We start from the raw sequence: 288,358 nt of genomic DNA on the forward strand, positions 1-288,358 counted from the left end.
TTCTATGCTGCCTACGGACAGTACATTGATATTTAGCGAGTTCGATTTTGCAGTGTTGAAATGGGTGGAAAATTCTATAATGACAGAAGCAGTGTTCCTATGCAAAAAATACAGCAAAGACGGCTGAGACCTACATGAAAAGTAACACCGATAGTGAAACTACCGATCTGCCGACATGGTTGGTATAAGTCTGTGTATGTATATGTCTACTAGCAAACGGCCAGTTGCATTTGCGTTGCGATAGCCGTTTGCTCGTTAGTCGGCTCAACGCAAAGCTTGAATGGAGAGGTGAAATAATGACTATCAGCATCGTTGGGTAGGATTATCGGCGATGTGATATCAGTGGCGGACTGGCGTCAGATTGGCAAATCGATTGACTTGAAAGACCCTGGTTGAACTGTGTTTTAACACATTTGAGGAGCTTTGTACTATGCCCTGGGAGGGAAATCTATTGAGCTATTCGAGGATAATTAATGTACATTGTTTTTGGCCGAAAAAAGTGATAACAATATAATGAAGGGGATCCTTTCTAAACCACGTGGTCTTCGTTGGGAAGAGGGGGTTGAAGTTATATGAAGCTATGATATTGATAAAATTTATGAGAACTAACGACATAATGAGTGAACTGGAGCGTCAAGTTGGTGACGGTTCGGTAGACTACTGATAAATGAAAAATACTCTAAGCCACAAACCTGAGAATGTGATTTTTTATTGCATTATTCCCAGCTTTTACTAGCTCGAACCGCAGAAAACAGATACAATTTCCGGCTCGATTTTCTTATGTATACTACCGTGCTATTATCATGATTTCTTGATCATGAAGAAAAGTGTCATAAATTTCGGCTTTCCTAACTCGTTAGTTTATTGTTGGCAAAACATTTAATGTTTCCAAATAATGTTGTTTAATCATTATATTAAATTTATTGAATTTATTGTTGTCAAGCTATGGGTTTTCAACAATAGATAGGTATTTTTCTTTCAAAGATATCCTTGAGATAAAAAGTTATGAATAAGGAGAAATGTGTAATTGCAATTGTTTTAATCGAATCGGAGACAGTCGCGAAGACCCATTTTGTCGTTTGCTCTATAAATGCTCTCGCACGGTTGTTAATCATCGAGAAAGCGGTAATCTTAGTTGGTTATTTGATACTAATGAAACACACGGCCCACCCATTAACCCTTATTGCACAAAATCGTTACCATGACACCTCATAAATCTTAGATTTACTGATTATTTATATATTTTTAATAGAAGATGGATGTTTGAACTGGTTAATTTACTCACTAATATTTGTTTTATTGTGTGTACTGCCAAAAATTATGACACATCAACAATGTTTTATATATATAAGGGTGGGGAAAAACGATCGATTTTCCAGAACCAAGTTTTTTTGGTTCCTTTTGGGGCCACACACAACCCTAAACTTACCGGGAGTCGATTGGTTTTGTCTCCGCTTGGCACATTGCATTTCAAATTTGTATGAAAATTTATATGGGAAAACCCACTTTTTTGCATTTACCTTTCTAGAAAGCTCAATAATGCTCTAATAATGCACTACATTATGTTAAAGTATTGTATTTTAGATGCCGAACAACTTTGCAGAAGACACTGAAGAGCTAGAATGTCCCAAGAAAGAGCTATAGCTGTTCAAAGTTGAGTATGTCGATTTAAATGCAGAAAATCTTGTTTTCTTCCAACATTATTACCAATGCACCGGTGTCAGTAGGATTCCCATCAGAAGTAACCTGGCGTAACGAGTTTATACACTCAACTGGATCAAGCAAACAAATTTAGGTCAAAATTCTAGGCGTAGAAAAAATCTACAACGTGTTTCAAAGCTTACTTCTGATGGAAATCTGACTGACGCCGGTACGCTGGCAGTGTTGGCAGAAAAAATGATTTGCAACATAAATTTCGACATACTCAACTTCGAACAGTTCTAGTATTTTTTTGGGACACCCTAGCTCTTTAGTGTTTTCGGCCAAGTTGTTAAGCATCAAAAACCCTACCATTTGAAGTTATGAAACCTATGGTTTGAGCCATATGAGCTCTTTAGAATGGAAAATGCCTAAAAGTTGGTTTTTCCATACAAAGCGGAGTTAAAACCAATCGACTTCCGATAAATTTAGGATTGTTTGGGGCCTCAAATAGAACCAAAAAAAACTTGGTTCTGGCTTTCTGCTATCAAGTTTCGTGTTTTCCATATAACGATTCCCCACCCTAATATATATTTAAATTTTTTATTTTAATAATGAATTTTTTATTGATTTTGTAGATGAGTAGATGAGTGAAGATTGTGATTGTAGAAAAAAACTCGAACTTACTTGTTAAGCAAAAAAAAAAAAAATTAAATAATAGAAAATATCTCACAATTATTCCAGAAACAAGCAAACATATTGACTACTTGTATAATTGAAATAATGCATACTCTGCGCTCGTGATTCACGCAACAAAAACGCAACTCACAGTTAGTCCCAATTCGCAGAAAAATTTAAATTCATGCTTCACCCACTAACAGCATAATTCGACTAATTGGCAAATTGCAATTGATGCTGACTACTTATTCCTCCCGGAGAATGATCACCGGTGATTTGCATAATGTGGGTGTTAGACTAGGTTTCTCTCTTTAAATGCGTGCTGTACAGTGCATACTTACTGCCTCGGAAGTATCCGTATTATGTACACACGACCATCGGATAGACGACATACACCTAATCTTTGATGATTATCGTTGCTTGTTTCTAGGAGACAATATCCTATAGTCGAGGCTGCTAATATAAGATGTTTCGCAAAAAATTAGGTCAAAAAAGAAAAAAATCCTCCAGATTGAGCTGTCAGCTTGACGCTCTGCGCACTGAATTAAAGCTAGTTTAATTTATTATTAATTTTAATTTCTGCCCCTGCTGGTAGTCGATTGCATACGGTACAGGATCACCGCGGGGATCTCTTCTCTAGCTGGCCTCGCTGTATCGCGTTGGGACGACCGTCGTCCGCTGGTGCAGGTTGCTTCTGCATAACGCGGCACGTTATTCGCCATTACTGATGTACCATTTGCTATAAAATAAGTGTTAGCGGAGATTGATGATGAGCAGCATATGACCCGTCGTCGGCTGGCTAACAGGGACTGGGACGTGTGACAGTAAACAGTGTGAAAGCAAACACCACACTCCCGCCGGGCTATTCTGCTTGCCTTGTAAAGCCATCGTTTGCACTAGACATTTATGCTCGGGCGCTGCTGGCTATAGATACTGAAGGAGGCCGGCTAGGGGGCGCGCGCGCGTTTATTTATCCATATATACGTTCGTCTACGAGATGGCCGGAACTTATGGTGCGATAGCCTGCTGTAAACATGTCGGTTTTATTCAATTTCAGAAGCTTACCGTACCGTACTCCAGTGCTTCTCAGGAAGACGCTCTTGATATTCGAACTAGATAGAGTTGATGAGAAAATATGTTCTCTATGCTAATGAATTCGGCTTGGTTTCGGTTCCGTTGTTCTTGCTTCTAATACACTGCCGTTAGAGTGTTGTGTTTTTGCATTGCCTTTCAGTGGCAGGTCAGCGAATTACAGTACACACCACATTTCGTGAATTGATTTTTAGATTTGTCGGCCACTAGTGTGCTTTCTAATGATCCCTAAGCAAGACTTAAGACCGGAACGTGAGTTGAAAACAATGGTAAAATCTGCGAGTTCGTCGATAAGTGTTTGAATGAGCATTCAATTTCTTCTTTCTTTCTAATTTTTAACACTAAAATCAGGATAAATAGAGCTCGAAAAGTTGGGACGATTTAGTTTAGAAATGAAGATAAATTGTCGGTCTTGAAGTGTAGCAACAAGTGTTGAGCTGACAGCATTTTGATGCGGTCTTTTTTGTGATGATGGTTCCACATCATTCTTCTACATCGGTTTGAGCTGGACAATTTATCTATATAGAATATTTTTGAAGACCTACAACGTGGCCAGCTTGTAGAAAACTTCACCAAGAAGCTTCAAAAGAATTCTTAAAGCCTTAATGTGTTCATATTTACAAGCAAATAATTTTGTTACACAATATTAGCCTGGAAATCTTACGGGACACTAAAGCGCTAAAACTGCAATGTTTAAATTTTTCTGGCAAAAACAAACATGATTTTCTAATATTTTTCGAAAATATTCGAAACCATTTTCCATACCCAGCTGTGTAAAAAATTTTATTAGCAGTTCAATTTTAGTGAATCGGCCTTTTAACTAATAAACTAAACAAAAACAGAATTGTAAACATGCAGCTTAGTTGAATCTAATGTATTGGGCAGCATTTTTCCCCGGATTTGGGTATTGAAGCGAGAATGTGAGAATGGAAGCGCAAATATCGACGCTTGAAGACTGAATTATCCAAAAATAATTTTAAATGATCGAATGATGCGTATTGTCAACTAAATGCAGGATTGTACAAAACCTATGTTATGCGAGTCCAAACTGATCTAAAAGGAGTCCCAAACGTTTCTGGACCTTCGTGAATTCGAAACAAAAACATTCTGCCATCCCCTCGAGTGTTCTTCTTGACGAAACAGAGTCAAAATTTCCTATGGACTATGAAAAAAATTGCCTAATAAAAATGCTCCTTTTCGGAGAGTCTCTCTTGAGATTTTTTGTTACGTAACGCTGATCTTACCTCCCCCTCCCCTATGTAACAAATTGTAAAGCTCATGGATACTCCCCCTCCCCCATATGAGCGTTACGTAATTTATGGGTGCCGCCTAATGTTGCTTCTGATATCGCTTCAGTGGATGTTCCTGTCGATTTGGTGGTTCTCTGTACATTAGAATCTACTCCTAATATGATATCAGCTGCAAGTAAAAAACATAAGCGGTCGTGCTACCCGACCAGAATATACCAGCTACAGGTTTTGCTCGCTGTGTTTCAGCACTAGTGAAACCCCGGGTCTCGTATTTTTAATAGATCGTTTAACCCTTAAAGGCGCACGACGTTGAAAAATCATCTGAAAACATAGAATCTTTGTTTAACAGGTTTACTGCCTTAAAACTAACCAATATGCATAAAAAAATTGATGTGCAAATATTACCATGTTGTTTTTAAACAACACTGTGACTTTATCGCAGAATAAAGTCTAAACAATTACTTTTGTTAACAGTAACTTTAAACTTGACCTTTTGTTAATATAATTACTGATAATTCAAACATTTTCACTAACCACTAACCTTATTTTAAAATTTATTTTCAAAGACAGTCACCACCAGTCGGGAATCTCGCCATGTTTTTTTTCGTTTCCAAAATTTTGACAGCAAAAATAAAAACAAAACATTCAAATACAGTACTTCCAGCTGTTAAGTTTTCTTCGTTAGAGTCTAGAGAGCTGTTCTAATGAATTATATTATAAATACAAAAATACGTATATTTTAAAACCTTTTTAGTAGTGTTGTTTTAAAACAACATTGCGCATTTAAGGGTTAAGCAAGCTAAATTTCCGGAGATATATAAGCAGTCGCACGGTGCTCCCACAGACCATTATTATAAAAAAAAATGCACCAAAGAATCTGAGTACACCATTCGATTCGTTATGACTTCCTGAATGTCTGGTCAAAATATCAAAATCATCGTACGGTACATTTTTGAGTAATGCCCTTTTGAAGGTTGTAAAGTACAACAAAGGGATATAAAAACGACGAAATACTTATTGTAAAGCACGTTTTTCAACCACCATTTTATGAAATAACTTCCAAAATAGTTTCTACATATTCCAAGGGTTATATTTCAAGACATTAGCAATTAGTAGAAGACTCATTTGAAAATCCCACAGTGCACATTGGTCAAAACTCGAAAAATCGTGATCGTCCTAGATTTGACTGTGAAAAATTGATTTTATATACTCAGGAGCAAGAACAAAAGCCGCAAGTTGATGTTATATAATCTGCTTTGAAAGCAGCATTTGATCGTATTGATCACAAGACACTTTTTCCAAAACTTGAATGGCTTGGCGCTTCTCGAAAATTAACAGAATGGCTTAGTTCTTATATGTGCAATAGAACTCGTCGTGTGCATATTGATTCCTGTTTTTCGTCCCAGTTCACCAACGTATCAAGTGTTCCTCAGGGCAGCAATTTAGGACCTGTGTTGTTAATTTTATTTTTCAATGGCATCGTCTTGCTACTTGAAGCCGACTGCAAATCAGTGTATGATATAGATCTAAAATTAGAACTAGTAGTTCAATCTGTTGACGACTGCGAACGTTTACAAGCGCTGTTGGATGCATTTGTTGATTGGTGTCGATGAAATATGCTTGCACTCAGTGTGCCTAAATGTCAAGTTACAAACTTTCACCGAGAAGCAGTCAAATAGTTTTCAGTTACCGAAATCCTTAAGGTAGTCGCCCAAGTCTACGATCTTGGTGTCCTACTTGATGCTAAGCTTTCTTTTTATTCGCATTGCTCGACAGTTATCTCAAAAGCTTCACATAAACTTTGATTTATTACAAAAATTGCTAGAGATTCCTCACTGCCTTAAAATACTTTATTGCTGGTTGGTACGATCTCTGATCGAGAATTTTTTTTTTAATTTCAGCTAGTGTGGAATTCACGCATCAAAAGTTAGCAGAAAAGATTTTTAAGATTTGCGCTAAAAAAACTACCTTGGTGGGATGCCGTAAATCTTTGGCCGTATTCTGATCGCTGTCGTTTCCTAGACTTAGAGACACTAAAACTTATGAAGGACTATACTTATCGACAAGATATTTAACCCTCTAGTGCCCAATGCCGCCATTTGGCGGGCTTCAGTCAACACTCTAAAAAGCTTCAATATATACTTAAAAAGTGTTTATAGTGATTCATAATGATTTTACAGAAGCCCGTCTAGAAATTAACTTGGGCACTAGAGGGTTAATAACGAAATCGACTCCCCTAAAACGCTGTCTCGATGAAACTTTCGGGTTTCCCAACGAAATCTTCGCTCTACTGGGTTACTGCAACGAAACTTTCATCGTACTACATTTGGTTGCAACGAACCTATGACTGCCTGTATTGGCATCTTCTCTGTTGTGGAATTTTTTTTCGAATTTGGAGAACCATGAGTTATGTTTAAACGAAGACTAAATAATACCTGCTTTTCCTGACCGCTCAACATTCTTTCAGACTTTTGTTAGTTGAATAAATTTTTATAAATGAATAAATAATATTTGACAAGTGAATTCACATCTGGAGTATCTCAGGGATCCACTCCACTTAAATTTTTTTTCTCAACTTAATTTTCTATTTAACTTTTTCCTGCCGTTAGAAGAACATACGGCGATTCATGAGCCCATTTTGTGATCATTTAATATTTTGGCCTTCTCTGTCCTTCAAAAACACTTTCCGGCGACCCTGAACTCATTTGGGTTCATTTTATATATGAGCTTTTTGTCGTCTGATACGGAGTATTCTGTAACACACCAGAACACCGCTTCTTCGCTCTTATGGTATATCTTGATAAATTTTCGAAGCGAAAGAAAAGCGGCTATGACATTTCTTTCTCGCTGATTGTCATCCACAGCAGCACCTACTTGAGAAATTTGGTGTGTAAAATGAACTTCACTTCGGATTTCACTTCCTTCGTGGGGAAAGTAGAATATAAAGTGCCCTACCAGTCGTTGCCATCCAGAGTGAGATAGGTTTCGTCGTCCATCACCACCGCCACGTCGCGACTCACCGGGAAAATCGACCTGACCTTTATATGAAGCATTGCCTGCAGCTCCGAGACCAGTGGACGGGACTGCCGCTTCCTGATATATATGTCCATATTCACCAGATACATTTTCACTGTTTGACCGGTTGCACCGACCTCCCGGCCACGCGCACGCAGCAATGTAGTCACTTTTCCCTCGGTTTTCCTCTTCAGCATCCTTTGGAGTTTCTGTGTCGTTCAGGATCGTCGGCCGTTTGGAACCTGGATTTATTTAGATGCTCTGATTGTTGTCCAAGAGTGCCAAGATGTTGTAGATGCCGCAACGGGCGCACCCGATATCCGTTTCCGACGCGACGGGTTCTTTTAACGCGCACACTTCTGGACGGAGTAGTTTCATTAATTTCGCCATCACGGTTAGCGTTCGACTGATAGAGCTGTTAATTTTTTTCTGCTGACTCATGGATTATTATGATTGATGCTGCATGGGTAGTTTCGTCAGTGCGTGTGAGAGTAAAGGCCCAAACACAACGGCTACGTTGTGGCTGCATTTGCGGCAATTTGACAGTTAGCCCATACAGTTTTTGCCAAAATAACGTCAACGCAACGCAAACGTATCCATTGTATTTGGGCTTTCAGCTCATTTCATTTTAGTTCACGAAATTCTTCTAAATTTTGTGTTGGATCTGAATTAAGGGGTTATATACTAGGGTGGGGAATCGTTATATGGAAAAAACGAAACTTGATTGCAGAAAGCCAGAACTAAGTTTTTTTGTTCTGTTTGGGGCCCCAAACAATCCTGAATTTATTGGAAGTCGATTGGTTTTGTCTCCGCTTGGCGCATTGCATTTTAAATTTATATGGAGATTTGTATGGAAAAACCAACTTTTTTGCATTTTCCATTCTAAAGAGCTTAAAATAGCTCAAACCATAGGTTTCATGACTTTAAATGCTAGATTTTTTTGAGGCCTAACAACTTGGCCGAGGGCATTCGTTGTTTTGCTTTTGTCTCGATTAGACGCAAATTGTTCAGCTCTGCTTAATTCGCAAAATAACAATACACGTGATATCGTACGGGTGTTTTTTTTGTCGGTTAGTTCTTGTGCAGTGCGATAACAATAGGCTGCAGTATATCGGCAGAAACATCTTCTGCACACTGGTAGGGGCAGGCTACCCCGTCAGTGATCCGATACGCAGCTGATATATCAGCAAGAACAATTCCCCCGCACCTTCCCCTGTACCATCCCCGCTACCTAGCCCTGTACCAAGAGTACCGGAAATACGGGTAAAAGCTTATCCAGGTGCCGCTAGCGGTCCCTACGTTGTTTACTTCCGGCCCATAAAAAACCTTTGAATATAATTCAAATAGGCAAAGACCTGGCAAAACAGTTTCCGGCCGTAACCGAGATTACGAAGGTGAAGCCGAACAAACTGCGAGTTGTCGTGAGTAGCTTGAGGCAAGCAAACGAAATTGCTAGCTACGAGCTCTTTAAAAGGGAGAACCGCGTGTACATCCCTGCCAAGGACGTGGAGATCGACGGTGTGGTTACCGAAGGAAGCCTCCCGGTCGATGACATTTTGCGTCACGGGGTTGGCTGTTTCAAGAACTCCCTGATTCGAAATGTAAAGATACTGGATGTCAAGCAATTGCATTCAGTATCCATCGAAGAAGGGAAGAAGAAATTCCTTCCTTCGGGTTCCTTCCGGGTGACATTCGCCGGATCCGCACTGCCGAGCTACATAGCTTTGGACAGGGTTCGTCTGCCTGTACGCCTGTTTGTACCGCGGGTCATGCATTGCCAAAATTGCAAGCAGTTAGGCCATACAGCCACCTACTGCTGCAACAAGGCACGCTGCAGCAAGTGCGGAGGCAATCATGCTGAGACCGCTTGCAGTGAGGATACTGAAAAGTGTCTTTACTGCGAGGGAACTCGGCATGACCTTTCGGCGTGTCCCGCGTACAAACAGCGCGAGGAAAAAATAAAGCGTTCCCTTAAGGAACAATGAAAGCGCTCTTTTGCAGAAATGCTTAAGAGGGCTGAGCCACCCTCGACAGGAAACATCTTTTCCTTTTTGCCAACCGATGAGGGTACATCTGACGATCCCGTCGAAGGGTGTTCTTATGCCATGCCAGAAGGATCTAGGAAGAGAAGAATGATCAACTCTCCTAATCTTTCTCGCAAAGGTCGCAAGATAACCCCTAGCGGAATGACCAATAAGCCAACACAAAAAGGAAGCGGTGAAGAAAAACCGAAGCAAGTACCCCCGGTTTTAATTTTAAATCAAACCAAGAGTACCCACCGCTTCCTGGAGCATCAAAAACCCCTCGTGCATCCATTTCTCGATCAGAAGATAAAAAAGAAACAGGGTTCATAAAATTTTCTGATATTGTGGACTGGATATTTAAAACATTCAACATACCAGATCCCCCACAAAATATTCTTCTTGCCCTTCTTCCTACAGTGAAAACCTTTTTGAAGCAACTAGCAGCAAATTGGCCCCTCATTTCAGCTATCATATCTTTCGATGACTAATACGGCGAAAGAGGTTAGAAATTTTATCACTGTATTACAGTGGAATTGCAGAAGTATCATCCCCAAATTCGATCTATTTTCTCATTTAATAAATACATACAATTGTGACGCATTTGCGCTCTGTGAAACCATTCTCAATTCAAACGATCAACTCAATTTCCACGATTTTAACATTATTCGTCGAGATCGAGACTTACACGGTGGAGGGATACTTTTAGGGATTAAAAAGTGCTATTCCTTCTTCCGAATCGACCTTCCCTCGATCTCGAATATTGAAGTCAAACGAATATGAATGGAAAAGACCTATGCCTTGTTTCGTTATATATCCCTCCACCCGCGCGGATTGAACAGAGGCATCTCACTGATATAGCAGAGTTGCTTCCCGCGCTTTTTTTGATATTGGGAGATTTTAATTCTCATTGTTCGCTATGGGGGTCGCTGTACGACGACAACTGATCTTCTTTAATTTGTAACTTGATCGACGACTTCAATATGACACTTTTGAATACTGGGGAAGCGACACGTGTACCTAATCCTCCAGCACGTGAAAGCGTGCTTGACCTATCCCTCTGCTCGACATCACTAGCGTTAGATTGCCAGTAGAAAGTAATCAACGATCCCCACGGTAGTGATCATCTTCCAATCGTTATATCAATTGCTAATGGTTCAACTCCCCCGAACCCAATCAATATTTCCTACGACCTTACACGTAATATTGATTGGAGGCGTTATGAGTCTATTATAGCGGAATCTATCGAGACTCACGAGGAACTTCCTCCGGAGGAAGAATACGCGTTCTTAGCTGGCTTGATAATCGACGCCGCGACTCAAGCTCAGACGAAACCGATACCCGGGGTAACGATTAGACAGCGCCCTCCCAACAAATGGTGGGCCAAAGAGTGCTCTGAGCTGTACGCGCGAAGGTCCGCGGCGTATAAGGACTACCGGGAGTACGGCACTGTCAACCTACTACGAAAGTACGAGGCACTGGGCAGGCAGATAAAGAGCTTAGTAAAGGCGAAAAAACGCGGGTACTGGCGGCGGTTCGTAAACGCGTTGTCGAGGGAAACAGCGATGAGTACTCTTTGGGATACCGCAAGGCGCATGCGGAACCGTGACGTTTCGAATGAGAGTGAGGAGTATTCAGATCGCTGGATACTCGATTCTGCCAAAAAGGTCTGTCCGGACTCTGTACCGGAACAGAAAACCTTTCGCGACGCGTTTTTAGTAGTTACGGAAGAGCCTCTATTTTCGATGTTGGAATTTTCAATGGCTCTCCTGTCGTGTAACAATAAGGCTCCAGGGTTAGATAGAATAAAATTCAACCTGTTGAAGAATCTACCCGACTCTGCAAAAAGACGCTTGTTGAATTTGTTCAACAAGTTTCTTGAGCTAAATATTGTTCCGCATGACTGGAGGGAGGTTGAAGTCATTGCTATTCGGAAACCCGGGAAACCTGCCTCTGATCACAATTCATATAGGCCGATTGCGATGCTCTCTTGCCTTCGGAAATTAATGGAAAAAAGGTTCCTCTTACGGTTAGACAAATGGGTCGAAACAAATGGTTTACTTCCAGATACTCAATTTGGCTTTCGCCGGGGCAAAGGGACAAACGATTGCCTAGCGTTGCTTTCTACTGAAATTCAACACGCCTTTGCTCGAAAAAGGCAAATGGCTTCTGCGTTCATGGATATTAAGGGGGCTTTTGACTCTGTCTCTGTAGAAGTTTTAAGCGCGAAACTTCATTCGCAGGGACTTTCACCAAATTTGAATAACTTTTTGCTCAACTTGTTGTCGGAAAAGCATATGTATTTCTCACATGGCGATTCGACAACTTCCCGAATTAGTTACATGGGCCTCCCCAGGGCTCATGTTTAAGTCCTCTCTTATATAATTTTTACGTCAATGACATCGATGAATGTCTTGCAAATTCATGCACGCTAAGGCAACTTGCAGACGATAGCGTTGTATCCATTACTGGTAGCGAGGCTAGCGATCTGCAAGGACCATTGCAAGATACCTTAGACAATTTGTCTGAATGGGCTCTTAAGCCGGGTATCAAATTCTCTCCGGAGAAAACTGAGTTGGTCGTTTTTTCTAGGAAGCAAAACCCAGCTCAGCTGCAGCTCCTACTAACGGGTGAAACGATCTCTCAGGTTTTAGTCGCTAAATATCTCGGGGTCTGATTCGACTCCAAATGCACCTGGGCTTGTCATATTAGGTATCTGACACAAAAATGCCAACAGAGGATTAATTTTCTTCGTACGATTACCGGAACTTGGTGGGATGCTCACCCAGGAGACCTTCTAAGGTTATACCAAACAACGATATTGTCAGTTCTTGAGTACGGCTGTTTCTGCTTTCGCTCCGCCGCGAACACGCACATTATAAAATTAGAGAGAATACAATATCGTTGTTTGCGTATTGCCTTGGGTTGCATGAAGTCGACCCATACGATGAGTCTTGAAGTGTTAGCGGGTATTCTTCCGTTGAAACATCGTTTTTGGAATCTCTCTTACCGGTTGCTAATTCGATGCACAGTTATGAACCCATTAGTAATTGAAAATTTCGAGAGGTTGGTCGACCTTCAATCTCAATCCAGATTTATGACTTTATAATTTGACTATATGGCTCAAGATATTAATCCTTCTTCATACGATTCTTCCAATGTCGCACTTTTAGATACTTCTAATAATGCTATATTCTTCGACACCACCATGAAACAAGACATTTCTGGTATCCCGGATCAATTGCGACCCCAAGAGATCCCTAAGATTTTTTCCAATAATTTTAAATATGTTAGTTATGATAAAAGGTTTTACACTGACGGATCTAATCTAGATGAGTCCACTGGCTTCGGTGTTTTCCACGAAAATTTTACCGCCTCCTACAAACTCGATGCTTCTGCTTCCGTGTACGTCGCAGAACTTGCTGCTAATCAGTACTCTCTTGGGATCATCGAAACCCTACCCATAGACCATTACTTCATCTTCACAGATAGTCTCAGTGCCATTGAGGCTCTGCGATCGATGAAGCCTGTGAAGCACACCCCGTATTTCCTGGGGAAAATACGGCGGTTTTAAAGTGCTTTAACAGAGAAAAATTACCGGGTTACCTTAGCGTGGGTCCCTTCTCATTGCTCGATTCCGGGTAATGAAAAGGCTGACTCTTTAGCTAAAGTGGGTGCTATTGATGGCGATATTTATGAAAGACCAATTGCTTATGATGAATTTTATAGCATTTTGCGTCAGAGAACACTCAACAGTTGGCAATCATCATGGAACTCAGATGAACTGGGACGGTGGCTACATTCCATTTTTCCTAAGGTATCGACGAAAGCATGGTTCAAGGGGTTGGATGTCGGTCGGGACTTCATTCACGTGATGTCCAGACTTATGTCCAACCACTACACGTTAAACACGCATCTCTTTCGTATAGGGCTTGTAGACAGTAATCACTGCGTTTGTGGCGATGGCTACCATGACATCGAGCATGTTGTTTGGTCGTGTACCGAATACTGTGGTGTTAGGTTCGAGCTTATAGATTCCCTTCGGGCCCGAGGAAAACAACCGAACGTACCCGTTAGAGACATTCTGGGAAGCGGTGATCTCCAGTACATGACACAGCTATACTGCTATACAGCTATACGCTGACATTAAAATATAAAATTTTCTTTGTCTATTTGTCAGATTAAGGACACAAATATGCTATGCTGAAGACACGGAAACGGAGAGCCCGCATCTAAGCTTACACAAATATTTTGAAACCACAAGAATACAATTGCTCTACCAGTTGAAAAACAAAGTTCCAAAATAGTTTTAAGTCAAATTTGTATCTTCCCTCCTCTCACCTTAAATCCCCACTAGCTCGTAGTCGGCCGCGAGAATAAAAAAGGCCTCCCTCTTTTCCCTGCTAACGTAGAATTAATACGAATTGTACTTGGCTCAGTAAAACAGAAAATGTATCGTGCCGTGTCAAATAAACTAATTTTAAACCAACTTGGCCGAAGACACTAGAGAGCTAGGGTGTGCCAAAAAAATGCTAGAGCTGTTCAAAGTTGAGTATGTCGAAATTTATGTTGCAAATCATTTTTTCTGCCAACACTGCCAGTGTACGGGCGTCAGTCAGATTTCCATCTGAAGTAACTTCTGAAACACTTTGTAGACTCTACCTACGCCTAGAATATTGACCTAAATTTGTTTGCTTGATCCAGTTGAGTGTATAAACTCGTTACGACAGGTTACTTCTGATGGGAATCCTACTGGCGCCGATACATTGGTAATGTTGGCAGAAAACAAGATTTTCTGCATTCAAATCAACATACTCAACTTTGAACAGCTATAGCTCTTCTTAGGGCCATCCTAGCTCTTCAGTGCCTTCTGCGAAGTTGTTCGGCATCTAAAATACAATACTTTAACATAATGTAGTGCATTATTAAAGCATTATTGAGCTTTCTAGAAAGGTGAATGCTAAAAAGTGGGATTTCCCATATAAATTTTCATACAAATTTGAAGTGCAATGCGCCAAGCCGATTTTTTTCCCCACCCTATTATATACCTTTCTAGTTTCCAAAAAATCGAATTTTTTTATTGCATTATCTTGAAGCTTCATCTGAGAACATTTTCACAAATTTTTATGAAGATCTGAGCTATAAGGAGAAAGTTAGAGCGATTAGCAGCGTGCCTCGCCACGGGCGCATAAGCTAAGCTGGAAACTTGATACGCGTTTATCTCTTTGCCGTGATCCTGATTGCGGGAAAACTACTGAACCAATTTCCTTCATCTTTTTTTTAAATTTTCGTTATTAAATTCATCGGTCCTTGAACGATCGCTTTCTGAAACATACAGTTACATTTTGTCGCAAAAAAGTTTTTAATGCAATTTTTAGCGCTCAAAACGTGCATTTTTTGGGAAAACGTTCCCGTTTGCTCTGAAAACAAAATACTCATAAAAGCGATCGTTCAAGGACACGGTACACTTCTAAACTAATGAAATAATATGAGTTTTTTTTTTTATTTCAGTTGACCCGGTGAAAAAAACGTTCCGGGGAAACGGCCATTACTCCAGTAATAATTGCTATATAATTGCAGTAATATTGCTATATATAACCCCTTAACATTCCAGTTAGATAGTCTATCGTAATCCTAACATCTACCATTTCAATAATTTGCGATAACTCATGAATGCAACAATGTAATGCTAGTGCTAAGCTCTTACTGACACTGACAGTCTCTCCCGAGCCAAGATTCGAACCTAAGGCAAATGGCTTGTTAGGCCAGCATCATATCCCGAGATCACCTGGGGCTCTGTTTTCAAAATACTTGAAAATTGAAATCATCCATCAATGATTATGATTATTGAAGTTGATCTAGTTTGTGTAACAATTCGTAACACTCGATGGCATTACCCTCCCCCCAATGAACGTACCGTGAATTATGTATGCAGCAAAAGCTCCGAAAAATATTCGCCCTGAAAGCGATAGACCTAATAGATTTTTACATTCTTAAACACAATCCTTTTCTTTCATTAAGGAAGTAATGCAAACAACAGTTTCAAGTATTAGGAATAATACTGAATTAAATGGCTAATGCGAATGTTTTTGGGAACAAGTTATTAAAATCCAAATTCCTCTCGATAACGTGCTTCAAAATTTACAGGTAAATTCTTGGATTTCAAAATAGTGCTCCAACAAGCACACAGAGATGGAGGATCAAAATGACCGCGCAGGTTAACAATTGTTAACGAAAGGTGTCGAAAAAAAACTCGAGATATAGACTGTTCCGAAAATTATAAATATAACTTCTTCCTTGAATACAACGAAAAATACAGGATTTTTCGGGTCATTTTATACTGAAATATAGATAATAAGTGTTTTTTTTCAGTTTTAATTCAAGTTGGGATTATTTTTCGTAGGATACGCGAGTTCTCTAACTTTTCTCTTAACACTACTCATAAGCTTTTGCACAGTGTGTTCTCCGACCATTTTTACCACTTTAAGCCAATCTTTTTTAAATTTTTCAACATTGTCCGCTGGTTTGACATATTTCCTCAGCTTTGCCTTGGTCAAAGCCCAAAAAGTTTCAATAGGGCGAATTTCAGGGCAGTTTGGAGGATTCATCTCCTTTGGGACACATGTGACATTATTTGTTTTATACCACCCTAGTGCATCCTTAGAGTAATGGCAGGAAGCAAGATCGGGCCAAAAGATTGGAGGATTGTTATGCTGCTTAACCATGGGTAACAACCTTTTCTGCAAACACTCTTTCACGTAAATTTTACCATTCATTGTGTCATTCGTAATGATTGGGCGAGATATTTTCCCACATTCACAAATGGCCTGCCAAACCATTACCTTCTTTCTCATTTTTCGGTCAGACGTTTGTCATAAAGCTTCCGAGCTCTCGGTTTCACAGATTCAGCTTGTTTTGGATTTCGTTTTGGCTGCTTCTGCCTCCGACGGGTCTGCAGACCCATTCTTCCCTTGGCACGCATAACGTTACTCGCCGAGGTTCCAAGCTTTCTCGCCACATCTCGTACTGATACTGAAGGATGCCGCTTGTAGTATTCCTTAACCTTTTTGTCCATTGTGGGATCAACAGGCTCGGGTTTTCTACCACGTCTTGGGGCATCAGTAAATGTGCACTCTTCACAATACTTCCGCAATGCGGTTTGAACTGCTCCGACACTTATACCTTCTTCTCTGGCTAATTTTCTTATAGAAAGACCACTCACGGTGCCCCATTTGTGCACAATTCGCTTTCTTTGCTCGGGAGAAAGGCCACGCATTTTCAAAATTTCGCACTAAATGTTAGAAAAAATGACAGCATCTGTTTCTTTTGGATGTAAACAACAGGACGCAGCCAACGTTTGGTTGAATACTGCACGTTATTTGAAATGACGGTTGATCGTAAGTGTATTAATAATTATCGGAACGGTCTATATCGTTATATTCAATTCCAAATCGGAATAATTTTGTCTTTACTTTTCTTTTAAAGTAAACATAAAATTAAAAAGTGTCTCTTTCTCGAAAGCTGTGTTGTTCGGGGATAAGTAAGTCACTACCATTGAAAATGCATCAACTTTTTTCCAAAACTCAAAACTTGAAACACAGAAGATTGCAAAATTAAAAAGTCATACAGCTTTCTCGTTCCTTTTTCCAGTCACCGGGTGTAACTACCAGCAGCACGTTTGCACCCCAGTCAGTCATAACTCATCATAAGTAAATTGCCTTGTAAGTTTTACCATTTAATCCAGATCATTGTTTGCTTGTTTCACCGACACCTTAGGTCAATAACCTCTAGGCGTTTTTGTTTTTTCTTAGATGTACAATAGAATGCCTATTTTTAACAATCATCCTTCTCTAAAAGGGAGCCCCATTGTGCGAATGCTAATATTAGTAGAGCAAGCGTAATCCTACAGAGAACAGACTATCAGACACAAACAATCATCCCTTCCGATGCGAGATATGCTAAGGTTGATTGCATTGCACTGCATTTTTTCTTTTATTGTACTCACCTTAAGGCTCAGAATGTAATTTCCAGAAAAGGCCAACGCAACGGATTCTCGCTCCTGTGTGCTTGACTCGAAAGTCTGCACTCTGTGGAAGTATCCACTATTGCCCGATAAGAAGCTCTTTTATGCACATTTACATGTATTTTCACTCTCCACCGACGGTACTGAGGGAAATGAAATGTTTGCACTTTGATGCTGCTGGCGTCTTTGTTCCATTTGTGTGTCCTGCGATTTGCGTGTCTCTCACCGCCGTGCGCCACGCATCTCTCGAACCACCTCCACCTGTAGGTATGTCGGTGTGGTTTGGCCTAAACGGTCCCGGTGGAACAAAAAAAGGTACCACCGACCGCCGTGCAAAGAAAGGAAGCACTCGCAAAATCTTAATCAGAAACCAGTTTTCAATGCTTATAGTTCTGCGGTTCTGGCTGGTTTTCCAACGGGTTGTCATTTTTTTGTAATTATCTTTTTTTCGCAGGTAGCTTTTATTCTGCATTCTTTTAAAGGTTTTTTTTTGTTATTTTGCACCCGCGGTGGTCTCATTGCAAGCAGTTGCTCACAGTGAAGGATGATTGACGTAGAAAACCATTCGGTCGGCTGATAATAGCTAGCTGTTTGCTTATCAGAACTTTTCCAGCGGATGCTTAGCAACAGCTTACGTCTTGTGTATCTCTGGATTTCCGCCACGGATAGCAAGGGTGGCTTGTAATGATATCGTGGGCTCTGGTGGAAGCAGCCACCGTTACAGTCTAAATTATTGATCGCTATTGTCAAGTGAGATCTTTTCATAATTTCTTCCTGGAAGGAAAACTGATGAAAGCCATGTTTTGCGTTTTGCCTAAAGCTTTGCCTTTTATCATACAAATCTAAAAATAAAAAAGAATTGCAATATTAGTAAGATTTAGAAGCAAAATTCGATGCCCAAAGTCATTTTGTAATTCAATGTGGCGGAAGGAGAATGAGAGAATGAACTAATCTTACTAAGTGGATATTTTTGAAGGGACAATTTGTGATAGCCAAAAATCACTGGAAATCTATTGAAATGAGTTTTTGAAAGCTAAAACCGAACGTCGATCGTTATTAAAATATTTAGAGGTTTTAAGAAGATAATTCGCGTATATTTGAAATGTGGGTGACTTCTAGGTAATGCTTGACGTTATTTCTTACTGTTTTTGTACAAAAGCAATAGTTTTTATGAAATGAATGTTGGTTAATGACAACGCTGCAAAAAATTGTTGACTGTAACATTAGCAAGTAACATTTTAAAAATTATTGATAAAATATTGATCAATATATTGTATACAAAATATATTCAGATTAATGGTTTTTGATATTTTGCTATAGTATTCTGATGAATATCTTAGTTATATGCGTGACACCGCCTTTCCACAAATTTTCACATTACGGTTTAATATAAAAGATAACGTTTGGGAATATTCCTCTCATTTATTGGCACTGCAACAGCTGAACAGTTTATTTCAATAGTTCCTATAATAAAAAAACAAGCTCCTTGAAGAATTTCTGTTATTAAAAGAAATGTTTTTCAGTGCATTATGCAATGCTCGGTGAAACCGTTCCATTTTGCTTTTGATGAGGTCTTTCAAAAAGAACATTTTTGTGCCTAAATGATTGGAAGTCACTACTTGAAATGAGAAAACCATCTTGGTTAGCTCACATTGATGGACCCTTCGAGCACCAAAAGGTCAAACGGTTGTGAGAAAAGTTGTATTTTGAGTAGCGTTGCACCGAATAATAGGGCTGGGAAAAAGATTTGTTGTGGAAAGTACCGAATTTTCAGTTTACAGAATAATGGTTTTAACTTGAGCGTGTCTAGGGTAAGTCACATTAAGTTAAGAATAATTTGGCTTTTAATTTTTCTCATCTTATCATCATGTTTCGTTGAACATTCGGCCGCCTGTTCAGCCGAATATTCGGCCGGACGGACGGCCGAATATTCAACAGAACATGATGATTAAATGAGTAAAATTAAAAACCAAATTACTCATCAATTAGAGTGGATTACCTTAGACAAAGTCTTGTTTAAATCATTATTCGATAATCCGAATATTCGGTATTTTTCAAAAATAACTTCTTCCCAGCCCTATTATTCGGTGCATCTCTAATTTTGAGCTTGATCGTTTTATTGATCCATTTCTCTTAAATTTGTCGTTGAACCCTCTACAATCAACATGTCGTTCTGGGGACGAATGGTAGCGTTTTCATTTGGAAATCATTGGAAAAAAATTGGTCCCCATTTTGGATCGTGTCGCCATCTTGGGTTTTATCAGAAAAACTAGTTTTTGAGCAAGCTCGCAACCACCGATTTTGAATTTGACAAAAAAAAAATGCTTCAAGATATATTCATAAAATTAGGTGAGCAACGAGTTTACCTTGCCATCCAGATCAATTTTCGAAATTCGGTTTCAGTTGTAGAGGGCTTAATAATATAAATAAATAATAAGTATAAATTCTAAAGAAATAGATCAATAAAAAATTAAGAGTTGGTTTAAATTTAACTTTTTCAAAAACCCTTTTACCCGTTGGTGGTCGAGAGGTCCATCAATATGAGTTAACCAAAGTGGATTCTTGGCTTTTTACTACTTCCAATCAGGGCTTTACGTTTTCGAAACAAAACAATGAAACTGAATATCTCGCGCTGTCATTTCGATTCGAGCACTTTCATTTTCACTTGTTTCCTTTCGGCTACTGTCATCGAATCACTTCTTTCTCTGTTTTCTATCTGTTGTTCATCGGATCATTTCAAATGAAACCGATGACTGTTTCAATTGACGGAGAGAGTGACTGAGAGGGAGACTCTTTCCTTTTCTTCAGCGTCTCAGTTGAAATTTGCACCGCATTGCGTCGTTTGATGAAAGTTTTCTGAAACCGCAAACCGTAGTTAGAACGGCAATGGCATCCAATAAATACGTCACGCAAGCTCCGATCAATATTTCCTCCCTCTTTCCTATATGCGTGAAGTACTGTATGGAAGCCTCCTATCTCCATCAGCGCGCATTGTCATTTTCAACTGAGAATCGTCATGTGAGAGTGATGGTGATAATCTGGGTTTCATGTGATTCACGAGGTGCTCGAAAATGATACAGAAGCTTTTCAATTTAAAGCGACGCACACTGCAAAATAATGAACCCAAATTTCCACCAATTAGAAGCCACTGGGCTGGCAACCTGAAATATAGCATTTCTTATGTACCTTACCTTACCTAGCAGACTAGAGCCGGGGTGGCTCGTGCTGTATCAAGAAGTCGTCTCCATTCAACTCGGTTCTGGGCTGTATGGCGCCATGCTCCCAGGCGTCTTATCACTCGTAGGTTACTTTCAATCTGATCAAGCCATCGTGTACGCTGTGCTCCTCTGTTTCTGGTGCCGGAGGGGTTACTGAAAAGGGTCGTTTTAACCGGGTTGTCGTCCGGCATCCTTGCGACGTGTCCGGCCCATCGCAATCTGTTAACTTTGATCAGATGTGCAATGGGGACCTCTCCTAGCAGCGCGTGCAGCTCATGGTTCATGCGTCTACGCCATTCTCCGTCTTCAGTCTGTACTCCACCGTAGATGGTTCGCAGCACCTTCCGTTCGAAAACTCCAAGGGCGTTGAGGTCCTCTGAGAGCAGTGTTGTCGTCTCTAGCCCATAGAGGACTACCGGTCTAACTAGTGTTTTGTACAGTTGCAACTTCGTACGGCGGCGCACTCGATTGGATCTCATTGTCTTACGAAGTGCAAAGTAGGCACGATTTCCCGCTTGAATGCGTCTCCGGATCTCCTTGCTGGTGTTGTTGTCAGCGGTCACCAGCGATCCTAAGTACACGAGCTCGTCTATCACCTCAAGCTCATCGCCGTCTACGGTGATCCGGGGTGGGAGGCTGACATTGTTCTCCTTGGAGCCTCTTCCCTTCATATACTTAGTTTTCAACGATTGATCAGCAGTCCAATGCGCTTAGCTTCCGCTTTCAGTCTGGTGTAGGTTTCCTCCACCGTCGCAAAGTTTCGTGCTATTTCGTCGAAGTCATCAGCGAAGCCGTTAAGCTGGACCCGTTTCGTTAAAATAGTACCACTCCTGTCGATACCCGCTCTTCGTATAACACCTTCGAGGGCGATGTTAAAAAGCAAACAAGAGAGTCCATCACCTTGTCTCAATCCTCGGCATGACTCGAAGGGACTCGAGAGCATCCCCGAGACACGCACGTAGCACATCACACGGTTCATGGTAGCCTTGATCAGCCGCGTCAGTTTATCCGGGAAGATATCCTCGTTCTCTTGCATGATCTGCCATAGCTGTTCTCGATCAACTGTATCATAGGCTACCTTAAAGTCGACAAAAATGTGATGCGTGGACACGTTGTACTCACGACATTTTTGCAAAATCTGTCGGATTGAAAAAAATTTGGTCCGTGGTTGCGCGGGCTCCCATGAAACCCGCCTGGTATGCCCCACGAACCTCCTTGTTAAAGGTGTTTCGTGTTTCCTTTCTTATAGATGGGGCAGACGACTCCCTCCATCCACTCTTCCGGCAGTTTTTCCTTTTCCCAGATCTTGGAAATGACCCAGTGTAGTGCTCTAGCAAGCGTTTCTTTACCATGTTTGTAGAGCTCGCCTGGCAGGCCGTCTTTGCCGGTGGCTTTGTTGTTCTTCAGCCTCCCAATCTCCCGCTGAATGTCGTGGAGATCGGGGGCTAATACCCGGTCATCTACTGCTGGCACTCCCAGGTCCGTTTCAGTTCCGCTTCCGTTTGTTGCATCGCCATTCAGATGTTCATCGAAGTGCTGCTTCCACCTGTCGACCACCTCGCTGTCGTTCGTGATGAGGTTACCTGCCATATCCTTGCAAAAGTCGGCTCGCGGCACATAGCCTTTACGGGATTGGTTAACCTTTTTGTAGAACTTTCGCGTCTCATTAGCAGTGAACAGCTCTTCTAGCTCTTCATGGTCACGATCCTCTTGCTGGCGCTTTTTACGTCTCAGGATCGTGGTCATGTCGTTCCTTGCCCGTCTATATTTGACCAGGTTCTCTCTCGTCCTTACCCTCAGGTAATTTACCCAGGTCCGGTTTTTCTCTGACACCGCTGCCTGGCATTCCCCATCATACCAGTCGTTTCTGCCACTCGGCGCCTCTGTTCCTAGTGTCGTTGTCGCGGATTCCCTAATGGCCGTGCGGATCATGGACCAGCCATCCTCGAGAGAAACTGCGCCGAGCTCCTCTGCCGTGGGTAGTGCCGCTTCAAGCTGTTGTGCGTAGACTTCGGCAGCTTGCGGGTCCCGTAGCTGCTTGATGTTGAGCCGCGGGGATCGGCTCTGTCGTGACTGGTAGAAAGTCGACAATTTTGAGCGCATACAAACTGCCACTAAGTAGTGGTCCGAGTCAATGTCCGCACCTCGGTAGGTGCGTATGTTGGTGATGTCCGAGAAAAATCGTCCTTCGTTGAGCACATGGTCAATTTGGTTCGTTGTTTGTTGGTCAGGTGATTTCCAAGTGGCTTGCGGATGTCCTTGCGGTGGAAAAATGTACTTCGGACTACCATTCCTCGGGAAAGTTGACACATCTTTGGCCGTTGTTGTTCGTTTCGGTGTGCAGACTTTCGTGTCCGATCACCGGTTTATACAAGTCTTCCCTTCCGATTTGAGCGTTCATATCCCCGATGACGATCTTGATGTCCCGCTGCGAGCAGCCGTCGTAGACGTCCTCCAGCTGCGCGTAGAAGGCTTCCTTTTCGCCTTCGGGTCTTCCTTCATGCGGGCAGTGCACATTGATGATGGAGTAATTGTAGAACCGGCCTTTAATTCTCAATACACACATCCTGTCGCTGATCGCCTGCCACTTGATCACACGACTTTGCATCTTGCCCAACACAATAAAGCCGGTACCCCACTCATTTGTTGTGCCGCCGCTCTGGTAGTACTAGGCCCTGCGGCCACACATCCTCCGTACAGTTTCTCCTTTCCGACAAAGTTCCTGCAGCGCTACGATGCCGAAGTGACGGGGTTCCAACTGATACAGTAGGATCCTGTCGCCACCTGGGATGTTCAGCGATCTACAGTTACATGTTCGGAGTTTCCAATCAGTGTCCTTTTTTCGTCGCCTAGGTCGTTGCCGATTGATCCGATCCGTTTCTTCTTTTTGATTATTCGTAGTATAGTATTTTTGCCATGCTACCTTACTAGGGTGGCAATGGCTAGTCTCGCGACGGGGTTGCCGTCTTAGATTTAGCTGGCGAGACACCGCGTTTCATGATTCAGCCGCCCGCTCCGGGTCAGACGCTGTTGTACGCCGCCCCTAACATGGGGAAACAGCCGCGTACGTTCCCCCTTCCCAGTCAGCATACGACCAAAGTTTCCCCCGGGGTTGGTTACCCGATCTCCGCTAAGGTTACTCGTATTCCGGTCGGCACCACGTGGAGGTTGGGATAGGAGTTGCTGGACAGAGGTGAATGACCACAATAGGGTCTCAGGTGACACGTGTCCAACTATTTACCAACCATTTCTTATGTAAAATTGGTCAATAAATCGATTGGTGATATTTTCGTTCTGTGCAGGGCACGGGAAAGGGTCTATATTTTCAAAAATACGCAGAAATAGGGTGAAAAGGGGCAGAATAGACCATTTCACGTGCCCTGCACAGAATGAAAATATCACCAATCGATTTATCGATCATTTTTTCATAAGAAATGCTATATTTCAAGTGTCCAGCCTAGCGGTTTCTAATTAATGAGAGTTCAGGTTAATTTTTTTCCCCGTGTGCGACTGGTCAAGGCGTCACTATAACCTGATAATTGTCAAGTGGCTTCCAATAATTTTGCCACATAAATATCCTTTTTAAAGACCTTTTTTCGCCAGCGGGATTGGCTCATTATAAGTAATTTTTTTGTTCTTTTTCTTCTTTTTAGTGATCATCTTTCAGTTCATAAAAATTCAGAAAAATCTTAATTTCGTCAGATTTTTCATGGCGTGCCTGATTAACAGACAAATCTTAAAAAGTTTTCTAGTTATTTGAGTCTGGTTTTCTTCAGACTGTTTCGAGTTGTTCCGTAAAAAGGTCTTCACGTCAAAATTTGCACATCATTCATCAAAACTGTTTATTATATAGTACAAAAATTTCAGCGAAAATAGCCTGTAGTCTTAAACATAATCTCACTATTTGACTGGTCTGGCGGAGTGGAAACCTCGATCAACCACACACACACACACTTGTGGAAGTTGTTTTTGCAACTGAGAGTGTCTCTTCATGAAGGATGATTTTTTTGCTATTTGGTTTTTCGTGTATTTAGATTTGACAGTTCACGTGGGAATTCTGACAGCTTTCAAAGTCTACTGTACTCAGTTTGGTTTGCCATTTCACCATGAACAGACTTACGCCTGAACAACGCTTACAAATATTCGATATTTATTTTTATTATTTTATTATTTTATTCGTCCTCTGTGAGAAATGTTTCTCGCGCATTACGACCATTTCAGTGACGAAGCCCATTTCTGGTTATATGGGTATGTTAATAAGCAAAATAGCCGCATTTGGATGGAAGAGCAACCAGAGGCAATACAAGAATCGCCAATGCACCCAGAAAATTGCACGGTTTGGTGCGGTTAACACGCTGGAGGCATCATTGGTCCGAGCTTCTTCAAAGATGATCAAAATCGCAACGTTACGGTCAATGGCGCTCGCGATCGCGCGATGATTTCTTATTTTTTCCCGGAAATGAGAGAGCTGGGTCTTGTTGACATGTGGTTTCGCCAAGACGAAGCAACGTGCCACACATCGCGCGAATCAATATGCATTTTGCGGAATGAGTTCGGTGAGCAATTCATCTCACGAAATGGACCGGTGAATTGGCCGCCTAGATCATACGATTGAACACCGCTAGATCATTTTTTGTAGGGCTACGTTGAGTCTCTCGTCTATGCGGATAAGCCAACAACAATTCCAGTCTTGGAAGACAACATTACACGCGTAATTCGCGAGATACCAGCCGAAATGCTCGAAAAAGTGACCCAAAATTGGACTTTTCGTATGGACCATTTAAAACGTAGCCGTGGCCTACATTTGAATGAAATTATCTTTAAAAAGTGAATGGCATAAACCAATTTATCGGCTCAAATAAAGATTTCATAATTGGATCATACTCGAAATTGACATTGATTCTGATTGACTTCTTAAAAGATCCAATTGAACCTTTCTTGCTAGTTGACCTAACCAAGTAGCGTTTATAGCGTAAATAGCGTTTTTCCGGACAATCATCCAGTAGTATAACTTCGTCCGTTACCCTAAATATGTTCGCATCTGGAAACCAATTTCTGCCTGAACATACATCGTGTGAAGTCGTATCACCAGTTGACTTTATTGTTAAGTGATTTGCATTTCGTGAAAACTTCTCAGTATGTGACAAGTTTTGTACTGCCCCGAAACGGGAGGCGTAAGAGTAGATTATATATTCCCAATGAAGTATATGGCAGGCGTCAACACGACCCGAGGGGGTGATTGATCGTTTCGAATACTGATTCTGCTAGTGACGGTAAGCGAAAAGTTTTTCTCGCCTTTCGATATGATGATTGATTTTGTCTAGATTACCTAGCTAGCAAAAAAAAAGGTTGCCCTCGAGAAAAGTAGAAAAGTTTAGCGAGAAAATAAATGGCATCTTTTAATTTACCTTATTTGATTCGGTTCAATGAGCTTGACTATGACAAAAACACTTTAAATACGATTTAAAATTAAAGATAAAGTTTCTAATCAGTTTTTGTTGGAGGCACTGAAATCCAAACCTGCTTACCATATTTTAATGACGGAAGAAGACTGCAATCTATAAACGTGACAAATTTGGTTTCGGATACAAAAAATAAAACACCAACAATTATTTAAATGATAACTTTACTAAATAAAACTCTTTGCTTCAATATCAGTATTCCATTCACAGCTTGTTCGTAAATAAAATCAACCCCGTGCCTTCCTCTCTGATCAGCATCTAACAAAATAACATTTCAAGTCGAGAGAACAGTCACACTTTGGCGCATTTCCTAATCCGATTTACTAAGTCTTTTACTGCTAATAAATTCAACAAAAAATTTAAATCAAATCAATTATTTCCTCATTTCAGTAAGTGTACCTAACAGCATACTCACGTCAAGTCTTAATTGATAACTTGCCCCGAGTTAAGAGCACACACACTCACACTCCCATGCGCGGAACTGTAATCGATTCCTCTGGAGAAATTGCCGCTATCGCAGACCCGAAACTCGTGACCCCGATTAAAGTTCGACAGTGATAAATGAGTTTGCTATTTAGTTGATAACTAATTTCTTTCTTGGAAAATAATTATTTACACTTTATTTAGAATGATGCTTTTGCGTCTCTCGTGCCGTGTGCCGTCACTCGGCTAGTCTACGCTCCGCAAATCTATTATAAACAGGTCGCATAGGAACACACCCACGCGTACGCATAGAATCGCTAATTTACTCGCTAATTAAATTGAGCGCGTGGAAAATCGCTAAAAAATCCGCGAGTTCGCGGCTTCCGCTTCGCCGGTTAATTGTTTGGTGTATTGAACACATTCATTATTTATATATGATTAAAATTCAAATTTCGTTCGTTTTTTCATCGCTATCTTGTTCAACTGCATGAATATTTTACGCTACGTTAAACTCATGCTTGTCGGCAACAACAGCGAATGATAATGATTCATGAGACGCTTGTGGAAGCGATGTTAATTGGTGCTGATACAATGCAATGTGAGGATTAATGTGGTATTACACGGTGCACGGTGAGTGGGTAGAGAGATGAAACAGCTAGGAAAACAGTCCCTCCAGTAGATGGATGGATATACAAAGGAACAATCGCATAATCCTAAATTTTAGTCAAACGGATGTGGTAATCTGTTCCACCACTTGAACGGGCCGCGTTGGCCGGCAAAAGTTCGTCCCGTTGGCGGTGGTCCAGTGGCAGTGATTCAGGGGGCATTCGGCAGCGGTCCGGTGGCCAGTGGCGAGACCCTCCGGCACGCTCCGACTTCGCGACGGATTGTTTTGAAGGCCGTTGGTGCAGAAGTAAGCCGTCGATGCTGCGGGAACACCGCCGCCTCCGGCGGCTGGAGTTCGGTGATGGCGAGCGTTCTGGTGCAGTGGATCCGTGTTGTGGACTTCACATCTTTGAAAATAAAAAAAAATGAGAGCTTTCATTAAACCAGGAATTTAGATCTACTCAAAAATGTTGAATGAAAATTTATAATGAGCTCCCTTTGAACTGAGCGTTACCCACACCAAGAGCGCCTAAAGGTATGCAACGAATAAGTCGTAATGTATAGCATACAGGCACGATTCCGGTGTAGTGAAGAACTGAAAGATAACGTTCGAACAGGCCCGTAATCACAACGAGAGGATTAACTCTGTACCCGCACTGGATAAACTAAATTTTGAAGACATTCTTTGACTCGTATGGTATTATCGGCTATTTTAATTATATTGTAATCTAATAGTGCTGTTATCCTTAAAAACAAACTAGTTTATTTGTGCTCTACCATGAAAGTTGACTTAAAGTAATTAATAGTTATCAACTTAACTAAATCTGTGTTTACAGTATGAATTATTAACATTAAATGTCTGGAAAATTTTAAGGTTTGGATGTTTGTTATCATAATCAGGTCAAATTCACATTCACCACTCTAATTAGTATAGGACTTTTCCTTCTTAAAAGCTTTTTACTCCAATAGAGTCTACGTCAGATAGAAAATTGTGCTAAATTGGTTTTAACATAAAAACAGATACATATACACTGGGGTCTTTTTCACGCGGTTGGTTGTACCGCGTTGAAAAAATCCGCGTATAAAAAAACCGCGTAATTTTAAAAAATTGCGTAAAAAAACTCCATTCAATAATAAGATCCGATTAAAAATAATGGCACGTAAGTTAACATAAACTAGAAAAATGATATAAAAATGGTAACGAAACACACAAAATGTGTTTATAGTGCTTCTAAAATGAAAATTCATTAGAGAACATGACAATAACTTTTTATAATAATTTTGCCCCATGTTTAAGCTTTCGTTCCTTAATCGGAAGCTAATCGCAACGACCCTGACTCGTATCGTTATACAATTATTAATGTAGTTTTGTTCCTTCTTCCCGAATCAACGAAAATTGCCTATTTTTTGATAATAATATATTAAAAATATGCTTATTTAGATTAATAAAACAAAATATCCTATTGTCATGAACCATACGATTGATTTTTACTTAATTGGATTTACTTATACTAAACTTATTTAATACCGCGTAAAAATAATCTTCCAAATCGCGTGAAAAAAATCCGCGTTATTTCAAAAAAACCGCGTAAAAATAATCCGCGTTATTGTAAAAAATCGCGTAAAAAAGTCGCGTATAAAAAACCCGCATAAAAATAACCCGCGTAAAAAAAGACCCCAGTGTATGAAAATTTTGTGCATTCGGTTAAGTTGTTTTTACTAGATAGAAGCTGTTTATACATTTAGAAAGGTTACTGTTTCCAGAAAGGTTGTGCAAGGGACCAAGTGGCGTTGATTTACTGAAAAGCTTTGTCAAGAACACAGGCCTTACATAAAACTAGGGTTACGCAATATTTTGAACCAATCAATCTAGCTTGCGTTTGTTACTGTTTCCAGGCGGTTCATTTTGTGCGAATTTCTCACTATTCGTCTTCGTTGGGTATATTATTTATGGTTTTGGGCAAATTCAACCTTTTGAAAAAAAAAAATCGCTTTTGCTTCCCTTGTTTTCCTTACTTATTGGCAGACCCTTCAAGTTAAAGTGGTTTTCCAGGCCAACTAAGCAAACGACATCGAACAATTTCAAGTGGCTTAGAGAGAGCAGACTGAATTTGACAGTTACGAACCTAATTATTTTCAAACTGAGGAAAGCTCGTTCAATTTGTATTTTTCGCAAAGCAATAACGCATACATGAACAATATCTCTTAAATTTTAAATTGAGTACATCAATTGAAAAGCGGTAAGTTTCAGCATTTTTTTAAACATTATTTTATTTTTTAACAAATCTCTTCGTATCGGTTAACGGTATTAAAACCCCTTCTTTACACAATTCAAAGTTCCTTCGGTTAAATACGCGCTCGTTTATGGTAGTAAATTACGAGGCATGTTGGTTTGTCAAAATCAAAACTAAAACTGCATACCTACTGATACCTACCTACCTACCTATACCATACCTATTGATATTTCTCAGATCCGTACCCGACCATAACCCGATTATTTTGTCTGGCGAAAATTTAGAAAAAAAATATAACCCAAACTCTACCATCTCTAGTTCTCACATCGTGCGAGTGTTCCGCGGTGTGAAAAGTTGAATTGAAACTCAATAATATGTGCAACCAATCAGGAGCTCGCGTCTATAGCTAACAACATGATGATGCAGTGTAATCGTACGAGCCATACTCAGAATGAAAAGCATTTTAATTCTTAATCTCATTCACTAGAATAAAATTTGATTCGCTTTGGAACATAAATTGAAAGAGAACCGGTGTGAAACTGAATCGCATAACAATTCATGTTCGTGTATGATATTCTTTCACATATGCGCTTTAATTCATGCTTTGAAATTTCGAAATTTTGATAGCACTCATAACATAAATGCAAAGTCTTTTACTGATAATATTTTTTTACCAGTGTGCATGGAGAATCATATCGTTTGACATAAATTATCAGTGCATAGAGTATCTCATATGATTTCCGAACCTGTCTGATGCTTCTGAATAATGAATCTACTATATAAAATCTTATTGATATTATTCCCTCCGTCTCTGTGATGTACAGTAATCAGTATCATTTAAAATCGTTCTAAATCAAGTATCATTTAAAATTGTTCTAAATAAAAAAAAAAGCGATGACATAAAGGTTTTTTAACCGGAAAATGTTTGCTGATGTTCAGGAAAGACATTAGGAGAAAAATAATTAGTATCTGATTACTACAATTTGAGACATTATTCACAAAACTACGTAAAACATGCAAAATTATGACTTTTCAAGCTGAATTTGCCTCTAAATCCAAATTCAAAGCGATGACATGTGATTCTTTTTTCATTGAAATGCTTGTTACGTTCAGGAAAAACATTCGAGGAAAAATAATTAGTATCTGATTACTAAAACTTGAGATATTATTAACAAAACTACGTAAAACATGGAAAATTGTGACTTTTTATACTGAATTTACCTCTAAATCAAAATTCGAAGTGATGATATGAGATTCTTTTTTCATTAAAATGTTTGTTAAGGTTTAGGAAAGACATTTGAGGAAGAATAATTAATAGCTGATTACTAAAATTTGAGATATTATTCACAAAACTACGAGAAAAAAGCAAAATTATGACATTTTAAGCTGAATTTGCGTCTAAATCAAAATTCAAAGCAATGACATGTGATTCTTTTTTCATTAAAATGTTTGTTACGTTAAGGAAAGACATTCGAGGAAAAATAATTAGTATCTGATTACTAAAACTTGAGATATTATTCACAAAACTACGTTAAACATGGAGAATTGTGACTTTTTATACTGAATTTACCTCTAAATCAAAATTCGAAGCGATGATATGAGATTCTTTTTTCATTAAAATGTTTGTTAACGTTTAGGAAAGACATTTGAGGAAGAATAATTAATAGCTGATTACTAAAATTTGAGTTAATATTCACAAAACTACGAGAAAAAAGCAAAATTATGACATTTCAAGCTGAATTTGCCTCTAAATCAAAATTCAAAGCGATGACATGTGATTCTTTTTTCATTAAAATGTTTATTACGTTCAGGAAAAACATTCAAGGAAAAATAATTAATAGCTAATTACTAAAACTTGAAATATTATTCTTTTTTTGATTTTGAAAAACATATAATACATGCAAAACTTTGACTTTTTAAGCATAAACTCAAATAGCATCTAAATCAAAATTCAAACCGATGACATGTGATTTTTCTTTCAATAAAATGTTCGTTGTTTCTTTAACATTTCCAAATATTTTTTTTGCAGAAAAATCCATGTTTTGAATCAGTGCGAGTCAAGCATAAAAAATTTACATTTCTGATGTATTCGTAGATTTGTGAATAGTAACACATTATGGGATTCGATTTACTTCTTTACCTTTACCTAAACCAGATCTTGGAACATTTAGCTGGAGGGATGGTCCCTCCAGACTTAAGCTTTGAAAGTCATTTTTTATTTTTTACATAGTTTTGCGGATTGTTAGTTATCAGAAAACCTTCACTTCTTCTCAGACGTGTTCCTTGGACACCAACAAACATTTTCGTTTTGAAAAAAATCACAAGCATCTCTTTAGATATCATTAAAGAGGAGAAATAAGCATCAATGGTCATGCTCAATTCTTCTTACATAGTTTAATTTCCTTAAAAGAGGTTTTACTGTAAACGATTGTCAAATATCCCGAATAACACCCAGTATAGGTTCGAAGCTGGGAAGACTCCACACAACATTTTCCAAAACGGCGGCTTCCGGCTTCAGAAAAATAACCTAAAGTGGTATTCGGCCAACCATTTCAATAATTCCGAAAGTGGAACTCCATACGTCGTTTGGAAATCCGATATGGCGACTTCCGGTTTATGTGTGTTCTGTTCTCAAAATATTGAAGTATTTAAAGTGATGATGAACGTATAAGATGTGAAATATTTTTTAAGTAAGTTGTGCTAAAGCAGTAATGAATTATAAAAAAAATGATTCTTAAATTTAAAACCTTTGATCCCGAGCACCGCCAGGAACGTTCAACTAGTCATCTAGTAAAGGCTCGACGATTCCGTTCAGTGTAGCGAAAGTTTGACATTGTTTGCCCAGCAGATTAGCCATAGACCAGTTTACGAGACGTTTCTGAACTCAATCACAGTAATTTTTAGCTGGTGGTTCACAAACCATTCGTGTGATCAACATTAATAACGATCAACTATGGTGGAAGTATATAAAACTAAACATAACATTAGTAACAATATTGAAAGATTGCATCAGCTCACGGCTCGAGGCTCAAGGCACCACCTACTTCGAACTTTGGGTTTTGCATGAGGATGGATGACAGCTTTATTCGAGGTGGAGCGATAAGCCCAGGGGCCTACAATCTAGGTAATCGCAGAAATTTTGCATTGGATTTTTATCTGTTAACTGTCTAAAACATTTTAAGTTGAGCAAAAGTGGTCAAGATGTAATCAAAGTGGAAAAACTAGTTTTCAGGCAGGATTTAGGAGAACAAAGTTGTTAAAAAGCGATATTTTAAAACTATGAAAATACGAAGTTCTCGAAGAGTCCCGATTCTGAAAAATGAGTAATTTGATTTTAAAAATTGATGTAGTTTTCCTTAAAATCGCGCTATCTCGGAACTGGTTCAACAGAATTTACTTCTTTTTAAGAAAAAATTGTATTTTCTTACTATCTAAAAGTTTCTAGAACAGCTCAAGTTGATCAGAAGTAGTTAAGATATGATTTAAGTGAAAAAACTAGTTTTAAGGAAGTCTTTTAGAAAGATAGTTATATCTCTTCAGAGATACGACCTAGGAATTTTGTGTCTTGGGCAAAGTTTCAAGAAATCGGTAGTTATACAACTTTGTCGAAGACAGAAACTAAATATCTCATAAAATAAAAAGTTAATTTTTCTAAGCGTAATACTAGCTTAATAAGCAATTAAATGAAAATGTCAGATAATCCTAATCAGTATTCTTAACAACTCTTCCGAAAACACTAAACCCTCAAAATGTAAGGAAAAATTAGAACAGACTTTTGACCGTCTTTTTTCAAAACGGTCCCACTGTGCACCGGCGTGAAAATGTAAACAAAAACGGGAGCGAACAAAATAGTGGCGTGAATTTAGAAGCATTTTGCAGGTTCCACGGCAAATTCAGAAGTGAAAATTAATTAAATTATGTGCTTTGATGCTGGTTTGGGCTGCATCCATAAGGGTAGGTAAGATCAGCGTTACGTAACAAAAAACCTCTGGAGAGATTCTCCGAAAACGAACATTTTTATTAAGTAAATTCTTGTACAGCGTTACGTAATTTTTATTGTGGGGTTGGTGTTGGCGTTACGCTTAGTTACAAATGGGGGGATGGGGGTCCAAAAATTTGTTTTTTTTTTGCGTTACATAATTTATGGATGTCGCCTTAGTGGGTTGGTAATCAACTGGGAGAGAGAATTAAATACTACACTCAAAACAGAGAACTCGCACATGCATCGTTTTTTGATAGCGTGTAACTATCTTCTTGCTGTAACGCATGCATGACTCGAACGAAGTTTTTAGTAACATCAGGAATACTAAATGTGCAAATTTGTCTGTGAAACACAAATTTTTCGAGTCTGTGTTTTTTTTCAATTTTTTTTTTTTTTTTTTTTTTTTCAATTTTTTTTTTTTTTTTTTTTCAATTTGCTTAACTAAGATAGAATCGGCGTGATATGTCGTAGTGTTTCGATGTAAACCGCGTTTCCGGCTCGGGAGAATTTTACTTATATTAACGTTTTTGGAATATAATGATTTCGAGGGGTATACCCAGATACTCGTTCATGTCTCACTGTGACTGTTTAACCGAAGATTTCGTCTGGTCGATAAATATCGCGATTAACGAAAACGCGATGTATACCTTCCCAAGAATCGCGACGTCCGACGTGCGTTCGTTTCTTCTCGGGATTGGGATTGACTCGGGATCGACAAATAGCTGATTGCTACGAGTAGCATGGGCTACATCGCGTGCGTCGTACGCAGAGGATCGCGACGTTTAGCTAGAAATATACTCATGGTTAGTTTTCGTAATAAGCGTTTTTCGCGGTATCTTATCGTTTTTTTAGAGCAGACAAAGTGTATACGAGAAACGTCGTTGGTCGATCTGTTAGGTAGAAAATGTCCGGTTGACCGAACCCCTACAGACTCCGCGTCGGTACCTCCATGAGGTCGAATTATCTACATATAGATCAACAACGCGCAACTGATTTCGGTGTAAAAAGGATCACCTTACGAGGAGATATCATATCATTTGAAGTTGTCCCAATTTGATCAAAGGTCCAGTATCCTTGCGTACGATTTATTGTTGCGGTGTTACATTGTCAAACTGAATGACTTCGAATCGCATTATGAATATCGTGACGGATATAATGAACTTGTTCGCGCGATACTTGTTCTAAAGAACCCGACACTCGAAATCAGCGCATCGTTTGCCAAAACGAACCCTGCTGTGTACCTTGCCCTTTCTCCAACATCCCAGTGATTTCTCGTGGAAGTGCAGAGGTGTTCTCGGCTTCCAAAAAGCGAGTATCACGTCAACATTTTCCTATACAAATTCCTTCTTTGACCTGCATTCGGATGCGGCCGGCGCTGGTATTGCCTAATATAAAGATTAAGGTCACCAGTTTTTACACATTGAGGATGCATGTTGGTCCCAAGCATCATCTGTTGGTTCTCTGTGTAATTACAGCTGATCTGGCAATAACGGAGTAGCAACCGCGGGCGGTCAATCATGCTCATGCTCATGCTCTGTGTTTTTTTTTCAATTTGCCGTTGTAAAAAAGTTTCTTCAGAGTTTCGTGTTTATCTATATTTGCGCAGACTTATGAAATTAATTATTTTACATTAAAATAAACCAAAACATTTTGGAAAAACTATACCGAGCGTCTTAGCAGAGTGAGGGATTAAAAAAATCAAAAGAAATAATTATCGGTTTCCGTTAGACTCTACTAGAAATTTGGGAAATAAATATTGAAATTCAGTCCGCGCAAATATATATTTCGAATGTGAAATACAGTCATCCTTAGTGCTTATGTGGATCAGTCATTATCATTAAGGCAGACAATGTGTGCAGCTGGGGAAGCGAAAAATAAGCGAACTGGAAATATGATACAGATTTGGAAAAATATACCGCATCCCGGCGGGACGTGAACCCGCAATCTCCCTGTCTCCGGCATGGCGTTTGGCCAATTAAACTACGGGGGACGGTGGTACTGTTCCACAATCTATATGCATATCACATTCCACTGCCGACTTATCCTATTGCTCATCCCTAACTACACACACTTATGCAAGCATTTTTTGTACGACTGAAAGGAATGTCTCATCACACACAGAAGAATCAGCAGGGAAACCAGATGTGCAGATTTGTCTGCAAAACGCAGATTTTTAAAGTCATAGTGTAGATCTTTATTGATTCGCAGATTTTGCAGATTTTTGATAGTTTCTGCAGGTTTTTGACAGGGTCTCCTTATATTTACGCAGACTTTCTCAAAATGTGTGCAGATTTTTGCCTGCGCGAATGAATTTTTTTCCGTATCACGGATAGATTTTTTTTTCAGATTTTAAGCAGGTTTTTCCGGTTTTCGAGCAGTTGCAGACATTTTTCAAAACCATCTGGCATCTCTGGACCTATGTGATCGAGACCAAAGTCAGTCTGAGTCGTGCTTACAAGTGCGACACAACAACGGAAGGTGCTCTGTAGGGCTAAATTTTTCTGAACTAATTTCTATTTTCAACAACGGCTTTTACCCGTTAACATTCAAGTTCATAAGGTCAGACAATATGTGCAGCAGGGGAAGCGAAGAATAACGAACTGGAAATTTTATACAGATTTGGAAAAATATACCTATTTTTTTTAAAAGTGGGCTCATCACTGCGACCAGAGATTAGATCTATTGTGATATTGCCCAGGTGTTTTCTGTCCTCCGCACTTCATATTATTGGCAGTATCACTATTGAAGTAAGTGAAATGCTAGTCATTCACATCCGTACTTGTGTGTAAGCTTTACCTTTCGGTTTCAAGCTTACTACTCAACTATACCGAGCCTCTTCCATGCTAACATTATCGCCTAATTACAATTCCCTGGAGAGAACTTTCATACGTTACTCACACCAGTTTTATTATAACAGGGACTTAGTTTTGTTAGAAGGAGAGTCAACAGAGGCACTGTAGAATTTAGATTGAAGGAAAGGTACTTGGTGGGAAACCTGAGAATAAACCCATGCTCAAGTCCTTTGGCAACCAAATGGCCTGATTCTACTAAGATTCGAACCCACGACCATCCGCTTACCAAGGCGGACTCTGTAACCTTGCGGCTACGGAGCTCCCCCAAAAATATACCGATAAATATATCGCTAAGAGCTGGAAAACTAACGATTTTATCGAATCATTGACCACTGAGTGTTCTTAGCGCCACCATACTGCGTATTGCGACATGCTAAAAAACCGTTGCGTCTAAAAAGACATAAGGCAAAATTTGCTTGGATGTCTGTTATCTGTGGTATTATTTCATTGTTGGTTAAAGGATTGTCACTAACAATTTTGGAGCAACCGATCGTTTGTTTTTCGTGCTTTTCGATCCGGGTTGCATCCAAGTTGCGACCGTTCGAACATACCTAAGGCTGTCAAAAGTTGAAAACAAACTGAAATCAGCAGATCGCAACTGTCCCGTGGATTACCTTAAACCATTTTTACAAAAAATCTTTTCACAAATTACTCGTGACCAAAAAAAAAAAAACCAAAAATAATAATAGCACAAAATGACAAGAGCATCTGTGCAAACTCAAAAATGACATTTTTAAAAAAGTTGTTGAGTTGAGAAACATTTTGTGTTCTATAATATCTTTGGTCAAGATGTAGACAGTACTTTTTTCAGAAAAAATAGAATCCGTAAGAAAAAACGATCAAAAATGGTCGAAATGTTATTGTAAATTGATTAGGGTATCGAACGTCTTGGGCAGGTTTATGAATAATACTGCTGCAGAAAAGCTGCCAAAGAAAACTTATTAATTTGTGTTTTACTTTGTGCAAATTATAAATAACACTGACTGTCGAACTTGCTTACTACAAACGCATTATCACTGACAATCTTTATAACCTTGGGTAAAGCAAAATCCTCAAACCCGTAACGGTTTGGCATCTAAGACCGTGAACAAAATCTGATCGTCTACGATTTTTATCAATGGTTCCATGAGTCAAATGCTATATTTCATGACTCGTAACTCATGATTTCATAAATCAAAATCATGGTTCCATAAGCCAAAGCAAGAATTCATAAATCGAACACCCGATTCCATGAGTCAAATGCTATATTTCATGGCTCGCAACTCATGATATCATAAATCAAAATCATAGCTCCATGTACCAAAGCGAGTTCCATGAATTGAACACCCGATTTCATGATTCGAATGCTATTTCATCACTCGCTACTCATGATATCATAAGTTAGAATCATGGTGGACGAAGGGAGATTTCATAAATTGAACGCCCGATTTCATGAGTCAAATGCTGAATTTCATGACCCATAATCATGGTATTGCTTATGATGTCAGCAAAACAGCAACATACGGGGTGCGTTACGAACAATTGGCTCATGATTTTATGAGTCTTAACTCATGGGGTATATTCATACCATGAAAATACCTCCAAATATGATATCATGCGTTATTTTGCCCGTTTTCGAGATTTTATTTCTGCCCGTGCAGAATCAAAAAATCAGGGTTAATAAATTACTGCATCTGCATGATTGACTTTGATTTGTTAATACCAAACCAATTGTGGGTGGATTTCAAACAAAAAACAAGCATGTAGGACCATTTTTAAATTAATCTGAATAAAATCCAACCGAGCAATCGTAAAATAAAATTTTTCCATTGGAATTGCTTCGAACATTATTCCGAAATCGATGTGCAGCATTAAAGTCACTGATGATACAAAATATAGATTTGAAAATTCCTTGAAATGATTTTTCTGCTCACCAGTGCATTGAAAAAGGTAAACAAACTGCAGCTATAAATAAAATGCCAGTATCTGTTTCAATTTCAATTCCCTAACATCCAATAACTTCCGCTTCAAGATGCGGAAACACGATGTTTTATTCGACGGTGGATAACTATAGCAACTTTATCTCCGACAACATAAATCCTGTTAAATCTATGAACCATATAATTTGGGTTCCGCTTGAATTTAATATTCGGTTTTAAAAGCGTTTCAGTCACAACTGCAATATGCACGTCATGGACCGTTAAAAATTGAAAAATTCACCTCCTTTCGCTGTAGAGCGAGCATTCCTGTTTAGACAATTGACAGCATTATTTAAAGTCATTGCTGAATTGCTTAATTTCTTAACAATTTCAGTTGTTAATTTTATACCCACTTGAATAGCCTTGTGCATCGAGTTACAAAGTCAGTTTCTCCGCGGGTTTTTTTACGCGGATTCCGGGATTCACGCGGTTTTTTTTTGCGCGGATTTCGGTTTCCCTTCACTCGGAATGCAGAATTAACGCTGGTATTTTTACGCGGATTCCGGAATTTACGCGGATTCTGGAATTTATGCGGTTTTTTATTACGCGGTTGTTTTACGCGGCATGTATCCCCTGTGTAAAAAGTGAATTTAGTGTATAAGCTTTCTTTACTGGTCCAGTAAAGAATAACTTCCGTGGATAGAAATAACTTTACAACCTGTAAAATTACAACATATTCGAATCTTCAGTTAAGCATTATTTTTACCTGGAGTAGCAACCTCTGAGCGGATAATCGGTGGCGTACTGGCCAGCGTGGTCAATGGCGGACGGCTGACGGGTGCCACCGTGCGGGAAACGTTCATCATCGATCAAGATTGGCGTTTGGAAGGCGAACGACAAACTCTTATGCAGTCTACCGTGATGATAGGGCTGACCAGCACTTTGGCAGTATGGGCTGTGATAGCTATAACCCGGCGCATTCACCGGACCAGCTCCTCCTCCTACTCCGACGTTGGCGGAACCTAACGCTAGACCTCCGTTCATGAATTGGTTCGAAAGACAACGCTGCTGCTGTCGGTTGTATGCTCCAATACTGGGGTTGCACCCACTGGAAAGATTGGTGCTGTGCGTGTTTGAATACCACTGATTGTTGAAACGCTGCGATGAAAAGCTACGGTTTAGCATGTGCTGACAGTCACTTGAGGAGGTCGGTGCAGTACAGCGCGATATTATCGATCTGTTGGTGTTAAGACACGGAACAAACAGCAAAATTAACCAATTTGTGCAATTGATGCTGCAATAGCTGGAATAGCTTGTAGTACACTCACCCATTGGTTGAATACTTCATGCTCTTGCCATCTGGGTACCCTACGAAAAACAGAATGATAGCCGAAATCGCTGCACTAGCCGCACAGACGTAGTATCCGGCACGACCGTATCGGTGGGACGAATCGTTCAGGAAAGCACACAGTGGCACTCCGAAAAGCACCGGTATCGATTCGGCACTTTTGATGAAACCCCAAGCCTTGGAGAAGTACTTGCCCCTAACTCGTTCGACTGCGAGCATCTTCAGTGTGTACCGGTAGCCACCGAGACCTAAGCCGTAGGCCCACGTAGAAAAACATAGACCACGGTAGTCCGTTACCGCCGACAGGACCAGCAACGATAGCGATACAAGCGTAACACAGCCCTGTAGAGAGGATGGAGATTGAAATTTTCTGACTGACGTTTTACTAACTAGTTTCGCACCTGGCAAACATATTGACGAGATATTCTGATTTTTTTCACCGAAATTTCCAACGTTTTATTCACCGAGGATCCGCTGAAAACAATGCCTAGTGCTATCGAGAGGCCCAGAAACGTTTGCAACAGCACCAAATCCTGCATGTCGTTTCCTTCGGCAAAGCCATGCAGCGACTGAAAGTAATTAAAGAAAATATCTCGTTAATTGTTCATGGTTTCATCTAAATTCCATTTCGAGTAACTGTTCTATCTGGTTTGTTTGCAGCAGAAGAGGGATGAAAAACTTCACATTGATGTAGCATGAGCGCGGTAGGTTACATTATGAGGGCCATTTTTTGCCTGCGATAAAGCTTCCAGCAATGGCGGGAAATAACTTTTCGTAGATGCATCATAGAGACTGCTGCAACGCAGCTGGGACGGCTTTTTACCAGCGCGCTGGCATTTAGCGGTTTTCACATAACTGACTGTAGTAAAAATATTCTATTGTTTTTATAATCTTCTTTCTACATTACAGGTATTGTGAAATTGTGGTTCCTACAGTACATTAAGGTTTGACACTTTAATGTGCTCCAGGACAGTCACAAATGGTACACTGGTTTGGTTTTCAAACAAATAATTTCAAATAATTTTTATTTTATAGAGGTTTTTAAGGACACCATGCCCATCATTCCATGATTATAAGCTATTAAATATAAACTTTTCTATTTGCAAACTGATTTGAAGCTGGAAATCGGATGCAAATTTCATGCCCGACTTTGTTTACATATTCAACTCCAGAAAGTTCCCTCCGTTCAGATTCATCTGGACGAGTTTCGGCTGTCGAGCAAGCGACGGAATTTAATTTTGCTCTTCACTTTGTCGATCAGTGTGTGCTCGGGAGTGCTAATACGTCAACCTATGGCTGTGGATGGTGAAAAGCTCTCGAATAAGCACAGAAAAAAAGCAAAAGAAAAACCCATCAGACTTTCCCAATTCGCACCAATCCGGGTTTTTCCTCATTACCGCAGAGACACACATGTATGGTTGGAAACTCTTCCGGTTTTCCCCGAAATGGGTGCGACAGTTGAGGGAAGCATTACCGAAGTTATCCGGCCTGTGCTAGATTGGTAAATTCTATTGAGTGGAAATAAAGGAACGAATACAGTAAAACTCTTTTTGCGGGGTGTCCTGGTGGGCCGTTTCGTGGTGGCGTAAAACAACCGCCAACTGTATATTGACGTTTGGGGTGGTGAAGGATGTGATTGAAAAGCGTCTATACCTACCAGAAAGAAGATTGGGGAGTAGATCCCGAACGCGGCCACAGCTGCCGAAATCGACAGCATCCGCACCGACGGCAGCTTCAGGGGTGTAAAATCAAGAAACGGTGGCTTTGGTGTGCGGACATGAGTTTTCTTCTCCTTCACCTGAAAGAGGGAAAAAGAATGATGTTGTATAAGTATTTTTTACGGAACGAATTCGGGATTTATTGGTGGGAAAAAAGTTACGAAAAGGCTGGGTTTGTTGACAGACCCGAAGAAGGAAAATGTTATTATTCTGTTGAGGTCGGGTTTGAATAACGGGTAGCCTATCTTTTTATTATGCTGCTTGTCTTGTTACTATCCAATTTCGGAGGAGAGGATATTTTGTAAATAAGATACATTTCACTAAATTGTGTGTTCAATTGTGCTCTACGAGAAGATATAATAATCCGAAAATGCTGATTCAGATCGTTTCATGTGCTTTACTTTATGCATTGTGAAATGGTTAGTATGTCAGGTGTAGGAAAACATGACCATTAGAAAATATTTTTTTATGAAGATGCATTTTCTGCCTGAGCGCAAATCGTCTATAAGTACAACTTGTTTTATCAACAAAATGTTGGCAATAGAAATTCGACCACGTGTCAGAGGGCCGTCATCGTAGGTGTTGTTGCCAAGTTCACGAATAATAACGGCATTGTTATTTATTTGAGAATCGGCGAGAAAAATAACACCCACATCGCGTTTGAGTGCAGAACGACACGGAAGAGACGCGAACTGATGACAGAAATCATTTATTGTTTGCGCCAATTAGGTTTGTTTTACGCCACTTACCGGTTTGCGATAGATGGCTGTTGTTTCGAGTTTGACAATGTTTGTTGATCCCATTGGTATTCCGATTCTAGATCGTTTTAATAAGCTTTACAAACATTTTGCTATTATTTAATAAGCATTCAGGTGCAACAAAACGGGCTCGAAGTTTGTTTGGAAAAAAAAAACAACACATTGTATCCAACTTTTTACGAACATTAAAGAAGCCTAGTTCTTGTCGCCTCTTCTGACATTTTGTGGCGGTGAAGATATTATCGCTCGCAGAGACAGAGCGAAAAACGTTCTTACGTAACGTAGCAACATCAACAAACAATGGAGGTTTCGTTTTTATCAAAATTGAATGGAAAAGAAGAGAAAATTCCCTGTTTACAGGAGATGCCATGTTATGTTATGATGTTTTTATGTCAAAAATCATGTTTGACAAACTCGAGTGCGCTTAGAACCATTTGGTTCGTCGAAACTTTAAACACAGGTAAACGGTCCGATACACAAAGTTTGACTTTAAGAATGTTCTCTTTCGTATGTCTTATGCCTACCCAAGACGAAGAACCAAACAAATGACTGAATATTGTTTTAGCGCAACAAAAAATAGGGAGAAAATAAAAAAAGTGAGGAAAATTTCACTTGGAATTTGCATTCTGCCAATATTGAAGTTAAACTTAATTATTTATTTTTTATTTTTATATTTGAACCAGGTTGCTAGGTTAGCACAAAAGGGATGTTTGAATTTGATATCAATACGATTTGTTGTTAATCGGTAATAGTCAGGGCCGGAACTGAGGGTGGGGGAGTGGGGGGGGGGGGTCCGGTACAGATATTTTCGTGAGGCTCTTAACAAAAGTCTTTCAGTCTTTTGTGCCTTTAAATGATGGTTGCATGTCTGGCTTAGAACTAAAGGGCCCCTCGAGTCGAGGGCCTGCGATGTTTCCCTTAAAACCGAGCCTGGTAATAGTGATAACATGATAATGCAGTTTTTATGCGGTCGAATTTGTAGACCCCTTGATCGCTAAGGGACAAAATAATTTCAGCAAAGTTGAAATTTTTGACGTGAAACTACGCTTTTAAAAAAGGTCTATACTGGCTATAATCGCATACCAGTCCCACCTGCATTCTTGTCGTTTTATAGAGCAGTTATGGTAAATCTCTATCTCATTATATTATGTCGAAAATATGGGAATAAACCACGCTCAACAACTGAAATGACTAAAGCAAGAAAAATAGCTATATGCGATGTTTTCTCAATATGATGGAAATTAAGGTGGGACTGATATGCGATTATAGGCAGTATAGAAGTTGTAGAACGAAAATCGATAATTGATTATTGCTTCCTCTAGCACGGTCGACAAAACATTTAATCAACCCGGAATGTACTCCTTTGGACTTTTAAATAGCTTGCTTCGACTCTAGCAATTCATTTTACTAGCGGACGGTGCGACGAACGGTCACATTTGAGAAGCAATAATCGATTCGACGGTCACATCTGAGAAGCAATTTTCGATCAACGTACCCGATTTAAGATAAAAAAAATGCTTTTTTTATCAGGATAACCAAACAAATGATTGATTATTAATCATTTTTTTCTACTGATTGCAATCCAGCTGTCAAAAATTTGTTAAGCAGTTCTATGTCAACCTTGCAGTCATGGATTTACACACCACTTGTTTGGTTTTCTGATAAAATCAAAGATAATAGCAAATTCAAGATGGCGGCTAAGACTTTGATTCGCTTTAAATGAAATATCCCTATCATATTTTTTAGAAAAAAGCGTTGTTGGTAAGTTGTTCTAGAAAGATTTTCAATACCAATACCGAATTTGGGAGGCCTTGTGCAACTAACGCCCTGGATTTAGAGGAGAATTACTCGCTTTATTTGAATGCTGTATTCCTTTTACCGTCAATAATTTTACACCAAATTGTTTTTTTCTCTCCAAAAAACTTCATTGTTAGTAGTTATAGAACTTATATCATGCAATTCTCGGTATGATCAATATGTGGTTTTTGGCTATTTCTGTTTAACGGTATTCTCTCCGATTTCATTGAAAAGGTAGATGTGTTAGCATTACAGTTTTCACTAGATTAGTAGACAAGTACATAGTACATATTGTACTACAAGTAAAAACTGGACAAGATCTAATGAACAGCGAATAATAAATGAATCAATATAAACATTGATAATCGCGAACAAGGACGGAACACAAAGAGTGATTAGGCAAAACACGCTCTTACATATAGAAAAGGATAATATTAAAATAACCTTTCGTGGACATGGGATCTCGTCCTGTCGATGGGCAACGTGTAGCCCGAAATCGGTAAAAAAGGCGAAAGGTAATTTTAATATTATCCTTTTATATCTGTGAGAGCAATAAGTGTCTTGTCAAATCTCTCGTCGTGTTTCGTGTGTGTTCGCGATTATTGTGCTAGTTCGTACGTAAGCGTTGAATTATTATGAAGTGATAAACATTGAATCATACTCAAGAAACAAACTCTACTGGAAAAAACGTAAGCTCGACGTAGGACTTCGGTGGTTGTAAAAATTGATTCTGCAATATCCATACAATACACGGCACACCATATCATAAAAATTTAGATACGCCAGTTTTACACCATGCCATACAGATACTATAAACATTCTATACGCATGACATACACACATTCACGTACTATACCACTCAAAACCAAATAATTACACATACACACACGCTATCAGGCTTGTTGTTTCTTTGCAAAGCACCACTAGTGTGTAGTAAAATGCAGTGCTTTTACTGTGTGTCTCCTAAGAATATATCAAATGAGAGGAACATCTGAGTAGGAAAGTAAATTGCGTTGATTGTTTTGCATTAAAATAAAAAAAAAAAAAAATTCGAAACTGAAAAAATAAAGTCGCCCGTCACGCATATGTTTGCTCTTCGAATGCTATCAAATTTATCTCAGCAGTACGCACCACGGTGCGATTAGATAATCCTGTTTCACTCAACTGTGGTGTAAGCAGCAAGTCTAACAATTTCTCTGGGAGCGCACAGTGTTTATTTTACTGTTTTTGTGCAAATAATTGAATAGTGATTCAAATGTTGATAATAGCCATGACATTGGTTCAGAAAAGTTTCAAGATATTCAAACATGTATCTCTTAATGTAGAAAGACAGGTAATTATTCCACCTATATATGAGATAGCTGACTATTTTTAAGAACTAACCACGCTCAATATTTTTTACGACTATTTCTATAAACCAATCGAGATGGTGTTCACATACTCTTACAAACAAAAGTTTTGATTTATTTTATCGTATAGAACTGCCACTTGCGTAATTTGGAGAAGGAAAATATTCTTAAAAAATTTCGAAATATGTCAAACAATTCTTTCGATTTAGGAGATAAAAATAAACAATTTTCATCACAAACGTGCTTTTTCGGATGGCTGATAACATTTTAGAGAGTTTGAAATTTCGAAACCTGGATTTCGGAAAATTGGCCAAGATTATGCCGAAGACACCACGTGTCTGTCTAAAATCTGATGTAAAAGTTAATGTTACTAAATTAAAAGATAGGTTTTTGAAAATCAACAGAAATAGAGCACAAAATAGAAGAAAGAAGTGTGGTCTGCTCTTTCCACATATTGAGGAGAATAATAAGCGTGCACGTGGTAGTAACTCCTCTTCTTTTAACGTCGGGTGCTGGATGTGAAGCAAATTGGCTGGCATTGCTAGCCAATGACTGAAGGCGTGGAATCATTTCGTCCACCTTTTTGATGTTTGTGTTAGGAAAATCACTCAAGTAACAATCGAAATGCTTCGAACATTTAGGATTGTTTTGTTTTCGTGTTATGTTAACTTACATTAAAGTCTTTGATTAAATTTTGGTTTTATTATATAGTCATTAAATATGACCCGCAAATATTTATTACAGCCATCCTATGCCAACCGTCATATGCATAAACACTGAATTTGGAGAATATATCTCAGTTAAAATTTCGACGTGATTCCATGGCAAGCAAATCGGCCTGTTGAAAACATCTGGTCTTATAATGGAGCGCATATGAAGTTTTAATGACTGCAAAAAACCTGGGCCAACTAGTCATGACACATGTATATAGCTGTTGTTAATAGGTTGTCATAGCCGCGTGGTCGGCATTGAGAGTTTCATGTTTTGGTTGTATCTAGCACTAAAAAACTTCGATATAATCTCTTTTGTTACTTGGGTAGCCAATCGTATGGAAAGTGTACGTGGATATTTGACCTTGAAATTTTTTCATAATTTCCTCCATGTAACAAGAAAATGTTGAGGACGGCATAGGATAATTGTTCAATTATTGATCTCAATAAGTCGATTTTCACGAAGAATGCACGGATTAAACACCTAATTTTTACAAAATCATTGAACAAATAAACAAAATACGCTTACATGCTCTTATGGATTCGCTCAGCATTGGAAATTTATTAAACTTAACTAGATTTATCCTGAATTATGTAAAACAAACCATTTTACACAACGCTTCCATATTCATCTCAAAACTTGAAGCACTGCTCTATTATTCATCTCACAACGCCCTTATGTTCATCACACAGTTAATCATGAATGAATCACACTTTCATGAATGAACGTAGCCGCAAACCGTCCTAGTAGGTTACCTAGGTATCCGATATAGTAGTTCACGAGCAAAATTGGTAACCTAGGTAACCACTGCAGTGCTGTCAATTTATGTCAATAATGCCGGAATATTTCAACATTTTCAGTGTGATTTTTTCGTATTAACAAACACTGATTTGGCAACTTTTGAGTATCTTCAATACAGTGAAAACAGACGAAAATACATACAGTTTAAATTTAGGATTTGTAAAAATTCATCTCATATAATTCTGCTAATGAAAGCTTGTTTTTGGAAATTTGAGGTGAACATCTCAAAAATTAAAGTATTCTTAGTATAGTGAGTGATTTTGTTTAGTGATTAAAATAAAAAGTGGTCCGCTAATGATGAAAAAGCTTTGATTAGCTACTGAAGGAGTCCCGTTGTAGCCGTTTAGAGCAATGCGCGGATTTTGTATTTTGAGTTAGATGATTGAAATAAATAAGTTTTCGAGTGCAGATTCTACTTTATGAGAAATCTAAAGTGAACTAAAAAGAATTCAGCTGCGGAGCTGCGTAGTCGCAAGGTTACGGAGTCTGCTTTGCTAAGCGGGTGGTCGTGGGTTCGAATCTTAGTAGAATCAGGCCATTCGATGTCAAAAAGGACTTTAAGCATGGGTGTATTCTCAGGCTCCCCACCAGTTACCCTTCCTAAACACTGAAATCTACAATACCTTTGCGTGACTTCCTCTTAACAAAAATAAGTCCCTCTTATCAATAAAACTGGCCAAAAGGACGCACGACGAAACACCTTCAGGGAATTATAACTGGTGATATTTGGCAGGAGGAACGAGGCTCGGTATAGGTAACATTAAGCGTGTAAAAGGAAAGGTAGCACATTACACACAAGCACTGATGAAAAAAATAATAATAAGCATCCCACTTCTCAAAAGCGGTATTGCTAATAATAGAATAGGTATTGCTCACAATAGATCAACTATTCTCAACAGTCGCAGTGAGAAAGTCCATGTAGGAAAAAAAAGAAGAATCCATTCCATAGATTAGTAGATTGGTTTAATAAGAAAATATGATTTTTCTGTTTTCAATTGTGTTTTCATGTTGTATAAGATGAATATATGGGCTGAGATGAATAAAGGATCAGTTCCCCTATCAATTATTGGAACCAATACAGTTGTTTGAGAGTATTTGAATACTTCCTTTCCAGCCGGTACCCGCATGACTGTCCCACACTGATTTTTGTCACTTTTCAGTTAACATCGGGAATCGCCTTAATGGTTATCATATTTTCCGAAAAAAATCTAAAATTGATACTTCAGTACGGAAAAACTTGAAAAAAATACCAAGTTGTGTCCACTGCATAGTGATACTTTAAACTGCAAACATATAATTTTGCTCCAGATTAGTTTACATCGGATAATTTTAGGCATAGGAGTATGTCATTCAAATAACTTAACTAATGTTGTTTTTCTGTAGAACAATCTACGTAGCCGGTGATACTGCCGGTTGCTGGTTGAATTTATATGTGATGGGACAAAATATGCGAGTACTTTTGAAATGTACCCGCATATTTTGTCCCATATTGTTTTTTTTTCGTAATTATATAATGAAGAACTAATTACACCCATGGTATTTTGTTCTCAACGTTAAACTTGTGGTGCCATGAAACTGTTCTTGTCGTTGGTTTTGGATGTAATTACTTGAAATAGCTAGAAATCAGAGAGTTTACGGATAATATTCAATCGGCGTTTTCTCAACATGCTGTTTTTCATTATGGGACAGTTATCCGGGTACCGGCAGTTATGCTAACCAAAAACGTAACATGTTCATTTCATTTTTCACAAAATGTACCCCAGTATGGGAATAGTCCTATGTCAATAAAGAAAATTGAAATATGTTAGAACCTGCTTAATTCGAGTTAAGGGGGTCCCCTTTGGACGGTCGAAAAATAGTAAATTTCAAAGAGCGGTGTTCGGGCATTTTGGCTATTGATTAGAGTAATTTTGAGGATGTACACTAAGGTCTTCTTTACACGGTTTTACGCGTTTTTTTCACACGTATTTCAGAATTTACGCGGTTTTATTAGAAAGACTTCCCTGAAAGGTTGGTTTTTATGCGGTATAGTTTCATTGGTTTTTCATAACACAGTGCCATAATTTTTTTCCCTTGGCTTCTATGTATGATTTTTGATGAAGTTTGATGCGAAAATCAATTTCTTCGAGTTTGAACATATTTCAATTTAAGGGGCAACAATGGCACTATTTTGAATTTTGGAGAAATCGGAAATTTTTGATGCTTTTTCGACGCCGTTTTGTTTCAAGATCAAATATCATAATTTAAAGAGTTTGTCCACATACATAGCATTTTCTTACCCATCTTTCAAAAAGACCCGATCTTATATCGGACAAAAACTGAGCTCAAAACGGTGATTCTACGAAACCGGTTTTAGCATGGTTTTCGTGTATTTCACAAAGCGACACAATATCGAGTATGTTTGAGCATTAATGGTAATACGCAAATTCCTAAAAGTGGTAGTCAAATTTTGTCTTATATTGAGTAAAAAAGTCTCAGGAATCGATTGGTAGGTGTCTAAGAAAGAATCTTTACTATGGCGGAAACTATTGGAAATAAACTATGAGAAATAAAACTAGTTTTGGAAGATATTTTTAAACATTTCTGGCACTTCGAGTTAAAAAAAAAGTTTTTTAAAACTTCCAAAAGATTCTTCAAATCGAACTTTAAGCCAATTTTTTTATCTGCTAAGCCACGCTATCTAATCATATTTCAGATTTTTTTGCGCGCACAGAAAACTTTTTTTACTGAAACTCAGTAAACCTTTATTGAATTTTGTCAGACTGAAACTTCATCATTTCATTTTACTGAATGTTTCAGCAATGTGAAATGTCATTCATGTTTGACGGACTATTACTAAATTTCCAGCGAACGTCCGTTAAATTACTGGAATATCAGTTCAGTGGGAATTATTCGTGCAGATTTTAAAACACGTAGAAAGTCGATTTCTTTTTTATTATATATTGACCTTTCACCATGTCACAAAGATAAAATTGATTCTCGAGTAATGTGTCGCCCAAGTCCGATCCGTTCATCCGATGTCCTTTCGCCATCTTCCTCCACTGAATTAAAGAAAAACAAGATTAATTAATTTTTCCACTCACCAAACACTTCGTTCACGTCTCAATGGTCGGCGTTCAAGCCTTACAAACCTTTTTACGCCTTTTTTACGGGCGCGGACTAAAAATATTGACAACAAGCACCATTTTTTTCATTTCGACAGTATATTGTCTTATATTCAGTGATCGAAGGAAAGATTGCTGAATGTCGGTAAACCAAAACGAATTGTTGAATTTCCAGTACTCATTTAAATTGCTGAAATTTCAGTACATGGTTTTCATTGTTGAATTTCAGTAAAGATTGCTAAATCTGACTTCGGGAATTTGGTGTGCAGTTTGCATACTTCCGCTAAGTTTAACGTAATTTATGGACACTCCCTAAATGATCAATAGTAACCTGAGATGTTGACAAGACAAACAATATATTGGTTAGAGAGGATCATAAAAATAATAATACCAATTTTGGAGTTATTTGTAACATAATGAAAATATGTACCTTATATCAAGGTAAACTGTACCTTATATCGAGTGACGCTATATCAAGGTTGCGTTCTATCGAGGGTACCTTATATCGAAGTTCGCCTGTATTCACTGATTTGGCCTAACATTTTTAATTTTTTTCTTGATTTTCAGCTCAATTCGCACGAGGAAGTAACACTGCTATTGATTCTTTTTAGAAAGAATTAAGCAGAACTCATTAAAAACGTTTAGCAAATAAAGGGTTTTTAACGCGGATTTCAGAATTTACTCGGTCCCTCGCTTGTAAAAAGACTTAAGTGTGATTTGTATTTCGTAAATGCAAAAAAATAAAGTGTGTTTTACGCTGTCGGCAACTGTTAACATGGATGCTCTCTCAGAATCAGTGCCTAACTAGTGGTACGTTTTTCTTGGATCAATCTGGCGGAATTTTTTTCATCATAAAAGGTGCTACGGTCAAAATTGGTCAAACAAAAATGTGTGTAAATCGGGCATTTTATTATAAAAAAAAAACAAATCATGTATCTTGGTCAAGTTCAAATCGTACAGAGAAAAGAAAAAAAAATTGACTCAAGCTTCCTTTATAGCGAATGCGAATTGCCGAACCTTTCTCTTGACTCTTTCCATCATGTTTTGTCAGCCTTCTTGGTAACTTTGTTCACCGCAGAACGTTAGTTAGCGTTGGACTGCACCTCGTTGACAAGTGTCTTTTATGTCTTCTTGAAGTTCCGTTTGACGATAGCCCAGCATTTTTGTTTTAGGGTAAAGCACTGGTGTGTTGCGAGGGTTCATGTCCTTTGGCAACACCTGGACGTTGTTTGAGGCATACCGCTCCATGGCTCTTTTTCGTAATGGCAAGATGCCAAATATTAAAGTTGGCTCCGTAAAACATTAATTTGTATTGTGCCGTGTCAAATAAATGTTGTGTGAACAAAAAAAGATGCCAAATCCGGCCGAAACAGAACGGAACAACTGTGTTGCGTTTGTTACGTTGGTGGCGGTTGATTTGGCCACATTCAACAGTTTTGCCAACTTTGCGTGCAAGTAGTTCGGTTTATTGCGATGGACGAGCAAAATTTTGATGCGTTGTTTCTCTTGCTTCGACGCCATTTTCACAACTGAAGGACAAATATCAAAATCAAATATAAGGTTACAATACTACAAACACTCATCTCCAAAACGAGGGGTGTGCAGGTTTATTTTTGCTACACGGTCAAAATAATACGGCAAATATAAGTTGACCAAATTTTGACCGTAACATCGTTTACTCGATTCGAAATAACAAAAGCTTAGCTTGGTTGTCCCTACAATTCGGTGACTTTTTTTTAAATGCTGAGGTGTTATGATGCTAATGCTCATTAGGTTGAAACAAAAAATAAATGTCAGCTACAATGCACTTTTCATGTTCTTTATGGATCGATCCTACAACAACACACTTTTATTTTAAGTTTCGTACGTTTTTATGTAGGGAAGATATTGAAAAAAATTGAGGTAAATAACTTTTTCTGCAAGCATCGTAACGCTTTAATATCTACAGAAGAATTTTTCCCAGGAAAATGTCCTACAAATGTCATGTGTTGATATATTTTCCTGGGAAACACTTTCATAGTAATTGGGATTTTTATATAAACTAGTGCGCCAACTAAAAAACCTGTCGCAAAATGTGGGTTTACCGATCTATCTGAAAACTTACACAGTTTTAATAAGACCCATAATGAACACGAAAAAAGCACCTTAATTTTTTCGCATATAACCGTGTCCTAGTTTAATGCTCACTGGTTTAAAAAAGAATATAATTACATAAAATCGCAGTTTTATTTATGTGATATCGAAAGAATAAAATTACAAACTTGAATTCAAATTTGAATTACCAACATTCAACACATCAACTTTTTGGGTCGACATTGCTGACACTTTCGCGTCATCAGCAATTGCACAAGCAACGGAACCAAAATTTTAGCTCATTTGGTGGGCATTACTGACACTTTCGCGTCATCAGCAATGTCACAGTGTCACAAGCAACGGAAAGCAAACCACACAGTCATCGCAATTACCCGCCGACCTAGCTTTTGCTGAACTGATCAAAAAAGTGAAACCGCCGACTGTGCTGAACGAAGAAATTAGCAAAGTCTCATAAATTCCCCAAAACTACGATTCGGAGAAAGACGGCACCGCACCGAGAGAGGGGGCCGAATGAAATTCGAAGCTTTACTTTCAGCGTTCCGCCGTTTGCAAAAAGTGCAGCCGTAAATCCTACGGTGTACGATGAAATTATTGTCAACCTTAATTACCTTCTTCCGCTGGTTTTTCAGATGCAGAATCGCTCGCCGCTGGGGATGATACAGGGACGCGGGCCGATATAGCATTCCCATAAAGAAGCTGAACGATACCAGCCCGGTAACGGCTTGCAGGCCCAGGCGCCAACCCATTTTCCTGTTTTGAAGAGGCGGGAGTAAAATAAGTGGAAAGTTAGCGAACCGATAATGCTGTAGTGTCATAAAAACCGGGTAGAGTGTGCATTAACACAAACGGTGCGTCGATTGTGCCGCTGTGAGCTTAGAATAGGGAAGGACAACTTTTTCTAGTGACGATGCCGGATAGCCGGAAACGGATGCTAAAAAGCGTGGAAAAAGTTTTTCTCAGTTGACCACGCACACGGTGGATCATTAGAGCCGGCCAGCCATTAAAAGCAACTGGTGCACTAGATAAGCCTGCAGAACATGAGCTTCTGGTATAGATGGAGAAAAAGTTTTTTGGGATGGCCCAGTTCAATAGCTCCATAATGCATTACGTTTGCGTTTCCGGACACCCTAGAACATTCTCTTCTAAGTGGTCATAGAATAGAATTGATTTTGTTTCAATATTACAGAATAATTTATGTTTGGATTCAGGTGTCATCCGCACGAGTTGAGTATAAATTTATACCGGTGAATAGTTGGACAACAAAGAAAACTTATTTCCAGCCCTAAACCGGCGCTGCCCGAAAAATGTCATAGTTTACGAATGTTTGACCCCGGACCCGGAAGCGTGATAAAATATTACCTCAAAATGCATGCTGCGAGCTTGCTTATGCCGAAAGAAAACAGAAACGATTTACTTACCCCACTCCTTCTTTCAGTATCACAGAGAACAGCGCCACACCGACACCTTCGCCCGACATCGTGATCATTTCGACAAATTGTCTCCGCCGTTTGAAATAATGGCCCAACATTACGGCGGCTGACTCACGGACCATAGCGGCACCGACGCCAACTATCACTCCTTGTTGTTACGGAACGGAACGCGCCCAGGGTAGTTGGTTGCGATGCAGGAAGGAAGGAAAAGTAGACCAAAAGATATAAAGGCATTATTGTTTGCTGAAAGAAGGGATAACAACCAATTTTAATCCAGCTAGCGGAGAAAATCGGCCTTCCTCGTTAGTATGAATTAGGCTATCTCTTTATATATTAATTATTAATCTCATTACTACATTCAACGAAATTATAAGAGATCATCACGTAGTCTGCCAGCGGTTGATGTTGAATCAAGTTAGTATTAACGTTATTTCAAGAATTTTTGTGTATATGACCGCTCCGGATTTAAAGAGCAATATATGGAACTTTACCCTACTAGTACCAATCTAGTGAGTCGCCTTTTTCCAGTGAGAAAGGTAACGGAAGCTGATGCTACGTGTTTCGTTCGTCCTTCGGTTTGTAGGTCGCTATGGTGTCAAGCTATGGCCTAAATGCGGGTGAGTTATGGAAGGATAAACCGGTGTATTGAACAAAGAATATGAAACCAACAGAAAATTTGCGGTATATTTGAACTGAAAACTCTCGGGTTGCGTTACGAGGTTTGATTGTCTTAGTTGCTTTTCTGAACGAAAGGTATGTTCACAGCATCGTGTGATGCTTGCGCATTTTTCATTTTTTTGAGGGTATCGACTAGCCGAAAGAAGTATATCCTAATGTTCCGTTGCGTAACCTGAGCGGTTGGATTCAATATATCAGGGAAAGCTTTTTTGACACTCATAGGACCAATGATTCATAGTGGTTTTACCTTAGTTTATCTCTTTTCTAAACGATATTAAAGGCGATCAGTTAAGAGGAAAAAACAAAACCATATACAATCGAACAGGTGATAAGTACTATACAGGTAAAAAAATTTCTGGTTTGGGTTTTCTGTTTTCTGCTTTTTTCTGTTCTCTGTTCTCTGTTTCTTGATTTTTGTTTTCTGTTTTTTTTTCTGTTCTCTGCTTCCTGATTTTTATTTTCTGTTTTTTGTTTTCCGCTTCCTGTTTTCTGCTTTCTGTTTCCCGTTTTCTGTTATCCGTTTACGGTTCTCTGTTTTATATTTTCTATTTTCTATTTTTTCTGTTTTCTGTTTTCTGTTTTCTGTTTTCTATTTTCTGTTTTCTGTTATCTGTTTTCTGTTTTCTGGGTTCTGGTTTCTGGTTTCTGGTTTCTGTTTTCTTTTTTTTGTTTTCTGTTTTCTGTTTTCTGTTTTCTGTTCTTAGTTTTCTGTTTTCTGTTTTCTGTTTTCTGTTTTCTGTTTTCTATTTTCTGATTTCTGTTTTCTGTTTTCTGATTTCTGTTTTCTGTTTTCTGGTTTCTGTTTTCTGTTTTTTGTTTTCTGTTTTCTGTTTTCTATTTTTTTTTATATTTTCTATTTTCTATTTTCTATTTTCTATTTTCTATTTTCTATTTTCTATTTTCTATTTTCTATTTTCTATTTTCTATTTTCTATTTTCTATTTTCTATTTTCTATTTTCTATTTTCTATTTTCTATTTTCTATTTTCTATTTTCAATTTTCTTATTTCTATTTTCTATTTTCTATTTTCTGTTTTCTATTTTCTATTTTCTATTTTCTATTTTCTATTTTCTCTTTTCTATTCTCTATTTTCTATTTTCTATTTTTCATTCTCTATTTTCTATTTTCTAGTTTCTATTTTCTATTTTCTATTTTCCATTTTCTATTTTCTATTTTCTATTTTCTATTTTCTATTTTCTTTTTTTTTTCTATTTTCTATTTTCTATTTTCTATTTTCTACTTTCTATTTTCTATTTTCTATATTCTATTTTCTATTTTCTATTTTCTATTTTCTATTTTCTATTTTCTCTTTTCTATTCTCTATTTTCTATTTTCTATTTTCTATTTTCTATTTTCTATTTTCTATTTTCTATTTTTTATTTTTTATTTTCTATTTTCTATTTTCTATTTTCTATTTTCTATTTTCTTTTCTATTTTCTATTTTCTATTTTCTATTTTCTATTTTCTATTTTCTACCTTCTATTTTCTATTTTCTATTTTCTATTTTCTATTTTCTATTTTCTATTTTCTCTTTTCTATTTTCTATTTTATATTTTCTATTTTCTATTTTCTCTTTTCTATTCTCTATTTTCTATTTTCTATTTTTCATTCTCTATTTTCTATTTTCTAGTTTCTATTTTCTATTTTCTATTTTCCATTTTCTATTTTCTATTTTCTATTTTCTATTTTCTATTTTCTATTTTCTATTTTCTTTTTTTTTCTATTTTCTTTTTTCTATTTTCTATTTTCTACTTTCTATTTTCTATTTTCTATATTCTATTTTCTATTTTCTATTTTCTATTTTCTATTTTCTATTTTCTATTTTCTATTTTCTCTTTTCTATTCTCTATTTTCTATTTTCTATTTTCTATTTTCTATTTTCTATTTTCTATTTTTTATTTTTTATTTTCTATTTTCTATTTTCTATTTTCTATTTTCTATTTTCTTTTCTATTTTCTATTTTCTATTTTCTATTTTCTATTTTCTATTTTCTATTTTCTATTTTCTATTTTCTATTTTCTATTTTCTATTTTCTATTTTCTATTTTCTATTTTCTATTTTCTATTTTCTATTTTCTATTTTCTATTTTCTATTTTCTATTTTCTATTTTCTATTTTCTATTTTCTATTTTCTATTTTCTATTTTCTATTTTCTATTTTCTATTTTCTATTTTCTATTTTCTATTTTCTATTTTCTATTATCTATTATCTATTTTCTATTTTCTATTTTCTATTTTCTATTTTCTATTTTCTATTTTCTATTTTCTATTTTCTATTTTCTATTTTCTATTTTCTATTTTCTATTTTCTATTTTCTATTTTCTATTTTCTATTTTCTATTTTCTATTTTCTATTTTCTATTTTCTATTTTCTATTTTCTATTTTCTATTTTCTATTTTCTATTTTCTATTTTCTATTTTCTATTTTCTATTTTATATTTTCTATTTTCTATTTTCTATTTTCTATTTTCTATTTTCTATTTTCTATTTTATATTTTCTATTTTCTATTTTCTATTTTCTATTTTCTATTTCCTATTTTCTATTTTCTATTTTCTATTTTCTATTTTCTATTTTCTATTTTCTATTTTCTATTTTCTATTTTCTATTTTCTATTTTCTATTTTCTATTTTCTATTTTCTATTTTCTATTTTCTATTTTCTATTTTCTATTTTCTATTTTCTATTTTCTATTTTCTATTTTCTATTTTCTATTTTCTATTTTCTATTTCCTATTTTCTATTTTCTATTTTCTATTTTCTATTTTCTATTTTCTATTTTCTATTTTCAATTTTCTATTTTCTATTTTCTATTTTCTATTTTCTATTTTCTATTTTCTATTTTCTATTTTCTATTTTCTATTTTCTATTTTCTATTTTCTATTTTCTATTTTCTATTTTCTATTTTCTATTTTCTATTTTCTATTTTCTATTTTCTATTTTCTATTTTCTATTTTCTATTTTCTATTTTCTATTTTCTATTTTCTATTTTCTATTTTCTATTTTCTATTTTCTATTTTCTATTTTCTATTTTCTATTTTCTATTTTCTATTTTCTATTTTCTATTTTCTATTTTCTATTTTCTATTTTCTATTTTCTATTTTCTATTTTCTATTTTCTATTTTCTATTTTCTATTTGCTATTTTCTATTTTCTATTTTCTATTTTCTATTTTCTATTTTCTATTTTCTATTTTCTATTTTCTATTTTCTATTTTCTATTTTCTATTTTCTATTTTCTATTTTCTATTTTCTATTTTCTATTTTCTATTTTCTATTTTCTATTTTCTATTTTCTATTTTCTATTTTCGATTTTCTATTTTCTATTTTCTATTTTCTCTTTTCTATTTTCTATTTACTATTTTCTATTTTCTATTTTCTATTTTCTATTTTCTATTTTCTATTTTCTATTTTCTATTTTCTATTTTCTATTTTCTATTTTCTATTTTCTATTTTCTATTTTCTATTTTCTATTTTCTATTTTCTATTTTCTATTTTCTATTTTCTATTTTCTATTTTCTATTTTCTATTTTCTATTTTCTATTTTCTATTTTCTATTTTCTATTTTCTATTTTCTATTTTCTATTTTCTATTTTCTATTTTCTATTTTCTATATTCTCTTTTCTATTTTCTATTTTCTATTTTCTATTTTCTATTTTCTATTTTCTATTTTCTATTTTCTATTTTCTATTTTCTATTTTCTATTTTCTATTTTCTATTTTCTATTTTCTATTTTCTATTTTCTATTTCTTATTTTCTCTTTTCTATTCTCTATTTTCTATTTTCTATTTTCTATTTTCTATTTTCTATTTTCTATTTTCTATTTTCTATTTTCTATTTTCTATTTTCTATTTTCTATTTTCTATTTTCTATTTTCTATTTTCTATTTTCTATTTTCTATTTTCTATTTTCTATTTTCTATTATCTATTTTCTATTTTCTATTTTCTATTTTCTATTTTCTATTTTCTACTTTCTATTTTCTATTTTCTATTTTCTATTTTCTATTTTCTATTTTCTATTTTCTATTTTCTATTTTCTATTTTCTATTTTCTATTTTCTATTTTCTATTTTCTATTTTCTATTTTCTATTTTCTATTTTCTATTTTCTATTTTCTATTTTCTATTTTCTATTTTCTATTTTCTATTTTCTATTTTCTATTTTCTATTTTCTATTTTCTATTTTCTATTTTCTATTTTCTATTTTCTATTTTCTATTTTCTATTTTCTATTTTCTATTTTCTATTTTCTATTTTCTATTTTCTATTTTCTATTTTCTATTTTCTATTTTCTATTTTCTATTTTCTATTTTCTATTTTCTATTTTCTATTTTCTATTTTCTATTTTCTATTTTCTATTTTCTATTTTCTATTTTCTATTTTCTATTTTCTATTTTCTATTTTCTATTTTCTATTTTCTATTTTCTATTTTCTATTTTCTATTTTCTATTTTCTATTTTCTATTTTCTATTTTCTATTTTCTATTTTCTATTTTCTATTTTTTCTATTTTCTATTTTCTATTTTCTATTTTCTATTTTCTATTTTCAAATTTCTATTTTCTATTTTCTATTTTCTATTTTTCATTTTCCGTTTTCTATTTTCTATATCACTTTCAACCTTCTTTTTCATTTTTCACTTTTCAATTTTTTTTCTAGTTATTTACTTGTTTCCTTTGTTTAGATTTTTTTTGTTCTGTGTTCTTTTTTATTTTTCTCTTTTCCGTTTTTTGTTTTCTAATTTTTATTTTTTTCTGTTTTCTGTTCAATATGTATTTTTGGCTGTTTTCTGTGCTTGATTTTCTCACCAGCCATTTACTCAAATTTTGTCTCTGGTTTCCTGTGCTCTGTATTTTAGTTTCTAATTTTAGTTTTTTTTTGTTCTCTGTTTACGGAAAGCATAATAATTTCTTGAATTTTAAAAGCATTTATTTAAATTTTTTCTTGTGCTATAAGATAAATATATAGCGTAGTATTTTTGTTTCTCTACGGTATTTATGCGAGGTGCTTTAAGAATATTATTTGAATTCTCTGCAGTCTCTTTCTGTTACGTACAAGCCTTTTCTCATATTTCAAAGGCTGTCGCCTTTTTCTTAGCTATATAATACTGCTATATAATTGCATGAATGAATCAACATTTTTAACGTCAAACTGAAAACAATATGGCAAGTCTAAAAAGTTACTTTGAAACACCATCAATCATAACCAGAGACAGTGTATTTTTCATTACTAGTAAAAAAAGCGGCCAGAAGGTAAACCACCGAGAAGATGATTGCCATTTTGGGAACGCATTGTGGACGAGTAAAACCCAGCATATCATTATTCAACGCCTGCCAGTGCCTCCGAGCGAGAATAATTCAAATCGAGATTTTCCTGGCCTGTCGGTTCGTGCTCCCACATTCATTGTTTCCACAATCAGGTACTTACCATAGCTGAACGCTACCTGGTGCAGCTGGGTGGCGAAGGAGGTGAACAGAATTCCCAGTGCGAGCACCAGGCCTCCAAGGACCGCAGTCAACCGGGTTGACTTTCGACGACACAGGGCCACAACAATGACGGCCGCAAATAGTGACATTGCCCAGCTGGCAGCCCCCAGCCATCCTGTTGTGAAGGTGAGAAGAAAAAAAAACACAGGAAGAGAGAAACAAAAGGGGAAAATAAATGAACTAAGTAGCAAACATAACAATTCATTCAGTAGAGTACGCAGAAAAATAAACAATGATAGCGGCCGGGTGGAAATTTATGTGGGGGTGTGTGAGCTTGAGCACGGTAAAATCCTGATGGAGGCTGTTCGTTGTTAGTTAGATTTAACGTACGTTCCGTAATAGATTCTACTCAAAGCCGTATAAGAAATGAACTTCAACAGTCATCGAATAAATTTACCTAAAAGTTACAAATCTTCATCAGGATTGCAGCAACATAGATGGATAGCAGGCCTCAGTCTTCCGGTTTGAGGCGTATACAATCCCGTTTCCATCCTGTACAGGAGTTGTGAAGTAAGAAGGGGTTTCTAATATATCGCTCTATTATCCAAAGGATGCTTTCGGCTCGAAAAAAAAACATACATGACGCATGACGAATCTATGTTTGATTTGTTTTATGTTACTATAAACTATCCAATTACGGGAAAAATGTTCTGCAATCATAGCGACAAAAAGATTATTCATAATTCCTCTTTGTTTCTATCGCTGCTTTGATGTTATACAATCCATTATAATAACCATGAACTAAATTACGGATATCATTTCTCCTGGCTCTTGGTAGTGGACGTAACAAAAATTCAGCCGAATTCAATCAGAATAAACCATTAATGAGCTTTGCTGGGTGCCGACAACAGAAATAAAATTTCGACAAACACGTCCGAAGAGAAAATCGGAAAACTTTCTGTTGAACAATAATCACAGACAACCCAGAAAGTTGCCGTAAATTTTAGCTTTTACAAGGCACGTGGAAGATTGAAAATCGTGCAATCAAGAGACCAGGTTCAGGAAAAATTCGATTAAGTTTAATTAAGTTTGTCCACAAATTGTCTGTTTTCTAGAGACGGTGTCTACGTAAAACCATAGATTTCTATTCGAAATGGCATAAAAAATAACCACAAATGCAGTCTCTTTAATTTTTTCATGAAGCACTTCAACCTGTGTAAGTTTTAAAAATTGTTTCGTTTTCATTCCCATCCGCTAGCCAACGCTTCGTTGGAAGGGGGGGAGGAAAATGAAAACAAAAGTTTGCTAATGACATACTTAACTCGATTAAATACCTTCCGTTTCCTGCCGAACAAGCTGCTGTGAGCTCTGGAGTATAATCACTTGCCTCATTTCCACCTTCGCGAAAAGTTGACAACCGACAGCGGAATTGTTGCATAAATTTCCGCTTTCGTTCGTCCCGTTCCGGTGTGCGTCATACGAATGAAAAGGTATGATATTTTGTGCATGAATGATGTTTGTACAGTTAACAGTGTTTATTCAGTTTAATCTTCCTTTCGGCAGTAAATCCGTGACTTGTTTTAAGAGGTGACGTAGCGTAAAACAGCATTTCGTGCTTTTGCTTTTAGATCTTGTTGCTGCCATATTTTTTTCTGCAGTGTGCATTAATGTTTACTTATGTTTACTTACTCGAATATTCTTATTTCATTCGTAGATGTCTAGTGCGAATCAGTATCATCGTCGTTTCTCGTCTTCAGTGAAATGCGATATCACAGCTTGGAGGTAAACGATTATGTATCAAAGAGAATACTTTCCGATTTCGCTAAGCAAATCTGAAGGGGCGTTACTCGATATAAGATTAAAATTATTTCAAAGAAGTTCAACAAAAATGTGCTGTCGAGTGGTGTATTAATATGTAACTAAACTCCGTGAATTATTTCAGAATAAGAGCTTGGAGCAAACGATGCAATGATTTGTAAACTGCGTCGTCAAGAAATTCACATCAATTCGTTCTATTAGTAGCAATGCGAATACAAGCTGACTTTCTACTGACTGACTGATTCTCGACTGTTTGAACAGTCGAATGATTTGCCTCTAACAGATTGATCATTTTTAGGCTGTTCATAACCGTTTTTGTTGCTTTTGGTATTGCATTGCATATTCTTGATTAAAACTGTTATAAACCCTTGTTCATAATATTTAATATCTGGTGATCTATGTTTAGTTATTTATTTATTTTTGTCAAGGGGCCATCTACATACCACGTGGACAGCTTTTGGGGGGGGGGGGGGGAGTTGGGTAATGTCCACGGTCCATACAATTTTTTTCAGAATTTATATGGGCAGTTGTCCACGGAGAGGGAGGGGGGAACTCAGGAAGTGAGGCTGAATTTATATGAGGTGGTGTTGGGACTTCAGTCTCCTCCCGTTATTTTCCCAGAACGACGGTTAAGTAATTCGTCGGGGGTCAGGTAAATAAATGGAATTTATAATACTGTGAATATTTACATTTATTTCACTAATTTTAACCAACGTTTATCTAAAAACCATTAAAATTAAAACTGGGATAGAATGCAGAAGAATACTTGACAACTTAGGGTAGATGAGAACTGTACAGGGTGTCACCGTGCAAGTGATACACACATTTCAGTGTTTCTTTTCGCATCGGGAGACCTACCCTGTTAATCAGTCGTGTTTGTTTTAATTGCGATACATGGTAATAGTGGTTTCAAGTAACAAACAAATCAAGATTTTGTATCTTGCTGAAATGAGCAATCACATCTGAATTTGAACAGAATATTCGTGTAGTGGACCATCAAACGACTCGAGGAAACTGGCACGGTTGTCCCCAAGTAGAAACCGGGTAGAAAACGGAATGTTCAGACTGCAGCGATGATCAAAGGACGCATCCGGGAAAATCTTGCCCGCTCAGCAACAAAAACGTCTCGTGAAATGAGTATGAGTCATTACATCTTGGATACGGAACTTCCAATAAACAAAAGATTCACGAATTATCTCGCAAAAATATTACCAACAGGGTTGCTAGATATCGGTTGCTACTGAAGACGCACGCTGCTCACAACATATTTGTTTACGTTGCACAATGGAATTAGGTTTTTGGTGTCAAATTGTTTTCTACTGTAGAGTATTTTATCATATGAGTAGAGTGTTGTAATGACAATGGGCTGTCTAAAAACTACGTAATATGGGACGAATCTTAAATATTTTTGAAAAACAAAAATAATTTGTCAATGTAAACAAATGAATAAATATACTAATTGTATGTTTCCTCAATGTGTTTTGGACCACACTGCTAAATATACAAAGAATTTCGTTGATAAGTTGCTCAAAAATTCAAAGCTTACAAAAAAAATATAATTTTTTTAATCAAAGTTTCAATCAAAATCAATTCTTTAATAGCGCAAATTTTCCGCAAACTTTTTTCATAGATTTTTGAAGTTCACAAGCAGGGCTCTCAAGCACACTATCAGGAGCTATGCTTACACGTACTTACATTTGATGTTTACGATGGTCAAAATTATGAAAATTCCACATATTTTATATGTGGCCTGCGACAGACTCTGTGGGGTTGAAATACATTACTCTTCCAGTTTTAGGAAATTAATATAATTGGCTCTTAATTGTATACAAACATACTATAGTAGCCCATCAAAAACTATAAAGTCACATGATCAAACCTTCTCGAACATGGGATTCGCGCTTTTACCAACCAATGCGTCCTCTCAAAATGACATTCATTGCTCTGCAATTAGCACAACAAATGTATTGATTCCATAACGCAACAGTTGGGCAATGAATACATTGACCACGGTGTCTCTGGTAGAAGAAACTTATCCGAAAAAAAATAGTATCGCTCTTATACTCATCACTCGAAAGCTCAAGGTGTTCCCTTCTAATATGCTACTAAAATTGAAATGTTCTATCGGCGGGTCCAAAACAATTTTTTCAGAAATTTTTTTTGTAATTGAAAAGCTGGTGGAATGGGAACTATGTATACTTATCAAGGGATTTAGGTGCTGGGGGCCCAATCAGATAGTGTTGAAACCTTCAGGTTTTGGTTTTTCATATAATGAAACAATGTTTGGCATAATCCTGGATTTTTTGAAAAGGGTAAAGTGGGGTGAAAAAGACTCGAAAATTTTGAGTCCACAAAAAACTATAACTAATCGATTTCTCTGAAAATTGATATGGTAATTCTATCCTATAAAAATATACAATGTCGGTTATTGAAAGTTGCTGTCGAGGTTACATAATTAGATATTTACATTTTTCTTCAAAAACATGGTGATTTTTGGAGTTTTTTTTTGTCAGAACTAGGTCCTACAATTAAACAATACGTTTTATAAATCAACTCAAGAGTTTTTATTGGACGTATTCAAAAAGTTCACCGTTTTAAAATAAATCGATTTTTTCATAACAAGGTTTAGGCCATCATTTGAACCTGTTACACAAGGAGCGCAACTCCATTTTGTGCCTACATTTAAAATGCTGGCTATAGCAGGCTATAGCTCTATAACATCCCAGTCTCAAATTGGTTTAAAAAATTGACCTCCAAAAAAAATCTCGGGTTCGGGTCTGGCTCGGGTTTCACAGTTTCGGGTTCGGGTTTCCCGAAAATAAAATTTTCGGGTTTGATCGGAAAAAAGTTTCGTGTCGGGTTCGGGTTTCAACCGAAAAACAAAATTCGGGTACGGGTCGGGAACGGGTTTGAAAAAAGCCAAACCCGACTATCTCTGGTACAATGGTGCAGTAAGGATACCGAATTGCAGAAAAATCGATGCATTCTACTCAAAGTTACAGCAACATTATGATTTTAGCAGCACCTGGACATTAGAACTTAAAATGCCATTTCAGCAGGCCCGGATTTAAGTGGGGAGGGCAAATGTCCCGGGCCTTTCGACACGAGGGGTCCCCCTGGTTCTAGACCAGACGTGAATACAGGTTGGAGACCTTTTTACTCCACTAACTCCTTTCCCAAAAAACTTATATGTACAAATTATTTCATGAATGAACAAACCCTTGAAATTTAAGCTCGATTGGGGGACATCGATACAAAACGTAGTTGCGCTCCTGACACAATGGGTTTTAATAATGATTTAAAACATGTATGAATAATGAAATTTTCTCGGTCGTTACTAAAACGGCACAGTTTTTAATAACATCAAATGATAGTTGAGTTGCTCTATAAAACGTATAGCTTAGATACAGGGTCCAGTTTTGTTGACAAGCAAAAAAGAGATGTAATAATCACCATTTTTTGGAGAAAAATGCAAATACCCTATAACGAAACCACGGCAGCAACTCTAAACAACCGGCATTTTATATTTTTTATAGGATAGAATGTCGATTTTGAAGAAATCAATCAAATCAATCATCAATCAAATTCAATGTTATCAAAGTCACAACATTTTATTTGTTTTCAGCTGATTTTCGACTCCAAATTTTCAAGGGTCTTTTTTACCCCACTTAACCCTTTTCAAAAACTCTGATATTATGTAAAGCTTTGTTTTGTTATATAAATAAAAACGACCCTGAATATTTCAGTACGATCAGACAACCATGATAACTTTTTGTATTTCTGAAACATATTATTTATTTCCATTTCACTAGTTTTTCAATTACAAATATATGTTCGAAAACAGACTGTTCTAGACCCCCCGATAGAACATTTCGATTTTGGTAGGGTATTAAAGGGGACAGCTCAAGCTTTCGAATGACGAGTATTAGAGCGATACTAATTTTTTTTGGATAAGTTCTTCAACCAGAGACACCGTGTGACAGAGATCGAAATTAGTATACTTTCAGTGCTGCAAATTTTCGACACTGCAAACGAAAGTGACAAAAACCGCATTTTCACTGTCTCAAGTTGAAACGACCTTCAGCGTCAGCGGTGTCAATTTTCAGTGAAGGTCCGGTCATTGAAAAAAATGAGATGTTCGATTTGATACCGAAATTATTTGATTTGAGCCAATTCATTGCATGAAGTCGATGAACTATATGAGCATCTACATTCTCAACCGCATGAACATCGCTAAAGCAACACAGCGTGTGGGAAATCACAGAAATGCTGCTATCACTGTCAACTGATTGGAGCTGAAAGTCTCTTTCAATCACAGCTCGTTCGTTGAAAGTTGAAATTCAATGATTTCATTTCCACTTAAATTTTTTTCATTACAGTGAAGGTTTGCAGCGCTGTTTATCAAACAAACAGCATCGTGGTGTTTCGGTCGACTTCGGTTTCGAGTAAACATTCAGTTTTGGGGCGCTCAAAAAACCGCTGGTTACTTCTGCGAGTCGGCGCGTATCAAAAGCTCGTGCATCCCTAATCACCGTCAGTAACCGAAACAGCCAGTAGCGAGCCTCGTTGCAACAGAATTTACTGACGCTGGTGCCAGTAACGTGGAATAACTTTTCAGTTGTTATTGATTCGATGTTGTTTCTGAATTACTGGTTTCATGAAAGTGAATCGATCAGTTCATATTTGCATTAACCTAGTCAGTACCAAAATCATCAGTATTGATTACTGGTTGCACTGCTTTAACGATAACAGCATTCTGAAAAATATTACCAATACCAGCCCAAATCATCATGGCAATACTAACACCGGTTAATACTTCATAAGTGTAATGCTTTTGAGCAGCCCAATATATTGAAAATTCGCTAGAGCACTAAATGCGTTATGAACAACATACATCCGTTGTTCTGGTTCCAAAATAGTACAGGAGATGTGCGAATAAAACACAATATTGATGTGGTTCCGCAACATCCAACTTTTGCGTGTGGACTCTGAGCGTTTTTCTGGTTTCGAAAATAACTTTTTTGAGTTGTAATCGGCCTGTTTGGGCTTTCCCAGAAACCATAAGCCACCATTTTAGAATTCAAAAAGGCAAATGAGGTTAATTTTTGGTAGGATCGTCACGATTATGGAAATACGCTTATTAAGTTGTATTTTACCTCCACCTCATCACCTTCGGCTGTTTTCTAGAATTCTTGAAAGCGGAAGTCGCCATCTTAGAATTCAAAATGATGTCCGAGGTTGATTTTTTGCGTAAAAATATCTGTATTGCGTGGTAATTGGTAATTTTGGGTTGTTTTCCAGAAGCCGGAAGGCGCCGTTTTGGAATTTAAAATTATGTCTGTTTTCGATTTCTTGCTTCAGTGCATCATCATGATTACGGAAATACCCATATTGGGTGGTATTTGGTCACTTTCGGCTGATTTCCAGCCCCCCTCCTTCCAAAGTAGGGAGGGGTGTCAAGCCATCATAGAAACAGTTTTTGTCCCCAATTACCTTCACATGCCAAATTTAGTTCTATTTGCTCGATTAATTTTTGAGTTGTCAGAAATTTGTGTTTTATTTGTAATATTTCTTACTCCCAAAAACTTCCACATGCCGAATTTGGTTTTATTCACTTGATTAGATAATGAGTTATGCTGAATTTTGTGTTTCATTTGCATGGGAGCTTCCCTTCATAGGAAAGGGAGGGGTGTCAATCTACCATATGAATTATCTTGCTCTTGTAAGCCTGTAAGCCACGCCACGGCAAATTTTGTTCTATTTGCTTGATTAAATCTCTAGTATAACGGAAATATGTTTTGCTTCTAATAAATCAACGAACCAAGGTTGGCTTCATTTGCTCGAATAGTTCTTGAGTTATGCAAGTTTTTTTTCATTTGAATTCCCCTTCCAGAGGAGGTAGGGGTCTCAAACTATCACAAGAACCTTCCCCGGATCAAAAAACCCTTACACACAAATTTTCATGCCGATCCGTTCAATAGTTTCAAAGTCTGTGTGGATCAGACAGACAGAACTCCATTTTTATATGTATAAAAGATAGATTTCAAATCGGTAAAATTTAGCGACTGTCTTTCTAAATACAATCGTTTTCGCGATATTTCAAACCTAATTACAGACAATCTAAGTTTTCTTTTTGAAGATGCACCTTTTTCATAAGTTATTCCGGTTCTCCAGCAAGAAACATAAGTCATTTTATCATTTCTTGGCAGTCTTAGTCAGTACTTATGCTATAATTTGCATTCTCCTGAAGCGAGTGGTCGAGTTTTGGCTAATAAATTTTAACATCCTTTCCTACTACATATTTGTATAATTAATTTATTCAAGAAAAGTTTCGAAAAGTAAAATTGAGCTTTTAAATATAGTTGTAAAATTTCCTCTCCAAGTTTCATTGTAGTCAACCGACACTTTTGAACAATTTTGACAAAAAGACGAAACAACCCTGCTCACGTTTTTTTCAATTACACCCTTTTGCTAGCAAACAGACGAAATTGCGAAACGAATTGCCATCTCAGATACACTTTCATAAAATCGACGAAACCGACGCGAAAAAACAAACATTCCTCGACCATCACTAACACCATTTTGACCTTGTTTATGTTCTACTCGACGCAAGTGAATTTCAAAGACACTTAACGACGCAAACAAAATGACGTATGTAACGAACGATTTTCAATCTGACGTATCTCTCACAGCATTTTGACGTAAATAACGCACCAGCCCACAGCATACCGTTACGCTCAGACGTATCTCAAACGCTAGTTAACATTATGACTTATGAAAAGGGCGTATTTACGTTTGACTGAAGCAAAGTGTTGTATACTTTAGTTTAGCTGAAAACTCATTTATCCTCAAACATAATTAGAATCTTAAACGCAGTAATGCAACACATCAGTTAGAAGTACTGTTTAAAAGTATCCATTGAAATAAATATTATGGGTATTCATGTCGAGCACGTATACAAATACCCAGCCGTAAAGGTACTCGCCTCCATTGACAAGTAATGAAAATTACACAGTTTACGGCCGGGTATTTGTAAACGAGCTCGATGTGAAGACCCCTATTGTTTCGTTTTTAAATAGGATTCAAAATGTTGAGTGAAAACTTTCAAAGTTGATTTTCTTAATTCGATGCAAATGTTAGATTGGTCGATTTGAAAAATTACGCGAGATTTTGTTCCTCAGTAGAAAACCGAGGAAGAAAACTTGCAAAAATATACTTTTTAACTATTCTAGCTTCAATGAATTTGAATTTGAAGTAAACCCACTTCAGTATACCGCCGCCGTACCGCCCAATATTCAAGGAAAGTCCTGACGCCATCAGTTCTACATCCTCCCAAGCTAGATAATAGTAGAGATGTCATTAATGTAGGTGTGTAAGATGCGCGTTTGTATATACACGATTGTTGAGGGTTTGATACGTGTTGTCCCTTACAGTGTGAGGACAAAGGAGATTAAAAATTTGACTCATGAACAGTGCTCTCTTATCTCCCGAAAAATATATTTGAACTCTAAATCTGATTATCTATTTGATTTAGAACGTGATTCCTCTATGCAGAAATATGAAAAAAAAAACAGCAGTATCAGTTTTTACAATTCAATAAACTTTACATGTTATTAATTAGAATATATCAAAGATACGACGCGATTACAACATAATAAAAAGCAAAGCAATGCCTTAATGCTACGTTCCGATTAGGAACTCGACCTTCTGTTTCTTATTCACAGACTTTGCAACCAACTGACACTAACAGACTCTCCTGAGCCGAGATTTGAACCTATGACGACTGGCTTGTTAGACCCACGTCATACCTCGAGATCAACTAGTAGGTATGTATTTTGTAAAAAAATAACGTGAAAGGGAACGTACAAAAACACCATAAAAGCAAAAAAATTTTTTTGTGCTTAGTTTTATTCTAGTATTTATCCCATAGTTCTCATTAATCGTAAGTGCTCAAAGTGCATGAGTGGTTGGTAAACGGCTGGGCAGTGCGTACCAGCAGTACAGCCGTACTAGTTGGCATAAAATAGACCCCAGTGTGGTCCAAAGCATAATGCCCAGCAGACTTGGTTTTCTCCTCCGGGCGACCGAAGAGCAAGGTGTATTTTTCACTTGCACTACGCGGGAATCAAAGGACTCCGCGCGCGTGATCAATTTACACTACAACTGACAAGCAGCTGCTCACTCCTATTCATTCTGCACGGGAAAAACGAATCGGTTACTCTTCAGTAAATGAGAAAGCCGAAGCTCTACACCTAAAACCGAAGTTATGCTCCGCAAAGCCGAACGATGGCACGCGGCGTCCGTCATATCATTGCTAGTGTGATTGATTTTCAAAGCCAAGGTAATTTTTTCCAGCGTTTAGCATTTTTTCTACCTGACAAGACGAGCCGACAGTGCAAAATGACTCCGGAGATTTCTTGACCAGAGCGCATCGGGCAACTGATGTATGACAATAAATGTATATATGACAAATGAGTACTGAACTCTAATTAGCCACTCTAGTTTTACAGCTTTTCACAGTCTTTTGCAAACGACCGCAGCTTTTCTTTGCCAGTTCTTACAATCCGCGACTTGTCAGCCATCTCTTTCGGGTCAGAAGACTTGTTTTTCTTGGTTAAATATTGGAGGAAACTTATTCAAGAAGGCTTGGTCTTGTGATCGCTGTAAGATGGCTGACAAACAATAGGTTTGTATGGCAAAATCTCACCCCCATTAGCACAATCTTACCGCGGCTTACGAAAGTCATACATCAGCATCATTCATGTCTTGTTCCTTTGATCCAGGATACCACAAACTGGAACATAGGTTTGTATTCCTCGGACCCTGAGGATATCCAAAAATAACGATCTGGCGCCACGGCTTTCAGCACTACCAAAACCGCGTGCTCATTGTAATGATGGTTCAATCCACAAACGCAATGATTACTATCCATGAGCCCAATTCGCAGTAGATGTGCGTCTAACCCGTGGTGGAAGGACGAGTTCTGCTAGTTTAAAGGCGTACTCTGACGAGAAAATCACAAAAACTCATTGTAGGCAATTGGTCTATCATAAATATCACCGTTTGTTGCGCCAAAGCCAAAGTGTCAACCTTCTTATTGCCCGAAATTGAACAATGAAAAGGGTTTCACACTAAGGTAATCTGAGAAGATTTTTCGGATAAAACATTTCGATGTTTCCGTACGGAAAGTGCTTTGCCATTTTCATCGACGAAGAGCCTGAATAGACCTGAGACTTTGTAAAAATGAAAAAATGAAATGAAAATGAAATGATGGTCCGCGGCATTTTTTGCGGCGCAAAATCTCTGTAATACTTTTGTTTTGTAGTCATTATTGCCAAAAAACAAAGAACTCAACATGTGTGATTGAACCATTCTTTTCCAATATAAAAGAGACAAAGCGTAGATTATTAGTTTTCCCGTTTGGTTTCATTCATTTACACGGTGCACCCGCCGTGTACTCGAGAAATAACACGCGCGCACCAACAAACTAATGCGTGTTCACGGCGTGCGAGGAAAATTCTCTTCGCGCGAATCGAGTAGTCTGCTCCTCGTGCGAGTCGACGGGTACACCTGGTGCAGAGAGATACCAAGTCTGATGCCCAGCAACTCCTATCCCTACCTCCACGTGGTACCGACTGGGATACGAGCAAACAAGGGAAGATCGGTGAACCAGTGGGAACTTGGTCGTATGCTGACAGGGAAGGGGGAGCTGCTCTCCTAGGAGGGCAGCTTGTCCGAGCGTCTGTTCCCCATGTTAGGGGCGGCTCAAACAGCGTCTGATCCGGAGCGGACGGCTGAATTATGAAATGCGGCGTCTCGCCAGCTACACCCAAGACGGCAGCCCCGTCGCGAACTACGCATCCGCAGACCTAGTAAGGCAGCATGCCGTAACATTAAAATACTACGAGCAATCAAGAATTGAATACGGACCGGAACAATTGGCAACGACCTAGGCGACGTTCGTACCTATCGCGGTGCGGATATTGGCTCGTACCACTACCTAGTTGCGGTATCATTGCGCTCAAAACTGTTGACCGTATACCACGCGCGACATCGCCGAACCCCGCGGCTCAACATTAAGCAGCTCCGGAACTCCCAGGCTGCGGAGGAATACGCGCAACAGCTTGAAGCGGTGCTACCCACAGCGGAGGGGCTGGGCGTATTGCCTCTCGAAGACGGCTGGTGCAGCATTCGCACAGCTATCGTGGAGACCACAACGACGACACTAGGAGTGGAAGCACCAAGTGGCAGAAACGACTGGTATGACGGGGAGTGCGAGGCAGCGGTGAATTAGAAGAACCGGACCTGGGCGATATACCACGGGGCACGGAACGACATGACCACGATTATCAGACGAAAGAAGCGCCAGCAAAAGGATCGTGAGCATGAGGAGCTGGAGCAGCTATACCGTGCCAGTGAAACGCGGAAATTCTATGAGAAGGTAAACCAGTCCCGCAGAGGCTATGTGCCGCAAGCCGACATGTGCAACGACGCGGATGGGAACCCTCTCACGGATGCCAGCGAGGTGGTCGACAGGTGGAAGGAGTACTTCGATGGACACCTGAATGGCGAAACAGTAAACAGAAGCGGAGCAGGAACTGACCTAGGAGCACCAGCAGCGGATGACCGAGTACCAGCCCACGATATTCACGAAGTTCTTTGTGAGATCGGGAAGCTGAAAAACAAAAAAGCCGCAGGCAAAGACGGACTGCCGAGCGAGCTCTTGAAACATGGAAGAGAGGCGCTGGCTAGAGCGCTGAACTGGGTCATTTCCAGGATTTGGGAGGAGGATAAACTGCCAGACGAGTGGATGGAGGGAGTCATCTGTCCCATCTACAAGAAGGGCGACAAGCTGGAGTGCCGCAACTACCGCGGTATCTCGCTTATCAATGCCGCCTACAAAATACTCTCACAGATCCTGTTCCGTCGTCTATCACCTTAAACCAGGAGGTTCGTGGGTCAGTACGAAGCGGGTTTCATGGGAGCCCGTGCCACCACGGACCAGATCTTCTCAATCCGACAGATCTAACAGAAATGTCGCGACTACAACGTACCCACACATCACATCTTCATTGACTTCACGGCGGCCTATGATACAGTCGATCGAGAACAGCTATGGCAGATCATGCACGACAACGGATTTCCGAATAAACTGACTCGATTGATCAGAGCCACCATGGCGCAAGTGATGTGCTACGTGCGTGTTTCGGGGATACTCTCGAGTCCCTTTGAATCGCGCAGAGGGTTGAGACAAGGTGATGGACTTTCCTGTTTGCTGTTTAACATCGCCCTTGAGGGTGTGATTTTCACAAGGTCTGTTCAGCTTCTGGGCTTCGCAGATGACTTCGACGTCACATCACGTTACTTTGCGACGGCGGAGGAAACTTACGCGTCGAGAACAAAACAATTAAATATTTGTAGAGAAAATGGTAATCCAATATCGTCAGTGCTGAATATGTGTTTTGTAAATGTTTGCAGCATGAAGTATTTAACCCGTAAAGACCCGGGACGGAACTTTTTTTTAAAAAATGGTCGTTCTCAGCGATGCTGCGGCCGATTTGAGTAAACTCGGAATATTATTCAAGGGGAATAGTTGCTCTAAGTTTTAGTAAGGGTGCCACCCCTCTGAACCCCTCCCAGTTTATGTGAGACCCAAATATGTCTGTGCCTTTTTTTATTTTTTCCTACTGATTGCACAAACGCATGGATTTATCATACGTATCAAATGTCCTTTGCATCAAATCATGTCGAGTAGATGAAATACGATTAACAAAAGTAAATTTTGAAGTTACCAAATTATTTCAGTGCAAAATCACATAACTACGTATTTTCATAGAAAGTCAAAAAAGATGTTCTACTGAGGGAGATTGTAGCTGTGTCCTTCAAGTTTTCTACTCTACATTTTTAGAATTAGGTCTTCTAAGTCCAAATATGTGAAAAGATTCATTCTAGCATATACAGATTTTGAGAAAAACAAGTTTGAATTCACTAAAGTACGAATTTTCATGGAAATTCGATTTTCTCAGTCTCTCACAGTAGGTTTCTATTTTGTTTTTCAATTTTTCAACTTTGCATTTTTAGAAAAAGGTCTCCAGAATTCAAATATGGCAAAAGATTTATTCTAGCATGAACAGATTTTGAGAAAAACAAGTTTGAATTCACTAAAGTACGAATTTTCATGGAAATTCGATTTTCTCAGTCTCTCACAGTAGGTTTCTATTTTGTTTTTCCATTTTTCAACTTTACATTTTTAGAAAAAGGTCTCCTGAATTTGAATATGGCGAAAGATTCATTCTAGCATGAACAGATTTTGAGAAAAACAAGTTTGAATTCACTAAAGTACGAATTTTCATGGAAATTCGATTTTCTCAGTCTCTCACAGTAGGTTTCTATTTTGTTTTTCCATTTTTCTACTTTACATTTCTAGAAAAAGGTCTCCTGAATTCGAATATGGCGAAAGATTTATTCTAGCATGAACAGATTTTGAGAAAAACAAGTTTGAATTCACTAAAGTACGAATTTTCATGGAAATTCGATTTTCTCAGTCTCTCACAGTAGGTTTCTATTTTGTTTTTCCACTTTTCAATTCTGCATTTCTAGAAAAAGGTCTCCTGAATTCAAATATGGCGAAAAATTTATTCTAGCATGAACAGATTTTGAGAAAAACAAGTTTGAATTCACTAAAGTACGAATTTTCATGGAAATTCGATTTTCTCAGTCTCTCACAGTAGGTTTCTATTTTGTTTTTCCATTTTTCAACTTTGCATTTCTAGAAAAAGGTCTCCTGAATTCGAATATGGCGAAAGATTTATTCTAGCATGAACAGATTTTGAGAAAAACAAGTTTGAATTCACTAAAGTACGAATTTTCATGGAAATTCGATTTTCTCAGTCTCTCACAGTAGGTTTCTATTTTGTTTTTCCATTTTTCAACTGCGCATTTCTAGAAAAAGGTCTCCTGAATTCAAATATGGTGAAAGATTTATTCTAGCATGAACAGATTTTGAGAAAAACAAGTTTGAATTCACTAAAGTACGAATTTTCATGGAAATTCGATTTTCTCAGTCTCTCACAGTAGGTTTCTATTTTGTTTTTCCATTTTTCAACTTTGCATTTCAAGAAAAAGGTCTCCTGAATTCGAATATGGCGAAAGATTTATTCTAGCATGAACAGATTTTGAGAAAAACAAGTTTGAATTCACTAAAGTACGAATTTTCATGGAAATTCGATTTTCTCAGTCTCTCACAGTAGGTTTCTATTTTGTTTTTCCATTTTTCAACTTTGCATTTCTAGAAAAAGGTCTCCTAAATTCGAATATGGCGAAAGATTTATTCTAGCATGAACAGATTTTGAGAAAAACAAGTTTGAATTCACTAAAGTACGAATTTTCATGGAAATTCGATTTTCTCAGTCTCTCACAGTAGGTTTCTATTTTGTTTTTCCATTTTTCAACTTTGCATTTCTAGAAAAAGGTCTCCTGAATTCAAATATGGCGAAAGATTTATTCTAGCATGAACAGATTTTGAGAAAAACAAGTTTGAATTCACTAAAGTACGAATTTTCATGGAAATTCGATTTTCTCAGTCTCTCACAGTAGGTTTCTATTTTGTTTTTCCATTTTTCAACTTTGCATTTCTAGAAAAAGGTCTCCTGAATTCAAATATGGCGAAAGATTTATTCTAGCATGAACAGATTTTGAGAAAAACAAATTTGAATTCACTAAAGTACGAATTTTCATGGAAATTCGATTTTCTCAGTCTCTCACAGTAGGTTTCTATTTTGTTTTTCCATTTTTCAACTGCGCATTTCTAGAAAAAGGTCTCCTGAATTCGAATATGGCGAAAGATTTATTCTAGCATGAACAGATTTGAGAAAAACAAGTTTGAATTCACTAAAGTACGAATTTTCATGGAAATTCGATTTTCTCAGTCTCTCACAGTAGGTTTCTATTTTGTTTTTCCATTTTTCAACTGCGCATTTCTAGAAAAAGGTCTCCTGAATTCAAATATGGTGAAAGATTTATTCTAGCATGAACAGATTTTGAGAAAAACAAGTTTGAATTCACTAAAGTACGAATTTTCATGGAAATTCGATTTTCTCAGTCTCTCACAGTAGGTTTCTATTTTGTTTTTCCATTTTTCTACTTTACATTTTTAGAAAAAGGTCTCCTGAATTCAAATATGGCGAAAGATTTATTCTAGCATGAACAGTTTTTGAGAAAAACAAGTTTGAATTCACTAAAGTACGAATTTTCATGGAAATTCGATTTTCTCAGTCTCTCACAGTAGGTTTCTATTTTGTTTTTCCATTTTTCAACTGCGCATTTCTAGAAAAAGGTCTCCTGAATTCAAATATGGTGAAAGATTTATTCTAGCATGAACAGATTTTGAGAAAAACAAGTTTGAATTCACTAAAGTACGAATTTTCATGGAAATTCGATTTTCTCAGTCTCTCACAGTAGGTTTCTATTTTGTTTTTCCATTTTTCTACTTTACATTTTTAGAAAAAGGTCTCCTGAATTCAAATATGGCGAAAGATTTATTCTAGCATGAACAGTTTTTGAGAAAAACAAGTTTGAATTCACTAAAGTACGAATTTTCATGGAAATTCGATTTTCTCAGTCTCTCACAGTAGGTTTCTATTTTGTTTTTCCATTTTTCAACTGCGCATTTCTAGAAAAAGGTCTCCTGAATTCGAATATGGCGAAAGATTTATTCTAGCATGAACAGATTTTGAGAAAAACAAGTTTGAATTCACTAAAGTACGAATTTTCATGGAAATTCGATTTTCTCAGTCTCTCACAGTAGGTTTCTATTTTGTTTTTCCATTTTTCAACTTTGCATTTCTAGAAAAAGGTCTCCTGAATTCAAATATGGCGAAAGATTTATTCTAGCATGAACAGATTTTGAGAAAAACAAGTTTGAATTCACTAAAGTACGAATTTTCATGGAAATTCGATTTTCTCTGTCTCTCACAGTAGGTTTCTATTTTGTTTTTCCATTTTTCAACTTTGAATTTCTAGAAAAAGGTCTCCTGAATTCAAATATGGCAAAAGATTTATTCTAGCATGAACAGATTTTGAGAAAAACAAGTTTGAATTCACTAAAGTACGAATTTTCATGGAAATTCGATTTTCTCAGTCTCTCACAGTAGGTTTCTATTTTGTTTTTCCATTTTTCAACTGCGCATTTCTAGAAAAAGGTCTCCTGAATTCAAATATGGTGAAAGATTTATTCTAGCATGAACAGATTTTGAGAAAAACAAGTTTGAATTCACTAAAGTACGAATTTTCATGGAAATTCGATTTTCTCAGTCTCTCACAGTAGGTTTCTATTTTGTCTTTCCATTTTTCAACTGCGCATTTCTAGAAAAAGGTCTCCTGAATTCAAATATGGTGAAAGATTTATTCTAGCATGAACAGATTTTGAGAAAAACAAGTTTGAATTCACTAAAGTACGAATTTTCATGGAAATTCGATTTTCTCAGTCTCTCACAGTAGGTTTCTATTTTGTTTTTCCATTTTTCTACTTTACATTTTTAGAAAAAGGTCTCCTGAATTCAAATATGGCGAAAGATTTATTCTAGCATGAACAGATTTTGAGAAAAACAAGTTTGAATTCACTAAAGTACGAATTTTCATGGAAATTCGATTTTCTCAGTCTCTCACAGTAGGTTTCTATTTTGTTTTTCCATTTTTCAACTGCGCATTTCTAGAAAAAGGTCTCCTGAATTCAAATATGGTGAAAGATTTATTCTAGCATGAACAGATTTTGAGAAAAACAAGTTTGAATTCACTAAAGTACGAATTTTCATGGAAATTCGATTTTCTCAGTCTCTCACAGTAGGTTTCTATTTTGTTTTTCCATTTTTCTACTTTACATTTTTAGAAAAAGGTCTCCTGAATTCAAATATGGCAAAAGATTTATTCTAGCATGAACAGTTTTTGAGAAAAACAAGTTTGAATTCACTAAAGTACGAATTTTAGTGAATTCAAACTTGTTTTTCTCAAAATCTGTTCATGCTAGAATAAATCTTTCGCCATATTTGAATTCAGGAGACCTTTTTCTAAAAATGTAAAGTAGAAAAATGGAAAAACAAAATAGAAACCTACTGTGAGAGACTGAGAAAATCGAATTTCCATGAAAATTCGTACTTTAGTGAATTCAAACTTGTTTTTCTCAAAATCTGTTCATGCTAGAATAAATCTTTCACCATATTTGAATTCAGGAGACCATTTTCTAGAAATGCGCAGTTGAAAAATGGAAAAACAAAATAGAAACCTACTGTGAGAGACTGAGAAAATCGAATTTCCATGAAAATTCGTACTTTAGTGAATTCAAATTTGTTTTTCTCAAAATCTGTTCATGCTAGAATAAATCTTTCGCCATATTCGAATTCAGGAGACCTTTTTCTAGAAATGCGCAGTTGAAAAATGGAAAAACAAAATAGAAACCTACTGTGAGAGACTGAGAAAATCGAATTTCCATGAAAATTCGTACTTTAGTGAATTCAAATTTGTTTTTCTCAAAATCTGTTCATGCTAGAATAAATCTTTCGCCATATTTGAATTCAGGAGACCTTTTTCTAGAAATGCAAAGTTGAAAAATGGAAAAACAAAATAGAAACCTACTGTGAGAGACTGAGAAAATCGAATTTCCATGAAAATTCGTACTTTAGTGAATTCAAACTTGTTTTTCTCAAAATCTGTTCATGCTAGAATAAATCTTTCGCCATATTCGAATTCAGGAGTCCTTTTTCTAGAAATGCAAAGTTGAAAAATGGAAAAACAAAATAGAAACCTACTGTGAGAGACTGAGAAAATCGAATTTCCATGAAAATTCGTACTTTAGTGAATTCAAACTTGTTTTTCTCAAAATCTGTTCATGCTAGAATAAATCTTTCGCCATATTCGAATTCAGGAGACCTTTTTCTAAAAATGTAAAGTAGAAAAATGGAAAAACAAAATAGAAACCTACTGTGAGAGACTGAGAAAATCGAATTTCCATGAAAATTCGTACTTTAGTGAATTCAAACTTGTTTTTCTCAAAATCTGTTCATGCTAGAATAAATCTTTCACCATATTTGAATTCAGGAGACCATTTTCTAGAAATGCGCAGTTGAAAAATGGAAAAACAAAATAGAAACCTACTGTGAGAGACTGAGAAAATCGAATTTCCATGAAAATTCGTACTTTAGTGAATTCAAATTTGTTTTTCTCAAAATCTGTTCATGCTAGAATAAATCTTTCGCCATATTCGAATTCAGGAGACCTTTTTCTAGAAATGCGCAGTTGAAAAATGGAAAAACAAAATAGAAACCTACTGTGAGAGACTGAGAAAATCGAATTTCCATGAAAATTCGTACTTTAGTGAATTCAAACTTGTTTTTCTCAAAATCTGTTCATGCTAGAATAAATCTTTCGCCATATTCGAATTCAGGAGACCTTTTTCTAGAAATGCAAAGTTGAAAAATGGAAAAACAAAATAGAAACCTACTGTGAGAGACTGAGAAAATCGAATTTCCATGAAAATTCGTACTTTAGTGAATTCAAACTTGTTTTTCTCAAAATCTGTTCATGCTAGAATAAATCTTTCGCCATATTCGAATTCAGGAGTCCTTTTTCTAGAAATGCAAAGTTGAAAAATGGAAAAACAAAATAGAAACCTACTGTGAGAGACTGAGAAAATCGAATTTCCATGAAAATTCGTACTTTAGTGAATTCAAACTTGTTTTTCTCAAAATCTGTTCATGCTAGAATAAATCTTTCGCCATATTCGAATTCAGGAGACCTTTTTCTAAAAATGTAAAGTAGAAAAATGGAAAAACAAAATAGAAACCTACTGTGAGAGACTGAGAAAATCGAATTTCCATGAAAATTCGTACTTTAGTGAATTCAAACTTGTTTTTCTCAAAATCTGTTCATGCTAGAATAAATCTTTCACCATATTTGAATTCAGGAGACCTTTTTCTAGAAATGCGCAGTTGAAAAATGGAAAAACAAAATAGAAACCTACTGTGAGAGACTGAGAAAATCGAATTTCCATGAAAATTCGTACTTTAGTGAATTCAAACTTGTTTTTCTCAAATCTGTTCATGCTAGAATAAATCTTTCGCCATATTCGAATTCAGGAGACCTTTTTCTAGAAATGCGCAGTTGAAAAATGGAAAAACAAAATAGAAACCTACTGTGAGAGACTGAGAAAATCGAATTTCCATGAAAATTCGTACTTTAGTGAATTCAAATTTGTTTTTCTCAAAATCTGTTCATGCTAGAATAAATCTTTCGCCATATTTGAATTCAGGAGACCTTTTTCTAGAAATGCAAAGTTGAAAAATGGAAAAACAAAATAGAAACCTACTGTGAGAGACTGAGAAAATCGAATTTCCATGAAAATTCGTACTTTAGTGAATTCAAACTTGTTTTTCTCAAAATCTGTTCATGCTAGAATAAATCTTTCACCATATTTGAATTCAGGAGACCTTTTTCTAGAAATGCACAGTTGAAAAATGGAAAAACAAAATAGAAACCTACTGTGAGAGACTGAGAAAATCGAATTTCCATGAAAATTCGTACTTTAGTGAATTCAAACTTGTTTTTCTCAAAATCTGTTCCTGCTAGAATAAATCTTTCGCCATATTTGAATTCAGGAGACCTTTTCTAGAAATGCAAAGTTGAAAAATGGAAAAACAAAATAGAAACTTACTGTGAGAGACTGAGAAAATCGAATTTCCATGAAAATTCGTACTTTAGTGAATTCAAACTTGTTTTTCTCAAAAACTGTTCATGCTAGAATAAATCTTTCGCCATGTTTGAATTCAGGAGACCTTTTTCTAAAAATATAAAGTTGAAAAATGGAAAAACAAAATAGAAACCTACTGTGAGAGACTGAGAAAATCGAATTTCCATGAAAATTCGTACTTTAGTGAATTCAAACTTGTTTTTCTCAAAAACTGTTCATGCTAGAATAAATCTTTCGCCATGTTTGAATTCAGGAGACCTTTTTCTAAAAATATAAAGTTGAAAAATGGAAAAACAAAACAGAAACCTACTGTGAGAGACTGAGAAAATCGAATTTCCATGAAAATTCGTACTTTAGTGAATTCAAACTTGTTTTTCTCAAAATCTGTTCATGCTAGAATGAATCTTTCGCCATATTCAAATTCAGGAGACCTTTTTCTAAAAATGTAAAGTTGAAAAATGGAAAAACAAAATAGAAACCTACTGTGAGAGACTGAGAAAATCGAATTTCCATGAAAATTCGTACTTTGGTGAATTCAAACTTGTTTTTCTCAAAATCTGTTCATGCTAGAATAAATCTTTTGCCATATTTGAATTCAGGAGACCTTTTTCTAGAAATGCAAAGTTGAAAAATGGAAAAACAAAATAGAAACCTACTGTGAGAGACAGAGAAAATCGAATTTCCATGAAAATTCGTACTTTAGTGAATTCAAACTTGTTTTTCTCAAAAACTGTTCATGCTAGAATAAATCTTTCGCCATATTTGAATTCAGGAGACCTTTTTCTAAAAATGTAAAGTAGAAAAATGGAAAAACAAAATAGAAACCTACTGTGAGAGACTGAGAAAATCGAATTTCCATGAAAATTCGTACTTTAGTGAATTCAAACTTGTTTTTCTCAAAATCTGTTCATGCTAGAATAAATCTTTCACCATATTTGAATTCAGGAGACCTTTTTCTAGAAATGCGCAGTTGAAAAATGGAAAAACAAAATAGAAACCTACTGTGAGAGACTGAGAAAATCGAATTTCCATGAAAATTCGTACTTTAGTGAATTCAAACTTGTTTTTCTCAAAATCTGTTCATGCTAGAATAAATCTTTCGCCATATTTGAATTCAGGAGACCTTTTTCTAAAAATGTAAAGTAGAAAAATGGAAAAACAAAATAGAAACCTACTGTGAGAGACTGAGAAAATCGAATTTCCATGAAAATTCGTACTTTAGTGAATTCAAACTTGTTTTTCTCAAAATCTGTTCATGCTAGAATAAATCTTTCACCATATTTGAATTCAGGAGACCTTTTTCTAGAAATGCGCAGTTGAAAAATGGAAAAACAAAATAGAAACCTACTGTGAGAGACTGAGAAAATCGAATTTCCATGAAAATTCGTACTTTAGTGAATTCAAACTTGTTTTTCTCAAAATCTGTTCATGCTAGAATAAATCTTTCACCATATTTGAATTCAGGAGACCTTTTTCTAGAAATGCGCAGTTGAAAAATGGAAAAACAAAATAGAAACCTACTGTGAGAGACTGAGAAAATCGAATTTCCATGAAAATTCGTACTTTAGTGAATTCAAATTTGTTTTTCTCAAAATCTGTTCATGCTAGAATAAATCTTTCACCATATTTGAATTCAGGAGACCTTTTTCTAGAAATGCGCAGTTGAAAAATGGAAAAACAAAATAGAAACCTACTGTGAGAGACTGAGAAAATCGAATTTCCATGAAAATTCGTACTTTAGTGAATTCAAACTTGTTATTCTCAAAAACTGTTCATGCTAGAATAAATCTTTCGCCATATTTGAATTCAGGAGACCTTTTTCTAAAAATGTAAAGTAGAAAAATGGAAAAACAAAATAGAAACCTACTGTGAGAGACTGAGAAAATCGAATTTCCATGAAAATTCGTACTTTAGTGAATTCAAACTTGTTTTTCTCAAAATCTGTTCATGCTAGAATAAATCTTTCACCATATTTGAATTCAGGAGACCTTTTTCTAGAAATGCGCAGTTGAAAAATGGAAAAACAAAATAGAAACCTACTGTGAGAGACTGAGAAAATCGAATTTCCATGAAAATTCGTACTTTAGTGAATTCAAACTTGTTTTTCTCAAAATCTGTTCATGCTAGAATAAATCTTTCACCATATTTGAATTCAGGAGACCTTTTTCTAGAAATGCGCAGTTGAAAAATGGAAAAACAAAATAGAAACCTACTGTGAGAGACTGAGAAAATCGAATTTCCATGAAAATTCGTACTTTAGTGAATTCAAACTTGTTTTTCTCAAAAACTGTTCATGCTAGAATAAATCTTTCGCCATATTTGAATTCAGGAGACCTTTTTCTAAAAATGTAAAGTAGAAAAATGGAAAAACAAAATAGAAACCTACTGTGAGAGACTGAGAAAATCGAATTTCCATGAAAATTCGTACTTTAGTGAATTCAAACTTGTTTTTCTCAAAATCTGTTCATGCTAGAATAAATCTTTCACCATATTTGAATTCAGGAGACCTTTTTCTAGAAATGCGCAGTTGAAAAATGGAAAAACAAAATAGAAACCTACTGTGAGAGACTGAGAAAATCGAATTTCCATGAAAATTCGTACTTTAGTGAATTCAAACTTGTTTTTCTCAAATCTGTTCATGCTAGAATAAATCTTTCGCCATATTCGAATTCAGGAGACCTTTTTCTAGAAATGCGCAGTTGAAAAATGGAAAAACAAAATAGAAACCTACTGTGAGAGACTGAGAAAATCGAATTTCCATGAAAATTCGTACTTTAGTGAATTCAAATTTGTTTTTCTCAAAATCTGTTCATGCTAGAATAAATCTTTCGCCATATTTGAATTCAGGAGACCTTTTTCTAGAAATGCAAAGTTGAAAAATGGAAAAACAAAATAGAAACCTACTGTGAGAGACTGAGAAAATCGAATTTCCATGAAAATTCGTACTTTAGTGAATTCAAACTTGTTTTTCTCAAAATCTGTTCATGCTAGAATAAATCTTTCGCCATATTTGAATTCAGGAGACCTTTTTCTAGAAATGCAAAGTTGAAAAATGAAAAACAAAATAGAAACCTACTGTGAGAGACTGAGAAAATCGAATTTCCATGAAAATTCGTACTTTAGTGAATTCAAACTTGTTTTTCTCAAAATCTGTTCATGCTAGAATAAATCTTTCGCCATATTCGAATTCAGGAGACCTTTTTCTAGAAATGCAAAGTTGAAAAATGGAAAAACAAAATAGAAACCTACTGTGAGAGACTGAGAAAATCGAATTTCCATGAAAATTCGTACTTTAGTGAATTCAAACTTGTTTTTCTCAAAACCTGTTCATGCTAGAATAAATCTTTCGCCATATTCGAATTCAGGAGACCTTTTTCTAGAAATGCAAAGTTGAAAAATGGAAAAACAAAATAGAAACCTACTGTGAGAGACTGAGAAAATCGAATTTCCATGAAAATTCGTACTTTAGTGAATTCAAACTTGTTTTTCTCAAAATCTGTTCATGCTAGAATAAATCTTTCACCATATTTGAATTCAGGAGACCTTTTTCTAGAAATGCGCAGTTGAAAAATGGAAAAACAAAATAGAAACCTACTGTGAGAGACTGAGAAAATCGAATTTCCATGAAAATTCGTACTTTAGTGAATTCAAACTTGTTTTTCTCAAAATCTGTTCATGCTAGAATAAATCTTTCGCCATATTCGAATTCAGGAGACCTTTTTCTAGAAATGCAAAGTTGAAAAATGGAAAAACAAAATAGAAACCTACTGTGAGAGACTGAGAAAATCGAATTTCCATGAAAATTCGTACTTTAGTGAATTCAAACTTGTTTTTCTCAAAATCTGTTCATGCTAGAATAAATTTTTCGCCATATTTGAATTCAGGAGACCTTTTTCTAGAAATGCAGAATTGAAAAGTGGAAAAACAAAATAGAAACCTACTGTGAGAGACTGAGAAAATCGAATTTCCATGAAAATTCGTACTTTAGTGAATTCAAACTTGTTTTTCTCAAAAACTGTTCATGCTAGAATAAATCTTTCGCCATATTCGAATTCAGGAGACCTTTTTCTAAAATTCATAAGTTGAAAAATGGAAAAACAAAATAGAAACCTACTGTGAGAGACTGAGAAAATCGAATTTCCATGAAAATTCGTACTTTAGTGAATTCAAACTTGTTTTTCTCAAAATCTGTTCATGCTAGAATGAATCTTTCGCCATATTCAAATTCAGGAGACCTTTTTCTAAAAATGTAAAGTTGAAAAATGGAAAAACAAAATAGAAACCTACTGTGAGAGACTGAGAAAATCGAATTTCCATGAAAATTCGTACTTTAGTGAATTCAAACTTGTTTTTCTCAAAATCTGTTCATGCTAGAATAAATCTTTCGCCATATTCGAATTCAGGAGACCTTTTTCTAGAAATGTAAAGTAGAAAAATGGAAAAACAAAATAGAAACCTACTGTGAGAGACTGAGAAAATCGAATTTCCATGAAAATTCGTACTTTAGTGAATTCAAACTTGTTTTTCTCAAAATCTGTTCATGCTAGAATAAATCTTTCACCATATTTGAATTCAGGAGACCTTTTTCTAGAAATGCGCAGTTGAAAAATGGAAAAACAAAATAGAAACCTACTGTGAGAGACTGAGAAAATCGAATTTCCATGAAAATTCGTACTTTAGTGAATTCAAACTTGTTTTTCTCAAATCTGTTCATGCTAGAATAAATCTTTCGCCATATTCGAATTCAGGAGACCTTTTTCTAGAAATGCGCAGTTGAAAAATGGAAAAACAAAATAGAAACCTACTGTGAGAGACTGAGAAAATCGAATTTCCATGAAAATTCGTACTTTAGTGAATTCAAACTTGTTTTTCTCAAAATCTGTTCATGCTAGAATAAATTTTTCGCCATATTTGAATTCAGGAGACCTTTTTCTAGAAATGCAGAATTGAAAAGTGGAAAAACAAAATAGAAACCTACTGTGAGAGACTGAGAAAATCGAATTTCCATGAAAATTCGTACTTTAGTGAATTCAAACTTGTTTTTCTCAAAAACTGTTCATGCTAGAATAAATCTTTCGCCATATTCGAATTCAGGAGACCTTTTTCTAAAATTCATAAGTTGAAAAATGGAAAAACAAAATAGAAACCTACTGTGAGAGACTGAGAAAATCGAATTTCCATGAAAATTCGTACTTTAGTGAATTCAAACTTGTTTTTCTCAAAATCTGTTCATGCTAGAATGAATCTTTCGCCATATTCAAATTCAGGAGACCTTTTTCTAAAAATGTAAAGTTGAAAAATGGAAAAACAAAATAGAAACCTACTGTGAGAGACTGAGAAAATCGAATTTCCATGAAAATTCGTACTTTAGTGAATTCAAACTTGTTTTTCTCAAAATCTGTTCATGCTAGAATAAATCTTTCGCCATATTTGAATTCAGGAGACCTTTTTCCAGAAATGCGCAGTTGAAAAATGGAAAAACAAAATAGAAACCTACTGTGAGAGACTGAGAAAATCGAATTTCCATGAAAATTCGTACTTTAGTGAATTCAAACTTGTTTTTCTCAAATCTGTTCATGCTAGAATAAATCTTTCGCCATATTCGAATTCAGGAGACCTTTTTCTAGAAATGCGCAGTTGAAAAATGGAAAAACAAAATAGAAACCTACTGTGAGAGACTGAGAAAATCGAATTTCCATGAAAATTCGTACTTTAGTGAATTCAAATTTGTTTTTCTCAAAATCTGTTCATGCTAGAATAAATCTTTCGCCATATTTGAATTCAGGAGACCTTTTTCTAGAAATGCGCAGTTGAAAAATGGAAAAACAAAATAGAAACCTACTGTGAGAGACTGAGAAAATCGAATTTCCATGAAAATTCGTACTTTAGTGAATTCAAACTTGTTTTTCTCAAAATCTGTTCATGCTAGAATAAATCTTTCACCATATTTGAATTCAGGAGACCTTTTTCTAGAAATGCACAGTTGAAAAATGGAAAAACAAAATAGAAACCTACTGTGAGAGACTGAGAAAATCGAATTTCCATGAAAATTCGTACTTTAGTGAATTCAAACTTGTTTTTCTCAAAATCTGTTCCTGCTAGAATAAATCTTTCGCCATATTTGAATTCAGGAGACCTTTTCTAGAAATGCAAAGTTGAAAAATGGAAAAACAAAATAGAAACTTACTGTGAGAGACTGAGAAAATCGAATTTCCATGAAAATTCGTACTTTAGTGAATTCAAACTTGTTTTTCTCAAAAACTGTTCATGCTAGAATAAATCTTTCGCCATGTTTGAATTCAGGAGACCTTTTTCTAAAAATATAAAGTTGAAAAATGGAAAAACAAAATAGAAACCTACTGTGAGAGACTGAGAAAATCGAATTTCCATGAAAATTCGTACTTTAGTGAATTCAAACTTGTTTTTCTCAAAAACTGTTCATGCTAGAATAAATCTTTCGCCATGTTTGAATTCAGGAGACCTTTTTCTAAAAATATAAAGTTGAAAAATGGAAAAACAAAATAGAAACCTACTGTGAGAGACTGAGAAAATCGAATTTCCATGAAAATTCGTACTTTAGTGAATTCAAACTTGTTTTTCTCAAAATCTGTTCATGCTAGAATGAATCTTTCGCCATATTCAAATTCAGGAGACCTTTTTCTAAAAATGTAAAGTTGAAAAATGGAAAAACAAAATAGAAACCTACTGTGAGAGACTGAGAAAATCGAATTTCCATGAAAATTCGTACTTTGGTGAATTCAAACTTGTTTTTCTCAAAATCTGTTCATGCTAGAATAAATCTTTTGCCATATTTGAATTCAGGAGACCTTTTTCTAGAAATGCAAAGTTGAAAAATGGAAAAACAAAATAGAAACCTACTGTGAGAGACAGAGAAAATCGAATTTCCATGAAAATTCGTACTTTAGTGAATTCAAACTTGTTTTTCTCAAAAACTGTTCATGCTAGAATAAATCTTTCGCCATATTTGAATTCAGGAGACCTTTTTCTAAAAATGTAAAGTAGAAAAATGGAAAAACAAAATAGAAACCTACTGTGAGAGACTGAGAAAATCGAATTTCCATGAAAATTCGTACTTTAGTGAATTCAAACTTGTTTTTCTCAAAATCTGTTCATGCTAGAATAAATCTTTCACCATATTTGAATTCAGGAGACCTTTTTCTAGAAATGCGCAGTTGAAAAATGGAAAAACAAAATAGAAACCTACTGTGAGAGACTGAGAAAATCGAATTTCCATGAAAATTCGTACTTTAGTGAATTCAAACTTGTTTTTCTCAAAATCTGTTCATGCTAGAATAAATCTTTCGCCATATTTGAATTCAGGAGACCTTTTTCTAAAAATGTAAAGTAGAAAAATGGAAAAACAAAATAGAAACCTACTGTGAGAGACTGAGAAAATCGAATTTCCATGAAAATTCGTACTTTAGTGAATTCAAACTTGTTTTTCTCAAAATCTGTTCATGCTAGAATAAATCTTTCACCATATTTGAATTCAGGAGACCTTTTTCTAGAAATGCGCAGTTGAAAAATGGAAAAACAAAATAGAAACCTACTGTGAGAGACTGAGAAAATCGAATTTCCATGAAAATTCGTACTTTAGTGAATTCAAACTTGTTTTTCTCAAAATCTGTTCATGCTAGAATAAATCTTTCACCATATTTGAATTCAGGAGACCTTTTTCTAGAAATGCGCAGTTGAAAAATGGAAAAACAAAATAGAAACCTACTGTGAGAGACTGAGAAAATCGAATTTCCATGAAAATTCGTACTTTAGTGAATTCAAATTTGTTTTTCTCAAAATCTGTTCATGCTAGAATAAATCTTTCACCATATTTGAATTCAGGAGACCTTTTTCTAGAAATGCGCAGTTGAAAAATGGAAAAACAAAATAGAAACCTACTGTGAGAGACTGAGAAAATCGAATTTCCATGAAAATTCGTACTTTAGTGAATTCAAACTTGTTATTCTCAAAAACTGTTCATGCTAGAATAAATCTTTCGCCATATTTGAATTCAGGAGACCTTTTTCTAGAAATGCAAAGTTGAAAAATGAAAAACAAAATAGAAACCTACTGTGAGAGACTGAGAAAATCGAATTTCCATGAAAATTCGTACTTTAGTGAATTCAAACTTGTTTTTCTCAAAATCTGTTCATGCTAGAATAAATCTTTCACCATATTTGAATTCAGGAGACCTTTTTCTAGAAATGCGCAGTTGAAAAATGGAAAAACAAAATAGAAACCTACTGTGAGAGACTGAGAAAATCGAATTTCCATGAAAATTCGTACTTTAGTGAATTCAAACTTGTTTTTCTCAAAATCTGTTCATGCTAGAATAAATCTTTCACCATATTTGAATTCAGGAGACCTTTTTCTAGAAATGCGCAGTTGAAAAATGGAAAAACAAAATAGAAACCTACTGTGAGAGACTGAGAAAATCGAATTTCCATGAAAATTCGTACTTTAGTGAATTCAAACTTGTTTTTCTCAAAAACTGTTCATGCTAGAATAAATCTTTCGCCATATTTGAATTCAGGAGACCTTTTTCTAAAAATGTAAAGTAGAAAAATGGAAAAACAAAATAGAAACCTACTGTGAGAGACTGAGAAAATCGAATTTCCATGAAAATTCGTACTTTAGTGAATTCAAACTTGTTTTTCTCAAAATCTGTTCATGCTAGAATAAATCTTTCACCATATTTGAATTCAGGAGACCTTTTTCTAGAAATGCGCAGTTGAAAAATGGAAAAACAAAATAGAAACCTACTGTGAGAGACTGAGAAAATCGAATTTCCATGAAAATTCGTACTTTAGTGAATTCAAACTTGTTTTTCTCAAATCTGTTCATGCTAGAATAAATCTTTCGCCATATTCGAATTCAGGAGACCTTTTTCTAGAAATGCGCAGTTGAAAAATGGAAAAACAAAATAGAAACCTACTGTGAGAGACTGAGAAAATCGAATTTCCATGAAAATTCGTACTTTAGTGAATTCAAATTTGTTTTTCTCAAAATCTGTTCATGCTAGAATAAATCTTTCGCCATATTTGAATTCAGGAGACCTTTTTCTAGAAATGCAAAGTTGAAAAATGGAAAAACAAAATAGAAACCTACTGTGAGAGACTGAGAAAATCGAATTTCCATGAAAATTCGTACTTTAGTGAATTCAAACTTGTTTTTCTCAAAATCTGTTCATGCTAGAATAAATCTTTCGCCATATTTGAATTCAGGAGACCTTTTTCTAGAAATGCAAAGTTGAAAAATGAAAAACAAAATAGAAACCTACTGTGAGAGACTGAGAAAATCGAATTTCCATGAAAATTCGTACTTTAGTGAATTCAAACTTGTTTTTCTCAAAATCTGTTCATGCTAGAATAAATCTTTCGCCATATTCGAATTCAGGAGACCTTTTTCTAGAAATGCAAAGTTGAAAAATGGAAAAACAAAATAGAAACCTACTGTGAGAGACTGAGAAAATCGAATTTCCATGAAAATTCGTACTTTAGTGAATTCAAACTTGTTTTTCTCAAAACCTGTTCATGCTAGAATAAATCTTTCGCCATATTCGAATTCAGGAGACCTTTTTCTAGAAATGCAAAGTTGAAAAATGGAAAAACAAAATAGAAACCTACTGTGAGAGACTGAGAAAATCGAATTTCCATGAAAATTCGTACTTTAGTGAATTCAAACTTGTTTTTCTCAAAATCTGTTCATGCTAGAATAAATCTTTCACCATATTTGAATTCAGGAGACCTTTTTCTAGAAATGCGCAGTTGAAAAATGGAAAAACAAAATAGAAACCTACTGTGAGAGACTGAGAAAATCGAATTTCCATGAAAATTCGTACTTTAGTGAATTCAAACTTGTTTTTCTCAAAATCTGTTCATGCTAGAATAAATCTTTCGCCATATTCGAATTCAGGAGACCTTTTTCTAGAAATGCAAAGTTGAAAAATGGAAAAACAAAATAGAAACCTACTGTGAGAGACTGAGAAAATCGAATTTCCATGAAAATTCGTACTTTAGTGAATTCAAACTTGTTTTTCTCAAAATCTGTTCATGCTAGAATAAATTTTTCGCCATATTCGAATTCAGGAGACCTTTTTCTAGAAATGCAGAATTGAAAAGTGGAAAAACAAAATAGAAACCTACTGTGAGAGACTGAGAAAATCGAATTTCCATGAAAATTCGTACTTTAGTGAATTCAAACTTGTTTTTCTCAAAAACTGTTCATGCTAGAATAAATCTTTCGCCATATTCGAATTCAGGAGACCTTTTTCTAAAATTCATAAGTTGAAAAATGGAAAAACAAAATAGAAACCTACTGTGAGAGACTGAGAAAATCGAATTTCCATGAAAATTCGTACTTTAGTGAATTCAAACTTGTTTTTCTCAAAATCTGTTCATGCTAGAATGAATCTTTCGCCATATTCAAATTCAGGAGACCTTTTTCTAAAAATGTAAAGTTGAAAAATGGAAAAACAAAATAGAAACCTACTGTGAGAGACTGAGAAAATCGAATTTCCATGAAAATTCGTACTTTAGTGAATTCAAACTTGTTTTTCTCAAAATCTGTTCATGCTAGAATAAATCTTTCGCCATATTCGAATTCAGGAGACCTTTTTCTAGAAATGTAAAGTAGAAAAATGGAAAAACAAAATAGAAACCTACTGTGAGAGACTGAGAAAATCGAATTTCCATGAAAATTCGTACTTTAGTGAATTCAAACTTGTTTTTCTCAAAATCTGTTCATGCTAGAATGAATCTTTCGCCATATTCAAATTCAGGAGACCTTTTTCTAAAAATGTAAAGTTGAAAAATGGAAAAACAAAATAGAAACCTACTGTGAGAGACTGAGAAAATCGAATTTCCATGAAAATTCGTACTTTAGTGAATTCAAACTTGTTTTTCTCAAAATCTGTTCATGCTAGAATAAATCTTTTGCCATATTTGAATTCTGGAGACCTTTTTCTAAAAATGCAAAGTTGAAAAATTGAAAAACAAAATAGAAACCTACTGTGAGAGACTGAGAAAATCGAATTTCCATGAAAATTCGTACTTTAGTGAATTCAAACTTGTTTTTCTCAAAATCTGTATATGCTAGAATGAATCTTTTCACATATTTGGACTTAGAAGACCTAATTCTAAAAATGTAGAGTAGAAAACTTGAAGGACACAGCTACAATCTCCCTCAGTAGAACATCTTTTTTGACTTTCTATGAAAATACGTAGTTATGTGATTTTGCACTGAAATAATTTGGTAACTTCAAAATTTACTTTTGTTAATCGTATTTCATCTACTCGACATGATTTGATGCAAAGGACATTTGATACGTATGATAAATCCATGCGTTTGTGCAATCAGTAGGAAAAAATAAAAAAAGGCACAGACATATTTGGGTCTCACATAAACTGGGAGGGGTTCAGAGGGGTGGCACCCTTACTAAAACTTAGAGCAACTATTCCCCTTGAATAATATTCCGAGTTTACTCAAATCGGCCGCAGCATCGCTGAGAACGACCATTTTCTAAAAAAAAGTTCCGTCCCGGGTCTCTACGGGTTAATTGTTGATAAGTTGAAATGCCTTTTTTGTTGAAATTTTTTTTTCTTCATCTATGAGTTAAACACAATTATGAACATGTCGGATTTGTGAAATGTAGAAACTGTAAAAATGAGCAAACTGAACCTGAACGATAATACATCCTACCTGACGAAGCCGTCAGATACTCTAGATTTATTTATATATTTTCAGATCATTTGGCATGAATTTTCTTTCCTACATTAACCATGCAGACGTGTCTCAGACAACTACCCCTAACTCCTTCATTAAATTGAAGAGTAAACATTAACGTTATGCTGCTGGCCGTACTGGTCCATATTATTCTAGGTACATTTATTGTCTACTAAAAATTCATATTAAAGTAATGATTCATGAGCAATGGAGTGCCACGTATAACATTCAGCATGAAATGCGGTAAACTAATGCTTATGGCACTAATGCAACACGATGGAATCTTTTATTTCCGCCCCGATGTCCCTTGCTGACCCCTCACTATCGACAACGTAAAAGCGCTGAGCCATAAACTATTAAATAATAGTTATTTATACTTATTTATTGCTCTAGCATACAACCTCAGCTACCCGTTGAGGATTTATCCCGCGACCGACGCTAAGTTGACTTCTGATGGGTATGCAGTATTCCCGCAAGCATTAAGTATACGTATGGTTTTTGGTCTGTGGGACATCGTTACTATCGAACGCAGCCTCCCAGGGTGGCCAGGCCACCTCGGACGGATGGTACTGCTGGTACGTAATACCATCGAGGGACAATCGATGTTGTTATTTTAGTTCACGCTGAGCCAATGTAAAGCTGTGCGTCGTCCTGGCGGTCGGTTCCCTTCCGGTGCAGCGATACGTGCTGAGCTCGGAAAATGTTAAATGCATAAAGCCCCTTCGCTATTATGGCCAACGTTGGGGTGCACATCAGCCTAAAGCGGGTCCCATTAAATGTTTGGAAAGTGTCGTATATATACGACCCATTAGAATGTCTTTAGAACGGTGTTGCTGTGAAAGGTTAATATTATGGGTGCTCTATAGATGTGTTTTGAAGCACCCTATCTAATTCAAAGTAGTGTCTATGCCATACCTCGTAGATGTAGTGTTAGCGTTGCTATTTTCAATTAAAAGTTTTTACTAATTTCAATTTCACCCCTTTCAAGCTTTTGGTTGGAATTCTACAACAATTTCAAATTCACTGTTGGATGTGCAGTCTCAGGTTATTTGATTATTCATGAGCAACGTGAGATGCATTTTAGTCTAACACAAGAGCAATTGTTTTTATGATCGGCGTTACTTTTAAAGCATAAAATGGTTTAGAAAATGTACACTCTACAGAGTTTATGATGGCAAGCTGTTGTTCGGTACAGAAACTAAAAAATAATACAATCTGCTTACGCTCAAGCCCACACAAGCGCCCGCAGCAACGTTGAATGTGTTAAATCTACCAAAAAGTGTTGTATGTTCTAACCTGCTTCGGTATTCACCTCGTGGCCCAGGTGTCGTATCGCGTACAGCAGCAGTAAACCATAGGACAGCTGGAACCCAGTCGTGAGAACATGGGCGAGAAATGCAACACCACAAACGATCCAGCCCCAGCCACCGTCCGGGTAGAAATGCTTTAAGGCCAACAACGGTTGAAGGAGGCCATTTCGATTGCCACGTGGTTTCATTGTTCCAGAAGCGAATCCGTTGTCATAACAGCATTTGGAAGAGAAAGGAAAATAGCGGTTAGTGACAGAGGAAAATTTCAATTCCTCCAACTAGGGATGTCCTATTATGTGACAAGCAAAATTTCGATTTGTGTCCGTCCTTTTCCCGGTAAAGTTGTACATCTACAGTTTAGAAAACCAAATTGGGTTTGGCACATATCGTCACAGGCGCTAAGCGAACATATCTAAAATGATTACCGATGTAACATACAATAATCAAACATCCTTAGCGTAATCATTTTGACTCACCGCACCCGGATGCGCTGCGCTTTGCAACAGCTAGAAACGAAGATGTTTGCGGTTTACCTGTCTAATTGCAGTGGTGTCAACGCCGGCACGTCGTAAAGCAGGAACATTCCGGTGCAGTGAATGTAGCTCTCGCTCGAGCAGCGCCGGATAGACGGAATCCTCCTCCTCGATCAAGCGTCCGTGGTCGTAGCCACCTCCTCCTGGAATGGATAGATGAACAGGCACATAAGCGCGGAACGATTGGTACGTAGTAAGGAAAATATTTTAATGAGAATTATTGTCATATTTGGACTGCCGTATGAAATGCGTCCGGTTTGACTCCGGTTTGAATCTGCTTGAACCGGTTGTTTATATGCAACAAAAACCGCCAAAAATACAGTTTATTTTCAATTAATATTTTAGCATGAAAAACACGCTTTAAATAGCAGGAAATGCATGAATAGTAGCAATGCAGACATATACCCACACAATCAGTGAAGATTACGACTAATCCCAAGCACTACGAGCGCTTTTTTACCACATTTTCAAAAATGGGGTACAGTGATCAAAGTCACCCCGGTGATCAAAATCACCCCAGTTTACGGTACACCTAATCAGCGCAGCGAATGGCATTTTATGACTCATACTGTGAATTTTCGAGTGTTTGAAAGTTTTCTACTTACAAAAGGTTTTCTACCGTAGAAAACGTAGAATACAGTTTTCTACGTAGATTACTTACGAGTCCCGAAAAATCGCGTAGAATAACATCCATGGGAGCAACACAAACTTCACTACCTTCACTACGATCGCGATTGCCCTTTCCACGACCAATGGTGCCACGAATGTATTAGTATTGGCCCAAAGAGAGCTATTGCCAGTGTGTGTCGTCGTGCCCAGGAAAGAAACGGAGATGGAAACAACAAACACCACAAACAGAAGGTATTTATTCCGTTCGACAAGTTGCTGCGAGGACACGAAGTGAGTAATGATTACCACCATCATATATGAGTAATGGTTGGAATATGATGTTTTCATACTGGTTTATCCGTTTTGGGTATCCTGGATTAGATATTATAGTGTTAGAAGTGGTGTTCTGGCGCAAACTTTGAACATTCTCGAGCTGCGAGCACCGATAATGAAAAGCGCATTATAATTGCTAATAGAATTAAGATGTGTGATAATTTATACATCATCGTGGACATTGTCGGTGAGATTTAATTTGCAAACATTTTAATTCTGTTTTCAGTATTACCAAGAATTCTTTAAATTAGAATGCTACAGCAACGACCTGACTATAATCTTGTTATATTCTTTAAGTTCGTAACTAGTCATCAAAGAAAGTCTGAACAGTAAAGTGGAACAGCAAAATTATGAGCCACCTCTAGCTTTTACTTCGGAATGCAATTATCTAGTGCAGCTACTGAGATTTCGTTCGTTAGTTTGGTAAAAATGGTAGAGACCAAATTGCTGTGACTATGAATAATGCTGGAGGCAAACTAAAACTTTTCCGATTTATTGCTGAGCTCAGCTCTCTAATTAGAGCTGGTAGCATTGATGAATTATTTTCATCACCACAAGGAGCACAACTTTAGGTGCGAATTTACCATACGGATCAATCGAAAGTTTTGCTCTTGATTGCGCAACCATTATGCTTAGCTGATAAAGTTTTTTTTTCTCTAACAAAAATTTACAATTCCAATACACAGTAGTTGAAGTTTGTCGAGAAAAGTAATCCATTTTGACTTGATTTTTTTTTTCAATCATACTTATATACTGGGGTACATAACGAAAATACAACGTCGGAGGCATTCCGCGTCGAACACTCGACAGAAACGGACGTGCAAAGTGGTCGTTCTATTACAATCCGGTCCGTGTGTACGAATAGCCAAACAAAAGAGTCTATTATTCGCGCTAAATGCCAACTAGATTGTGAGTTGTGTCGCTACGTTCTGTACCCGGCTCGCAACTTTGGCTGTATTGGTGCAAAATACCAGCTGCAGTTTTGATCTGTGCACAGTGAATAGATCTTTCTAATTCAAGGCCATCAGTTGACAGTCGAGTCGTGCGCTGTGCTGAGTGATCTCACACCCGGCTCACTGCTGCTGGCTGTATTGGTACTGCTGTACTGGTGCTGCTGGCTGCTTTGGGTGCAGCTTCGAACGATCGGACAACCACTGCTGGAAGGAAGAAGTAAAGAGGTACGTGTTCTTGTCGGCGCTAGTGCGCTAGTGCGCTACATTTAGCGCAATGGATATAGATCCCTCGCCTCCCGTGCCACCATCCCCGAACACCCCTGACCCTGACCCTTCTGTTACCCCCTCCCCTGTTCATTCTCCAGTCCCCCCTCGCCCCAGGCTTTACCCGGACGGATCTCAACAGGGCAGCTATACTGTTTATTTTCGTCCAAAGGCAGGAGTGAATTCAAAGCGTTTAAACATACTGCAAATTGCTAAAGACCTGACGAAGGGGTACAAGGCCGTGACCGAAATTTCAAAGGTCCGACCTAACAAGCTCCGTGTCGTGGTCAGTGATCTGGCACAGGCCAATGCTATCGCTTGCTCTGAGCTCTGCAAACGCGAGTATCGCGTCTACATACCCGCACGAGACGTGGAGATCGACGGTGTCATAACCGATTCGAGTCTGTCTGTCGAGTGTATCCTAAAAAGCGCAACCGGTTGCTTCAAAAATACCGAAACACAGGCGAAGATTTTGGATTGTAAGCAATTGCGGTCCATGTCTCTCGTCGGCGGTAAAAAAGTTTACACTCCGTCAGACTCGTTTCGCGTTACGTTTGCCGGATCTGCACTCCCTAGCCACGTCTCGATCGACCGGGTTCGTCTGCCTGTGCGATTGTATGTACCCCGTGTTATGAATTGCACCAATTGCAAGCAGTTAGGCCACACAGCCGCCTACTGCTGCAATAAGGCACGATGTAGCAAGTGTGGGGAGACTCATGCGGAAGATTCTTGCAGTGTTAATGCTGAAAAATGTATTCACTGTGGGGAAAACCAGCATGAGCTCTCCACATGCCCGGTGTACATGCAGCGCAGAGATAAAATCAAGCGGTCACTTAAGGAGCGTTCAAAGCGTTCTTATGCTGAGATGCTGAAGAAGACCGTGACCACTTCTACCATAACATCGAACCCCTTTGATCTGTTATCCTCTGATGAAACCGATTCTGACGATTCATCAGCGGGAACATCTTATGCCAATCCTGGGGAGTCTAGGAAGAGGAAAAATGTTTCTTCTCCTAAATTTCCCCGTAAAGGTCCTAAGATTTCCCAAAGTGTAATGAAAAGTACGAACGAACCAAACAGTGCTGCGGAAAAACCGAAGCAAACTCCTCCTGGGCTTGCAAATTTAAAGTCCCAGAAGGAGTTCCCAGCACTGCCAGGAACATCTAAAACCCCAGTTGTTCCTTTTGCACATCCAGTTGATGAAACAAACTCTGGATTAGTGAAATTTTTTTGACATTGTGGACTGGATTTTTGAAAATTTCAATGTACCCGATCCAATTAAAATTTTTCTTACAGCATTCCTCCCAACAGTTAGATCATTTTTGAAGCAGTTGACTGCCCAATGGCCCCTCCTTGCAGCGATTGTATCCTTCGATGCCTAATTCATCTGCGTATATGAAAGATTCTATCTCTGTCTTACAGTGGAATTGTAGAAGTATTTTACCAAAAATTGATTCGTTTAAAGTTTTGATAAATAAAACCAAATGCGATGCATTTTCCCTTTGTGAAACTTGGCTTACTTCAAATATTGATCTCAACTTCCATGATTTTAATATTATTCGCCTTGATCGAGACACCCCATATGGAGGAGTACTTTTAGGGATTAAAAAGTGCTATTCTTTCTATCGTATTAACCTCCCCTCGATTTCAGGCATCGAAGTTGTCGCATGTCAAATGACAATACAAGGTAAAGAGCTTTGTATTGCCTCAATATATATTCCTCCCAGAGCACAGGTTGGGCAACGGCTGCTCTTTGATTTAATAGAACTTCTTCCCTCGCCACGTTTGATTTTGGGAGACTTCAACTCTCATGGTGTGGCTTGGGGTTCCCCTTACAATGATAACCGCTCCTCTTTAATCTATAACCTTTGCGATGACTTCGACATGACTATTTTAAACAACGGTGAAATGACACGTATCCCGAAATCTCCAGCGCGCCCAAGCGCTTTGGATCTATCCTTATGTTCGACGTCGCTACGGTTGGATTGCACATGGAAGGTAATCCTCGATCCTCACGGTAGCGACCATCTGCCTATTCTTATTTCAATTACAAACGGGTCAACTCGCATGCGACCAATTGACATTCCGTATGACCTCACACGAAATGTCGATTGGAAGTTATACGAGGAAATGATTTCAAAAGCGGTCGAATCGATTCAACATCATCCACCACTTGAAGAATACAACCTCCTCGCGGGCTTTATTCTCGACGCCGCGTTGCAGGCCCAAACGAAGAAATATCCCGGCGTAACGATCAAAGAACGGCCTCCCACTCCGTGGTGGGACCAAGAGTGCTCCGATGTCTACACGCAAAGATCCGACGCGTTTTTTGCCTTCCAGAAGGGAGGTATACCCGACGACTATATACGGTATTCGGAGCTTAATACCAAGCTTAAAAGCCTGGCTAAAGCAAAGAAATGCGGATATTGGCGTCGGTTCGTGAACGAGACGTCGAGGGAGACATCGATGAGCACTTTTTGGAACACAGCCCGAAGAATGCGGAATCGCGTAACGGTCAACGAAAGCGAGGAGTCTTCAAGTCGGTGGATATTTGATTTTGCCAGGAAAGTTTGTCCGGACTCTGCTCCTGCGCAAAACTTTGTTCGCGATACGTCTCCGGGCCACGACGCGATAGAATCACCTTTTACGATGGCAGAATTTTCAGTTGCCCTCCTGTCCTGTAACAATAACGCGCCTGGGTTAGATAGAATCAAATTCAACTTGTTGAAGAATCTACCCGGCAATGTCAAGAGGCGCTTTTTGAACTTGTTCAATAAGTTCCTGGAGCAAAACATTGTACCGCAGGATTGGAGGCAAGTGAAGGTGATCGCCATCCAAAAACCAGGGAAACCTGCTTCTGATCACAACTCTTATAGGCCGATTGCAATGCTAACCTGTATCCGGAAATTGATGGAAAAAATGATACTCCGTCGTTTAGACCATTGGGTCGAATCAAATGGTCTACTATCAGATACTCAATTTGGCTTCCGCCGCGCCAAAGGGACGAATGATTGTCTTGCGTTGCTTTCAACAGATATTCAGCTGGCGTATGCTCGCAAAGAACAAATGGCGTCTGAGTTCTTGGACATTAAGGGGGCTTTTGATTCCGTTTCTATTGACATTCTTTCGGGTAAACTTCACCGACAAGTATTTTCTCCAATTTTGAACAATTTTTTGCACAATTTGTTGTCCGAAAAGCACATGCATTTTACGCACGGCGATTTGGCAACTTTTCGCATTAGCTACATGGGTCTTCCCCAGGGCTCATGTTTAAGCCCCCTTCTTTACAACTTTTATGTAAATGACATCGACGAATGTCTGGCAAATTCATGCACGATAAGACAACTTGCAGACGACAGTGTAATCTCTGTTACAGGAGCTAAAGCTGCCGATTTGCAAGGACCATTGCAAGATACCTTGGACAATTTGTCTGCTTGGGCTTTACAGCTAGGTATCGAATTCTCTCCGGAGAAGACTGAGATAGTAGTTTTTTCTAGGAATCATGAACCTGCTCAGCTTCAAACACAACTAATGGGTAAAACGATTTCTCAGGTTTTGGTACACAAATATCTTGGTGTCTGGTTCGACTCTAAAGGCACCTGGGGTTGTCACGTGAGGTATCTGATGAAAAAATGTCAACAAAGATTGAATTTTCTTCGTACAATAACCGGACAATGGTGGGGAGCCCACCCAGGAGACCTTATAAGGCTTTACCAAACAACGATACTGTTTGTTATTGAGTACGGGTGTTTCTGCTTCCGCTCCGCAGCAAACACACATTTGATCAAACTGGAGCGAATACAATATCGTTGTTTGCGTATCGCCTTGGGTTGCATGCAATCGACCCATACGATGAGTTTGGAGATCTTAGCTGGAGTACTACCATTGAAAAACCGCTTCTGGAGCCTGTCTTCTCGTATTCTAATCAAATGTGAGGTCTTGAACCGTCCCGTGATTGAAAATTTTGAAAGGTTAATCGAACTTAATTCTCAAACCCGTTTTATGACATTGTATTTCAATCACATGTCTAAAAATATTAACCCTTCTTCGAATATTCCAAATCGTGTCGACTTATCAAATACTTCTGATTCTATTGTGTTTTTCGATACATCCATGATAGAAGAAACTCGTGGAATCCCGGATCATTTACGCGTGCAGCAGATCCCTAAAATTTTTTCCAATAAATATCGAAACATCAACTGCGACAATATGTACTACACTGACGGATCACTTCTTGATGGGTCCACTGGCTTCGGTATCTTCAATAACAATTTAACCGTCTCCCATAAGCTCGATAATCCTGCTTCTGTTTACGTCGCAGAATTAGCTGCAATTCAGTACACCCTAGGGATTATCGAAAAAATGCCCACGGACCATTATTTCATCTTTACGGACAGTCTCAGTTCCATTGAGGCTCTCCGATCGATGAAAGATGTTAAGCACTCTCCGTATTTCCTGGGGAAAATACGGGAACATCTGAGTGCTTTATCCGAAAAATCTACTCAGATTACCTTAGCGTGGGTCCCTTCTCACTGCTCGATACCGGGTAATGGGAAAGCGGACTCTTTGGCTAAGGTGGGCGCAACAAACGGTGATATTTATGAAAGACCAATTGCCTTTAATGAATTTTTCGCATTTGTACGTCAAAATACGATCATCAGTTGGCGAAATTCTTGGACCAAGGGGGAACTGGGAAGGTGGTTACATTCCATAATCCCCAAGATGTCGACGAACCCGTGGTTCAAGGGGTTGGATGTAGGTCGGGATTTCATTTGCGTGATGTCCCGGCTTATGTCCAATCACTATAGATTTGACGCGCATCTTCGTCGTGTTGGGCTCGGGGAGAGTGGTATCTGTGCCTGTGGTGAAGGTTATCACGACGTAGAGCACGTTGTTTGGTCATGCCCTGTACACCGTGACGCCAGGTCTAGATTAATAGCTTCCCTGCAGGCCGAAGGTAGGCAGCCGGCTGTTTCTGTTCGTGATGTCTTGGCGAGCCGTGACCTATCCTACATGTCCCTTATATACGTTTTCCTGAAATCCATCCACGCCCCAGTTTAGTCCTATCCCCTTCCGCCTACATCCAACCAAACGACAAGAACACGTAAAGACCCCGGATCCGGAAACAGCAATCAGACCCGCACGATACTCTCAAGGCCCGATGGAAACAACCCAATATGCCAGTCCGTAATATCTTGGCCCAGCAGCGGAACAAATTTAATATGCTGCTTAGCTATGGCAATGAAAATCATCAAACAGCAAACCTGTGCTTTTAATGCAAAATATTCTAGCTTTAAGTTAGATTTAGTTTCAGCTCGTAGTCGGCAGCGAGGATAAAAAATTTGCTTTTAGTTATTAAGATACTTTAGAAAGTAAGCTACCAGATATAATTGGCGCCGTTAAATATTGAATTGTATTTGTGCCGTGTCAAATAAACTATAGATGAAGAAAAAAAAAAAAAAAAACGTCGGAGGCGAAAGATTTCAAATGTCGATAACATTCCAACTATTGTCATTGGGTAGAACCACTGCACAGCAATGTTTGCTGACAGAAATAATTTATCGATGTGTAATGGCGGAGTAATAAGAAGAAGTCTACACAGCTCTGACCACCACAAGTCTCCAACGTAGCAACACGGTCGGTGTGACTTGAGATTACCCTTGAGTTTTTTTTGATTTTTTGATTTTATTTCTCCCAAGTCAATGATCGTCATGGCGCATAGCAATTTATATTACTGAATGAAAATAAAAAGTATTCGTGATCAAGAAATACTGAATAATTTAATGGGAAGAGTTCTAAAATAAAATTAAAATTCTTAACCCTCTAGTGCCCAGTGCCGCCTCTAGACGGTCTTCAGTTGAACCTCTAAAAAGCTTCAATAAGAACTTTAAAAATGTTTATAAAGCTTCATAGAGATTTTTTCGAAGTCCGTCTAAAAATTAATTTGGGCACTAGAGGGTTAAAATAAGTTTCAGTGTCTTAATGTATAAATATGAAGATTGTCGACCGTGGAAGTGCTGAGAACTTAACGGGTTAAGCATCTAAAATTCTATACTTTGACGGAATGTAGTGCATTGATAAATCATTACTGAGCTCTCTAGGAAGGGAAATGCAAAAAAGTAGGTTTTCCCATGCAAATTTTCACACAAATTTGAAATGCCAGGCGGAAACAAAACCAACTGACTTCCGATAACTTAAGGATTATTTGGGGCCCTAAATAGAACAAAAAAAACTTGGTTCTGGATTGGTGGAATCAGGTTTCATTTTTTCCTTATAACGACGCGTCACTCTCATGGATTTCTTACTTGTATAGAATTTGCTATGAGGTGTTTCATACCTGAACCAAATGTGAGATAAAATCAAACTACCAAAAAAAGTTTTGCACGCATCGCGACGCTCACAAATAATAATTTTTCAGACATGTGAACAATATGCAAAGCATTTTTAACATTATTACCGTTCCTCGAACTGATCCTAATTTTATATTTTAATATTTTGAGATACGTTAGAAATTGAAATAATTTCTTAAAATTTAATGATAAGTATGTTCTGGTCACGTGACATTGTTTTCAATAATTTTGTTGTAGAATTATTCCAAAAACAGATGTTACGCAATAGTGTTGTTAAATAAGCATTTTTCCGGTTTACGCCCATGATATTTGGAGAAGTGCTTTCATGAAAAATAGTTATCCACTTAGCAAAGAGATCTGGATATGCAAAGGAACACAGAACGCAACACCCAAAAAAATTGAATACTTATGAAACAAAATTGAAGATAGCGATTGTTTTTTATTAAGACTTTCGTAAATTTAAAATCAGTCGAGGACTTCTCAAGATTTGTAGTTGCAGTAAATTTGGCTAAGAAGTAACAATAGTTTAGCCTGCAGATAATGTCCTTTCTGAAGCCTCAAATACTACTGGGATGTCAAACTATTGAAGGGTTCTGCGTTTTGACTTATAATTGATTCAGTTAATAACACCAACCCTCTCCAAGCAAAATTAGATGTGTTGAACTCTTAGACTTCCTCAACACATTTTTGTATTCTGAGGCTGGCAGCGCCGATTTGTGCTTCCGAATCAGCATTTTAATTCAATTCAAAAATTAAAATCGTAATGTTTACAGAACAGATAACTTCAACCAAAACATAAAAAAGCTGTAAAAAACCCCACAGAAGCATATATTTTGCCAAAATTTGTTCAGGCATTTTGTTAAATGCCATCGAAATAATTGAATTAATTTGTCTTGAAGATACATTCAACCCTCAATTGGGAAACGTTGGTTGTAGCCATTAATTTCAGTCTATTTTATTAGAATTAAAATATAATTTAAAGAATCAGAAGATTATTCTGAGTTACGGCAGATCGTATCGTACAGACAGTTATAATTATTTTCGATATCGAACATTTCATGTACTACCTGTGCAATTATCATAGGTGAAAAAAGTAAAATTTTGACCGCTGTGAGCAGCGCTGCAAACTGTCACTGTCATGAAATGATTTATTTTTGAAATTCAAATCTTTGAATTTCAATTTTCAACGAACGAGCCGAGAATGAAAGAGACTTTCATCTTCAATCTGTTGACAGTAATTGTTGGCCAGCAGCATTTCTGTGGTTTCGCACACGCTGTGTTGCTTTATGCGGTTGAGAATGTAGATGATTATTTAGTTCACCGACTTCATACAAAGAATCAAATCAAATAATTTCGATATTAAATCAGACACCTTACTTCTTTCAATAAACGGATTTTCATTGAAAATTGCCACCGCTGACACTGAGGGTCATTTCCAATTGTGTCAGTGAAAATGCGGTTTTTGTCATTTTTCTTTGCAGTGTCGAAAATTTGCAGCCCTGGCTGTGAGGCACGACTTCTCGAAGTCCGATTCAATTCCGTTCGCTTCAAGCACGCTAATTTTCTAAGATCCCGAAAATAGATTTATAAATAACACAGTGCAACAATTTTTTTTACCTTGGCTTCTACATAAGATTTTTTGATGCAAAACTTAATTTATCCGAGTTTGGACATATTACAACTTAAGGGACAACAATGGCGTCATTTTTTTGGGGAGATTCGCAGTCGCAAGGTTACAGAGTCCGCCATTTGACTCAGGCCATTTGATTATCAAAGGACTTTAACATGGGTTTTTTTCTCAGGATCTCCACTACATACCCTTCCTTCAAGCTGAATTCTATAGTACCCCAGCTGACTTCCAACCAAAAAAACCCTCTTTTAATAAAACTGGTCTGAGTAACGTATAATAGTTCCCTTCAAGGAAAATGTAATTATGGCGCGGTCTTGGCTTGGAGGAACGAGGTTTCGATAAGATTAATTCCTCTAGACAAAATACAAGTCCTACTCATAATAAAAGTGACCAGAGCATTAAGTGCTTCTTTAGGGAATTATGATTGTGACGCGGTGTTGGTAGGAAGAACAAGGTTTCGATAAGACTCCTTCCTCTTGACATAATAAGTCCCAGTTAGAATTAACTTGGCCAGAGAGAAACGTTAGATTAAGTCTCACTCCAGAATATTGTAATTTGACGATATTGGTATAGTAGATCAGTGCGCTTGAAACGAAGGGCACACTCTCACACACAAGCACGTATATAAATGAAAAGCGTATCTTTCACTTCGCTAGTGATACCGCCAATAATATGAAGTGCGGAGTACTGAAAACACCTGGGCAATATCACAATAGATCAAATGTCTCTGGTCGCAGTGATGAGTCTACAAAGAGAAAAATTGGCGCCATTTTTTTAAAGCCAAATATCAAAATTCTAAGAGTTTGTGCACATAATAGCATTTTGTTACCCATCTTTAAAAAAATAGATCTCAAATTGACACGTTGCTGACATTTTCACGATTTGTGAACTGTTTTCCTTTAAATAAGGCGTAATTTGATTATCACTTTAAGATATTAGCGAATCCATTGACGCTCTACACACTTGATATTATTTTGCTCTGAGAAATATATCAAAACCATGCCAAAGATGTTTTCGTAGAATCACCGTTTTAAGCTCAGTTTTTGTTCGATTTAAGATTTTTGGTTTTTAGGATGGGTAAAAAATTGCTATTAGGTTGATTAATTCTTAGAATTTTGATATTTGGCTTTAAAAAAATGGCGTCGAAAAAATATTGAAAATTTCCAATTTCTCAAAAATTCAAAATTTGTTAAATTGAAACATGTTCAAACTCTTTGGCACCTACAATTTTTTTTTCAAATTTTTTGGAACCATACACTCTATGACATCCTATCAAAATGTAGCTTCTCTGAAACCTAACAACTTTGCCGAAGACACTATGGTGCTAGGATGTTCCTAAAATGCTATACAGTCATATCTCGATATAAGGCAACCTCGATATAACGTAACTTTTACCTCGATATAACGTAACTTTTTAAAATGTATTGAAAATGAAAATAAATGATACAGCAACTGTTTTTGGGGTAGGTATAAATTGCTTCAAAAAAATGTTTTTAGTAAGTTTTGAAACCAATGAAACCAATGCGAAAATTTTCCGAAATGGGCATAAAAAAGGTTTAAAAATACTAATAGGTAATGGGGAATAGGTTTTCACGCATCTTTCGTTAACAATTCAGTCTTGCTTCAATAAAAAATTTTTTTGTTTCTTGATGATATTTTCTTTAAATGAGCATAAGAAAGGTAAAGGTAATACTGATAGGTGATGAGAAATAGGTTTTCACGCATCTTCGAGTAACCTTTTGCATCAATTGAAAAAAACATTTTTTTTTGCTTCAGAAAATATGGGGCCATCCACATACCACGTGGACAGCTTTGGGGGGGGGGTCCATACAATTTTTTTAGAATATATATGGGCAGTTGTCCACGGAGGGAGAGGGGGGGGTCAAAATCGTTAAAAAACTGTTCACGTGGTATGTGGATGGCCCCTATGTTGGACTCGGCACCAAAATAACGATGTTCCTACGGTTCGACGACTTGGACACGACCATCACAGATTTTGCTCAAAGTTGAGAGAATTATTCATCTACTGTCACTTGGAGAAATCCCAAATTTGGTGTCGATTGGAATACCCCCCGCTCTGTGGAACCCCCCTGTTTATTGCAAAGTCACGCATTTTTTGTTCAAAATCTCTTTTGTCCTTTTCTTACAATTCATAGACGTAAGATGTCCGAAAAATACTGATAGATAAAGAAAATAAACCCGGACGTATTGCCAGATAAATTATTTTTGTATTTGAAAACTAAATTTACATTTTACGACAAATGCAGCCATTTTTATTTTTAATTTGATAATTTCATCGGCTTGGCTCATATTACCTCAGGATGATTGTTTCTTATGTGAAATTTTCCTAGCAACTCGATGAAATTATCAAATTAAAAATAAAAATGGCTGCATTTGTCGTAAAATGTAAATTTAGTTTTCGAATACAAAAATAATTTATCTGACAATACGTCCGGGTTTATTTTCTTTAAAAATCATCTATCAGTATTTTTCGAACATCTTACGTCTATGAATTGTAAGAAAAAGACAAAAGAGATTTTGAACAAAAAATGCGTGACTTTGCAATAAACAGGGGGGTTCCACAGAGCGGGGAGTATTCCAATCGACACTAAATTTGGGATTTCTCCAAGTGACAGTAGATGAATAATTCTCTCAACTTTGAGCAAAATCTGTGATGGTCGTGTCCAAGTGGCATGTACACTTCGTATGTAATGACTCATATGATTTTGGTGGTTTTCGATTTTGGTTGGTTTTCACTCTTTCAGGGACAAAAACCAGTGGAATTCAAAGTTTGGAATTACGATTAATGAGAGGATATAAACATCTCGTATATTTGATGCACCTGGCTTGTATACTTTCAATGTGCGCTTTGAAAATAAATTTTTTATCATAAATTAGTCCCAAGTACTTAACCTTGTCAGACCAACTTAAAACAACCCCGTTTATCTTGATAACGTGCTTATTGTTTGGCTTGAGGAGAGAAGCCCTAGCCTTATGGGTAAAAATTATCATTTGAGTTTTAGAAGCATTGGGAGAGATTTTCCACTTTCCAAGTAGGAAGAAAAAATATCTAAACTTTTCTGCAATCGACTGCATACGAGACATCATCCTATTAAGAGTAATTCTCTCAAACAGTTTACTTATTGAAGAAAGCAAATTGATTGGTCGATAACTTGAAACTTCAGCTGGATTCTTATCCGGCTTTAAAATTGGAGTAACTATTGCATTTTTCCATAATTTGGGAAAATATGCAATTTTGAAGCAGCTATTGAAAAATTTTACTAAAAATTCTATTGTGCTCTCAAGGAGATGTTTGATTAGTATGTTAAAGATTCCATCGTCACCATGCTTTCATGTTTTTGAAATTTTTAATATTTGATTTAATTTCATTCAAGTTAGTTTCAATTATTTCTTCAGGCAAAACATTCTGGGAAGAATTTAAATCAAATTGACATGTGACTTCATTTTCAATTGGGCTCACAAAATTCAAATTTAAATTATGAACACTCTCAAACTGCTGAGCAAGTCTTTAAGCCTTTTGTTCATTGGATACAAGAAAACGATCACCATCTTTCAAAACTGGAATAGGCTTTGAAGATTCTTAAGAATCTTCGACAGCTTCCAAAAGGGTTTTGAATATAGTTTCAATTTTTCAACTTTAGTCTCAAAATTTTGATTTCTCAGTAGAGTAAATCTATGTTTAAACTCTTTCTGTTAATCTTTTTAAATAGTTTGGAAAACAGAGTCACGAGAACGTTGTTATTGACGTCTGCGGACATTTTTCAAACGAATCAGAAGTTGAGAATTTCGTCAATTATTGGTGAATCAAATTTCACTTGAGCCCTGTGGAGCAGAACGATTTCTGGCATCAATAATTGCATATTTTAGGGCTCCTAAAGCGGAATCAATATTCACTTCGTTTTGCAAATCCAGCTCATTGTTGGCATTACTCTTAATATGAGTTTTATATCTTTCCCAATTGGCCTTGTGATAATTAAAAACAGAGCACATAGGGTTCAAAACGGATTCATCTGATACAGAAAAAGTTATTGAAAGATGGTCAGAATCAAAATCAGCATGTGTAATCAATTCACTACATACATGACTTTCATCTGTTAATCCTTTCTGCATGATATTCTCCATCCCCCTTTGCTTTTTTTTCGCGTAAGGCGTCTTTTACGACGTTCTTCACCTTGGCAGGTGTCACCACTTCGACGCCCCCCCATTCCGTTTTTGGTACTTTCGGCCTTTTCAGCTTTACGTTTCTGTTCGAGATCCATTTTTCCATTAACACTCAATTACAAAAGTACCTTATACATCCACTGACAGCTAAGACACAATATACAGGGTGTTCAATAAATTCGAATACAACTTTTCATCTTTGTGAAGATGCGTAACATGTGCATTCTGTGTATTGGTACTGGTGTCTGGCTTAAACCACAAATATAGGCTAATCGACGCGCATAGTGTCAACTTGCTGCCATTTGTTGTTTATTTACTGCGCACGATGAAAAGTACTGCGACGTCGTAGTAAAGTTCTTTCGGAGAGGGAAATGACCTGGCGATATATTCCGGCGGTTGAAATCCCAGGGAGTGAAGCGGAATTTCGTCTCATCCACCATCCGTCAGTGCCAGTGCCAGTGGGATACCGGCTCGTTTAAGGACCGAGTAAGATATGAGCCGTCAAGGTGGTAAAGGAGCTGGCTCCCCGAAAAAAGAACCGCTCGATCCGGAAGACCGCTGCTGACCTGTATGAGTCGATCAGAACTGCCCACACCATCATGACAAAGGACATGAGACACCAGTCGTACAAGAGACGCTAGGTTCACGAGGTAACGGAGGCCACAACAAAGAAGAGGTTGATATTTTAGACACACAAGTCAGGAGTCAGTGTTGTCTGGTGAGAAACTTTTTGTCTTGCAACAGCCACACAATGTCCACAATGATCGGTTGTGGGTTCGCCGTTGGTAAGCATCTCCCCGCCCCATAAACATCCCGCGGTTCCAAAGTGTCGCGTCGGTGATGGTTTGGGGCTGCATTCAGGAGTGGGAAACTCCCACTGCACAGTGATCCAATAAGGCAAAAAGTGGAACTTAATTCCGTAGCGCTTTTCACCTTCATCCTAGCCTAATAAAGTCTTCGGAACAGTTTTTGTACGAATGACCCGCATAATCGCAAATTGTCAAAAAGTATGAAAAGTTTGCTATACTAAAAATAAAAAATAACTGTTAAGAGATAGAAGAATAGTTTATTAAGCAAAGTTGTAGAAGATTCAAATATATGAAACTTTGTTGAACAAATGAAACCCCTATCTGTTTTTGGTACAAAGTTGTAAAGTATAAAACATGGAACTTACTTGAAAGTTAGTTTTTTGTACTTAACTTTTGTTAGTTGCATTTTACATGAAAAATACTAGCAATACGCTCAGAGAAATTATTAGGGCACACAAAACACACATTTCTGTCAAAGGCCATATATCTCCAGAACTTTCCCTTACAAAGTTATATCATATTTTAGCTTATTTTTTCGATAATTTCAAAAACGTATAGGTTAAAAAGGGGCAAGTGGAATCATGATGTCGATACTTTTTTTAGAAGTTAAGCTGAAGTACTATAAACTCTTTAAGGTTCCATTTGGTCCAATCCACCCATATTAGAGCACGGCGAGCATATGTCACAGTAGGTTATCATATATTCAAAATACTAACTTTTTTGTGTTGAGAGATATGGTTAATTCGGCAAAGTTTTAGAACGTGCAAAAATATGAATCTTTGCTGAACAGATAAAATTTCTATCTCCATTGGGTACAGAGTTACAGAGTATTTTCTGTAAAATGTACTTAAAAGTTAATTTATTGCACTTGACTTTTGTTAGCTACATTTTACAAGAAAACGTTGTTCTAAAGAAGCATTTGGGTATACAAAACACACGTTTTTGTTGAAGGCCACACGTCTCCAAGACTTTTCCTTACAAAGTTATAGCATATTTTAGCTTATTTTGTCGGGAACGTATAAAGTAAAAAGGGCATATAGAATCATGATGTTAATACTTTTTCTCAAAGATAATATCGCTCAGAACTGTTATAAGTTCCATCTGTCCCAATCCACCTAATCTTTATTCTATTAAGCTAGGATGAAGGTGAAAGGCGCTATGGAACTAAGTTCCACTTTTTGCCTTATTGGACCACTGTGTACTGGTGTTTTACGAGTTTATCGTTTAAACGTGAAAATCAACGCCGATGGTTTTGGTCCCGGCACTTCAAGACCTCTACGGGAAGGAGCATTACGTCTGTCAACAAAACGGTGAACAAACGGCCCACATGGCGAATAACGTCCAAGTGTAGTGTCGGAAGAATTTGACTCATTTTCTCGGTAAGCCTTTGTGGTCTTCCAATTAATCATTAATCATTAATCCCCTGGACTTTTAAGTATGGTCCTACACGCTGGCCAAGCAGAGAGACCATGAAGTGAGCCCTAAGGATTAATTCAAGAAACTCATTTCTAAGATCTGGGACGTGATGCCGATGGACCAGATACGTGCTGCGTGCAATTTTCTTTAGAGATGTCTTTCAGTTCATTAAGCAGGCAGTATGTGAGGTAGAGAAAGAACGAAAAATAAGCGAACTGGAAATATGATACAGATTTGGAAAAATCATCCCGTTCAGTTTTTAGCACATTTTGAAAGTGTATTCCAACTCATTGAACACCCTGTAAATAAAGTGATGAGGAGTCGTCCAATGTAGTTTTGTGTGAAACGTAATATTGAGTGTTAAAATAATGTAGCATTTTGATTGCCAGACATTGTAGTTCTAAAGCATCTAAAACACTATAATTTTACGTAATGTAGTGTATTAATGAGCTCTCGAGGAAGAAAAAGTTTTCCCATTATAAAATTTTATACATATTTTATATGCAATACATCGAACATATCAAATGTGTATAAAAATATTTAGTAGACACAAGCAATTGATATCCGGTAAGCTTAGAGTTCGGGGTCCTGAATGAACAAAAAAACATTGTTCTGAGAATCGATTAAGTTTACCCACACTGATGGGTATTCCCGGAGTTGGAAATGAGCTCTAGACGTTATATAAAAATTTACAAAACAGCTAAAACTGGCCAAATACCATCTAAAATCAGGATATTTAAACGGAACCGCAATGATGTTCTATGGTCGAAAATCAGATTCAGATGCCATTTTGAAATCCTCATGTTTAGGGACGTTGCGATACAATTAAACATCGATACTGAGGATCGATACCTGCATCGAGAGCAAGTACTGATATTCCGATAGTATCGAGGCTAACGTATCGATACCTAAATGTATCGTACATGTATACCAGTTCATTCAAAATATAAGTCATAATTCTTTTTTATTATTTATTCCTCAAGATAGAACGTTTAATTTTATTAAACCATTTATATAGACCATTTTACGAGACGTTTCTGAACTCAATCTATGAATGAAATTTTGACAGAAAGCTCGGAACCGCTGACATAACGCACGTAAAAGCAACATCAGCTTCAACAGCAGAATACGTGACACCTGTCAGTTCGTAAAATGGTCTATAAATTTACTGAATCTAAACACACCAGCTTCTGCCAAGAGGCCAGAAATCAACCCCAGTAGCTATTTTGAAATCCAAGATGGTGACTCCCAGTTTTTGGAAAACAGTCTTAATGGGTCAAATACTATCGAAAATGGGAGTTTCCGTTTTGCCAAGAATAAACTCCAGACGTCATTGTTAATTGTTGTATTTCAAATTATAATTGGATTAAAGCTGTGAAATGAGACGTAATGTGTGAAGTGAGTTAAGCCAAAGAGGCAGTGAAATATAAGCAATGATTCTCAATTTTGACTGATTTTGACGACACTAGTTTGTTTAACCCAAGCAATACCGGGAACGTTCAATTAGTTAAGATTAATTTCCGTAAAATTTCAATTACATATAACAATTGAACTAATCCAATAGCGTTTTTCTGTGCTGGGTCTGCATTCAGTTTCGAAAGATAGTACTTGCTGAGATTTATTTCATCTAATATATGGTGGCGAGACAGTTAGGGCTCGAAACGGTGCTATAAAATATAATGAAAGAGATGAATTCCATGTAATTTTTTACATCAGAATAATGGATCGAAATTTCAATGTTTTATGAAATAGACATTTCTAGCAAAAATTTTTGGAATTCTACGATTTTATTTCCAATTTTGTGAATTTTGCCTTATTTTCTCAAATTTCCCTATCACTATATGAAAATGATCGAAATCTCGTAAAACCTTACATACATACACATACATGCACATACAATATGCATGCATAAAAGTTTTCACTTCACGTCTGTCACTTGTATAACTTTCTAAACACAGTTAAGTATTAAAAAGATTTATTTGGTATCAACTTTGTTCATATTTGTGCTGAAGTCTCTAAGATTGTAAAAATATTCCAACCATCAAAGATGGAGAACGTTGAAGAATTGTATTTCTCGACCAGCTGCTGGGTCGCGTTCGCAATTTTTTTGTGTGGCCAGCTGTTTTCGAACAGTATAGAACTCCTTCCATCATGGTTTGGGCTAAAACAGCCTCCGACATATCCGGATAACCTTCTTGAACCGGGAGTACACTTCCGCGAACAACCCGTTAAATGTTTGAAAGCTAAGACCAATCAATAATTTAACAGTTTGATTAAACTCACTTATCTGCACGGTTTTGTTTGAGTAGGATAGAATGAACCTTTATACTTTTTCTTAGCCTTTTACTGTTCGTTTGTTGCTACTCTACACTGTTCACTGTTAAACATTGCGTGGGCATGAAACTTCCCCCTTGGAAAAGATAACGAAACTACCTAAATAATCGAACTGTTGAAATACGTGGTAAATTGGAAGCACTCTTGTGATGGAAGTTTCAATATAAAAATGGTTATTTTAATTCATTTTCAACTGTCCAAGTTTGCAGACCAATTTGGCCGTTGAATAGAAAATTTTAGGTGACACAAGTGAATTGTAACCTTTACATAAGCACACACCTACATACAAACCTTTTTTTGTCAGCCATGCCATAGCGATCACAAGACCAATCTTTCTTGAATAAGTTTCCTCAAAAACCTAACCAAAAAAGACTGGCCTTCTGACCCGGAGGTATTGGCCGTGAAGTCACGGGTTGGATGGCACAATCTCACCCCGGCTTACGGTACATTGCAAGATCGTTCCCATAAACACTAATGAGAGGCATGAATGCTAAAAAAATTATATTTATACTCTCGGACTAATTTGGATTAGTGGCACGTATTTATTGGTACTTTGTTAAAAAAGGAAATCAGTTGTTTTGACTTGTGAGAACGTAATAAATCCATTTCATTAAAGCAATTCCGTTCGATTGAATTCAGGTTAACCGCATATCGACTTACCCAGATGTGTGCCGTTTTGCGTTTGTTCCGTGGAAACGGCTGTGTGTAGATGACCGGTGCTGGTTGCTATGTGGTTAGGCCCGGCGGATCCGCCTTTTCGAAGGCTACTGTTGTGAGTGCTGCCCCGGGTCAGGGTGTTACTGGCACTACCACTGGCCAGGTGTGGATGGGATCGGTTAAGGGTCGAGCTCGCGGATGCCACCGAAGCCGAAAATCGACACCGCTGGCAACCGTTGCGGATTGGCGGTGGTCTCGGGGCTGGCGCCGGTGGAGGCGACGCGGATAGGGCCGGTGAGTCATGTCCTTCCGATGTATTATGGATGCCGAGCATTTTTTCGTCGACTTGTGTTTCTTTGTCCCGCTGGTATCGGGTCGGTGGGGAGGTGGAAGTCGCCTTGCTGGCGGTTGGACGTGGTTGTTGTTGTTGTTGTTGTTGGAACGGAAATGGGGGCTGAATGAAAGCCAGGGGTTGATACGTCAGTGGCTTATAGTGGTTGGAGGGACGGGATCGTCGGGGTAATGTCGATGGTGCCGAATTGAGGGTCTGTGATGTCGAGTAAAACTGTCCCAAGGCACCCGACGACAAACAGGTGCAGGTAAGATTGATGTTGTTATTGCAATAATAACAGTTGCTTTTACGGCCCTGTCTAGTTTGACTATACTGTCATGGGAGGGTAGAGGATCGGGGCTGGTTTTGTTGTTGGGTTTGGAAGTAGGCGTTCTGGGGAAGGTAAGGGTAGCTTCGGAACATGCACTGACTTCCGTTAAGATTGCTCAGACTAGACTGGCCATACATGTTTGTTGCGTGGGGCTAGTGTCCTGTGGAACCACCGACGGGATTTTTTTTCTCGATTTTTATAATGTTCTTTTGTCTGGCTCAAGTAGGGGTTATTTTTGTGATTGGGGTTAGGTTTAGCTTTGCAAGGTTGTGTGGTTTAACACGGCAGCATACTACCGAGCTGTCATCATCATTTTGTGCAACACTACAATTTGTATCACAGTTTCGAACGTTCAGTATCAATACCACGCACTGTAACACCGAAAAGCAAAAGCATTCCAAAATGTTGGGAATGTGTATTACGGCTGATTTATTGTACGTCACCCATTTAATTTGAATACCGTTCTCGCTCGCTTTCGGCGACAAGAATGACCCTCTTCTTCTCAACTGGGGGGCGGTGTCTTAGGTATCCTCCTAGCATTTTCTGAGCTCCCCAACCGATTCCGACGGCAGCGACAATCAGCAAAATCACTTCGTGTCGCGTTGGCATTAGCTCGTAAAGTCACGTATTTATGAATTTCCTCGCCCATTCGCCGCTGCTTCATCCTCGCCGGTTCACGAAGAAGTTGACAAGAATATTTCTTTCACTTGGATCTCGACAGATCCGCAATTTCGCCGAGCAGCTCACTGACACAGATTCACTCTGGCGCAATTTTTGACTGTTCCTTCGCAAATGCGACCGTCGTCGATGTTCGTCTGCAATGTGATGGAGAAGAAGAAGAAGAACGGGAAACTTAAGTTGTGCATCTCGATGAGAAAGTTTCGGTGTCGGAGAATAAAATTATTTATGGGTGGATAAATTTCTGTTAATGCGACGTCTACAAGGAGAGAACATGAGATTTTAATAATTCAATAAAAAGGAAATGGTCATTGGCCGAACGGTTCTGGCGCAGATTTTCTGAGTGTTGCTTCTTAACGAGCTTCGACCTTGGAAGAAATATGGAATGGTTTAGTAATAAGACATATAGCAAATAAAATGATTAACCGCAGCGGGAAATGCAGGTTATAAATGGTCACCTCACCAGTGAAATTACACAAAAACATGATTCAACCTAATCAGTTATTTTTCAACGCCATTCCATTAGCCGTTGGTTAAGAACAAGTCAATAATTTACCCCCCTCAAATATATAGATATATTTAGCTGATTACGTTCTGTGTCGGGTTCGTTCCAAGCAATAAGCACCTTGTGGTCCCAACCCAACCCGACAGGACTAGCGCCTTTCATGTTCGTTTGGTTGCCTTTCCTAAAGCGTGTACAACAGAATCTTACTCCAGAACCAGTATTCAACCCTCCATTTGCTAGCGATGTCGCTCTAAATGAAACGGAAAGTTTGACACAAATTGAAGCAAAAGTTAATGTTTTAACTTTTTGGTTCAAGATTCAAAACAGCACTCTGTATGTGTGACATAAATTTTGTTCTTTCTATGATTAAAGCATGTCGAGAGCGTTTTCTTATTTGGCTGTAATGTTCAACTTACAGACGGTCGTTGGTTAGATTAAGACAATGCAATACTTGAATGTTCTCTCAAGCGATATGCGACTAATTAACGGTCCTCGACCCGAGATCCTGAATTTTCTCGTTAGAACACTTGGTGGAAAAAGCGCACGTAGAATGACATTCGTTGCTCGGCGCATTGTTTCGGATGTGTACACGAAACATACCTATAATTTGTCTTTTGAAAAGCCGTGGAAAAGAAAAATGCAAATGGAAGTGGAAATGACGCCACTTGATACCTTTGAAAGAGAATCTTTCCACAGACCCTATTCTATCTCATACTTAGAACTTTACTCAGATTAGATTTAGTCTAGTTAATATGAAATGCATTAAGCTCTGCATCGTAGATAACATGGGTGGTATGAAGGTGTGTGGCATGCGATTTTACACATTTCCATCTTCTACTTCCAAAATCCATTTATTGGTGTTATTAATAGTTTCGTTGAAGCAAGTATAAACAATTCTTTCTTGATCCGATACACTTACACTTCTACTGCAGAATTGGGTTGGGAAAAACTTTTAATTAGATGCTGAATATTTGCCCCCTCGCTCGCCTACGGGGGCGCGCGGTTTTCCAGAAAGTTTGTTTCGCTTTTTTCTTTGCACTTCGCAAATTGATGCCACGCCAAACAACAATCATAAACTTTTAACGAAAGATGCTCTATCTAGCAGTTTCAAATGAATTTACAGGCAAATGAGCAACTGATTTACAACGGCTGAGGTTTAGGGTGAATCAACCACGCCCGTTTCGTTCACGGTCGAGAAGTTTTACGATTCTCATGCATCCAAGAGCTTACAGGTATTTTACTGTTTCATCTGGGTGAAGCTGAGACAAACTCCATTTAAAATATACATTCACGAAGTGTTACGATACCGAAATGAAAAAATGGGTCCTGAATGAAACTCACTAATGTTCTCGAGCACCTTCGTTCCTCGTTCAGTTGTTGCTAGTGAGTAAGGGAACAGGCGATAGGAAAGGTTCGACGATGGTTTTGCATGAAAAGTTTCGTAAGATGTTCAGTACACTGTGGCACGGGTGGCACGTGATGTAAAAAAAAAACCTGGAGTCCGGAGGGATTCAAATTGTTTTGTATCTGCACGTCGGTGTAAGTAGTTTAAGCACTCGTATCTTCTGTTTATCAACTTTCGACCGTCGGCAGAAAAATGTAACAACACGAACAAAAATTGGCAGTTTATTGGTATCGTTTCAACCCATCCTTCGCGGAGGTAAACCTACTTTACTTTAAGCGAAAATTATGGGAAAAAGGGTTATGATAGAACATATTTTTGCAAGAAATTCAAATTATAAAGATCATTATTTGTACAGATACTCACAAACTTTCGTATCTATATTTTGCCGGATTCGTACGTGATTGTAAGAAGAGTTTTTTAACAATTTCCAGGGCGATGAAAGCTAAGAGAAATGGATCCTTACAAAATATGAATTTGTGCAGTATGAATGTGTAATTCAACAAAAGCCGGGCAACCATTTTAATCGACCATATTTGATCCGGTTGAAACTTTGTGCAGCGGTTTCCGTAGGCTGAAGTGCCGTTTCGTGGTGTAAGTGTTATTTTGAATCATTATTAATTTATGAGAAATGTTTACGTAAGATTTATAGTGATTTCACCGAAGCCCGTTTAGAAATTAACTTGGGCACTAGAGGGTTAGATAAAAATAATTTTGTCTTTCTAAAAAAAAATTTTCACGTGAAAAAAATCTTTTGTGACGTAGGACGACGTCTAACCGCACTATGTCGAGATACATTCCGCGAAAACTAAAACCAAGATGTAACGTCGGGATGAAAGATTTCAAACGGTTATACTGATGTAACCACATGATGGATCAAAATAATCAGTGTGTCGTTAGATTGATAACATGATGGACAATTTTGTGATTCTTCAATTGTCATTGTCACTTCATTGTTAAACAGTGAAAATTGAATTAAAGTTTCAAGGTCGAATTTTCACCAACAATGTACCAATCATATGCGAGCATGCCTGGCACAGACTTCATGAATAGACACCAACTGCCTGCTGTGATATCCTGTATAGCAGTGGCGAAAAAAAATTTGACAGAATCTCCCCGTCCCAATAGGTCAACTAATGTTAGCTTCCATGAGCCTAGACTATTTTGATGTCTTGAAGGTGAAGCTTTTTCGGAGAGTTCGTAACCACCTCCACTACCAGACAGTATTACGTTGTGCTGTTAGTAAATATGTTAATGTTAATAAAACTGATGTCTTGAAGGAGAATATGATGGCACAGGCAACAGTACTGCACCGAGCAATGTATGAACAGAGCGCTGGTTACTCGTCGTCTATCAGTGCAGAAAAACTCGAAATTCATTTTTGTGCAGTCAAGCCAATTGAAAACTACATTGCCGCTGTTGACGCACAGAAGGGCGTAGAACACAATCGAATTGCCGTTTGATTTGTCTTCTTCTTCTTCTTCTTCTTCTTGTTTCGTATAGCAGCAAATATCAGAATTCAATATGATTTTCCAGGTTCCGCAAAATACACTGCGCCGCCGAGGAACACAAAATGCGTTGTTTATTTTTTAACTCTACACTCTGCTTTTTTCAGATTTATTTGAATAACTAAATATAGGATATTGAAAAGACAATAGATAACCAAAATGCTCCGTACAGATCTTTGAATAGGTAGTTAAACGAGCTGTACTGATGATTATATTTTACTAGCTAAATGAATTTAGTCCAATATGACAATACTAGTTGCATACCGTGGTGGCGGTATAGAGAAAAACCAAATTCATTTCATCTTGATATTAGAGTTCCGACATTACAAATAGTATTTTTCAATTGAATTTTTTTTGAATTAGCATTTGCAAGAAAATATAACTTTCTAGAACCTTACTTGTAATTTAACAACGCTATGCAAACATTAATTGCTGAGGCTAATGTTGTGCACCACTCTAGTCCAGTTTATTTTTAAAGATAACGGACATATAACTTTCAAATATGGTATCTTCGTTGTTCTCTGGTATCTTCAAACTGATCAAATTTTTTCTGATTGATTCTGTATACTGATAAAATGTTTAAATTGACCTGAATTGAATGTTAACATGTTCATAAAATTCTATGTCAATTTCGAATTTTCTATGAATATTTTTTTTCTACTAAAACTGTACTTCGTTATCGATATTTTTTCCACGAGCTTGTAACTGCAGGAAAAAAAATTATGTGACATCTTTGCCGCTTTGTGATCAATGAGTGAGCCAACTTTAACGAGACAAATAGATATAGAAGGAAGTTTAATTTCTACTAAATCGTACTCAATTAAATATTTTATAGAAGGTTGCCTTTTCGCGTATTAAAGAAAATTCGCTGTATTATAGTTGTTACATATGATAAAGCGCTTATTGAAAAAGTATCAAAAATTAGGGTGACCAAAATTTTCGATGCTATCAAGTATCTAACTTTTTTATTTTTGTAGATAGAAAACCTTGTTCTACAATTTTATAGCTCCAATAATTTTAAGAAACTTTGTAGAAAAACGTTTTTCTCTAAAACATTATTATAGAGCTTATAGATCCAAATTATAGACCCAAATGTCCCCCTAAACTTGGTTTCTGGACCATTGTGAATGTTAAAGAGAATATTTTTTCTTCTAAGATAGAGTGCTGCAAAGAAATACTCAAAATACAGACCCCGTTCGAATTTGGTAACACGCCAGAATTTTTTCTGTTGCCAAAATCGAACCACGCCAATAATGAACGGTTTTTTTTTCATGACTTTGTTGACTTTTTAAATGGTCAAAGATGACCTTAACAGTAGAAATGGCCACCAATGTACTAGTTTTAATTCCAAGTCGTTTGAGGTGTCGCTTGATGAATTTGGGTTGACGACCTAGATACTTGATATTACCACCCGAACCAAAATACCTTCCTTTTGGAAGATGTTGAGCTTAAATTGGTTAAAATAAATCAAGCAAACTACGTAAAATGAGCTCAAATCAAACATAGCTTCAAAATAAAAATATAAAATTATTGTAGTCCTACGTCAACTATGCGGTCGTGTCTTGGAAACCACCCTCCTACTATTTTTCTACAGAAAAAGTAAGCAAAAAAGGAAATTATTCATTTAAGAAAAACTCATGTTTGATTAAAAACTATAATTGATTAACGGGTTTATCGGCTTAATCAATACGTGTATAATAGTAAAAACGATTTGTTTTTTCTTGTTCCGAAAGTTTCGGTGACTTTATTTCACCTTTTTCAAGGAGTCTGAATGTATACATTGTGTGTAGTTTTCCTCTTTCGTTACTGGTTTATGTTTTATGTCTGTGTTTGCTTACTTACAGAAAGGATTATCGTTCTATTGTTAAGTGTGATGGTGTCCAACATCGGTTGTCTGGTGTGTATTACAAATGGCTTCCCACTTTGGCTATATGTAAAGAGATATTGTTCCCTTGAAACAGATCTGTAACTTTCCTAGCTAGACTATACTTACTGCATGTGTACCTATTTTTGTGTGCTACACTGTATAAGCTCCTAAAGCTTTTTCAAGCACTTACTTTTTCTAGCACTTTTATGGCAATTTCACTTTGATTGGTGAAATAATGGCACCGAAACTGTCGGAATAAGAAAAAAACAAATCGTTTTTGCTGTATACACGAACTGATTGTGCCGATAAACCCGTTAAACTAAACGTTTCAGTCGTCATACAAACAAATATAATAGATTTGTCTGATCATAATTTTGTCTGATCATAAAGAAATAAAAAACATAAATGTAAATTATCACTCACGCTCATTTTTTTCGCAAGCCGATAGCTAATTTATTGAGCACACTTGCAGTTCTCAAGTAGTATCACAACTTTTTCGAAGAGAGTATAAAATAAAGATGAATAAAATAATATAAAAAGTAAGAAATTATTTCAAATAAGTAAAACAAATAAAATTGAATAAAATAATAAATAATATTATAAAAAATAAAAAAAAGTTGATGTTTAGGATTAAAAGCAAAATGCTCAATCTACACTGATCAAAAACAATTTTTTTCCATTTGACTGCATTTACATGAATAACAGATACAAGATACAATTGTTTTTTGGTGGGTTAGTCGAAGAAAAATTTTCTTATACCGTGACAGCGGGTAACTCCGCGCAGCACATTTTTCCGCGCGCTCATATTAACGCTTATATTAACTGTGTTTCAACATTAAATTTTACTCAAACATACCTAATTTCTGTACTATCATAGCAGGCTTGCGAAAAAGGGTAAGTGGGGTAAAAAAGCTCTCCAAAATCTGCTAAAAACGTGAAATTACTGTAACTTCGAGAAATCTGGATCTTCTTGCAAATTGAGATGTTTGTTATACCCTAAAATGACGGTTATTAGTAGCTGCTATAGACACATAATGAGAAATTCGAATTTTTCTAAAATAAAGAGCAGTGAAAGCTCTTTTTCTTTTACCAACAGATCTAGGTTCAAAATCCAAACAATACGTTTTGTAGTGCAACTCAAGAGTCTTTCTTTAATGTATTCAATAAATGCGACGTTATATAGATGCGTGAAAAATCTAATTTTTTATAACATGTTCTCAACCATAATTTTGACCCCATTGAAAACAACGGAAAACGTAACGAAAACGTCTGTCTGTCTGTCTGTCTGTCTGTCTGTCTGTCTGTCTGTCTGTCTGTCTGTCTGTCTGTCTGTCTGTCTGTCTGTCTGTCTGTCTGTCTGTCTGTCTGTCTGTCTGTCTGTCTGTCTGTCTGTCTGTCTGTCTGTCTGTCTGTCTGTCTGTCTGTCTGTCTGTCTGTCTGTCTGTCTGTCTGTCTGTCTGTCTGTCTGTCTGTCTGTCTGTCTGTCTGTCTGTCTGTCTGTCTGTCTGTCTGTCTGTCTGTCTGTCTGTCTGTCTGTCTGTCTGTCTGTCTGTCTGTCTGTCTGTCTGTCTGTCTGTCTGTCTGTCTGTCTGTCTGTCTGTCTGTCTGTCTGTCTGTCTGTCTGTCTGTCTGTCTGTCTGTCTGTCTGTCTGTCTGTCTGTCTGTCTGTCTGTCTGTCTGTCTGTCTGTCTGTCTGTCTGTCTGTCTGTCTGTCTGTCTGTCTGTCTGTCTGTCTGTCTGTCTGTCTGTCTGTCTGTCTGTCTGTCTGTCTGTCTGTCTGTCTGTCTGTCTGTCTGTCTGTCTGTCTGTCTGTCTGTCTGTCTGTCTGTCTGTCTGTCTGTCTGTCTGTCTGTCTGTCTGTCTGTCTGTCTGTCTGTCTGTCTGTCTGTCTGTCTGTCTGTCTGTCTGTCTGTCTGTCTGTCTGTCTGTCTGTCTGTCTGTCTGTCTGTCTGTCTGTCTGTCTGTCTGTCTGTCTGTCTGTCTGTCTGTCTGTCTGTCTGTCTGTCTGTCTGTCTGTCTGTCTGTCTGTCTGTCTGTCTGTCTGTCTGTCTGTCTGTCTGTCTGTCTGTCTGTCTGTCTGTCTGTCTGTCTGTCTGTCTGTCTGTCTGTCTGTCTGTCTGTCTGTCTGTCTGTCTGTCTGTCTGTCTGTCTGTCTGTCTGTCTGTCTGTCTGTCTGTCTGTCTGTCTGTCTGTCTGTCTGTCTGTCTGTCTGTCTGTCTGTCTGTCTGTCTGTCTGTCTGTCTGTCTGTCTGTCTGTCTGTCTGTCTGTCTGTCTGTCTGTCTGTCTGTCTGTCTGTCTGTCTGTCTGTCTGTCTGTCTGTCTGTCTGTCTGTCTGTCTGTCTGTCTGTCTGTCTGTCTGTCAGTCAGTCTGTCTGTCTGTCTGTCTGTCTGTCTGTCTGTCTGTCTGTTAGTCTTGGAACATAATAAACTGACGTTGACGTGAAAATTTGTAGGGATTTTTGAGGCTGGGAGAGGTGATAATGGTAGATAAAATTGGAGAATAAATTGAAAATCGAGGATTTTCGAGTACAAAAATGTTATTTCGACGGTTTGAACCCTCTCTAATCATCCCATACAATTGAAACACATATTTCAACCATTTTTTCCGGAAAACAGCTTGAAATGATCGAGATGATACACAGTATAATAAACCACATACATCATTTTGAATTTCAAGATGGAGATAAAAAAATGCGAATATTGAGAAAAAAATTAGAGACAGGGAGTAACCTGAACCAATTACTATCATGTTGAAAAGCGGCATGAGAAAATCAGTAGTTTGGCGTACTCACATCACTCAACCTCAATCCAGGTTGCGTTGTAGTAAAGAAATGAGTTCGAGAGAATATTGAAGAGAGTTCTGTTAAATTAACCGTTCTGTTCAAGTTAACCTAGAATAGAACAGGGGAAAGGTTGCAAAAGAAAGTTATTTCTCTCTGGTGTTTCAGAAGAATTTATTTGGTGTTCTGCAAAAATTGGCTTGGTCACTCTTATGTCCCTAGCAATCTTGAATTTTTGTACAGTTTAATTTCCTAGAAATGTTACAATATTAGAGAAACTTGTAAAAAAGGAGAAGTTCGTTCCGATCACTTTCGAATCTTTTAAACAGTTATCCAAGATGGCATTCCTCCTTGGAAAAAAAATTCATGTCCTTTTTTTTTTAAGGGGGGATTTGTTAGTAGCTTAAGAATTTATGATAAATATTAGTAAATAATGAGTATGTGTGTCCAATCACAAATGGTGACTTCTCAACACTGTTAGAAATTTGTAATTTTAATTGTTAGGATTTGTTTGCTTTCGCAATTAGGACTTATCATTCGTAGGGATTTAAACCTACTTGTCAAGAAAAGGAAGTAAACTTACAACTAACTTAATTGCTAACTTATTGGCTATAAAGAGAGCTTATCGTGGCAATTGAGGATTGCAACGATTTTTGTCGAAAATTGTTAATAATTTTATTTGACATAGCTTCTAATGGTTCAACACCAGTAAGTCTATGTAATTCGAGTGTACCAAACCAAGGAGGACGCTTCAAAATCATTTTCAGAATTTTATTCTGAATCCTTTGGAGCGTTTTCTTCCTTGTTGAACAGCAACTTGACCAGATCGGTACAGCATAAAGCATTGCTGGTCTAAAAATTTGTTTGTAAATCAAAAGTTTGTTCTTTAAACAAAGTTTAGAATTCCTGTTAGTGAGAGGATATAAACATCTCGTATATTTGATGCACTTGGCTTGTATACTCTCAATGTGCTCTTTGAAAATAAGTTTTTTATCATAAATTAGTCTCAAGTACTTAACCTTGTCGGACCAACTTAAAATAACCCCATTCATCTTGACAACGTGATTATTGTTTGGCTTGAGGAAAGAAGCCCTAGGCTTATGCGGAAAAATTATCATTTGAGTTTTAGAAGCATTGGGAGAGATTTTCCACTTTTGCAAGTAGGAAGAAAAAATATTTAAATTCATGTCCTTTAAAATATGTGATTGTTTGATCTATTTAATTTCACTGTTACAGCATCCGTTTACTAAAGGTTTCTCGAAACAATTGTTGGCGATTGGCAATCGCGAAGTACCAATTTAGGTTTTCGTTCGACTGCAGTATTTCCGCTGATATTAATATCGAGGAAAAAAGATTCATTACGAATGTGTTTCTGAATTCGGTGAAAAACAGAGATGTCGACGAATTGAATTTTGTTTTTCAAAACAATATGCCTGGAAATCAACATTTTGCATGAATAAATTAGTAGATTGAAACAATAATCACGAAGAATTAACCAACTTAGAAACCTCAACTGATCAAAATTATGTAATAAGACAAGATGTGACGTATAGCATCTAAAAACCAATTTATTACAAGCAACGCTACTTTGAGGAAAATTTATAACACGGATGTTCTCATTCCGATAAAATCAATCATATTGAATAATTTGTTTTTTTTTTTTTAGTTTGAACGTAATAAATACCTACCCGATTTGCCATATATCTGAAATGTCAATTTTTGGGTGTAGGTGAAATCAATTACGAATTCGCATGTCTGCGATGTTCAAAATTTATTAAATGAAGAAAAAATGGGCGGGCGTTTTCCTACGACGTGATTCGTCTATTATAATCTAATATCATCAAAGACTCCTTTCCTCAATCAAAATGTTAATTTAACATGAAATTCAATTAACGCACCGTAATTAAGCGATAAACATCGTTTTTATAATTGCAGCGACACGTATACACTTCCCGTTCTCCACATTTTATTTTCGAACGAAAAAAAAAGCGAACCGAAAATCCAATTGCGGTCAGCACCGTAAGTGAACGGGAGGTTCGATTTAATCCAGGCGGAAAGATTAATCCAATGAACGTCAGAAGTTTTACCGTTTCTTCCACCCAGCGGAGCGTCGTCGTCGTCAGCAGTTTTACGAAATGCTGCAAACATGTCAACGAGTTGTCGAATAAAGTCCGGGGATAAAACAATTAAGATCCCTGCCCGCCGATGGAAGTTCGCAGATAATGCTGATTGGAAGGCGACAACACAACGGTAATTCTCTCCGGCTTCCTTCGCGTATGGTCACCGTCAAGAGCATTCCCGATCCAATCGTATTGAACCCGGCAAGCTTAACAAGCGCTTAATTAAACTAATTCTCTGTCCGTTTCGTTGGTTACGGACCTAAATCCTTAAAGCCGTTAATAAAAACTCGCATTTTAATGCGGGGTGCATGTTACGCTGCGTCGTTGGTAACCGAGTTGACTGGGTTGATCCGACTGTGTACCAGCGACAGCGAGGGTACAGATAAGCGAAAAATCGGATAAACGAGAACGATGCAAAGAGCGGCAGTCATCGATCGCGTTAAAATGTGTATTTCAATAATTGATTAAGCGAACCTTCTGTGTCATGTTCAGTGATTTTTTTTGTAGCGAGTGAGATACATTTACGGGGGGAAATTGACAGCCATTTGGTCATATTTGAGTGGGTGAATTTGAATTGCTCAGCAGAAATTATTATGTAGCAAATTTATGTTGAATGTTTTTTTCAATACTGGAGACGCTTTGTATTCTATTTATGATTGTCCATTATCGATATTACAAAAAGTGGAAAAACGAAAGCTATCGTAATTTAGAATGGAATTTATGAGGCATTAGATTTCAGTTGATAGAGCTGAATGTGTGATTCCCGTTTGCTAAACGATTTTGTGAACAATGTTCCAGTCTGAGAATATGTCAAAGTAATAAAGATGGCAATGGATGCTAACAGTAAACATAAAAGAATGGAAAGTAATAATCGCACCAAATGTGTGTATTTTTAATTTCTCTGTATGCCTGAAGGGCACTGGGTACTGAAATGCCACTGCGACATTCTTGCTGATTGTCTTTCGTGGTGGGAAAATGTGTGTAAGTGTGTGGGGTAACCGTAAAAGCATTTCATCGAAAAGTGCAAAATTAAACCCGGTGACTAGCGAGGCGGAGGCGGTAAAAGTAATCACTCTTAGAGCCCCTCGAATGGAATTGACGTCGCTCGTGTGCGTGTATGTGGTTGTGTATGCGCAAGAACTAATGTCAACGTGAGAAGAGTGTATGCAAATCGGGCTGAAATCGCTTCGGTCAACAGTTGGCAATCAAAAGTGCCACCGGCTATGTGGAGAAGAGCATCCAACATCGTAACGACGACGATTGAATTGTACCTCACATTCGACAGCTCTCGGATATGGCACAGGCATCTGAAATATTTATTTTGACGTACGTGGTGATGATGCGAGCTATGTGCATGCATATTGGAGATTTTTTGGGCATGTTTCGTCGCTGGTGGCATTGCAGGAAAACGATACCCAAGCCAGATAAAATTAATTCAATCCAACATAAAGGCTTGTTTTTGTAGTGTCGTTTCTGAAACCTTGTTACTTTTTTGGACACTGATGTTGTTCTGTTAGCTTTTGTACGGTGGTGAGAAAAAATCTCGTTTAGGTTAGGTACGGCAGGATTGGCAGAAAGTTTTTACATAAACTAGCACAGAGCTCTCTCGTAATGTTTTGCCGCATCGCACAAAGCTGTTCTATTGTTATCTGTGTGAATTGGCAATGAGGCTCAACTATGAGTTGAATTCCATTTTGGAATACTAATACTTTAAAGGTGGAGTTGCGTGTACTGCAATTATTACCGAAATGTTTAAACAAATTGGGAAAATTCTTGGAGTTAATAATTGAAGAGATAAGGTAGCAATTTTAATCCATTGTTGGATCGAACATATGTTATCTAACCAAATTAAACCTTGCTGTCATTCATTTCAATGTTTCACCATTTACGTTACGATAACCTTTAGCAATGTGAAGTTGCAAAAAATGCCATTCTACGTCAAGAACACATTTGGATTCGAACTGACATGCTATTTTTATACGGATATGTAGTTTTGTTAAATTTGCTACCGGAATGGTGGAAATAAATCGTTCTAGAGAAGACGAGTAGCATTTTTTATCTCTTTGTTTGCTTTAAAGTTGCACTTTAAAAAGATTGAGAAGAAAATTGAAAAATATTGATTGCGTGTTGGGAGCGCCGAAAAGCACATGAAGTGCAATCTAGCTACCCACAGACAAGCCAACTACTTGCTCATGAGAAGCTTGCGACCTGCATATTTTTCTCGGACGCAATATTCCCCAGATTTGAAAGTGTGTGCGACTTTATAATCAACAATCAAGTTCAAACAGAACTCAAACAAATTGATCCAACTAAAGGAGCCGGGGTCGATGTATTACCGCCACTGCTCCTGAAAAATTGTGCATCTTCAATGGCTCTTTCTGTTGCGTGTCTTTTCAATCTATCGCTTTTAAATAAGACTTTCCCAAATATATGGAAATTTTCTAGAATTGTGCCTATTCTTAAGTCAGGCAGTACTCATCAAGTGGAAAATTATCGTGGAGTATCAATCTTGTGTTCATTTGCAAAGGTATTCGAAACAATGATTCAAACTGTACTCTACAGAGCTGTAAAATTTTTGATATCAGAGCGTCAACATGGGTTTATGCAGCATAGGTCAACAACGTCTAACCTAATGTGTTACATCAACTACTTGTTTAAATAGGATTTCGACTTTTCTAAAGCGTTCGATGTTGTTCCACACAATTACGCCATTGAAAAGTTCAAGCATATGGGATTACCAGAACATATCACCGAATGGCTACACTCCTACTTCACAAATCGAAAAGCATCAGCCTGTGTTAACTCAGCGTACTCCCGAGAATTCGTCATCACTTCAGGTGTGCCACAAGGCAGCGTGCTTGGTCCACTCATCTTCAACCTGTTCGTAAATGATGTTTGTTCCCGACTGAGGTCTGCAATGCTGGGGTTGTTACGAAGGCAAACATCCTACTTCACTGATGTCTATATTCTAAAAACGCTTTTCTGTACCTTGGTTCGCAGCATCCTAGAGTATGCGGTTGCGATCTGGGCACCGTATCAGATGACTTTTACTGCTAACATTGAACGAATACAAAAGAAATCTGTAGACTATGCATTACGCAAACTTTCATGAAGGAATCCTATAGCTCTAGCTGATTACTCAGCACGTTGTATGCTTATCAGCTTAGACACTTTATCGGCTCGTCGCACCAAGCTCCAGTGGATGTTCATATTCGACATCATCGAAGGGAACATCGACTGTGCGGAACTGTTGCAGCAAATCAACTTTAAAATCCCTTGATGTAATCTTCGAAGCAATACGGCTATTTCAGTCCATTTAGCTCCATTTTAAGAGCATACAATAATGTAAGCAGTTTCCACGAGTACGGTATGCCGAAAACGTCTTTCAAAACTAGGATTAGACACATAGTTTAAGAATTAGTCCGTACGATTTTACATCGAAGACGAAGAAACAATAAACAAAAAACACTGTGACATTTTAATCTTTTATTTTTCGATTTTTCTAGCGAATATTTTTTGCGGCATGTTGGTTGTGATGTATTCAAACTGATTTGAAATCATAGAATTCAATAGAATTTTGATATTTACTAGGCAAATCATACGCACTTGTGCGTGGCCCCAACAGCATTCTTACTGTTTGTTGATCCGGTACCAAAGATAAATAAGCAAATTTCGCTTCTAAATTAAGCATTTTAAGACGATTTCTCGTGAAACAGATCTATCAAAGATTCTTAAAAACCTACCTCAGCACTAGAAGATGATAATTTTATTCTCTAAACAAAAAAAACTTCAGAAATGTTGGGTTATTTCTAACTAACCGTTATTTAATTTCGATTATGATGTGCTCAATTGAAGACTCACTTCAATGTTGGAGTTATTTATTAGTTTGCCAACCAAAATGGTCATTTTGAGAAACCCTATACAAAATGTTCACCTGCCTGGAAAAACACCCTGTACACGATTTCAGCTCAATCGGACCAAAAATGGGTGCCTTCAGAAATCCAAAAATTAACCCAACGGAATGGGATGCATGAAATTTTGGTTTTCGGATTTTTTTTGGTACCAAATGGCTTACAAATGCATGAAACGTCGAGATATGGTATCATCCGAAAAAAAATTAATAATTTTGGTGATTTTTCAAATTTCTCAAGGTCAAACTTCAATCGCTTTGCGCCACCCTGTTTCAGGTCGGATTGAGCTAAAGTTTTGCACAGGGTGTTTTTTCGGGTGGGTGAACATTTCGTCTTCCAGATGGTCTCGAGGTACGATGTTGGCCTAACAAGCAAATCGTCGTAGGTTCGAGTCTTGGCTCGGGAGAGACTGTTAGTCTCGGCTCGGGAGGGACTGTTAGTAGGATCGAAGCGCTAGCCCCGCAATTGTCCGGTATACTAAATAGTCGGATGCGAAGTCTGTGTATAAATAAACAGAAGGTCATGTTCCGAATCGGAATGTAGGTAGCACCAAGGCTTTGTTTTGAACATTTTGTGTGGGGTTTCTTTTTCTTAATTTTCTGGTTACTTTTTTCCCTTTAAGTGATTGGCACCCTATTATTTATATAATGATTTATTGAAATAACATATTTGAACGATTTTCTTTTTCTTTTTGCAGAACTCAATAAGAATTTATCTGCTTAGTGTTATAGTGATTGTCTTCCCTCCTTAGCTAACTATTCCCGATCAGAAGAGCATAACTAAAAAATTGCATTATTCTATCAACGGGAGATACAAATAACATATTTTGATACGATTTCGTTTTTTCCCATTTGCTTTTGGTAACAAAATTTAATCTGAATGAGTTATAATAACAAATCATGAAATGGAGTTGTTCTGAAACAAATCTAACAATTTTTTCGTCTCTATCAAAACCTGTTGTTATTATACTGTTCTATGTGCTATCTAATTTGGTTAGAAAGCTGATACGTTAGTAACAAAGTTTGATATGGGTTTGATATTAGTAGAATATTTTTTGTTATGATTTCTGTTATTTTAACACCTAACGGGGTCAACATTTAAACACAACCTGAAAAGTTTTTTACATAACAAACTAACAGCCTCTGTTACATTTTTGTTTTTTCTTTCTGATCGGGTTCTCTTATATACTTTATCGACCTTATCTTTCAACATACTGCATCGTATAAGGTGCTTCAGGAGGATGAAACTTTCCAAAGTTTGCAACCAGAGTCAGTCTGAAGAGAAGGTTTATGTGGGGTAGCCACATTATACTAATTAAATCGTAGACGTCAACTTTACATATTTAACAAAAAAACAATCCAATCTGCTTGTGAGAATACAAATTTTTAGGATAAGAAATTAATGACACAATTGATGAGCAGTTACGCAAAACACGATGTTTACTACTGGGTTTCAAAGGGGAAAGTTCCTCCAAAATTGACTTGGTGGTGATCTGATTCTCAAAATAAATTTAAAAAAAATTCTAATAATCAATTCATTAGTTATAAATACCTTAATTTTCTGGTCATCTTTGAGCTGAGAGATAATTTTTTCCATGTTTTTCTCATTGAAATATGGTCATACGATCTTAAGTGTGCACTTATCATTTCAAGGACCGTCTCAGATATGGTTCGGAGTTTGGAGAATTGTTCATTATAAGAGCACTATGAAAAAATTTCGACTAAAGTGCCGATGCCAGCCTTTGTCTCGCGGAAATCTTCTTTTTTTTAAACTAGCTGACCCGGCAAACTTTATTTCACCCATTTTATTCTCCTTAGAGAAAGAAGAGGTGGCAAATCATAATATAAATATTTCTTGTAGGTACTCTTAAAATCCTCACATTCCAAATTTGGATTCAGTTGCTTTATTAGTTCTAGAGTTATATAGAAATTTGTGTTTTATTTGTGTTAGAATCCCCTTTTCATAAGAGAGAAGGGTATTAGACCACCAAAAACATGTCTTGCGCCTTCAAACCTCTTGATGTCAAATTTGGTTCCATTTGCTTAATTAGTTTTCGAGTTATGCAGAAATTTGTGTCTGAGAACCATCTTTTCCAGAAAAGGAAGAGGTATCAAACCAGCATAGTAACCTTCTTCGGCTCTAATAATCCCTATATATATAAATTTTCACGCCTATCCGCTGATTCGTTCTTGACTTCAATCGTGACATACGGACAGTATTTTTTTATTTATATAAAAGTTTTCGTCAAAAACTCTTTTTTTTTTTCAACTATGACTAGAAAAAGCATAAAGCCAAAAAATAATCTTATGTTTTAAAAACCAAAAATAATCAATTTCGAGTGGCTGTGTTACCAAATTGGTGATGATTTGAGAAAATTTTACATGACAAACACTCTTCACCCTGCTATTATGAGCCACATACGAGATACAGCATTGTCAAGAAATGAAACCAAATTTACTCTGGTTTTAGGCAATCTTCTTTAAAATGTTTCTCATATCTCTGGATGTTTGAGATAATTGAACATTTTGAAGATTGCTTTTGGAGGAACATTAGCCGAGGAATAAAAAAAATCAATTCTGTGTGGCAGTGTTGCCAGATATGGATGGAGTTTTTAGTTGTAACAGAAAAGGTTTCCTGAAATTATAATGGAATAAATAAATTCGGAGGTTGGTAAAGGGCTGGACACGTGCCTTTTGAGACCCTATTGCGGCCATCCACCTTCAGTAACTCTTATTCCAACAACCACGAGGTACCGACCAGGATACGAGTAATCTTAGTGAAGATCGGGTAACCAACCCCGGTGGAAACTTTGGTCGTATGCTGACTAGGAAGGAGGGTCCCCATGTTAGGGGCGGCGTACAACAGCGCCTGACCTGGATAACCCCGTCACGAAGCTAACAGCTCCCCTTCATCCGCCTCATTCATCGAATCATCCTAAAAGTGTGGGCTGGTGAAGAATTGCCCTCAGACTGGTTAGAGGGCCTCATATACCTCATATCTATAACAAAAAGGTCACTGTCTATACTGTAGTAGCTATCGGGGCATAAATCTTCTCAATACCGTGTAAACAATTCTCACCCGGATCCTGTTCCAACAACGGAGATTGTTGCAGGAAGTAAGTTGGCGAATACCAATAAGGTTTTCGAGCGGGACTCTCCACCACGGATCGAAAGTTTACCTTGCTGCAAATCCTCGATGAATTCCGTGAATTCAACTTGCAGACTCATCATCTGTTAGTAGACTTCAGGGCAGCGTACGACTCAGATAAGAGAAATGCGTTATGGCAGATAATGCGCGAGCATGGTTTTTCAACAAACTGATAAGACTGATTCGTACCAGTCTTGATGGTTCTATCGCTTGATATAGGGTAGCCAGTGAGAGATCGGACGCTTTCGTGTCGTTAGATGGTTTGAAGCAGGCAGACGGATTGTTATACTTATTGTTCAACATCGCATTGGAAGGCGTTAAACGAAGGGCTGACATGCAGAGAAGCAGTACCATCATGACGAAGTCTCCCATGCTTCTAGGTTTTGCGGACGATATCGACATCATTGGTATTAACCGTAGGGCGGTGGAAGAAGCCTCTGAGCCTTCCAGGAGGGAAGGTGCAAGAACTGAGTTTGTCATTAGCTCTGCCAAAACGAAGTATATGGTGGCTGGTAGAGAACGTGGTAGCCGTCGGATGTTGGTGCTGCGGCAGTGATTGAGGGGGAATCATTTTAAGTAGTCGACGAGTTTATTTACCTGGATATAGTGGAGACGTGCGAAAATAAGGTTAGCCGTGAAATAAAGAAACGGATAGCGGCGGGCGAAACAGAGCCTTCTACGGATTTCGTAACCAGCTGAGGTTTCGCAGCCTTGCATCCATACAAAACTAACTCTCTACAAAACACCGATACTCCCAGTGGCTCTTTGTCAAGCATGAACACTGAAAGAGGCTGATCGGCGAGCTCTTGGTGTTTTCAAGTGTAAAATCTTGCGGTCAATCTTTGGAAAATGGTGTTTGGAACCATGATGAACCATGAATGTGTCCTAGGCATGCGAATTTGCGGGTATAGTCAAGCGGATAAAACACGGCAGGCCAACTAGGCTCAGCATGTAACTAGAATGCCGAAAGAACGATCAGCAAAAATTATAGTTAGCAAGAATCGCAATAGAAACCGTTGACTTCAAGGTAGACCCCGCACTCGCTGGATGTGTGCTGTCAACGACAATAACTTTTTTTTTTATTCTCGCTTATTTTCCGTCGGTCTAGTTCCGCCACTGTTGTTGTGCCAATCACCGACGCCCGGGGAGGCGACTCCACCCAGGACCCTAACTCACGACCCGTTAATTAACGGACCGGCGCTAACGGCTTTACTTCCTCATGCGATGAAAGGCGTGATCCCAGAGATTTTTCGCCTCAGAAAATCTCCCGGTATCGGCTAGGATTGAATCTAGACCAGTTGGGTTGGTTGTGAGTGGATCACGCCACCCCACAACCATCGACACCTATGTCGGCGTTGGGATTCGAACCCAGGTGTCGAACGTGGTTGGCGGAGACATTACCAACCACGCTAAGCCTCCGCCCAACGACAATAACTGTGATAGGAGTTAGGGGTGACTGGAGGGTTCCAGCCCAAGACCGAGTGATACGGCGACGGATGCCAAACGTGGGACAGGGAAGAGACGAAATTGTTCGTAACTTCCTAGATGCCATGTATTTATTTTTTTGAATGTATGAAAAGCGTCACATAGCGAAGTCTGTGCGACAACATATGAAAGAGAAAAATTATTAAAATACGCAAGTTGAAGGTCGATAAGAATTACAGGATATCATATATTTCCCGAAGTGAAAAAATGTTTCAGTCTCAAAAGAGGCAGCCTCTTGCCTTTATATCTTTTTCGAGGTAGTTAAACCCTCTCAGAATCTTTATTCTTCAAATTCATTAATAATATCAAGACTTTGTATTATTTTTTATTGGGGTGTCAATGGAATATATTGAGCCCTGCCGCTACACGAAATTTGTGTCGTCGAGTCAACTGACATCGAACTGTTTCGAATGTTGTTTCAAATCTACCATTGATTGAACTACACAACGAACTACTTAAACAGTACGAGCGTTGCACGGTAAGCAGTATCACTAGCGATGTAGGAAAGCACTTCATATGTTACGTAACCCGTATTGAGAGTGAGTGGCATGAGCACGCCAAACCACTGTTTTTCTAATCCCATTTTGCTATATGACAGTTATTTAATTTGGGTTTCATTTTCTCAACCTGCCTCTTACTTCAATATTCTCAAAATTCACATCTTCTATCAAAGAGCCCTTCCTCTCTACAAAATCGATAAAAAAATATTAAAGCCATTCGCAGATACAACGAAATTCGTGGACTGTTCAGTCGCATAAGCACTGATGATATTTATAAATCATAACTGAAAGGCGTCGTATCTGCGGATGGTTCAAATAATATTTTGTCGATAATTTTCAGTAGAGTTCAATGAAAACGTTTTCTATTTTCAGTATTTATTTCAATTCTACTGAGATTCTCAAAGAGAAATTATATTATCAACTGTTTGAAATATGTTTAAAATATAAACAAATCCTTTTATTTTCAGCCTTCTGCACTGAATGTTTACATTTTAGTGAACCTTTCTTATCAAGGTGACAGGTCTCAATCGACTATCATTTTGCGCATATGAATTTAACGCGATATGAATTTAATATGTAAGATATTTTTTTCATCAGGATAACCGAAAACAAATTCGCGTTTCAAATCTCAACGACATTCTAGCACAGCGACTTCATCTGAGCAGCCAATTTCAACGTCCGCTTGCTCAAATTCCCAATTTTCCTCCTCAAAAAAAAAAAAAAAAACTCATCACGATTCATGTGTCGCCCCAAAGTGCTGATTTTCTGATTTGTATTCCCCTTGAGGACTGTGGTTTACCTTTCAAGTTTCGGCATGTGGTGCTCGTAACAAACAAGTGAACAACGTCGAAAGATCAATAATCATTGCAGCAGAGAGCACATTATATTCTAGACCGTGCACACAGAGTGGAACCGTTGTCGTATGTATGCCGATGACGATGTCGGAAACGAAAGCCAACTCAAGCGTCCTTGGTGGCGGTTCTAATCTGGACCATACTCAAGCGCCTGCCGTGATTCACCACCGACAATTTCAATATCAGACACGCGTGGTTACTATCAAGAAATCAAGGGCTGATTTCTCTCGTAGCATGAATTATAAAATTGGCAACCGGGAATGGGGAATTATTGAGTGTTTTCAATCGGAAACCAACAAACGAATGAATCGGCTATAATTGAATTCATTTCAGTTGCAAAACCGGAGGTGACCACTTGTGGGATGCAATAAAGCACAGGTGAAGTAGGGCACCATCCATAATCAAAGTTGCGATTGTGTTGCTCTACTGAGATACACCAGATATGATATAAAGTAGGGAATTAAAAGGTTTGTGGGACATATGGCATCCAATTGATGCTGGCAGACTTAATTAGTATAATTTGTGATAGAAACATTTTCCTGAAATTATCCTGCGCAATTCAATAACTACTATTAGTACTGTACTAAAACACTTTTCATACCCAGTCAGTTGAGATTTTTATACGATTTCCGTCTAACGCTTTAAGGTTCAACCACTTAATGGCTTGTAATACACGCTTAATGGGAACACTTGAACATAAAGAGCAACATTTTTCATCCCAGTTAACCGTCGCGTCGAGGAGAAAAGTGGTTTCGCATCCCGACACATTGTGCAGTGGTGGTAATCATTATGATACTATTTCTTCATCGCAGCGATTAAGGTGCGGTAAATTGTCTTGAAAATTAACCATAACCGTCGTTGTAAACCTATAAAAGATCAACTTCAACGGCAGCTTTGCGATGAGAGGCAGACAGGTTTGTTTAGTATTTTTAGAATCATGGCGAGCACTTTATTTTATTGGGTTGTCATTCCTGGCTGGTGTCCCAGCGAGTGTGTAGGGAAATCAAACGCGCATGAAAGTTTCTTCAACACCAAGTCAGCAATGGAAGCGAAAAAATATATCATAAAACCACAGACTGGCTGGGATCAAACATATTTCCGCAGAACTGTTTCTCGATTTGCCATTTGATGACGACGGTGCTTGACTTGAAGATATATACTCGAAACACGTTCGCAGTATAAATTTCATTACCACGCACGACTAGTGTTTATGTGGTCTGGTAAGAATTGGAGCAATGTATTTATTCAGGTATGAATTATAAGGTATGTACCAAAAATAAGAATGCAATGTTAGCCAAACTGGTTCTCAAATGTGGTTTAATGAAATGAAATGATGTTGGTTAGTTTTGCTGTTAAATTTTTCACACAAATATTTCAACAGTTGCAAGAAATCATTTCCTTATTCATATTTCTATATTCATTGTTCTAATAGATTGGGCGCAAAGTATTTCGGGAATTTCATCTCGGCAATATTTCTCGCTACAATAGCTTTCTGCAGAGTTAATTGAACAGAGACTCTAGCAACGCCAAACGTAGCCAGAAGTTGCGGACCGTTTTTTGCTATACCCTAGAGTCAAAGTTTAATTACCATGATCGGGTACGGCTCCTAGTAATAAACTTTGCGTCAACAAAAATTACACCCGAGAGGGGTAAGGCTCCCAGAACAGTTTTCACTGGATTTTTATTTTTATATTTGTATTGATTTTAGTAAAACAGACGACGTGTTCGAAAGAGGACTGAGGAGAGGACCATTGCATCAATTATACTTTCAATTCACCTTCCGTGCCATTTCAAGCCAATTTCAGATTGCACAATTGATTTTTTATATAAATCTACACCCGTAAATCGTATGAGAATATTTATTTTATGCTGGTTAAGGGATTGTATAGCTTTATACTCGAAGAGAATTAAGAAATTTTAGATATTTTTGTATTGATTTTTTAAAATAACATCATTGTTCTAATTTTCTGATAGAAGTTTGCAAAAAATGATTGATTTCTTTCTGTCTTTTTGTCTTTTTGTATTGTGTTTCTTTCTTTGAGACGCTCTCGGTGATTACGATGGAAATCACAACTGTTTTTATTATAAATCAAAACCAAAACAACAGTATTATTTTTTCAATCAAACAGTCAACTAGAATCAGTACAGTGTTCAAGAGAAGGTCAAGAATTGAAGCTTTGATAAATTTTTATAATACATATAAGCGATCAACTAGATTATTAGTTTACTTTACGAACTAATTTCATTTTTTGTCATATTGACTTACATTTTAAGTTTAGTAAAGCGGGCAATGTATGTAGTTTCGCGGGAATGCGAAGATGAACGGGAATAGAAGGTGTGACTAGAATTAGAAAAAAATTTCTCTCGTCCAGAAATTTTTTTTCTAATTCTAGTCACACCTTCTACTCCCGTTCATCTTCGCATACCCGCGAAACTACACACATTGCCCGCTTTACTAAACTTAGATTATTAGTTGAGAGAATTCGTTATCGATATTGTTTTTTCTGGCAAATTTTGCATGTGTAGGATAAGTACAACGATACACTGTACCCCAGTGCTGAGTTGAGAAAATTTCCAGCTCGAAAAGATCCTCGACTCGATCGGAAATCGAACCCGATAACACATCCGTGTGGGAGAGCTATCATTTGTAGCTCAGAAACCTTTGATAATACAGAAAAGCTGTCTGAGAGAGAAATATGGAGAACAAATGTAATCTAGGAAAAAATGGGTTCAATGATGGCAATTTCGGTCACGGGTTACTTTAAAACACGTTTTATTATGTCAAAGCCGACGTTTCAAGGATATAGGAAAAAATAAACACGCTTCAAAAAAACTTTTTTTCGGTCCGAGAATTTCTAAATGAACACAAAATTTTGATTTACAATAAAAAGTTGAATTTTCCCTTAATTTTTCCAAAGAAACCTGCAGTTGTAGTCAAATCTTTGGTTGAAAGTCCAGGATGGAGAAATGGAAAAATTTGTTTGTTGAAGTTTGGGTATTAGAAAAAAACATCAATTTCGTCATTTTTCAAAATAATTAAATTCTAATGATGTTAAATAATTCAAAAATTCATTCGTTTTCAAGTTATTACGGTTTTGAGTTGAGAAAATCCGCGTCAAAAAAATACCGCGTAAATTTTGGAGTCCGCGTAAAAAACCGAGTAAGTTCCGGAATCCGCGTAAAAACCGCGTAAATTCCGGGATCCGCGTAAAAAAACGCGTAAATTCCGGAATCCGCGTGAAAAACGCGTAAATTCCGGGATCCGCGTAAAAAAACCGCGTAATTTCCGGGATCCGCGTAAAAAACCCGCGTAAAAAACGCCTAAAAAGCGACCTTAGTGTATTTATTTGAAGATATTGATTCACAAATGAAACCAATAATGTATTGTTCACAAATGAAACCAATAATATATTTTTTTATTCACAAAATATTCAGCTCATACCTATTAAGTTTTTCAATAAAAAAAATCTATGAATGCTCTATATTTTCGCTTGAAAAATTTATTCGAGAGCCTTAAACATTCCCTTGAATAATAGTTGAATGCTCGTTGGGAAACTTTTCGGATCGGTACAGCGTTATTGGAATCTATATCACTGGTATTGAGGAGAAGTAATTCGGTGGGAAATCAATTTGATGTAACACAGTTTGTGCATTACCCGATAATTGGCACCTTGGATTATTGTGTATTTATATGATTAAATCATTAACTGTTTGCTTTGCACCAAATTGAGCGAACTTCGAGCATTATTTTTCTGGTTAAAACTCATAAAACCGCTAGTATTTAAAACTGATTGGTACAATAAACTGCAAAACCTGAACATTAAACACGAAACATCTTCGAACATTTCAATTCATCTATACCTGGTTTTGAAAAATCCATTACCCAAAAATAACAGCAATCCCATTTGATTGATACTCGAACAGTGAAGTATATAATCCAGATAGCAACGTCGGAAACTTAATCAATATTCATTGATCACTCGCCACTGTCCATCGATTCCACTTCACCAGGTTTGATTCTTCCACAATCACCAGGTTTTATTCTTCTTCTTCTGCAAACCCAACACGAGAAATCGAAATTTGAATCTACTCGGGGTTGAACCTAATTGCCCACACAGAGATGGCAGGCACCGAACTGATCTCGGTCAACAATCGGTTGCGCTACACAAAAGATATTTCAATGTTCGCAGGAAACGCGATCAAAGTACGTCAGGACGTATACCCCCTCGATGTCTATACAGTAGGCCATCATAGATGAAGTGCGCTATGCGAGGACAATGCCGTGGTCCTTGCGTGGCCGTGATGCGTTTCGTTGTCGAGCTCCCACTAGCCTTGGCAAGCGTGAGTTTGCTTCCAGCGTCATGCTGCGGTGAGTGGGTGGTCCGGGTGAAAAAAAAAATTCTCTGGCACGGTCAACACACAATAAGCGGCCTTATGCTGTGCTAGAGCAGCAACACTATAGTAAATAATTATGGATTACACACTTTGGTACACGTTAGCGCGGTTCGGAGAGTTCCATTCGTTTCCGACACTCCGATCCGGTCGACGGTTCCGTAAGAACTGAATCGGAGATGAATCCTTGCTGGCTTGCTACCCAACGCGACAGGTCTCTGGGATGCGGCAAACCGTTGTTGTCTGGCAACGGATGCATCTCTCCGCCAATGTCAAACCAACCGTTCGTTGGAGACGCTGCTGGTAGGTCGATGACAATTGGCAGCGACTCTCGCCATGGCTCTCATACTCTTGAGTGCCGTGGGTTGGAAAAGTGTTCACTCTGTTGGTACGAAGGGCATCCCACCACCCCAAACAGTGACGTCACATGCGTTGAAGTTGTATGTAAACAGAGAGTGAGTTAGCTTCACACACGGCGTTCCATTTCTCTCCACGGTCCTACGCATTAACCGTGTGAGATAAGGCTGTCACGTGTAGTACGGGCACGCTATCGCGAAGACGGTAATCATTCGAATGAATGAATGGATGGATGAATGAAACGCGTAGATTGTAGCTGGTTCCCAGCCTAGTGAAAGCGTTTGAAGCTACTCGTAGATCTACTGTTATGTTTTTTTGAAATTCGTATCGTCATTCATTCATCTCCGGCAGCTCAGGCCACTGTTTATGGAAAACTCAGAATGATTTTGCCTAGCAAATAACGTCCCTAAGTGAAGATTTGCTTATGTTAAACAACAAGTCATCAGTAATTTTATTATTATTGGAAATGCAGGGACTTGCGTAGGCAGGAATAGAAACTTGTCGCATTTTCAAGTTAATGAGGTTTTAAGCTGTAGGTTGGAAAACATCATTACTCATTTTCGACTCATTTATCATCAATGATTAACTAAGAATTTTTCTGTCGGATTCTGTGTTCCAGAAACTTGACCATTTTGCACCAGCTTCTATTCAGTACAAACACAAATACAACACGAAACTTTAGAAACCCTTATAGTTCAGTTTAGACACAAAATGACGGAAAAAGTTGGTCGCACATTGGGGTGCTGCTAGTCACCAAAGCGTATGGTTTCTTCTAAAGAGAAAGCATTCCTTAGAGAATATGGCTGAGATTTCTTCTTGTGCCAGGCTACAGACGTCGCACGAAACAAGTTTTTGATAGCTCGTAAAATAATCCGGTGAAAAGGTAAACAGAAGCCTCTTGGTACACTGGAATAAATTTGAACACTTCAGTTCTGCGAAGGGCTTCTTTTGCGAGAGAAGGTTGAATTCATCGCTCGCAGCTGCCCGAAGTTTTGAAGTTCGCTTATTAGGACTTGACTAGTTTAAATCTAGAGACTGGTAATGTTGGATAACAAGTTAAAGCTTCAACAATATTTTTGGGTATGCTTGGCGTTCTTTTCATTTAAACATGGTTGAACGAGCTAGTGGCAATGCCTTTTTCATATTGATTATTGCAGTAGAGAAAACTTACTTCAACCCACTTTAATGCGTCGCCTTTAAGTATATTGAAATATTAAAATTTTACAAAAAAAAAACAATACCGTAAACTGGGGTGACTTTGATCACCGGGGTGACTTAATTACTGTACCTCTTTTTTGAAAATGTGGTAAAAAAGCGCTCGTTGTGCTTGGGACTTGTCGTAATCTACACTGAATGCGTGGATATATGTTCGCATTGCTACTACTCATGCATTCCCTGCTATTTAAAGAGTGTTTTAAATGCTAAAATATTAATTGAAAATAAAGTGTATTTTTGGCGATTTTTGTTGCATACAAACAATCGGTTCAAGCAGATTCAAAACAACAAGTTGCAATACGTAAAGTTTTCTTTATTTTGTTCCCAGATTAGTTCTTAAGATGAACAAATATTATAACAATACATTTTATTGTTATTTTTGCAAGTTTTTCCTCAAAGGCAATGTTGAGTCCCAATATTCTCCACAGTGTATTACATATTTCTTCTTAACAAAAACCCAAGACGTGAAGTAACATGCAAATTTGGCCAATTTCATAAGTCATATTCCTCGTGGACTAGTTTTTGATGATTTTAGACCACCTTCTCTCTCAGTGGATAACAATTCATATATATTCTAAAAATTTTGTATGTATCTTGTTTATTCGCCATTATAAACTGTTCACGTAGAATGTGAATGGCCCCCAAATTGCTTTCCATATTTACAAACTCGTTTTAGTCGTTTAAGGCTGTTCAATTTAGTGAAAGTAGCAAAGTGTTACACCAAATTCAACAAAATAATAAAGTGATCAAAGTCACCCCGGAATATTTGAAAACAGCAAAAATGTTGTTAAACTTTTGAAGTAGTGACTGAATCTTTTTCAATGCATGCCAGTACTTATTTTAAAAATATCGAATAATATTGTTTTCAGTATATTCTGAAAATATTTGAGATACAATCAAAAAAGTGATCAAAGTCACCCCAGTTTACGGTAACCATTTTAAACGATCATTTATCTGCCTGAAACTTTGCACCAAAGTTCCTGTGGGTTAAAGATGCCATTTTCTTCTATCAGCTTTTTTTTGATTTTGTGGAGAAATAAAAAATAAAAATATTTTTAAGAGCCAAAACAGTTTACTCGATCGGTATATTGTTTTCAGCAAAGTTTAAGATAATAGTTTTTTCTTATATGGCCAATAAATAATGAACTGCAACTGCCTTTTTTTCTTAGATAACTTAACTTAACTTAAATTTAGAAAAACGAGCTTTTCAAGACAAATGATTTTTAATATATTTTTAGTAGAAAAATAAATTGTTTTCGCGGGACGTATTTCTTTCGGCAAAACAGAATTATTATTTGCAACTTTGACAAAGATGTCGCACAGTGCGTTGAATGTAGGGTAAGACGGGACAAAAATCAAAACTACACGATTTTGTCGATAAAACATGTTGATGTAACAAGGAAAGTTGTTCGTTACCTTCAGAGCTACTAAATGCATATAGGTCTTATGTGATTCACTGAATCACAAAACTGTCCTAAACGCCAACGCACTCATCGTATACCAGAAACCGTTAATCTCTTTGTAAAAGTTGTACATTGTAACGGAAACTGCGGTTTCTATGTTTTACTTACTTTTACATAATTTTTTATATATTTAATTACCATAGTTATAAACAATTCTAAAATTCTTCATGATGCATATTATATTATCAAGTCAAATTTTAGGTCATCTTCAGACGAATTGGAATAGTTGTTCGAAACGGCAGCAGCAAATATTAGTTCTTCTAGGGAGTTATTTTCAACGAGCTCTGCAACTCGGGGATCTTTAATTCTGGTGAGCAGCTTTCAAAAAAGTTTCTGAGGATGCCCACGAGAAGAAACGTGGTTTTATTCATAATTATTATTCTCACCGAATCGAGGAAGAGCAAGCGGTGACTCCAACCAAAATTCATGCTTTTCCATGAAATACTTTTTTATTCTATTACATTTCTCTCATTTCGAGTTCAATTTCGAATAATATACAGCAGAAAACTCGTGCATTTTTTTATATACATGCTCAACTGTGTTTTCTGGTAGAGACGATGTCAAATATCGAAATACACATGATGTTCTTTTGCTTACATTGCAGTTAAACCACTTCTCAAAAATCTGCCGGTTCACGAGCGATCGGCATTGACATACGAAAAATAAAAAATCTCGCAGAGTTGCAGGAAGTTGCAGCTAATTTTTATATATTTTATAGAGGACACTTCAAGCAAACTTTTGATATATGTTTCAGAGAGGAACTCGGTGGAACTTTTTTTAAAACGCTAACGAAAGTTTGAGTTCACGTTTTGCCTTTCTCCTAGAAAGGTATGGCAATCACTAAAAAAACCAATGGTATAAAAGTGTTCCAAAGGGTCGAATCTCGTATATTAATCGACTTAGTTCGATGAGCTGAGCATTTTCTGTATGTGTGTGTATGTGTGTGTGTGTGTTTGTGTGTGTGTGTGTGTGTGTTTGTGTGTGTGTGTACGTATGTAACGGTCTCCCAATCTCACTCAATTTTCTCATAGATGGCTGGACCGATTTTCATGAAACTAATTGCAAATGAAAGGTCTAGTTGCCTCATAAGACCCTATAGAATTTTATTGTAATCAGATTTTTAGTTTCGAGGTTATGTATCAAAACGTGAAAATAATAAAACTTTATTATCTCAGAAACTACACAACCGATTTGAACAAAATTGGTATCAAAAAAACAGGCTTGTTTAACTTTATAATGATTGGATATGTAGTTTAAAAGTTATGTAAATAAACGTGTTTAAAAGACTGCATAAAGTCACTCACTTTTCTCAGAGATGGCTGGACCGATTTATACAAAATTAGTGTCATATGGAAGGTCATGTTGCCCCATAAGACCCTATCGAATTTTATTGTTATTGGACTTAAACTTTGTCCGTTATGCATAATATTGGGAAATAAGGCTATGACAAGAAACATGTTTCAAAAACTGCTTGAACTCACCCACTTTTCTCAGAGATGGAGGGACCGATTTTCACGAAATAAGTTGCAATAGAAAGATCTAGTTGCCTGATAAGACCTCATTGAATTTTATTATAATCGGACTGTTACTTTGTCTGTTATGCATCAACATGTGAAAATCACGAAACTTCATTATCTCAGAAACTACACAACCGATTTGAGCAATATTGGTATCAAATAAATGGGCTAGTTAAAGGTTAATTAATGAATTTTATAATGATTAGACACGTGGGTCAAAAGTTGTGAAAAGAAACATGTTCCGATGACTTTTCAAAGTCACTCGTTTTTCCAAAGATGGCTGGACTAAATTCAATAATCTTAGTGTCAAATGAAAAGTTTGGCTTCCCTATAATCGGTTTTTTATTCCAACCGTTATGTATTAAATTATAAAAAACAACGAAAGTCTATTATCTCAAAGATTACACGATTTTTTGAACATAACTAGTGTCATACGATCGGGTTGTCTCTCAAACTCACAAGTAACAAATTTCATAGCAATTTGATATGTGGTTCAGAAGTTATGAAAAGAAACAAAATTCGAAGACTATTTAAAACTGTAGCTGCTTTGATCAAAACATGTGGCTACAACAAAATTCGAATTTGATGTTGTGCGAATATTTGTACGTTCCCGGTATTGCTCGTGATCGAAGTGTACGAAATTCAGAGTCATTTCTTTTATTTCTTTATTACTTCAGCACAAATTTTTTACACCTAATTTATTATTAATTTTAACTTTTTGCCTATAGCAATTTTAAGGTATAGCAATCACTTGCAAAACCGAAGATATAAAAGTGCGCTGAAAGGCCGAATAGCATATATCACTCGCCTCAGTTAGACGAGCTAAGCATTTGCTGTATGTGTGTGTATGATGGTGTGTGTATGTGCAGATTTTTATTCTCACTCACGTTTCTCAGTGATGGCTGAACCGATTTTGATGAAATTAATTGCAAATGACAGGTCAAATTTCCCCATAAGACCCTATCAAATTTCATTGTAATCGTATTATTAGTTTGAAGGTTATTCATCAAAATGTAAAAAGCACGAAACATCATTATCTCAGAAACTACGCAAACAAAATTGGTTTTAAATGAACGGGCTACTTCAAAAACCCTTAACTTTTGAATTTTATAAAGATTGAACATGTGGTTCAGAAGTTATAGAAAGAAACGTGTTCTGGAGAGTGTTTAATCTCACTCATGTTTCTCAGAGATGGCTGAACCGATTTCCATAAAATCAGTGTCAAATCGAAGGTCTAGTTGCCTCATAAGACCCTATTGATTTTTTTTGCAATTGGAGGCTTACTTTGCCTGTTATGTTCTCACAAAATTAGTGTCAAATGAAAGGTCTAACTGCCTCATAACACCCTATTGAATTTCATTGTAATCGGGCTGTAACTTTGTCTGTAATGTATCATAATGTGAGAATCACATTTATTATCTCAGAAACTACACAACCGATTTTAACTATATTGATATCAAATGAACGGGAGAGTTAAGCGTTAACTGATGAATTATGATTGGACATTTTGTTTTAAAGTTTGGCTGCCCTATACGTTCCCATTTTATTTGATTATAATCAGCTTAGTTGGATTCTGAGGATTGAACGAGTACAAAAAAGATTTATCCGCTTAGCATTGAGAAATCTTCTCTGGCATGATCCCGCTAACCTACCACCGTATTCCAAGCGGTGTCGCCTTATTGGCCTTGACACGCTTGAACGACGCAGGAGAATCCAGCAAGCCGGATTTGTGGCCAAGCTATTGGATGGCAAAATTGACTCACCGAGAACCCTATCTTTGCTGAATTTTCGCGCTCCGCAACGCTCACTAAGGTCCGCTGGATTGCTACAACCCAGAGTGCATCGCACAATGTTCGGTTACAATGAACCTGTCACTGCATGTGTTCGAGCATTCACTTGAGTTGAAGAGATCTTCGAATTCGGTGAACCGTCGAACAAATTCCTCCGAAAAGTGACTATGTATTTATTAATTGACCATAAAGAATAATATTAGGACCTATGTTTTATATGCTGACCCGGGGCAACCCAATGTAATATTTGTTAAATTCAATGTTAGTTCGTAATGTTTGTAGTTTTATTATTGACAAATTATAAATGTGTAAAATTGTAAAGGTGTAAAATTGTAACTGTATTCTTAACAAAAGATGATGGGGTTTTTATGCCTCCATGAGGATGGCCTCAATAGGCTTTTCCCATCCACTAACTTTCATGGAGACCAATATGGTCAGATGAAAATAGATATAAATAAATAAATAATCGTAATTAAGCCACCGTTATGTATTGAACTTTTAAAACAACGAAAGTCTATTATCTCAAAGATTACACGACTTATTTGAACATAACTAGTGTCAAACGAACGAGCCATCTCTCAAACTTACAAATAACAAACTGCATAACAATTTAATATGTGGTTCAAAAGTTATGGAAAGAAAAGAAATTCAAAGACTACTTAAAATTATACCTACTTTGATCAATATATGTGGCCTCAACATAATTTAAATGTGGTATCGTACTATTTGAACGTTCCCGGTATCGCTCGTGATTAAATTGTTCAAAATTAAGAGTCATTTCTTTTATTTCGCTATTTCTTAAGCACTAACATTACGTCAAATTTCATATTTCATACTTCAATTACAACATCAATATTTTAGAACCCAAAGAGTGAATATACCTTAATTGGATTCAAGCGTTCATGTAAATCTATTTTTACAAATAATAAGTTTGAATGAGAAAGGCTTTGTCTGACCGCTAGGTGGATTAATTTAGGTTTTTTCAAGGATTAATACCTTCACCAACTCATCATACCGACTAATCATACACGCAATCCAAACCAAGTCTCTCTACCAATGAAATATATTGCACTAACCTTGATTGTTATTGACGTGGAATACGTCTTACGGCAACAATTACAGGGACCCAATTTCAATATAGGGATCCAATTTCAAAACCGAAAACATCGAGAGCGTCACAAAAATTGTCCAATTTCAAACGTTTTAAACCCAGTCAGTTTTCAATCGATTTCTGTCGTTTTTGCAGCAATCGATGGGAAAATCATTTAAGCACCCGTCCAAATGCAGAAAATTGTAATCTGATTGTTCAAACTATTGTAATATTGAAAATTGTTGAACATTGTCGAAACGCAAATGTCGACTTTTGATTGGTCGCTTGTTGCCTTTCCCTAAAAAGGACGACAGAATGGAGTACCTAGTTAGCCGGGAATGCACTCTTTGGGCTATATAAGAGACTGTTTCTCCTCAAGCAAATCAGTTTACTAGCAGCAGGCAGCAGCAGCGGTGGTAGTGGTTAGCTGCAGTTCTTACCTCTTTCTGTTCGCCTTCCCTTCGATCTGAGTTGGACCCCACCAGCGGTAATCCGATTTAGATATCGTTGGGTGAATACAACTCGAAACTGAAAGAGACTCGCACCGCCAGGTGGTTTGAGAAGCCACCATCATCCAGCGTATGTATATATAGGGTGTGTGCACATATTGTGTGAATATTCATAGCGTGTATCCCTAATATATAAGGTGTGTGGCTAGCGTGTGTGGCTTGCTATATAGCGTGTGGCTAGCGTGTGTGGCTTTCTATAGAGCGTGTGGCTAGAGTGCGTGGATTGCTATATAGCGTGCGTGGCTAGCTGTGTAGCGTGTGTGTATGTTTATAGCGTGTATGTGCATGTCTATAGCTTGTGTGGCTTGCTGTATAGCGTGTGTGGCTTGCTATATAATGTGCGGCTAGCGTGCGTGGCTTGCTATATATGCTATATAGTTTATAGCATGTGTGGCTTGTTATATAGCGTGTGTGGCTAGCAGTATAGCGATTGAAAATTTCATATATACATAATTGCTAATAAATCACCTCATGTAGAATTTAATTATCACTATAAATCATCCAAAACTGAACAAAAAATTTGCCATGTTGAAAAAATATTCACTTGTCAATAAATGGAAATGACAAACACAATTAACCTCAAAGTTTATCTGAAGAATTTCTGAGCTAGTGAGCCTGAATCACATAATTTTTCGCGCAAGTCTTACTAATTGCAGCAATCAGTTGTAAAATTATCTACGCTATCGTTGAATGCAGAAAATTGTTATTTGAACTGTTATATTATCATAGATGGAGAATTCACTATTTGCCCTTGTCTATAACCTCTTCGTAGTCACTGCTTAAATTAAGATATCTTAGTGCAACTTGATACAAAAGACAGCCACAAAACAATTCAATTTCATTCTTGTTTTGGATACGGCAGCAAGTGAAACCGCGGTGCCGGCTACAGAAGTAAACGTCATCTAGAGCAAAGAGACTATTAAATTAGTCCCCAATTGAGTGTATTCTCAAACCTATTTCAAGAAAGACATTGACATAAGACAGGCTGACGTATTCTACGTTACCTCTGCGGTCGTGTCTTATAAACAACCTCTTCAACTTTTTTTCCATTTTATTTTATTGGAATACACGAAGTAATAAAGTTTTACCAACGTTTAGAAAACGCTCAACAATTTAGCATAAAATGTGAAACTAATGATTGCTCTGGACGCTGACACTTGCTATGCTTGTATTAATATTTGTGATGCTTCCCAAAGCTCTGTGGGGGATATCTGTGAACATTTATGGGTACTTGATGCATCCAAGTAAAAAAGAAAGAAAAACAATTTTTGTACATGGCTCAACGCACTGTGCGTCGCACCAATCGAACAGACCATTCTAGCTCTAAAAATATTTGTTATCATCAATATCATTTTTACATTAGCCCTCTTCAAAAATTTGTCGTAATTTGAAAAATATTAATAGCACTAAATAACTTCTTCAAGCTATAAGACAAAATGACTTATTAAAGCTATAAGACCTATAGTTTCCAAAACAAAAGAAAAAAATTTTAAAAAAAAACACGGTCTTTATATTTTTGACATTTGCAATATGTTTGACCTTATTCCCATTTCAAGAGGAAAATGTGCCAGTATAAGGGTGAATAGTTTGATTGTGGACAAAACTGGACCAAATTGGATAAACTAAATGTATTACTAAATTGGGTTAACTTGTCAAAACTTGGATAGGGTAATCGCTCTCATTTTGCTTCAAAATAGAAGTAGTTTTAATTTCAACTCCCGATTTAGTCGAGTTAAAGTTTTACTTAAGAACAAAGTAGTAAAATTTGACGGCAAATTGGACAAATAAGAGCGTATGTGGCCCCTCCAGCTCGTCTTAACCCTCTAGTGCCCAGTGCCGCCTTTAGATGGTCTTCAGTTGAACTTCTAAAAAGCTTCAATGAGAACTTAAAAAATGTTTATAAAGCTTCATGGTGTTTTTTTCGAAGTCCGTTTAAAAATTAATTTGGGTTAAGGTACGATGCTGGCCCAACAAGCCAGTCGTCGTAGATTAGAACCCCGGCTCGGAAGAGACTGTTAGTGTCAGTAGGATTGTAGTGCTGGCCCCGCAATTGTCCTGTATACTCAACAGTTGACTGCGCAGTCTATGTATAATAACAGAATGTCAAGTTCCGAATGGGAATGTAGCACCATGGTTCTGTTTTTTTAAAGAGCATATGTGAACCAAAACTAGCGCAAATGGCCTAATTGCTGCCAAAACTGGAGTAAATGGCTCGGTTGTGTACCTAAAACTAGATAAATGTGCCAAAATTATGACAAAGATATTAAACATGTTAAATTTACCAAAACGAGGATGTCCCACGCGTCATACAAAACTGCAATCAAGTGCAATTTGTTGAAGTAGATAATAAGTATTTGTAATTAGATTAGATACAATGCACCTCCTTCGAAGAGACAATGTCTCACTGGAGGTGTATTTGAATTGTGTTATGTATGAAAAAGAAGAGTAGGTTTTTTATGCCTTTGGGAGAAGAGGTTTAAATGAACTTCACTCCCAAAGGCTTTTCCCTGCTCCAAATAAATAAATTATGAATTAAGCTAAAAAAAAAAAAAATCAAGAGAAATTATTTCCATTAGCATCGTACATAACTTACGTAGCACTAAAAATCTAGATTACTTCAGAAGGACGGTTGGGTTTAATTTTCACAAAACTGGAGACACGCCTGTATGTCGACGGTGCTTCCCATACAGAAGGGAGATCCAAAATCTAGCGATGTGGAAAGTGTTTTTTACTGTGTTGGCTTGTCCACTATGAAGGGCAGCGAGATACTCAAAATCGTCGCCAGAAGTAGCTCTGCTTGCAGCTGATAGATCCAGTAAATAAATCTATTGCAACAGTGATCGGATATACCGCTGCTGCTACCTGCTACTACTTAGTTAGAACCGTCCTAGTGGCCATTCACTAGTAAACTGATTGATTTGAGCAGAAGTTGGCACTTATATAGCCCAAAAAGCGCATTCTTGGTCAACTTGGTATAATACCGAATAATATCGTACATAACTTACGTAGCACTAAAAATCTAGATTACTTCAGAAGGACGGTTGGGTTTAATTTTCACAAAACTGGAGACATGCCTGTATGTCGACGGTGCTTCCCATACAGAAGGGAGATCCAAAATCTAGCGATGTGGAAAGTGTTTTTTACTGTGTTGGCTTGTCCACTATGAAGGGCAGCGAGATACTCAAAATCGTCGCCAGAAGTAGCTCTGCTTGCAGCTGATAGATCCAGTAAATAAATCTATTGCAACAGTGATCGGATATACCGCTGCTGCTACCTGCTACTACTTAGTTAGAACCGTCCTAGTGGCCATTCACTAGTAAACTGATTGATTTGAGCAGAAGTTGGCACTATATAGCCCAAAAAGCGCATTATTGGTTAACTTGGTATAATATTCTGTCGACCGTGTTGGGGAAAGCGACCAATCAGATCAATAGAAATATACGCTTCAACAAAGCTTGACCATATTCATTAGTACAGTGTTTGCATGATTGAGACTTGACATTTCAGTGTCGTATGGGAGCAGATAACAGAAGATGCAGCATTTAGTTACGCAACATTTTATAATGCTACTGTTGGGTGTTGCATATTGCAGAATGAAGGGAAATTTAGTTCATGCTGTGACATGGAGGTGAAGACGAATTTACAAGAGTCTTTGTCAACGCGTTCTAACACGCAGTGGAAAGCTGTTTACACACTGGAAGTTTGACGGCCGACAGATTTTTACTGCCAACATCCTTGTTTGTGTGGTGCCAAAATACGGCATCTTTTCGCTGGATGTAGTTCCGGGTAACGCGATGTAGCCATCGCAGATGCTGCCGCTGCCGCACAAAGGTAACTTTTTACTAGAAAAGGTAGTACCTGCTATATCTACCGCTGTTGCTACTACTAATACCGCAGCTGGTACCCTCGCTGCAGTCACCGTTGTATCCGCTACCGCTGCCGTTACTGTTGCTACTCGATGGTATTTGGTGAGTATCATGCTAGTGGCCATCCACAAGTAAACTGATTGGTTCAAACAGAAGTAGGCTCTAATATAGCTCAATTGGTGCATTCTCGGTTAACAAGGTTTAATGTCCTGTCTACCGTGTTTGGGTAGGCAAGCAATAAGCGATCAATCAGAGGTCGAAATCAGTGCTTCAACAAGGCTTGACAATTTTCAATAGCACAATAGTTCAAATGATAAAACTACAATTTTATACATTCGAGCGTGATTTTACAATAGATTGCTATAGGAATAAGGGAAACTGACTGAGTTTTGAACATTTTAAAGTGTTTTTTTAATAAATTGTGGTTTCTATTTTTTTCAGATTGTGATGAATTTTGGCATAGGTTTTATTTAAAGCATTGTAGCTCAGTAACTTTAAATTGCATAGAAGAACTGCAGGAAAATGAATTGCAGGGCACTACAATGGCTTATACAAAAAAAGGCAGCTTGAAAACATTTTTTTGGCTACAAAAAACTCTTGATAAACACTAAACTTATTTTTTATAAACTTAACCTTCAATATTTGTTTTTCATTTTCCCATTCTGGCTTTCTCACTAAAACTTTTGTTATTATTTCAAGTTTTTTACAGCTGAGGAAAATTTTTATTTCTGTTTCAAAATTTGGCGTCCATTTGGTATTTTTCGTAGTTTTAAAATATAAGTTTAACAGTGTATTTTTTCCGACCTTCAAAGCACTTTTCGGCCGTTCTGAGTTAAAATAGAGGTTATTTTCTATTTCGCATTTTTGGCCTTCAGGTGCACGCGGCTCCACCCAGGACCCTAACTCAAGACCCGTTAATTAACGGACCGGCGCCAGGGGCTTTACTTCCTCATGCGATGGAAGGCGTGATCCTAGAGATTTTCGCCTCAGAAAATCTCCCGGTGTCGGCTAGGATTGAATCTAGACCAGTTGGGTTGGTTGTGAGCGGATCACGCCACCCCACAACCATCAACACCTATGTCGGCGTTGGGATTCGAACCCAGGCGTCGAGCATGGTTGGCGGAGACATTACTAACCACGCTAGGCCTTCGCCCTAGGGATAATTTTTGTATTTTTTTTTTTCTCCGGCCTTTAGACAAACTTTTTTTTGATTCTGAGTTCAATTTTTTTTTCTGGCATTTAGAACGGTTTTTTTCCGGCGGTTCTTTGCACAATTTGTGATTATTTTTTGTTTTGGCTTTTTCTGGCTGTTGAAGCACTTGTCGGCTTTTTTGAGCTCAATTCGGACTTTATCTAGTTTTTTGAAGCAGTTTTTGGAGCTAAAATTTGTCCCCTTTTAAATGCTTAAAACTCAATCAGTTTCCAACGTTTTTTTTATTCTCACAGTAATCGATTGTAAAATTAGCTATATGTCCTCTAAAATGCGAAAAACTGTGGTTTTATGATGCTAACTGTTGTACTATTGAAAAATGTATCGAACAATCAGAACCGAAACAAGACCTTTCCCTAGCACAGCCGTCGCTGAAGTATACAAACGATTTGACTTTATAACCTGTTTGTTGTTGTTGTATTACTCGCTCTAGTCCACAGAGACACGCCTACCGAAATTGAACTTTACTCTCAGTAGTCACGTATAAAAGCTAGCATTCGGAAATTTTCTTATACAAACCGATTATTTCAGCAATAAGATTAGCTGTTACTGGGAATTGGCTCGACCCGCAGCTGGCAAAGCACCAGCAGCTGATTTAGGTACAACAAGGCTGGGCGATCGCAGTGGTCCACAGCACACGGACAAAGCATTAGTACACACAGCATTACTGAATATGTCCGGACATGTTAGTAATTTGGTCTGGATTTGCCGCGCCGCGTGCACCTTCAGCCATTTGGCTACCGCTAATAGTTGTGCGTGTGCCGGTAGCGTGTGTGTATAACTGTTATGTCTTGTTTGCTTGCCTGCAGTGTGAGAATAACTAGAGACAAACTTGTCACTATTGTGAGAAACGCCAACTCAAATTTGAATTTCAAATTTGAATAACTTTGGATTGGGGAGTAATTTTTTTGATGATCATTGGCTCAATAAGCTAGCTTATTTGGCTAATAATTGCCATAAAATGAACGATCTGGGCCTTTCAATGCAAGTCGAGATAACTACAATCTTCAATACAAACAGCAAAATAACGGCCTTCAAGAGAAAAATTACAATTCGGGCAAGTAAAAATTGCATCGAAGAAATCATCCAAGAATTTCCAGGAAATGAACGAGCATTTGCAGATATGTATAACAACAGAAAAAGAACCTTTCACGTTGAATGATTTCGGAATGCGCGGGATTTGTTGAAAAAATATTTAACAATACATCCCCGATGAGTTCCGCGAAAAATCGAAAAAATGCCATGGGTGGAGCAGCTTTTCTCGATATCAACGAAGCCAGAACCATTGGCGTCATTCGAATATGAATGCCTGGTTGATTTGACATCAGATACGAGCATGAAGAAGAAATTCTAATCCAAAAAATCGCTGGAGGAATTTAGGTGTCAGATGAAAAATAAATTAAAAGTTTTGTCCGATAAAGTAAACTGCCGCTATTCGCATAACAGTCCTATGTAAAAGTCCTATATTTTCTTGTTTTGTTTTTGCGGAAATAGGTCCATTTTAGCATGCCCTACAAGGGTAGCCATTAAAATCGAGGTTGGGGGAATTAAACCATACGATTTTAATGGCTATTCTTGAAAAACATGCCATAATGGACCCATTTTCGCAAAATTTACATAGAACTATTATGCAAATAGCGGTAGTAAAGCTTATTCTTCTACCCTTTTCAACCACTTTCATGTCACATACGTAGCAACAAAGACTGTGTATCGACTCCGTCTTAATACTGAACCAGATGTTTGACTATAATTGCCCCAAATAAAACCAAATATTACATAACCTGTGAAACTTAAGTAAGCGTACTTGTTCAACTATATAAGTCATTTCTATTGATAATTTTTTTGCAAAATAGAACCGAAAATGATCATAGGGTAGATATTTATTACTGATTTTAATGATTACGATGACTAATATCACATCAATGTAAACGACAAAATAGTGTAGTCTTCAACACGAAATTTTTTCTCATAGAATAAAGAACGCTGGTGATCCGCCAAATCTTTTGGTTTGAAAAAGTGCTTCGCCAAAATATTATAAAGCTGCATTATTCAAGCTTATAAATTAAAGTGAATAATTAGTTTTTTTTTTAAATAAAACTCTGCTTTCTCTGCAATAATTTAATATTCCCAAAGATGCTTTAATGAAATAATGGACTATCATTCTCCTCCCGCTCGGATGCTTTCTTCTCTTCCGATAAACACTTAACGCTGCAAACGAGTAGAGTTTCCCAGAGTAGACAAAAGCGAATATCTATCATGCCGGCAGTTATCTTCAAAACGAGATTAAATTTACGGCACGGTATCCAAGGAGACACTTAATTAAAGCCATCCCGATAGACCGGGTGGAAAACAGCAGACACACAATATTCCCTATCTTACTAATGCATGTGTCTGTCTGCCTGCACTAACCCAGCAACGTTCGGACGCGTCACGTGGAAATGATTCCTCAAGCCTTCCCAGCCAATGGTTCCCAGCGGATGTAGGGTGGTGTTTCGCTTTCCAGAACATACGACGGGAAAGTCCTTCAGAAACAATAACTCGGCGACCCATTTCCCGTAACTTTCGTCCCCAGGCTTTTAGATGATTGAAGAGCAACGTAATGAAAACGAAAGCTTTTCATTATTCCGCTTACTGTTTCATCACACGATATGCTCTACGTTGCACACAATGCTACCATCATACGGAGCCACGCCATGGAACAGCATAAAGCGCGGAAAATCTCCGTTATCACAAGAATTCGCCAGCCAGCCAGCCAGACGATACCTTTAGGTGTGTGAATGATGTGCAACGTGCAAGGGAAGTAACCGCAAATGCAGCAAGGCCTTGCTTCTGAGTTCTGGGTGCAGTTCTAACACTCCGTCACGTTGCATCCGTAACAGTATTGTGTCGCTTTATTTCAATGTCCTTCGAAAAAATATCGGGTGCAAACTGACACTCTTCATAAACGAGGTTGTACACTGTCAAATTAGCAGGTACAAAAAACACAGATTTACACAAAGGCAAAACACGTTTAGAAGTTTTTCATTTGATAATCAAAACAATTTCGTTCCTCTTTTTCCGTCACAATAAATGTATTTTGAGATCTTCATTTGAATACCTTTTTGCTTGCTGTGCTATACAAAGTATGATGGCAATCAAAGCGTATTTTCATATTACATTTCCACAACTAGAAAAGTTTAAACGTGCCTGAAAATTATGAAGGAGCATGTCAGTGCCCAAATAATAAATTCTTCTAGTTCAGCTTCTATTATAATTAACTGTGTCCGAAGAGTTCTGCACTTGTACTTCCAGCGCATTGACAGGTCCATCCAGGCGACCCTGAATGCTTTATCAGCTCGATGTCTATTTGCAGCCATAAGTATACACTCCACGATGCACAAAGCAAGCTCCCGCTCCCACAGGCTATCTGATTCTATTCAGCCATCAGAAGAGGTCGCTGCTTCCGAACAAGATTGACTTCCTAATTTGAATGCAACTGGTTTCCGCTCTATGTTTCTCTCAGCTGCTGCGAGTGTATACAGCGATAATCCAATAAGTGGTTCCTACCGCATGCTTCTGCCAAGATGCTGTTCCTGCTGCTGCCCACTTCTGCTTTGGCCATTCGCGGGCAAACATGTACAAGCTGCAAGTTACATCGCTGCGGATGATTGTTGTTTCGAAGAAGTGGCGGCCACCACGAGCGCGCTGGGAAACATGAACCACCAGCTCTTGCTTCGCGGAACGATGCCAACCAAAGGAATCATTGAATTGAGCGGCAAAACGTGATTCTCGGATTAAGTCCTATTTATACGGGCTATAAACGACGATTGTTTTTTTTTTTTCAAAGGTTGGTGTAGTCGCGCTGTAATATCCAAGAGTTGTTAAGCAGTAATTTCGGATATCTGCTAGCAAGTCTTTACCGAGTGCAACGGAACAAAGGGCTCGGCGATTCAACAATAACAGAGTAAAAATTTCTCCACCGTAAAAGTTGCGAGATAGCGGCCGGCTGGTGTTGGCATTTTAAGCAGAAAGGTGTTGGCGGGCTTCTTTGCCATTGTAGCTGCCTAGCATTCGCTGGTGCTAGTGGTAGGGTATGCTGAAATGCCAACAAAGCCTTGCAGCGTGGTCGGGGAGGTTCGTTAGCATATTTCGCATTATTCTTACCTGCGAAACGAATGGAGAAGCGAGTGTGCTTCAAATTATGAATATGGTAATAGACGTACAGATTATTGTACGTATAGATATACAAAACTTTCCGGCTGGCAAAATTACCGTTTGCGAGCGCGAGTACGGCTGCGGAACCTTAGGACAAAGTGGGTTCAGTGCCCTCCGTGTTTCCTGGCGCAAGTTTTACGACGTACAACACCAGAATAATCACGATTTTCGATTCTGTGTGGCCGCCTCCGAAATAACATCCCACCACTGGTCGGTAAATGAGCATTAAAGTATCAGCGGAAGATGTCATTTGGAGTTTCGGAAACCCGCAGTGCCATGCACTGTTGGTGGCACGACGGCAGTTTCATAACCGTACGAACGGAAGACGATGAAAATACACTTTTGGGAATTAGGAAATAATTAGCCATTCAGAATAATTACTACCGCAAGAGCTATTCGAAATCGCCCCAAGACTGCGATGTTGCAGTACTAAGGTTGACAATTCCACAGTCAGAATTTATTACAGGGTTGATTAACAGTTATTAATATATAAAACTTTTCAAGGCTTCGCGTTAAAAAACAATTAAAACTCTGGTTTTCGGTACGAGGGGATTTGAGTTACCAGGGCAATAACACGGTAAAATAATTAAAATTCATCAAGATAGTGAAAAGAAGAAACTCAAATGAAAGGAAAAAGGGTCTTTGTCTAGACCTATAAGGATAGCCTAGCAATTGAGAAAGTTTTTCATTATTTTTCACAACATCAATACAGTCCCTAAAATAGGCGTCACCCTAGCGTGACATTCTTTCATCACGTTGGTGACCTGGAACCCGGCACCTCAACATCGACATAGGCAACACTAACGCCTGAATTGATGCGACCCACTCACATCCAACCCAACAGGTTTAGACTGATTCTTTGCACAGTTATCCTATCATTGGCCCAGACGGAAACCATTTAATCCTAATTTTGGCACATAAACTAAGCCACGTCAAATGACCTATCGTCCAATATCGACCAATTTTGATTTGAATAAAACTTTGCACACAATTTGATATAGCAAAGTAGTCAGTTTTCGTGACAGAAAGAATTTTCTGACTCAAGAGTAAAAAGGTGTATGCAATTGGCATAGGTTTTATTTGAAGCATTGTAACTCAGAAATCTTCGGTTGTATAAAACACTGTCTGAGAATGCATTGCAGGAAACTAAGAATCTCAAATTGAGCTCAGAATCGTCAAAAAGCGCTCCTAAAGGCCAGAAAAGTCAAAATTAAAAATGATCAAAAATTGAGAATGATCCAAATTTGAACCCAGCATTGGTGAGAAGTGCTTCAATAGTCAGAAAAGGCCAACATTGAAAATGATTCGAAATTGAGCTCAAAATCGAAATCACCGAAAAGTGCTTCAACAGCCATAAAACGCCAAAAAGGAAAATTATCTTAAACTCAGCAAAGAATCGCCGTGAAACTTTTCCACAGAACAGAAAATGATCCTAAATAGAGCTCAGAACCAACAAAAAGTGCTTTTAAAGGCCAACAAAAGCTAAAATAGGAAACGATCCTAAGCTCAGGGTCTCCGAAAGGTGTAATAGAAAATTAATAGGCTCAAGTCGCCGAAAAGTGCTTTCAAATGCAAAAAGATCAAAATAGGAACCCACATTGAGCTCAGAGTTTCCGAAAAGTGCTTCAACAGTTAAAAAAGGCCAAAACAGAAAATGATCGCCAAATAAAATGTTAAAAAACGAATGATCATAATTGATAATTTGTATTTAAGAGAAAAAAACCCTGCTGTTACGTTTTAGTAGGGGAATATCATACTTAAAAATAGATTAAGCGGAAAATAAAACGGGCATTAATGTTAAGTAGGAAATTAGGAAGCACCAAGAATAAAACATGAATAGCCCGATCGCGAGTGGTTTAATTAAACTTGAACTTAATTAAACTTAAACAGCTAGTGGAGAAACAAAGAAAAAAATAGTACGAAAAAATACGACAACTTGCTCAGTAGGGTTAGCCGATAAGGAATGGCGTGATCCAGCTCTACAAGACGAAGAGATGACCACAACGGATGGGGTATACCATAATGCAAAGTATAACGCGGAAAGGGAAGCGAACGGTTACGAGGGGAGTTGAACGGCGGGTGTCTATGGTCGATGGGGGTATAGCCAAACGATATTACCAAGAGGAGATGAGCAGCATCCAGTTTCCGGCCTTGAGAAGGCTAGATGTGCAACAAGACTCAATCAATGCGGCTCATGGTCGAGCCAGAATCAAGACTTTAGTGCGAAAACAATTCAATAAAGAGCATAATAATTTGCTCCGGATATATGTTACTCATTGAGAGTTATTGACTACTACAAGCGAGTCTCCGAGATCAAAACCAAACAAGCAAAATGTCACTATAAAATTTTGCTTTTGTATTATCAACAATATTCCCTCCGCACGATCAAGGATGTTAAACCAAGAGACTGCATTATGCAACAGAGCCGGTGGCTGTGCGTGACAATAATATAAGCCAAAAAAATACAGCAGATCAATGTAAAGGGACACGGCTAACCCAACATTGAAGTCCCACAACAAACACTGAAGAATCGTAAAACAACCCGATGCAGCCTTAAGGATAAGTTCGCAAGGATAACACCACGTTCAGAGTCGCCGGGAAGTACTTCTAAAGGACAAATAAAGCCAATATAGAAAACCCAAGTTGAGCTCAAAATCGCCTTTCTAGAAACCAAAAAAAAAAAAGGAAATAATTAAAAACACAATATAATCTCGGAATACCCGAAAAATGCTCCTGGAGGCAGAGAAAGCCAAAATAGAAAACAATCCCGGACTGAACTCAGAATAGCCGAAAAGTGCATCTAAGACCGCAGCTTTCTAGAAAGTGAGAATCACGGGATGAGCTAAGACTAAAATATTAATTCGCGTATACACTAATGCCACGTAGTGACAGAATTCGACACTAAACTGGTTATCAACCAGAAACCCACGACCTTCTGAACAAATTTGCTGAAGATCGTAACTTTCGAATTGTAAATTTGTCTGGCAATCAAGTCATGATTTATCAAGCAATTAAAGAACTCTTTTTTAAAAGTAGCGATTGTCTGAAAACTTGCTGACAATTTTTCGCTGCTAGATGGCACCGCAAATTGAATTAATTCGTGTTTTCATAATATTTTTCATATCCCTCAGAAAAGTGATAAAACCGGAATGCTCTGCGTGATGTATCCGATAGTGATTGAAATCGAAACGTGAAAGAAACGAACCGCGATAAAACCCACACGTCACTGTACAATGCTTGAAGCCTATGCCAAAAAATACACCCTTTTAGAAATCACATATAATCTAAAAATTGGTTTATCCCTGAAAAACACTCAGTTTTATAAGTCTGATACATGTGTAAAGTTTTATTTGATTAAAAAATGTCGAGAGCGTCACGAAAATTGTCTACACTAAAATGTTCAAATCTCAGTCAGTTTCCAACCGATTTCCTTTATTCGATCAAAAAATCATCTAATGCAGAAAATTGCAGTTTTATTATTGTACTATTGAAAATTGTCAAGCTGTGTTGAAACTTTGATTTCGACCTCTGATTGGTCACTCAATGTTTGCTTCCCCCAACACGGTAGAATATTATACCTAGTTAACCGAGAATGCACCTATTGGGCTATATTAGGGCATACTTCTGCTCAAACCAATTAGTTTACTAGTGGGTGGCCCCTAACACGGTACTTAAATGACCTGATTATGGTACAAAAACAGTGCGTTGGGTTGGTATCATACTCTTAGCGATTATTTTTGACATTGTACTATGTAGCTGAAAAAAACACTCAAAAAAAGTTTTGAATGAAATTTCAAAACACTCAGACGTTCATAACTGTTTTGTTTTTCATTGATGATGGTAACACCAACAAATTTTGATAGATAGTAGGGGAGGAGTACCAGTTATGGCAATACCTAAAAAATGTACCAGTTATGGCATGAACCACTTATGGCCTATGGAGTTTAAATGGAGTATTGCCATAACTGGTACCATTGCGCTTATGCGATGCGCACCATGCAATTTTTATCCATCAGTCAAATTTTTGGATAGGCCCTTTTGAAAACAACATTCGTTAGTCTATATGAAGAACTGATATCATGAAATAACCTGTTTATCAAAAAAAAAAAAAAAAAAAAAAAAAAACAATTGTGCAAAGTTTCAGTGAAATCGGAAACGACATGTCAAGGTCAACAAAAATATTTTTTATTCGTTTTCCATGGAGTGCCTCCAGTACGATCAATGCAGGTTTTGCCCTACAACTAAAACTGGAAAAATGAATGATTATAGCTTTTAAGGTGAAACGGTGTTGAATCCACAAACAGTTGATTTCGAACCACCACTTCGAATTTTTAGAAGCACAAGACTCGGAAATAAATAAAACACTCCCTGTGAAAACATTATTTTATGTTTGTTTCGCCGCAGCAAACATCAAACAGCGTTTTCACAGGTGACGTATTACACAGTTACCGAGTCTTGTGCCTTCCAAAGTTCAAAGTGCTGGCTGGAAATCGGCCATTTTCGGCTTCAATACCGATTGGCCTTAAACCGACATAGCAAATGATTCTGGAATGTACTGCTAGTTTTCAGTCATTCTGTACAGCGTCTTTGAAAGGTCGGTAGAGGGAACACCTTCTAGATTCCGAACCTAAGGTAGTTGCAGGAATGGAAGATAGTTGCAACTGTGGCATGCTCTGGAAAGTGTAACGCAAAAGTGCCTGGTTTCGTGCATTACTGGTACAGCTCAAAAATACTGCCAAATACTGTATATGTATTATAAACTCATCAAAAAGCAGAGTTATCAACGTAATTGACAACGTGAAACTAATAATTTTGAGTTGTGCCAGTGTTGCACGAAACCAACGGTATTCTGTTACTACGCCTGAAAAGATATCAAACGCAATCAATAATTTTGGTTTAGCTTCGCAGCATTCAACCAATCACCAGCTCACTTTCAAAGCTGAGCACAACTTGCTAGAGCGTAGAATTGTACTTGCCATGTTGCATTTTAAATGCATGCAAATCTGGAACACTAATGTCTTGATCGATTGGAGAATAGGGTGTCCCAAAATAACGATTTGTCAGATAGTCTGGGGACTCAACCTGAAAATGAATGGTTATGGTGTAACAACTCTGGAAAATGTTTAGTCGACGTGCTGATTCGAGTTTTATGAAAAAAATCAATTTTTCAAGTTTATTTTATTTAATTTTTTTTATCACCTCAAAATCCTGTAAAACCGAACTTAAATATATTTTTTGCCTATTCTTCGGAGTCCAAACTCATTGTCACAATTTTAGCTTTTCTGAAAACTATTAATTTTGTTGTTTCATGAAATTAAACTTTTAAAAAGCGTACCAAACTTTACGCTAGCAACCATTCTATACCACCAGAATATGGGGAATTTTATGAGGAAAAACTTCCTAAAAGACATTCGAGTCTTACTATGGAAAGAATGTTGTAAAATGTGAAAATCTTCAGTGTGTGCAACATAAATTCAACATATCAACGAAAACGAGAAGTTTTCCTTCGAACTTTTGGCATAATATTTGGCATATACTTCCGATTGCAAACCAGTAAAAAATAACTAAAAATCAATTGGAAAATCAGTGAATATCCAATCACGAGCTTGTTCTTGGTTTCTTATGTTTTTATGAGCTATCTTCTAACAAGCCTCGCCTTTATTGCAAGTTCTCACAGTTCGCCCCAATTGCGCAATTCGGATGTACGAAAAATAAATCTCATTTATACTGGCTACTAGCGAAACCAGTTCGATAAAGTTTTCCCTAACGCAACAATCAAATTGCTGGCTGACATGAGTATGAAGTTCGAAACTCGGCTATTATGTCAAACTATAGCTGCCTTTTTTAAGACGTTACATCCTCTTTGATGAAGTGTTGTGAATTTTCTAAAAGGCGATATCCATATATTACATAACGCAAAATCCCACTTTTTGGACCCCCACACAGTGGTTTAAAACGCGAAAAACGTGATCGTAAGCCTTTTGAGTATAAAAATGCCATTTAAATGCTACAGTGTATTCGACAAAGTTTTTGTAGATCTTCAGGGGCATCTTTTGGTGTAAATGAATTTTTGATTAATTCACCAAAAAGTGAGTTAAAAATTTTATTTTTTTATTTACTTATCAAATCAAAACGAAGTCTTCAGCAAAGTTGTAGAAAATCTTGTGTAGAAAAACTTTGCTAAAGACATTTTGGTTCTATCTCTTGAAAATCGACCTTATACAGGTAGTTTTATACACAGACATCCTTAAAGTTTCTAAAAATCGAAAAATACCAAATAACTTTTTCTGAAGTGATTTTAGAGGCCTGCTATGTTCTAGACTTTTTTTTATATTTATAAAATACATCATTCTGCCGAACATAACGTGAGGAAAATTTCAACTTTTTCGTAGGGCTTAAGACATTTTTGTTAAAAAACGCACTTTTTCAAAATAAAATTTCTCGAAAAGCTGCAAAAAGCTGCAAAAACAACAGTCTTCACTCGGAAGACGGGAATTAGTACTAGCTTTCCCAGGTGGTTTCACTAGTTTTTTGCAGTCTCTTAAAGACTTGGGCGTTGGTGAAAAAATTAGTTTTTTTTTGTTTTTCGGCGTTTTTTCATATTTTTTTCTTAAAAGATGAATAAAATCGAAACGATTTTTGATTTTTTATTAAAAAGTACGAATTACATTTATATTTACGGCACCGTGCATTATTTGGAAAACATACAAAATAGAAAAATATGATTTTTTTTCCGAAAATAATTGTTATGTCACTAGTGTATGCAAATGCCAAGGTTTTTTTTTTAACAAAATTAGCAACATTCTTTGTCGTTTTTCCAACGCTTGAATTCTGAAAAGAAAATGTCTGCTCAGAGATGGATACCCTTATTTTTTTTAATTTTGTCCATACGGAAGTACCTAATCCATACCAAAATACCTCCGCATGTAAATAAAAAAATTAAATTTTTATCTCACTTTTAGGTGAATTAATCAAAAATTTATTTACATCAAAAGATGCCCATTAAGATCTACAAAATTTTTGTCGAATACACTGTAGCATTTAAATGGCATTTTTAAACTCAAAAGGCTTACGATCACGTTTTTCGCGTTTTAAACCACTGTGCCCCACCCCCATGTGTAACGAAACGTAACGCCAACACCAACCCATCAATGAAAATTACGTAATGCTGTAGAAGAATTTGCTTAATAAAAATGCTCGTTTTTGGAGAATCTCTCCAGAGATTTTTTGTTACCTAACGTTAATATTAAACAGAATGGCCATTCTGTTTCGGATGAAATTTCAACACGGTATAAATCTGCTTTAAAGATCGATTCTTCGAAATTTCCTTAATTTCCCAGCTTCAGCTTTTTGAGTAGATGCGGTTCATGCAAAAAAACTCATTTTCGAAAAAAAACTCTTGTAACTCTGTGCCGCAACGACTCAACTGCACGAAATAAGAAAATCTGTTACAAGCTGACTGACTTGATAGCATTTGAAATTGGACAATTTCCGTGATGTTTTCGTTTTTTTTTTATTTGCACCCCTATCCCGTCCTATTTTGCTTTAACTCTTTGACAGATTTTCAATTTTCGACTCAAATAGGCATGTTTTCACTTTGTGTCAAGCCGTTGGTGAGTTGTTTGCCCTGATGCAAATCGGCTCAAGTTCATATTTTCCCATTTCTGTTAAGTTTTACTATGTTTTGTATTAGCTCGTTGCAGAATTCCTCCGGCGTTTAGTGATTGCGGATATTAAAAACGAGTAATACATGTCGACTTGCACGAGATTAAGAAGAAACCCGACATACTAAAGACTCATTTCTGTTTATGTAAAAACCATATATTTTAAAATCAGTAAATCAAATATCGTCTGATATTTATTCATTTATGCAAATGTCTGATGAGCAGCGAAAAACTTATTTATCCGTTGGTACCTAGTGCCAACTCAGTGTTCAGTGACATTTTCCTTAACTAATTAGGGGAAGTAAAAGTAACCCACTTTCACAAAGATCTTTTTTGAAGATAACAACAACTCCTGAGGCACCGGTAATAGATTTTATTACACCTCGGCAAACTTACAAAGGCAAACAATTTAACTCATCGATCGCCTCGAAACCGTACACGACACTTCGTACCTACCTACTTACCTGTCCATCAAACCGTGGTAACCAAGCCAATCTACAAATCCAGTCTTCCCCTTTCCACCCTCTAATCATGGTAGCCCGTTTGCGTTATTATCATGCCTTATCTCGCAGATCATAATTAACTCCGGTAATCATCTTGCGAACTGGTTTTGTTTTCATTACATCGGCCAACATGAATATAAATCGCACTTCTTGCTCAGCGTTAGATAATGATGCCCTCCGCGTCCGCCCTTCCATCATAAACTGCGCTTGCCGCATTTAGACGCGGGAAACCCTTCGGAGCAATGAAGTGCCCGGCGTACAATTGCTTGCGTGATACTCCCAACCATCGCAGTACGAGACAGCAGAAAAATCGAAAAGAAACGTTTCAGCTTATCGCAGCTTTGAAGCGAAAATGTTTCGCATTGAAGCCATACTCGGCATTCATCCAGAGCTCATTTGTTTTCCATTTTTCCTACCCAACTTTGTGCTTGGATAACTGGGTTAGATTGGCAGGATGGAAAAATTTTCAATGCTGACTTATTCCCGCGGACATTCGTGGTCCTGCGTTCACGAAATAATTGCGCTGGTTTACACCGAATCGTTTTTTCTTCCTCCTGTCAAGGAGTGGTTATTTTCTCTTCTCCAACGAAAAGCGGTGGAATGCCAAGTGTTTGAAGCAACCAACCGGAATGCTGGCTATAGCAAATGGAATGGATTTTTTTCTCTGTTCACTCTGGTTGGGTTTCGATAAACGAATAAAGGTTTTTGTTTCTGAAGGGTGTATTCATGATACAAAAACGGATTATCCAACTGAAGAAATGTAATCTATCGGGAAGAGCTATGCCATTCTTGTGATTTCTAGACTTTGAGTATTTTAGTGATGCTATTTGAAATGGTGACGAAGTCAACATGATTGTATGTAGAACTATGATTCAGCAGTTCGTAAATATACTTTGTGAATATTGTTTTTTTTTTTCGGTGACACAAATTAAAATTAGTATGGCATTAATTGTGTAGTAATTAATAAACTCTTCATCTTTTTTTGAATGCTACACCATACAAGCTGTTTTATTTTTTGACCTGAAAAAGAAAACTTGTTTGTTGTAAAAAAGCGTAGGCTATCCCGGCTGAAGTGAAACGACAAACGAAGTGTAAAGTTATAGGTCCACCTAATAATCATATCCACTCGTAGTAATTCAGCAAAAGGATTCCATTTTAAACGCTTGTCATACCGACATTCTCGGCAATGATTATGTTATTTCTTTCGTGTCGGGATGGCAAAAGTTAATTGTATTTCCAATAGACGCCGGTCGTATTTTTCTACCCTAGACTATCTCGACAACAATCTGCGCTTCATCTCTGACGGCTGACACGACGGATCCTCATTTGGATGATGCTCCAGGGAACAGGTGTATTCTAGCACCCTGAAAATAAGACGGCCACTTTGTTGTGTCGTGTTGCTTTTTTTTCGATACTGCCAACAAAAATTCCTGGCCACATGTCACTGCGTTCTTATTCCCCCCTGCAGGCCATAGATGGTTGCGACGTGGTGTCGTTCTATAAACACGACGACGGCCAGCCAGCATAAAGGAAGCGCGCTGGACGCCGACAAACGAGCAACACGAATCTCAGGTTGTTGGAGGTATTTTGTTTATTTTTCACATTTCCGCTCACTGCCCCAGCGAACGTCTGGTCGACATGACGCGGCTCACTTCACAACTGTGTTCGCGAGCTGGGACCAAACGAATGCGCACAGTGACGTTCGCGCTCGGTTCTGACCGTTCGCGGGCCATCATCATGCAGCAGCGGAGCAACGCAAGCGGCACGTAACGCGGAGCTCAGTAAGCAAAGAAATGCGCGTGTCGCAGAAGATGGATGGGAAAGCGCCCGCGTACCGTGTGATATGATCGTAATTAATTTAATTATCCTGAGCTGGCGAGTAAGTTGAAAGCAAGATCTCAAGCCGACCAAGCAGATACAGTAGCCTAGGCCGGAAATCAGCAACATGACGAGGTTCAAGTGAAGCGACGACGTGCGGGTGAGTGCGACATGCACCACTAAGTTGTAATGGGAGATGAAAGATTTATTGACCGAAATCGTGAGATTGAGTGGTCATGGATGGTGAAGACTGCCGCGGATGCAAGTTAGATTGAAATACAGATATCAATTGCAGTTTGCTAATGGGTTTCTAGCCGTGGCACGTCGCTCAACAATTATCAGGATTAATTGTCGTTGAAAGGATTAAATTATACGCTAGTCTTCTGTTGTGAACTGTCTGAATACCAGTTTTCGTACTGTACTGAACTATATGTACCACTGGAATCATCAGACTTGGCTTATCAAAAACGTATTTAGTCAAATTAATTTCCTATCGACACATTTAGTGTTAAATATTAATCGGTTGATTTTTATATGTATGCCAGTGAGGAAATTTCTATTGTTTGCTGTACATGAATACTAGAGTGGCAATGGAAATTGAATTTCCGAGTTTCGCTTAGAAGTAGGGTAACGGGGGTATTTTGGCCTGCTTTGGGAAGCGTTCGCACAGTTCATTAAAAACAAACACAATTTTTCTACATAAATACCTACTCTATAATACCATTATTAAAAGCCTAGTGTCTATTTTAATATACACCGTTCAACAATGCAATATATTGAAAAATATCCTAGAAATATCAAAATTTCTACGAAGTACTAAAACATATTTTGGTTCACCAAATTTTTACTTTGGCCCACCTTTATATCTACAGACGTGTATGGAAATAGTTCGGACTAATTATATTCAAGATCATCATCGGTATTTTTAGAGCGAAAAAAGTGGGTTTGAGGAGAACATCCTTCTGCTGTGAATTTTCGTAAATTTTAGGCATCTAAAAATGAAATGATTTGGCTTATAGCGGTTCAACAGGCATTCTCATCTAATTTCATATCGTTAAATGTGATAAATTAGGAAGTAATTACCTGTAAATCGTCACAAGCTGCTTCTTTGTGCACGTGCAACGGTCGAACGGTAGTCAAAGAGACGTCAAAACTTGGCATGGCCAAAATATGTTTGCTTCAGAAAGAGGCAAACATATTTCGGCCTTGCGATTAACCACTTTTTCAACTTTTTCCAACATGTTAGAGTATACAAACTGTTTCTATGACATTTTATCGATGTTACTACAACAAAGAATTGTTTCAAAAGCATACATATTTGTTACAATATTTTCCGGACGTTGACTTGTATATTACCACTTCCTCTTGACAGCCATGACTTTGAATATGTATGAACTAATTCCAAAATAACACTACCTAGAGCCAGTTTTTCGCCGAAAGTAATAGTGTAGTATGATTCTTAGGTATGTTATTCAATGTTGCATGTATAGTTCTCTAATATTCATTGAATTTATCATGTAAAATGCGTAAAATGTTACCGGGTGGGCCAAAATATGCATGTGGGCCAAAATACCCCCGCTATCCTAGTGCTTAAAAGTTTTGTCTTTTCGAAAGAAGCCTCCATGCAAAATTACAGCTCAATCGAACTTTGGGAACACATGCTTCAAAGCGGCCAAAGTTTTACTTTTTTAATTGATGAAATCATCACATCGAGATTTGGTGTTATCTCGAAAATTTTTTTTTGAAAATTTCGACTTTCTGGGACTTCTGGGAAAATTTGCGTGCTTGCAATTATATCATGTTCAAAAAATATTTTCGCGTGATATACCTATATGAACGGAAAAAAGCGGATGCATGGATGAGATGAAATTTTGCATGGGGACTTCTTTAAGAAGACCAAGCTTTTAAACTCTATCACTAAACGAAATTCGAAAAGTGCATTCCCAATGGCACCCTACTGTTTATGCTATGCTATGAACAACAATTCGTTTATTGTTCTTGAATTGACCGTTGACTGAACTACGCAAAAAACAGCACGTGCGTTGCACGGTAAGCGGCATCACTAATTATACAGGAAAACACTTAATCTTTTGCGTTGTTTTCTCTTATTCTCCCTATTGAACATTACATACCCAAACTCACCTTTAAATGAATGCAAAGGATTACTTCTCGGTGTCGTTTTTTCACTTAAAAAATAAATTATAAAAACACATCCGACTGATTAGAAAACCTCCTTAAGGATGCAAGCTGCTCCCTCATCGAGAAACAGCATCCTCAACGGATATTAAGATGTGGCAGCCTGGAATGTCAATATCAAGGCTTATAGAAATTACTACAATTATACAGCATCTTCAAAATATATTTTGATTATTGTGGTTAGTTTATGTTAACTACCAGATCAAGGGTTAAACTTTAAGTCATTTGACCTTATCTGAAAATGTTTACCGGAATGATTGTAAATATAATACAAATGATGATTTTTGCCTTTCTCCTAGAAAGGTATAGCAATCACTGGAAAAACCAAAGGTATAAAAGTGCTCCAAAGGGTCGAATCTCGTATATCAATCGACTTAGTTTGACAAGCTGAGCATTTTCTGTATGTGTGTGTGTGTAACGCTCTCCAAATCTCACTCAATAAGACCCTATTGAATTTCATTGCAATCGGATTTTTAGTTTAGAGGTTATGTTTAAAAATGTGAAAATCACGAAACATCATTATCTCAGAAATTACTCAACCGATTTTAACAAAATTGGTTTTAAATGAACGAGCTACTTAAAAACCCTTAACTTTTGAGTTTCATGAAGATTGAATGTGTGGTTCAGAAGTTATTTAAAGAAACGTGTTCTGAAGAGTGTTTAATCTCACTCATGTTTCTCAGAGATGGCTGAACCGATTTCCACAAAATTAGTGTCATTTGGAAAGTCTAATTACCCCATAAAACCCAATTGATTTTTTTTGCAATCGGACTATTACTTTGCCTGTTATGTTTAAAAATATGAAATCCAGCTTTGAAAAGAAACATATTCAGAAGACTACTTAAACTCACTCACTTTTCTCAGAGATGGCTGAACCGATTTCCACGACATTAGTGTCAAATGAAAGGTCTAGCTGCCTCATAACACCCTATTGAATTTCAATGTAATCGGTCCGTTACTTTGCCTGTAATGTATCAAAATATGAAAATCACGAAACTTCATTAGCTCAGAAAGTACACAACCGATTTGAACAATAATGGTATCAAATGAAAGGACTAGTTAAAGGTTAGCTGATGAATTTTATAGTGATTAAACACCTGGTTCAAAAATTGTGAAAAGAAACATGTTCCGGTGACTTTTCAAATTCACTCGTTTTCCCAAAAATGGCTGGACTAAATTCAACAAACTTAGTGTCAAATGAAAAGTTTGGCTTTCCTAGAGGTTCCCATTTTATTTGACTTTAATCGTATTTTTATTCCAACCGTTATGTATTAAATTATAAAAACAACAAAAGTCTCTTACCTCAAAGACCACACGACTTATTTGAACATATCTAGTGTCATTTGAACGGGTTGTCTCTCAAACTCACAAGTAAGAAATTTCGTAGCAATTTGATATGTGGTTCAAAAGTTATGAAAAGAAACGAAATTCAAAGACTGTTTGGTCGGCGTGCGACCAGATCGAACCAAGCGCCAAAAACATTATTTCGAGTAATCGGCGAGCAACGTTCAACCATCCCGTATGCTTCCTGCAAGCTGCTGCAGAGAAATTTGGTTATAATACCATTATAAGCTGTTCTAATGATTTCGTTTTATTATAAAAGATAGATTATCAGTTTTAACATTCACTAGTGTTAAAAACTCAATTTAAAAAAAAAATGGCGCTTAGTTCGGTCTGGTCGCACGCCGACCATTTAAAACTGTAACTGCTTTAATTAAAACATATTGCCTCAACAAAATTTAAATTTGGTATTGTGCTATTCGTACGTTCCCGGTATTGCGCGTGATTGAAGTGTACGAAATTCAAAGTCATTTCTTTTATTTCGCTATTTCTTCAGCACGAATATTTTACTCCTAATGAATATTTTTTTAAACTTTTTGCCTTTCTCCTAGAAAGGTATAGCAATCATTTGCAAAACCGAAGATATGAAAGTGCTCCAAAGGGACGAATGGCATATATCACTCGATTCAGTTCGACGAGCTGAGAAATTTCTGTATGTATGTATGTGTGTGTGTGTGTGTGTGTGTGTGTGTGTGTGTGTGTGTGTGTGTGTTTGTGTGTGTGTGTGTGTTTTTTTTTTTAAAGGTGGCGGTGAAATCTGCAAACAGACACCTGAGAAGAGAACTCAGGGTGTGGGGATGAGACTGGGGGAGAGATGCTGGGGTAGTTACACTCGCCCAGGCCCCTACTGGTCCCTGTCCCGACCCACTAAAACCCCTCAGTCTCCAGCCCTGGTCTTCCCGGAACGACGGTTAAGTATTACGGCGGGGAGTGGCTTTTGTGCGTGATGCACCCTCTTTACTCTTATAACCTCCTAGCTAACTGCCTGGAGACTGGTATTTAGCTACCACTGGCGTGTTGGTGGTTGACCCGCCACACACGTTGCAGCTCCAGAACAATCTGAGAGGCGGCCGCACAGACCGCGTTCCAGATGTCCGGGTCGTCACACATCCTCCGGACTAGATTGTCCGGAGTAAGGCCAGGCCCGCTCACAGTCATCATGTTGCTCCTCGCTCTTACGAAACGGGGGCATACGAAGAAGACATGCTCAGCAGTCTCCTCCTCCTCCACGCACTCGGGACACATGGGGGACACCGCGTGTCCGAACCTGTGCAGATATTGCCTGAAACAACCATGGCCTGACAGGATTTGTGTCAGGTGGAAATTCACTTCACCATGTCGTCTCCCGACCCAGCCGGATATCTCCGGTATGAGTCGGTGCGTCCATCTGCCCTTTGTGGAGTTGGACCATTCCCGCTGCCAGCGGAGCATCGAGAATGACCTTCTGGTACCTCGTATGCCCCTTGTGTCCCGTTGGTCGAAACACTCTCTGTCCTCCTTGATGGCGATGCTGATAGGCATCATGCCGGACAAGACACAGATTGCATCGTATGACACCGTACTGTAGGTACTTTCCAGTTTACCACGGTAACTGTTAGTACCTAGCGCTCTGGACCACACTGACCCACCATACCTAAGTATGGACGAAACCACGCTGGCAAGAAGTCTTCGCTTGCTGCCATAAACCGCTGAGCTATTGGACATCATACGAGATAGTGCTGCAATAGCCGATGAGGCCCTCTTACAGGCATAGTCTACGTGACTCCCGAACGTGAGCTTGTCGTCCACCATAACCCCCAAGAGCTTCAGGGATCGCTTCGAGGTGATGGTGCAGTCTCCGACTCTGACCACCGCCTGTTGCTCCGATTTACGGTTGTTCACAACCGTGACCTCCGTCTTATGATGCGCGAGCTCCAGTTTCCTGGAGCGCATCCAGTCCTCGACCTTGCGTATACAGTGCGCGGCCGTCAACTCGACCTTCTCGATAGACTCGCCGTAAACCTCTAGTGTTATGTCGTCTGCAAAGCCGACGGTTACAACCCCTACAGGGAACTTGAGTTTCAACACTCCGTCATACATGACATTCCACAACACCGGGCCCAGGATAGAACCTTGCGGAACTCCTGCGGTAATTGGGACGCACTTCTGACCCTCCTCCGTGTCGTAAACAAGTACTCGATTCTGGAAATAATTTTCCAGAATCTTGTACAGCGACACCGGTACATGGATGCTCCTGAGCGCGAGCGCTATGGAGTCCCAACTGGCACTATTTCCCAGCCTTCGGCAATAAGACCAGTCTCTGCCGCTTCCACCTGTCCGGAAAGAGACAGTCATCCAGGCACCTCTGCATGACTGCCCTGAACAGCCCGGGGGCCGTTTTTATCGCCAGCCTGATCGCCAGGTTAGGGATACCATCCGGTCCCGGTGCCTTGCTCACTTTTAGGGATCTGGCGATCACGATGAGTTCCTCATTCGTAACTCTTGCCTCCTCCCCTGCCTCGACACGGCTGTCGTCGCTCATGGATTGGATGCTCGGCAGGTTGGCCGACCATCTCTGGTCCATGTCTGAGATACTGGTGATCGCTCTGCAGGCGCCAGCGCGCCTTTAGTCTTGGCCACTACGAGTGTGTGTGTGTGTGTGTGTGTGTGTGTGTGTATGTGTGTGTGTATGTGCAGATTTTTATTTTAACTCACTTTTCTCGGAGATGGCTGGACCGATTTTAATGAAATTACATGCAAATGAAAGTTCTAGTTGCCCCATAAGACCCTATTAAATTTCATTGTAATTGGATTTTATTTTAGAGGTTTTGTTTAGACATGTAATAATCACGAAACATCAATATCTCAGAAACCACACAACCGATTTCAATAAAATTGGTATCGAATGAACGAGCTATCATAAAAACCCTTAACTTTTGATTTTTATATAGATTGAACAGGTGGTTAAAAAGTTTTGAAAAGAAACGTCTTCTGAAGACTGTTTAATTTCACTCATGTTTCTCAGAGATGGCTGGACCGATTTCCACAAAATCAGTGCCATATGAAAGGTCTAGTTACCCCATAAGACCCTATTGATTTTTTTGCAATCGGACTATTACTTTGCCTGTTATGTTTAAAAATATGAAATCTAGCTTTGAAAAGAAACATATTCCGAAGAATACATAAACTCACTCACTTTTCTCAGAGATGGCTGAGCCGATTTTCACGAAATTAGTGTCAAATTAAAGGTCTAGCTGACTCATAATACTCTATTGAATTTTACTGTAATCGAACTGTAACTTCGTCTGTAATGTACCGAATTGTGAAAATCACGAAACTTCATTATCTCAGAAAGTACACAACCGATTTGATCAATAGTATTATCAGATGAACGGGCTAGTTAAGGGTCATCTGATGAATTATGATTGAACACGTGGTTTCAAAGTTTGGCTACCCTATACGTTCCCATTTCATTTAATTATAATCGAACTAAGCAACCGTTATGTATTAAATTGGTGATAAAACAACAAAATTCTATTATATCAAAGATTACACGACTTATTTGAACATAACTAGTGTCATACGAACGAGTCATCTCTCAAACTTACAATTAACAAACTTCATAACAATTTGATATGTGGTTCAAAAGTTATGGAAAGGAAAGAAATTCAAAGGCTATTTAAAACTATACCTGCATTAATCAATATATGTGGCCTCAATATAATTTAAATGTGGAATCGTACCATTTGAATGATGCCGGAATCGCTCGTGATTGAATTGTTCGAAATTAAGAGTCATTTCTTTTATTTCGCTATTTCTTGAGCATTTACATTACGTCAAATTTCATATTTTATACTTCTATTACAACATCATTATTTTAGAACCCAAGAAGTGAATACACATTTATTGGATTGAAGCGTTCATGTAAATCTATTTTTACAAATAATAAGTTTGAATGAGAAAGGCTGGGTCTGACCGCTAGGTGGATTAATTTAGGTTTTTTATTATTTCCGGACAGTTTCTCTACACAGCTGAATTATATTACAAATGGAAAATACTTACAGTTATACTCTAAACAATATAATGTCTGCGATGTCTTATTAGAACAATAAAAACAAGTATTTTGTGCTCAAAGGCTTTATATACAAAAGCAACTTTGTATGAGGCTCTTAATTCAAGATGTACAGTTTTCCAACACTCGTACAAACTGGTCGGTCTGTATTATTAATTAATTAAAGCTCACTGCGAACGTTGCTTTATATCCTTAGTTCTTCATCCTCCTCATCTCAATATCTTCTCACAAAAATATGGTCGAACTGTTCCCAATCCCAAAACATAACAAGTGTGGTCAGCAATCATCCTCCCCTAAGTGCTGCTTATGTCGCCTTCAATACTGGTCGAAGATAGAAGCAAGAGTTCGTATTTATCTTTCGGAAGTGAAATAGCCCTTCCTAGGATTACTCTTTCGGAAGGATGCCCTTTACTGTGGATATGTCGAAGTATTTGACATTCGCTCGAAAAGACTTGGTTTGTGAAGGATTCTTCAAGCTATGCAGCTTGGTTGCGGAATAAGTAACAATTGTAACAATTTCAAGCATTCCATAGATTTAATCGATGCAGTTCATGCATCATTCTGAGTTCTGACTGGTTTTAATGGACAAATTGGCAGACAATGGGTAGATCAGTTACGGTTTATTTCAATCAATTATATCAATATTGATTTTATGGTGTTTGACCCGCCAGAACCTACACAAATCGGGATAGCGTGACATGCACGTGTCATACAGCAGGCGACGAGAAATGATATCATTGTTATCTCTCCGAACAGTTTATAAATGTTTGCTGGTGTGCGCTATGATTAGAAAAGACAAATAACTGCAAAAACCATCTAAATAAATCAGATTATTGAATTGTTAAAATTCTAGGGCTAATAGGGTCTTAACATTAGTCTGAACAACGAAAATACTAATAATTTATCACAGTGCGTCTTGAGCTGCCCGACAGATCAGACGTATTTTTGGTTGCTTGTGGACTGGTCTTTGACTGCCTATAGCTTCATAGTTTGTGTTTTGTCAGTGTGTCTTTAAAAGATTACCATGAAGTTAACTTACATCAGTCTTTCTCAAGACTACCTATTTATTTCTTTCTCAACACTTGCAATTTGATATTATTTTTGAACTTTTTTCGTATCACCTGAAATGGCAGGACGAAAAAAGAAACCACGCATCGCTACGGGGAGGAAAAGAGAGGCATCTCTTTCTGAAACTAGCTTATGCAGTGAAAATTTATATGATATTCTGCCTGAGCGAGAAGCTGGCGAAATTGAAATGTTCGAAAGTAAAACTATTCAAAGTGAAATTTATGTAATAAAGGAGAAAGTTCCACCTATTTTTGTAACTATTGCTTCTGAATTTATTATTTTTATAAGAGAACTTTCTACGTTTCTCTCCGACGTCAAAGTTACTTATCAAATTGGCCGAAGAGGCGAATGCCGTTTACTGGCCCAAACATTGAAAGATTGGAATCGTCTTATTCAGTATTTAACTGAAAAGATGTATAATTTTTTTACATATGATACGAACAGCGCCAAGCCGTTCAAGGTCGCATTGAAAGGTCTCACCAACGATCAAATTACTTTGACAGAATTACTTGGTATAGCCCCTACCCAAGTAATTGTGATGAAACAAAAATCACGAGGCGAAAACAGTCAGCGAACTGGAATTTCCTTGTAAATTATTTAATTCATTTTAACCACAGTGAGGTTAATAATTTAAAAATTTTTGAAAAAGCACATGCTTTATATAACGTGCGTGTAATATGGGAATTATATCGAAAGTTTAGCGGAGGTGAAAAGCATATCACCCAATGCCGTGTTTGTCAACGTTATGGCCATGGTTCAAAGTTTTGTAACATGGACCAAAAATGCCTCATTTGTGGAGACTCTTCTCAAAAAAAGGATACATGTCCTGGAAAGAGAGTAAAAATTTTCGCTGTGCGAATTGTAACGGCAACCATATGTCGAATTTTTATCAATGCCCAGTCCGTTTAGCAATTGTTAAGGCAAGGCAAGGTAAACAAAATTCAATTTCCCAATTAAAACAAGCTTCAAAACAAAATTCTCCAAGCGTACCAGTGACGCATAGTTTACCTACTCTTTTGCATACCCGTTTAACATATGCACAGGTTACAGGTAGTTCGAACATTCTACCGCCTAATGTTGGTGGTTCGAAAATGACCGATAATATGGGTAAGCAAAATACGCCAGAAAATAATTGTGCACCTATTACCCCAGCTAATATTACTACCGAAAATATTTTTTCTAATGTCAATTGCCTGTGGCCTATTACGACAGGTTAACTTTCTTTTCTGCAACAAGCAAAGTTCGATCTTATGAACGCCATGTTGCAGGAAAAATCAATGTTTGAAGCCATCCAAATAGGTACAAATTTTACAATTAAAATTGTTTCTAATTTGAAATTTAGCAATGATTTTAAATAAACCAATCAAAATTTTGAATTGGAATGCTCGCTCATTGAAGGCCAATGAGAATGAGCTTTTCAAATTTTTTATTAGTAAATAATGTGCATATTGCAATTATTACTGAAACATTTTTAAAACCTAACATTGAATTAAAATATGATCCCAATTACGTGGTTCATAGATATGATAGGATTCAGGGTTCCGGCGGTGGAGTTGCAATTGTTATTCATCGCCGAATCAAACATCGTGCTCTTCCCCATCTTTAGACGAAAGTTATTGAATCTTTGGGAATTGAAGTTCAAACTGAACTTGGGATTTTATTTATTGCCGCAGCATATTTACCATTTCAATGCACACGCGAGCACAAAAATTATTTTAAAGGTGATTTACAAAAACTCACCAGAACTCGTTCGAAATTCTAAACATCGTTCATGGAATACTTCTTAAAGTAATTCCAATGGAAAAATTTTATTCAATGATTGATCTTCAGGATACTATTCTATTTTAACTCCGAATAGTCCTACATGGTTTTCTTCTGTAAGAAACCCATCAACAATTGATTTGGCGCTAACAGATCAAAGTCATGTATGTAGTGATTTGATCACACATGCTGACTTTGATTCTGATCATCTTCCAATAACTTTTTCTTTATCACATGGATCAGGTTTAAACCCTGTGAGCTCTGTTTTTAATTATAACAAGGCTAATTGGGAAAGATACAAAACTCATATTGAGAGAAATTTCAATAATGAGCATGATTTGCAAAGCGAAGTGAATATTGATTCTGCTTTGGAAGCATTAAAATGTGCAATTGTTGATGCCAGGAATTATTCTGCTCAAGTGAAATTTGATTCACCAATAATTGACGAAAATCTTAAACTTCTAATTCGTTTGAAAAATGTCCGCAGACGTCAATATCAACGTTCTCGTGACCCTGTTTTTAAAACTATTTATAAAGATTTACAGAAAGAGATTAAACATAGATTTACTCTTCTGAGAAATCAAAATTTTGAGACTAAAGTTGAAAAATTGAAACCATATTCAAAACCTTTTTGGAAGGTGTCGAAGATTCTTAAGAAACCTTCAAAGCCTATTCCAGTGTCAAAAGATGGTGAACGTTTTCTTGTATCCAATGAACAAAAGGCTCAAAGACTTGCTCAAAGTTTGAGAGTGTTCATAACTCAAATTTGAATTTTGTGAGTCCAATTGAAAATGAAATCACACGTCAATTTGATTTAATTTCTTCCCAGAATTTTTTACCTGCAGAAATAATTGAAACTAACTTGAATGAGATTAAATCAATTATTAAAAATTTCAAAAATATGAAAGCACCTGGTGACGATGGAATCTTTAATATAATAATCAAACATCTCCCTGAAAGCACAATGGAATTTTCAGTGAAAACTTTCTATTGCTGCTTCAAAATTGCATATTTTCCCAAATTATGGAAAAATGCAAAAATTACTCGAATTTTAAAACCGGATAAGAACCCAGCTGAAGTTTCAAGTTATCGACCAATCAGTTTGCTTTCTTCAATAAGTAAACTGTTTGAGAGAATTATTCTTAACAGAATGATGTCACACATTAACGAAAATTCAATTTTTGCAGATTAACAGTTTGGATTTCGCCATGGGCATTCCACTACTCATCAATTGCTCAGAGTTACTATATGATACGAGCTAACAAATCTGAAGGTTATTCCACTGGAGTTGCTCTTTCAGACATAGAAAAAGCACTCGACAGTGTTTGGCATAAAGGTTTGATTGCGAAATTGCAAACTTTTTATTTTCCAATTTTCCTAATCAAAATTTTAAAAAATTATCTTACTGATCGAACTCTGCAGGTTGTCTATCAGAATGCAAAATCTGATAGATTTCCTGTCAGAGCAGGTGTACCTCAAGGCTCAGTCTTGGGTCCAGTCCTGTACAACATATTCACTTCAGATCTTCCTGATTTGCCTCCAGGATGCACAAAGTCATTGTTCTGCGATGACACAAGCATTTCCGTAAAAGGAAAAAGTCTTCGTGTCATATGCAGTCGATTGCAGAAAAGTTTAGATATTTTTTCTTCCTACTTGCAAAAGTGGAAAATCTCTCCCAATGCTTCTAAAACTCAAATGATAATTTTTCCGCATAAGCCTAGGGCTTCTTTCCCCAAGCCAAACAATAATCATGTTGTCAAGATGAATGGGGTTATTTTAAGTTGGTCTGACAAGGTTAAGTACTTGGGACTAATTTATGATAAAAAACTTATTTTCAAAGAGCACATTGAGAGTATACAAGCCAAGTGCATCAAATATACGAGTTGTTTATATCCTCTCATTAACAGGAATTCTAAACTTTGGTTAAAGAACAAACTTTTGATTTACAAACAAATTTTCAGACCAGCAATGCTTTATGCTGTACCGATCTGGTCAAGTTGCTGTTCATCAAGGAAGAAAACGCTCCAAAGGATTCAGAATAAAATTCTTAAAATGATTTTGAAGCGTCCTCCTTGGTTTGGTACATTCGAATTACATAGACTTACTGGTGTTGAACCATTAGAAACTATGTCAAATAAAATTATTAACAATTTTCGACAAAAATCGTTGCAATTCTCAATTGCTACGATAAGCTCTCTTTATAGCCAATAAGTTAGCAATTAAGTTAGTTGTAAGTTTACTTCCCCTTTTCTGACGAGTAGGTTTAAATCCCTACGAATGATAAGTCCTAATTGCGAAAGCAAACAAATCCTAACAATTAAAATTACAAATTTCTAACAGTGTGTGACCTTTCGCTATTTTCATAGCCTGTCACAATGCTCTATGTAGCCCAAAATTACGTCATAAAAACAAAACATGGGTTGAAGATCACTCTTAACAGCTAGCTAGGAATAAAAATAAATTAAATCAATAAAGAAAATAACAATATAATCAAATTAAAAAGTATACCCAAATATGACATCCAGAATAGCTATATAGGGAGATGGCACGGCGATTTAATCTTGATAAACTCTACACACACGGCAGGGATTGTGTTCAGCCCTGACAAGGTACACATATCATACACAGCACAACACACTGAACTATAATTATTTCGCCTGCAAAGGAGTTCGGAAGGCAAGTTCCGGGAGAGTCAGAAGGCAATTCGGGTGATCGAGAAAGTCCTTAGGCAGCATTGGCAGAAGGGATTGGACCGTGCTAGTTGTCGAACGCACATAGTACAGCCGCAGTTTTTACCACGTTAACCCGTTAACCACGTTTTGCACACGACAACGCAAAGTTGTAGAGCAACGTAATTAAATCGATACGGCTCTAATCCGCGAGTTAAAAGCAATCGTTTCGTCGCGGCAAACAATTGTTGTGTGCTGGAAAGGAGCGAATATATTGGCAGCTATTGGCAGAGATCGCACCCGTTTGGTGCCGTGGGTCCACTTACATCGAATCGGAGTGTTTAAAAGACCAGGTGGGGGCGTTTACAAGTCGGCAGAGCGGCTATTGTCAGCGACGAAGCCCAACGTTAACCCAGTAGAGTTGGCAAGGCACCAGCAGGAACGAGAGTAGGCGTAGGCGAGAAGCAGCGGCGACGGCATAGAAACAGCGGAGACGTAACGGGACAGCGGCGAAGGTGACCTCCGAGCGACAGACGGCAATGGAGCAGTGACAGACGGCGGGCCCAGACACTATCACACACACACATATCACGTAAGTCCAGTTTTGTAAAATATAGAGTAGGGAATTAGGGACGTTAGGGAAAAATTACCGTGCCAAATATACTAGTTTTAAAACCAAGTGATTTTCTTCTCCTTTCCTCAATTTGACCCCTCCTTATGGACGAGCCGACCCTGAGGGCTCGTGGAGTTTTTTGCGATTGAGCAGCGGGGATAGCAAAAGCCCAGTGACAAGTGTTGAGAAGCCACCATTTGTGATTGGACACACATACTCATTATTTACTAATATTTATCATAAATACTTAAGCTACTAACAAATCCCCCCCTTAAAAAAAAAACTTATAATTTATCATTGAAATATCACTTTCAAAGCCTATTTTCGAGAGATGCGTTAGCTAAAGTTTAACAACATTGCTGTCAATATTGTCAAACACAATGTCTCGCAAATATTTGCGGGAGATCAAACACCTAAACCTATCATTAAATAATCAAATAGGATACTATTTTCTGTTCCTCCCTACCTGTCAATCATTCACTAGCGTCCAACTAGTTTTTTGCCAGCAGTACCCGACATCATAATTCATTGCCGTGTACATCTATTACCGGATCTATATTTCGATAGCATTATTCCGGTTCACTTGCTCGAAGCGCCCCAGAACATGACCGACTGGCATCAAAAAGTTAAACACTCGAGATAGTGGCAAGTAGCATAATCAGGCTGATAACAGGTCCCGAAGGTAGGTTCAGTGGTGCAGTGCTGATGCGATAGAGAGATACACGAACGTAAACTACCGTCCAACGTGTAACGGTTGGTCACCCAGCAGGAACAAGTCAGCCGAAGGCATAAACGGTAGCCGTGTTGCTTGTCCATCAACTCCACGCGCGGTGCAGGTCTCGCAACACGGGGCTCTGATTGATGTGGATCAAATAACATCAATCTCTCATTAACAATGCGTATAAGCGGTAATTTTCTATTAAATCATGTACGAAGTACGGACAGAAAAAGGAACCTCAGGTAGAGTCTGGGCTGGAGTGTATTAATTCAAACTGTTGATCAAGTCGTGAAAGGTGAAACAACAGTATTTGAAACCGAACGCGCAACTACGAGTTATGGAGCGTACGGGTAGGCCGTGCGAGCGTCGATTAGCACACGCATAGACACCCAGATGACTTCGCGGAACGCCTTCTCATTTGCATACATTTCCCTGTCATTTACGGGCAAGACTAACGACCGACGATGTATGCGAACCTTACCGCAGCCTAACATCGGCACACCGGCGGTGTTGTGTTGCGTCGTCGTCACCGTCATCGTCCTCGAGTGCCACAGATGAATTACAAAACGTAATTATTCAATTTTCTGGCGACAAACTTTCACAACTTTTTTCTTTGCATTCTGTTACGGCCGTATGGAGACTGATGAGGCTGATAGACTGAGCTTTGCAGTTCGCGCAAGCTGACGGGATGAAGATACGAACCGCTGAGCAAGGTTGCTAGAGAATGAGAAAAGAAGTCTTCGAATCTTTTTCTATTTAAAATTAAGGCTTAACTGAGACAGAAAGGTTTTTTTTTATTCTCGCTTATTATCCGTCGGTCTAGTTCCACCACTGTTGTGGCCAATCACCGACGCCCAGGGAGGCGACTCCACACCCAGGACCCTAACTCACGACCCGTTTATTAACGGACCGGCGCCAACGGCTTTACTTCCTCATGCGATGGAAGGCGTGATCCCAGAGATTTTTCGCCTCAGAAACCTCCCGGTGTCGGCTAGGATTGAATCTAGACCAGTTGGGTTGGTTGTGAGTGGATCACGCCACCTCACAACCATCGACACCTATGTCGGCGGTGGGATTCGAACCCAGGCATCGAGCGTGGTTGGCGGAGACGTTACCAACCACACTAGGCCTCCGCTCTATGAGACAAAAAAGTTGATAATAAACTAATTCTACCGAAGCCCTCACGAGGAATAAATCATTGAACGAGCTATCAATGAAAAACCATTTTTGATAGCCATTAATTTTTGAAAAGGTCTGCAAAACATGGAACGTTCGAATTTTAGCGTTCAGCAAAAGTTTTATTTTGCTTTTTTTTTACACGAAGCAAATATTTGCTATTTTTGGTACGGATTTCATTTTGTGCAAATAAAATTCATACCAAAAATAGCAAATATACGCTTCGTTCTAATGCTTTAGGAATTAGTATTGTTCTTATTCTTATGAAATGCTTGAAAGTTTCATAATTTTTTCTCGATTAGCTAACTCAAACGAGCCTATGGGGCAATGTTCAATGTTTTGATTTAGTGAAATTTATCAGAATGGTGATTCTTTTTCCTATATGGACTTTCTTACTGTGACCAGAATCTGCTGTAATTCGCACGTCTGTTATCAGCAATACCGCTTTTCAGAAGTGGCATGCTTGTTATTATTGTTTTATCCGTGCTTGTATGTATTATGATTTTACGCTTCCTTTTACTTGCTATCGGCTCTACTATACCTAGCCTCCTTCCTCCTGCCAAATATCGCCAATTATTATTCCCTGGTAAAGTTACGTCGTGCGTCCTTCTGGGCAGTTTTATTGATAAGACGGACTTTATTTGTTGAGAAGAAGTCACGCAAAGGTATTATAGAATTCAGCGTAAAGGGTAAGTGGTGGGGGAGCCTGAGAATAAACCCATGCTTAAGTTCTTTTTGACATCGAATGGCCTGATTCTACTAAGATTCGGACCCACGAGCATCCGTTTGACAAAGCGGACTCTGGAACCTTGTGGGTACGCAGCCAACCATCGGAATGGTGATAATGGCAAGGACACTATAATTGAATATTAAAATATAGTTTGTAAAACAATTTTTCGAGGGTGTCCGAGCTTTCGTTAGTACTTTGGTTCGATGAAGTGAAGCTTCGTCATGCAGTTAGTACAGTACACGCATGAATTGACACTAGATAAAAACACATTGTAGCTGATTGCACGGAAGCCCTGTAATTAAGATATACTTTACTTGTACCCGCAATCTTGCATACCAGCCACTCATATTGACTTTCTCTTGAAAGCATTGCATTAGTATACAAGTATTGAAAGAGCATAATTATTGCAACAAGAAACCGTTAACCGTTAACCATGTTTCAACAAATAAGAGGAAACTTTTGAAACAAAAATAATTTATTGAGTAGAGCCAAACAAAAAAACAACAACTCATTCAATGTGTCCTTCTTTAGCTCTAATGACAGCTCGGAGACGCTTAGGATAAGGCTCGCAGCGCACTGTGGTCCAGAAATTAAAAAAGGTGGTCAAAAGTCATTTTATCATAAACGGTACATTTTAGAGGAATACTGCCTTCGGAATAGTTTTAGAGTAAAAAAGGCCCTTCTTTGGACATTGACAGATCCGTGTTGATTCCTCCTATGAGAGAGATGAAAAGAATATTTTCTCTAAAAAATAAAAAATTAATATTTTTGATCGCCGTCTTTGGCAAAGTTTTCCAAAATAACATAACGAAAAACTTTGCTGAAGACACTAGGTAGCTATTTCTCAATCTTACTGAGCTATGTGATTATGTTCAATCATGTTTCAAAACGTAAGGTTTGTGCCGTTAAAGTTCATATTTTATACCACTATGCCTCTGATATTCTCACTGAACTTTCAAAACAACATTAGACCTTTATTTTTTTATAATACAGCAGACTTTATTTCATGATAATTAGGGTTTTATCAGTTTTTCCTGCCAAAAAATTAACTTTTGACAAGTGATTCTCGATTTTCTACCGTTTCCCAACACATTCCACGGTGAAATTACCACCAATTGAATTGTCTATGTGCTCTGCACACATGGCAGTTGATATTTCTTGCAGAAGTTTGCAAAAACTTATAAAATCATGGAACAAAACAACTTTAAAGTAAGTTCAATTATGTCATGTTGATCAATAGCGGATCTATGTTGAAAAAAAAAAAAAAAAAAAACGTTGCAAGCTTTGCATTTTCACATTTAATGCATCTTTTGAAGTATTATCGATGCATGTAAACACGTGGTTTTGGAAAATTCAAATTTCAGCTCAAATGTTTCCGAATAGGTGCACCGCTCATATAATTTATCTTTAGTACGCAGCAATAATAATTAGCTATTAAAGGTATATTGAGTTTTCAAAAACCACCTATTTTCATGCATAGATAATACATCAAAGGATGCATCAAAACGTTCAAATGCAAAGCTTGCTATGATATATGCACATATTGATCAACAAGACTTTAATGAACTTACTTTAAAGTTGTTTTGTTCCATGATTTTATAAGTTCCTGCAAATTTCTGCAAGGAATTTCACCTGCCATGTATGCAGAGCACATGGTCATAGCTCAGTAAGATTGAGAAATAGCTACCTAGTGTCTTCAGCGAAGTTTTTTGTTATGTTATTTTGGAAAACTTTGTCAAAGACGGCAATCAAAAATATTGATTTTTAGAGAAAATATTTTATTTTATCTCACTCATAGGGGGATTCATCACGGATCTGTTAATGCCCAAAGAAGGGCCTTTTTTACTCTAAAACTTCCCCGAAGGCAGTATTGCTCTAAAACGTAGATTTGTTTGCACAATGGTGTGAATCTAACCGTATGACAATCAGCATCTCAAAATGCTCTGTTATCAGCTTCAGTCGCAAAAAACAGCCTTTGGTTTATGATTACTACTTTGTAGATACGTATTTAAAACGCAGCGATATTGTAACTGACCTTGGCGTGGTGTTGGATTCTCATTTGACGTTAAGACAACACTATATGACGATTATTAACAAGACGAACCGACAGCTGGGAATTATTTTCAGAATTGGACGAGAATTCCAGGAACTTTGCGTGCTCTCTATTGCTCTTTAGTACGCTCTATCCTCGAAGCTAGCTGTGTAGTTTGGAATCCACACTATGAGTTCTGGGCTAACCGTTTGGAGCGAATACAGAAATGTTTTATTCGGAAAATTTGCTGTATGCTACCATGGAGAAACCCTGACGCTCAACCGCCCTATGAACAACTGTGTCTACTGATTGGCTTAGCACCGCTCGAACAACGTCTCAAGGTTATATTAGCAAACACCGCCCATAGAATACTATTGGGCGTTTATGACTGCCCTACCGTTCTGTCGCTTCTTCAGTTACATTGCCCACTCCGACCACAACGAAACAATCAGCTACTACGGGTTGGATCACATCGCACCAACTGCGGACTGCATGAGCTGATCCGGCAGATGGCTTTAGAATATAACCGACGTGATATTAGTTTAGTCTTTTAACTGTATTTGTTCACTTGTTAAGTGTCCTGTATTGTTATAAGCTAATAGTTTTATCTTGTGATTGTGTTGTACTAAGAGATACAGGGTTTTTATGCCGCTTTGAGTGAAGACATAAGTTTGCTCAAGGTGGCTTTTCCCAGTCCAAATATCAAATATCATTTAGACGTGTAGTCGGATGACGAAATTCAATAAATAATAATAAATAATAATAATAATAAAATGTAACGTTTACGAGAAAATGACTTTTGACCACCTATTTTCATTTCTGGGCCACAGTGCGGCGAACCGAATGTCATTTTGATGTACACTAAGGTCGCTTTTTACGCGGTTTTTTTTACGCGGATTCCTGAATTTACGCGGTTTTTTTACGCGAATTTCGGAATTTACGCAGTTTTTTCACGCGGTTTTTTACGCGGCACGTATCCCCCGCGTAAAAGCGACCTTGTGTATTTACTTCCAGCAAATCGAGCAGAACTTCTTCAACTCCTCCAAACTTGTATGCTTTTGAGACCTTTGCTTCTAACATCCCCCAAATCGAGAAGTCCATCACGTTGAGATCTAGCGAGTTTAGAGGCCACTCATCTCTGGTGATGACAGAGGAAATGTTGGACTTGCACCAGCCTGGAATTTGTGTGAGCTGGGGCACCGTCTTACATGATGGTCCAGTTTTGATTGTTATCCGTTTTCTGGACCCAACAAATATCAACCCGCAAATCGACTTTGCGTTTTTGGTGCAATAATAATGGCGCACCCTGTGAGGGGTATAGACCATTTTACAAGACGTTTCTGAACTCAATTCATGAATGAAATTTTGACAGAAAGCTCGGAACCGCTGACATAACGCACGTAAAAGCAGCATCAATATCAGCAGGATCAGTGCGTCTTGAACTGTCCTACAGATCAGACGTTTTTTCGGTTGCTTGTGGACTGGTCTTTGACTGCCTATAGCTTCAAAGTTTGTGTTTTGTCAGTGTGTCTTTTAAAGATTACCTGAAAGTTATTTCCCATCAGTCTTTCTCAAGACTACCTACTTTTGAATTTAACATTTGTTTTAACTTTTTTCGTATCACCTGAAATGGCTGGACGGAAAAAGAAACCTCGCATCGCTGCGGGGAGGAAAAGAGAGGCATCTCTTTCTGACACATCGAGTGTCTGTAGTGACAATCCTTTTGATATTTTGCCTGGTGAAATGGAAGTTATTAATAATGAAACTATACAAAATATAAAATCTTTAAAAAAGGAGAAAGTTCCACCTATTGTGGTAACTATTTCTTCTGAATTTAATATATTCAAAAAGGAACTTTCAACGTTTGTTTCTGACGTTAAAGTTACCTATCAAATTGGCCGTAGAGGTGAATGTCGCTTATTAGCCGACTCAGTAAAGGGTCGTGATCGTCTTGTTCAGTATTTAACTGACAAGATGTACAAATTTTTTACATATGACACCAAGAACACCAAGCCGTTCAAGGTTGTCTTGAAAGGTCTCACCAACGATCAAACCGTTGATGAGATCAATCTTACTTTAACAGAATTACTTGGCATAGCCCCTACCCAAGTAATTCTAATGAAACAAAAATCACGAGGCGAAAACAGTCAGAGAACTGGAATTTCCCTTGTTAATTATTTAATTCATTTTAACCGCAATGAGGTTAACAACTTAAAATTTTTTGAAAAGGCACATGCTTTGTATAATGTGCGTGTAAAGTGGGAAATTTATAGGAAGTATGGCGGAGGTGAAAAGCATATCACCCAATGCCGTACTTGCCAACGTTATGGCCATGGTTCCAAATTCTGTAACATGGACCAAAAATGTCTTAATTGTGGAGACTCTTCTCACAAAAAGGACACATGTCCTGTGAAAGAGAGTAAAAATTTTCGCTGTGCGAATTGTAACGGCAACCATATGTCAAATTTTTATCAATGCCCAGTCCGTTTAGCAATTGTTAAGGCAAGGCAAGGTAAACAAAATTCAATTTCTCAATTAAAACCAACTTCAAAACAAAATTCTCCAAGCGTACCAGTGACGCATAGTTTACCTACTCCTTTGCATACCCGTTTAACTTATGCACAGGTTACAGGTAGTTCGAACATTATACCGCCTAGTGTTGGTAGTTCGAAAATGACCGTTAATATGGGTAAGCAAAACAGGCTAGAAAATAATTGTACACCTATCACTCCAGCTAATATTGCTGCCGAAAATATTTTTTCTAATGTCAACTGCCTGGGGCCTATTACGGCAGGTAAACTTTCTTTTTTGCAACAGGCAATGTTCGATCTTATGAACGCCATGTTGCAGGCAAAATCAATGTTTGAAGCCATTCAAATAGGCACAAATTTTACTATTAAAATTGTTTCTAATTTAAAATTTAGCAATGATTTTAAATAAAACAATTAAAATATTAAATTGGAATGCTCGCTCATTGAAGGCCAATGAGAATGAGCTTTTTAACTTTTTAACAGTAAATAATGTGCATATTGCAATTATTACTGAAACATTTTTGAAACCTAACATAAAATTAAAATATGATCCCAATTACGTGGTTCATAGATATGATAGGATTCAGGGTTCCGGCGGTGGAGTTGCAATTGTTATTCATCGCCGAATCAAACATCGTGCTCTTCCCCATCTTGAGACGAAAGTTATTGAAACTTTGGGAATTGAAGTTCAAACTGAACTTGGGATTTTATTTATTGCCGCAGCATATTTACCATTTCAATGCACACGCGAGCTCAAAAATTATTTTAAAGGTGATTTACAAAAACTCACCAGAAATCGTTCGAAATTTTTCATAATCGGCGATTTTAACGCTAAACATCGTTCATGGAATAATTCTCAAAGTAATTCCAATGGCAAAATTTTATTCAATGATTGTTCTTCAGGATACTATTCTATTTTGTCTCCGAATAGTCCTACATGCTTTTCTTCTGTAAGAAACCCTTCAACAATTGATTTGGTGCTGACAGATCAAAGTCATGTATGTAGTGATTTGATCACACATGCTGACTTTGATTCTGACCATCTTCCAATAACTTTTTCTTTATCACATGAATCAGTTTTAAACCCTATGAGCTCTGTTTTTAATTATAACAAAGCTAATTGGGAAAGATACAAAAATTATATTGAGAGAAATTTCAATAATGAGCTTGATTTGCAAAACGTGAATATTGATTCCGCTTTGGAAGCATTAAAATGTGCAATTGTTGATGCCAGGAATTATTCTGTTCCAAAGGCTCAAGTGAAATTTGATTCACCAATAATTGACGAAAATCTTCAACTTCTAATTCGTTTGAAAAATGTCCGCAGACGTCAATATCAACGTTCTCGTGACCCTGTTTTTAAAACTATTTATAAAGATTTACAGAAAGAGATTAAACATAGATTTACTCTTCTGAGAAATCGAAATTTTGAGACTAAAGTTGAAAAATTGAAACCATATTCAAAACCATTTTGGAAGCTGTCGAAGATTCTTAAGAAACCTTCAAAGCCTATTCCAGTTTTAAAAGATGGTGAACGTTTTCTTGTATCCAATGAACAAAAGGCTCAAAGACTTGCTCAGCAGTTTGAGAGTGTTCATAACTCAAATTTGAATTTTGTGAGTCCAATTGAAAATGAAGTCACACGTCAATTTGATTTAATTTCTTCCCAGAATTTTTTACCTGCAGAAATAATTGAAACTAACTTGAATGAGATTAAATCAATTATTAAAAATTTCCAAAATATGAAAGCACCTGGTGACGATGGAATCTTTAATATACTAATCAAACATCTCCCTGAGAGCACAATGGAATTTTTAGTAAAAATTTTCAATTGCTGCTTCAAAATTGCATATTTTCTCAAATTATGGAAAAATGCAAAAATTACTCCCATTTTAAAACCGGATAAGAACCCAGCTGAAGTTTCAAGTTATCGACCAATCAGTTTGCTTTCTTCAATAAGTAAACTGTTTGAGAGAATTATTCTTAACAGAATGATGTCACACATCAACGAAAATTCAATTTTTGCAAATGAACAGTTTGGATTTCGCCATGGGCATTCCACAACTCATCAATTGCTCAGAGTTACTAATATGATACGAGCTAACAAATCTGAAGGTTATTCCACTGGAGCTGCTCTTTTAGACATAGAAAAAGCATTCGACAGTGCTTGGCATAAAGGTTTGATTGCGAAATTGCAAACTTTTAATTTTCCAATTTTCCTAATCAAAATTTTAAAAAATTATCTTACTGATCGAACTCTGCAGGTTGTCTATCAGAATTCAAAATCTGATAGATTTCCTGTCAGAGCAGGTGTACCTCAAGGTTCAGTCTTGGGTCCAGTCCTGTACAACATATTCACTTCAGATCTTCCTGATTTGCCTCCAGGATGCACAAAGTCATTGTTCTGCGATGACACAAGCATTTCCGTAAAAGGAAAAAGTCTTCGTGTCATATGCAGTCGATTGCAGAAAAGTTTAGATATTTTTTCTTCCTACTTGCAAAAGTGGAAAATCTCTCCCAATGCTTCTAAAACTCAAATGATAATTTTTCCGCATAAGCCTAGGGCTTCTTTCCTCAAGCCAAACAATAATCACGTTGTCAAGATGAATGGGGTTATTTTAAGTTGGTCCGACAAGGTTAAGTACTTGGGACTAATTTATGATAAAAAACTTATTTTCAAAGAGCACATTGAGAGTATACAAGCCAAGTGCATCAAATATACGAGATGTTTATATCCTCTCATTAACAGGAATTCTAAACTTTGTTTAAAGAACAAACTTTTGATTTACAAACAAATTTTTAGACCAGCAATGCTTTATGCTGTACCGATCTGGTCAAGTTGCTGTTCAACAAGGAAGAAAACGCTCCAAAGGATTCAGAATAAAATTCTGAAAATGATTTTGAAGCGTCCTCCTTGGTTTGGTACACTCGAATTACATAGACTTACTGGTGTTGAACCATTAGAAGCTATGTCAAATAAAATTATTAACAATTTTCGACAAAAATCGTTGCAATCCTCAATTGCTACGATAAGCTCTCTTTATAGCCAATAAGTTAGCAATTAAGTTAGTTGTAAGTTTACTTCCCCTTTTCTGACAAGTAGGTTTAAATCCCTACGAATGATAAGTCCTAATTGCGAAAGCAAACAAATCCTAACAATTAAAATTACAAATTTCTAACAGTGTTGAGAAGTCACCATTTGTGATTGGACACACATACTCATTATTTACTAATATTTATCATAAATACTTAAGCTACTAACAAATCCCCCCTTTAAAAAAAAAAAAAAAAAAATATCAGCAGGATCCGTGACACCTGTCAGTTCGTAAAATGGTCTATATATTTAATTTTATACTGTATCTTTGTATGGGCAATACCAGGGCCTGCTGCCCGATAGCACAAGCTTCAAAAATTGTTTTTAATATCGATCTGAAGCGATAGAAAAAAAAAAGTAGCGCAGCCTCAAACAAAGCCCTGAAAGGTTGTGTGCAAAGCCTGGTTAACGTAGAACCACATAAATATGTTTGTTAAATTCCTTGCATTGTTGCATTCGAGAGCGGTCGTAAATGAGCAAACTTTTTTTCTGATGTAGAGCTACGTCCTACTTTGGTGTGGTGGTATTTCTCGTTCCATGTAGGGTATTTTCGTCATTGCGACCAATTTTTTTTTATTTTGTGGGGTGGCATGCTCAGGCAACCGCAACGAAACGAAACCTAGTAAATTAATAAAAAACTGAGTTGAAAATCAATTATTTATGGCTTTGGCGCTGTATTCAACCAATCTCTAGCTCTGTTCAATAACTGAGAACAGCTCGTTATTTTCACTAAATAAATCTTGAACACAACTGTCTTGAGGGGTTATATCTACCAAATGCTTAAAAAAGCAAGGCTTTTTCAAGTTTTTTTTTACAGGACATTTGAGATGTAAGGTATATAAAAAATGTATCATTGAATTGAACAACTCTTGCAGAATACAAAAAATATTTTTATTGCTATTTTTGTTACAAAATGGCGGCTGTGCAGCGATTGCCGTGAACCGCTTTTTTAAAAATTGTTCCGCGGCGAGAAGTAGAAGTCGTGCCCAACTCCACCTATAACCAAAACAAAAAATTTTTCGTTATCTACATAAGTGTCGCTAGTGAAGTACACATGATTATATTTTTAGAATTTTTCTTCGCAAAATGGCAACGGTTTGAAATAAAAATTTCTGTTTCGACAAAAAAATCGACTTTGATTGTTATAACTTTAGTTTTTGTTATTCAATCGCTTAAATCGTGTTTCCTTCACTAGATAATCTAATGAAGAAGCCACAGTTAAAATTTCAAGTCAATCAGATGTAAACTTTTTCAGTACTACTGCTCGCCGATTTTCAAAACATGGTTTTGAGAAAAAGTCGTTTCAAGTTTCAATATGCTATAAATCTTAAGAATCGCAATAACAAAGCCCCTTATAATTTTTTTACCTTCAGTCAGCTATCGCTGCGCCGTAAAATTGTCCTTCCTGGGTTTTATTTTCCACTTCTTCCGTTTTGTCTTCTGATGTATGGCTGCGCCTAGCCTCTTTCGCGATGTCGGACATGCGATGCTTAGCGACTTTGACACAGTTGGCGCCCTATCCCACGCAAAACTCAAACTTGTCTCTCATATTTAAGTACTTTTGAATATAACTCACAGTTAAAAAGCATAGAAAAACTCAAACAAAGAATGTACACAACGAGAACGGCTGATCGACTAAACAAAGGGAAATTGTGAGTAAACACGTTCTATAGAGACGCTATAACGGTCGAAATTTGATGCAGAGACCTCTATACTTCAAATTGGAAACACGAAAACGATCGTAGGTAACTTCTGCTAGTTTAGAAAGCCTCGAAATAAAAAGAAAAACGAGCATCGCCAAATTAAACGAAAAATGTGATTTTGGAGTATAAAAGTTGTTCGGTAAAAATTGATTTAAACGAACTTTGAGTTTAGATCTGCACTTGGGCGATGTAGGTTTTGATTCTTGGATAGTTTTAGCAAGATTTAGGCCAATAAAAATAAATGGCGAAAAAAAATTTTTTTTGGTAGATATAACCCCTTAATCAAAAGCTTTCCCTCATCATCCAGTAGCATATATTTTCTATTGCAAACCAGTAAAAAACAGAACTAAGAATTAATTGCTAAAACATCGGCTTCCTATTTCGCTTTCTGTTCGTGATCTCTTCTTTATATTTATGTTATCAGTGGCTCCACCTTTTTTCAAGCTAAATTGGAAATTGGATCGATGGAGTGTTTAGCACGCTGTATCGTGTTTACCCTTGGAAGAGAGGGAATCAAATTCTTCTCGTGCCGGGTGGAACCGGATAGCAGAATAAGCCGTACTCTCAGCCACGTAACAATTTATTACGCTGTTGCGTGTTGCGTATTTGAGGTGTGCGGCTGGGGGAAAAAATTCCGCTCATGCAGACAACGTTAGCATGACAGACATAAGAATGGCGTTAGAAATGCTCCTATGTAGTTGAATTAACCGTCTTCCTTACGATATTCCAGCATTTTGAACAACGTGTAATACATTTCCTGAAAGGAATTCAGTATTTTCAGTAGAGCACACCGAACTTTTGTTCGAAATCGGATGGTGAACTCCAAACTACTGCTTATCTGTAGCTGATTTTGACCACATTTGCAACTTGATAAAAATAATTCACCATCATCTTCCAATTATGACGAATAAGTTTAAAAAGGCTGATTAGAGAAACTGAAATTTCATTCAATTATACATCCGCATCCGCACTATTATATCAGTGCATCATTTGTCTTGTCTGTTTTTTTCAGAGGGGCTTAAATCATAATATCATCTTGTTTAGTGATGTTTATTGTTAACGTATGTATAAGTGGCTCCGCCTTTTTTTAAGTTATGCCTTTTTCCCACTTTCACAAGACGCAAAAATCTTCTGGTGTCGTGTTAGGTGTTAGGTATAATTATAACATAAGATTTTTTTTTGTTGATGCGGAGTTAATTGCGGATAGAAGTGCGTGCGATCGCTACTAAGTTCTAATGATGACTGCCTGGAAACAAGTTGCCAGAAGGGCTCACAATCTCCTCTCGTCGTGCGCCCGGAAGCACTTATCTACTTTCGGAAAGCAAACTTGCTGGTAGTGTGGCTGGTAGTTCTTCTTGCGTCAACTGTAAGGTTCAACAAGGCTTCGCAATTTTTAAAAGCACAATAGTTCGCATAATCATGTAACATTTTTTTTGAATTTGGGCGAATGCACCGAGTGATAAACTTTTGTAATTTAACATGATTTTGTCCCCTGTCCCGACTTAAGATTTTCTGTTCTGTTACATAGCTCTAAGTCAAAAGTTTTTAATAGTCGTCTACACTGGTCAACACAAATTTTGCCCTTTGTTCTAGAGCTCAAACTGGATAAAAATAAAGAATTATAGCATTTTAACCATTCATACAAATTTTGGTGCCCTTAACAAAAATATAAGTACGCCAAAAGATCGCACATTAGTTGTTCACCGGGTTCTTTGCGTCTATGTTTGCTAGCGGTAAAACGTCATTTGAGTCTCTGAAGACTTTACGCACTTCCAACTCCAACAAGGACAAAAAATTTATAGTCTCAAATTTTTGACAGTTTAAGCTTTAGAACCAGTTTCTCATTTTTGTCGACCAGCTGAAGAACACATGTTTGCCCTAGTGCTCAAACTAGAAAAAAGAGAGATTCTTTTTATTTGCAAAATTTGTCCAACTTCCGAAAATCTATGAATCCAAACTCTCATTCCGTAATTCTTCGAGTACCATACGTGCATCGGATTTTCTTAGGTTATCATTCAGAATATAATTGCTGCTTCATAATAAGCTGGGTTAGTATAAGATGGGTCATAATAAGCTTCATAATAAGCTGGGTTGCGAGTGTGGTTTGTTTAAGAAGAATTGTTTTAAATTAGTTGTTAAAAGTGTTTTCATGAAGCAAAAATGTAATCATCAATTTAAAAATTAGTAAAAAAATAAATAGATTTCTAAAGTTGATATTGCACTGTGATCATTTCATACTATACAAGCTATCGTAGAAGCTTGTTAGTTGAAAATAAACATTCACTTTATATCTTAAAAAACGCTCTTTTGCTGGCAACCCATTACACCGCTAATAACCTTTGCAATGTCTGCTGCGGGCCGGAGAGCTGCTGGCAGCACACGGGGTATTATTAAATTAATATCTAATCAAAGTGAAGTTCCTTCGATAGCTGGGAGCGCCCTCACGTCACTGGAGATCGATAGTCTTTTCCATCTGCTTATTCCCCTCAGACGCGATCAACTCGCAACCCACTCTCGCTGGCGTACTCGTTTGCAGTAAACAGGCAAGAGTGATAATACTTCGAAGTGGAAGTTCGATGCGACGAATAGCAGCGAGAGAAAAAAAACCCCGACGCGATATACAGGAAGACAAACCCGTCCTAACAGTGCTAGCCAGCCGTGCAATTGATGCATCTCTGATCAGACGAGAAGAGCTTTGGAGGTGCATCCATAAGACGGATTGGCTGCGAGTATACACTGGATGGTGAGTTCAGCTTGGTTAAAAATACACTTACATTTTCGATTATTGGAATGGTTGACGATTGGTACCAATTTATTGGATTTGCCCTGAAATAAATAATGACGAGTTTTTATGGTTAGAAAATTGCCCAGCTTGGATACGCTGTGAGATGCCGTAAGCACCTCTAAAATGTATCCTGCACCTTTTCGCTTTCAAACAAGGACGGCGCAAGGTGTGGGAATGCGCTATACACATATTGCAACAACTAAATTATTTGCCCCCAGGGTATGCACATAATGTTCCACTAAATTGTTGTTTCTTGCCTGGAACCGTCATGCCCGGCGACGTTTGAGCAGCGGTTCACGATGCTCCAACTATGGTACGACTTTTTTCACGTGAATATAATTGAATATTTTATTTTCATCAATAATTTGCTGGAATGATTTAATGGGAAGAGAGCGTGCGCAATATATTTCCACTTAATGAAGGTTTTCCGGTTCTCCCGGTTGATTGCTTTTCAGCCATCGGTATCGGATCGGACGGTAGTCCAGTAATGAGATCGCATTTCGTGTGATTTGGCTGAGAAACTGACTACTTCCTTGTGTTTTTTTTTTCAAGTTTTTTGTAAAGTTTTTTCGTAAGTCTTAAATTGGCATTTGAAGTATGCTTTCGTTTTAGAGTACAGGCTAGCGCTACAATTCTACTGACAGTCTTTCGTCAGACTCTAGCTCCGCACTCTCGTTCGTTTGCTTCTAGAATGAGACAAACAAATGGAACAAATCATTTCTGCACCGTAGGTATCCAAACGACGCATATACTGCATCCAGGAGAAGATAACCCTCTCTCCATGGTGCCACTCTAACCAATTCGTCTGCATGTGAAAATGGCAGTCATTGAACTGCCATCGCAATTCTTCAGAATCGTGCCCAACTGAACATTTCATTCATATGTCATTCTTCAAACAGTATCAGCGAGCGAGGAATGAAAAGAGTTTTCTTTCGTCGCATTTCTGGGGCGACGCCAACTCTTCCTTCCTAGGCCCCAAGCGTCATAATCCGCCATTGTTTTTACGTTGCTGCCCGCGCCATGCATTTACACCGCTCGCAGTCCTTGTTTACTGTATAGCCCGAACAAAGTCAGAAGTGACAGCATCATTCCATTTGGCCACACACAGACATAAAATCTCTTTCACTCTATCTCGGGAAACTTTATTGATACCATCTTTATTCGAGTCGAATGGGTGAAACGTTGCACTGAAAATTTGTTGGCATTGCATTCATGCTAGACCATAAAGCTTATCTTTGATAAATCTTGGATGGGGTAGAAGCATTTGAGGTTACGAAAAGGCATAAAAAAGTTATGCAGACTGCAATATCGAGCTAGAAATGACAGCACTGTGATTTTTTTTTCTGACCGAGACTGGGAATTAAAAATGGCAACTGTTATTTAAAAGTGTCATTTCCCTTAGTGGGAAAAGTTTTACTATCAACTTTTATCTGTCAGAAACAATTGCAGAATCAATGGATCGTTTAGGTACAGACGATGATCAAATGGGGAGCACTTATGACAACAAAAAAGTTGAATTGTACCGGAATCGGTTGTAAATTGACAAACAAGAGTCGAATTGTATTTTTCATATAATTTTGACTCAAATGTTCACACAACCTTTCGTTGAAAATCAGTCATATATTCTGCCCCACATTTATGTTTGATGGGTTTATTGATGTTTTTCCAATTATAAACTCTATAAAAAGAAATTTAAAAACCTGTGTATGTATTGCGAATTATTATAAATCTCGTGTTGACAGACAAAGATGTAAACACAGCAACATGTTCACCGAATGAAGACAAATTTTGCATATTTTTCTTTTCGCCCGTCACTCAGCTGTTCCGGTTCTAACCTTGTTTACGTTGGATGATTAGTCAAACAACAATCCCGCGGAGGCAGCAAGAAACGTTCCTTCACTCATCTCACTGTGCGACCGTCACCGTCAATACATAAATCTGCTTTTTATTTACCATGTTCCCGTAATATTGTATAACCGCACAAACAGACTAACGAGAACGGAAGCAATGTGACGCCAAACCGCACTGTGCCCCTCCTCTTTTGTTTTGGGGCGGCAAACTTGAAACCTGGTGCTCTGCTTGTTTTTTGATGCTGGATGCTGGATGTTTTGCTGTTTTGGCCACCAATCTGGAAGTGCGACACAATTTGTTCAACCGGACATGTTTGACAATTTCATCGCAAGCAACCGCTTCTTATCCCACAGCTTTCCACACGTGCAGCCGTTTTGTGATAAATTGTTTATTTGGCACTCGAAACAAAAGCGAGTGTCATTGTGGAGAAGAAAGCCTTTGTTCTAAAATACTCATTCGGTTGTTAGCATTGCGATTGTCGTAATCGAAGCAAAGAAAAAGCAACTTTCCGGAAGTCATTCTGCAAAAAGTGTAGCTTCCTCAACATTATGTGAATGGGAACAGAAAGTTGGTCTGGTTTTTTGTCAAGCTACTGCGGTGCAAGCGAAGCACTTTAGAACAAAAACTTGGCAATAAAGTTTTGACGAGTTTTAAACCAGTTGCCGCTTGTGTCATTGCAATTATCTGTTTCGAATATGTTTCCTCCAAAAGCTTCAGAAACTCGAAATATTTCAATAACATAGTTTGAGATGCATGTTTTTATTCGAATTCCGAATTTATTTTTGTTTTAACGCCGCTAGTGCCTTGCGTTTCGGTTCAGCGAAAGATAGAAACTGCAAGAGCAGACAATCTCTGCGTCACAGATTTTACTTTATATCTACTCAATTTTGTAGCATTACTGTAGACTGCGTATTAATATGAATGAATGACACAAAAACTTGAACTAGCTTTTATAGTCAAATAATATTGTTTATATTCAGTGGTGGGCACCTTTCCGCTAATTCGCTAATTAGCGACGCTAAAATTCAGTTAGCGATTTAGCGATTTCGCTAATTTTTTAACTGATTAGCAAATCTGTTAGCGTCGCTGAAATTTTGGCCTTCGAAACGCTAATCGCTAATTCGCTAAATTTTGTAGAGAAGCGACAACAGAAATATTTAGAAAAACTGTGAATTGCTGATGGCGTACGTAAATTGCTTCGAAAGATGAACATACTTTACTGCAAAAGTTACTTTTGTCAGTTTTTTTTACCCTAGAATGGAGTTTCAGTTATCGTACAAGCCACAGGAGCATTTTGAAGAACAAGCATAAGGTCTAGATTGAATTTTCGGCACACCAAGAACTTTGGTAAATTGCAATGCGCTTGAAATTATGACAACTTTGGTTCTACTTTTTCGATTCAGATAATAATTGAATTTTTATGAAAACATTCCTAAGAGTATCTATTTTCAATGCAAGCTAAATAACTTTTGTTATTCTTGTTTTTACAAAATCAAATATGAATACCGTTTCGCGAACCTCTTACTGTAAAAAGCTTTGAAAGTAATTGTTTTCGTTTGTTTAACCAAAACAGATCAAAGTTGTCCAAATCTTACAAAACACGAGCAATAAATATAGCGATATGACTATTTACATATTAAAAAGTTAGCGATTAGCGAAAGTTCCGCTAATGTGGGTTTAGCGTTAAGCGTTTAGCGATTATCGAGCTAAATTTTTCCGGTTAGCGACTTAGCGACTAGCGTCGCTAAATTTTCGGTTAGCGGTGCCCACCACTGCTTATATTCTATATTCCTAGATGTTTATTTTTGAACTGTATACATCAAAACCAAAATTTTTTTTAACGTAGGACGTGTAACGTGGAAAGTGTTACGAAAATGTGCTCAATTAAAATACATAGGGTAGGGAACATATTTTAAGCAGTTTAGCACTGTATTGAGACGAAATACTCCGAACGTGTAAAGTGAAATACAAACATAAGTATATCAATATGTTCACTATCTTTTTCTCTGTTAGCACTTGTTTCTAGATTATGAAACTGATCTAGCAAACTTTAACAATAATCAATTAAAGTTTCCATTCAAGAGACACTATTCCAATTAGTACGAACCTATTTTTATCAGTTTGCATCTGTTTTACTGAAATCAGCACTCAAATGCCGCTAGAATGGTGACAATTTAGGTTGATTTTTTTCGATTGATGCTTATTCAAAGATTTCTTTGTGTTGTACGGTATTTTATAAATACGTAAAACAGCTAGACAATCATAGTTTTCGTTTTCGTCATTGAAATAGTGATATATTGATCAAAATTCAAGAGTATGAGGGTAGTTTACTACGACTGATTAAAAAAGACGCCCTATTATGTTACTAGTACTGGACGAATTTCAAACGTCAATATTTTGATCAAAAGATTAAGGCTCCCCAAACCTTGGGGTATAACAATGGGAATTTCTCTTTATTAGTAAACTCTAGAATTTAATTCCATAGCTGTGAAAAGGATTGCATAGTGTAGATCTGTGCATGCTAGAAAAAATTCTTTCACCATCTTTGGATTCAGAAGACGTCACTCTAAAAAGATAGAGCTTGAAAATTGAAGAGCTAAGTTGAAACCTACCGTGAGAGACTGAGAAAATCAGGTTTCCATGAAAATACGTACTTTGGTGAATTTAAATTGGTTTTTCTCAAAATGTTTGCCTGCTAAAATAAATGTGGAGACCTTACCGCAAAAATGTAGAGTTTAAAATTTTAATAACGGTTTTGTTGTTTGAATTTTTAAGAAAAAAACGTAGTCAGGCACGCAACAAAATTGAACTTTATATCATGCTGCAAAGGAAGACAACCAAATTATTGTCGTGTCGGATGGAAACAGATATAAGGATTCAAGATTGCAACACTCAGTAGAACTGACAACTGCGAATATCAGTTTCAACACGAACGAGCTGAAAGGGATAATTACCAGTTGACAGTGACAATGTTGACTGGCAGCATTACTGTATTTAGTTGAGGATGTAGCTGCTTACCTACTCCATCGACTTCATGCAATGGATTGGCTCAGATCAAATAATTTCGATAATAATAAGGACACATCATTTATATTATTGACATGATTTTTATTGAGAATTGACACGGGTGACACTCAATAACAGTGTAATAAGAGAGAGAGTGAAATTGCTTGTATCATTTTCATTTTGCAGTGACGAAATTTCGCAACACTTGGCAACACTCTCAGTCAGGTTTTTGAAAATGACTGTCTGATTGTGACAGCAAATTTCAAACTAATTCGGATCTTATTGTATTGCATAGCTCTCCCTGCTTTCTATACGTTTGGTAAACAGTCCGCCAGCGATTGATGACAGCACACACATGCAATGTCAAACGGGCTGTTATTTTTCATCTCCCTATGTCTGTTGATTTTTCCAAGCTGTCGCTAATAACAGCCTTTACAGCGCGAAATTCTTCGACATAAATCCGAGCGGGCTGTCAGGTGATTATGATCCAATAAGCATAAAAGAGAGGTGAGGAGGAAAGTGTATTTTTCTAGTATTAGTAAATGCTTCAAATGTAAACAACTAGACGAACTCAATTGGAAACCCAAATAGCTACGTCACTATTTGTCATCAACTCTCAAAAGAGAGGGGCGCGAGCAAGTGTTAGTAAATTTCCTCCTCACCTTTCTTTTATGCTCATTAATTATGTTCCACGAGAGTAAAGCAGGCGAGGTAGTGCGAAACACTTCTTTCTCGTGTAGGGAATAACATCAACAATGGAAACATACATGAAACGGTTTGCTTCGTGTTCATCATGGCATCGGCCTACGAAAAAGGAGAAACGAAGGAGTACGACTCCAATATCATCGATGACAGCAGCAGTCGATCAGCAAGTTGTCAATAGCGCAGGCCAAACCAACAGGACACCCTCAATATAAACAAAACTAGGCTGTCATGTCTGAACGAACAAAATACATGCGCAAAAGTTAGCTGTCGTATGTAACACAACACAGTTTCGTTGCCTGTCTAAGCTTAAGCTGTATGTGAACTATTTCGAATAGCTTATTCATGAGGCTGTTAGAGTAGAAAGAGAGAACAGTCGTTTGAGCTATATAAGAGCCTGCGTCTGCTAAAGTCAATCATATCACTAGTGGATGACTACTAGGATGACCTTAAATATGTATTGGCATATCCCAGCATTGGTATCTGGTACTAGTAACGGCAGCTCTGTAGAGGATAGCACAGAGATGCGATCAGCATCACATTCGACATTAAAATTCTTGTCCTTTTGATGACAAATAATATACTAAGTGTAAGAGTTAATGTTTTCGGGTACCAGTAGCGGTAGTGGTGACAGCATTGTCAGCGGTAGGTGCAGCGGCACTTCCTCAATCCAACAACCTAAAAAATATCGTGCCCCTGCAAAATCCAAAATGGAAACTGGCGTCGATTTGAGACCGATATGATACGGCAATACTCATAAAAACTGTATAGAAATTGTAAGAATAATATGAAGCATTGATAGCATAAAAACTAGAGCAGAAATTCAAGGAGTGAGACGAATATAAGAGTATTGTTAAAATAGTTCATTGCACAATATAGCCATTTCATCTCAAGTGTGAACACTCCGTGTCAAAGCCTTTCTCAGATTCGGCTCAAACTTTAGGGAGTTGTTCATTTAAGATCCCTATGCCATAATCTTGATTTAAGTGCTGATTTGGCCACCCTCTTTTTTATAAAAGTGCCGTTTTGCGTCAAAAACTCTTATTTTAATTTAATTATGGCTGCAGGGATCACGGAATCGAAAAATAACAATTTTAGTCGGCAGTGTGTCCCAATATGTTCTTTTTTCCCCCTTTAAAAATGTAATGGCATTTTTCGGCAAATGAGGATATTTCGATAGTTAATATTAGAATCTTATGGTATTAAAAAAAATACACTTATCACCCCAAAGCAAAACACGACTTACGGTATTCTGAAAAAATACAGTCAAATTTTCCTGGTTTTAGGCAATTTCATTTTTAAATTTGTTTCATTATCCCGGATACGTTATATTAATGGACATTTCATAAATTTCATATTTATGAAAATTTTTGAGAGGTTTTGTTGCCAGATATCTTAATTTTGTTATTAAAAACTTAAATTGTGTTTTTCAACTGATGAGTATATTCTGAATATAAATTTGACAATTACATCGTTTTTCTGAGAAAATTTTACAGGAAAAACTCTTATCGCTAACAGGTGTTATCAGCACAACTTGAGCTACAATATCTCTGTTTTGATAACGGATATTCTGGATGATATAATTTGATGGTAATTTTCCAAAGAATTCAGAAAATATATAAACTGCATGACAAATTTGCGTTTTTTGCATAGTGAACATTTCCCCAAACTTCGAGTCAAATCTGGGAATATCTTTGACGCGTTTGTAGATCTTCTCAGAAGATCGTCGACACGGAGAGGTCTAACGCGTCAAATGGGCGGGGCCTCGCACACGGTATTATGGAAGAAAGTAAAAGTTGTTTTTTTAGTATAAAAATGAACGTGGCATGCAAAGTGCATTAGTTTTCTGTCAACTGTTCAACCACCAACAAACTCGTCAACTTATGAAATATGCAATTCTACATTTATTTAAAGTTATTAAAGAGTTACGCTGAAATTGTTTTCCACTGAATACGATCAAATTTTAACTATCGAGCTAGTTAGAATTATGTTTGAAATTCGTCCGTAATATTATTAGGTCGTTTAGTATGTGTAACACAAATCAAACATCTAGATTGATACAATTACAAAACTCGAAAAAAATCGTTTGATAAATAAGTTAGAGACAATATGAACACAGTACAGTTATACCTCGATTATATGCACCCTCGATTATACGCACCCTCGATTTTACGTACTTCGATTTTACGCACATTTTACCTCGATTTTACGTACATTTTTGCCAAAAATATTTCTAATTCAATTTTTTTTTGTTTGAATTATGCATATTGCAGGGTTCTATATATTAGACATCGTTCACAAGTAAAAGGCTGTCTTTATAGACTGGTAAATCTGCCGAAAATTGGGAGACAGTAACAAAAACACCGCTTCTGGGAAACAGCGAACTACTTTACAGTTGTGCACGTGTCTAACGTGTAAAATATATAATGTCGTACGGATACACCCTCTGTTGGAGTAAATTAATAACACTTCCATATAAAATGTCTACTGTTGCAAAATAAAGGGGCTGTTTTCAATGGATGTCGACGTTATGTGGGTAGAAGAATGTGTGGTCATACAAATACTCACACATATACTCACATACACACATACACACACATACACACACATACACACACATACACACACATACACACACTTACACATATACATATACATACACATACATATATGCACACATACATACACGCATATACACATATTCCAGATCTTTTGGACCCATTAGAGAACGTCTATTGACTACGTAACACTAATAATTACCTCCTTCGACCCCCCTCCCCTCCCATGTCACTCTCTCATTTGAATCATTATTTTTTGTGCGGGTTTTCAAATTTTCTAACCCCCCTTTCGAACGTTACATAATAATTGGATGTTCCCTTACAAGTTTCTGTTCACGGAAACTAGTTTTGGACTATAAAAAATATCAAAAATCTTGCTTCGATTTTACGCACAATTCGATTTTACGCACATTTCAAAAACGAGAATGTGCGTAAATCGAGGTATACCTGTATAAAGGTAAAGACGATGAAACGGTGGAGAAATATGAAATATTTTGAAATATTTTCAATCGTTGCTTTCGCCGTCTGCGGTCGGAAAATGAACACTAGGAAGGAAAACGAAAATTTTTATAACTATAAGTAATGTTCTTGCGAGTGGCAGAAACGTAATAACTACTGCAATTGAAAGATTTTGATGCACTAGAAAAAAAGCCGTCCGCGTGTGTTGCAGTGAAAACCATACAAACATAAAATCACCACCTGCTGCGCCGCGGCAAGTCTGCTTGCCTGGTCGATCCGGACGAACATATTCCGCCACCGCTGCAACCGATGGCAATCTTTTATGCACTTTACGAAGAAAAACAGTTTTAGATCGTACGCGTACACAAGTTTACATCCAACACCATGAAAGATACCGACATCGTTTAGAAATATTGTGAGAAGAAACGGCCCCAAGCTTCTTCCTTATGGTGCAACGTTCAAGTTACCAAGCGGAGGTAAAATACACGCTCCCAATTTCAGACGAAATAATTAGCTGCATAGGTATGAACCAGGCTAAGCTCCTAAGCTATCAGAGGCACCAATCTGGTTTCTTTTGCGCAATAGTGTACGATGATTGATTCTGTTAAATGCAGCTTGAAAATCTGTATAAACCACTTTCACTTGGCATTTCGTATTCAGTTGCATAGAACAAGTATGCGTGAATTCCAACAAATTCGTGATAACTAAACTTGTGGCCGCTCAACACTAGCGAATACAGTCAATACAAACACGATAATTTTAATAATTGAATAGCAAGTTTCAAAAACTATTCGGCAAAAAAAGCTTTTAATGAAGTTAAGATGTCCTCCTTTTTGTGTGTTTCAAACGCTCTTTCCTCGTTCTTTGTTTCAGATTATAATATTTCTACTTTGCTGACGCTGACGCTATTTCATTACAGTAAATTCTTGCACTCTGTGCGAGGAATGGCGTGTGCGTATTTCATATCTTTTTAATAGAAAAGTTGCTCACAAAAAGTGTCGTGGTCCAAGGGTAACACATAATTTAGATATCAACTTTTTCCAGCGAGGATAGATTTTGCTTCCCGGAAATAAACTTTCCATTTGATAGGATTGTTCAGGTCAACCCAGAAAATGCAAACTTTGCTCTAATCAGTTTCGGGCGAGCTGCTGCTGTTCGGCTACAGGACCGATTTTTTTCATTACCGTATATAATAGCCATCCTGTCAAAACAATCTAAATCCTAATGAAAATCCTCAGCAAACCACTTGAACAATACCACCACTCTCGTGATGGTGTGGAGTCCGCTGCTGCCAAGCTGCGGTTTTTCTTATCAGCGCAATATGTCATCGGATGGCATGACAACGGCTACAGCTCTAATGCGACCGAATGAAAAATTCTGCTCAAGGGGAAAAAATCCTACAGGCACTTACTGCTTTTACCGAGAATCGTTTGTACGTTTGATGTTAGCTTTCACGCTGCTGTGGAGAGCCTAGATGATGCTGACTACCAGAATACGTTACTGTCGGGAGACGTGCTCGCTTTTTTGTTACTTTCTACAATAATATACGTGATACCAGAGCTCTACCACTTTAGAGTATAAAGGGAAAATTCTATGAAGATAAATGGTGATAGAGATTGTATTATTTCCTAATGAGAAAAACCACCGCACTGTGTGTTCTCGACAAAATTTTAATTAAGTAAAAGAACTCAGAAAAAAAAACTCTTATCAACGCCTGAATACGGTGAGATGTGTCTTGTTAACTTAGACCAATTTCCAATTCAATAGATTTTTTCAAACGCCTGGGAAAACATGACAATTCGCTTGTAAACATGAAAAATTAATGCTATGAAATTGCTTCTCCTATCCCACACAAGATGTAACATTCTCTAATTAAACAGCCAGCCAAAATGCCATGTAAATACATATAATTTCTCATGAACACCGGCTGACAGTTTCTACATGCTCCAGCCACTAACGGCAACAGATACCATCGAGGTAGCCATGGTTTCCCGGCTATCACCGCGCCGGTGATGGTGAAGCAGGTTCACACCGGTTGGTTGGCTGCACCAGTTTAGTCCGCCGATAAAGTCGGGCAGCAATTAGCAATGCTAGCGAGCTTTATTTGTACGCTTCACAAACCGCCGCTACCTTCTTCTAGTCGAGCAGGCAGCCAGGCAGGCTTCGAGCAGCGACATCTGTTCAGGGCACGCACGACAGATTGATTAACAATTCAGTAATCCGCTTCGGTAATGAATCTTTCATCGTTTCAGCGGAAAAGCATCGTACCGGCAGTCTCCATCCACAACTCGCTTGGTTGCGTTTTCCGGAACATCCTATGTCCGTACGGTGCGACAAGCGCAATCGGATGGCGCTTTATTAATTCCACCCTGGCCTGTTGGCTACCTATATTGGTTCGCTCTATGGTGGGATCATTTTCACCGCAACTAAACGGCACCGCGTAGGCAAACATTGCTGGTGTAGAGCTCACTAGTTTTTCACCAGGTACGTCAACAGTGACTCGTAAATCCTACTATTTTCTTCCACTTTGCAGCATAACAGATTGAACAAATTAATTGGAATTTGATTATGGCAGGAATGCTGAAAAGTGGGACTGATATAGGTCTGCCATGGTTCAATGCAAAATAATAGTTTCACTCCGAAGCGAGTTGTTGTTACGGTAGGTACGGTACGATATGCACGAACAAAGTTAACCCAGTGTGGAAATTACGGTACTGGTATCAATTGGTACTCCAGAGTTTAAAATGTATTAATATATGTCTAGAACTAATTAAAAATGTAAATCAACCAAACAGCATTAACTGGGGATCATGTTTTAATTTTCCGGTTTTGTTGTTTTGTTGTGCCCTTTGGTAGCGGTAAATGTACGTGACCAGGTTGGAGTCTGTTATTATAAATATCACAGATTTTCAGGAGGTGTGGAGCCAAATTCAAACATAGAACTTATCCAAGAGAGTTTACGATTCACAAAATGAATTTTTATGATGATAATTCCATAATATGATTTGAGCAGTAAACCTTGTGCTAATTTCAACTAACAAAAGTTTTAAAGTCTGTTGATGATGACTTTTGACATTTACTAGGTTTTCTTATAATTTTGTCATATTTGAGGTTTATAACGTCTCAAGGCTTTTGACGTTTTTTTGGCTTAACATATTTGATGTTTACCGGTTTCAGGAGTTTTCCACGACTCGACGTTTTGGAATGTTTGGCATTTTGACGCTTTCGGCTTAGACCTTTTTATGACTTCTTGATTTAGAACCTTAGGCTTTTTTATTTTTTGAACGACAAAAAAAAGATGATGCCTGTTAGATAACACTGTGCTACAAACGAAAAACCTGCAAGAACATCAGAAGTGACCTAGTGTAGGTTGTAGGTCTTGTTGAGTGTAACATTCGCTCATACTAGAAATTTTCCAAACACCCCCAAAATCTGAAGTTATGGTCAAAATACGTTTTTTTGGACCTCAGTGCTTACAATTTTTTTTAACTCAGTCATTTCTCAGCCGATTTTCAATATTGAGGCAGTTTTGGAAAGAAGATAAACAGAGCTTTCAAAACATCTACTAGTTTGTACTAATATCACTAAAACATGTTGAGTTATTTGAGTTTAAATATAATTTTTAGTTTTTTTCACGCAATTTTTCAATTTAATTTGAAATTTGCCACCTGTTTTTGTGAGAAAAATACTACAAATACACTAAACTTTTGAAGTTATATTCAATGACGAATCAAACAAAAGTAGTTTTGTGAAAATCGGTGAATATTTGACTGAGTTATATATTTTTTAAGAAAACCAGAATTTTTGGCTTCTATACCACAATTGTTTCACGGTGCTACAAATGGTGAAAAAACACTAAAACTTCTGAAGTGATCTGGTGGAGGTTGTAGGTCTTGTTGAGTTTAACATTCTCTTATACTAGAAATTTTCCAAACACCCCCAAAATCTGAAGTTATGGTCAAACTACGGTTTTTTGGACCTCAGGGCATACATTTTCTTTAGCTCAGTCATTTCTCAACCGATTTTCAATATTAAAGCAGTTTTGGAAAGAAGATAAACAGAGCTTTCAAAACATTTACTGGTTTGTAATAATATCACTAAACCATGTTGAGTTATTTGAGTTTAAATATAATTTTTTAGATTTTTTCACACAATTTTTCAATGTGAGGTCTGAGAACTGGGTTTTGATCATAACTTCGAATTATAGGGGTATTCGAAAAACTTTAAGTATGCGCGCTATTAACAACTGACTAGAGCTATTACCCACACTAGGTCACATCAAAAGCTCTTGCATTTTTTACCATTTGTAGCACCGTGAAACAATTGTGCGTTAGATGCCAAAAAATCTGGTTTTCTTAAAAACCCTATAACTCAGCCAAATATTCACCGATTTTCACAAACCACTTTTGTTTGATTCGTCATTGAATATTATTTCAAAAGTTTAGTGTATTTGTAGTATCTTTCTTACAAAAATAGGTGAAAAATTTCAAGTTATGTTGAAAAATAGCATGTAAAAGTCTAAAAAATTATATTTAAACTCAAATAACTCACAAACCTGTAAATGTTTTGAAAGCTCTGTTTATCTTCTTTCCAAAACTGCTTCAATATTGAAAATCGGTTGAGAAATAACTGAGTTAAAAAAAGTGTATGCCCTGAGGTCCAAAAAACCGTATTTTGACCATAACTTCAGATTTTGGGGGTGTTTGGGAAATTTCTAGTATGAGAGAATATTACACTCAACAAGACCTACATTTTCCACTAGATCACTTCAGAAGTTTTTGTGTTTTTTCACCATTTGTAGCACCGCGAAATAATTGTGGTATAGAAGCCAAAAGTTCTGGTTTTCTTAAAATAGATATAACTCAGTCAAATATTCACCGATTTTCACAAAACCACTTTTGTTTGATTCGTCATTGAATATAACTTCAAAAATTTAGTGTATTTGTAGTATTTTTCTCACAAAAACAGGAGGCAAATTATAAATTAAATTGAAAAATTGCGTAAAAAAACTAAAAAATTGTATTTAAACTCAAATAACTCCACATTTTTTAGTGATATTAGTACAAACCAGTAAATTTTTTGAAAGCTCTGTTTATCTTCTTTCCAAAACTGCCTCAATATGGAAAATCGGTTGAGAAATGACTGAGTTAAAAAAAATTGTAAGCACTGAGGTCTAAAAAACTGTATTTTGACCATAACTTCAGATTTTGGGGGTGTTAGGGAAATTTCTAGTATGAGCGAATGTTACACTCAACAAGACCTACAACCTACGCTAGGTCACTTCAGAAGTTCTAAATCGCTGTAGCACAGTGTAATTGATGCAGAATACGAGATCTTTAGAAAAAATAAATTATCATACAAGCCTTAATAGGTATTTTCAAGGTGCAAGTTGTGTTACAAATAAATGATTTTTTCAAAATTCGCTACTCTCGCATTATTACATAGGTACACAATCTCTATGATACAACAAACACTTGCTAATGGTGTGAACTGGAAATTCCTCCACGTCGGTGCCAATTAAACCATAAATGAAAATAATTATCTCTATTAGCTGTAGGATGGCTAAGCTACATCATAAACTAGTGTGTCAACAGCTTTTGAAGTGTGCATTCGTGATGGCACGTTACTTGTAACCAAGAAATTGAGGTGCCACTGGAAGATAGCGGCTTATCCCTTATGAAATATCTTCTTTAAAACAAATCTAAAATTGATTTTAGATTAATGAATAACGTGAAGCAACATAGAATTATGTTGCCTTGAAAAATTTTTTTGGTGATAAATACAAATTTTCGAAAAAATTGAGAATCATGTCATCATTTATTCGATCGGTTTGAATAGCTAATTCTGCTGATCGATACAACCACCTCCTATGCATTATTGATAGGAATGTAAGGAGGCGAACAGCCATCTACGAAAAACATTCGAGAATTAAATATTCAACCGTGGACAAACAAAGGTGCCAAATACTGTGGAAGATTAAACGAACGACGGCGAACTCGTGTCGAACTTGCCGTGTGACAAGCTAACAAAGTTTTATAAATCCTTGTTTGCTTGAAGTTGTTAAACTCTCATGATCGAGCTATCACTTCAAATAACTTTTCAAAGCTTTTTCACGACATGAATGACGAATAGAATGATTCAGAATTGGGTTTACTAAAACTATACTGTTACTGAATTTTGTTTCGCAGCTCAATTATTCATGGAAACAAGTCTTTTCAGGTTGAGGTTTATTATTAGTTTTCAAAAGAGAAATTTCTGACTGAAAGCAATCAAAGCAATTTACGAAAAATCTCTAAATAGAATTCAACTAATATTAAACACTCTAGTGAGTAACCTTTCAGTAGCGTTTTCAACCTCCAGGTAAAAATTTCCATCGCCAATCTGCTAGAGTGCGCATCCTACGGCATAGCAGAAAGGATCGTTATTTCTTTGTAAATATGGATATTTTCCGGAGCATGCAGCAGTTACTTTCATTGCGGTACCGCTGCCGTACTGCAAAGAGGAAATATAAATATAACTGTGATAGATATATGTATCCCCTCCCAGCGCAGGATGCGCTACATGTTTATAGTACTGAGGATAGGTTTTTGTCGGATGTACTGAACCGCTTTCAATGACAAAGTTTTCATCCATAACGAGAATGCTTTGCTGGATGTGAATGTACTGGTACTGGCACTGGTCCATTCAGTCACAGCCTAAGGAAGCTGCCAGTATGATAGAATTAGTTCGTCAGGTTAGCTATTTTGTTTGAATTCTAGTCCGACTAGCGAAACAAAGTTTGTGATATAAATATCAACCATTATGTGCGCACAATGAATTTTCCGTTTGTGAACTTTTTCAATAAACTAAATGAAAATTTATACGGGTGGGTGTACAAACTAACTGTTCACGGTAGTAATTGAAAATAGTGCAGAAGCGGTGTTACTTAATAAACACAGACTTTCTTTCCAATCCTTCACAGTCATTACTTCAAAGGAAATGTATATAAATTTCCATTCAGCTATGAAACACGTCAAATGGCAGAATCTAGCTAAGCTAATCAGTTACTGAAAAATCAACATTGTGATGTGACACCTGCCCCGACTGCCGTCGATGTGACCAGTATGGCAAGGAAACACAAATTGGTCTATATCGGGAATATCGGAAAAAATAAACGCGCCAATGACACTCTACTCCTCTGCACGTTGCTTTCGTTCGTTGATGCATTCGCCGTCAAATTGGCACCATAAATAACGTTTTTTTGTTGTTGTTGTTGTTTGGTTTTCCATGCGTTAGTTGGGCACAAATGGTGCTACGCCGGGTTATGGCTTAATAGTACCATAAACGCAATTTTTTATGATTGGCGAATAAGCGAAGGGAAAATCAAATGTCGCTGTTCTGGCTTGCGTATCAGCGGGTGCTGTGAAGGTAGCTTTGTAGCTTCCGAAGTTTGTTGAATTTTTCGAATATTATCGTAAAAGTTTCAAGTTTAGTGTGAATGTGAGGAGCTGCAAGCTGAAACATAACGTAATGGATGTTATTTATTTTTTCAAACGAGTGCTCAAATCGAAATTTCCATAAGAGAATTTATTTTGTACAAAAAACTTCAGCTGACACATGGGCTTAGTTGCGAATGTTCATAGTTTTAAGTTCTCAGTCTACGAAATGACAAGTGAAAATGGCCCAGATATACCATCTGTGATGGTGGTAAATGGGATTTTTGATAGAATTCCTGTCGCTGTTTGTGATTTCTACTTAGGCATATATGTAGAAACTCAAAACAATGCTCAGAGATAGTTTTATTCCGACGCTTTAATGTGAACGGCGGTGTGCACGAAATGATTGTGGTTGTATTAGTGTACTATTGACGCCTGCGTATCTAAGATTGGGCACTCTACCAAATCTAAAGTGATAAAACACTTCCATTTATAACCAATTGGAATTGCATTGCAAGATATTTTGAATATTATATGTTTGATAGCATGGTTAGTGTTCTACTCTATTGTAATACATTACAAAATGTACAATGAAATTGAAGTGAGACGAGAACTCAAAACACCGAAATTGAACTTGATTAATGATTCCGCAAACATCGGCTTAACATTGGTTTGTGAAAATATGCACGGCGCCAAAGCAGTACGGGTAAAAGCTTACACAGATGCCGCGAAAGGTCCGTTCGTAGTTTACTTTAGGCCCATAAAGAAGGCTCTAAATATTATTCAAATCGGTAAGGACCTGGCAAAACAGTTTTCGGTCGTAACCGAGATTACGAAGGTGAGGTCTAGCAAACTGCGAGTTGTCGTGAGTAGCAAGAAGCAAGCAAACGAAATTGCTAGCTACGAGCTCTTCACAAGGGAGTACCGCGTGTACATCCCTGACAAGGACGTGGAGATCGACGATGTGGTTACCGAAGGAAACCTCACGGTCGATGACATTTTGCGTCACGGGATTGGCTGTTTCAAGAACCCCCTGATTCAAAATGTAAAGATACTGGATGTCAAGCAATTGCATTCAGTATCCATCGAAGAAGGGAAGAAGAAATTCCTCCCTTCGCACAGTGGGGAATCGCTGGCCATCAGCCAAAAAAAAATTTTTTCGTTAGCTGTTTCTTAATATTTTTCCTTTATTGCTATAACATTCAAGTGTCTAAAACCAAAATTTGGGCGTAATATAAAGAAATTTGAATTTTTTATGACTTTTCAAAGCTTGGCGAACTGACGTTTTTTGTCTTTTTTTTTTTGAAAAAAAGTACACTATTTTGAAAGGCTCTGTAGCTTCAATGATAGCTTGGATTTTTTTGACGTCAAAGGAAAAGTTGTTGTAAATATTGTGAAAAACAAACCCTTATCATTAGATATTGTAAAATTTGGTTATAGTAGGCCTGACACTAAAAAAATTAAAAAAAAACGTGATTTTTTGTAGAAAAGTAGCTTAAAAGTTTAGTTGCCGCAGCTTGCCACGGTTGTGACTACATTCAAAATTTAGGGAAAAACGTAAGCTTTCAAATGCATACTGTCCGCTGTAGCGCAAAACTGCGCAAATTGCCACTTTAGTGAAAAAAGCGAAAGCAGATTTTTTTAGTTTTTATTTTTGAAGTTGAAATTTCATCCAGGATTAATTTTAATCATAACCATGATACCCCATTAATGAAAATTTATGATATCGTACTCAATCCGTAAGGATAAAATATAAATTTAGGCAAAAATCACAAAATTTATCAATAAAAAGTTATATAATAAGTGTTAAACAAGAAAACAGTGAAAAAATCATTATAAAATTTTAATTATGTCCATCTTTATCACTTTCTGCAAATTTAAAACAGTATTAAAAACATTCAGCCCTTTTCAGTTCCTGATAATGAAATTCGCTAAACTGATTGAAGTGTCAAATACTAGCAGCAAATTCACACCATCAAACTCCGGCTAACAATAGCCCGTTTGAAGATTACTTTTGCTTCGCACTCGTTTGCATACAAAAGTAAAGCACACATTTTGCTTTATGAGAAAAAAAAAACAAAGAACAGTCGTTGCCCTCCGCATCTTTTCGTATTCATTTAGAACGTTGTGTCATTCCAGTGTCTTGGTTTTCAAATTCATAAATTCGTTGAATTTTATTATGGCGCCTTCAACTTCAGCAGCACTACCTAATTCAATGTCTAGTAAGTTGTCAATTCATGGTGTTATGCATGTATTTAAATATCCTCTTTCAACCATAGAAACCGGATTAGGAAGATAACATATATATGAAACAATGAAACATCGACAATCAGTAGAAGAAATGAAAATTGCAGCGAAAGACATTTTTCCTGCTGATAAGTATAATGAACTTCAAATTTTCTGGAAACAATTCAACACAAGATTCAAGCGATCACAGCGGAAGATGATGATGACTTTTTCAATTTGTAATTAGTTTGTATTTATTCTGTTGTTTTAGTTTATTCAAATATATATATATATATATATATATATATATATATATATATATATATATATATATATATATATATATATATATATATACATATATATATATATATATATATATATATATATATATATATATATATATATATATATATATATATATATATATATATATATATATATATATATATATATATATATATATATTTAGCAAAATTTTTTTAGTTCGAGGGGTCGTCCATGAATTACGTTATTTTTTCAATGGGGAGGACGCCCGGTGGCATTACTTGTGGTCAATCATATAATTCTATAAAAAAGGAAAAAAGTGTCAAAAAAATATTAAAAATTGGATTTTGTGCTTTATGGACGGACCCAAACAAAAAATGGATGCCAAGTGTTCAGCACCCCAAAATTATGTAAATACCAAGTTTTTGTCGCATTTATCGACACTTTTTTTGCTTGGCCAGCCTTTGTATGGAGTCGCCCCACTGTGCTTCGGATTCCTTCCGGGTGACATTCGCCGGATCCGCACAACCGAGCTACATGGCTTTGGACAGGGTTCGTCTGCCTGTACGCCTGTTTGTACCGCGGGTCATGCATTGCCAAAATTGCAAGCAGTTAGGTCATACAGCCGCCTACTGCTGCAACAAGGCACGCTGCAGCAAGTGCGGAGGCAATCATGCTAAGTCCGCTTGCAGTGAGGATACTGAAAAGTGTCTTTACTGCGAGGGAGCTCGGCACGACCTTTCGGCGTGTCCCGCGTACAAACAGCGCGAGGAAAAACTTAAACGTTCCCTCAAGGAACGATCAAAGCGCTCTTTTGCAGAAATGCTTAAGAGGGCTGAGCCATCCTCGACAGGAAACATCTTTTCCATTTTGCCAACCGATGAGGGTACATCTGACGATCCCGTTGAAGGGTGTTCTTATGCCATGCCAGAAGGATCTACCCGACTAAAGTTCTATAACTAATAAATTGCAACACATGTTATCCTAGTATCGCCAAAACTGATAATAAAAGTTGTTAAAAGTTTATATGAATTAAGCGACAACATAAAAAACTCAATAACAAAAAACTACAGGACAGGATTCTCAATATTAACATATGGTCGGTGTTAAGTCAGACCGGACCAAGTCGCAAAATTGAAAAAAACGAGTTAACAATAGTATTGGATAAAGATTTTCTTAAGCTACATCACACAACAATCTGATTTTATTTATCTCTAAAACAGCAGAAATAACAGCATGATTTTTGTCTGCATGACCAATGAAAAGCGATTACAGTGTTCAGTCGGAATGGACCAAGTGTTTATTTTCAAGGAGACTGCCTTCGGTCAGCTATTAATAAAAGCGAACGAACGGAAGAATTTTCAAACGTTTTTCCGGATTTCTTTGTATCAGAGAACTCTTTCACTCACCCCCCATCGGAATCTGTAAAGTTTCACGCACTGCCGTGGTTTTTGGACCGTTTATTGCTGTCACTAACATGACCTGATATCATGCCTTATAGTGTGCAGACAAAGTGAACCATGTGTTAAGCAGGAAAAAGTTGAAATCATCGGAATTTACAGCATCGGTTTGAAGTCATTATAAATGAATTTCAACAGTATCAGGCAACTTATCGGAATGCTTCTTTGCCCGTTAGTCAAAAAAGTATACTTCACCAGTAAATGAGGAAAATGTACATAGTCCACTCTGGTTGAACACGTATATGAGAAACGTTAGTCATTTGTGTGGGTGACATAACATTCCACAATTTCAGAAAGAAGTTCAAGTTACAGTAGTAAGACTGACTTAAAACTTGATGATTTTACCAATGAATTATATCCTCAGGAGGTTGAAATAAGTGGTAAGTGTATGTTTGTTACTGTTGTATGCAAGCTAATTAGATTTATGCTCGTAATGAAATTACGAAGCTAAAGGCAACACAAGCGATGGTTTGGAGAAGACCTTTCATATTAATACAAGAAGAAGCTGACTCTATTGACATTTAAGTGTGTAAAGCATGTTGTCAATATCTATTCAATATTATTTTTTAATCAATAATGGAGAACCTGTGCCAATTTTCCATGAAGCTGTCCTTGAAGCACTACGTCCAAACGTGACAGAAATTCCAGAACCAAAACACGAGGAAACCATCCAGTCCATTATCAATTCTGCGGCAATTTTGGCCAAAGTTGCAGAGAAAGTGGATGATTACGAATAACTTAATTGAGTGAATTAACCATATTTTTGTTCCATTAAAACATTCCGCTCCTACGATTGATTTGTTGAAACAAACACAGTTTTATGTTTATTCAAACTATTTTCAATAATTGTTGATGTCGCAGAAGCTAACTATGTAGATTAAAAACTTTTTGCCTGTTCGACGATCAATGGACTAAAATTAGTTGTTCAATTGTTCAGTCATAATGGACCAAGTCATTAATGATTCTTCTTTGATTCAATCAGAGTGGACCAAGTACATTTAATCAGTTGCAAACCTGTCTTTTTTGAGCTCACGGCACTCCTTTTTTTTCAATTGTCACATTGCATGATACAGTTAGAGAGTTACTCCAACTTATAACATCAAAACTGCGCAAGAATATTGAAAACTTCAAAATTCCCAAAGCAACAAACTTCAAACTCGTTTTTCTCGAAATTATCAAAATGTCACTTGGTCCGGTCTGACTAAACACCGACCATATTATGTTATCACAGATAACATCCAATTAACATAAATTGAATCATTTTTCAACGATATTGATACCAAAAACAGTTATCAGTTTGTTATTGGGATAACAGAAATACTATAACAGAATCAGTATTTCAGGAGTTTTATGGATGATATTTTAGGTATAAAAAAACTAGTTATTGGGCTGCTATCCAAACTAGTTTTTCTATTCAAAGAAATTAAAATTTAGATTTGTATTTATTGGATGTCTGTATATTTTTATCGAATCGCATCTCGAAGCGAGTTCGCAATTACTCGTGCCATTAGTCGATTTCCACCTTGAGCTTTTCTTGATGAAACTGCTGGTCCATCTCTCATATGCATTCTTCATTCGAAAAGACAATCTGAGGAAGCAAATCAAAAAACAATTGAACAAACATAAAATATTTTGGTTGATATACTTATACCTTTTATGTAATCTACCTTCTCCTTTTCCAATGGAGTTCGCATAACATATGGTTTAGATATCCCTGATTTTGAGCTTCCAGCTGGGTTATAGACTGTTCCGAAAATTATAAATACATCTTCTCTCTTGAATAAAACAAAAAAAACAGGATTTTTCGGGTCATTTTATTCTGAAATATAGATAATAAGTGTTTTCTTTCCAGTTTCAATTCAAGTTGGGATTATTTTTCGTAGGTTCTCTAACTTTTCTCTTAACACTACTCATAAGCTTTGGCACAGTGTGTTCTCCAACCATTTTTACCACTTTAAGCCAACCTTTTTTAAATTTTTCAACATTGTCCGCTGGTTTGACATATTTCCTCAGCTTTGCCTTGGTCAAAGCCCAAAAAGTTTCAATAGGGCGAATTTCAGGGCAGTTTGGAGGATTCATCTCCTTTGGGACACATGTGACATTATTTGTTTTATAGCACCCTATTGCATCCTTAGAGTAATGGCAGGAAGCAAGATCGGGCCAAAAGATTGAAGGATTGTTATGCTGCTTAACCATGGGTAACAACCTTTTCTGCAAACACTCTTTCACGTAAATTTTACCATTCATTGTGTCGTTCGTAATGAATGGACGAGATATTTTCCCACATTCACAAATGGCCTGCCAAACCATTACCTTCTTGCCGAATTTTTCGGTGTAAATGGCTTTCACTGGTCCAGGGACACCCTTTTCCCTTCGGTGATGTATAAACTTGCGGTCCTGACAGAGTCTTATAGTCCAGTTTTATGTAGGTTTCGTCATCCATGATAACACACCCCATTTTTTTTGGTCAGAAGTTTGTCATAAAGCTTCCGAGCTCTCGGTTTCACAGATTCAGCTTGTTTTGGATTTCGTTTTGGCTGCTTCTGCTTCCGACGGGTCTGCAGACCCATTCTTCCCTTGGCACGCATAACGTTACTCGCCGAGGTTCCAAGCTTTCTCGCCACATCTCGTACTGATACTGAAGGATACCGCTTGTAGTATTCCTTAACCTTTATGTGCATTGTGGGATCAACAGGCCCGGGTTTTCTACCACGTCTTGGGGCATCAGTGAATCAGCAAATGTGCACTCTTCACAATACTTCCGCAATGCGGTTTGAACCGCTCCGACACTTATACCTTCTTCTCTGGCTAATTTTCTTATAGAAAGACCACTCACGGTGCCCATTTGTGCACAATTCGCTTTCTTTGCTCGGGAGAAAGGCCACGCATTTTCAAAATTTCGCACTAAATGTTAGAAAAAATGACAGCATCTGTTTCTTTTGGATGTAAACAACAGGACGCAGCCAACGTTTGGTTGAATACTGCACGTTATTTGAAATGACGGTTGATCGTAAGTGTATTTATAATTATCGGAACGGTCTATATTGGACTTTCTTCAGGTGACGCTTCGCCCTAAAAATCCTGCAGGCCATAGTGTGCACATTAAAAATATAGTAAATAAATAGCCACTGTCGCCGGCCTCAGTCGATAATTTTAGAAGGCGATCGTTGTTTGGTAATCCTTCTATTTCTGTGAATGGTTTTTCCTGTACAGGTATTAAATTTGATGTCAAAGAGTTTTGTAAGTGAAGATTTGCGTTTTTGAGCTCTTCGTTTTGCTTTTTCATTTTTTTATATTTTTTCATCAATTTTGTTAACTTTTCCAAGGCCTTCTGTGTCTTATTGTTTGCATCTCTGAACTCTTTAATTTTGGTTTTCAATTTTTTATTCTTTTCTTTTAATTTGTTCACTTGCATTGACAAACCATTGCAATTATCTTAAAAAAGGTGCTATAATAGAATTTTTTTTATCTTTCCGGTAATATACAAACCATTTAAACACTGCTCAGATATCATCGGTGCTGAATGTTTTTCATGAAAATCGACGACAATTAGAGGAGCATCAAATTCAATTTTATTTGCATCAAGAGAGGAATCAATTTCTATCTCTGTTGCTTCAATGATGACTTCCGAAGAACAGTGCAAATGTTGAGCTGTTCCCTGTATCTGGGGGTTTTCATTCGTTATTTCCTCAAAATCATTCGGAGTCGCAGGACGCCTAATGCATAAACATAGGTTAGGTTTTTCATGAATTTATTTTTCGGACAAATTACCTTCAGTTCCGGAATATTTTGAGCTGTATGGATTGGATTTTTGTCAACTGCAAGTTGCTGGATGCGATTTTTACCACACACACCTTTTTTACGGCCCATTTTCTTATGACTTGTCACGAGGAATATATATATAATAACAACTATAAAATTCTTGAGATCGCGTTCACTTTCATCATGTTGCTGTGAGGTTCAGCAGTGCCAGAAATTTTGTTGAAAAATAACTGTTCGCGAATGAAACAAAAGTTTTTGCACAAAGTTCTTGACAGTACATCAACATCAGTATCAGCAAATTTATTGTATACAATTTCATACGGACATTTGTGCACGCATAAATTTGTGTCATTCAATTTCATTTGTTTAATTTCTGTAAATTTTTGGTACACTATACTTAACATATTACTTTAAAAAATGAATAATGCAGTGATAAGAATTGAAAATTAAAAAAGTAAGGTTCAAATTTATGCATGATGAAACGGGTACAGTCCTCCCACGATTATGGATCACTTAAGAAGATGTATGGATTCAAAAAATCATTTCTGACCAATTTTATTGTTTGTAAGTAATCGCTAAATGTTTTCAGTCACAGAAATATGTAATCTTTCACTTCATTGAGTATTTGTTTTCATATTTTGTGAATATTTCTCAGAAAATTTATTTATTTCATAACTCACCAAATACACAATTATGGATCACTTTTGAGAGCGGTTTTAATTATGAGACAATTCGCATCATATTATGGATCAGCATAATAAAAACAGCTTTTGGCAACGAATTTATTCAATAATCGTCATTCAAATTATGTAATTTGAAGAAATAACATATTTCAAATCCGATTAAAGATCCCGCATGGCCTGGCCACATTTGATGTGGCTTTTGAGGTTGCAGTTAGATCGAGACTCCAAGTTTGTCGCTTCCGAAGATAGCAATGAACCATTGTATACGGTACACCATAACAGTTTCCCGCTTTACGAAGTTTTCCTGTCCCTCGTGCCTTGGAAATAATATTTTTCAAAGGCTCAGCACTGTTTAGCTTCCGTTTAGAGCTCAATAGAAGTCTTGATGATGTTGTAATTGGTGAAAATCACATTTGAATCGGAGTGATCCATATTTATAGAAGACTATCTTGTCTCGGTCCTTATTATGGAACACTTAGAAAATAACTAGTTTTTACAGAAAAATCGTTATCAACCATCAACATTTCGATGAATCGTGAAGAACTTACCTTGATCTTTGTGTATGAGTTATTTTTTGCACGAGAATTAGCGATAATATCACATATGAACCTTATGAATGATGAGCGTGCTACTTACGCTGATTGAAAAAAACGACAAATATTTTGATAGATTCTGGAAGACAATATTTCACGCTTATGAAAAAACACATCAATCTAGGAATAAAAACTATGTTTTCTATGTTCAAAGCTAGCAAATATGGCATATTTTACTGCAAAAATGTTACATGCCTTCGAACCGTTAGTTTAACTGAGTTAAATATCATGAGACACAAAAGTGATCCGTAATTGTGGAAGTTCCATAATTGTGGGGGGAGTGTACTTGCGACTCGCATGCTCAATACATAAATATTAGTAATGCTTAGATTTCTGATCCATACCTATTCTGGTCGAGTTATTAAACAATATGTTTTCATATTATATTAGCTTACAATACTTAGTAGTATCTGTTCTAGAAATCATGCTTAAATGCATTAAAGACTTGCCTGTACCAACTTTATACATGCACAGTTGTTTTTATTTCAAGTATTTTTTTCCTGTATGGACTTCCTCATTGCGACCAGAATCGTTGATCTATTGTGAGATATGTCCGGGTGTCTGCTGTATCCCGCACTTCTATTTTTTGCAATGCCGCTATTGAGAAGTGGCATGCTTATTATTATTTTTGATCAGTGCTTGTGTGTAATGTACTTCCCGTCGTTTTACACGCTTACTGTTCTTCTATACCGAGCCTCCTTCCTCCTGCCAAATATGGCCAATTATGATTCCCTGGAGAAGTTTCGTCGTGCGTCCTTCTGGCCAGTTTTATTGATAAGAGGGACTTATTTTTTTGTTAAGAAGATGTCACGCAAAGGTACCTATTGTAGAATTCACCGTAAAGGAAGGGTGTAAGTGATGGGGAGCCTGAGAATAAACTCACACTTAAAGTCCTTTTTGACATCGAATGGCCTGATTCTACTAAGATTCGAACCCACGACCATCCACTTGACAATGCGGACTCTGTAACCTTGCGACTACGCAGCTCCCCTATTTCAAGTATACCACAGACCATACAATGAGAGTGTGGCGAATTTGTGACACAGCGTTTTGATCAACAACCAAATAGAGTAAACAAATTTCTGCTACGCGATAGAATTGTTTGTTCTTTCATATAAAGATAATAAATGTACGTAGGTACATAAATTAACTTTAAAATCAAAACTCACCCACGTGCGATTTTATCTGAATATCTTCAAACAGTGTTGCATTACCATCATACCTTTAATCTTGCCAGATTTTATGATACAGGGTTTAAGATGTGACGTCACACCCGCGCCGAAAATACCTTATGTTCCGTCACGCAGAGTTTTGTCATACGGTACATTTTTTAGCTTAGTCCGAAAGACAGTAAGCCTTCTGTTGAATGAAATGAAAACAGGTAGAGTGTAAAAAGTGGGACACGGCCGTCTGCCGTTGCCCACCAAAAATAAGACCATTTGTGAAGAAAACAGGAAAAATCTTGAAGAAAGACCGCGAACGGTTCTGCCATGCAAACATTAGCGAAAACACTTTCCCTTCCGCGATGAATAGTCACCAAAGCTACCGCGGCATTGAATAAACAAAAAGAACTCGACAAACGGTAGCGTCGCTCAGCGTCGCCCATGCTCACGCGCGGGTTCTTAGCGCTTACGCTGGCGCACGTGTTTGGAAACACATGTTATGGCGCTCTCAATCAGAATGCCCAAAATGTACTAAAAGTTAAGCACGAGAAAGAGACAGGCCAAGAAATGCCACAGGCCAGTATAGAACAGCTAGGTATGTGGTGACCGGATCGAAGGGGAAAAGCCTTTCGCTCTGAGTTACCTGTAGGATACTATTTAAGCTTTTGTGTAAACAAAGTAAGTTTAATCTACCGCTCAAGTCTCGAGTTGTAATTCCGTGCCGACGGCACGTACAGGGGTTTCTGGAGAAAGTCCTGGTAGGTTATACCCCAAGTATGATGACAGTTCTACAAGGTATGCTATTCACGTCGATGCATTAGTATTAGTGATCGTTATGAACTTTTTCCAATTTTGTATGAAATTTGAAATGATTTTACATTTTAAACTAAACTTATAAAACATACTTTCCTGAAAAGTTATAGAAATGATGTTGAAACATGTTTTATTTGTGGGGAATACATAAACATGCTGCGGTTTAGGTAAAATATGCTGTTTTTCATCAATTTGCCGGTAACCTTTTTGCACTTTTCGTTATTTTCTCGTACTCTAATAGCGCTTCTAAATAGAGTCGCTTATGTTTCATACAGTAACAAAAGTCATGAGCTATGACAATGACCAAGATTATGCTCCAACTATTAGAAATATAGCATTTTTATATATTTTATTTCGACATATTGTCGCAATTTTTCACACTAAATCTAAATTAATATCAATTTCTAGTGTGTTTCAACTGAAGATTCACTCTCCAACCAAAAAAATCAAATATTAAACAACATAAAACGAGAAATTTCCAAAAATGTTCCGAGTTCCATACAAAACGCGAAATTTTTCATAACGAGATTTGTTTGTGTGCGTGGATTGACAAAAATGTAGCATACCTTGTAGAACTGTCATCATACTTGGGGTTATACCCAGGATATAGGTATACCTACACATAGATACACCTTTCTCAAGATGACAGTATTCGCTTTGACGGAGTTAGGCCTCTGCCAGGCTGAACGCCAACGCGTGCGATCGGGTGAGAATTTTGCCGTAGGTTAATGAACAGCTCTATTTACGGCTGTTATTTACCTACGACAAGAATCTCGCCCCATCGCTCGCGTTGGCGTTCAGCATGTTTCAGGCCTTATTCTTTGTCGCGTTTGTGTAGGTGTGCGGTAAAAACAAACTTTGAAGTTTCTTTCTAATGCTAGAAATATTAACATGCTTGCCTTTTGACGTTACAACTCAGGAAGTACTATACAAAATAAAACTAAATTAGTTTACTACAATATGCGAAGTCGTCAGAAGCGGCATTATTATTTGTCGAATGAGTGTTTCAACGAAAAATATTGCCGAAAAGTAAGTGTGATGTTCGAATAAAATTGATGACAACTCACATACTACTTCTTTTTTCTAGCATAGGCGCATATCTCTTTATCAGACGAAATGGAAGGATTCAACTGTTGGAACAGTTTTCGATACAATTATTTCCACGAACGAATGTCAAGGGTAAAATATGATAAATGAATTCGAACAAAGTTCAAGAGGAAGGTCGACAATAATACAACCCAACAGAAACTCCATGAATTCGCAGATTTCGTCGTATGGTCTAGAAGATAATGAGAGCGATGTTTTTGTAAACGAAGCAGTTCGACTTACTACAATCGAAAACGTCATTTTTCTATAATTAAAAAGTATATGTAAAAGCCATCTTGAATTAAATAATTGAATTTACAGCTAACGAAGAATAATTCGAAACAAATAAAAATAGTGTCTGATTTGGATTCTGGTGACGTTATTTTTATGGTATTGAACTTTTATCTCAGACATGCACTAACACAGGAAGCGCTCGTTGATTTGTTGAAAATGTTGAATGTTGTATTTGGATTTGAATGTTTTCCAGAAAATTTCGAATCTTTCATTGCCGTGTTCCCGGATCCATATGATTCGTTTATTTTTGCGAGAACTGTCATTGTGCGATTGGTCACGATCCGCCTAATTCAGGAACTAGATGTCCGATACAGGAATGTGGCAGCAAAAAACTTGATTATTTTATTACGCTATCTGGCGAAAATCAAGCGAAAGAAACTTACCTTGAATATCTCACTGAAATAAGAGAATACGAACATATTGTGCGAGAGCAAAAAATTAGTGATATTTCGAAACGAAAAATGTTCGAACTACTGCAAAACCAAGAAACTAGCAAACTGATTACATTATCAGTAAACACAGATGGTGCGGCTGCCTACCGCTGGTCCGGCCACAAACCGTGTTACCCAATATTTCTCACGATAAATAATCTTCCGCCTCGCTTACGATTTTCAAAAAATAACTTCATTCTAGCAGCAATTTGGTTGAGCAAAGGAGATCCTGACATGTCGCTTGTTTTTTCAAAGGATTTATGGATGAAATGAAAAAGTTGCAGCAAGGAATAAAAATCGGTACAGAGGAATATGAAGTGTTTGTTCTGCAATGTTGTGTAGATTCAGTTGCCAGACCGAAATTGCAAAAAAAGTACTCAATTCAATGGAAGATTCGGTTGTACGCTTTGCCTTCATGAAGGGAAACTTAAAAATAATCAAATAAAATATTCTTATAAAACATATGAGAAAAGAAATAATCATTCGACGCGACAGATCATGATTGATGTATTTCAAACAAAAATGCCAAAAATGGGAATCAAGGGACTGTCGGTGTTTTAAAATTTGTGTCACTTTGATATAGTATATGGTATTAATAGAGCAAAATCATTTCAAATCGCCTGGAAATACGCGAAAATTTAATCGACTATTTTTGATTTGAATGAAACTTTGCACACGTATTTGGCTTAGCAAAGTGAACATTTTGCACAGGTGGAGAGATTTTTTACACCCGTGAGTTACATTCTAAAAGGGCGTATGCCTTTTGGCATAGGTTTTATTCGAAGCATTGTGGCCCAGAAACCGTTGGTTGTATAGAAAAGCTGTCTGAGAATGAGTTGTAGGGAATTAAAAATGCACCATGAAAAAAATATACACTGTACAAAAAAAAATTTTTTTTGACCAAAATTCTAATTCAAGCTCGAAAGATTATAACTATTTAGGAAAATACACGTTTTTCTTAATTTGTCCATGGTTCTCCAGCAAAAACCATACGTTCATTAGAATGCTTGATCAAAAATATACAATTCATTCATTGACAACAAAACGATTGGGCGAACGGTTCTCACGAAAAGAGTTAAATGTTCTAAGTGATATAAATATATATAAGAATCAAATATTTATTTTCGAGTTTTATTATCTTAGGAACATATTTTGTTATGACATAGATACTTTACAGAACTAGTTTCACCTTATATTTTATATACATCATAAGTAAATGATTCGTCATCTTTTGAAAACAGCTTCGTTTGTATCTTATTTTCTGAAATCGGAACAAAAGAGTAATACTTTTGTGTGGCAGCTATTATTATAGATTTTTTGAAAATATTGCTCCATTCTGTTACTCCTTGTTCATATTCTTCATATGATACCCAACTAAATGACATTTTTGATGAATTTTTATTATTTTCCTGATCAGACCAATCATACAATTCTTTTGCGCTTGTAATGGGATGTTCATGTTCTTTAGCTAAACTTGCATTTCCTGCCATTCGTTTTAATATGCCACCAATTGCATCGCATGGGCCTTTAACATGAGAATTCGCAAAAAATACCACTCTGCATCGACGTTAAATTTTGTTTTGAACTTGCAAAGACTTGCGAAGTTTTTTCTATTTTTATATTGTGAGGCAGCTACATCAGACATTAATATCGCTTTTTTCAACTCTATTGTTGTTTTAAAAAAAAAACTCATTATTTGGCAATGAACACCTGAACCGGAACAGTATCATGATGGAGTACTTCCGATATTATGATGAAGCTGATATTCTTAAGTGTTCCAGATTCTGAATAGTAAACAACGAAGGGATGAATGGTTGCTTGACTATCATTCCAATAACTACACGAATCACAAATTGATAAAGACGTATTAAAATGAGCTTGACTGTTCAATATTTTTAATTTAGCATTAACGTTTTCGTTTAATTTGCGTAAGCTTGATGAGCACCGATGATCAGGAAAGGGTTTACAGCATTTTGGCTTGGTGTATTCCATTTTCACTTTATTCATCTTCACAAAATGCAAACTGTTACTAACACATCTGGAGTAGTGCAATCGTATTTATAAACGAAAACACATATTATAGGTAACCCAGTAGTTATTGGTTGCGTTCTTTACAAACAGTTATTGTAAGTAAACAAGTAGGTAGTGTAGCACGACAAAAATATTTTTTTATAGAACATTCGGCAAGGGGGAACGTTCAGGTAGGCTAAGGTTTAGCGCTTGAGTTATTTATCCAATCGTTTTGTTGTCAAAGAATTAATTGTATATTTTTGATCAAGCATTCTAATGAACGTATGGTTTTTGCTGGAGAACCACGGTCAAATTAAAAAAAACGTGTATTTTCCTAAATGTTAATAATTTTTCGAGCCTAAATTTAAAATAACTCGAAAACCGATGCCTTTAGAATGTTTACTATCCAAAGCTTTTTGATTCAAAATGACTCTCTGCATCTTTTAAAATCATTGGAATACAAATATTTTGAAAAATGTTTGAATTAGAATTTTCATAAAAAAAATAATCTACCATAAAAAAAATATTTTTCATTTCTTCATCCTGGACTTTTTTTTAAAAGTTGCGTTTTGACGTCAAGTTTCTTCAAAGAAAAATTCAACTCATTTTTTTAAATTGAAATTTAATGTTTATTTTTTTTTTGGTCAAGATTTTTTTTTTGTATAGTGTATATTTTTTTATGGTGCATTTTTAATTCCCTATAACTCATTCTCAGACAGTTTTTCTATACAACCAGCGGTTTCTGGGCTACAATGCTTCGAATAAAACCTATGCCAAAAGGCATACGCCCTTTTAGAATGTAACTCATGGGTGTAAAAAATCTCTCCATCGGTGAAAAATGTTCAGTTTGCTAAGTCAAATACGTGTGCAAAGTTTCATGCAAATAAAAAATGTCATTTCGCGCGATCTTGCTCAATAGGCAAAATAAAAATTATTATTTTTTGAAAAATGTATGCTCTTCTGTTTTAGGGTTTAGTCCTGATTATATGCATCGTTCTTTACTTGGAGTTACAAGGCAAATGTATGATTTATTCACTGCGAGTCATAATCATAATAAGCCATATTATATTGGCCGTCGGCTTGGTGAAATAGAAATGAGAATGGAAAATATTCGTCCACCTAGTAGTTTTCCACGTTATCCAGGAAAACTGAGCTCGATTCAGAAGAACAAAGCAAGTGATTGTTAAAGATTTTTGTTCCATTACCTGTACCCTTGTTTCGTTGGTATTTTAGAAGAAAAATATTTAAACCACGCGATGTTGTTTTCGAGTACAATATATGAGCTTCTTGGCTTATATCTGCCGGAAACAAAAATTTCTCTTTGCGAGAGGAAAATGAACAGCTTCGTAAGAGATTTTCAAAATTACAACGGAGAGGAAAATATGGTTTTTAACGTACATATCCAGAAGCATCTTGCCGATTGCGTAAAAAAGTTTGGAGCACTTTGGATTTCATCACTTTTCCCATATGAAAGCGCTAATGGTGTATTTTTGATGTACAGAACAGGTCATAACCATCCAGTTGATCAACTGAGTAAAAAACCTGCCATAATATATTTATTAAAAACGAGTCTATCGAAACTTGGGATACAAGCATTTGGAATTTGAGCAAAGTTCCACGTATAACGTTCAATTCAAAGTCCATATATCACCTCCGTGAAGATATAGTTAATGAAGAACAGATCGTGGAAACTCAATTTAGCTTTCATGAGAAATTTAGCTTAAACGGCATACAACATTGCACAAGAAATGCTTGTGCGCGGTTCGGATACGACGATTCATACATGAGCCGTTGCGGAACAGAGTGGTCTAAAGACCATTTTTTTCGAAAATGAGTTTTTTGCATAAACCGCATCTACTCAAGGAGCTGAAGTTGGGAGACTAAGAAAATTTCGTAAAATCGAATTTCAAAGCTGATTTATTCCGTGTTGAAAATTCGTCCGGAACAGAATGGCCGTTTTGTTTCGGAACATAGTGGTCTATGTACATAAATCGATGTAATACTATCATGTAACACGTAACATGTAGCATATTACATGTGATAAGGAACATGCCACTTGTTTTGTACATGTCACACGTGATTTGTAACATGTTACACGTAATGTAACACGAAAAATGTAACATGTAAAATATTATGTAATATGTAATATCTTGTGTAACATGTAATGTAACACGTGACATCTTACATGTGACATGCTATATGTATCATATGACATGTGACACTAGCCATTTTATACGATTTACCGTTATTTTCTTTATCATTTACCGAGTTTGTGTACATAGACCACTCTGTTCCGAAACGATTCGAGGATTCCAGTGAATATATATATGAAGTCAGAGTGGTCTATGTACATTGGTGAGATAAAATCACCGATTTCGCAAAGAAACTGTTAATTTTATGTATCCCAACGGTAAACCACTTCATAACTTTTATATTAAAACATTTTGTTTGAAAGAATCCGTTGAACAGAATTTTATTCGGAGATTTTTCGAAAATTGCTTCTCCTGAACAATTTGCTCGATGGCACATAAACCACTCTGGTTCGCAACGGCTCACATATTGATTGGACAAATGTTTTTTTTTTTTTTGTATAGAACATATTCTCACTGATATATCTAACAATACTTATATTGTTGGTAATCATTTGATCACACAGCAACTACATGTGAATATGTTTTCGTTCGAACCAAGCATATTAAAAGATGTAGCGAAAATATTCGACAATATGTCATGATTTCAGTTGAAGGTAATAACAGAGGATATAACTATATTTCTGTTTGCAAACTAAGTACGCAGATAGATTAGTGATTCTTCACAGTGTAATTTTATCTTAGCCAAAAAAACATGATCATTAAATCATTCTAAATCTATACGATGTTTTCATCATTTAAAGAAAACTTTCGATAACAGAAGTTATCTCATTACCAAAGTCTGTTATATCGAATCAAAGTAATATATTTAGCGGATATCAATAATGTTACTGAGCGAGTTATCCCTACACAAAATATCTGGCAGATATCACCAAATGATCAAACTTCACTCGGGTTATCGTAGCAATTGAGGATTGCAACGATTTTTTCCGAAAATTGTTAATAATTGTATTTGACATAGCTTTAAATGGTTCAACACCAGGTAGTCTATGTAATTCGAGTGAACCAAACCAAGGAGGACGCCTCAAAATCATTTTCAGAATTTTATTCTGAATCCTTTGGAGCGTTTTCTTCCTTGTTGAACAGCAATGAATTCCGGGTTATTTAGGTATTATATTTCGTCACAAGCAATCCACACACGCAAAGGCTCAAGCCATAATCAATAAATGTGTCCGCTTACTTCGATAATTTTTGCTCCGATTTCGTACAACAGAATAAATACAATAAGCACAAAAGTTGTGATATTTCGGTAAACTTTGGTTTTTGGGCGAACGATCTTGCGGGCGCTTAGAAAAACGATGTTATTTTTGCGAGCCAATGCGTATCGACAGCTCGTGGACCACTCGCCCATCCCTAATAATACCGTCTGTTATCGAAATCGTCATTAGCACATATGATTTGCACAAAATTTATTAACCTTGGTGTCAACCGAATGCTTATTAATAAAATCAGTGCTATTATATTTACTTAATGTCTAATGTCAATCAATGAGAATTATTGATTCAATGATGTTTTGAAATGATAACTCATAAAAGTGAATTGATAAGGTTTTTTTTTTTTTTTTTTTTTTAAGGGGGGACTTGTTAGTAGCTTAAGTATTGATGATAAATATTAGTAAATAATGAGTATGTGTGTCCAATCACAAATGGTGACTTCTCAACACTGTTAGAAATTTGTAATTTCAATTGTTAGGATTTGTTTGCTTTCGCAATTAGGACTTATCATTCGTAGGGATTTAAGCCTACTTCTCAGAAAATGGGAAGTAAACTTACAACTAACTTAATTGCTAACTTATTGGCTATAAAGAGAGCTTATCGTAGCAATTGAGGATTGCAACGATTTTTGTCGAAAATTGTTAATAATTTTATTTGACATAGCTTCTAATGGTTCAACACCAGTAAGTCTATGTAATTCGAGTGTACCAAACCAAGGAGGACGCTTCAAAATCATTTTAAGAATTTTATTCTGAATCCTTTGGAGCGTTTTGTTCCTTGTTGAACAGCAACTTGACCAGATCGGTACAGCATAAAGCATTGCTGGTCTAAAAATTTGTTTGTAAATCAAAAGTTTGTTCTTTAAACAAAGTTTAGAATTCCTGTTAATGAGAGGATATAAACATCTCGTATATTTGATGCACTTGGCTTGTATACTCTCAATGTGCTCTTTGAAAATAAGTTTTTTATCATAAATTAGTCCCAAGTACTTAACCTCGTCGGACCAACTTAAAATAACCCCATTCAACTTGACAACGTGATAACTGTTTGGCTTGAGGAAAGAAGCCCTAGGCTTATGCGGAAAAATTATCATTTGAGTTTTAGAAGCATTGGGAGAGATTTTCCACTTTTGCAAGTAGGAAGAAAAAATATCTAAACTTTTCTGCAATCGACTGCATATGACACGAAGACTTTTCCCTTTTACGGAAATGCTTGTGTCATCGCAGAACAATGACTTTGTGCATCCTGGAGGCAAATCAGGAAGATCTGAAGTGAATATGTTGTACAGGACTGGACCCAAGACTGAACCTTGAGGTACACCTGCTCTGACAGGAAATCTATCAGATTTTGAACTCTGATAGACAACCTGCAGAGTTCGATCAGTAAGATAATTTTTTAAAATTTTGATTAGGAAAATTGGAAAATTAAAAGTTTGCAATTTCGCAATCAAACCTTTATGCCAAACACTGTCGAATGCTTTTTCTATGTCTAAAAGAGCAGCTCCAGTGGAATAACCTTGAGATTTGTTAGCTCGTATCATATTAGTAACTCTGAGCAATTGATGAGTTGTGGAATGTCCATGGCGAAATCCAAACTGTTCATTTACAAAAATTGAATTTTCGTTGATGTGTGACATCATTCTGTTAAGAATAATTCTCTCAAACAGTTTACTTATTGAAGAAAGCAAACTGATTGGTCGATAACTTGAAACTTCAGCTGGGTTCTTATCCGGTTTTAAAATGGGAGTAATTTTTGCATTTTTCCATAATTTGGGAAAATATGCAATTTTGAAGCAGCAATTGAAAATTTTCACTAAAAATTCCATTGTGCTCTCAGGGAGATGTTTGATTAGTACATTAAAGATGCCATCGTCACCAGGTGCTTTCATATTTTTGAAATTTTTAATAATTGATTTAATCTCATTCAAGTTAGTTTCAATTATTTCTGCAGGTAAAAAATTCTGGGAAGAAATTAAATCAAATTGACGTGTGACTTCATTTTCAATTGGACTCACAAAATTCAAATTTGAGTTATGAACACTCTCAAACTGCTGAGCAAGTCTTTGAGCCTTTTGTTCATTGGATACAAGAAAACGTTCACCATCTTTGAGAACTTGAATAGGCTTTGAAGGTTTCTTAAGAATCTTCGACAGCTTCCAAAATGGTTTTGAATATGGTTTCAATTTTTCAACTTTAGTCTCAAAATTTTGATTTCTCAGAAGAGTAAATCTATGCTTAATCTCTTTCTGTAAATCTTTATAAATAGTTTTAAAAACAGGGTCACGAGAACGTTGATATTGACGTCTGCGGACATTTTTCAAACGAATTAGAAGTTGAAGATTTTCGTCAATTATTGATGAATCAAATTTCACTTGAGCCTTTGGAACAGAATAATTCCTGGCATCAACAATTGCACATTTTAATGCTTCCAAAGCGGAATCAATATTCACTTCGTTTTGCAAATCAAGCTCATTATTGGAATTTCTCTCGATATGAGTTTTGTATCTTTCCCAATTAGCCTTGTTATAATTAAAAACAGAGCTCATAGGGTTTAAAACTGATTCATGTGATAAAGAAAAAGTTATTGGAAGATGGTCAGAATCAAAGTAAGCATGTGTGATCAAATCACTACATACATGACTTTGATCTGTAAGCACCAAATCAATTGTTGAAGGGTTTCTTACAGAAGAAAAGCATGTAGGACTATTCGGAGACAAAATAGAATAGTATCCTGAAGAACAATCATTGAATAAAATTTTGCCATTGGAATTACTTTGAGTATTATTCCATGAACGATGTTTAGCGTTAAAATCGCCGATTATGAAAAATTTCGAACGATTTCTGGTGAGTTTTTGTAAATCACCTTTAAAATAATTTTTGAGCTCGCGTGTGCATTGAAATGGTAAATATGCTGCGGCAATAAATAAAATCCCAAGTTCAGTTTGAACTTCAATTCCCAAAGTTTCAATGACTTTCGTCTCAAGATGGGGAAGAGCACGATGCTTGATTCGGCGATGAATAACAATTGCAACTCCACCGCCGGAACCCTGAATCCTATCATATCTATGAACCACGTAATTGGTATCATATTTTAATTTTATATTAGGTTTCAAAAATGTTTCAGTAATAATTGCAATATGCACATTATTTACTGTTAAAAAATTTGAAAAGCTCATTCTCATTGGCCTTCAATGAGCGAGCATTCCAATTTAATATTTTAATTGTTTTATTTAAAATCATTGCTAAATTTTAAATAAGAAACAATTTTAATAGTAAAATTTGTGCCTATTTGAATGACTTCAAACATTGATTTTGCCTGCAACATGGCGTTCATAAGATCGAACATTGCCTGTTGCAAAAAAAGAAAGTTTACCTGCCGTAATAGGCCCCAGGCAGTTGACATTAGAAAAAATATTTTCGGCAGCAATATTAGCTGGAGTAACAGGTGTACAATTATTTTCTAGCGTGTTTTGCTTACCCATATTAACGGTCATTTTCGAACTACCAACACTAGGCGGTATAATGTTCGAACTACCTGTAACCTGTGCATAAGTTAAACGGGTATGCAAAGGAGTAGGTAAACTATGCGTCACTGGTACGCTTGGAGAATTTTGTTTTGAAGTTGGTTTTAATTGAGAAATTGAATTTTGTTTACCTTGCCTTGCCTTAACAATTGCTAAACGGACTGGGCATTGATAAAAATTTGTCATATGGTTGCCGTTACAATTCGCACAGCGAAAATTTTTACTCTCTTTCACAGGTCATGTGTCCTTTTTGTGAGAAGAGTCTCCACAATTAAGACATTTTTGGTCCATGTTACAGAATTTGGAACCATGGCCATAACGTTGGCAAGTACGGCATTGGGTGATATGCTTTTCACCTCCGCCATACTTCCTATAAATTTCGCACTTTACACGCACATTATACAAAGCATGTGCTTTTTCATAAAATTTTAAGTTGTTAACCTCATTGCGGTTAAAATGAATTAAATAATTAATAAGGGAAATTCCAGTTCTCTGACTGTTTTCGCCTCGTGATTTTTGCTTCATTAGAATTACTTGGGTGGGGGCTATGCCAAGTAATTCTGTTAAAGTAAGTTTGATCTCATCAACGGTTTGATCGTTGGTGAGACCTTTCAATACGACCTTGAACGGCTTGGCGTTCTTGGTGTCATATGTAAAAAGTTTGTACATCTTGTCAGTTAAATACTGAACAAGACGATCACGACCCTTTACTGAGTCGGCTAATAAGCGGCATTCACCTCTACGGCCAATTTGATAGGTAACTTTAACGTCAGAAACAAACGTTGAAAGTTCCTTTTTGAATATATTAAATTCAGAAGAAGTAGTTACCACAATAGGTGGAACTTTCTCCTTTTTTAAAGATTTTATATTTTGTATAGTTTCATTATTGGTAACTTCCATTTCACCAGCTTCTTGCTCAGGCAAAATATCAAAAGGATTGTCACTACAGACACTCGAAGTGTCAGAAAGAGATGCCTCTCTTTTCCTCCCCGCAGCGATGCGAGGTTTCTTTTTCCGTCCAGCCATTTCAGGTGATACGAAAAAAGTTAAAACAAATGTTAAATTCAAAAGTAGGTAGTCTTGAGAAAGACTGATGGGAAATAACTTTCAGGTAGTCTTTAAAAGACACACTGACAAAACACAAACTTTGAAGCTATAGGCAGTCAAAGACCAGTCCACAAGCAACCGAAAAAACGTCTGATCTGTAGGACAGTTCAAGACGCACTGTGAATTGATAAGGTTATATCTTTATTAATTTAGTTAATAGGTACCCAAAATAATAAGTATTGATTGCTGGTTACACTGCTTCAACCCTAGCAGCCCTATAAAAAAAGATACCAATACTAGTACAAATAATTACCAACACAGGTTGATAGAGGTGGCAAAGATTTTCTAACACATTAAGTTTTAGAAGTTAGTTCCTGTGATTTAAAGAGCAACATTTTTATTGCGAAAGGTTCCAGAAAATTTATAAGCAGGAGTGCCTGAAAAAACATTTGTTGCCTTTCCTCAAGCAACACAGTTGTTCCGTTCTGTTTTGGCCGGATTCGGCATCTTGTCATTACGGAAAAAGGACCATGGGGTGGTATGCCGCGAACAGCGTCCAGGTGGTGCCAAAGGACATGAACCCTTTCAACCCACCAAAGCTCCGCCTTATAGAAAAATACTGGGCTATCGTCAAGCGGAACCTCAAGTAGACACGAAAGACAGTTTTCAACGAGATGGAGCTCAAGGCTAACTGGCGTTCTGCGGCAAACAAAGATACCATGAAGGCTGTAAAAACTTGATAGAAGAAACCAAGAGAAAGGTCCGACAATTTACATTCGCTAAAAAAAGCTTGAGTCAATATTTTGCCTTTATCCTGTACGAATTAAACTTTTTGACCGTAACACCCTTTACTTCTTAAGTGTAATGTTTTAAAGTCGTCTATTGCATTGAAAATACACTAGAGCATCAATTGAGTTATGGCCAACACACATTCGTTATCAGGGTTTCGAACTTAATCAAAAGCTGCTCGGGAAATATTATGCAATTATGCGGAGTTTGCTGATGAGATAGCAATAAGTTGTTTACTACACTGAGAGACTTCAACAGTTAACCTTACCGAATTGGAAAATTCTCTCTAGGACCTCAGAGTAAAATAGAACATGTATACTTATCTAAAAAGGTAGGTGCGCCAACCAGTGACAAGAAGTTTAATAAATAAAAAAACTAGGAATTTTTTTATCTCTGTGTACCTATTGATATTTTAATTTCATTTCATTTCTTGAAACCCTTGCGTTCGTTGTTAATTTGAATGTCGTGATATGCAGTTAACCTCTATCGTGCTGCGTTTAATTAAATACGTTTTTTCTTAACACCGTTTCCATCGGTCAAAGTACTACAACTCTATTGCCATGCAGGAGGAAAATCAGTTTCTGACCGGGTTTTATCGAAACCAATCTACTTGGAAAATTTCCCCCCTCCGGTCGAACATACAGTGAATCCAATTTCCAATAAATGCATCGAAGAGCAGTAAACCACCTAAACGTGTGCAACCTTGGTTCCAATGAAAAAGCTCCGAGATGGGTAAAGCACAGAATGCGCGACGACCCAATGCAACACAGTCAGCAGGTAACGCCTCGCCTCGATGGAAGAAGAAACCAGCGAATATCACAGATGAACGGTTTTATTAGTAGAGCAAATTCAATCGAGCAAATTTTGCATCGTACGTAAATACCGCGCGTGGCGCGATTTTGGAGATCGAGTGCATCGCTGTTAAAGCTAATTGACTTTTTTGCATCGTATAAAATCCATAGAAAAGTTATTAAAAGTGTTTTTTTCTTTAAAAATTGCATCAGGTGGGTATCCCTGTTGCCGGACCAATGGTTTGAAAGCCAAAATTTGAATTTTTATCATTTATATATGGGCCGCTTTCGATCTGCCAAAAACAGTCGTTGAATAAAAAGTCGTAGTTCAGTCAGAAAGATTAAGATCTGACAAGGATCTTTCAATGCTGCCCAGCAATTTAATGAAATGGACAAACAAAGTCTGCCGGCGAGCAAACTTTTCAACAAGATGCTGTTTGATCCCGGGTCTTGACGAGACATACGTTAAAAAGAACTGAGTGAGAAGTTTTCTGTTCTATTCGCTGGAAGGAAAAAGTCCCATAAAGTATGGGGCCCCAATTCGGCCAAGCTTTTAGACTTTGGGATGTGTTAGCAGCAGTTGTTGCTAATCGAGAATGTTTGTGACTAAATGTCTGTTCTAAGTGTTCATCTGAAACTCAATTATGTGTAGTATTCGTTTATCATCTAGTTACAGTTTAAAAATAATACCAAAAAAGGCTTGCTCATCACATACCTTTTATAGTAATTTATTTTTTTCGTAAACATATTGTGATGGCACCAAAATTGAACATTTCTTGATTGGTTAATTTTACAATCATGCCACTAATTGCTCAAAAGAATCGTTGGTGGCCACACAGCCAAATCGGGAGAGCAATTGACAATGTAAGCTATAATTATATAAAAAAATTTATATGTACGTTAATCGGTCGATTACGATTACCATTTGGATCCCGCTGTCGGTGTACTATACAGCACAATTACCGGCAGCAAGAAACTCGTTCACCCGCTTTCCGCCGTAAGTTATTAAACTCATCATTAAACTCGCTTTCGGATGGCCGCCGTACAGCAGCGAAATCACCGGAAAGTGATCATTAAATTGCACCACCACCGCCGACCCGAGAGTGCAACGCTATGCATCTTTTATTAAATCACTCTTGCAAATCATTGTTGAAAATAAAATTTTCAATTATTTTAACATAAAACCCACTTTTGGACGCACAGTTTCGTTTATTGCTTGCTCACGAAGACGACAAGTTATGACTGCGTCAAATAGCCAGAAAACGTGTTCCTGCACTGTGTGCACACATCCCTTCGGAGTGCATGGGGCAGTTTCTGATCACCTCGTTCCCGTCTGTCCGTTTGCTGCGAGTAAAACACGCTGATGAGTAAGTATTCACGTTATATTGACGATGGGTCATCATTGTTTCACAGGTGGTCATTATATGTAAATCAAGTGTTTACAAGCGCCATCGATGAATAAACATTTATTCTGGAAATTATTGCATTTTTTTCACACGATGTCCTGTCGCAAGATAATCCACGTGTGGCTTAGATCGATGCTTCTCTTCTCAAGCATCATTAGCTACAGGGTAATCGAATATTTTAAATTGTCGAAGGGTCACCGCCTTTTTATGATGACTCCAACAACTGAAATATTATTTGAAATTGTAAAAACTGCACAGCTAATGTCTAGATACTTTTGTTTATGTGATATACAGACTTCACGGTAAACCACGACAGCTCGGGCGTATTTTGTTAGAAAATAAAGTCGAAAAACTTCAAACAAACATTCACATTTGTCTGACTCACTCATCATTTCCACGTTAGGAGAACACTCAACCCAGCCAGATTTTTTCGGGTGCTTCCATTATATTCCATTCCGTGAAACCGGGCAAAACCTCAATGAATTATTCACTCAAATGCACAACATTAATTACCGCTACTGTTGGCAAAAAGGGCGTTTAGCAAACTTGTTCGCTTAAATAAAACATTCTATCTATAGTGCAAAAAGGGTTGCGTTCGGTGGAAACCCCATGTAAAACAATTGCCACACAAAAGGAGTATGCAAATAGCTACATTTTCAGTGAAGAAGAGCTCGCCACTTTTGGCTGCCAGCAGCACCCAACCAAATCCTTTCGCCACTGTTGACTTTTTCCGAGTAAAGCATGTTTATTCCGTGGTTTACTGGTACTGTTTGTTGAGCCCTGTAGTGGAAAGTGTCCGGTGCGAGGGAACCGATTTAGACGAAGGTTAAGGCAATGACCTAGATAAATATATTTTTGGCAAGCGTTGTCTGTCCCAAGCGCTACTGTCCGAGACGGAAAGTTACGGGGTCACCATGAATAGGTAGACGTCTGGTTTCAATTTGCAGCTAACAGTTTTTACTGGATTTGCCTAATGTGGGGCATGAAAATCCTTTAACAAGAGCAATACGTTGTACAGAATAAGTTGATCTTTAATTTGAGAAAATGTGTTGGTCTATAGAAGGAAACATAATAATGCATAGCTATTTTATCATTGACAAAAAAAAAGTCTGAGTAAGTGGAATGGGGGGCAAAAGAATCCGTTTCCTCGTGGTGCAGCTTGGGCATTGCTAAATGGACTCAACAAATAGTTTTTTGATGCGAATCCTTTCTGATCCCCAATTCCTTAGTACTTACGGGAGAGTCGCTGAGTCTGTGGCCTCCTAATAAGTAAGTACCGCATTATCAATATCCTCTCGAATATCCCCAAACCACGATAAAGATGGGCGTAGCCCGTAATGATGATTGTCAGGCTTACTTCAGCTCAAATTGGTTCAAATGTTCCTCACGCAATCTGAGTGGAAGTGTTGGTCACCAGTCTGCAATCTACGAAATAGGTAAAGATCTGTGTGTTTTAGAATTTTTTTACTACGCAGCGCTAGTGTAGCTGCACTACACTGTATCCAGGTTCGTGGCTCTTCAGAAGATCCGGCGATACCTTAAAAGGCCTTCCATATGACACTGATTTTATGAAAATCGGTCAAGACATCTCTGAAAAACATAAGTGAGATTAAATAGTCTAAATAGTAGATTTATTTTTTCAACCCTTCTCTATTATTTTTTATTATTTATTCAGTATTCCAATGGCATGGCCTTATTAACAAATTTTGTTCTATTCACTCGGTTATTGGCTGTCGCTCTCTAATTCCTGGGACACCGTGTACTTCCCACTGGATCTCGTTCTACCTGGTATACCCATCTTGCCCGCTGCGCCTTCCTGATTCAAGGCAAACACCATCTTCGCAGGGTAGGTGCCGTCATTCTTGCAACTTGCCCTGCCCAGCGTATCCGTCCAGCTTCAGCCATCTTTTGAATACTAAATTCGCCGTAGAGCTGCGCAAGCTCATGGGTCATACTCCGCCTCCATACTCCGTTCTTCTGCACGCCGCCAAAGACCGTCATTCGGAAACTTCGAACGAACTGACTGGATTTGGACCCGATAATCCATCCGAACTCCGCACACAGCACTGCGTCCCATCCACCGTAGACTGATAAATCCTGTCATTTTTCCCGGAAAACCGTTTTCGTTCATGACCTTCTATAGTTCTTTTTGGTTGATAGTGCCATATTCACGTCATAAAGCTTTGGTTCGTCGTAGACCATCCTTCCACGAAGCCGACCTGATAGCTTCCCATAAATCTGTTGGCTAGTGGTGAGAGTTGGCGGAAAATTATTTGGTGAAGCACTTTGTAGGCGGCATCCAGTAACGTCCTGAATCGTACGATAATTCCCACAGTTCAATTTGTCGCCTTTCGTATAGATAGAGCAGATAACTCCGTCCTTTCTCTCCTCCCGTAGCTGTTCTGTATCCCAAATTCTTGTAATCAGCCGGTGCAAACGGGTGGCCTGCTTTCCTGGGCCCATCTTTATAAGCTCCGCTCCTAGGCCATCCTTGCCAGTCGATTTATTGTTTTTCAGCTGCACGATGGCATCCTCAACTTCGCTTCGCGGGGTCGCTGTCTACGCTGTCATGGTCCTCTGCCTGGGCGCCATTCCGGTGTTCGTCGAAGTGCTGCTTCCACCATTAAGTCACCTCACGATCATCCGTCAGAATACAATCATCTTTATTGCGCCATATTTCGGCTCGCGGCACAAAGCCTTCGCGGGATGCGTTGAGTTTCTGGTAGAGCTTTCGAGTTTAGTAAGAATTATGCAGCAGTTCCAGCTGTGCATACTCCTCCTCCTCCTCGGCACTTTTTCTCCTGGAAGATTTGGGAACTGTATTTTCTTCTGTCTGTGTCTTTCTACATTCTGACGAGTGGCACAGCGCGGCTTAGCCGCCCGCGCAGCGTTTTTTCCCACATTCGTCGTTGAACCACTTGTTTCGTTGGGTTCATTACACATGACCGTTACGTGAGCCGCTACGCTTTTGATCGTTGTTTTGATGGTGTTCCAGCTGATCCTCTTCCGGCAGCACAGCTTCGAGCAAATACGCGTAGTTTTCGGCTACGTTGGGCTGCTTCAGTCACGCGAGATCTAACCGGGGTGTCGGTACCAAATGTGGTTAACAACGGAGAGCTTTGAGCACATCACCAGGTAATGGTCCGAGTCGACGTTAGCGCTCTTGTAGGACGACGTCGATGATGACTGAGGAGTGCTTTGGTGACTTCCAGGTGTACTTTTGTAGAAGATTGTGTTGGACGCAGGTACTACGCACGGCCATGTTCTTGGTGGCGGCAAAGTCGAATAATCTTAGGCTCGTTTCGTTGGTCAGCTGATGTGCGCTGAACCTTCCAATCACCGGCTGAGCATTGAAATCCCCGATGACGATCTGGATATCATGTTTTGGGCAGTAGTCGTACTCACGCTCCAACTGCGCGTAGAGTTCTTTCTTGTCTTCTTCGATACTTCCGGGGTGAGGGCTGTGCACGTTTATGATGCTGATGTTGAAGAACCGGCCCTTGATTCTCAACCTGCTAATTCGAGGGCTGATTGGTCACCACCCAATCACCCGTTTCCGCATCTCGACCATCATTATAAAAGCTGTCCCCAGCTTATGTGTGTTGCCGCAGCTCTGGTAGATGACCATTAGGGTAGCGACTCGTTATATGGTAAAAACGAAACTTGATAGCAGAAAGCCAGAACCAAGTTTTTTTTTTTGTTATATTTGGGGACCCAAACAATCCTAAATTTTTCGGAAGTCGATTGGTTTTGTCTTCGCTTGGTGTATTGCATTTCAAATTTATATGGAGATTTGTATGGAAAAACAAACTTTTTTTGCATTTTCCATTCTAAAGAGCTCTTGAAAAATTGAGAGATCGGCAGTTCCACGTCCCGAGTTTCCAGTCGTTAGTCCGTTTTCGTCGCGTGGGTCTGTGCCAGTCCCAATTTCTTTGTTTATCATTCATCACGTGTGGGGGTTTTACGGTTTGATTCTATTGATTTTATTGAGATTTGAACTCATGACCAATCGCATGTGAAAGCCGACTCTGTAATCTTGAAGATGCGTGTTTCTTTTGTTCCAATAAAGTTTCATAAACAGTAACGACAGACGGGCCAGGAATGATGGTTTATGAACAGCCCTATCACAAAATACTATCTACATTTTCCTAAGTTATCAATAGTATAGTTGAAACAAAACTGATGGATTTTGTTATTGAACATGCATTCTAGTATTCCCAGCACTCGTTTGAAAAATACTAAACCCGAGGGAAATCCATTCAAGAGCTAAGTATTTGAATAACACTTGTACGCTTGAAAGGTGCCTAATAAACAAAAGAAAAACAATCAAAAATTATCAAAGTTAGTCACAGAAATTTTTTGAAAATGTTCAGAAGAGTTGAAGACAACTATTTTGTCTAGATAAATTGTCTGAGATGTTTTTTTTTGTCTTTCTCCTGGAAAGGCATAGCAATCACTTGCAAAACCGAAGATATAAAAGTGCTCCAAAGGGCCGGATGTCATATAGCACTCGACTCAGTTCGACAAGCTGAGCATTTTCTGTATGTGTGTGTATGTGTAAATTTTTATTCTCACTTACTTTCCTCAGAAATGGCTGGACCCATTTTCATGAAATTGATTGCAATTAAAAGCTCTAGTTCCCCCATAAGACCCTATTAAATTGCGTCGTAATCGGATTTTTAGCTTAGAGGTTATGTACTTACTAACTTTACTTTACTTTGTTGGCTAACGGACCGTTCACCGGTCTAGGGCCGAACGAATTAGAGATGTCCAGCTTCTTCTGACTTGGGCAGCCGTTCTCCAGTCTCCTCGTACACCAGCAGATCGTGCATCTTCTTCCACCGCGCACATCCACCGCGTGCGAGGCCTACCACGGAGTCGACAGCCTCTTCTTGGTTCTCTACTGAAGATAGTTTTGGCGGCTCTCTCGTCAGGCATTCTGGCCACATGTCCAGCTCACTGAAGCCTGCACCGCTGTATTACCTTTACTATATCAGCATGTTTGTATACCTGGTACAACCCGTGGTTCATGTTAGTTTTGAGCGAGTTTGCAAAACTACGGGACCTTAGCTGGTTACGTACTCCGTAGAAGGCCCTGTTCGCAGCTGCAACTCGTCGTTTCACTTTACGGCTCATATCGTTGTCACATGTCACAAGCGTACCAAGATAAACAAAATCGTCAACCACTTCAAATCGTTCCCCATCTATCTCCTCAGCACCAACGCGACGGGGACTCCCACGCTCTCTGCCAACTACCATGTACTTCGTTTTGGCAAAGTTAATGACAAGTCCCAATCTCGCTACTTCCCTCTTCAAAGGTACGAAGGCCTCCTCCATGGTCTTACGGCTGATACCGATGATATCGATGTCGTCCGCAAAACCTTGTGAGATATCGTGATGATCGTACCGTTTTATTCCACGTTTGCTTTTCGTACTGCACCTTCAAGAGCGATGTTGAACAGTAAGTTGGAGAGTGCATCCCCCTGCTTCAGTCCATCCAACGTTACGAACGCGGCTGATGTCTCGCCAGCTATCCGCACGCACGATTTCGATTTCTCCAGCGTCATACAACTCAGCTCAATTAGTTTCGTAGGGAAACCGTGTTCCAGCATGATCTGCCACAGCTCGTTTCTTTTCACTAAGTCGTATGCTGCCCTGAAATCCACAAACAGGTGGTGAGTCGATAAGTTGTACTCCCGGAACTTATCGAGAATCTGTCGCAGGGTGAAGATTTGATCCGTCGTGGAACGCCCCTGTCGAAAACCTGCCTGGTGTTCGCCAACAAAGGTCAACACTTTATATGCGAAGTTGAGCAACGTTATGCCTCGGTAGTTGCCACAATCCAACCGATGACCCTTCTTATAGATAGGGCATATGAGGCCTTCCAACCAGTCGTTCGGCATTTGTTCATCCGCCCAGATCCTTAGTATTATCTGGTGAATCGCATTGTACAGCCGCTCGCTCCCCGCATTTAGAAGTTGGGTCGGTACACCGTCCATCCCAGCGGCCTTGCCGTTTTTCAGCTCACTAATCGCTTTTTTCACCTCCTCTTATGTTGGTTGCTCCACAGCTTGTTCGTCACTCATAATCGTCATCCTGTTTCTGCTCTGCTCATCCGGCTCCTCACCGTTCAATAGCGCCTAGGGTGGTTTACCGGTAAAACAAAAACCGGTAAAACCGGTAAAACCGATATTTTTTTCAATACCGAAATACCGGTATTGGAGAGACGAAAAAAACCGCTATTTTCGGTGTTTTTCTTGAAATGGAAAAAAAAACATCGCACAATATTCATAAATCTTTGTTAGGCTAATGAATGCTTCTCACTTAGGCAGTCGTTTCAAGTCACATGACGATGTATACAGGGTGTAAGGTAGCTCACTTTTAATCAAAACGGATAGAGGACCCTATTTGATGAAAAAAATTCTGCGCATATGGTCAAAATTTAACTTCTGCAGAGTTATTCTCTTCTTCTAGTTTTCAGTTATGTTTACCTTTAACGAGGTCTATCACAAGAAGTATGATAGCTAGCTCAATTCTGTTGGTTTTCTTGAAAAGCTGAGAAAATTTTGTAATCAATAGTGTCTCAAAAATGTCAAATTAGGAAGAACAAGAAACCTTTAGAAAGGAACAAATATGAAATCAAATGTTTTTGAGAACTTAACAGCAATTTTCTCTCTGAAATGTGTGATAAACATGGAGTTTGTTGTTAACCAAACTAAACATTGGAGTCTACTCTACTAGTAGTTCTCTGACACCAAGCACCTAATTCTTTTAGTTTAGATACTATTTCACTTTTAAAGCAATCAGCCACGCCTTCGTTTAGTATGGTAGAATTCACAATTTTCTGCTCGTTTAAGGCAAACATAACCAAAAACTGAAATTAGTGAGTAACTCTGCAGTAGTTGACTTTTGACCATATGAGTAGAAGGATTTTTTTCATCAAACATGGTCCTCTATCGCCCCTTGAAGGATTTTAAGTGAGCACCCTAATATAATAAATACATTTAGACAGAAGCAACATTATATGAATTAATTTTCCCTCACCTATTTACCAATTTTTGTCATCTTTTTGTTTGTTCTGCTCGGATTCAGACAATGTGTTTGTGTGTATCGATAATATGTCAAAAAACTTAAATAAAGCATTTATTTTTTAGGTATAACAGTTTATCTCTTCACACACTCATACTCACAGAGGCAACGCGTGGGTAGGTTCAAAACCTACCAGTTTAACTACAAATTATGAGGCAGTAGTTACAATTATATCAGCGAAAAAACGCAAGACATTATTCATTTTGTGCTATTTAAAAGTAAAACTAAAAAAAATAAAAATAAATATAAATTTGGATTAGGAACTCATTTTTTGTTGAGACAAAGTGTTATAATCAACCAATAAAGATTTTATCCTAAAAATTACTGCTCCTTGAAAAAGTGAAATTTAAATAGCTGTAGCATGGTCAAGCGTCGCAGCGGGCTTTTATTAGCAACTAACTGAATGTACCCGACCTCACTCGTGTACAAGTTTCTGCTTTTTCTATTTCAAATATTTATTTCTATTTCAGTTACAAACTTGTTCATATGCCACATTTTTCGTTTCTCTATTAGAAGCTAAAGTTAATAAAATAATAATAACAGGAATAATTAATTTGGACGAATTGTTTAATCGAACAGAATAAAGAAGTATTTACCTTCGATTCATTCGGATTCGTAAAAGGTAAATTCTGGTCGGATCGTGATTTCTTGTTTTTATTTCATTCATATACTCTTCTCAACAGTTTCAAATATTGTTTTTCTACGAAATTGAATGTTGTTCACTAATTTGAAACTAAGTTTTGCGATGTGAAAGAAAATTTAAATAAAAATCTGCATGTTTTTTTCGTTATTACATTAGATTCGAAATTATGTTCTTCGTAATCATATCACTAGATTCATTCATTGGAGTTTTTCAAACACTGTTATCCAGTGTTGTATCTGGATCGTATACCACAAGAGATTGAAATAATGGTCGCAAAGTCCTAATCTTAGAAAAAAATCTGGATCGTAATGAAGCAGAGGTACTCATAAATGCAAAAACATAATCATGCAGCGACACGTCCATACATAGATGCAACCTGAGACGCTAAGCAAAAAATTAATTTCAAATCCAAATTTATGTAGGTAACGTTTTCGGCAGTGGCTTACTTCGGCAGGTTTTTGCATAAGACTGCGGCAGAAAACCACTACCGAAGACGTTCGACACCCCATATCTTTAATTATTTTCCAGTTTTATTTTTAGATAGTACAGGGAAAATGACTTGTGTTTTTTTTTCGCGGACAATCATCATTACTTCCCCGAACTATGATTTTAAGAACTTTGTAGTTGAAAAAGTAGGTTTAAAGACCACGAGTCACCCCTGGTTTGTATTAATCCGAAAGAAATAAAAATACCGGTTTTTTACCGGTTTGATCGGTTTTCATTTTTATGAATACCGAAATACCAGTTTTTCGAAAAGTCGGTAATACCGACCACCCTAATAGCGCCTGAAAATGTTCCTTTCACCTGGCTTCAACCGTCGGTTTATCAGTAAGCAGGTTGCCGTCCTTGTCATTACTAATGACCAGCTCAAGGAAATTCCTCTGTTGACAGTTCTATAGAATCTCCGCACTTGTTTGAGCATAGCTGTCTCGTTTTGAGCATAGCTGTCCTCTGTGCTAGCGAGCACCTGCTTCTTGTACTCGCGCTTCTTCCGACGGTGGGTTCTGTTTCCGGCAGCTCTTGCCCCCTGTACCCCTCTCTGTTCGTGTAGCCGCAGTGAGCATGCCCCTGGCACAGTTCTTCTCATCTGTCCTTCTCTGGAACTCGGCATCGAACCAGCCATTAGGCTGTCTTCCACGCGTCGTACCTACCACCTGTCTCGCAGTCGTTTCGATGGCGCCGTGGATACGGCTCCACATCCCATTTATGTCTTCCACTCCTTCCTCCTGCAGTTCTGCGATCCGTTGATCCAGCTCTCTGGCGTATTCTGCTGCCAAGCCATCAGCTTTCAACCGCTGAATGTTGAAACGTATCGGAAGCTATGCCTTCCAATGACCGGACGGAAGAACTCCTCCCTTCCAACCTGTGCGTTTGCGTCTCCGATGACGACTTTTACGTCGTGTTTTGGACACTCGTCATAGATTCGCTCAAGCTTGTCATAGAACTCATCTTTGACTTCATCGGATTTGTCGTTTGTCGGTGCGTAGGTGTTGATTAAACTGTAGTTGAAGATTTTGCCCTTATTTCTCAACAAGCATATACAGTCATCTACGGGCCTTAACCGGAAGACTCTTGTTTTCTGATTTCCCAACTCTACGAAACCAACGCCCCGTTCCGCTGCTTTGCCGCCACTGTAGTAGATGTGGTACTTGAAAGAAGTGCGTACAATAGGGTCTACTGCACGGAATTCCCTTTCTCCGGAATTTGGCCCCCGAACCTCCTGAATCGCTGCGATTTCGACTTCCTGCCGCTGTAGTTCTCGAGCAAGCAAGCCAGCCCACGCCGGTTCATTGAGCGATCGGACGTTACAATCGTTTGCCTTAATCTTTTTCCGTGTTCGTAGGCTAGGTCTTTGCCGATTGTTCCGTTCCGTATTTCTAACTTCGTTGTTCGTGGTTGAAGAAAGGTTTCGGTATGCTATCTTACCAGGGTCGCGATACCTACATCCTGCTGATGGGGCTGTCATCTTAGGTGTGGCTGGCGGGATACAGCATTCCATAGTTCAGCCGCCCGCTCCGGGTCAGACGCTGTTGTACGCCGCCCCTAATATGGGGATACAGCCGCGTACGACCCCCTTCCTAGTCAGCATACGACCGTAGTTTCCACCGGGGTTGTCTACCCGATCTCCGCTAACGTTACTCGTATTCCGGTCGGCACGACGTGCAGGTTGCGATAGGAAATGCTGGACAGAGGTGAATGGCCACATTAGGGTCTCAAGTTACACGTGTCCAGCCATTTGCCAATCATTACACTACGTAGCCGAATTTCCTGAAAGACGTAATTCTACGTCAAAATCCCCTTTGAAAAACTTTACTTTTTTTAAATTCATTTTTTCCGGTGTGAGATCTCATATTAATTTTTTTGCTGTTTCAAATACATATTTTTGATTTCACGATCTAACATTGAAAATAAGCAAAAGCCATCCGTTTCAGTCCATTTTGGTCAATTTTCTGCAAAAAAATAATCACAATCGTGATATATATTAGTGTTAGAAAAAAAAATTTACAGAGTTTGAGTAGTTACGTGACTCCTGAGTAGTCGGTGTAAAACTGCAATTGCAGTAATAAATAATTGCTGGTGAGTCGAATAGTTTACAATATTTTGCAAAGCATTCCCGGAATGTGCTGATATGCATCAGGAACCATCCTAAAAACATTACCTAAAAACATATTTAATTCTCAACATTTGATGTCATTTTGATTGAATAAACATATTGTGGTTTCTTTGGAAAACAAAACTCATGAGTCATTCCATGCAAATCGATTCTGATCGACCATTTCCGATTTCGCTGAAACTTTTCACAGTTGTTCCTCTTTGATCATATTCATGTTCATGTTGACTCACGACTGCCGTTTCAAACGGCCCTACCCAAAAATGTGACTGATAGATAAAATTTTCTATATCAGAAAAGTGGCTTGTTTTATTGAAATTGTGCCTTCAGCAAAATTGTAGGTAATAAAATTTCGGTTCTAAAAAAAATACATACACTGTAAAATTTTTTTGGGTGTGCCAAATTTTCTAAATTGTCACGAAATATTAAATATCTAGAAAAGTACCTTCTTCAAAACCCAATTTTTCTTACCCATTGAAGATGACAATATGTACTACTATCTGACCTAATTTTCAAAAAGGATGATATCACCTCATTATTAGGAAGGACAACTGTGAAAGGTTTAAGCGAAATCGAAAATGACATGCTAATAATTTTTTTATCTGTTTTCCATGGAATGCCTCTCATTAGAAAAAAATATGATTTTTTTCACAATTTTCAATACCGTTAATGTTAGATATAATTCTAACGTTCATTTCTTCATATTGAGCTGAAAGTGTTCTGCAAATTCATAAGACACTTATTACAGATGCATCTTTTGAAGTTGAATTACTAAAAAATATTACACCCGATCTATCAAGGTAGAACTAACTTTACTGTGGTGAACCAAAACACAAATTGACCGACCAGATTGCACTAATTGAAACGGACTTAACATGCAACCACCAATAATTGGAATAATTGGCATTGACAAAGTTCACATGCAATGGAGCATTTCCTGGATGATTGCGATCTATGTAAACAAAGGGACGTAAATGAAAGAAAGCAACCGCATAGTAATTTATTCATCCGACACCACACAGTCTATAATGTGGAATTGATTTTGTATTGTTTAGTCATCAATTAATTTCTGGGCAAGAAACAAGAACGGTTTTCCATTTAATCTTCCTTGTCAGTAGATGAGTAATTAGGAACGATACACATCGGACGGTTAGATGAATTGTAAGCCGGGGAAAGAGCTGGAAAATCTCAATCCTTCTATCCAATTTGGGTAGAGAATTGATACTAATTCATGCACGCTTATTTCTAATTCTTTTGGGAGAATATAATTTAAACTTCATCTGGTTCAAATTGCGGAAAAGTGGAAATTAAATAATGTTTTATTCTCGACCCGAACCTGTGGACCCTTCAAAGTTAACGTTATACATATTCAATCACATTGTCTAGCTAGTAGAAGTTTTAACCCAAAGCTATGCGGACAAGCTTTCCCGACCGTATAAGCTTCCTCGCTGATGCTGTACAGAAAATTTCAATTTTTATCATTATTCTTCGTCAGCATCGTACACATATGCAGATACACACGTGGGACTTTCGAACGTGCTTGCATCGTGGTTATTCCACTGGGTTCTCAGCGGAGCCCAGTTGCAGTGATAGAATTTTATTTCGAGATTAACAAAATTTATCATTTTCCAATTTACTTTTTTTAAATATGTCGTAATAATATGTTTATAGAACAAAAAAGTGGAGATAATTGATATACAATATAAATTATTCCGTAGTTCACCCACTCACGAGTAGCACTGTAGATTATAGAACATCATCCGGGCAAATGTAGAGATACGTGGAATTGAACGGAAATAAAAGAATAGAGTTGTTCACCCGCCGCAAAATTTATAGCGATCAGATTCATAAATTATGATTGCTCCACATCCGGTATGCGCTTAGTTTGCAACCCAACTTAGAGGGGATAGTGAAACCTCGGACAAAGTTCTTCTAGAACCTAGAGACAAATGACTTTTATTCGCCAACTTCTTTTTACGAAGGAAAAAAATAAGTACTGTTCAACTGTTTGTAATGTGAATTAACTTAAAGTTCCATTTGCAGTGGAACTTCTTGAGTGCAGGCGCAATTGAATGTAAAACGGATGCAAGTTTCTGTCGTATACAGGTAAAGTGAAGTGTGCCGGGTTTTACATTAGGAAAATTATTTATAGCGCTACGCAAACTGTTTGAAATTATTGATTCAGACGCCATATCAAACTGTTTTTCAAATGACAGAATTATTCAGGTGTAAATGAGTAGGAAGTAATATATTTTCAATGTATAACAAAAAGAAAAACTGAGAAATTGTTTTCGACAAGCCATAAGTTTACTGAATGTTGAAAAAAGTTGCCTTCAAAATGGGTCTACTATTGCACAGAACTTCTCCAAAGAGTTGTGAAACAACATCTGTTACGACAATTAAATTTCGTCGTAGTATTTTATTCTCTAACAAAATGTTTCGCCTTATAACTGAAACATAAATTCAAAGTTCCTAACTGTCGCAAAATATATGCCCACTTTGCTCGAATTGAATAGTCACCATGAAAGCAAACGAATGTTTAGCGCAAATATTGACCTTTTCCGGTCCTTTACAAACGAAAGTAGAGCACCGCAAGGCTAGGGGTTTTCTTTAAAAAAATACGCATTTTTCCCGATGGAAAGGTTCTCCCACTTCGGTTGATTAATGGTTTCCTTGCCGACTCGAGGTCAATCGATTGCTTCTGTTTAAATAACCGATCAGCAAAACAGTCGTCGTCGGTAAATACCGTTGCGTGAGCTGAAATAGATTAAGTGTTACAAAATGTTGTATACTGGAGTATTTTGATAGATCCCTTACTGATTGGATAAAACGTACCTGTACCAGAAGAAACTTGCTTCGAATCACAGATAGATAGGCTGTACTAAAAACGGATTTCACTTTTTACACTTTGGAAGCAATGATTCCTTATCCGATAAAACAAATGTCAGTCCATGAAATTAATTCGCTTCCTTTAGAGTTGCCAAAATAGTACTTCATGGTTTATAGAATAGGATAACAGAAGATAAAGGTTGTTTGGTAAGATTTATCTAAATAGTCGTTTTTCGAACGTCTTCCCCATTATCCCTCATCAACCGTTTAAATCTTAAAAGCTGTGAAGAACACACTACACCAGCCCACTACTAAACTGTTCCGGTTCAGTATTAAAACTTCCTATGCACACTTTCATTCAGGATAAGCACGCTACTTTGGCTCCTTCAGTTCAGCACAGGCAAACAAGCGACGGCGAACGACAAAGGAGTGCCAAATAAAAAATAAACGGCGGAAACGAGCAGCTCTCCTCGTTGGCAGTTTGGTTCCCCGCAGACAGGAAGTTCTTTCATTCGGGTGTCTTCGGTGCCAGTGCCTTTCTGTACTGCCGAGGTGGAATAAGCACAAGGAGATGCGGTACATTTTGCATTGCTAGTTGGCTGTTTTGCTCTGATAAGACATCCTCAACAGGAACGTCGCAGCTTCCTTTCACCAGCTCTGTACATCGGTGAAAATATCTTTTATTTTCTCTATCCGTTTTGCGGAAGAAATGATGTTGACATGGGAGTGGTAAGGCGTAATTATATCCTCGAAAAATGTGATTACAACAAGTACGCAGATTGAAAAGACTGCGTGAAGTTTAATGAAGCAATGAGTAAAGGAAAAATTACGGAATTTCGTAACAAGAAACCTCAGCTTCCGCTACGCTTTTGACGTACAATCGATCGGTCGATTGGGAGAACAAATATAGGTACACTAAAACAGTAGAATATAAAATGTAAGCTTTTCTCGGCTATGCACTGTCATATTTCACAAAATATTTTTCATTCGGCACTACTGCTACAGAAAAGCAATAGACAATTCACGCCTGGAAAAGCTTTGAAATGTGATCCAGCTGATAATGTATGCTTTCTTCAGCTGTTCTCGAACTCTACCTGTTTGGCTGATGGAGAAACATTAGCATATCACTTTGATTTCGAGTGAAATGGTTCAGTCAAACTCTACTCAGCTTTTTTTCTGTTTACCTCTATTCCCAAAAGGCGCAAATGTTGCTGTTATGGTGGTGGTTTTAATTTGCGCTTCGCTTAGTACGGTACGATGATTCGATTTGCATAATGGTTAACGTTCGTGAATACTTAAAAGAGGCAACTTTGTGTATGCTCGCCACAATCGACGGTGTCATTTTTACATAATTGGTTAGGTTAGCGCACCGACTTGCATATATTCTTTTGAATTATCGACATTTTTAACTGTGGGGCTGAGCGGATTTTTTTTGTTAATTATTTGGGAGCAACATGAGTGTTTCCATGCTAAATGACCTGTCGTCCAAGTTCGACCATTTTTAACATAGTACCTAGTATTTTAGACGGGTGGATTATATTGAGGCATTGCCAAGCTCTTTTCATTGTATTGCTATTCGACACGCGCCACCTTCGATGTGTGAAATCGAGGGGACGTTAACACGATAGAAAAGATAGCACTTCTTAATCCCTAGTAGTTCTCCTCCATGAGCGGTGTCTCGATCAAGGCGAATCATGTGAAATTCATGGAAGTTAGGATCTACATTTGAAGTAAGCCAAGTTTCGCAGGGAGAAAATGCGTCGCAATTTGATTTGTTTATTATTAGTTTGAGAAAGTCGAGTTGGGGGAGTTGGGAATTAAATTTCTACAATTCCATTGTAAAACATTGATTGAACCTCCCACCCTAATCGATGAACTATCCATCGAAGGATACAATCGTAGTGGGAAGGGGCCATTTTACAGTCATCTGTTTCAAAAATGTTCTAACTGTAGATAGATAAGCAAACAGATACGTTTAAGGGGATCAGCGATATTGAAGGTTTGGAAAATCCCGGCCATGATATCTGAGAGTTTTAGAAGTTCAGATTGTGGCTGTAACTTGGACGAAAAAGGGAACACATATGAGATTTTTGATGTTTCCGGAAGTGCTGGATACTCCTTACGAGAACTCAAGCGAGCCAATCCTGGAGGAGTTTGCTTCAGATTTTCAACAGCATTTTTCATTTAATATGTATTGTGCCGTGTCAAATAAATGTTGTGAAAAAAAAACAGCATTTTTTAATTTTATTCTATATATTTTTTCACCTTGGAATATCTTCGGGGATGAAAGCTTTTTTTTTTGTCTTTTTATAGACTCCCCGAGAACGGCAAAAAAATCCATTGGGTGAATGGTCAGAATCGAATTTATCAGAAGATATGCTGCCATATGGATTCGAGAAAATTAGATCGGTAGCAGCGGTTTTTTACGGTATGTTTGGAGCGCTCTTTCGAAGACCGTCTATTTTTTCTTCACGCAGTTTGTACGCGGGGCATGACAGGAGATTATGCAGAGTCTCTCGCAATAGAGGCACTTTTCAGCACCTTTCTCGCAGGTATCATCTGTATGATTCTCCCTGTGTGTACTGCATCGTGCCTCATTACAACAGTGGGTGACCGTATGACCCACCTGTTTACAATTTAGGCAGTTCATGGCCCGTGGCAGAAATAGGCGAACTGCTAGACAAACCCTGTTCACTTCAATGTGACTAGCCAAAGCAGATCCGGCAAAGGTCACCCAAAATGAGTCTGATGGGGTACAATTTTTGTTCCCCCCATCGAGCGACTGAGCGACTGCAATCGCTTGCAATCAAGTGTCTCTACTGGCTGAATTTTGGCGCTCTTCAATCGGCCCGACATTCTACAAGTTTCGATACTCAGACCTGCCTCAGTGACCACACCGTCGATCTCCACCATGCAAGCAGGGACGTATACGCGATATTCTCGCATAAAAAGCTCACTGCAAACAATCTTACTTGCTTGAAGTTAGACAATGTCACCCGTCAATTTGTTTGGGCGAACCTTGAAGATCTCGGTCACAGCTGAATACTGCTTTACCAGATCCTTAGAAGTTTGCAATGCATTTAATGGTTTTGATTTCAGTCAGATGAATACAACCCAGGGCTAGGGTTTCTGATATTTACTCGATATTTTATAACATTGATATTTACCATCGATTTACCATCGACAATATTTTTGATCGATATTGACGCCATCGATATGATCGATATTCCGACACTGCGATTCGATAGTAACCATTACATTAAACCAATCAAGTGCCGTGCCTTGGTGTTGCATTGGGATAGCGGAAGCGATGAATTTAGTAAAGAATCGGTGTTACATAAACGATAACAGGAATGTTCACGTAGGATGCCTCAGTAACTGGCTGGTGATTAGTCAAAGGATCATTGACGATTAGCAGACGCAGCACACGAAACGTCGGTTTAATCTGATTGGTAAATGCACCTGGCGTAAAGCGATCAGCAATTGGCCCGCTGGCCAAAAGGACGAATAGCAAACACTTCGCCGGAATATTCAATACTAACTGAAAGACAAACAAAAAAAGATATATCGGCAGATATTGATAGTGGCACGTAATATCGATTTCAATATCGATGTTTGATTTTTTTTAATATCAATAATATGTTCAGTAGCTCTGTCAATGGAGAAGGCGGGTGTTTGCCACAACATGAGTTCATTGACTGGGGTATCATGTTCATGAGCGCCAAAAAGCGCGTGAATCTTTCAACATGATGCTCTGGTAGTCTCAGTGAAAACCAGAAGAAATAGCAGGAGGGTGGTATTTAAAACACGTCCGCATGACGTTGACCTACGGTATTCTTATATTCCATTAAAACAAATAGTAAAGGGAATTGCAACTCCAGTATTTGCTGCAATTTTATCTAACAGTGCATTTCTGAACGCTGAGACGTTAAAACGTTATAAATAGTAATATATACTAGAAGAATGGATCTCTCTTATTTAATCGTTGTCATTTCATACATATTAGAATCAAATCTTTGTTCGAATCAAACCTTTGTTCGTAGCTGCACTACCAAGACATTCATTTAAGTTAGCGAATTGGGTAAAATTTTCCTATCTAAGCAAAAAGCAAACTCAACGAAACTATCTGAAATTGAAGATCAGAACGATTCAAGCGCAAATTTAAAAATTGTTTGACATTAAGTCGATAAAGCTCATGCTAGGTTAGCTCCAGCCCAGCATATAACTTCATGTATTCAAAAAAAGTGGAAGAGGTTGTTTATAATATACGACCGCAAGTTAACGTAGAATTACGACAGCCTGTCTTATGTCAATAATGTTTTTGCAATAGCTTTGGAAATACACTCGATTATAACCGTCTTCTCCAAGACGTTACATCCTTGCTAATGAAGTGTTGTGAATTTTCTAAAACAGACTCAGCACCGTGAGCAGAACGTGCCGAACTTTTCTGTTTAAAATCGGATTGAATCGCAGCGTCAAGCAAAGTAAAGCAAAGCCTTGATGCTACATTCCGATTTGGAACTTGACCCTCTGTTTTACTATACACAGACTTCGCAGCCAACCGTTATAAGTGTACAGGACAATCGCGGGGCTATCGCTACGATCCTACTAACACTAACAGTCTCTCCCGAGTCAGGACTCGAACCTACGACAACTGGCTTGTTAGGCCAGCATCGTACCTCGAAACCAGCTGGGAAAGGCATCGCAGTATCAACAAATCGTAATAAACATCACACTGCTGTGCATTTTCAGCAGCATCAAACCACAGTTGCAATTTAGTAATAACCATTCATTATGCTCTTCCAAATACATTTAGTAGCCTTGAAAAAGGCCGGTTGCTGCAATTGCAATTTTCATTCATCTGCTCTGACAAAACAAATTTTTCGAACGTTGTGGAATGGTAAAACTGGGAAAAGAGGTGTGACCTAATTATTTCCAGTTATACCATTCTATAACGTTCGAAAAAATTTATTTCGTATGTCGTAACACTAATGTACGAAAAATTCATCTCATTCATTGTGGCTCAGAGCAATCTTTTGATAAGCTCCGCCTTTATTTTCAGTTTCCACAGATTTTCTCAGTTTCGTAACACGGATGTACAAAAATGATTTATTGTGGACATTCTGTCGAGCCGGACCGTTAGAGCTCTCATAGAGGCAACGAAATAACATGTTTTGTGTCGTGTTGTGCGGCTTGGAAAAAGAAAATGTTCCCGTCTCCGTGTCGAATGGAAGCAGATTGTTGCCTATGGTAGACATGAGTATGAAGGTGGAAATTCTGCTGTGATGTTTAACTATAAACGTTTTGTTTTAAGACGCAATAGCGTAAGTGCTGCATTTCTGTTATCTACTACCATCCAGCATGAGAACAAGTATAAATTACAACCAGCCCTTCTCAGGGCCACTAACACGTTCTTGAGGCAATGTTGAATTTTTCTTGGCTTGCAAATGCTGAAATTTGCGGTTTTCCGTCTGCTACACATGATGAAAAATCTTAACTACTTCAATCACATAATTGTAGAGCACCGAAAGGTGCTATTATATTTCACAACAGTAACAACACCGGCAAGTTTGTTCAATTATCACTATTTCGGATAACCATTCGCCGATGATTCTAGTTCTCCCGTTTTCTCTAGTAGAACTGCCTGCCACTTCCAATAATTCTGCAGCTACCGAAAGCTCCATAACAGCCGCCAGATAGACAGGTGCTTAAGTATCAACGCGCCCAGCGCGATCAGCCAGAACTTGAAACCAGGCTTTTCTTTCTCCGTCACGATCAGCATCCAACGGTCGTGTGGTGTCGGTACCAGGGTTGATATTTGTTAACACTCTTGAGTGAAAGCGAAATAAAGCATCCATAAACGATATTTTTTTACAATCCTTTCAGAGTTATCCCTTCCCGCTTTTTGCATGGAAGTGACTGTCAAAACACCTCATTATATTTCATGCGACGAAAGCAAGACAACAAAATCAGTTTATCAGTTAACGAAGATTGTCAAGGCATCGGTCAGTGTCAGTGAAAAAGTGTTCCGGTGAGGTTCATTTTGGTTGAGTGGACTGTTTATTTTTCTTTTTCGCTTTGAAGTGAAGATCATTTGGTTGGTTTTGTCGTCAAATTTTATTCCGTAACCGTGAACGATGCGCGCGATCTATTTCATCTGAGTATAACAGCACGTTACTAGGAAGAAAATCAAGTGTATCTGAAAGAGTGCTGCGATCATTGGAAGTGAAAATTGAAAATGATTGGCTGTAATTTTCAAAGAATTTTGCTGGGGAAAATGACTTTTATCAGCACTGATCGGTACAGTCATGGAATTGACAAAGCGCGTGTCAGAATCCTTTGCACAGTAACACGTAACACCATGATGTTATACTGTTGCTTGCCTGCTAGCTGCCTTCATCCGCCACGTATAGAATAACTGCATATGTACAATACGCAACCGATAAAAAGAAGAATTCAATTGTCTTCCAACATACAAAACTGTACGTGTTAGGTATAAAACTGCGTGTGCGAGAGCTCTATCGGTCCGGCTCCGTCGGCTGCCAACATGAAATGAAATTAATATTTTGTGCATTCGCATTACGAACCAGAGACAGGGAGAAACTTGAAATAAAGGCGGAGTCTTGTACTTGTAAGACTCCGCCTTTATTACAAGTTCTTTCCAGTTTGTCTCTGGTTCGTAAGTTACAACATAGCTCTTAAAAATATTAGGAACAGAAAGCGACATCGAGTAAACAACAACAACAAATCTTTTACAAAGTCAGATCGGTTGTATCCGTTAGTGCCGACTGTGCTTGTGAAGAGAGGTCGTGATTGGTTGCTCGGTATGATTTAGACAACAGAATTCATTTATTAACTTTTCAATAGTGTATCTCAAACAATAGGTTATTTTTGTTGCATACATTTAACCGCAAAAGAATTTCTGATCGGTTGATGCAAAAACCTCTAAATTCTGAAAAGAAATGACTGATATATAAGCACTCAAAACCTGACCACTTTTCCCTGGTTTTCCCTGGTTGAATTACTAGATTATCAAATTCAGACGATTAACTTCGATATAGACGTTAGTCAACGCCAAAAAAGGTAGAATAAAAACATAGCTTTTTTACTGGAGCAATCCAGACAATCCAGGGTGCACGGATCGACGACAGCGAACAGCACAGCACACGTTAGTATTGTTTCACTCTTTGCCCACACGAAATATGATTCATTTTTCGGATTACATGCTGAATGAAACCTCCTTGCTTCTTGCATAACTAGGAAAAATACTAAAATGAGCATTGCGTTACGTGCTGATATTGTGGTAAAAATCACTCTAAAACAAAAACCAGGTCAGACGAAAGATGATGTTATGTCAGTGTGAATGTATATATAATTTGCAACATTTTAGGAATGATTTTTATCAAAATGCAATTGTGATCAATATCCGCAACAGATACACAAAATTTAATGTTCTTTACAACTCGTTAATACTGTGCATTAATAGCAGTACAAACAAAATTTATCCGATTTCAAACATTTTATTCGTTTATTTTTTGTTCATTCGACTTCACAGCAACATTTCGAACCCTATCCCATATCTGCCAACAGTCAACGTCAGCGTGCACAGATTGTAACTGTCATCCAGACGCACAATTGCAATATGAAACGCGCAACAGGGTAATAAACTAGTTATGCAAAAGTTTTCGAAAAACTCGATCGAAACATTTATGTTCAAGATTTATTTAGTAAAGATTACCAATGTAGCAAAAGGAACGGCTTAACCCTCTAGTGCCCAGTGCCGCCTTCAGACGGTCTTCAGTTGAACCTCTAAAAAGCTTCAATAAGAACTTAAAAAATGTTTATATAGCTTCATAGTGATCTTTTCGAAGTCCGTCTAAAAATTAATTTGTGCACTAGAGGGTTAATCAGTGGCGGCTATTTTATTCGGTCGAAGAAACCGGGCCTCTAACTCTTGAATTTTGATTAATACCTACAATTTCCCTGACAGTAACGAAAGCGTGATTACTGAGCTCAGACTGAAGTTGCGGCTGCAATTTTATTTTTTCTTCGCTAAGAGGTTCTTCTATCAATACCCGCATTTAAAAAATAAGAACTGAAATATTTTTGTTTATTTTCCAGCTTTTTTTTTCAATTAAAAAAATTCATTGAAGATGTGCAGATCTTTTTCATGCGGGGTAAACCCACCCACTAGCGGGGTAAGATCGCCCACTATTTTATTGAGGATATCAAATATTTTTAGGGCCAAAGCGGTTGATTTTCTTGGTATAATGTCTTTGACAAAGTTGTAGATGGTATTTTTTTTCTATTTAAATAAAATATACACTGTGAAAAATCTGAAAAAAATAATTTTTTTTCTAAGTTTTAACTTTTTTTGTTTTTTTGATTATCCAAGTTCAAATCAATGTTTAGATAACTTTTTGTGGTTTTCAAAATAAATAAATTTTCCAGAATTGGGGTTTTTCAAAATATTCAATTTATAATAAACCTGTCTTTAAGCTAAAAATTGAAACTCAGTAAACCTGTCTTTATGATTTTTTTGAAGACTTATTATGTATGGAGTAATACCAATAATTATAAATTTTTTATTCATATATTTAATTTTTTATGTTTTTTTTTTTTTTGAGGAACAAAATTACCAACGATTCTCCACATCAAACAAACCGCCCAAGAAAATTCTTTGCAAAATTTGAGCTGTTAATATTTCTATTACTCCATGATATAACAACCATAAAATTTTAGCTTACCTTTTGCAGATTTTGCAGGCAAAAACATGTTTTTTTTAAAATAAATTTAAAATAAAATTTATTTCTATTTTTATATCTTTTCTTTGAATTTTTCTACAGTGTATAATTTTTTCGGAAGTAAAAAAACTGCTATTTTCAACTCTGCTGGAGACGTCATATCGATCAAACAAACCGTCCTGGCTCTATAATTATTTTTGTTCATTAATACAAGTTTACTTTTTTCAAAAATTAGTCGCGGTAAAAAAATATTACTAGAAAAGCTTCAACCAGATCGAAAGTGGTCGATCAACATCGATGTCTTATGTGGCTTGAAATTGCTTTACTGATCCTGCATATATTCCCTTTGTAGTGTCGAGGCATTTGGGGTTTGAAGTAAACTAACAAGCAGTTTTACACGTGGCGGTTTTACCCCATGTATAGTGGGCGACGTTACCCCCAGTGGAACATTTTCATATTCCATCGAAAAAGTAGTCGAAATTACAAGATCACTCACGGCCTTCGACATTTCCGAAAGAAGACAGATTCAAGCAAGCGGTTAAACGTATATTCACGAATAAAACAATAAATTTTTAGACAGAAAAACCTTACGTCCCGTTGCCGCAAAACAATAGCGCATTGACTGGTTGCCAGCTGAAAGGTTGTTTTTGATTATTTCTGTGACCGTTCGCGCGCTATCAAAAAAGAAAGGGGTGCAAAATGTTATGTAATTATACTGTAATAGACATGTTAAAGAAATTTTTCAAGTATTATATAACTTGGTAGTGAAACTACGGGGGGCGGTCTTACCCTGATACCCCTACTAAGGACTCCAAAATTGCAAATTACGGAATGACCACGTGGTCTTTTTTCCTGACTTATAATTTATTGTTGTTACCAAGTCAAGAACGAAGCCTTTGCATTTGAGAAATATAGAATGTACTGAAAGTTTAATAATAGAGATGTAAAAAATTTAAGCGAATTTTTGGCACTTGACAAATGAAAAGACCACGTGGTTAAAGTCGCAAGGGGGGTTGGCCAAAAGATCACGCAAAACTTCAGTTTCAGTGCTTCCCTTACTAACACGCAGAGAACCCATCCCCAGGATACCTATAACTCGGTGACGGAATCGTGAAAGGAATTGCAGACATGATCCGGAGGATTCCCACTCACGATTCTTATTTCAAGAATCCTAGAGCCATATACAGGGCATTCCTGAGGATTCTTTTTAAGGAATCCTTTTCAAGGATGCTTAGGAATCCAATGTGAGGAGTCCTAGAGAATCTATGCGAAACGTATGTGTTCGTCCGGGTTGCTAGATTTCATCAAGGTCAAAAAACCACCTTCCGGTGAATCTAGCGAGGCTGTGGATTCGAGGAAATGATTAAGGTTAGAATTTTTTGTTGAATAGCATTGAAATCTAGCGTAAAATACTGATTTTTATCATTTTACCAAATCCAAAGTATATTGGGGTTCACGGGGAGATGTTTTTTGACCGTGATAAAATGGAAACAACACTATATTGCTATTGACGGCGATTCTCTAATATTCGAGATCGCTTTCTCTCAACCGCCACGACTAACTGTATAACAATATGAAGTGCGGAGTACAGACAACACCTGGGCAATATCATAATAGATCAAAATGTCTCAGGTCGCAGTGATGAGTCCACACAGAGAAAAAAAACTGTATAACATTTATGACATATTTTTTTTAGAATATAATAGCGAAGGGTCTAGCGTTTTGAATTAAAAACACCTAACACAAGCTTTTAACAAAGTACGCCGATCGAAAAAATCGATCAAAGTAGGAGACCAGATCAAAGTCCAAGTCCAAGTTCAAGTCCAAGTCCAAGTCCAAGTCCAAGTCCAAGTCCAAGTCCAAGTCCAAGTCCAAGTCCAAGTCCAAGTCCAAGTCCAAGTCCAAGTCCAAGTCCAAGTCCAAGTCCAAGTCCAAGTCCAAGTCCAAGTCCAAGTCCAAGTCCAAGTCCAAGTCCAAGTTCAAGTCCAAGTCCAAGTCCAAGTCCAAGTCCAAGTCCAAGTCCAAGTCCAAGTCCAAGTCCAAGTCCAAGTCCAAGTCCAAGTCCAAGTCCAAGTCCAAGTCCAAGTCCAAGTCCAAGTCCAAGTCCAAGTCCAAGTCCAAGTCCAAGTCCAAGTCCAAGTCCAAGTCCAAGTCCAAGTCCAAGTCCAAGTCCAAGTCCAAGTCCAAGTCCAAGTCCAAGTCCAAGTCCAAGTCCAAGTCCAAGTCCAAGTCCAAGTCCAAGTCCAAGTCCAAGTCCAAGTCCAAGTCCAAGTCCAAGTCCAAGTCCAAGTCCAAGTCCAAGTCCAAGTCCAAGTCCAAGTCCAAGTCCAAGTCCAAGTCCAAGTCCAAGTCCAAGTCCAAGTCCAAGTCCAAGTCCAAGTCCAAGTCCAAGTCCAAGTCCAAGTCCAAGTCCAAGTCCAAGTCCAAGTCCAAGTCCAAGTCCAAGTCCAAGTCCAAGTCCAAGTCCAAGTCCAAGTCCAAGTCCAAGTCCAAGTCCAAGTCCAAGTCCAAGTCCAAGTCCAAGTCCAAGTCCAAGTCCAAGTCCAAGTCCAAGTCCAAGTCCAAGTCCAAGTCCAAGTCCAAGTCCAAGTCCAAGTCCAAGTCCAAGTCCAAGTCCAAGTCCAAGTCCAAGTCCAAGTCCAAGTCCAAGTCCAAGTCCAAGTCCAAGTCCAAGTCCAAGTCCAAGTCCAAGTCCAAGTCCAAGTCCAAGTCCAAGTCCAAGTCCAAGTCCAAGTCCAAGTCCAAGTCCAAGTCCAAGTCCAAGTCCAAGTCCAAGTCCAAGTCCAAGTCCAAGTCCAAGTCCAAGTCCAAGTCCAAGTCCAAGTCCAAGTCCAAGTCCAAGTCCAAGTCCAAGTCCAAGTCCAAGTCCAAGTCCAAGTCCAAGTCCAAGTCCAAGTCCAAGTCCAAGTCCAAGTCCAAGTCCAAGTCCAAGTCCAAGTCCAAGTCCAAGTCCAAGTCCAAGTCCAAGTCCAAGTCCAAGTCCAAGTCCAAGTCCAAGTCCAAGTCCAAGTCCAAGTCCAAGTCCAAGTCCAAGTCCAAGTCCAAGTCCAAGTCCAAGTCCAAGTCCAAGTCCAAGTCCAAGTCCAAGTCCAAGTCCAAGTCCAAGTCCAAGTCCAAGTCCAAGTCCAAGTCCAAGTCCAAGTCCAAGTCCAAGTCCAAGTCCAAGTCCAAGTCCAAGTCCAAGTCCAAGTCCAAGTCCAAGTCCAAGTCCAAGTCCAAGTCCAAGTCCAAGTCCAAGTCCAAGTCCAAGTCCAAGTCCAAGTCCAAGTCCAAGTCCAAGTCCAAGTCCAAGTCCAAGTCCAAGTCCAAGTCCAAGTCCAAGTCCAAGTCCAAGTCCAAGTCCAAGTCCAAGTCCAAGTCCAAGTCCAAGTCCAAGTCCAAGTCCAAGTCCAAGTCCAAGTCCAAGTCTAAGTCCAAGCTCAAACCCAATTTGAAATCCAAACCCTAGTCCAAATCAATTTAATTGGACTTCAATCAATTGATTCACAAATAATCGCAATTTATTTTCATTACTAGATTATAACGGAATGCGCCAAAACAGCGCTACTAGTAGATACATAAATACAACATCCTACACGATAATAACACCATAACAAGACACGTAGAATCTTGTGGATAGTCAAGAAACAATCGGTGAGCTAATTTAACAAGCGATTTCAAATGTCTAAATCACTCGCCGCTATCCGTTTGTGTTTAAAATCACCATGTGGGAGACACAACGCCAGTGAACATGAGCAGCAGCAATAGCCTGATTTAGCACCTTGCCAGCCGGCAGGTAAATGAAAGAAGAACGAAGTGGGAAATTATTCAACTTTAAGCAATTACAGTGCCACCGACCAGAAACGCGGTAGCAGTTCTGTAGGCGGGGACACATTTCTCTCGTACTGATTGAGTTTAATTGAACAAGTTCATTAAATGCTAAATTGGTTTAAAGATTCTCGTTTATCTTCATTCAAATGCAGGTTTTTCGATGGGGAAGAGATCTTCTGTAAGTTTTTTTTTAATATTTTTTTTCTCAGCGTGCTCGCATATGCTAGAGTATCAACAGTAATTTCAATGTTTTCTCCTCCAGTCGTCGCCCATTTCTTCAGCTGGTGATATTTATTTGTTGAATTTGGTGAAGTCATGTTCGTTCCAGTTACAGATTACTTTGAGCAGGTACGGAGCCATAAAATATATTCCACTAGACTTCAAATCTTATCACCAACCTTGGTGATGTTTTCCCAGAGCCAACACTTTTCAAGTGGAAAATTTCAGTGATTTGAATAGATAGATAGGGTGGCAAATGCGGCACTGGTGAACCCAGTGGGAGCTGGAGCATCGGGCGACACTCACCATTATTATTTTAGTGTTTGGCTCTGGTTTACACCATTTAGTGTGCTGTTGATTCGAACGCGCGCAGCAGGGTATCGAACCTCACCGGACCTTTTGCAGAGTCAGAACAGAGACGATGATAGTTGTTCTGGTAGTATCGGGTTGATGTACGACAAAATCCAATTTTATGCTTCATTTGCAGTCAACGCTGCCTGGCGGCGGAATGGTGCTTGAGGTGAACTATTTCAATGAAAACTGCAGAGCAGCTTTCTCAAAAGAACGTTTCATGCATATAAATTTCAATCAGTAAGACTCGGCGTCGTCCTGCGGCAACCGGAACCAGGCTGGTCACATCCCCGAGCTGCTTCCGGGCGGTCCGATCTTCCGTTGTAAATCAGTCACCTAATTGGATTATTCAAATTGGTTGAACATTATCTTTCATACCCAAGGTGATTGTGTCTGTGTACTTTCAATCACAAGCTCGGTGTCGGATGTGAAGAGCTGGCATTTATATTCTTGATTGACTTTCAGTTGGACAACTTGTAAGTAAATTAGAGCTTAGCCAAATGGACGCTCAATAAATTGTGAATGTAAAGCATGCTGTTGCACAGATTACAAAGGAAACTCTGTTTTTTCTTACCCTCAAATTACTACAATCCACATCTGGCCTAAAATATACAACAGCTGGCCCCGAATATAAGTACATAATATAGTCGTACAGCATGTTTTATTTATTCATTATGTTTACACCTACATGTAAATGACTAAACGCCAATTAAGCCTTAAGTACACGAAAGTACGGTCTAAATTAGCGGTGTAGATATGCATGCTCGGTTTGAACTGTTAAGAAATGCGATGTTTGAAACCTTGTAGTAGTTTCAAGAGCCCGTATCAAAATTAAATTTTGCTGCTGCACCGTGGCTGCTACTGCCTTAATTTAATTTGGCCCCAATAATTTCCAGATGAAATTTGTCTCACACGAATCAGCGCATGGTTGTGATAGTTTAGCTCAAACTGTGCCTCCACTCTGTCCTTACAGTGCGATTATCACGACAACAGAGTACCGATGCTGTTGTTTGACAAATCTAAATGTTTATGAAACAATCGCAATGCTCACTAGCACCGGGTATGATTAAACTATTTGTTCGGGTAATATCCTTCGCATCCGCTGGAAGATACGTATCCTTCCTAACAGGGGATAATGTTCCTAACGGTGGATGGACAGGCGTAATTATAATAGACCGTGTGTGAACATCGGATTCTAAAGCACCACATGCAAGTGCATCGTCGTTGAAACCGTACGCATCGAGAACTTAATTAAGTTCTGGTTCCGCTGCAAATAGATAACTGCTCTCGTCTACGATGTATAATGGTTTGTTTTCCCACACCATTAATACATCTTGGGCGTTCGTGAATTTTCTACGAAGGTTAGTAGAACAATCTAGAAGACGAAAGCTCTTAGAATGTAATTATTGGAATTATATCATAGTCAGAGGGATGTCAGAATTACAGTAATGAATTGCTGAGAAATATTCACAAGCATTCGCATTCGAAAAAATGCATAAAAATATACACGGTGCAAGAAGTTAGGTAAGAAAACTCAAAAATGCGATGCACACGATTAAGAAAAAGTTTTAACATCAATTTGTTTTCTATACACTCATTATCTTTCAGCAGTAACATTTTCAGGATGAATTTCCTTGTTTTGGAAGTTTTGGTAACTAATTAACCTTGAGCGAGAAAAATGATTCTAAGCTCAACTTAGTAGGCCATTTTCTATTCTGTTTATTTCTGGCTTTCAAACGCGTGTTTTGGCGACTCTGGACTCAATTTGAAATCATTCATTTGTTTTTTCTTTTGTGACTTCTACCGTTTCTCTACGATTTTAAGTATTATTCATTTTCAGCCTTCAAAAGTGTTGCGAAGATTCTGGGATCAATTTTGGAGCATTTATTTTGGCCTTTTCTAACTGCTCAGTAATTTTGAGCTCAATTCGAGTTTTTTCCTACGCTGGCTTCATCTAAAATCATTTTTCAGGTTGACCCTATCAAACCTTTAAAAGCTTTTTACGATTTTTCTGAGATCAATTACAGATACATTTCTGTTCTTGCATTTTCTTGAATTTTAAAAACTTTCTCTGGAGATTTTAGTTTGATTTGGAATCTCTTTTATTATGGAATTTTCAGGCTCTTGAAACATGGGATCATCTTCTTTCTCGACCTTTTCTGACCATCAAAAGCACTTTTTGTCTTTTCTGATTTTATTTTGGTATTATTTAATTGAATTTTTTGTTTACCCAATAGCGTGGACTCGAACCTTTTTAAATTTGGTACCTGTGGGTTACTTAGTGTTTTACAACAATAAACTGAACTAACAATATTCCTAACTATGGAGATTATTCGTAGTTCCAATACTCGAGACAACGAATTTAAAAACTGTGTCAAAAGTTTAGCGTTGAATGGCAGGACTTGTCGAGTTATAATTAATCACACTTCTAACGAACAGTGCAGTGGAACAGCAAGCCAAGGAGAAATTATCAGGCTCTGCTCACGACGCCCTTGTCATGGCAACAGTTTCACTGAGAGTACCGATCAGGATAGTTTCCTGATCAATTTGCGCAAGAACACGGATGAACAGTGCGCGAAAAAAATTACCAGTGGACATCCAACCAGATTTTTCTGCATCTAACTTACGTGGGCGTAACGATTCAATCCGTAAACAAAGCGTACAGAAGAATTAAGCGTGACTCGTAGCCTATCCATGGAGCCTGCACTTGGTTTTCGTGAAGTAGCTTGCTAAAGATAAAATGAGGTAATATCAACGAATTGATTAGTTTCAGACATGTTGGGATAGGAGCAGAGGTAGTGAAACCGTATAGTGATTTACTGCATTTATGGTTTATTAGATTGTTCCATTTCAGATCGGCCTGGAAAATAAAACCGAGATATTTCGCATTCAACGTCCACTGAATTGGTTGCCCATCAATATTAACGGGGGGTAAAAGATTAATTTGAGCTGTAGTACTTCTCCGGTGGCCCATTCATCAGAAAAACTGCTTTGCTCTTCGCTTGTTTTATAAATACCTGATTCCACTGGGACCATTCCATATTTAATGCGAGATCTCCATTCATCATAATAATAACCAGTGGTGGGAATCATTCCGCTAATTCGCTTATCGCTAGTTAGCGACGCTAATATTAAGTTAAGGGTTTAGCGATTTCCCTAATTTTTCAGCTGGTTAGCGAAACTGTTAGCGTCGCTAAAATTTTGGCCTTCGAAACGCTAATTGCTAACTCTCTGGATTTTGTAGAGAAGCGAGAATAGAACTATTTAGAAAATCTGTGAATTGCTGATGGCGCACGTAAATTGCTTTTATTTTTTTTTTTTTATAAAACTGTATATTTCAAACTTTATTTACAAATACATAACACAGTTATGGTTTTTATCCTAACTTAAAGCTAAATGTTACAGGAGATGCCGTTTACCTGCGGCGTTCTCGGGATTACTTTATTATTCGTTAGTGTTCGGAAGGGTGTCTTAGCCTATCTTATTTTATGTTAATCTAACCGATTACCCGCGGTAGCCCGGGGTTAGTACCTATATTGCACCACTCACACGTTCTCACAATTTAATCATATAAACATAGGCTGGTTATAGCACATTCACCCACCTTCCAAACTCTTTTTATAAAATTTCTGTGAATTCCATCTTTTGTCATACAAATATTGTTGAAAACTTGTTACATTTCCATTGGCATATTGTTTAAGATTGTATTCAATACAAATTGTAACTAACCACAAACATGTTTTACTCTGGAAACTTCTATAATGTATATCTTTCCCTAGAATTTCTACAGGATCTTTCAGTTGTAATTTTAAACCGTTTTTAATTTTAAGAGCCACCCATTTCCACACACTCTCACTTCCTTTGCACAATTTGATTCGATGTTTGACTGAATCGACTCGATCACATACTGTGCACATGTTATCACTTATTCCTCTGATCTTGTGTTTGAACATTTTTTCTTTTGTTGGAACAATGTCATTGAGCATCAAAAATAAGGCTTCTTTGGTTTTAGAATCAATATAGCATTTGTTTAAGTTCTCCCAGAGTGCTCCCCATGGGTTATTCGGAAACTTCAGCTGAATTTTTGGAATAATATTCTTCTTACTAAGAAGGTCTTTTTGCCTAGCCACTTCCAGAGCATCGGATATCCATTCATGTGCATTTCTTGTCAAAATACGATTCTTCTGTGCTATCATGAATTCATCTTTCCCATCATTTTGATGGAAAAGTAAATTTTTTATATATAAAGCTTTCGATTTACTTTCTACATCAACCAGTGATAGACCACCTCTACAGACATCTAAGTACAATTGATTCATTTCGACCTGATATAACCCGAGATTTTTGAAGACAAAATTCCGGCAAATTGTTCTAATTTCTGCAATATGGCAATTATTTGGCGGGTAGATTTGTGCCAAATACCATAGTTTCGAGAGAATCAAGGTGTTTAAAATCCATGTTTTCTGGTAGACATTTAGAAACCGCTTTTGATGTAATGTTATCAAATACTTTATTGTTTTAATAATTAATAAATAGTTTTTATCGACTGTGCCTTTGAATTTGTAATGTATATCTATTCCCAAAATTTTCAAAGATCTAACTTCTTGGAGGATGTGTGGACCTGATATACAGTCATTAAACCTCATAAATGCAGATTTGTTAGTATTCAATTTAATTTTGGCGTAAATGCTAAAATAATTGATCAACTCCAGAACCTTGTCGAATTCGTGATTGTTCCGAATAAGGATGCTGATATCATCTGCATAAACAATAGCTTTGATAAAGTTATCGTCTATGAGAATTCCTTGAACATTGTCATAAAGCATTCGAATCAAGGGTTCTATATAGAGTACAAACAGAGCCATGCTAAGGGGACAGCCTTGTCGAACTGATGACCGAACTGGGATATTTTTAGTTAAGTATTTTTGTACAACTTGCGAATACAGTCAACGAAAACCCGAGGGAAACCAAATTTTTCTAGTATCGACCATAAAATGTTGTGATCAACTCGGTCAAAAGCTTTCTCTAGATCTAAACTAACTAGAAGCATTTTGATTCTTCTCGACTGATTGGCCTTAACTGTAAGATTTCTAAGTGTTTTTATGTTGGAAATACATGATTTTCCAGTTATGCAAGCAGCTTGACCTGGCCCTATTATTTCAGGCAACAGAGGCTGTAGACGATTCATCAGAATTTTAGCGAGAAGTTTGTAATCACAATTCAACATACTAATTGGTCTTCTATCGCATAATTCGAAGGATTTTTCCTTCTTTGGAACTAGAGCTACGATTCCTTCGACAAAACTAGAAGGTGGAAAAGAAGTTAGAAAATAAGTATTTAACAACTCGAGCAAGTCATTCTTAATTTCTGCAAAAAAAAACGGAATAAAATTCGTATGTAAGCCCATCTGGACCTGGGCTTTTCTTCTTGTTACTTTGCTGTAGAGCATTAACTAATTCTCCTAATTCAATCGGCCTGCTTAGTGCAAGATTATGCTCTGTGGAAAGACTGGTTTCAATGAAGCTCAAAATTTTATTCGCTTCTGGTCCTGAGTGAGTCGTGTTGTCATTATCGAAAAGTTTAGAAAAGTGTTGTTCTAGAAAGTGTTTGATGTCTTTGGGTTTTGATGTAATCTCACCACCAACGTTAATTTTCGTTATGTTTCTGCTGTAATTATTAACAATTTTCTTTGAAATTTGATACAGACTGATTTTTTCATCCTCAAGTATTGAGTCACAAGATATTTTCATATTTAAATTTTTGATACGATTCTGTTCTATATTCATTAACTTTGATTTGACAAACGAAAGCTCTTTAGATACATCTTCTTTGTTTTTCTGCTTTATTGATATTTCTTTCAGACAGTCATATAGAAAATTTTTCGATGATTCGACTTGTCGTCTTATTTCGAAGGTCCTTGTCTTAAAAAACGATTTAACTTTCGGTTTAAAGTGTTTATTCCACCACTTAGATAAGTCATTTGAATAAGATGTTCTGTTACGTAAATCACGAATAACTGATACAAATTCATTATAAACAGTCTCGTCACGCAGAATTATGGGATTTATTTTCCAGTAACCCCTTCCCGTGGGTGTAACATTGGAGTTAGAATTCACTTTATACTTTAACAATATCGCATGGTGGTCTGTAAAACACGTGGCATACGATTCAAAGGTACCAGTAATTTTAAGAAAATCTTCTGGGGCGTATATTCTATCCAACCTGGACATAGAATCTCCTCTATAAAAGGTATAAATTGTTTTCCCCATTTTAGTTCTTCCAATATCGACTAGTTTAAGATCGCTTATCAATGTTTTTAAACCATAGCAAATATTTTTGACTACACCGTTAGAGTCACTATTCAAAAGAATGCAATTGAAATCGCCTAGGATTATGTTCGGTTGGTCAATTGATAGATGTGGAACTATTTCTTCTGCGAACAAAGTATCACGTTCTTTGCGATATTTCGACCCAGAATGAGCATAGATATTGATGAAGTTGAACCTCTCAATGGAGATAGATAAAATTCTTCCATTGGGATGCATTAAAACATTCGAGAAGTCAAAACTTTTTCGTATCAAAACAGCCGTTCCATTACACTCGCCACTAGTATTGACAATGGAGAGGTGACTAGGCAAAAAATTGAAATTATCAAAGGCAACTTCTTGCAAAAAAACAAAATCAATGTCATTGTTCCATATAAAGTCTTTCAATAGTCCGCGCTTTACAGCAGAAGTAATTGAGTTAATATTTATACTTGCTATTTTCCTCGAAAACATGGTTATCAAGTTATTTAGTTTGTCTTCTTTGTTTCTTAGCGTTACCTTTTTTCTCGACCATGTGCCAGCCTTGCTGACCTATCGTGACCAGTGAATTGCTGCCCTTCTTATTTTCCAATACACATCGTTCGACGTCGCTGCTTGATTCTGGTTTCGCACGCTTCAACAAAATCTGACGATCTACCTCGGCAATGTCGTCGTCCATGTGTACATTTGTTTCATCTTGGTCACAAACAGTTTCCTTCATGCAGCTCTCGTCGCTGATGTTTCTAACTGCTGCTTGCTTCACTGCGTTGGGTTGATCAAGGCTGGTTAAAGGGGGGAAAGAGATGGAAGACGTAAACGGTTGAGATAAAGTCTGCCACGTGGGATATTGGAATGTGCATTATTCGTAGAGCTGTTGCTGTCCTTCGAAATGTCTGCCAGTTTCGGACATTTCGATTTCACATGTCCTTCTTCTTTACAGAAAAAGCATCTATTCTTCAACCCGTCGTAGAATATTCGGACACGGATGTGCCCAATGTACATGTGCGCTGGAATCTCCTTTGACACCTCCATATGGACTCCTCTGATGCCGGTGTAGATGTTAGCGTTTGGAAACTTCTCTCGGACATGTTGACGGATTGTTCCGTACTGTCCCAGTATGTATTGGATCTCACGATCGCCGATCTCCGGTGGGAGATTGATTATCCTCACGTACCTGAAGATCCGAGAAGCCTGATCAATTGTCACTTTTGCCGTGGTCTTGTCTTCGTAATGGAAAATGTAGTATTCCTCCGTTTCTGCCATGAACTTTGTAAATTGTTTTACCAGCGAACTTGATGTAAAACTGGCTACCGTTCTCATCCTTGTAGATGCTGTGAATTTCAGCTGCAGGGACTTTTTGGCTTTCTATGGAAAACTTCAGAACTTCCAAATACGAAGGCGTCTTGCTTCCCGGTGCAAAGGTTAGCTTAACAGTTCTTTCGCAAGCTGTTGGCCATTTTAACTCTTCCTTATAAGAAAGTTTCCGCTTAACAAAGGAAAAATGAATATCACTATCTAAAACAATAGCCCAGAGGACTATTGTTTTAATCTCAAAATCGTACTTGGTTGGATCACTCTATAGATACGTCCGTATCACACGAGCTCACGTCCGAGAATCCTTCGAAAGATGAACATACTTTACTGCGAAAGTTTCTTTTGTTAATCTTTTTACCTTAGAATGGAGTTCCAGCTATCGTACATGCCACAGGAGCATTTTGAAGAACAAGCTCAAGGTCTAGATTGAATTTTCGGCACACCAAGAACTTTTGTAAATTGCAATGCGCTTGAAATTATGACAACATTGGTTCTACTTTTTCGATTCAGAGAATAATTGAATTTTTATGAAAATTTTCCTAAAAGTATCTGTTTTTAATACAAGATGAATAGCTTTTGTTACTCCTTGTTTTTACAAAATCAAGCATGAACGCCGTTTTGTGGACCTCTTACTATAAATAGCTCTAAAAAGTAATTGTTTTCGTTTGTTTAAACACAAAACATCAAAGTGATTCAAATAATACAAAACACAAGCAATAAGTATAGCGATATGACTATTTACATATTAAGTTGGCGATTAGCGATTAGCGAAAGTTCCGCTAACGTGGGTTTGGCGTTTAGCGCTAAGCGATTATCGAGCTAAATTTTCCGGTTAGCAGCTTAGCGATTAGCGTCGCTAAATTTTCGGTTGGCGGTGACCACCACTGCTGATTCCACTGAGACCATTCCATAATTTTAGGAGATCTCCAGATCTGGCCTCCAGAAGCGATTTTTATTCACTCTAAATCTTGGATAAGTTCTTCATGAAGCCTTTGCTTTTTATGGAGCATTCTGGCCTTCGAGAACCGTTCTTTGAATGATTCCGAGCTAAATCTTAATCATTTTTTTTTCTTATTTGACCTTCTCGGGCCTGTAGATGCGATTTTATGATGGCTCTGAGCTCAAAATTTTTTCAAAACCGTAGAAAAACGCTACGATTTTTAGCTTAATTTGGGATTATTTTCTATTTCCTTTTCAGGATTGTTCTTTTCGGTGGTTTCGAACTCAATTTGGAAACATTTTTCATTGGAGTTCTTTGGCATTTCTAACTCTTGGAAGGATTTTTCGATTTTTAGCTCAGTTTTAGATCTATTTCCACGTTGGCCTAATCTCGCTTTTCGGCAATTCTATGCTCAAATTGGTATCATTTTTCATTTTGTCGTTTAAATCGTTTACTGATATCTCTCAGCCTAATTTAAAATCGTTTTCGTTTTTCGGTCTTCAGAGGGGTTTTCGACGATTTCTAGCTTAATCTGAGATTATATTCAGTTTAGATCTTTTCTGGCTATTAGCAGCGTATTTAGGTGCGGTGATTAGAGACTGGCAACAAGGTCAATTAAGTGCTGTGCGAGCTCTGCCTCTACGTAATGTTTTATTCACAAAGATTGTTTGCCTGGAAATAAAAATAGCACAAATAGTGGAATCTCAAAATTAAGGTTTACTTCTGTCTGGAATAGTGGAGGGGGAAATCGGTGGATCGTTCGGAACATGATAAGAAAAATTTATTATTTTTGAAGTTTTGTTTATGTTGAGCTCAGACGGATCAGTCACGAAAAGTGTCGACTAAATTTTTACGCTCGCAGCGCCAGTGCCGTTCACTGGCGGGTAGGCGAATTAGCAAGTAGGGTTGCCCATGGAACAGATGGACAGTTTCAAATTTACGATTGATTGTGAGATTGATTGACGAAAATTTTCGTAAAGCGTGAACAAGATATTTTATGCTATTCACTAAGGTCGCTTTTTACGCGGATTCTGGAATTTACGCGGTTTTTTTACGCGGATTCCGGAATTCATGCGGCACGTATCCCCCGGAAGGACTTATTTTGTCAAGAGGAACCTTCCTCCTACCAACAACGCGTCACAATTACAATTTCCTGAAGAGAACTATTATACGTTGCTCAGACCAGTTTTACTATAAGAGGGACTTATTTTTGTTAGGATGAAAGTCGACAGGGATACTACAGAATTTAGCTTGAAGGAAGGGTATGTAGTGGGGAGCCTGCGAAAAAACCCATGTTAAAGTCCTTTGACAACCAAATGGCCTGATTCTACTAAGATTCGAACCCACGACCACCCGCTTTTCAAAGCGGACTCTTTAATCTTGCGGCTACGAAGCTCTCCTTGCTGATTTAAGTTTGTATGCGACTTCATAATGAACGTTGGGTTTTCTAATTTTTTGTTTTTCCATTTTTGTATCGAGAACTTTTTGATTCGTTTCCTTAAATATGTACTTGATATGGAAATATAAAAATTGGAATAATTTCTGATACAAAACACGCGCACGTGTGCCTGGCATCTTTACTGTTGGTTTAAACCGGTTTTAAATCGTAGAATTTACAATATCGGTATAGTAGAATAGTAAGCGTGTAGAAGGAAGAGTATCACATTACACACAAGCACTGATAAACAATAATAATAGGCATGCCACTTCTCAATATCGGTATGGTTAATAATAAGAAGTGCGACATACAGCAGACACACGGGTATATCTCACAATAGATCTACGATTCTGGGCGCAGTGAGGAAGTCTATACAGGAAAAAAAAGATATGATCCCATATAGAGCAGTATTACTGATTTCGATTAATCAAAATAAATTTCTTTGCATTATAAATCACGTGAAAAATTGGAAATTTGTACTACCTTGTGCAAAAATATTGGTTTGTCTTGTCCAATTTTCTAGAAGCGTATATATTTTACGTTCTTATTAATCGGAATCAAATTCCTTAATACTAGATACTTTAGTTATTTATTTAGTTAGTTTGATAACGAAATAACTGTAACCGTATGCAAATTCACCGAAAATCAGCTCAGCGAAACTAGGCTATCGCAAAGGCTAACCGCTGCCTCACATCGAATAGCGCGCTTCCTCGCATTTTAACTAACAAGAAAATTTAATTTTCTCCAAAACCATACGACGTAACCACCCAATTGTGAATTCACCTCTGCAGCAATCTCTTCAGCAATCGGATGAGAGTTTATGGTACAATGGGGAGCTTCATGTGTAGACACAATTATAAAGACTTGAGTAACACGTTTGAACTAGGACAAAAGCCGTCCCATTGACAACAAAGTTAACTCGCTTTTGGTAAATTCTATTTTTAGAAACAATGTAACGTGCTGTGGTAGGAAACCTAGCACACCGTAAGTTGCTTTATAAAACGTGATATGACTAATAAAATAGAGCCGTGACTGAGCGTGATTCACGACTTAATAAAGGGAATTTCACATGACAAATAAATTTCAATGTTGACGGCATTCTTTGTCATATTTCATTTACATTGTGATCGCTAGGACTACAACCATACCTAAACCATTCTGTAATACTCAACAAATGGTAACGATATCATTATGGCAGACGTTGCTGCAGCGGATAAATTGGCGCCATTCACAAGCACACGTTAGGATTCCATGGCATAGAGTAGAAAAAAAACGCGGGAGTAGCTTTCGTTTTATGTAGTGTGCTTTCCATTTTCACTTGCCATTAAAATCTACTACAAGCTAACAATCTGGTGGACACGAGCGAAGTCTTAAAAACTTATTCGATTAGCATTTTTCTTTTATTTTAGCATTTTTATGGAGCAGTATGTAAATTTCCATTTCTTTCCCTGGCAATCGCCATTTTACGCCAGAAGAAAGTTTTTTCGTTTGCAAAGTCAAGAAGCAACAAGTGGTTTAAACATTTAAATATTCCATTCGAATACAAACGCCGTCGAAAAGTACCGATTTAAAGATTGTTGCATCCACCACAGTGGGAGCGGATACGTAAGGAGATGCACCGTATGCAAGATCGTCCGATTAAGTTGAGCAGGGCAACTGTAGATGACACATGAATCAATCCAATTTTAACGACCACCCTCGAAATCAAGCCAATAGAATGTGCTATTCATTGTGGCAAGTCGGTTCAGATTTATCACGAGCAACCCGTACCTAATGCTGTCCCACGAGAGAACTTCGACAGAATTCAATTCGTTTCAATAATCCTCACAAATGAAAGTTCAATACGTTTGCTGTTGATAGCTGATACGGCGCTGGTGGAAGGTGGATTGGGTGACTTAAGTCGCATATATGAACCGTACCGTCTTCTGATTGCTTGTTCTCAGCTCCGTATACTTTTCCATCAAATGGTTGAGACGATAAAAATCGATTTCCTGCTCGGTTGTTTTGTAACCATTCATGCTATTGTTTGTCCCGATTGGCACTGCTTCAGATATGTTCGATTTCGTTAGGATTAGCGGGAGATTCGATCAAATGCATTTGTGTTCTGCCGAAACAGTAAACTGTCTGAAGCATTTTCTTTGCTTGCTCTGTTTTCCGAAAATCACCCTCCTTCGACTACGGTTACGCTCGCCGTTCGGATAGTAAGTGAAACTAAATCCTGTAGTGCAAGATAAAACGTAAGATAGCGTGGTTTATTAGTCACTCCATTGACGCAGTAACATACGAATGCTATTTTCAGGAGTAGGTATATTTCGTTTTATTTATATTCCTTCCACAAGTATTGATCGCATAATAAACAATAACATCGATCGAACTGAAGCAGCACTTAATTTCGAACGAATCATTCGAAAGGACAAACAAACATAGACTTTATTGTTGTGGAAAAGTCAAATATATTCTTTTGTATATAGGTACGTTTGAAAAATGTTTTTAAAATGAGACTCCCATCCAATCGTTACAAGTGTACTAGGGATTAGAGCACACAAATCGAAAATCCACCCATAAATATAATGAAACGTGCTAACCGAAAGCCATAGAAAAGCGAAACATGGGTGCGCGACCGATTTTCGACATCCCCAGATTGATGATTAAGCTTTTGTTTCGTCTCTCAGTGGTTAAATGTGACCACCAATCTAGCACTAATGGAAAAAGGGGCGTGAGGTGTGAAAAGGATTTTGTGCTCCATCTCCTTCGGATTTTCCAAGCCCACAGTTCAAGTAAACTGACAAATGATCCCGCAACCGTTTGTGCTGCAGAGGCAGCAGCTTAGCGTTGGTATGTGTATGTGCATGTGTGGATTTTAGGGAGAAATTTTACCGCACCGGTAAGCCATATACGTGATGGATCACGGTTTCTCTGTCGCAACCTAACGAGGGTGTATCACTCAGCATCTCAAATGGCGCGGAAAATTGAGGCTTTCGTTCGCCAGTTGAGAAAACGACCGCAATAAACGGTAGAGGGCAATGAATGCGCAGCTCTTAAAATTGGCTCGTGCTGATCTGACTGCGCAAAATAATAGAGTCATCAAAGTCGTTAGCGCCAAACGAAGGCATCAGGAAGATTTTACGGCTATGTTTTCTAACACGTTTACTGGCTGTCAATCTGTGACGGTACTTAGAACGTCTTTTGAATTGATTCAACAATTCGACTAAAGGGTACGATTAAAACATTTTACTATCTTTATTCTATCCAATATTTTTCATACTTGTTGGTTAGGAATGGAAGTTGCTGACCTAGTAACAATACATACAAATAGCAGTTTCAATTGTAAGAATGTAAATCATCTTGGCTAGAGCATAATTATTTCAATCCAACCCGGATGAATGACAAGCTTTACACTAGAGAGTTACAAATCAGCTCCAGCAAAACACGCACCACATTCGTCGCCGATCGGTGTTCCATAAATTCGGATTTAATCTTCAATCGCATAACACAACCCAAACACGAAATGATAGAGAAAGATATCAGTGCGGCTGCCATCCATAAATCACCTCGCAGCATAATGACTTTTTCCATGAGCGACCGGGGATGACAAGTTCAATCTGTTGAGAATCTGACAAAATAACGAACAGCTGGGGCCAAACTGGGCGCTGCGCTTGCCAAATATAAATCACTTTCAGGCATCCAACCAGTCAGTTATTCACCCTGAACGTTCGTGGGAGCAAGCAAGCTTTCTGGCTATCCTCTGAAAATAAAATTGAGCTACTTCATCAAACAGCTTTCCGCAATCGGGAGGGCGGCTGTGAAGTGCACTCGATTTGTCTGACAGAAACCAAAGAAAATGTGAACGCTTGTGAGCTTGTGGAAAGTTTTCCACTACTAGTACCGGCGACACAGTCGCCATTCTGTGGTTTTATGTTGACTTGCCTTTGTATGGTTCAATTTTCATGTGTACCATTTAATAGTCGATTAGATAGTATATATAAATGATAACATATTAAATTGATTTTTGCTCTGGGAAAAACATATACAAGAAAGATGTGCTTCGTATATTGTTTTCTGCTTTATTGCTTTTTAGAAATCTATCTATCTATCTATCTCTACATATAAAAATGCAGTCCGGTCTGTCTGATCCAAATAGACTTGGAAACTACTGAATAGATTGGTGTGAAATTTAGTATATGGGGGTTTTTGGGACCGAGAAACGATCCTATGATGGTTTGAGACCCCTCCCTCCTCTGGAAGGGAGGGGTCCCATACAAAAGAAACATACATTTCTGCACAACTTAAGAACTAATCAAGTAAATGAAATCAAATTTGGCATGTGAATGTCTTTAGGGGTAAAAAATATGTCCAAAATGTTTCGAAGCCCCTCCCTCTTCTGGAAGGGAGGGGCTCCATACAGTTTTCTGTACATCTCGAGAGCTAACCAATTGAATGGAACCCAATTTGGCAGGTGAATGTTTTTAGGGGAAACAAACATGTCCAAAATGTTTCGAAGCCCCTCTCTCTTCTGGTTCCATGCAAATTCAACACAAATTTCTGCACAGCTCGAGAAATAATCAAGTAAATGGGCCCAAATTCGATATGTTGAGGTTTTTGAGAGCAAAATATAACTTCATAGTGGTTCGACACCTCTCTGGAAGAGAGGACTCAAACAAATGAATCTCAAATTTATTCACAATCCAAAACTAATCAAGTAAATGGAACCAAATTTGGCATGTGGAGGTTTTTGGGAGCAGAAAATATTTTCATGGTGTTTCCACACCCCTCCTACTTCTGGATGGGAAGGCTCTTATACAAATTAAACACAAATTTCTATGCTGGTTTGACACTCCTCCGTGCTCTGGAAGGGGAGGGAGGTCTCTCATACAAATTAAACAGATATTTCAACCAGGTTTCTCGAAAAACAGCCTAAAATGGTCGGGTCAATTCACAGGAGCCAGAATTTTTCGGAAAACAGCTAAAAATGACCAAATACCCTTCAATATCAATGTTTCCGGAACCTGAATGACGGCCAGAGGTCAAAAATAGATTTCACATGTCATTTTGATGTCCAAGATGACGGCTTGCGGTTTATGGAAAACAGCCAAAAGTGGCAAAATACCACCCAATATGAGTATCCTTGGAACCAGAATGCTTCAAGGAGCTAAAAATTGACCTCAAACACCATTTTGAATTGTAAGATGGCAACTTCTGGAAAGCAGCTGACAACGACCGAACACTACTCAATATGGATATTTCCGTAATCGAGATGATGCACAGAAACCAAACATTGACCCTGGACCTGGACACCATTTTGAATTCAAAGATGACTACTTTCAGTTTCTGGAAAACAACCAAAATAACTGAATTCCACCCAATACGGGTATTTCCGGAATCAGATTTATGTCAAAAAAATAGCTGAAAATGACCAATATGGATATTTTTAGAATAGAGGTGATGTACAGAAGCCAAAAAACGAGAATGTTGTCATTCCGATAAAACCAATCATCCAAACGATTTGTCTTTCGACGTTGATCATATCCTATGGCCGATTCGTCGTGCATTTGCAGACTATTAGCAAAATTCAAAGAATCCATGAATTTGGAATGTTCGAAATTATTTATTAACATAAAAATGGGTGGTACGAATTTGCCGGGTTAGCTAGTATCTAAATATATAAATTAGGGAGAGAGACAGAAATACGCGTACCTCCATAATTTGGCAATGGATTTTCCGATTTGTATGCAATTTACTTTGTTTTGTCGTCTTTATACAAGGAATTTTTGTACGGAGAGAAAAACTGGAAAATATTGAAGAAAGAACTTTGTGAAGAAAAATAGTGTTTCTACAGAGAGCATCCGTAAGAAGAGATAGACATACATAGCGCATTCTTAGAAGGCATGGACAAATTTTCAGTTGTTTGTTTGCCAGTTGACAACTAGGGTAAAAGCACCGGTTTTGGCCATAGTATGTTATGTATGAGAGATTTTGTCCTTTTTCCTTCCAAAAAATGTGATTGAATCAGTTCAACGTGGAAATCGGATGAATTCGCCTCTATTCTGCATTTAACATATTTTCCAACCAAAAAAATTCTCTATGCTCTCATTGTAGGGAACAAGGATAGAAAAGCAAGAAAGAGAGCGAGTGTGGGAGAAAGAAAGATAGACTACAAACGAGAGAGCGTAGAAAAAGCAACAAAAGAAATAAAAGTCAGTCGTATGATTAACATTTAGTGAGAAGGACGTTTTGATCATGGTTGGCAAAAATCCAGAAAATGGATGGACAAGACACTACACTCATTTCGCCCATAGCATTTCTGAATTGGCCACTAGGGGCTCCTATTTTGGCCAATTCGCAAAAAAATTGAAGTCACACGAATTTATTTTATAATGTGACTTGACCATTTATGTATATTTATCAGCAGAAAATCGTCGTTTTTTCAACTAACTAAAAGGCCAGTTTATCTTTTATTCAAACTAAATAATAATATTATATTCACACATAGCTAGCAGGGCAAAGTACTTCGATTTAGAATTTCATTCAAATTGAGCGGGATGTTTAATAACACTGACATCACATCATTTATCTATGGTATCGGGTCTATTATCGTCAGGTTTTACCTATTATCGTCCGGGGGGTTAATAAAGTAATAGAGAACTAATCTTTTGCAAAAAGATGCTCTGCATTATGAAGAACCATCATGCAAGTAATTACCGCTCTAGGACATCATTTACCCCCGAACGATATTAGGTAAATCCTGACGATAATAGAGCCCATACCCTATATTATTTTTTGTCTGTCTTTGATCTATATAAGCTTCCTCGCTATGCTTTTTTTCACATAGAAACTTATTCGTATTATTTGCTAACATCAACCTTGGTTACCAGAACACTAGGTTAAGAGTCCGAAGCGTTAGTTTTTATAAATACAACTCAAGTTACAGTTTTGGTAATAAACTGAATGAATTGTCGGCATGCAGCCAGACCGAGTCAAGCGCCAAAAACATTGATTTCGAGTAATCGACGTTCAAAGTTTACCCACCCCGTTTGTTTCCTGTAAGCTGCTATAAACAATTTTTGTTATAGTATCATAATGAACTGTTCAAATGATTTCGTTTTTTCATAAAAGAAAGAATATTCATTTTCACATCGACTGGTGTAAATAAAGGCCAAAATACACACACGGCGCAATGACACCTTCTTCATACATGATAGAAGGCGTGATCGCTATCCCGCCTTCCATTTTGTATGGAGCAGGCGTCGTTACGCCGTGTGTGTATTTGGGCCTTAGCTCATTTTTTAAAAAAATGGCGCTTGGTTCGGTTTGATCGCACGCCAACCAAATGGAGCGGATGTTTTTGGGAAAGTGTGAGACAGAATACCATTCTCATCCCCTTATATCAAAAACCTCCAGAACCACTGGAAGTTGGGGTGCACATATCTCATGCGATACCTAATAACAGCCCGAAAAACTCCGTACTTTTCAAGTTTTGCATCAACGTTAATACGTTACCATGATGTTGTTTGCATATGGCCAATATCTGGATTACGAATTGTGGAATTGTATTGACATATGGCCAAGAATGGATCAGTGAACGTTTTTGGAAGCAGTTTGGTAATTTTGATATTGAAGAGAAAAGTCATAGCAAGATATTTTTATACATGTGCTGTAGTAAGTTGTGCCTGATGTTGGTAACAAAATATGTTATAGAAACGGACAAACTTAAACAAAGTTATGCTCTATGAAAAATAGCTTGAAAATTACCTAAACGTTAGACTGTATAGTAAACTGGGGAAAGTATACTTAGTTCTTTTATACTACGCGTGTTTATTTGCTACAGTTTGTAATAATTTTGTCGGAAAATACCAGCAGTTTAAATAGGAGTAATTTAAGATACTTTTTCACAATTATCAATTATTTTCTATCATGGCCAAAACTGGTGCTATGGCCAAAACCGGTGCTTCTACCCTACTGCTAATAATTCAATAAAACGTGAATCATAGAGTATTGTAGGGTGAAAAACTGAAACGGGTTTTGTTTACCATTTACAAATTCATTTTTCAATTAATTGTGAATATTTCGGTGAGAGAGGCGAAGGGAGAACAAGACTGGTTGTGAAGCAGCTCAAAAAAAATACGCCTTGTATTCAATATGACCATTAATAAAACACAAGAGCAATCTTTGGATCAGGATCAGGTTTATTCAAATAAAAAAATGTCGATTAAAACTTTAGGTATTTTCTGACTATTCGAGCTGGAAACATTTATTTTAACCACATAGTCTTAGTTTTGTGATCACCCCCAGAACCACCGGAAGTTGGAGTGCAGGCTGTTCATCGTTAGGGGAGGAGTCATATTAAACCTTACTTATTGTTACTTTTGGGAGAGAGTGTCTGGCATCTATATTTTTAAAGTAACGTAATTTGTTGTTTTTGTTTATATATATATATATATATATATATATATATATATATATATATATATATATATATATATATATATATATATATATATATATATATATATATATTATATAAATATATATATATATATCTATATATATATATATATATATATATATATATATATATATATATATATATATATATATATATATATATATATATATATATATATTTATATATATATATATATATATATATATATATATATATATATATATATTTTTTTTTTTTTTTCTCATGTCCAAGCTTGCCTTTGAATAAATAAAACATTATTTACCTCTGCCACTTTTTCACCGAAAAAAAAAATAAGTAAAAACACTTTTTCTTTGATGCGGAGACTTCTTTAATGGCACTTTAGGACAACTTGGTCAAACGACAAATGATAAACACTCACTCCCAGTTATCATTTAGTGGTAGAACTTTGTGCAATTCTAAGTTACGCCTTTGATGAAAAATGGCTTTGCACATTCGCGGTGTTGCTTATGGTTAATGAGAGTGCAGTGAACAGTAACAGTCCACATTCCACTTGCACGACTTGAGGGAGAGCGGGGGTTACGCAAATTTCAACGCTTGTCCACGGTAGGTGGGAGGAGAGGAGCTGTGAAGATAATATCCTCATGGATACAATATTTTTTCTAAAAAAAAAATAATCTGCCAAAAAATATATTGGCCTGTAACCAAAATTCTACTGCATTTGTGATCAACTTGGTCTCTAAGATATATTTTTTGTTTTAAGCGGTTGTTTTTCGTTAGCAGATGTACTTTCGCTTTTTTTTATGATAGCTTGAAATTCTTTTTCACGAACTATGTTTTAATTTTTTGACGCGTTTTCAACTAAGCTGTGAGCTAAAGTTAAAACCAGTTTTGTCTTTAGTCTCATCCTCTTATGGATCTACTTTTAGCTAAATTGTGAAACAATTTCGGTTTCACTTTTTTCTTTTTTTTTTTGTTCTTCTGAGTTCGATTCACTGTCTTTTTGATTTCTCCATAGAATTATTTAATTGATTTTAACCAGATTTAAGATTTTACTCGACGGGACTCGAACCTGCAATCTACGATCGGAAATTTTGGGAATTACAATTGACTTCCATTGGTTAATCATATGCAACTTTGATCACTTTATTACTATTTTCGTTTTTGATCCCAACTGTTTTTAAATGTGATTTACTTTTAATAAAATGTTTATTTATTTCATCAATCAGGATAGACTACATACAGTTTTATATACATATATGATAAATTGTTAAATTTGTCTTCTGTTTAAAGCATTTTTTATTGCTGCCCTAAACATAGTTACGTCAATGCTCATCATTTGGTTCATAGATTATATCGTTGATAAAAGATAGACCTTAGCGTTTCTCTTCGTTTTACAAGCGTTTCAATGTTAGTTAGCATGCACCGTGATTCATATGATGGGAGTATCAAAGAGTGCATACAACAAAAACTGTTTTTGAACTGATTCTATTCTTGCTACATGTTCAATACAATATTCGAAAACAGATCTGTCATACGATACATAAAGTGTCTCAATGGTATAGGGGTCTTTAAAATTGTAGCTGAACCTTTTGATGAATCCTTACATACTGAGGGCTTTATTGATCATTGTATTATAGTGTTCCATAAATGTTAGTTTTGAGTCAAGTATTATGCCTAGGTCTACTCCTTTTAATCAACTAATTTCCTAAAGTGAAGCTGAAATCATGATTGTTGTGTTTTTTCGAGTAGGATATTATGTTGCATTTTTTAATATAAAGATCCAGTAGATCATTGGCACGTATCTCCATGTACATGTCGTCTGCATAGATAAGTACTTCGGCGCGTTTCAGTACAAGATTGACATAGTCGCTAAACATAATGACCAATAATGAACCCAAGTGGGAACCCTGTGGAACACCAGAAGTGACTTCAATTTCGACAGCTTTTAGGCGTTCTATTCGTCAAGGACGATTCGATCCATGCTAGCAGTGTCGCTCTCAATCTTATACGCTGAGCTTAAAAAGTAGCAGCGGAATATCAACTCTATAAACGCCGTTAATCGTTGCAGTGCCGTTAATCGTTTTGATGTTAACAGTTGCCTTAACGGTGAGTGCCTTGGCAATTCTCTAACATACAGGTTAACTACGAATATGCTTTCTTTAATCTGATCATTCGATACTTCAATATAAGACTTACCGTCGTTGGGTTGTATATTAAATAAGTTGCATCGTATTTTCATACCCTAAAGTATTTCGTCCGGGTGAAAAATGCAGGCCATTGGCAAAAACTTAAACCATCTATTTTATTTTTGACAGCTTGGATTTGCCATGTATTGTGGAACTTTTGGCAGCCCACATTTTTTTTTAAATTAGCCCTTATAAACTGCAACCTGTGAGCTACGCATACAAGGGTAGTAACTTTAACCCCAGTCACGTAACTTTTACATTAGTTAGTACTGCAGCTGTTGTGGTTACACCGTTTGCCTCAAGCGGTACAAAAACAGAGATGAATTGTCTGTGCACTTAGAATGAAAGCCTTCTTAGCTCTCTGTTTTATTATTTTGCGGTTTGCCACTAAAGCAAGATTTCACAATGACAAATGTTCTCGGATTGCGTGACGTGGGCAGAGAAAATTCTCGAAAAAAAATATAACTTCGTACAGAAAGCATACCTTCAGCATTGCCGATTATTATCCTGGATTAGTCGACACGTACGCATTCACATATGAGAAACGAACAGCAGTTGATCCGGTGCATTTGTAGAGATGAATATAAATAACTCCGAGTTGATTGTGCATCCTGTCGGCAGCCAGCACAAGCTTGTGTCTTTTATTGTACCCATCGGGATGCGCGGGACATCGAGGGCTTCAAGACAAAGGACACAATTTCATTCCGCAAATATGTCACGCTCAGCTGCCACATCTGGCGTCAGAACTGAATTCCAGTAAGTGAAGTGCATTTTGTTATCATTTTTTATCCATACTCAATATGCTTTCTGTTACCTGAATCCCACTTACCGGTACTCTGGAATGTACTCGCTTCCATGAAGTGAAGTTTTATAAAATTTATCGGTTCCGGTTTGTGAAAGTGCTGCCAATGCAACTGAATAGAAACATTTGTTAGCTTGCTCGGTATCACGGTCTGTAGGAACAAAAGATCATAAATAATGCATACATGAAACTTTTATGTTTTGAGCGTAAATGGTTTCATCACTGTATAACGGCTCCGACATCTCAATGCTTTTCACATTTGACGTACTATTAGTTTCCGCAACTTTCACATGCAAGGACGGTTTATTACCACTTTACTCCGTTACTTCCGGTCAATTAAGCAAAGCAATGTGTAATCAAGCAAAGTCCTAACGTCGATTGATTTTTACCAAGCGCCGTAAACTTAATAACCATTACATTCATAATCGATCCATTTATTACACCGCCCAGAGCGAAAGGAGTTCATGCCTGACCAAAGGGTCAACGTAATCATTTGGGAACTGTTTTTGGTTCATAAACCCGCAAACTCTATTTTCCAGGAAGGCAACTGACAATAAAATTACGTTTACGATTTCAAAAAGCATTTGCTAGATCGGCGTTACCCTTCGTAGAGAGAAAGAAGAGCCACGGATGACCAGTCACCGAGAGAGGTGGACTGTTGCCTTCTTGGGGACGACCAGACAGACATTACTGTTTACGATGCGCTTCAGGAGCTGCTTCCACGGGTGTCTGTTTTATTTTTATTTTATTTTGCGACAGCGAATAGAGCAGGTTTTGGGGCAATTAAGGTTTTGTTGAAATCACAGTAATGTAGGGTATTTTATCAGGTAGTGTAAGCACTTGCCTTGTTTTACATTGCTACCCTTCTTTAGTTGATAGTCGAATTAAGGTAGTCTTTGAATTAATTTGGACAATCTGGCCTCACAAATTTGATTAGAAGAGGTAAAAAATGTTAAGCGATCTCTTAAATCTAATTGCACAAAGTTCTATTGTTGGTAGGTCTCTCTATATTTCCGTTACTGTTTTTTATCAATTGACATATAGAACCAGTTTCATCTTCCTTTCTTTGTAAATTAAATTGAGTTTTCATTATGCCGCCACTGTGTGAAATCCTGAATCCCACATTCTCCAAAGTAAATCAATACTAATGATATCTTCTTTTTCTCCTAACAACTTTTAAACCTCCTTAGAGAGCACGTACCTTGCTATTTATCTGGTGTGCGATGTATTAAATTAAATTGCATCAATTTAATACAAACAGAAAAAACGACCATATCTTCGAATCAATTAAAGGAACACGTCGCCTTCGGCTGTAACCGAACCATATTGAATTTGATACTTTATTTCCGATTTGGCAGCATATTTTACACCCACAGGATTGTCGGCCGACTGTTTGCTTTTCATTTGTTCACGAACGGTTTGTCGGATCCGAAATAGACGGAGCTTCTTCTTCGTTCGGAAATTCTACCTTCCATATACCGTAGCGTGCCAAAATTCGTACTCTTGTAGAATAATGGTTGCATATGTTCATATACTAGAAAAAAATTAACAATCAATAATCATTGAAAAAATGAAAAAAAAAAAAAATTTTAAATACGTGTCTCTCAACAGACCGCATATTGATTTAGTACAGTTCGTATTTTTTTCTGTTCAAAACAATTCTTGTTTCGTATGTTCAACGTCTTGCTGAATAGATTGAGCGAGTGTTTGCTTGATGAAAATATAACGTTTGTTCATTTTATCCCCCTACGGATTCCTTTAGTTGAAACCATTTCGTCGCTAGTTAGCGCACCACCCGGAAACGATGCAATTGGGACGAAAAAAATGTTCATAACTCCGGAGAGAGAAAGAATTTTGGTATTGATTAAATAAAAGTTGATTCATACTTTTTATTTCATTAGCGTTCTGCAAGTTAACTGGTTGTTTTTTTTTCTCTGACAATCTTAAAAATTTGCCAAATTCTCGAACTTTTGTAACATTGGCAACATTGAACTATTTTAATATACCAAAACTGTCGGATTTTTTTTTAAAGGGAAGGGAGCATGCATTGAACAGAGCTTCCATTTACGACAAAGTTTTAACTGAAGCAATAAAATATTTTCGCCCCTTTTTGTTGATAGTTACGACACAGACACAACTACAATTGGGCCAGAATATCCAGAAAAGTTTCTGAGTTTTTTACCATTTGCATACTACCACTGCTGGTGACATTATGGTATTTCCAGAAATTAATTACCGTTTTGGTGGCACAACTTTCTCGAACGTCCGCTATTGACGGTTGCAAGCAAGTGCATAAAATTATAGCACTGCTGTGGGAATTTTACGCAGCAGTCTTACGCCCATGGGTGATAAAGTTACGCAAACTGTTAGTTCTGCTCTGGCAGTTCCAAATCTCGGCCAAGGGCAGAAAGCTAAAGCGAAAGTAGCATCTCCCGGGCCAGGGCATCCGCCATGACAGGACGATAGAATACTTCGGCACAGTTAGCGGAACACAAATTTGATTTATTATTGAAACAACATTCGTACTCACTTTGTCGCGGTGCTTGCAAACCAATGTTTGCTGTAGTTTGTGGCGGAAACCGGAAAATTAAACGGCCCTGTCGCAGCTTAGCCTGTTTTACCAGCACTGGTTAGTAAATTACGAACGTTCAATGGGAACATTGCACATAGAGCGTACTTTATGAAGCATGAAGGGAGACTGTTTGCAGCGTTCAGATTAGCGGCGTCGTGAGTGTACTACTTTATAGTGACAAAGGTCCTTCTTAAAACTTACTTATTAAAGTTCCAATCTTAGAATAACCATTTTTTAGATAGTCATTTGCATGAGACATTTTTTCGCAGAATAATTATAGTCGGTGGTTTGGTGTTTCCGTACTATTATATGCTGTCTGTCTGACAAACTCTAATGTATAAAAATACAACGACTTGCATATTTTTCGTATTGCTTAATGCTCCTATAGTGTCAAACTGTTAATAATTCCAGATTACTCCATAGTATTATTGACGATTTATACAAAAACTATAATGTTTATTGTTCACAGTACACCTTAATTAAATGATTTAGGTTGGCAGCATTCAATTCACGTTAGATTTTCTCTCTATTTATTTATGTCTAGTACTTTGCAACCGTGCATATCAGGGTCCAGGCTCGTCATTTCTCCCCAGAGAATCACGAGAGTGTAGGAGAATATCACGCACGAGCATTACGGGCTTTACGCACAATAATTACACAACAGAGCTCAATTAATGAGAATGAGGAGAGCACTCAGGAAGGAAAGTAGATTGCGTTGTTTGCTTTGCATCTCGAAACTGAAATAATAAATCCAGACTCCTTTCATTCATGGTTGCTCTTGTAATGCTATCGAAGTTATCTCAGCAGTGCGCACCGCGGCGTAATTCTTTGTCTCCTCACCAGACTAATTCACCACTTTGGTGTAAGCAGAATATGTATTAATTTTACTACGAGCGGCAGAAACACAGCAAATGCAGAATAAAGAAACTTGGTGCAAAATTCCTCATGCTGGGCAAGAAGTAAGCGGTGAACATTCACTCTGCTCTATCGACTTTTTGGGGAGAATAACATGCCTGGATCATTGCACGATATCATCACCAACGTCGCATTTTAACAGTTAAGGTAGGTTACTTTTTGGTCTCAGATTTATTTTTGATAGACTCGAAAACAGATTTCGTTTACTAATACTTTCAGGAATAGGCCTACTGCGGCAAAAATGTGTTAATTATCAGTGTTTTTTATGCGCTTTCTAATGGAATGGATTACAATCGTAGTAAAAACAGTAAAAAAACGATTTTCTGCTCCAAATTCTGACACCTTGCGAAGAAAACCTCCCTGAAATGTTAAAGAAGGGAAGTTGGGCCGCTTCATGCAATGATGTATTGGGCAATTCTCGTTGAAACCAGGCCACTAGTAACACGAGGTCTTTGAAAATTTATTTTTTTATTTTAGTTCGTTTAAACGCAGTGAAAAATTAATAACTGCACATAAATTTGTTCCATTTGGTTCGCCAAAGAGTGAACAAATATTTAGAAAAGTGAAAATCGCATATTTTTATCGAGCTATATTTCAAATATTAGTCCCAAAACCCTCTACGAACAGCATTTCATTATACAGAAAACATCTAGGGCTTTCATGTGGTGTATTCAAAAGTTTGACCGCCATTTTGGATTCGCCGCCGAATTTTATCATTAAA

The 288,358-nt window shown here is 37.4% G+C and overlaps 1 protein-coding gene across 2 annotated transcripts; it reads right to left on the bottom strand.

Annotated features, from left to right (window-relative positions):
• Nucleotides 1-26,544: 26,544 nt before the first annotated feature.
• Nucleotides 26,545-139,261, bottom strand: LOC129726682 (monocarboxylate transporter 2-like). 2 transcript variants are annotated; one of them, XM_055683650.1, is made up of 12 exons: nucleotides 138,573-139,261; nucleotides 113,273-114,746; nucleotides 93,733-93,875; nucleotides 93,186-93,333; nucleotides 59,592-59,765; nucleotides 53,491-53,650; nucleotides 52,681-52,822; nucleotides 41,398-41,538; nucleotides 40,142-40,309; nucleotides 39,721-40,082; nucleotides 39,159-39,629; nucleotides 26,545-27,833 (listed from the first exon to the last, which is right to left on the bottom strand). In XM_055683650.1, the coding sequence occupies exons 2-12, from the start codon at nucleotides 113,601-113,603 to the stop codon at nucleotides 27,545-27,547; spliced, it is 2,529 nt and encodes an 842-aa protein (XP_055539625.1). In that variant the 5' UTR covers nucleotides 113,604-114,746; nucleotides 138,573-139,261; the 3' UTR covers nucleotides 26,545-27,544. The 2 variants fall into 2 exon arrangements, with proteins under 2 accessions (XP_055539625.1, XP_055539623.1); XM_055683648.1 differs by having other exon boundaries at nucleotides 138,551-139,261.
• Nucleotides 139,262-288,358: the final 149,097 nt, after the last annotated feature.

Source organism: Wyeomyia smithii, chromosome 3 (assembly GCF_029784165.1).
Source record: "Wyeomyia smithii strain HCP4-BCI-WySm-NY-G18 chromosome 3, ASM2978416v1, whole genome shotgun sequence".
Classification (NCBI taxonomy): domain Eukaryota; kingdom Metazoa; phylum Arthropoda; class Insecta; order Diptera; family Culicidae; genus Wyeomyia; species Wyeomyia smithii.

Excerpts from the sequence above, each read along its gene's own strand:
- LOC129726682 (XM_055683650.1), bottom strand. The coding sequence starts at position 113,603 with ATGCTCGGCATCCATAATACATCGGAAGGACATGACTCACCGGCCCTA. Across the intron at positions 41,539-52,680 it reads TGAAAAACCAGCGGAAGAAG|GTGAAGGAGAAGAAAACTCA; the intron begins GTAATTAAGGTT and ends TCCCTCTTTCAG. Across the intron at positions 39,630-39,720 it reads ATGAAGTATTCAACCAATGG|ATCGATAATATCGCGCTGTA; the intron begins GTGAGTGTACTA and ends TAACACCAACAG.